The sequence below is a fragment of the Phodopus roborovskii genome, unplaced genomic scaffold (assembly GCF_943737965.1).
Source record: "Phodopus roborovskii unplaced genomic scaffold, PHOROB, whole genome shotgun sequence".
Lineage (NCBI taxonomy): Eukaryota > Metazoa > Chordata > Mammalia > Rodentia > Cricetidae > Phodopus > Phodopus roborovskii.
Window position 1 is genome coordinate 5,164,408 of NW_026125554.1, and position 234,378 is coordinate 5,398,785.

General features: G+C 50.2%; 12 protein-coding genes across 26 annotated transcripts; 5 read left to right on the forward strand and 7 right to left on the reverse strand.

Annotated features, from left to right (window-relative positions):
• Positions 1–20,528: 20,528 nt before the first annotated feature.
• Positions 20,529–21,810, reverse strand: Znrf4 (zinc and ring finger 4). Its single transcript, XM_051177604.1, has one exon. It carries the CDS (start codon positions 21,635–21,637, stop codon positions 20,612–20,614), a length of 1,026 nt encoding a protein of 341 aa, XP_051033561.1. The 5' UTR covers positions 21,638–21,810; the 3' UTR covers positions 20,529–20,611.
• Positions 21,811–38,395: 16,585 nt separating this feature from the next.
• Positions 38,396–56,850, reverse strand: Tincr (TINCR ubiquitin domain containing). Of its 5 annotated transcripts, none has more exons than XM_051177620.1 (3): positions 56,558–56,850; positions 55,952–56,067; positions 38,396–38,540 (listed from the first exon to the last, which is right to left on the reverse strand). In XM_051177620.1, the coding sequence occupies exons 1-3, from the start codon at positions 56,815–56,817 to the stop codon at positions 38,515–38,517; spliced, it is 402 nt and encodes a 133-aa protein (XP_051033577.1). In that variant the 5' UTR covers positions 56,818–56,850; the 3' UTR covers positions 38,396–38,514. The 5 variants fall into 5 exon arrangements, 4 of the variants coding, with proteins under 4 accessions (XP_051033577.1, XP_051033575.1, XP_051033579.1 ...); XM_051177618.1 differs by lacking the exon at positions 38,396–38,540 and adding an exon at positions 54,277–55,328 and having other exon boundaries at positions 56,558–56,848; XR_007834043.1 differs by lacking the exon at positions 38,396–38,540 and adding an exon at positions 55,303–55,328 and having other exon boundaries at positions 55,952–56,071; positions 56,546–56,846.
• A 5,432-nt stretch (positions 56,851–62,282) lies between these two features.
• Safb2 (scaffold attachment factor B2) lies at positions 62,283–87,667 on the reverse strand. Of its 8 annotated transcripts, none has more exons than XM_051177612.1 (21): positions 87,362–87,667; positions 86,036–86,120; positions 78,893–78,957; positions 78,610–78,816; positions 77,790–77,849; positions 76,824–76,851; positions 75,361–75,997; positions 74,900–74,949; positions 74,214–74,314; positions 71,692–71,841; positions 71,501–71,610; positions 69,337–69,464; positions 67,581–67,672; positions 66,126–66,262; positions 65,623–65,913; positions 65,090–65,227; positions 64,434–64,476; positions 63,730–63,860; positions 62,892–63,004; positions 62,747–62,813; positions 62,283–62,583 (listed from the first exon to the last, which is right to left on the reverse strand). In XM_051177612.1, exons 1-21 carry the CDS (start codon positions 87,530–87,532, stop codon positions 62,439–62,441), a joined length of 2,949 nt encoding a protein of 982 aa, XP_051033569.1. In that variant the 5' UTR covers positions 87,533–87,667; the 3' UTR covers positions 62,283–62,438. The 8 variants fall into 8 exon arrangements, with proteins under 8 accessions (XP_051033569.1, XP_051033568.1, XP_051033564.1 ...); XM_051177611.1 differs by having other exon boundaries at positions 65,090–65,230; XM_051177607.1 differs by having other exon boundaries at positions 63,730–63,863; positions 65,090–65,230.
• Positions 87,668–88,107: 440 nt separating this feature from the next.
• On the forward strand, positions 88,108–110,532 carry Safb (scaffold attachment factor B). Of its 3 annotated transcripts, XM_051177617.1 has the most exons (22): positions 88,108–88,247; positions 88,385–88,548; positions 91,320–91,404; positions 94,147–94,211; positions 94,289–94,495; positions 95,992–96,054; positions 98,219–98,246; positions 99,110–99,677; positions 100,099–100,148; positions 100,727–100,821; positions 105,512–105,661; positions 105,738–105,820; positions 105,940–106,079; positions 106,159–106,247; positions 107,237–107,343; positions 107,775–108,065; positions 108,373–108,510; positions 108,601–108,643; positions 109,534–109,649; positions 109,791–109,897; positions 110,030–110,096; positions 110,231–110,532. In XM_051177617.1, the coding sequence occupies exons 2-22, from the start codon at positions 88,531–88,533 to the stop codon at positions 110,358–110,360; spliced, it is 2,640 nt and encodes an 879-aa protein (XP_051033574.1). In that variant the 5' UTR covers positions 88,108–88,247; positions 88,385–88,530; the 3' UTR covers positions 110,361–110,532. The 3 variants fall into 3 exon arrangements, with proteins under 3 accessions (XP_051033574.1, XP_051033572.1, XP_051033573.1); XM_051177615.1 differs by lacking the exon at positions 88,108–88,247 and having other exon boundaries at positions 88,347–88,548; XM_051177616.1 differs by lacking the exon at positions 88,108–88,247 and having other exon boundaries at positions 88,347–88,548; positions 109,797–109,897.
• A 1,285-nt stretch (positions 110,533–111,817) lies between these two features.
• On the reverse strand, positions 111,818–113,491 carry Micos13 (mitochondrial contact site and cristae organizing system subunit 13). Its single transcript, XM_051177623.1, has 4 exons — positions 113,319–113,491; positions 112,631–112,808; positions 112,418–112,472; positions 111,818–112,034 (listed from the first exon to the last, which is right to left on the reverse strand). The coding sequence occupies exons 1-4, from the start codon at positions 113,345–113,347 to the stop codon at positions 111,937–111,939; spliced, it is 360 nt and encodes a 119-aa protein (XP_051033580.1). The 5' UTR covers positions 113,348–113,491; the 3' UTR covers positions 111,818–111,936.
• A 3,122-nt stretch (positions 113,492–116,613) lies between these two features.
• Rpl36 (ribosomal protein L36) lies at positions 116,614–117,471 on the forward strand. The gene is made up of 4 exons (XM_051177624.1): positions 116,614–116,770; positions 116,907–117,001; positions 117,138–117,272; positions 117,348–117,471. The coding sequence occupies exons 2-4, from the start codon at positions 116,909–116,911 to the stop codon at positions 117,435–117,437; spliced, it is 318 nt and encodes a 105-aa protein (XP_051033581.1). The 5' UTR covers positions 116,614–116,770; positions 116,907–116,908; the 3' UTR covers positions 117,438–117,471.
• A 52-nt stretch (positions 117,472–117,523) lies between these two features.
• Lonp1 (lon peptidase 1, mitochondrial) lies at positions 117,524–130,059 on the reverse strand. The gene is made up of 18 exons (XM_051177614.1): positions 129,629–130,059; positions 126,345–126,433; positions 125,729–125,848; positions 125,057–125,294; positions 123,423–123,484; positions 123,134–123,263; positions 122,870–122,953; positions 122,183–122,403; positions 121,289–121,427; positions 120,731–120,909; positions 119,558–119,645; positions 119,324–119,446; positions 119,120–119,236; positions 118,697–118,837; positions 118,455–118,620; positions 118,110–118,327; positions 117,870–118,034; positions 117,524–117,791 (listed from the first exon to the last, which is right to left on the reverse strand). The coding sequence occupies exons 1-18, from the start codon at positions 130,040–130,042 to the stop codon at positions 117,612–117,614; spliced, it is 2,874 nt and encodes a 957-aa protein (XP_051033571.1). The 5' UTR covers positions 130,043–130,059; the 3' UTR covers positions 117,524–117,611.
• A 1,172-nt stretch (positions 130,060–131,231) lies between these two features.
• On the forward strand, positions 131,232–171,120 carry Catsperd (cation channel sperm associated auxiliary subunit delta). The gene is made up of 22 exons (XM_051177239.1): positions 131,232–131,454; positions 133,602–133,656; positions 133,839–133,915; positions 134,994–135,066; positions 136,736–136,853; positions 138,447–138,511; positions 142,991–143,104; positions 148,196–148,279; positions 151,615–151,765; positions 152,588–152,683; positions 153,089–153,171; positions 153,880–154,056; positions 154,924–155,037; positions 155,613–155,702; positions 156,575–156,633; positions 157,782–157,860; positions 158,641–158,693; positions 159,743–159,817; positions 167,758–167,886; positions 169,546–169,732; positions 170,010–170,167; positions 170,787–171,120. The coding sequence occupies exons 1-22, from the start codon at positions 131,396–131,398 to the stop codon at positions 171,118–171,120; spliced, it is 2,430 nt and encodes an 809-aa protein (XP_051033196.1). The 5' UTR covers positions 131,232–131,395.
• Positions 171,121–182,423: 11,303 nt separating this feature from the next.
• On the forward strand, positions 182,424–218,862 carry Ranbp3 (RAN binding protein 3). Of its 2 annotated transcripts, XM_051177625.1 has the most exons (17): positions 182,424–182,586; positions 193,624–193,679; positions 199,402–199,608; positions 203,883–203,919; positions 204,000–204,071; positions 207,353–207,418; positions 207,761–207,853; positions 208,870–208,997; positions 211,527–211,640; positions 213,206–213,309; positions 213,457–213,532; positions 214,268–214,370; positions 214,577–214,686; positions 215,685–215,805; positions 217,166–217,308; positions 217,646–217,832; positions 217,917–218,862. In XM_051177625.1, exons 1-17 carry the CDS (start codon positions 182,565–182,567, stop codon positions 217,958–217,960), a joined length of 1,683 nt encoding a protein of 560 aa, XP_051033582.1. In that variant the 5' UTR covers positions 182,424–182,564; the 3' UTR covers positions 217,961–218,862. The 2 variants fall into 2 exon arrangements, with proteins under 2 accessions (XP_051033582.1, XP_051033583.1); XM_051177626.1 differs by lacking the exon at positions 199,402–199,608 and having other exon boundaries at positions 182,425–182,586.
• Positions 218,789–220,081, reverse strand: Caps (calcyphosine). Its single transcript, XM_051177627.1, has 5 exons — positions 220,036–220,081; positions 219,857–219,958; positions 219,599–219,776; positions 219,309–219,515; positions 218,789–219,223 (listed from the first exon to the last, which is right to left on the reverse strand). The coding sequence occupies exons 2-5, from the start codon at positions 219,937–219,939 to the stop codon at positions 219,122–219,124; spliced, it is 570 nt and encodes a 189-aa protein (XP_051033584.1). The 5' UTR covers positions 219,940–219,958; positions 220,036–220,081; the 3' UTR covers positions 218,789–219,121.
• Positions 220,082–221,332: 1,251 nt separating this feature from the next.
• On the reverse strand, positions 221,333–224,232 carry Vmac (vimentin type intermediate filament associated coiled-coil protein). The gene is made up of 2 exons (XM_051177629.1): positions 224,019–224,232; positions 221,333–223,114 (listed from the first exon to the last, which is right to left on the reverse strand). The coding sequence occupies exons 1-2, from the start codon at positions 224,207–224,209 to the stop codon at positions 222,799–222,801; spliced, it is 507 nt and encodes a 168-aa protein (XP_051033586.1). The 5' UTR covers positions 224,210–224,232; the 3' UTR covers positions 221,333–222,798.
• An 860-nt stretch (positions 224,233–225,092) lies between these two features.
• Ndufa11 (NADH:ubiquinone oxidoreductase subunit A11) lies at positions 225,093–229,767 on the forward strand. The gene is made up of 4 exons (XM_051177630.1): positions 225,093–225,276; positions 228,385–228,477; positions 228,687–228,809; positions 229,617–229,767. The coding sequence occupies exons 1-4, from the start codon at positions 225,180–225,182 to the stop codon at positions 229,727–229,729; spliced, it is 426 nt and encodes a 141-aa protein (XP_051033587.1). The 5' UTR covers positions 225,093–225,179; the 3' UTR covers positions 229,730–229,767.
• The last annotated feature ends 4,611 nt before the right edge of the window (positions 229,768–234,378 follow it).

Here is a 234,378-nt window from a genome sequence, read left to right on the forward strand (position 1 = left end):
TCACACATCTGTTCCATGGGGGGGTGCTTATTCATTTCCATGGCAACTGTGTTGTCGCCTTTCTGACTAGGGCTGAGTGACAGCCATGGGGACCAGATGAAGTCCCTCACCACCCACACTAGGAGGAGGGAGGGAGAAGGGGGGCACTGTCCCTGAGGGAGATCTCTCTTTATGTGGTGGGCTTCCCAAGATAGATGGGTCCTGAAGGAGAAAGCACCTTGAGTGCATCTCATAGCACCTACTGTGTGCCCTGGGGTGGTACGCAGTATGTGCTAGATAAATGCCTGGAAGGGAGAAGGAAGGGGGCCGGGAAATTGTGGGAAATGCATCACCAGCATCTCATGCAGCAGCAGAACCTCTGATCAGTCAAATAACCACCCAGGCCCACAGCACCTTGCTATCATTCTCATCTCTCCCCAGAGATGGAAGGGAGGGTGGTGGGGTATTGGAGGGGGTTGGAGGGGCTGGATGGGAGCTGGAAGAGAACTGAAGTGAGGGTGGAGGGGGTTGGAGAGTGCTGGAGGGTGTTGGACTGGAAGAGATGGAGGGGCTGGAGGGGGTTAGAGGGGGCTGGAAGGAGGTTGGAAGGGCTGGAGAGTGCTGGAGGGGGCTGGAGGGGGCTGGAGGGGCTGGAGGGGCTGGAGGGGGCTGGAGGGCTGGAGGGGGCTGGAGGGGGCTGGAGGGGGCTGGAGGGGGCTGGAGGGCTGGAGGAGGTTGCCGGGGCTGGAGGGGATTTGGGGGATTGGAGGGGGCTGGGGGGCTGGAGGAGGTTGCAGGGTCTGGAGGGGGCTGGAGGGGATTGGAGGGGGCTGGAGGGGATTGGAGGGGGCTGGGGGGCTGGAGGGGGCTGGAGGGAGTTGGAGGGGGCTGGGGGGCTGGAGGGGGCTGGAGAGGGCTGGAGGGAGTTGGAGGGGGCTGGAGGGGCTGGAGGGGCTGGAGGAGGTTGGAGGGGGCTGGAGGGAGTTGGAGGGGGCTGGGGGGCTGGAGGAGGTTGGAGGGGGCTGGGGGGCTGGAGGGAGTTGGAGGGGGCTGGAGGGAGTTGGAGGGGGCTGGAGGAGGTTGGAGGGGGTTGGAGGGGGTTGGAGGGGGCTGGAGGGGATTGGAGGGGGCTGGAGGGGATGGGGTTTCTCCCTCGTGCCCTGCCCCCATCAGTGGCTGAGAGTCTCACAGAAGGATTTCCCTAGGAGTCAGAAGCTGGTCAAAACTGGGCAGGACTGCTTGTTGTCTGTGGGAGTGAGGTCCCCATCACAGGGGCAGGATGATGCCTGAGCCCAGGAATGGGGCTACAACAAGAAGGGTCAGACCTCATCCATCCCCTGCATGGGGCTGACGCCTGAAGCTACAGATGCAGATGACACATGGTCACATGAGGACTTGTTTCCTGATCAGTGGGGTGATGATCAGTGGGACCAACAGTGTGACAGGGTGCTCACCAGGGGCAGGGACTTGAAGGTGAGGGAAGGATCCATGTGAGTGAGTTGGTCACAGCAGTTCCCACAGAGAAGGAGTAGAGCCAGCAGAGCCAGGAGCTTCCCACAAAGACAGCCTGACACCTGAGTTTCTCAAAACTCCTTGACTATGGCCTCAGCCAAAGGACACGCAATGCGGGAGCAAATCTGTCCCTGTTGCACCCAGGTCAGAGAGTATGGCTGCACGAGGGCCTCACAGGGCAGTGTCATGTGACTGCCGGAAGGTCCTACCTGGTGGCAGTGGGTTCCTGAATGGAGCCTGTGCCAGCCTCACTTTATCCAACAGTAAAGGTGGGGCAGTGCTCCCAGATGTCAGTGACAGCATGCAGCTGCCGGTGATACTGAGGGGCTGGGGCCACATGCCAAGGGTGTGCCCAACCCTGGCATGTGGTGCAGAGCCACTGGGGACAGGGCTCTACCAGCCTCTAGTACGTGCAGTATAGCTAGGGGTCCCGGAAGCCCTGTGTGTTGACCCCCACTTACTGGTGGCCTTGAAGGGGGGCTTTCCAACCAAAAGTCAGCTCCCAACTGCTGCCAGATAATTGTCGGGGTTGATACAATCCAGCCGCTTAGCCTTTATGACTCAATCCAGCTCAGCGTCTTCCTCTCTGCCTGAGTCTTTCCGCTTGCCCTGTCTGTCCCTTCCTGACCGCCATAGCCCCATGCTCTCCAAGATGTAGCCACAGAGAAAGGGAAAACCTCAAACTCTGCTCACACACCCCTCCACAGCCAGTCAGCTAAGATTAGGTGAGACACCGAAGATCATGGAGCCAGGTGCCTGCCCAGCTTCCCCTGAGCCCCAGTGTTCCTGTGGTGTGAGGTGTGGCCCGTCCCCCATGACTCTGACTCCTGAGGGCCCATCTCCGTTCTGCACTGAAATAAAAGCCTCATTAGTCCCTAAACACCTGCAAGCAGGAACATGAGGAGTGTGAATAATTTATTTTGTGAGTATTTTAATATTTTATAATAACTGTGGAGCAGTTTGGTTGTGTGTCTGATGTAAGTGGTGTCGTGACAAAGCCAGCACCACTCTGCAACAACAGGGATAGGCTCAGGTGACAGGGTTCTGAGAGAGAGCCTGGAGCTCAGGCCATGGGTGAGCAGAGACAGACTTAGGCTGTCAAAGGTGGTCAGGCAGAGACAGTGAGCAATAGCTGTGCTAAGACATACCAACGACATTTATTCACTCATTCACTCACTGTCTAACAGTCCTTGTTGCATTTCTAGGGCTGGGGTGTAGTTCAGAGGTAGATTCTTTGTTTTTTTAAAATTATTTATTTTACGTTCATTGGTGTTTTTTCCTGCATGTGGAGCTGTAGGAGTTGAAATTATAGACTGTAGTGAGCTGCCATGTGGGTGCTGGGAATTGAACCTGGCTCCTCTGGAAGAGCAATAAGTGCTCTTAACTGCTGAGCCATCTCTCCAGCCCCCAGAGGTAGACTCCTTTCCCAGAATGTTCAAAGCCTGGGTTTCATCTTTATCTTCAAAAAATATCACCAGGCCTGATTGTACACCTGTCATCCCAGCACTTGGGAGGTGGTGACAGGAAGATCAGGAGTTCAAGGTCCATCCTTGGCTATGTAGAGAATTCAAAGCCAGCTTGAGATACACAAGACTCTGTTTCAAAAACCACAGTGAAACATGAACAAAAACTTTCCTACCACTCCAGTCACAGAAACTTCCCTGCTGTCCTCTGAATACACAAGCACATTCTGCCCCAGGACTTTTTCTCTTGAATCCCCGTCCTCCTGGTGCTCTCCTAACCCTAGATCCTTCTGTGACAAGTCCTCAAGTCACATTCCACCTCCATGTCTTATCATGGTAAAAGCTTTAGAGATGGTGACCAGTGGGAGGCTGTGCTTGGCAGGGAGCACTATGTGGGCAAGGATTTGGTGCCAAGAGCTAGAAACTGAATAGGCTGAATTCCAGGATGAGCAGGTGGAGGGGTGGGCGGGGCTGAGAGAAACCGTTTTGGGGGAGAGGGTAATAGGAGAGAGGTGAGAGGCTGTGGGAAAAGGCTAGCAGGTGGAGACACAACAGAAAGAGGCCAGGCTCGGGAGGTCCCAGAAATTGAGAAGAAAGATTTGGGCACTACCCTGGGAAAAAGGGCATAGACCCATTCATTCCCTGTGTCCCTACATGCTGTACAGCATCTTGTCTTCCCTGACATGGCTAATTCCAGGTGGCTGGGTTTTCCACGCCTTCTCAATGATCACCAGCTCTATTTCTTCCCTCCTAAGAATCTCCTTAAAGACTATGCACCATCATTTATCCACAGCTGACCTTGAATACAGAAGTCCTGACACCAACCAATAATCTTCCCTCCTACACCTCATGGAGCCAAGTCACCTGGGGTGTGGCTGACTAGCTATGAAATGCACTCCCAAGATTCCCTGATCTAGGGTGTGATCATGTGATACAATCTTGCCAATAGGATGTGGTTGAAAGTCAGAGAATTTTTTTCCCCACGTGGGATCTGTCTTCATCTCCTGTGGCTGCAGCGGCCAATTCTCACAAACATAGTGGCTTTGAATAACACATTTCTTATCTTAGACTTCTGGAGGCTGGAACTTTGAAATGTGTTGGGAGGGATGTTTTCTGAAGCTCCAAGGGAGTAATGTTCCTTGTATTTTTCAACTTTGAGGTGCTGCCTATAGTGACAAGTTTAGAGTCCCAAAGAAATCTGACCTCTGGGATGTTTTATTCCAGGGCAGGAACCCACAACCTCATGATTGCCAGGTAAACTCAGTCCCGGCTGGTAACTCTGCACTGCCTGCTCTAGTCTTCCTGCCGCCCTGTGATGTCACTGGGCCACCACATACACCAGGATGGCTTTTTGTCTCAAGAAATGGTATAAAAGCCCCTCCTTCCTTGTGAGGTGACATTGCCACAGTTGGAGAGATGAGGATCTAGGGAATTTGACCTAACCAATGTAGGAGGATTGTTTATAGCAGGGGAGGGAGTGGTCCCATGCCTCCTGTACCCTTGAAGACCAAATAATGGGATAGAGGGAATTGAAAGTGGAGGATGCATCCTGTGACACTGGGCCCTTATGTAGTACTGTAGATATGTTGAAAGTGCCCCAAGGACACAAGTGTTGGAGTCTTGGTGTCCAAGCCACAGCATTAAAGTGAGGCGAGTGACAGGAAGTAGGTCACTGCTCTTGAAGGGGGTTGTAGAAACCCATGTCCTGGCTCTCATAAAGTAACCAGCTCTCCCCATCACATTCTTCTCTAATGATTCTTAGCCTTGCCACTACCCAACATGACTGATTGACCATGGACTAGACCTCCAAGACTATGAACCAAGATAAACTTCCCTCTTTCTAAATTGGTTATCTCAAGCATTTTGTCACAGCAATGGAAAACTGACAGAGACTCAAGAGCACCCAGTTGTTGTCAGGCCAGCAGATACAATAGCAAATTTAACAGAAAAAAACAACTCCCCTGGCCTTGTGCAAGCCATCAAGCAATGTACACATCTGCCACCCAGCACTCAGGAAGCAGAGGCAGAAGGATTTGCAAGTTCGAGGCCAGCCTAGCCAGATGCTATTATGTGGTTATATCATTGCCGAAATCACTCTCTCAGTGAGGGGCTAAGGGGCTGGCTGTGGTGTGAGTTTGTCCAGGTCTGTGATGACAGCAAGCTGCAGTGTTTCATGTGTCCCCTGTCCTGTGGGTGTCATTTCCTAAGCAGTATCTGAACAACCCTTTCTTTTCTCTTTGCCAGGATTTCTATTTACAGTTTTTTCCTTTGAGCTTTTTGACAGGTGCATAGTGATCCCTCCTCATAGTCTCCATTCCCACCAATCCTGATCACTGTGATGGGTTTTGCATTTCCATCTGTCATCCTCATGTTTCAAATCTCCCAGGATCCCCCTTGTTGGGGGTGTGATTTGTGAACATGTGCTCCTAGCTTATCTTCATCTGGTGTTCTGTGTTTCCATTATTTCACACCCCAAATATCAAACTCAGGTTTCATGCTGGATGCCAAGCACCTTTGCTCATGGGGCCATCCCTCAGTTCCTGTTTTCAGTTTGTATGTTTGCTTTCAGCTTTAACTTCGGATCTCACTACACAGTCAACACTGACATGGAACTCACCATTCTCCTGCCTCTACACTGAGTGCTGGGATGACAGGTGTGTCCCCATCACACCCAGGTGTGAACTGTAACCTTTGGAGGCTTCTCCCACGGAGCATGGGAGCCCATGACAGCTCTTGAGTCAGAGAACCACACTGTTCACAAGGACCTCCCTCCAAGTCTCAGTTTCCTCACCAGAAGCCCGCTGAAGCCGAGGGTGTCTGGCAGCTCTTCAAGCCTCAGTGCCCAGAGCCCGGGTCCCCACTAGATACAGAGACAATGACTCAAAAGCAACCACGAGGCTCATTTGGGTCTCGGAAGGCGAAATCGGGTCATTTTTCAATTCTGGTCACCCTCCTTCATACATAACTGTACCCAGAGCCACTTTCCCGAAAATCTAAATTGAAAGTAAATAGCACAGGGACAATTTTGGGTGATAAAACTGGCGATTCCAGAGCTTCTTCGAGTGATATTTATCCTCCCCTCTCACTAATGGCTCCAGCCGCCTCCGCGGGTTATTAAAGTGACGCATTTGCTTAACCTGCCTGGGGCCGCAAACCACCTGGCACCGATTGGCCCCCGTGAAGCCACGCAGGCCCCCCCCACCCCACCACCAATGCTTCTTCCAATGCCAATCAATCAAAATACTTCCCATTGTGTTTTACAAATGTCACTGCCCCAGGACTGGGCATAACTTTCTTTGACTCCAGGGATGGAAGAGAAGGTTTGCTGGGGTGTGGGGTCAGGAGATGGTCGATTTCCAGAGTGAAGAAATGGGGGATCAGATGGGAAAATCTGCTTGTTTGGGGTCTCTGGGGTCTTGGAAAAATCCAGGCCAGAGCTCCACCATTGAGTCAAGTCCCCAGCTCCTGCTTTCGTAGACAGCAGCTCACTACTATGCTCATGCTTTACTGGAACCCACCATCCCCCTGCCTCAGACCCCTGAGTGCTAGCATGGCCAGTGTATGGGTTGGAATCTTACCTTTCTTGGGGCACTCACTTTCTAAGGGCAGAGTGCACACTGATCTTCCCTGCACTTGGGAGGTAGGGGCAGGAGGATTAGCTGTTCAATGCCAGCCTGGGCCACATAGTCCCCAGAGTGAAGAGCAAACCTAAATAAAGGAATAAATGAATGACAGTTCAAATATGGTCCAAGTGTTCAGCAAAGTCCTGGCTGGTCAGGCACCTGTGGCTGCTGTCCTGGGCTGCGACAGGACTGCCCAGCGACCTCAGGGAAGCAGACATTTCTTGAAGCAAAACTCAATGAGACATCCCAGGTGACTGAAGAGCCCACAGAGGCAAAGTGCTCCATCAAAAATAAATCGCCTGATTACCATAACGTATGCAAATGTATGCTAATGTGACAACTATTAAAAGACTCCAAATGTCATCGAGGGAAAACACACCAGGTCCTGGCTGATGGAAGTGGCGAGGATGGAAGGAGAGAGTGGAGTCCAAAGGTGGAGCAAGGTCAAGGGCTCCTAGGTTGGACCACCGGCATCCCACGGACAAACACACCGGCACATGCGCATAGCAGTCATTACAGGGTAGACTTGAGTCCCCAGCGCTCAGCTTGAAGGAGGATGAATACTCAGCCCCTGGAAACCTCACTTCAAACCTTGGTCCCTTTTCAGGGATGTGGCACTTGACCGTCACCCCTGAACTTGGAAGATAAGATGGATCTCTATCCACCTTGAGCTACATAGTAAGACCTTGACAGACAAACGAGCAGTGCCTATTTGATAACACAAGGGTAACTGAAAGTATTTTCAGACAAGAAAACTAAGGAGCTGAGAGGGCCTCAGGTCACATAGCAACAGGGGAGCAGAGCGACACACATCTTTTGCCACCTGTGCACAGCCCAACCAGGACTTCTTCGATATTTTCCTTCAAAGTTTTCTTCCTGAAACCTGGAACCTGTTATGAAGAATGTTGTTGGCCAGGGCTGTGAATGAAAAGCTAAACTCACAGATGGAAGCAGAAATGAATTAAAAGGAAATAAACACTGTGTGCTGGCGATCTACACAGATACGGGTGCTTCTGATGAAGGTGGCTCAATTCATTCATGTTCTTGACATGTGTTCTCCTTGTGTAGCCCAACCCTGGTGCTGAACTCAGGAACTGATGAGCCTCAGCCTCTCAAAGGGTGGGACAGGTGTGTGACAGCACACACGGCTGGGACTCATTCATTCCCAAAGAGAGTCCGGATATTAGAGAAGGATGAGGGGGCTGATTAGAACATTAAGATATTCTTCTTATGAAAAAAATGCAAGGGAAAGAGCTGATTTGCTGCCAGAGCTATGGGCATTTAAGGTGTGAAGTATCACCAAAAGCATCTGTTTACTGCACTCAGGTGTATGTAGATACATATCCTCAGCATGGAGGGTCCTGTCAAAACCTACAGAGAAAAATGGATATATCAGTGTTGTGCAACACTAAACTTTGTAAAGACGTGTTGCATTTGTTTGTGTTGCAGAATAATTGTTTAACTATGTAAAGATATGTTGCTGTTTCACCTTGCTTACTTAAGGCACATGATTTGACTAATAAAGAGCTGAATGAAACATGGTATATTCTCATATATATGGATTTTATACATAAAGCAAAGGATCACCAGCCTTCAATCCACACCTCCAGAGAAGCTAGGAGACAAGGAGGATCCTAAGAGAAACATACATGATCCACCACAGAAAGGGAAAGGGACAAGATCTCCTGAAAAAATTGGGAGCAGGGAGGGAGGGGAGAGGGAGTTAAGAGAAAGAGAAGGAGAGAGGAGAGCATGAGGGAGCAGGAAGATTGAGTTGGGGAAAGAATAGAGGAGAGCAAGAAAAGAGATACCATAGTAGAGGGAGCCATTATAGGTTTGAAGAGAAATATGGCACTAGGAAAATGTTCAGAGATCTACAAGGATGACCCCAACTGACAATCTAAGCAATAGTGGAGATGCTACCTTAAATACCCTTCCCCGAAAATGAGATTGATGGTTTCCTTATATGCCATCCTAGAGCCTTCGTCTAGTAACTGATGGAAGCAGAAGCAGACATCCACAGTTGAACACTAAACCAAACTCCTGGAACCCAGTTGCAGAGAGGGAGAAGTGATGAGCAAAGGGGTCAAGAACAGACTGGAGAAACCCACAGAAACAGCTCATCTGAACAAGAGGGAGATCATGGACTCCGACTGATAGCTGGGAAACCAGCATAGGACCCACCCACATCCCTTGAACATGGGTTTCAGTTAGGAGGACTGGGCAGTCTATGCGACCTCTGACAGTGGAAACAGGCTGTGTCCCTGATATAGGAAAGGACTTTGGGAGCACATTCCCAAAGGAGGGATACTCCCTTAGCCTAGAGGCATAGGGGAGGGCCTAGGACTTATCCCAAATGACTTGACAGACTTTGATGATCCCTCCTGGAAGGCCTCACCCTCCCTGGGGAGTAGAGGGGGATGGGATGGGGGGTCTGCAGGGAGCATGAAAGGGTGGGAGGAAGAGAGAACTGCGATTGATATTTACAATTAAAAAATTATTAAATAAAAAAAAGAGCTGAATGGTCCATAACTAAACAGAAGCGGAATAGGCAAGACTGGTAGGCAAAAACGGTAAGTAGGAGGGGGAATCTAGGAAGAGAGAAGGAGAAGGAAAAGAAGAAAAGGGAGAAAGAGAGGGAGACCACCGAGGCCAGCCAGACAGGCAGCCGCCAGACACACAAACATGGAAGAAACAGGAAGAGTGGGACACACAGGAAAGAAAAGGTAAAAAGCCCTGAGACAAAATAAATAGAGAGAAACAGGTTAATTTAAGCTAAAAGAGTTATCCATAAAAGTGTTAAGCTAAGGATGAGCATTCAAAACTAATAATAAGTCTCCATTTCATGATTTGGGAGCTGGTAAGTGATCCAAAAGAAAAAACCTGGTACATATCAGGGTCTTACACCATCAGTAACCTTAACAATTAACTACAGATCACACACTCACACACACCCATCTCCCCATGCACCCATCCATTCACCCATCTATTGAGGGGGGGTGTCCTTTTGTATGCTGTGAATATATGATTCTCTTATTGCTTGATGAATAAAACAATTCATCATGTTTTGGCCAATAGCCAGGCAGGAAGTATCTGCCGGGCTACCAGACTAGGAGAATGCTGGGAAGAGGAAGGGAAAGAGGAGCAGTCACCAGAAGGAGCAGTCATGTAGCCACCAGGAAGGTAGGATGCCCAGGCATTCTCTGGTATGATAAGGCATGAGGGGATATATAGATTAATAGAAATGGGTTAATAATTGAAAGTTAGCCAATAAGAAGCCTTAGCAATTGGCCAAATGGGTTATAATTAGTATAAGCTTCTGTGTGTTTATTTGAAACTAAAGGGCTGCAGGACCAGGCAGGACAGAAACTTTGTCAATAATCCATCCATGCATTCACCCATCCATCCATTTACCCATCCATCCATTCATCCACCGATCCATCTACTCATCTATCTACAGATCCATCCACATGCCCGCCCATCCACCCACTCACCCACCCACCCATCCATCCATCCATCCATCCATCCATCCATCCATCCACCCATCCATTTGCCTGCCTTTGCTCATCGTTTTTCTCATACAATCCATCTCTGCTGTCGGTTAGTTGCCACTTCCACACCCATGCTCCTGTCTAGAAACTTCTTAACCTGCCAAGCCATTCTCCATCCCTTAAGAGACATCATGAGGCATTGTTGTGTGACAAAATTCAGATGGTTCCCTACCTCTTCCTTCCACACCTTCTGGAAATGAGGTCCAACATTTGCTGTTGCCAGGGAACCTCCCAACCCTGCACCCTCTTTCCTCTGAGCAGGGTGCACAAGCAACTGGATGGTGAATAAAGTAAATGAAGGAGGAAATAACAGAGCTGCACCTTCCAGGCCAGCCTATGCATTTTCCTCAAACTTACAGTTGAAGATGGAGGAGGGTCTGGTCCCCACTCCACTCCCTGCCCAGCGCTCTAGCCAATCACTGAAACCGATTGCTCTCAGACTCTTGTTTGCTTCGTGCAGGTCTGACTGGTCTGGGTCATGTGACCCAGAAGGATGCAGACAGGTATTTGAAGAGCTTCTAAGGTTTAACACTGTTGATGACTGCTGAGGATGGAAGGAACTATGCCCCCACTGCCTCCTCCTTCTCTTCCTCTTCTTCCTCCACTTCTTGCTCTTTGTTTTGCTCCTCTCCCTCCTCCTCATTGTCTTCCTCCCCATCCTCCTCCTTTATTCACTGCTAATCTCTCACCGTTAAGTTGGGCCTGAGGCATTCAGCTCAAAGCTTGGCTCTGGCAATAGTAGCATGCATCTTACTCTGACCTGTCTGTACACACTACACTCAGCCACAACCCTCCCTCCAGCCCTCCTGACATCTTCCAGATGTCTCCCAGGTGCCATGGACCTGATCCCAGTGCAATCCTATTTTTCAAATCCCACCCCAGCTCATCTTTGTGTCCTCACCCCATGGAACCCCATAAAAAGAAGCCTTCTGCTCTCTCCCACCTTCCCCCCACTCCAAGTTCCATAGCCACCATATCTATAGGGCTGATAAACAGCCTCTTTACAGGCCCCCTGACAGCCTCCAGGCATCCACACAGCAACCAGAAAGATCAAGCCATCTTCAGTGCATTCTGACCTTCCCTTCTCTCCCTCTACATCCCTCTATGTCTCCCTTGTGCCCTCAACAGAAAGCACAGATTCTTGTTTTTCAACATCCTTTGTAAGCTCATGATTCCATTCTTCCTACCCCATCTCTACTCGCCTCCCCGCACCTAATGTCTCTTCATCCTCAATTGTCACCCTTTGAGGAACCTTCCATACTGACAGCAATCATGAGGAAGAAGTGACCTCTACAGTACAAAACACAAGCAACCTGGTACCTTCTAGTCCAGGCTGTACAGTGCTGACAATGTGTCCCTGAGCTCCAGGAAGATGCGGGCCAGTCTGTCTGTTAACTGATGTCTCCAGACCACAAAAGCTGCATCTCCTCCTGCATCTCTTCCTCCTCCATCTTCTCTCCCATCTCCTCTTTCAGATCCTCCTCTGTCTCCTCCTCCCCTTCTTTCCCAGCTCCAAGTAAGAACTCAATCAGTCGAATAAAGGGACAAATGGCTGTGGGAAGTAGAGGCCTCTCATGAGCCTGCTCTGTATTGCAGACCCCTGGACAAGGCCAGGCTGGGCAGAAAGGACCAACCATTGAGGGGGAGTCTGGAGCCCAAGCGATCCATCTGTCCTTATCTGAGGGTTTCCACAGAGGAACTGAACTCGTGGCCCTGTCTGTGCTTCCGGAGCCCACGCTGGGGAGGAGTCCCCTCTGCCCCTGCTCTTGTCAGCTGGAACCTGGTCTCCTCCTGCAAAAGGCGACATTTGTGCTGTGTATTAATTGCCTTCTTCTTTTTTAAGACATGAGATGCTGTCTGCAGCCTGTGAGTGAGTGTGTGTTTAATGGCTTTCTCATTTAGAGATCGGGCCAGATAGCTTTTTGAAGAAAGTCTGCAGAGTGCCTGAAACAGAGAAAATTCCACTGGCTTCCTCGCACCCTCACCCTCATCCATCACCAAGGCTCTGAGGATCTAGAACATAAGTATGGATTGGAAAGGTCTAAATCGCAGCTGGAAAGCAGAGCGAGCCCTCTTCCTCTTTCTCAAGGGCCCAGGTCTGGGTTGGAGGGAGTGAGGAGACCCCAGCGTTGCTGAGATGCATGGGAGGTGTCACCTCAGTGCTGTGTGGCCTGCGGGGTTCAGGACATGAGTCACTGGTGGCCCATGACAAGAGATGTTTTTAATTCTATGTGTGTAAACATGAGTACAGTTCCTGAAAAAGAGGCAAAAGGGAGCATTGAAACCGCTGGAGGTGGAGATGGTTGTGAGCTTTCTTGTGGGTCCTGAAAACTGAACCAGGCTCCTCTGAGAGAGCAGGAAGCAGGACTGGGTGGCACCTTTAACCCAAGCATTTGGGAGGCAGAAGCAGGCAGATCTCTGAGTTCAAGGCGAGCCTAGTCTACAGAGTGAGTTCCAGGACGACTAGGGCTACATGGGAAAACCCTGTCTCTTGATACAGAGTTATTATATGAACCATCTGTACCACCTTTTAGTGTTGACCCACAGTGATGGAACACAGCTGTTGTAACAGATGTGCCACAACATTCATAATAGTAAACAGCTGGAAACAACTCATGCACAAATGTCTACAAAAGCATGACATGGCCCATTATACAAAGAAATATTATTCAGCCATGAAAAGAACAGAAGATGTGACATATGATACAGTGTGTTACATTAAGTGACAGAAACCTCATAGAAAAACCCTGTCTTGAAAAACATATATATATGGTCGGTTTGAATGAGGACAGCTTCCAATGGCTCATATATTTTTAAAGCATGGTCCCCTCAGCTAATGGAACTGTCTGGGAAGCATTAGGCGGTGAGGCCCTGTTGGAAGAAGTGTGTCACTGGGGTGGACTTGGAGGTTTCAAAAGTCCATGGCAGTCCCGGCCTCACTCCTTCTCCCTCTGCCTGTGGATCAGGATGTAGCTCTCAGCTACTGCTCTAGCGCCATGCCTGTCTGCTCCCCACCATGATGATTGTAGACTAACCCGCTGAAGCTATAAGCAAGCCCCAGTGAAATGCTTCCTTTTATAAGAGTTGCTGTGGACATTGGGTCTTCTCACAGCAATAGACTTAAGACACTATGACCCAACTTATAGAAAGGTCTCCAGTGAAGCAAAATGCATAGACACAGAGGATCCAGGGGCTGAGAGAGACAACAGGGAGTCATCACTTAATGACAGAGTTAGAAGCAAAGCCCAGTGGGGGAAGCCTGTGACGATATCAGCTACTTGGAAGGCTGAAGCAGGAAGGTCATAAGTTCAAGGAGAGTATAGTCTACTCAGTGAGTCTCTGCCTTAAAATGACATTGAGGGGCAGGAGAGATAGTATAGCAGTTATAAGCACCAGCTGCTCTTGAAGAGGACCTGGGTTTGATTCTCAGCACCCACAGGGTGGCTCCAAACAGTCGTTACTCCAGCTCTAGGGAACTCAAAACCCTCTTCTGGCTTCTATGGGCACTGGCTTTGAGTAAGGTGCACAGATGTGCATGTGGACAAAACACCCACCCATTAAATAAATTTAAATTCAAAATCCAAAGAGCTGGAAACGTGGCCAGGGGTGGAGCCCCATCTAGAATCCCCCAGTGAGGGCTGGGGTGTGGCCAGGGGTGGAACCTCACCTAGAATCCCCCAGTGAGGGCTGGGGCCCCATCTAGTATTCTCCAGTGAGGGCTGGGATTCCTTGGTGCTAATGCTGTTGGGCTGTCTGAGATGAAGTTCCAGTAAAATCAGAAGTGAGAGTTGCCTGGGCTCATCCATTCACCTTCCAGATGCCTGGATCTCCCCAATCCATCTGGGACCCTGATCTTTTGGGGTGCTCCCACTACATATCAGCCCTGGATTCCCAAGAGGGACTCCACTCTCCTTCCTTGGTACAAAGTGTCACATGCAGTAAACCCACTCCCTGTCCTTGGCGTCCTCCACGTGTTTTGCTTCACACTGGGCAGATGTAACACCTGCTTTTAAATTCAATTAAGTCAGCCTCCGTTCTGCGTCTGGAATACATTACCAGCCTGAGACAGCAGGGAAGGGAAAGGGAAAAAGCAGAAAACACAACACAGGCCTATTTAGAGATTTCCCTCTAAATGGATTTTAATTCTCTCGATTTATCAGAGTTCCACGGAGCTGGTGACAAGTGTACTTGGTGAGCATCTGCAAACCCAGCTCCAGCCACATGGACAGGGATGTGGGCGCAGCTCCGGACCTGCCATCAGCTCTCAGTGCTCTAGATGGCCTGCACCTGGTGTGAATCTCAGCCACTCACTCACCATGTAGCCTCTGGTCAGCTGTGTACCCTCTCTGAACATCAGTTTTCACATCAGTAACATGGGAACAAGGACCGCAGGAGACCCTAAAGGACAAAGGCCTGGGCTGGTCAGCTACATCCAAAGTCCATTCTGAACAGTGTCTCAGGGCACAGTGAATGCTGGGTAGACTGGAAGGGTTGAGATGATAGTATTGATGATATTGGTGATTATAATGGTGATGGTGGTGGTGATGGCAATACCAATGGTGATGCTGATGGTGATGGTGGTGATTATTTGGTGATAGTGATGATGGTGATGTTGGTGGTGATAGTGGTGATGGTGAGTCTGATGGTGGTGACGGTGGTGTCGATGAGGTGATGCTGATAGTGATGATTGTGCTGATGGTGGTGATTTGGTAATGGTGATGCTGCTGCTGCTGATGGTGATGGTGATGGTGCTTGTTAAGGGCACCAAGACATTGAACATGTAACAAGGTAGACAGGTCAGGGGGAACACCAGAGATGCCACAAAGAATTTGATTCTTCCCCATAAGCCTGAACTGTTTGTGAATACACTGTTCTAGTCCTGAGCCGTCAGACAGCAGTACCAAGTTCATGGCTCCAGGACAGCAGAGCAGACCCTGGTGTCCCTCTCTAGACATTTGGAAGCACACACTTGTCCTTAGGCATAGGCGGGAAGGGAGACCCTGCCACTTGTCACACTGTCCCCAAGTTCAGGACAGAACCTAGTAGACTGTCACCATTCCTGCATCACACCTAGGTTAACAGCCCATATCCATCACACACGGGGAAACTGAGGCTTGGGAGCAAGAAAAGGCCACCGGCTTTTGTGTGGCCCCACTGTAGCCTCTGTGGCTGAGCACCTTGTGTGGCCCCACTCTCCTATCACATGAAGGTGGGAGCAGAAGGGGGAGCCCTGTGTTCCGAGGCCCACGCGAGGCACTGGGGCTCCTGGGACCGGGTTAGTTTACATCAACTCCTGGGGAGGGGACTTCCCTACCCCTACTAGAAAGGGGTTTAGGGCAGAGGATGCATTGGCCTCTGGGGCTTCAGGGCACTGGAGGGGGGGCAGACAGGAGGACACAGGACTTGCTGGTAGTCTGGCCAATCAGCAAGCTCCAGGTGCAGTGACTGACCCTGCCATCCGGCATGTGTACAGAGTTGGGATGACAGATGGACAGGGTACTGAGTGGAGGATGAGCAGGGACTGGTGAGGACAAGAGTTCCTGAAATGTGAATTTTAGAAGCTAGGTCAGGACGTTTACAAAGGAAGGAGTGTCCCAGGCACCAGGGAGCTACTGTGGTGGCTTCAAAGACCCATGGCCCTTAGGGATGGCCGATAGCAGAGGTTTGCACAGGCTTGCTGGAGGCTGGGGCTTGCAGGGCTGGGCTTGGTGACAAATTGGAAGTCACTGTGCAGACAAATGACAATGGCTGGTGCCCTGGGAAAGGAAGCCAGAACCTAGAATGGCCACGCACAGTCTGGACTGCACCATGAGGAGTGGACTTCGTGGAAAATAGAGAGCCATGGAGGGTACGAGGCAGACAGGTGGCCACACCCAAAAACATATCCTGGCTCCAGAGTGGCATTTGGTGGTCAGGCTAAGAAACGGCTGCACTTGGAAGGCTTGGGGGGCAGAGGGGCTGAGCCTGGCATGGCAACATCACAGGGGTTCATGTGACTCAGGAATAGTCACCACAGCCGCGGGCAGCATTGAGTCACCACCTAGTGTATACATCAGCTGCCACTGTTGCCTGCAGTGGCTTACTCATCCATTTGGCCTGGAGCACGGGGAGGTGCAGCCCCACTCATGCTCAGTGAGTGAGCCACGGGGAGGGGCCCACGACCTACTTCCTCCAACACACGGAGCATAGAATGTCTACACTATCATCTATTTCCTGTGACCACCGAGTCAACTCACTCCCCACTCTACCCACAGTCCTCCAAGGCTCCAGCCTCCTTCAAAAGCCAGTCCTCTATGAAGCCCATGAGGAGGCTCTCTTTGCCCTGCCCAGCACCTCCTGCCTCCTTCTCTGCCACATCTGCTCCAGCCACACAGGCCTCTTCCCTGCTCCTCTAATTGCCAGGCTTTGGCATTGTTCCCCTCCTGGAGCATTTGCATGGCCTTTTGTCCACAGCTCCAGGGCCTTTGCACAGAAATCCCTGCCCCAGGCAGTTTCCGGAGTGAGGCGTTGTTTGACTAGGGTCAGGGTTTCTCCAAGCAGAATTTGGGACTACAGGAGCAAGGAGAAGCGTTTTAGATCTTTTTGAACTGGGGGAGGGGCGCTAACATTTCACTTCTGACCCCCAAAGCAGCCCGCAGAGGCCCCGGGAGTCTGCGCAGGCGCTGTGGTGCTTCAGCCAACCTGCAGCCAATGGCTGTGCTTCGCGATGAAGTAATGCCCGGATTCGTGTCCTGATTGGTCTCTGCGAGGCCACAGGCTTGTCCGCCGGGTAGGACTCGCCCCTTTGCAGAAGGGGCTATGGGAACTCTCCAGAAAGGAGAGCTTTTTATATTCAAGTTGTGAATTTCTGAGACCATGTCTCTGGTAGCCCAGGCTAGCCTCGGGCGCAGTGTGGCGCCCAGGCTGGAGTGGACCCCTGATCCTCCTGCCTCTGCCTCCCTCAGATGTGCTGGATGACACGTGTGCACCCTTATATAGCACCTACTGTGTGCCAACTCACCACCCCTGCCACCACACCCTGCACATTCATTGAGCACCTAAGGTGTGTCAGCCTGCCACTTAGTGGGATGCGTTGCCCTAACAGCCAACTGTGCAGTTTATTTTCTATTTTTAAAAGTTATTTGGTCTTTACACTTTATCCTATTAAGACTTTTTAAAATTACTATTATTTGTTGGGGCTGGGGCATGTGCGCCCAGCTGACTTGTGGAGGTCAGAGGACAACGTGTTCAAGTCAGGCCTCTCCTTCCACCTTGCCATGGGATCGAGCTCGGAGCTGGGGACGTTAGACTTTGCTCACTGAGCCATCTTGCTGGCCTTTGTCTTAATTTTAAATGACTTCAATTATTTTTGTTTTATTTTAGATTCATCTTTATTTTCCTTCATTTCATTTTGAATGAACACATTTTCCCATCATAGGCCAGGCTGGCCTTGAACTCATAATTCTCCTGCCTCAGCTTTTCCAGTGTGTGGAGCACAGATGTGAATTGCCCTGGAGGCCAGGGCAGGCAAAGTGGAAGACTGGGCCTCCTCTAAGGCACAAAGTTTAGGAAGTAGAAAATCCTGAGGTTTGTCTCACTTTGTTCTGTGATGTGGGGATGGGACCCCAGAATCTGCTGGGCAGTCGCTGACCACTGACTGTGGGCTAGCCTGGCCTTCAGGTTCAGACATTCCTTCACTTTGTGGGTCTTTGTGGGTTTGTTTTTGCATTGAGACAGTGTCTCTCACTGTAGACCATTCTGCTCTCAAACTCCCAGACATCCTCCTGCTTCTGCCTTACAAGTGCTGAGACCAAAAGAGAGGCAAATATGCCTGGCTTTAAACGTGCCTGGCTTTCACTGTTTTTTGAGGCAGGATGTCACACAGCCCAGGCTGGCCACGAAGTCTACACAGAAGTGATGACTCAGCCCTCATGACCCTCCCTGGGTGTCTTGTAAGCTCCAGAGTGCTCTACACACACACACACACACACACACACACACACACACACACACACACACACACGAACAAGAAGAATTTGTATCCTGGAACTCGGTGCAGCACTGAACACCCAGTAAAGCACCAAAGACCCAGTGCAGTCCCCCAAACTCTGCTAAGGACCTTGAGTATCGACAGTTGCATCATATTCCAATGTATGGGTAGAGTGAGGGGTAAACTCATGCACACGGTGTTTTGGGAGCAGCTATTTGCTGGTCCAGGTTTTATGTGTGAGGAAACTGCCCCAGGGCTTCATCCGCTGGTAAGGCAGGATTTAAGGATTCAGTTAGATGGGACAGTTGCAAATGAGCAGAGCAGAGCAGAGCAGGGAGGGAGGGAGGCAGAGAAAAACAGAGGGAGACAGACAAAGAAAGCCAAAGAGAGCATGCAGCACACACACACACATACACACACACACACACAGAGAGAGAGAGAGAGAGAGAGAGAGAGAGACAGACAGACAGACAGACAGACAGATGACAGACAGAGACACTCCTCAGTCCTCCCCCTAGGGCTTTTGCTCCTGCCCCCAGGGTGCCAGTGAAGCTTGGTAATGATCCCTGTATCTTGGACACCGCTTTGTCCCCAGCATAGTGCTCGGACACAATAGGTCCTCAATAAGACTAGAAACACAATGCAAAATGCGAATTCATGAAACAAGAGGAAAAACCCGCCCGCATCTCCGCGGCCCACCACAGTGGTGCAGATAGAGATATTAGGGGAGGAAGATCCGTGAGCCCCCCGCCCCCTTTTAATTATCCTGTTGACAAGACTCAGGATCCCGCGCTTGTCAAGGTGGCATCTGAGAGGACGGTTCCCTTTAGCGACGCTGACAGCTAATTTGTGGGAAGTTTAATTACAGGCGGCGTTAATTAACTGGCAAAGCGCTGGGCGAGGACGGCGGCCATCTGTTCCGAAGATGTCCTCCCCTTCTGGGCCTGGCTGGGGGCCGGGGGGGGGGGGACAACATGGGGAGAGGGAGAAGGGGGAGGAGGGAAGGATAGCACGGGAGGAGCCAGGAGGAAGTGGGTGGGAGGTGAAAGGAAGGAGGGACAGGAAGAAGGGGGACCCCCTTGCAGCAGGGTCCTCAGAGGGTGCAGACAGGGGCTGGGGTGAGTGCTTGGCCTCCACCGTAGCTGACTCTACCCGGAAGGGGTAAGACTCCCATTAATCACCTCCTCAGGGAGATCCTGTACCTAAAGCACCCCAGAGCCTCCCACCTGGGTCCCAGGATCGTTGCACACTCTACATGCCCCGACTCCTGGGAGCTCCCAGAAGCCCTGGCTTTCCTTAGCCTTGAACCCCAACCTGGGGATTCCCGAGGGTGCCTCTCTGCATAGACCGAGCCAAGGTAGCCTTGACACTAAGTTCAAATCCAGTCCCCTTCTGCCTAACCATAACCCTGGAAGACTCAGTTTCCCTTTCAGACAAGGGTGTCCTAGGACCCCGGGGGCCCAAACGAGGCTGGAACAAGCGACGCCTTTGTCCTGAAGGCTGCCCGTGGTCCCCGCCAGAGTCGTGTCACCACAACCAGCACGCTGTGCAAAGCCTCAGTTTCCCCCTTTGCCCCTCCGCAGGCGAACACAGATGGCGCTGCCTAGTCGGGCAGGAAGGGGCCCCCGCCGGAGCGGAGGTGGGGAGCTGGCATGGGTGCCCCAGCAGCTGGGACTCTTGGCAGCCTGTGGCAGCCGGAGGCGGCTGGACACGCGCCCGGGCTCGGGTGGAGGACAGAGAGTCTGCGACAAAGTGGGGGACCCCGCTTACAGGAGGGGAACCCCGTGTGCACTTACCAGGCGCTTGCTGGATGCAACAACCACCTGCTCATCCCCAGCCTCCAGGACAGTCCCACTGCTGGCTTTCATCACTCTACAAATGCTGGCCACTCACCCAGGCCTTTACTCATACTGTGAAAACTCAGTCATCCTTAGACTTGTGACGTAGGTGTCATTGCTGAGTCCATTTTACAGATGGGGAAACTGAGGTCCAAGGAGGCAAAACAGTGTAGTAGACTGCCAGCCTGTCTCAGGAGGCCCCTGTTTAAAGTCTCCCCCTCTCCCCGTCCCCCCCACCTGGTGCCCCGGGGAAGGGCAAGGAGTGGCTATTCTGGGACGTGGCAGCGGGGCTATGATGGGGCGGGGCAAAAGTAGTAGTGGTTATGCTTGCCAGGGAGTGGCTATGATGGAGTGCAGCGGGAACAAAGCTGAAGACAGGGCTCGGTTATGCTTAGCAGGGGGTGACTATGCTGGGACGCGTTAGACAGAGCGCGACTGTGCCGGGACGAGGAAGGCAGGGGCATAGTTATTCCGGGGCGGGGCAAAAAGGGGGCGAGACCATACTCGGTGGGTGGACGTTGGGGCGTGGTTATTCTGGGGGAGCGCCTGGGAAGTTCTATTTCTCAGTGCAGTGCGGTAAAGCGGGAACTATCCAGATTCAAACACACTTTATTGGGCACTATCCTCCCCCCCGCATTCCCTTCCTAGTGTCCGTCCCTTTCCGCATTAGTTGGGGTCAGGAGGGCTCGGGGGTCGCTTCTGACGGCTCCTCGTTCTCGGCCACCCCCAGGGACGTGGTGCTGCTGCAGCGACGGCAGGGGACTGTACGGGCTAGCAGTTCAAGCCTGCGGGAGCGCAGCCGGGCCTGGATGGCCCAGATGGGCGGGCGGTGCCCGGGCAGGGGCGGATCGTCGCCGCCCACGCTGCTGTCCGTAGAGCCGTCGTGCGTGCTAGCCACCGACTGCTTGCACAGGGGGCATGAGCGCCGTGTGGCGCGAGAGAACCAGGGGTCGATACAGCGACAGTGATACGCATGCGCACACGGCAGGATCTTGAGCAGCTCTCCCTCTTCATAGTCGTCCAGGCAGATGGCGCACAGGTCGCTGAGGCGCGTGAACGTGCGCACCTGCGCCTTCTGACACGTCTGCGTTTTCACCGCAGTGCCCCGGCTCCCCCAACCCCGGACCCACGGCCACAGCTGCCTCAGCACGAACAGCGTGGACGCGGCCAGGGCCAGGGCTCGGGCGAGCGCCCAGGACGCAGCCACGACGGGGTGGCACTCGGGATCTGGACACGGCCCGCCGTGGGGCAGCAGCACGCGTGCTGGCCTGTCGCAGCGAACAGTCACCTCCAGGTCGTCGTACACGCTCAGCTGCCCTGGGGCCTCAGTGCTCGCTGAGGCTGTTGTGGCTCCAGCCGTCCGCAAGCGCCTCCCGGTGCGATCCCACGAGCAGCCCAGGGGCCGGACAAGCACGAAGGGGTCCAGTGAGCGGTTGTTGGGTTCAGGGCCCTCGATGGCAAGGCACACATCGGCCGGCCTGGCTACCAGTAGGCAGCTAGGTGCGCTCTGGAGGTCCAAGGGGACCCCAAGAAGCGCCGGGAGCTCCGAGAAGTCCACGGAGCTCAGGTTAACCTGCACATCCGCGGACGACGGGGACAGGACCAGCCAGAGGGCCACCAGGGCCACCGGGACTACTCGGGCCCACGCCGACCGATCCATGGCCGCTCCTACCTCCAGCTGTCGCATGCTGCCAAGTCCCATGAGGGACAGCACAGGAGACCCTCGGACATCTCCGGAGCCACCCGGGGAGCCGGTGGCCGGGTGGGAGCGGCGCCTGCTGTGGCCAGACTCAGGGCCTCAAGCGGAAGTGGCTCCTGGGGACAGCGCAGTCCGCATGGTGTCCAGGAGACCAGCTCTGAGGATGACACCTCAGGTTTCTAGAAGCTTCACATCTCTGTGACGTCATTGTTACGCATGCCCAAGACCACTCAGCTGTGCTGTGCATACTCCTAGCTGGTGGAATATTAGTAAACCCTGACTAAGGTCATTCCCAGAGGAGCCCATGGGATGTGCTCCATGTGACATCAGTTATGGGAAGGGGAAACTGAGTCTAACTTGGCATCCGGGCACAAGGGTAGAATTCAGGGACTTCAGGAACAGGAAAGGGGATTCCCTGCTGTTCTGTCCACAGCAAAGGTGCTCGCTCAGTCACCCCAGGGGGGGATGAACCTTGTCACCCTACTCCCAGGCCCCCTGTCAGCCCTGGGTTCATGTGACCACAGGGACCGCAGTGTCTCTACCTCAAAGGATAAACAACCCATGAATACAGGAGCTTCTGTTTTGGTGAGAGGACACACCCTCCCATTTGCACAGACTAAGAAGGAGCCCCCACTCTGGGCACCTTAGAGTCGGATCCTGATCCACTCTTCTGCTTTGACATTAGTGACCCGTCATCTCCTTTGCCAGGGACACTTTGCAGCTATGGAGAGTGGATGCTGCTACAATAGAGGACTGTTATTCTAGCCGGGAGCTCTTCAATAAAACTGAAACAAGGTGCTGCCTTCTGCCTCCCTCAAACTCGATGACTGGTTTCCCACTTACTGCGCCACCCTTGGGAAGGCCCTGCCCCCTCTGGCCCTTGCTCCCTGTCCTCTGTGGTAATTCTGTAATTCTGGGTATAGCAGAGTAGGGTGCGGGAGGAGCCATCTTTGGGGGGAAGCATGTGACCATGGCATAAGGACTCCTGACCAGGGTAGTATAGTTTGGTTAATGTCTGGTGCAGTTAGTGCTCCTGCCATAATCGGCTGTGATTGACGTTCAGAGACAACAGCATGCCCAGCCTCTGCTCAGGTGCAAAGGAAGCGGGACTCACTCCTTTTTCAGCATCACTGCCCTTCAGCCTTCCCAGTCAGCTCCGCAGGACTGTGAGGAGAGCCTGACGCAGTCTGATTATAATGAGGGAAGGCCAGTGCTTCTGTGTAGTTGGTTATCTGTTGTTTTTATGAGACAGGGTCTCACTATGTAGCCCTGGCTGTCCTAGAACTCACTGCGTAGCCTAGGCTGGCCCAGAACTCACAGCGATTCTCCTGCCTCTGCCTCCCTCCCAAGCGCTAGGGTTAAAAAAGCATGGGTCACTGGACCAGGTTTTCTCTGGCGTCATAGGGTCTATCCCAGAGATGGATGGACCGAGAGAAAGAGGGTGGGGTTTAGTGGGACAAACCTGTCACCCCAGCACTCAGGAAGCTGAGGCAGGGGCATTGCCTGGAGTTCATAGCCGGTGTGTATAGTCAAGCCCTCCCTGTGGCAGATAGAGAGGCAGAGAAAGGGGGTAAAGGAGTCTGGGGTTCCAGAAGCCCCTTCTCAAGGACACCCCCAACCTAGAGCCCCCCCTCCAGGCCCCACCCCTTTAAGGCACCACCACCTGCCAATGATCCTACCCACCCAGCAACAGCACCTGGGCCCTTTGCCCAAAGGTACTACTACCATGTGACTCCAGAGTTGGTGGGGTCTCATCTCTCCCAAGTGACTAACAAAGGTTCTCACCCACTCCGCCAGTGGAGAGCACATATTGAGCAACAACTACATAGCTGGTCCAAGGCCTGGGCCATGACACCTGTCAATCTCAGTATCATTGCTCTCTGCTTGGACTCTGAAACCCAGGCTGACCTTGAAGTCATAGCAATCCTCCTGCCTTACAGTCCTGCATACAAACCCAGGCTGAGGCTGACCTTGGAGTCCCTGGCCCTCTCCCCACCCTCTTACCTAGACAGAGTCTTAATCATTGGCTGGGCTGCCCTTCGAGGTTCAGGGACCTCAGTGCTGGGTGTGAATTCTAGGAATTCGAACCTAGGTTCCTGAACTTGGGCAGGAAGCACACAGTGGTGTGCAGGGGCATGTGTGTTTGCGTGTGCACTGATGCTAGGCAGAGCCAGGAAGAATGTGGAGATGATGGGAAATGGAGGCAGGATCAGCAGAGGGACTGAGTCCTCCCAGGGGGGGACAAACTGTTCCCAGAGTCCCTCTCATAATTCTTGGGAAGTGTGAACTCAGCATGTGCAAAGGTCTTGGAGTCCAGCCCAGCACCAGTACCACCAAGAAAAGGGCACAGAATTGCTTATACCAGCACTGGGAGAGCTGAGACAGGAGGATTGCTGAGAGTTCCAGACCAGTCTGGGCTGCAGATAAAAACCCTGTCTTAAAAAAAAAAAAAAAAAAAAAAAAAAAAACCAGGTGACTTGCTGGTAAGTGGAGACACAGCTGCTTGGCCATTTGGCCACCCTGCTGCGATGGGGTGGGGTGGGGTGGCAACCAAGCACGATATATATCCTGTAAGTTTAAAATTATTTCACAACAGAACAATTTTAAATGCAGAAATCTTTAGAGGAAAAAAAAAAAAAACCTGGGGGAAAGCAGCTGGAGAGAAGGGCGGGGATATAAGACTTGGAGTGAGGAGGGCAGAGGATGCGGCTGTCAATCAGAGGAAAAGATCAGGGAGTCACAGAGGTGACATTATCTTTGCCTGTTCTATTAGCCAGAAGCAAATCCACTCTTGCTCACACTCACAGGGAAGGAATGCAGGAATTGGGAGTCACTGTGCCACCGTGGGGTCTACAGACAAACGGAGGGTGGGGCTTCCAATGGACCTTGGCCCTGACTGGTACCTTAGGAGGGAAGATAGGACAGAGGAAGGAGACCAAGGAGTTGAGGAAGATGGGAAGTGGTGGGCAGGAGAGGATAGAGAAATTGACTCTATACTCTGTGGGTGGCCCACTTCCCCAAGTCACCCACCCCACAAGAAAGACCAACCGAGGAGTCTCCCGTGGGTGCCTAGCACAGACGTTCTCAGACTATGGGATGTTGGCAGTGGCAGGAGAATTTCTAAGGAGTCCTCAAGATGCTGTCACCAAGCACAAGAAAGGTGTAGGGTGACAAGTTCCATCCCTGCTTGAGATGCTGAGGAACATTGATCTCCTGGTGCTTAACAGAGAAGTAATAAACTGGGGCGTGGCTAGGAGAGAACACCCAGTGTGAGGCCAGGATGCAGCCTCAGGACCCAGGCTGAAGCAGGAGGATCAGGTGTTCCAGGCCAGACTGACCCTGCTACTCGTGTGTTTGTGCTTCAATGCTTTCCATCCACTTTCAGTGAGGTGTGATTATCTTCCTTGGCAAACACTTAGGGAAACTGAGGCAGGCACCACATAAGCAGCTTGGTGAACATGGTGCTGGTTAGGAGGTCAAATGTAAACAGAGGGTAGTACATGGTTCCTCTCTCACATCATTATGTCCAAGCTGAGTTTTGCAGTCCAAGACTGGAGGAGACCAAGTGGCCCTGCACCTCTTTCCACCTATGGGAGCTGGGAATGAGATGAAGCTCTAGCAGAGCTACATCCCCAGTCCCTCCTCCCCCCCACCCCACCCCTGCACTGCGGAATTCTGGGCAGTGCTCCACCCTGATCACGCTCCCCCTACCCCGACCCCAGGGAGTGCTGCTGGAGGATTGGGGTCAGCTGGTCTCCGAACAAAGCTGGAGGAAGCATTCTTCCCCTCGCCCGGCAGGACCCTCTGGGAAAGGCGCCAATTAAGAGCAAATCAATTAAGCAAACTCTGCTCTGGCTTAGCCCTTAACACTGTGCCCTCAGCCTCCCTAACTGGAAACAAATGCATTTGTGGTCAGAGTTGAGGGGGCATCCGGACTCTCCAGACTGAACTCTCACTGGCCCCAGGGACATGGAGCCAGTTACCTGATCCAACGGAGTGGAGGGGGAACCTGTGAGGAAACACTGTGGAAGAGCCAGTCTGTTCCTGAGGACCAGCTACAGTGTGACAGGAGTGTGAGCAGCGCTGTGGGAAAAGAAGGCTATAATTTGCCCATTTTACATGTCAATCAAGAGCCCGAAGTAGCTGTAGCTTTGTGGCATGCTGTCTGGGCGATCTGATATTTGAAAAAGGAAAGATGGAAATTCAAGCTCCCTGTGTGGGGCTCAAAACCCACAGCCATCTCTCTCCAGGGTCTCTGCAGGGTACCTGGACCACAGCAAACTCAGGAGTCACTATGTCATGGACTTCCCAATTACAACCTTATCAACATGGATAGCTTCTGCATAACAATTATTTGACACAGCTATATCCACACTGCGACATACCCAAAGACATTGACAGACTCTTGCAACAGTACTTGTGTTCCAGTGAAATCCAACTGGCCTGAGGCTATGAGAACAAGTGCAGGCTCATGATTGTATGCCAAATAGATGTAGCAAGGGTTTGTTACCCAGCAGGAACTGACTGTTACATGTATACACCTTAAGACTGCGTTTCCTGGCTTCTGAGATAGTTAAATTACAAGGGACTTCAGGACTGGATGTGGTCAACAGGAAATGACCTGTGTCACTTGCATGTTAAAGTTCTGGAGTCAAGTGCTATGGGCCAGACCAAAGCACCATGATGAGCATGCTTGTGTGCATAAGAAAGGATCCCGTGCTGTTAGCCTTGGACACATGAGCCAGTTTGTTACTAATTGGAGATGGGATCTTGTGGCTCAGGACAATCCTCCTACCTCAGTCTCCTGAGTGTCAGGATGATGCCAGAACACCAGCATGGCAGCCATGATGCTGTCTTCTCCACATACTGCACACCTTATCCCGACACACTGACACTAGCACTAACTACATTTTACAGAAGGAAGACTTGGGGGGAATCCAAAGAAGACAGAGGCTCCCCCAGAATCGCTCTATTGAGTCCCTGTCCCAAGGCTTGGAGCCGACACCCAGCACCCTGCCACCAGTCCAAACTCAAGCTAACCAAGGCCACTTGGTCCCAGCCCAGCTCCAGGGGAACCTGTTTGGTAAAAAGTCTTCTCACGTGCCCCTGTCAACAGAAGGATGACTGCCGAGCCCTTGACTTGGGTAATTAGGAGCATTCTGAGACGCCCTGCTTGATTAAAAGCACATCATCCCTTCAGAATAAAAATCGAGGAGCAAATTGCTTTTGTTGCCACCACGATGCTATTTTAAACCCACTCTGCTCATGAACTAATAAAGCCCGTCATTCGGCTGTCACACTGTGCCCTGGACCAGCCATTTGCATAGCTCCTACATGCCTGTTGAGTGCCACCACTGTCCCCTGCATCACCACAGCCTGGAGGGGCCCTGTCAGACTGTCACACCCAGAGAGACCCTCACTAGCCTCAAGGTGACCCTCAAATCTGCTCTGGAACTGAAGAGGCAGCTAAGCAGGGGGAGTGTCTGGCATGCAAGTGTGAGGCCCAAAGTGTGAATCGCCAGCACCCACATTTAAAAAGGTGCCCTTTGTGATCCCAGTGCTGTGGTCAGAGAGTTGAGCATCCTTGGGGCTCACTAGCCATCTAGCTTAGCCAACTTGGTGACTGCCAGGTTAAGTTAGACCTTGTCTCAAAAAATAAATAAAAATAAAACAACCCACATGTAGTTAACAACTTAGGAAGACACCAGATAATGACATCTGGTTTGTGGTCCCATTCAGGTATACCCCATATGGAAGTGCTCCCCAAGGCATAGGCCGAGTCCTCCCTCATCACCAGTCTTTGTCTCCACCTCCTAACCTCCTCCCTTTCTCTTGTTCTCTCTTCCTACACCTCCTAGCCCCATGTACCTCACAGCAGCTGGTCCCCACACTCAACTTCACTGCGACCTGTGTCTCTGGGAATCTACCACACTCCTGACTCACTCCACAAGCTACCATTCAGGCTTCTCAGAGACTCTAGGCTGAAGTTGCCTCTTCCTTCAGACTACACCCTGATCAGTCTACCTGTCTGTGCTGTTTATGCCTGCTTCTGTGCCAGATGAAGCCTGTGGGAAGGTGGGACAGAAATGATCTGTTCACAGAGGTGTGGTCAAAGCCAATACTGATGACACAAACATACAGGGACATGCTAAAAGATGGATGGCACATGGCTGAGTTCATGGATGGATGAATGGGGAGGTAGATAGGTGGGTAAATGTATGGCAAAGTGGGTGCCAGGCTGGAAGGATTGCTGGATGGGTGGATAGGTATGTGGATGTATGGATGGGTGGATAGATAGATGGATGGATGGGTGGAAGGCAGAGGGTGAATGGATTGGTAAATGAATGGGTGGGTGGATGTATGGATATATAAATGAAGAGGTACATGGATGGATGTGTGAGTGAATGGATGGATGGGAGAATGGATGGATGGATGGATGGATGGATTGACGGATAGAGTGAGTGGATGGATGGATGGATGGATGGAAAGATGTGTGGGTATGTGGATGTATATGTGGGTGGGTATGTGAATGTATGGGTGGGTGGAAGGATGAATGGATGGGTGAGTAAATGGGTATGTGGATTGATGGGAGGATGGGTGGGTGGATGGATGGAAGCATGCATGAGTGGATGCATGGATGGGTGAGTGGAATGGTGAATGAATGAATGAAAGAATAGGTGAATGTATGGATGGGTAAGTGGATGGATAGATGAGAGGATGGATAGATGGGTGAGTGGATGGATTGATGGATGATGGGTAGATAGATGGGTGGAGAGAACAATGGATGGATGGTTGGGTGGATAGATGGGTGGTTAAGTGGAAAGGAAGATGTATATATGGATGGATGGAGAGTGTAGATGGATGGATGGATGGATAGGTAGATGGACAAATGGATAGGTGGGGCAATAGATAGATGGGTGAATGAATGGGAAGGTAGATGGGTGGATGGATGAATGTATTGGTGGATGAATGTATGGGTAGGTGGGTGGATGGATGGGCAAATGGGTGGAAGAGTTGTTGGATGAATGGATGGAAAGATTGTTGGGTGCTTGGAATGACAGATGGATGGGTGAGTAGATGGATAGATGAATAGGTGGACAGGTGGGTAGATGTGTAGATAGGTCATGAATGAATAAATGGGTTGGTGGATGAACAGATGGATAGGTGGGTAGTTGCATAAATGGCAAGGTGGATGGATGGATGGGTGGGTGGATGGATGGTAGTGGAATCAGTGCATGAGTGGATGTGTGGATAAATGGTAGTGTAGTGTATGGATAGTTGGATGGAATGATGGGTGGATGGAGGGATGAAGGGAGGGAGAGGTGGGTGGGTGGCTGAATAGCTAGATTGATGGCTGGATGGATAAGAGGGTTGATAGATTGATAGATGGATGGGTAGATGGGGTAGACATATGAGAAGATAAGTAGATAAATGGAGGAGTAGGTGGATGGACAGATAGATGGCTGGGTAGATGGATGTATGGGTGGGGATATTGGAGTATTGGTGTTTGGTGGATGGGTATGCATGTATGTATTATTGATGGGTGGGTGGATGGATGGATGGGTAGACGTGTGGAAAGATTGGTGATGGGTGGATGGTTAGATGGGGGATCAATAGAAGAGTAGATGCATGGGTGGATTGGTAGATAGATGGATAAATGGGTGTGTGAGTGTACAGATGAATGGGTGTGTAGACTGATGGATGAGTGGGTAAATGGGTGGGTAGGCTGGTTGATGAATGTGTGAGTGAGTAATTGGGTGGATAGATATGTGATCAGATGGGTGGATTGATAGATGGATGGGTGGATAGATGATGGATGGATGGATGGGGGATGAGTGAATAGATGGGTAAAAGGATGGGCGAATACATGGGTACGTGGATACATGGTTGGTTGTATGGTATATGTGTGGATAGATGGGTGGGTGGTAATCTCATTGGATATGTGGGTGGATGGACTGACGGTTGGATAGGTAGTGGATGGATAAATGAAAGGGTAGATGGATGGGTGGAAATATGGGTAGATGGGTGGGTGGGTAGATACACAGATGATGTATGGGTGGGTGGAGGGGTAGGTGGAAGGCTACTAGATTGGATGGGTGTGTGGGTGAGTGGGCAGATAGGTGTATAGGTGAAAGCCTTGATGGATAGACATGTTGATAGGTGTGTGGATGGGTGGATGGGTGGGTGCATTTGTGGATAGATGGATGAGTGGATGGGTAAGTGAATGAACAGATTGATGGGTGGATAGTTGATTGGATAGGTAGATGGGTGGTAATTTGGATGGGTGGATGGATGAGTAAGTAGGTGGGTGGATGGGTAGTATATGGATGGATGGGCAGATGGACAGATGGATGGGTGGGTGGATGCATTGTAATGGAGTGGGTGAATGAGTGGATGGGTGGATAGATGGATGGAATGATGAGTGGATGAAAGGGTATATAGATGTGTGGAAAAGGAATGGGTGGATGGCTAAATGGCTGGATTGATGGCTGGATGGGTGAATGGATGGGTGCCTGGTTTTCTGGGTGATTGAATATAGGATGGGGTGAATAGGAGGTATGGGTGGATATATGATTCGATGAATTGGGTGGATAGTAAGGATTGATGTGTGGAGGGGTAAATGTATGAATGAATGGGTGGATGGATGAATGGACAGATGCATGACTAGATGAGTGGATGGGGGATTGATGGGTTGTTGGTGGTTTGGTGAATAGGGTATGGATGGATCATTGATGTGTGGGTGGAATGATAGATGGATGAATGTGTAGATGGAAGGACAGGTGGATGGTTGGATGGGTGGTGGGATGGTGGATGGATGGATATTTAGATGGATGGGTGAATGTGTGAAAGGTTGTTGATGGATAGATGATTAGAAGAATGAATGAATCAATAAATGAGTAATTGGATGAGCAGATGGATGAATGGGTGGGTGAATGAATGAATGGATGAATAGATAGAAGGATGGATAAGTAGGTAGATGAATGGATATTTGGAGAAATGAGGGAAAGAATAGGTGGATGGATGAATGATCAACAGATGGGTGACTGACTGGATAGGTGGGTAGATGAATGGTTGGATGGTTGTGTTATTTGTGTATGAATTAATGGATGGATGGATGGATGGTTGTATGCATGGGAGGATGAATGAAATGATGGATGGATAGATGGATGGATGGATGGATGGATGGAATGATGGGTGGGTGAATGAGTATTTGGTGGGTAGATAGGTAGGTGTGTAGGTGGATGGGTGGGTGTGTGGTGGAATAATAGGTGGTTAGGAGAGTGGACACATGGATGGGTGGATAGTTGTGTAGATGTATGAAAGGTTGTTGGGTGAACATGGAGGATGGGTGGATAGGTGAATGGGTGGATGGATGGTTGGGTGGATACTTAGTAGTTGGATTGAAAAATGGATGGATGTGTTATGAATTAATGGATAAGTGGGTTCATTAGTGAGTGGGTAGATGGATGAATGAATGGGTGGGTGGATAGAAGATGGAGGGATTGATGGATGGAAGGGTGAGCTGGTGGATGAGTAGATAGATGGGTGGAAGGATGGATGGTGAATGGATGGATAGATGGTTAGGTGGATGAATGGATAGATGGATGGGTAGATGGATTGGTGAGTGGATGAGTGAGTATGAATAGGTGGATAGATGTTGGGAGGATGGGGGTGGGTGTGGATGGATGGATGGAGGGACTGATGAATGGATGGAAGGGTGGGTTGGTGGATGAGTAGATAGATGGGTAGAAGAATGGATGGTAAATGGATGGATAGATGGTTGGGTGGATGGATAGGTAGATGGGTGGGTGGGTGGATTGGCAGGTTAGTAGTTTGGAGGATAGTTGCATGAGGAGTGGATGGATGGGTAGATGGGTAGGTGGATGGTGAAAGGATGGGTCCAGTGACCATGTCAGAGGAGGAGCAGATGGCAATTTACTTTAGGGGATTGGCCCACCAGGAAATAAAACCCTGATGGGTGAATCTCCAATAGGTAAAACTCCAAGATCCTAGGCCCCAGAATGTCTCTTGCTACTGCTGTGTCTTTATATGATTACTGCTGTCATTTTTCTCTGGTATCTGGCATAGTGTGCATGGGTGTGGGGAGATCCCATTGCCCTTAATGCAGTATGATCATGTCTTGGATCTCATTCTACTGGCATTTTTACCTGTAGATTATTATGAAGATGATTTCCTCCTAAGCTGTATTGTTTAACCAAAGCAATGATTTTATGCAATAATAGTGTTAATTTAAAAAGGTTTTTGGTGATTTTGAGATAAATAATAAAATAATTGGTCCTCCCTTTGTAACTGCAAAATGTAGCCTTCCAGCAAAAGAACTGGCTAAGAAAAATACCTTGCTTGCTCACACTCTGTTAATCTGTAACAAGTTGTTTGGACATGAAAGTATATGTGTTGTTGGGACAACTTATTTACCATCTATAATACATATTTAATCACATAACTGATATAGAAAACATGATTTTTTTTTACTTGTTGTATTCATTGTAATCACCTTTGAAAAATAGAATGTAACCACATTGTAATGTTTATATTGATTGAAAGATTCTACTGGGGTATATAAGGTATTAGGAAAAAAATAGAAGTAAATAATTAAGAATGAGAGAAGGTATACCAAGAAAGATGTAGAGGAAAAAGGAGAAAAAGAAGAATAAAAGGAAACCATCAAGAAAGTATATGAGTGTCTTTCCAATTATACCACTTATATAAAAAAGACAATATGCTGACTCCACGGATCTCTTTTGAGCCCTGCGCTGTTAGATGTTACAGTGGTTGATGGGTGAGTGGATGGGTGGATAGATGGATGGGTGGGTGGAAGGACTGGTGACCAGTGGATGGATGGATGGGTGCATGGATTAGTGGGTGGGTGGATGGGTGGGTAGATGGGCACATAAGTGTGTAGATGGGCTTATGGATGGGTAGATGGATGCATGGATGGATAAGAGGGTGGATGAGTGATGGCTGGATAAATGAGGGGAAGGATGGATTGTCAATGAATAGGTGGGTAGATAGGTGAATGGATGGTTGGGTGATTGGGTAGATTAGTAGGAATAGGCAGATTTTTCTTTGGGCTACCAGCTCACAAATAATGACATATTGTTAATTATGAAAGTTCAGCCTATAGCTTAGGCTTGTACCTAACTAGTTTTTTTTTTTTTTTTTTTTTGAGACATGGTTTCTCTGTATTACTTTGGAACCTGTCCTGGAACTAGCTCTGTAGACCATGCTGGCCGTGAACTCACAGAGATCCGCCTGCTTCTGCCTCCTGAGTGCTGTGAGTAAAGATGTGTGCTACCAATGTCCTGCTCTAACTAGTTCTTATAACTTAAACACATGTCACAGCCAGTCCTGTCAAAATTTTGTTACTAAAAATTTTCTTCCTACAGGATCCCATGGAGCAATCATTGTCCCAGTTCAGCAGGAAGTAATCTTAAGATAACAATGCCCCTTTTCCCTACTCTAGACCTTTGGGATAATATTCATCTTCTTAGGGTTGGGTATGGAAGGTGATGCTTAGACTCAGGTATCTCTTTTAGACAGGGATATGGTATGGTTGGGAAAGGTATGGTTTAGATGGGATATAGGTAGATTAGCCTATCTTTTTATGAATTATTTTAGTAATAGTGAGATATTAGTATCATACAGCTTACATGGTTATAGATTCTTATATGTGGTAACCTATGTAAAATTAAGTTTAGTCCCTTCCCAGAATTGTATTTAAACTGTATATTTTGTCATATTGTGAAAATCTCTCCAGTTATGTTTTTACACAATATTCTTACCACATTCTATGTATGTATACTTTTACTTATGTTCAAGTCAATTTTGTATATTGATACAATTTAGGGTATTTTTTATCATGCTGCACTTTATAGTTCTATGTCTGGTCTAGACATTTCTACTCTACCTCTGCCTTAGGGAATTACATGTATATGCGTACATAGTTACATTCTTTAGGTATTTGTCCCTGCTTTACTCAGGGAAGTTTCAATCATTGTTATAGCTAGGTTCCTATGTTTCCTATACCTATAAGATTAGTCAGAAATAGATGCTTAATCTTCAAAGACTTCATAGACCTACAGAACATGGCATTTAAATGTTTTAATATTAGTACTTTGTTGACATGAGACACTATCGCTCCTAACAGCACCATACATCTTTCCGAAAAATGTTGGACACTGATGTCACTCCTTCTGGAGTCCATTCTTGCTTCAACTATGGCCTCTTGAGCAAAGAACTGCCCCCACCTTGACCACTGATTTGGACATGAAGTCCTATGTGCTTGCAGGAGACAAACATAGAAGACTGCTGAACCCTGCCAAGTCAGGGTAAGACAGCCTTTTTACCTCCCTGCTTTATTGTGGTCTGTCAGGTCCTCTAGGCCTTAGCCAAAACTGGCTGTACCAATGTTGTTGTGAGACCTTGGGTGACTGTCCAGGTAGCATGCTGCCTCTGTCCTTGCTGCACCTTTTGGAAGTTGCCCATCCGCACTTCCTGCCTACCCTAGTATTATTATTTTCCTTCTCAGGTCTTTGATGAGGTTGAAGATTAAATTATCACAACTATTATTCTCTCTTCCTAGTTAAATATATTAGGTACCAGATTAGGTATAATATAAGCTTTCCAGATTAGGACAACTCTATTGTAAACCCCCATTTCGACTTTACCCTAGGACTAGATAGTTAGGTCTTAAGTTTGTGTGTTCTCGATTTTCCTTTTCTTAGAGCACACTTGTTATTCACTATTTTGTATATAGTTTGTGTATCTAGCCCAAATCTTTTCTTTAGACTAAAAGGGGAATTGTAGTGAGATATTCATCTTGTCCACACCTGTGGCATAGACATGCCCATTGGCGGTGGAGACAGGGCCGGACGTGACCTGGGGGAACTAAGGCTGAGGAGGGGGCTGGGGGACAGGAGCACATCGGGAGGCATCATTGGGACCAGAAACCTGCTGGTATTCATCTGTCTATGTTGTGAGTTATTTCTCCCTGAATAAACATCTACTTGGCCTATTTGTTCCTCCTGATCCTTATTAAACATCAATACCCATATTTTTAAAATCTATGTTCTTTTATGTGGTTCAGCTACCTTTACTATGTACTGCCCATCCTGCTTACTCTGCATCTGGCTGGTGACTCTCTCAGTCCTCTCTGTCCCCAGAAGTCCTGCCTAACCTCTTTCTGCCTAGCTTAATGGCCATTCAGCTCTGTATTTACACCAATCACAGTGACACATCTTCACACAGTGTAAAGAAATACTCCACAACAGAAAGGTGGATGTGTAGTTGGACAGTGAGGTCAGTGGATGGCTGGATGGATAGATGAATGGATGGTTAAGTAGATGGATGGGTGCATGGATGGGTAGATGTGTTTATGGATGGATAAGAGGATGGATGAGTGGATGGTTAGATAAATGAGAGGAGAGATGACTGGATGGATGGATGATCAATGGATGTGTGGCTGAATGGATGAGTGGATAGATGGGGAAGGAGGGTTGAATTGCTAGGTAGATAGGTTAATGGATGGGTGAGTGGATGGATGAATCCATGAATGGTTGGATGAGTGGGTGGGTGGATGGATGAGTATATTAGTGGAAGTATGGATGGATGGGTGGAATGACGGGTGGATGAATGGTTGTATGGTTGAGTAGATGGATGGATATGTGTCACTGTGGGGCAGACTTTGAGGTCTCTTTTGCTCAAGCTTCCCTCAGTGTGACATCTAGTTGACTTTCTGTTGCCTCTGAGCCAAGTAGTAGGACTCTCAGCTCCAGCATCATGTCTGCCTGCATGCTACCGTGCTCCTTGCTATGATGATAATGGACAGAACTTCTGAAACTGTAAGCTACTACCTCAATTAAATGTTTTCTTTGTAAAAGTTGCTGTAGTCATGGTGTTTCTTCACAGCAATAAAAAAACGCTGTAACTAAGACAGATGGATAGGTGAATGGAGGGATGTATGGATGGGTAGATATGTAGAAATATGGGTAGGTGAGTGGAGGAATAGATGGATGAATGGGTGGGTGCTTGAATGGATGTATGGGTGGTTTGGTGGGTGCATAATGATAGATGAATGGGTAGATGGATCAATGGATTGATGAAAGGATGATGTGGGATGTCCTTCTGTATGCTCTGAATATGTATTGCTTTTATTGGTTGATAAATAAAGTTGATTTGGCCAATAGCCAGACAGAATAGAGCCAGGCAAGAAATCTAAATAAAGATATGGAGAGAAAAAAGGCAGAGTTGGGGAGACACCATGTAGTTACTGGAGAAGCAAATGAGAGGTAAGAAGCCATGAGTACTGTGGTAAAATATAAACTAAATGGGTTAATTTAATTGTGAGAGCTAGTCAGCAATATACCTGAGCTATTGGGCAAACAATTACAATTAATATTAAGTCTCTGTGTGTATATTTTGGAACTGGCAGGCAGGAGACAAACCTCTATTTACAGAAGAATGAATGAATGATTTGATGAGTGGATGGACATGTTGATGACTGTATGGAAAGGTGGATGAGTGGGTGGATAGTTTGATCGGTGATGATTGATGGAAGGATTGATGGGTGAATGTTTGCATAGGTGGTGGATGAATATATGGGTAGGTGGATGAACAGATGGATGTGTGGGTAGTTGGATAGTGAGATGAATTGGTGGGTAATTGGATGGACAGTTGGGTGGGTGGGTGAATGGATGGGTAGGTGGAAGGGTGGATGGATGATTGGAAGGATGGATTGATAGATGGATAGTTGGAAGGGTTGTTAATGGATAGATGGATAGATTCATGCATGCTTGGATCAATGGATTGTGGAATGTTCAGTGGGTGGATGGACATGTTGATGCATGGCTGGGTGGATGGCTGATGGATGCCTGAATGTGCAGTATATAAATGGATAGATAGGTAGATGTATAGATGGATGGGATGGGTGGGTAGTTGGATGGATAGGTAGGTGGATGGATGGATTGACACATAAATGGATGGGTGGATATATGGATGGATATGCAGATAGACAGATGAGTAAATGCATGGATGGGGAGGTGGGTGGGTAGAATGATGGATGAATAGATGTGTGAGTAGATGAACAGATGGATGGTGAGGAGATTGATGTCAGTGGGTGTGTGGGTGAATGGACCGATGGATGGATAGGTGGATGGATGTGTGGGTGGATGCATTGGGAGTGGAAGATGAGTGGGTGGGGATGGATGTATGGATTGATGGATGGGTGGGTGTGTTGATGGATGGATATGTGAATGGGTTAATGGCTGGATTGTAGACTGGATGGATAGGTGGGTAGATGGGTGGATGGACAGATGGATGGATGGGTGATTGGGTGTGTGGATTCACAGGTTGGTGCTTTGGTGGATGGGTGGGTGGATGGATGGATGGATGGGGTGGATGAATGGATACATGGATGGGTGGATATGTGGGTTGATAGGTGGATCAGTGAGTGTCAAAATCAAGAAAGAGCTCAGTATCTTATAGAACTACAGTTACATCCTGTCTCCAGTATAAATTCAGTTCAGTCATTATGTAACTGTCCTCAATTACAGATTCCCCTTTATTTGGTTCCCATGTCTTTCTCTGAGGTCTGCCATATTTTAAAATGTTTAAATTGTCTCCACGGGTGAAAAAAATGAATGAAGCCCTTTACAATAATGAGTCAAGATTTTAAAACATGGACATGCTTTAACTGAACAAAATTATGTCAAGGAATCAATTTCCTGCCAGTTCATTTAGGAATGATGGTTCCAGCTGGCAGAGTATTGGCATGGATCTGGCTAACCCTAGGGTCACCGGCACCCTCTAGAGCCCAGGATGCCCCACACATGTGGATTGATTTGACCTCCACTTAGTGACTGCCTGTGTGAGTGATGTCTGTGAGTCCGGACTGAAATACTAAAGTATTTCAGATACTTTGGTAACTCCTGGGGAGCCAGGTCCATGTTGCTCATCTTTCAACTACAGAAAACCGAGGCCCAGAGACCTCCCACAACCTCGGGTCACACTGCACAGTTCTTCTGCAGGCTCCACATGTGCAAAATGGAGTTCCTGGGGTTCTCACAGTCCTCAAGCCACTGAGCCCCAGAGCCTCCCAGACTTGTCGGGGTGAAGCGGGTGGGGGGTTGCAGAGCACTGTTTTTTGTGACCTGAGTCAAAGGACCGCGCTTCTATTCAAACCTCTGAATTCCACTTTCCACTGTCTGCATTCCTTGGTGGGGAAAAATCCCTTTCTACCCAAAGGCAGTGTCTTTGTTCGTCTTTTCTTGTTCTATTGAGCCTTCATCTAATCGCTTCCTCCCTGCACTGCTGGGAGGAGCGAGGTAGAGAATAAATAAACACAGAGGGGAGTGGGGGGGCTGCAGAAGGCGTTTTTTGCCTAGAGAGGGATTTCGCCTGCCAAGTGGAGATAGGGACAAAGAGGGGCGCGAGGGTGCACCGGCCGCATTGAGATATTCAGAAGAACAAGTTTATTCGGTTTTGCGCGTCCCCGACTGGCAGATGCTCGAGAACCCGTGCCAAGGAGAAACGCCCCGTCGTTCCGTGCTGGGGCGTGGGAAGAGCAGCAGGGGAAGGGGATTGTCGGGCCTCCAGAGGGCTGGGGTGGGTGACACCTTGCTGCGGATCGCTGTGTGACCTTCAGAAGAAGTTGCAGCCTGTCTCTCTGCAGTGATGTTTAGGGTTTTTCTGTAGGGTTCAGGGTGGAATTGGGCAACATGAGGGAGATGAGCCCACCGTCCTATTGCAGTGCTGGGGAGAGGCCAGGTACCACAAAACTGAAGTCACTAAATTCCAGTTGAGGCAGGGACAGGAGAATGCCCAGGACGTCACAGCTGCTGTCTTGTTTGGGAACGTTTAACTTATAGAAGTCTCCAGGCCTCGACACCTGCAAATGGAGGCAACTAATCCATCAGTAATAATGGAATTTATTTTGAAATATTAATCCAAGGTGTTCCAGAGGCAAGCCTTATCCAACCAGCAACAAGCATGCATTAACTGCCTACTGTGTGCTAGGTACTAGTTTAGACCCTGAGGCAACAAACACTTAAATAACTAAGCAAGGGGATTTTAGTCCGCAAGCGATTTGGGACCAAAAGATAAATTTGGCAATGTTGGGAAATTGCAGGAGGCTTTTAATGGCAGGGGAATTGAAAACTCCAAACTGTTATGGGTAGGCCTTCGACAAATTCAGGAAGAGGGACAGCCATGCAAAGGCTCTGGAGCAGGATGGAGCCTGCATAGAGGAGACCTGGGTGGCTGAAGAGGAGGAAGGCAGAGTTCTTTATGCTACAGAGAGGATCATCTGCCTGCCTGCCCTTCAATAGTCTCCTTCTACATGAAATTGGTGGTCTCCTATGCCCCATTTATAACATGACCACAGCCATCTTTGAAGCAAACACCACCCTGGTGCCATTTTGAAATTATTCTAATCAGTCTAGACCAAGACAGCCTCAGCTTGGAGCTTGACCTCAAACTCCTAAACAGTCCTGTCTCCCAGCCTGAACCCCAAAGAGTGACTATGCTGCTGAGCCCAGACTGAGTCTCAATACCAACAAGACCATGGCTGCAGACTGAGCACTGACCTTGGATGTTACCCCTGACCCCTCTGAGCCTCAGTTTCCATATCCATCTCTAGGGACAGTTGATCTTCCCCCAGTCCCAATCTGCCACCTGTAAACCTTGAATGTCACCCAGGGCTGAGTCTTGCCTGAGGGCAGGGGTCTCCCTCATGCCCCCCCCGCCCACCCAGAACCAGAGCCTTTGTGGGGGCTCTGCCAGTTCTGGCTGCCAGTAGTTGGAGACCTTGAAGGCTGGAGCCCAAGGCCCTACCAGGCACAGTGTCTCTCGCCCAGCAGGGGCTGCATTAACTGCTCAAAAACCATTCTGGGAAATTAGACCAGAGGCCTCTTCCACAATCACGGGTCATTCTTGCCTGCCTCCCAAACATTCCTGCTGAGACACAGCCCAGCAGCAGGTCTAGGGGGGACATAGGAGGATTGGGGGATCCTAGCCGGCCGGCACAGGACAAAAGCCTCCTCCAAGTCACTGCAGATTGTCAAGACTTTCTGGGCCCCCAGCAGCCTCTGTCACTCTCAACAAGTCCAGGTGGCCAGAGAGTGGGACACCAATAGAGGAGTCACCTCTGCCAGCCAGAGGAGCCACCCTCAGGTTTGTGGACTTTCTCAGTAGTCGAAAGCCTTCATGGCTCAGGAGGAAGGATGCGGTCAAGTCCACATTGATTTTAAAAATGAAGCAACTGCAGATCCAAGCTGATCCAGCGTGGTCAGGTCACCACAGAGAACACTTCTGAGCCCCTAGTGCCTGCTTCCCACCCCAAGCTCTGCATTTCACCAATGTGACGTGGGACTGCAAAGTGAGTTCTAGGCCAGCCTAGTCTACATAAGACCCTTTCTCCAAGCAACAAATAAATCATGTCCTCTACCAGGTCCTCCTATATTCCTGGCATGTGTGCTCCCTCCTTTACAGTTGTAGGAATAGATTCAGAAAGGGACAGTATACTTCCTAACACATCAGCACACAGCATCGCCACTGGCCGGGTCATCTGCACCAACAAACCTCCGATGGGGTGTGAGGGAGCTCCCTGATGGTATTGGAGAATGCTGTGGAGTCATCCTCCCCTGCACTGAATTGGGGTTGACCTAAGGGACTAAATGAATATGGCACAAAGGACAAGAAAGACCAAGCCTGAGCCATACATGGCTCTCCAACTTCTTCATTCTCCCTCAGAACTCCTGAATCAACTGTAAGCCATGTTGGAAAAGCATTGAAGCTGTAGAGAGAGTGCCGCCAATCACCTCAAAGCAAGGGTGCAATGTCTTCTCTCACCACTAGGGATACCCAGTTGCATCATAGAATGAGGCTTTTTTAAAAAAATATGATTTATTTATTTATTATGTTTACAACATTCTACCTCCATGAATTTCTGCATGCCAGAAGAGGGCACCAAATTCCATTATAGATGGCTGTGAGCCACCATGTGGTTGCTGGGAATTGAACTCAAGACCTTTGAAAAAGCAGTCACTTCTTAACCTTTGAGCTATCTCTCCAGCCCCTAGAATGAGGCTTAATACCATAGCTCACCACTAGGGACGCCCAGTTGCCCCATAGAGCAAGGATGCAATACCACCACTCACCACTAGGAGGTCTCTGCATCTGCACTTCAGTCTACTAAAGCCATGCTTCTGCCTGTTGGGCTCCCTGGTTATGGGGTCATGGCTCCTTCAGCCCCAACCCAGCCTCCAGCTCACATGACCCTAGACTGATGCCTTGACACCTGACAACATTGTGTAAGGTCCCAGGCTCCTGACCCCCAAAACAATGAGAGAAATAAGTTTAACTTGTTTGTTTGTTATTTGGAGACAGGGTTTCTTTGTAGCTTTGGAGCCTGTCCTGGAATTGTCTCTGTAGATCAGGCTGGCCTCGAACTCACAAAGATCAACCTGTCTCTGCCTCCTGAGAGCTGGGATTAAAAGTGTGCACCACCACCCCCGTCCAGCTAAATTTAACATTTTTAATTAATTAATTTTTTTTTTTTTTTTTTTTTTAGATTTTTTTACATGCCTGGGTAATTCATACAGCCATAGAAACTGGCAGGAACTCTGGGTGTGGGAGGATTCGAATCTGAAGGTGAGTCTGCCCAACAGAGCAACAGGGTAACCCCATCTTAAGGATGGCCACACACAGGCTGGCTTTGTCGAGTTCAGTTCCCAGCACCCATAGGATAGCTCACCACCATGGGGATGCAATGCCCTCTTCTGGCCTCCCTGAGAACTGCATGCATGAGCAAACTACAGAATCCAAAATAAAATTTAAAAACTATCGAAGGCAGAGGCAGGTGGATCTCTGTGATTTTGAGGCCAGCCTGGTCTACAGAGTTAGTTCCAGGATAACTAGGGCTACACAGAGAAACTTTCTCAAAAAAAATTTAAAAACTAGGTCCCCCTCTAAAAATAAATAAGTAAAGTAAAAACTAGGCGGTTTTGTGTGTGTGTGTGTGTGTGTGTGTGTGTGTGTGTGAGGTCCCCAAATTGATTTCATGTCCCCTATACAGAGGGTCTCCATCGAACTGGTCTCTGTGGGGTGTCCTAGCCCACTCAGGCCGCAGCTCCTACCTGTTTGCAGACTCAGTTTCCATTTCTTCCTTGGCCCCTCCCTACACAGCTGTGTGGACCCCCGTGAGGACACCCAGACAGTCCTGCCCACCCCTTACTGGACCAGGGCAGAGCAAGAAAATGAGATTAACTGTGGGATCTTGGCTACCTGAAGGACGGCATATTGATCTCCACGGTTCAAAAATATTAAATGATATTGCTTTTTGTTATTTAAAATGCTGCCTAAGCAATTCCGTAATGGAAGGAGTCGGCCAGGGACCAGAAAGTTCCCTGCCAGAGATGGCCACTGGGATGGGAGATGGGATGGTCCTTGTAGTGAGGGAAGGCTCAAGAAAGCGGCTATCAGGCCTTCATCGACTAGGACAAACAGCTGGTGTGTGATCCCCTCACGGGGACTCACTGATGTGGGGGTGGGATTCAGAGAGGTAGAAAGGATGAGCTGCCATGGAGGCAAAGTGAGGAATAGGACACAGTGGGCAGGATGGGTGGTGCTCTGTGTTAACATGGGAGTGAGGGGCGGGGGGCGTCAGGGCCCAAGGGATGCCTGGGTCTCAAAGGGTCAGCTGAAGGGATCACACATCCCAGGGTGTTCTGGGTAACCCATGGCTGCACCCCATTGAGGCCCTCACAACTGGGAACTGGGTATGCAAATGAGGTCCAGAAACCTTTACCCCTTTGAAACCCCAGTGAGGGGCTGGGGCTTGGTCAGGGGTGGAGCCCCACCTAGAATCCCCTAGTGAGGGTGAGGGGCTGGGGGCATGGTCAGGGATATTGTCTTGCAAAATTCAGAAGACCCTGAGTTCCATGGCCTGATGTGTTCTGATGTGTACACACACATGCACACACACACATACACACACACACACAAGTTCAAAGCCAACCCACGTAGGCTGGACACTTCCAAACCATGAAGATGGCACCTTGCTTTCAGAGATCAACAGTTACAATTTTTTTTTTTCTCTCAAAGATACTGGGGTTTGGAAAAATCTTTAATGACAGATGTGGGTTCAAACGCCCCACCCTCCCCCAATTCCATCTCTTTATCGCTGTATTGCTGTGTGACTTTAGAAAAACACCTTTAGCCAGGCAGCAGGGGTGCATGCCTTTAATCCCAACACTAGGAAGACAGAGGCAGGAGGATCTCTATGAGTTCCAGGTCAGCCTGGTCTACCGACAGGCTCCAAAGCTACACAGAGAAACCCTGTCTCGAAAGAAGAAGAAAGAGAAGGAGGAGGAGAAGAAAAAGAAGAAGAGAAGAAAAGAAGAAAGAAAAAGAAAGTAAGACCTTTACCCTCTGGCCCTCATTCTCCAGCACAGTGACAGGGATACAATCAAAGGGTATCTACACAAGGTGCCCAAGACCGGGAACTGAGTTGTGGGCACCCTAAGTGGGTCTGCAGTAGATACTTGGCAGAGTTACTTAGGGCTCCCCAAAGCAAGAGAGGGAGAGATGAAAAATTAGGGACTGAAAGTAAAAAGGTGAATCTCTGGAGCTGGGGTGCAACATTTGTACAGTGCACAACCTTGGTGACCCGCTGTGCCTAGCACCTTTGACAACCCTGGCTAAAGACAGTCATTTTTCCTGCTCTGAGCCCGATGTTTGTCATGATCACTGACGAGACAGAGGCAGTGGGGTGTGAGGAAAGATGTATCCTGCCCTTTCCAGAAATATGCATAACAGGAAGGCTCTGTACTGCAATGGGGGAAGAGGGCTGGGGGCATCTGGGCATGGGGGATGCGAACCTGAGTTCTCACGCTTGCTTGGAAAGCACTTTCCCCAGTGACCTGTCCCCTCACTCCAGATGTCACCATTGAAAAGTTTCTGCACCCCAATAAGCCTCTCCACCAATGCAGCAATCCAAAACCAGACCAAATCAAACGAAAATAGAAAAGGCCCATGTTTAATGGGGAAACGCTCCCTGATGATTTTCTGGTCCCTCCAGAGAAGAAACCTAAAAACCATGTGTCTGTTTTCTGCAGCACAGTTTAAACACCCTGTGGGAGTGGTCTTAAGCCTCTCTGGGGAAGGAGCCATGTTTGTTGGGTTTTCTAGGATGGGGCAGAGTTTAGGGAGAGAGAGATGGGGAGGGGGATTAAGGTGGAGCTTCCACCAGAACATTCTAGACATTTTAGGTATATGGATGCCAGAGGCTGACCTGAACAACCATCTTTGTTTCTTTAGGGGGAACCGCGGAGAAAGACCATTCCTCTCTGGGGCAACGTGGTTCTATCACCTCCAGCTTTCTTCTGAAGCCAGGAAATAAATGTGGGACCCAAAAGGGTGGACAATGGCCCAGAAAACACAGCAAGCTGGGGATACAGCCAGGGTTGAGTATGCCAATGTCAAGACCAGGCTGGGGAGGGTAGGTAAGCTCACAGGGGAGGCAGAAAGAGCAGGAACCCTGAACACCCTTCCCTGGGGAAGCTCGACACCCTTCCTTGGGGTGTGACACCCTGCTAAGGGTCCTGGGGTTAGAAGCCATTGCTCTGAGCCCGGCTCCTGGGTGGGGATGGTTCAGGCTACTCAGGAAGCAGAATAGGTTTCCTGAGGGTGAGGCAGGAGAGAAGAGCCCCATCTGCCTCCATGAGAATCCCAAGCTCTCCTTGAAGCCCACTGGGCACTGCCTCTCCACCTGGGTACCCTTTCCCTTCCAATGTCAGTGATCTTGAATGTATTTAAGACCTCAGAGGAATATTCCAGCACGCTGGTGGAGCTTGAATGCCTCCCTAACTGGGGCATTCACTAGCTCTCCATGCTCCTGCTGCAACTATTGCCATTCTCTTACACATAGAAAGTGGGACTGTGATGTTTCTCCTATGGCGTGTGTGTGGGTGTCTGTCTGTTTCTGTGATCAGCTTGCCTTTGGGATGGGGGGCGGTCTCTGAGACAGGAACTCCGTCTCTCACGTCTCTGACCTTCCCTCTATGTCTGTCTCTTGTGCCGCTCTCTTCTTTTCCTTCCCTCTGAATCAGAGCTGTTAAAAGTCACAAAGACACAGGAGCCTCTTCTCACAGGAGAGCAAATTGCCTACACCCTGTGGTCTAGTAATTGAATCTGCAGGCAGCCAGGATGGAATCAAGTGAGGGCCTGAAGGCAAGGCAGGAACAGAGCAGTTGAGAGGGGCTGTTGCCAGGGGGGTGTTGGGTTCTGTGCAGCTATGGAGGAAGTGTAGGGTGGCTAAAACCTGAAAGCAGCGGGGAGTCTGTGATATCATTGTGACCAAACCTCAGCTGGTCACATAAAGGCATCAATACAGACACAGTATTCATCACTCATTCCAGCCCACAATGGCACCAAACACACCTCTTAATGAGGAGAGAAGGCTTTCCACCCAGCTCCTCACACACTGCAAACTCCCCTCCCTCTCCATCCCTAGCCAGATAAACAAACATCACTGAGCATCAGCAACACTCCAAGGAACATACATAGTCAACAAATTCTTCTATACATACACAGAGGCCACCCATTCATTTCATTTCACAGACCCCACACATGGAAATTCCACACCAATGACCTTCCAGCTAGATACCAACATACACAGTCATCCATCCATGCATCCATTCACCCATCCTCTCATCCATACACCCATCTATCCATTCACCCATCCACCCATTCACCTATCTACCTATCCATCCTCCCATCAATCTCTCCACCCATCCTTCCATCTCCCCATCCACCACTCATCCCCCCATTCTTTCATCCATCCATATATTCGTCCATCCACTCACTCATCCACCCACCCATCTTCCATTCAGGCAGTGTCTTCTACCGACCCTGTCCATCACCTGAACCCTCCCCACCTGGGCTGGGTGTGGTGTTCTTAGACAAGCAGGCCAGGTGCTCAGCTAATGGCCTCACTTGGGCTAAGAACATGTATGTTAATCCTATCAGGAGCCCTGTCACCATCACAAAGCACCAGCAGCCCTGTTTTAGATTAATCCTGGGGGGACAGTTCTTGCAGGAGTGTCACATTAGCATAGACAATGGAACTGCATGCTAAGAGGAGATAGATGTTAAACTCTGGAATAGAGCTGGGCGTGGCGGTTCATGCCTTTAATCCCAGCATTCGGGAGGCAGAGGCAGGCAGATCTCTGTGATTTTGACACCAGCCTGGTTTACAGAATGAGTTCCAGGACAGGCTCCAAAACAATACAGAGAAACCCTGTCTCAAAAAACAAAAACAAAAAACAAAAAGCAAGCAAACAAAAAACCCCTCTGGATTGGAGTCCCTGCCTCTGTGGAGGGAACCCAGGATGGACAGGGAGCAGGCTGGGTGGAGTTGTTGGCCTCAACTTTGATGTCTCTGTGAACAATGTAAGAGAGTGAGTAAGAGAGGGAAGGGGAAGCAGCTGGTGTGGGCGACAGGGAGAAACATCACTGAATCATCGCCACCTGAAGTGTGGCCTCAACTCCAGGACAAAGAGACATGGGAAGTGTGGCCACAGCTGCCTCCTGCTTAGGTGGAGAAGGACAAGGAAGTCGTGACTTCTAGCCCAGGATCCAAGAGTTACCTCCACACTCATTCTTCAGCTCAGAGTCCCTGTGCATGCCTGAAACAGTGGCCTGCACAGCTGGCTTCAGCCCCTAGCCTGCTCAGGTCCCTAGGGCTCCCTGACCAGGCTCCAACCCCCTATAACAGTCCGGATGCTCTCAGTCTAGAAATAAGGGCATTCGTCCTACATGACTTAGCCAAGATTTCAGCTTGTTCTGGCCTCCTGCAGACAAAGCCATCAACTGCAGCAGCCAATGTTTATGAGCCACCCTGGGAGAAAGATACAGCCCAGAAGAGATCTCTGAGAATATTCCAGGCAAAGGACAGCACAAGTACAAAGGCCCTGAGGCAGGGTGTCATTCCTGCAGTGCAAAAGGCCACCCCTGACCACACCCCCTGCCCCTCACTGGGGGATTCTAGGCAGGGCTCCACCCCTGGCCACACCCCCTGCCCCTCACTGGGGGATTCTAGGCAGGGCTCCACCCTTGACCACACCCCTGCCCTTCACTGGGGGATTCTAGGCAGGGCTCCACCCTTGACCCCCCCCCTCAATTGTGATTCTATTAAAGGCATGCATTACCACCAGGAGCAACAACCTCTATTTTTTCAGGATCCCTGGCTAACTAACTCTCTCTGTCTTGTTTCTTCCATTGGGATGGGAGCTTTCTCCCTCCCACCTGCTCTTCCTATCCAGGCTTCCAGGATGGACACACAGAGTGTAGAATGGCTGAATGAATGAATGAATGAATGAGTGAATGAATGAGATGGGGAACAGCTGTCTTGACTATCTCTCCAGAGGCTTGGATTCAGGTACTGTTAAGTCAGGGGTCCCCAGGCTCCAGCTGCAGGAATTATGAGGAGGAGCTGCACTCCCCTCTGCACTGCAAGCCCCCACCAGCTGGCCCAGGGAAGTGCTGGCCACAAGAGGCTCATTTGCATATGCAGGTAATTGGTTTTGCAAATAGATCTGGTTCTTGAAGTTTGTAGATTAGCCATAAATACGTCTCCAGATGAGAGAGAAAGGTCACGGATGAATAAAAGAACAATTAAACTTTCTGGAGATTATTAAACTAAACAGAATCCTGGCATAGGCCGGCTGTGGTGTGGGAAGGTGGAGGAGGTGTGGGGTTCGGACTCTGTGGGGCCTGGGTGGAATGGGACATCAGGGTGACCTTCAAGACAGCAAGGAGCCCCATTTCTCTGGAGAACCCTGATGCCCGAAGAGGAAACAGACTGACACCAGAGTGTGGAGGGCATTCTTGTCATCAAAGAACCCCAGAGACTGAGGCAGGAGGATGTTAATTTTGAAGCTAGCCTGGGTTACATGGCAAGACCCTGTCTCACAAAGAAAAGACAAAAACAAAACAGCTTGCTGAGTAGAGCACCTTCCTGTACCCATGAGGCCCTGGGTTCCATCAAATCAGGGGTATCCTGGGCTACACACAGACTTAAAGGCCAGCCTGGGCTACAAGGGATCAGTCCCAGAATACTTTCTCAGGCTGTGTCCACAGCAAGCTTTACCAACACCTGACCACATCTGGAGAAGGCTTTGATCAGATGAGACCCCGTTTTGAAGTGGGAATCTCATCTCACTGCATGGTGATTTGATGAAGCAGCAGCCATGATGGGCCTGGGTCATCCTGGACGCTTTGCTGCTAGCGAAAGACAGACACATTTTCTGTTTCAAGAGGCAGAAGCAGGGCTTCAGTGTTGCCAGTTCTCAGGGTTGAAGGGAATGGAAGGCAGAAGATGGTTGGGCATGGGGGAGAAGTAGCAGAGACTCAGCAGGAAATTGTCACCCACCCTCTACTCCCATTTCCCCCACCAGGAAAGAAGGCAGTGGGAAGTGGCTGCAGAGGGAAGGCAGGCAGAGACTTCAACCTTGTGGTTAGGCAGCTGTGAGGGAAGGGATGTTGGAGCAAAGACCTAAAGAATGTAGAGGGAGCCATGAGGGAAGGGCCACCATTGTGCAAAGGCTCCAGGGCAGAATGGAACCTCCAACTCCCAGAAGACAGTGGTAAAAGTAAGATGCACCCAGGATCCAGTCCCCACTTTCTCTTTTGGGATTACGGAAGACATTTCCCAGCCTCCCTTGCAGTGAGAGGCCATTTGTGGACAATTGAATGGTGTGCACAGCCCCAGGCTTTAACCTCCAAAGATGTAGACAAGTCTCCCTTTTCTGTTTATGTTTTTTTATTTTTTGTTTTGTTTTTCAAAACAGGGTTTCTCTTTAGCTGTGGGGCCTGTCCTGGCACTCAATCTGTAGACCAGGCTGGCCTTGAACTCACAGAGATCCTCCTGCCTCTGCCTCCCAAGGGCTGGGATTGAAGATTTGGACCACCACTACTACCCCTCCCATTTCTGTTTTTGCTTCCCCCCCTCCAACCTAGATGGTGGTCAAGATGGCAGAAGCTGGGTAACCATTGTGTGCCCTAAGATCCAAGTTGGGAGCTGAGAATCAAAGCCTGGGCCCTGGCTCATTTTGGAGTCTGGGGTCATAGGACATGGGAGCTGGGACTTCTCTGTCAGTTAAACTGTAGCATTATGGGAACCTAGCAACAACAGCTGCAAATACCCAGGGATTCTGAACCCTTCTAATGCTCATATTTTGAATTCCAGAATTTTTTCTTCCTTGCTGTATAGATTTTCTATAGTGAAAAGGGACCAGACAGGTGAGTCAGCTGCCTAAGGTCACATAACCAAACCATCACCTGTAAACTGGGCCAGTGACTGCCTGGATCTGTGGCATGTCCCTCAGAGCTTAAAGTGCTCGCCTGTGTGAGAAGGCCCTGTTCTGACCCCAGTACTAAGTAGGGCAATATTGGCACTCGGGGCGGAGGCAGGAGGATCAGGAGTTCAGAGTCATCCTCAGCTACACAGTGAGCTTGAGGTCAGCCTGGGCTGCATAAGACCTTGTCTGCAAATAAAATGAAGTCGTCAGCTACTTCTCCTAACGGATCCATTTTTCAGACATAGAGTTAGTTCCACATTATTAAGTCAACTATTGTGTGCCAAGTCCTACTTAAAGGAGCCAGGCCCAGGATTCACGGACTCAGTAGAGACCCTCAATCAGCTGTGTGGTGAGGGGACAGCCAGAAGGTAGAGCCCGTCAGCTATGGGCAGAGCATCACGGGAAGGAGAGGGAGCTGCAGGCGGCACAGGAGAGACGTGGAGACTGTTGCCTTCTTGTCCCCCCCCCCCCAGGCGGGGAGGGCAGCCAAAAGCCCGACTGAGGAGCCCCGTGGGGCGCGCGCTATTTTTAGCAACTACTCCTCAGGACGCCTAATCGCTTCGGCCCGGACCCTGCCAGGTTACCATGGAAACGCTGGGTACCGGTGCGTCCCCGTGTCCCCGGCGGCTGCCAACCCTGAGTCCCAGACTGGGATGGCGCCAGGCCCTCCTAGCTGTGCAGCCCAGGCATGGCTTGGGCCCTATCTGAGATGCTCGAGATGGAGCTGAGAGCCCAGACTGAACCTGCCTTGAAATCTGGCCAGCCAGAAGCGAACCACCAACATGTTTCTCCCACCTCTCGGGGGGTCTCAGTCCCTAGAGACAGGGCTGATATCACACAAGTTTGGAGCATCTGCTGTGTGCCAGTCAGTGCAAAAGTGTCCTTGCAAATTATTTATAATTGTTTATTTTGGGAGAGGGTCTGCCTACATAGCCCAGGCTGTCCTGGAGCTTGCTATGTAGACCAGGCTGGCTTCAAATTCACAGAGATCCTGTCTCTACCTCCCAAGTGTTGGGACTAAGGGCATGCGTCACAACCTGCCACCACCATGTCCTGCATATCTTTTCGCTTTTATGGCACTGACTGTTTAGGAACACCACCCCCTCCCCCGCCCCAATCCGGTGACCCAGCTTCGTGGATTTGATGCTTTCTTCTGGTTGCCACATGCAACTACACCCACAGTGCACAAACCCACACAATAGACACACCTGTGATCTACACAAAATAAATCTATTACATGTGGCTGAGCTATTGCATGTGCATGTGAGGTCATACAGTGTCTTCCTGTCCCTGGATCCTCCGGTATCCTGTGGCCTCTGGTCAGCTGATGTGGTAACCAATGTTGACACAGTGCCCATTCCCTTGTCACCCTAATGTCCTCTTCCCATCCCAGCTATCTCCGGGTGGAAACCCTGGACTGCCCACCAACCTGGATGTGCAACAAACCAGTCACATGACCCACACTGGGGGGCAGATGGGGGGAATGTGTCTCTCAGCTGGGGGGTCCCCAGCACCCCCATGTCCCTTGAAAGGATGCCTCACAGGTGGAGGGGACCCCACAGCAAGTGTAGGATACAAACCTCCACTTGGCAACCACCCCCAAGCATGTTAGCCAGGAGCAGAGGGTCCAGGTAAACACCCCCTCCCTACAGCTGTCATTATCTCAGGATGCAATAAACATGAGGTCTGTCTGTGTAGTGTCAGGGACACTGTAATTGTTCCTAGGCAACTGGCAGTGGACAGGCTATGCAGGGGCTTTGGGTGTGGACACAGTGGGACAGTGTTTCTGCCAGCCAGAGTATCCTTATTTTCCATTTGTTTATTATATTTGTGGGGGGTTGGAGGAAGACCTGAAGAAGTTAGGTCTCCTTCCATGATGCCAGGCCAGGGATTGAACTGAGGTTATCAGGCTTGGCAGCAAGTCCTCTCTGAGCCATCTTGATGGACCCTGGTGTGTCTCAAACAGGTGGCCATGTATGTGTATGTCTTCAGAGTAGCCTGAGGCATATGGAAGGCTGAGGATTCTTGGGACACTGATGACTGGTAATCTGCAGCTTCTACCCCAGATGGCCTATCAAGGGCATCCTCAGGGTATAGAGCCTGGGGCTCAACCTACAGGCTTCTGGCCCCTTCAAAGACTTTATGAGGTAAATAAATTGAGAATATAGACAGTTAAATGAATATGTAACAGGTAAGAGGCTATCTACACAGGCTGGTGACCACGGCAACAGGATCAGGCTCTTAGGTTTTTTTTCTTTATGTTTTTATTCATGTATTTATTTATGCTTCTGTGTGTATGTATGTGTGAGAGACCAGCCATCAGGGTCAAGGTGCCTCAGTTTCTCCATCTGCACCATGTCAGGGATGGGGTTGTGATTCAGCAAACAAGGGGGTTGAGATGGTGTGTCCCTCCCATCTGCAACTTTGGCAGGGCCCCAGCTTGCCCTGTCTCAGTGGCTGTCTTGTAAATGGAGTGGGAGAGGAAGGTCTGTGGCTCCAGGCCCCGGCCACAGAGGGTATTTTATGTGTCTAGGATCCCAGACCCCATCATTCACTTTTCCATCCTTCAACATCCAGAACCCCAGGCCCAAAAAAGCTGCTGTGGTTCCAGCATGGGGAACTGACTATTGCATCATGGGCTCAATGTGGGCCCGAGACCCACCACCTCCCTGGCCCAGTCTCAACTTTTAAATAATCTCAAGTTCAAACCCACCCTGTTCAGAGACTTAGATCCTGGAGTCGGGCAAGTTTTTTGTAAAACGGGGTGATCATGGCACCCCACTACTGTCAGGATGAAATTAACTAAAGAAAGCAGTTAACCACTAGGTACAAACTCATGGAGAAGGCTCAGAGTGGTGGCTCATCCGGAGTTTGTGGCCAAGCCTTTTGGACTGAGTTCAATCCCTGGACCTGACTCCTGCAGGGCCTCCTCTGCCCCCCTCCATGCTACCTCAAACAAGAACTTGCTTTTCTGAAAAGAGATGGAGAAGAGCTAGAGGGGAGGGATGGGGGAAGCGCAGGGGATGATGGGACAGATAGGGAGCCCAGCAATTAACCCTGTGACCTTCCACTGCAGACACTACCCGGCCTTGGTGTCTCGAATGGGGGTGAGAGAGCCTCCAACAGGCTAGACAATCCTGCCCCAGAGCCTTGGCACATGCTGAGTTTGATGTTTTCCCTTCTAGATATTTCCCCCAGATCCCTCTTTGCTCTCCCCTGTACACACCAGATACATAACACAACACTAAATTATCCCACCTGCTTCTTTTAAAAGCTTGACTCTTTTTGAAACAGGGTCTCAGACAGCACAGGCTGACCCAGAACTCATTATGTAGACCACATTGACCTCGAACTCACAGAGGTCCCAAGCACTGGGACTAAAGGTATGCATCATTATGTCCCTGCCTCTACATTCTTATAACTCAGCCTGACATTTAACCAGAGCCCCCTCAATGAAGATAAAGAAGTCCAGAGAGGGGAAGTAATTTCCCAAGGTAGCCCAGCCTCCAAGAATGCCCTGTGGAGACAGTGACTTGGGCTTTTTGTCCAGCCAGTAACTAATTCTCCCCATTTATCACAGAGCAGGAGACTGGTGCTGCGAATTTCGACCAGGATGGAACTAGAACGACGGGTTGAAGGCTCAGGAGCAGGATGGGAGTTGTGCATCCCACACCCTCTACTGTTTGCTTACTGAACTCAACCAAGCACAGGCTGTTGAGGAAACACATCCTGGATGAATTACAGCACAGTAAATAGAAATAAATACATGTAAGTAAAAAGTGAAAAAAATCACAGCCACACTATGACACATGCTTTTAATCTCAGCACTCAGGAGGCAGAGGCAGGCAGGTCTCTGTGAGTTCAAAGTCAGCCTGTCCTACTGAGCAAGTTCCAGGGCAGGTCCCAAAGCTACAGAGAAACCCTGTCTGGAAAAAACAAAAACAAAAAACAAACAAACAAACAAAAACAAACAAACAAAAGAAACGTTTGAACTAAGGGAACATGGATCATTTGGGAACCTCTCTCAAAACGCGCTTTTGATGTTACAGGCTGAAGTCCAGGCTCTGGATCCCCTCAGTCACAATCAGGCAGAATTGTTACCAGTTTGAGGCCAACCTGGGCTACAGTTACAAACCTGTCTCAAAAAGAAACAAAAATAACAACTAAACACAAAGAAAAAGAAAAATGTGAAAGGTGGGGCTGGGGTTAAAGGGCAAAGCAAATTGGGTAAAGGTAATGTGGCCCCCAAAAGGGGCTCAGTGTGGGAGGGGCAGCAAGATCTTAGCTCAGGGCAGAAGAGTGAGGTTTAGGTTGAATGTCATTCAAAGTTAGGCCCCGCCTACAAACCTCCAAGGAGGGGTGGGGGTGGCCTTCAAGAGACTCCACCGTGACCACACCCCAGCCCCTCACTAGAGGATTCTAGGCGGGGCTCCACCCTGACCACGCCCCCAGCCCTCTAGGTTTTGAAAACTGCCCATGATGCTCAGGACACAGAAACTGACAGGAACGTGTGGCCAGGGTGCTGTCGCTGGGAGCCCAGCTGGGTTTCCAGTAAATGCTCCAGAGGGAGCATCATGGGATCTTCCCCCTCCCCCGCTGAATGACAGGACCCAGCGTGGGTGGGACGCACAGCGGGAGTCTGCCCCTCCCTGCATGCCACAGGCCTCAGTGAGACCTGAGAGGCTGCCAAGTCTCACCGAAACCTCCTGCCTCAGCCGGGGCTTGCTGGGGCCTGAGGCCTGCAAGAGAGTGGGCAGCAGGCTGGGTCACAAGGAGCCATGGGACAGTACAAAGACAAAGAAGCTGTCACTGCTGTCACCTGCTTTGTTTTCAGTCTTCTATTTGATACATGTCCAAAATGCCCCCTGTACCTAGAGCCCAGACTGGATGACCTTGCAGCTCCTGCGGTGAGCTCATAGAGATGGAATGAGAGTGACACCACCTGGTCTCATGACTCAGGCCTAGGACAGGAGCACAGTGCTGGCATAGCAGGGCCCAAAGGGAACTGGAGGCTATTATTGAAGTATTAAGAATGGATATGTAAAAATAGAGCGCTGAAAGTAGGCCTTTGTAGGATAAATAGGAGTTTGTTAAAAAAAAAAAAAAAAAAAAAAAAAAAAAAGGCAGAGGAGCCTGTGACCACAACTCAGAGAGCTCAGGAGGAACAAGATTGAGCGGTGGGCTGTGCATGCTCAGCAGCCTGACCCTTAATACCACATTTCCCTGGGCTAATTGTAAGCCAACTCAGGCATGGCACCTCCTCAGCTGTCACTTTTCTCTGTGGGTCACAAGTTCTATCCACTGTGGCAGCTTCCGATGACTGTTGGAGAGAGGGCACTTGCATTCCATACCGTGGCTTTGGGACCTCAGGCCTGATGGGGTGGGGGGGGGGGACAAGAAATGACACACAGACTCTGGGGCCTTGGTTCTACAAACAGGATACAGGCGGCCCAATCATGGTGTTTACATCCACTTCAGGCTGGGAGGCCTCGGATCAAGGACTGAAAGGGAAGGAGGGCTGGGGAGGGAAGGGCACTGGACTGCCGGGCACCAGGGGACAGCCCCTACATTATTATTTCTGAACAGGCTAGGGCTGACAGCTTAAGGAATGAGGGGTGATTTGCATTCAATTTGCATAGTGTTTGTTAAATGTCAAAATGCTTTCTCTTGTCCCCCTCCAATTCTAGCCCCCTCCCACCAGCTCTCCACATGGCTAGGGCCAAGGAACTCCACAGGGATGGCAGTTTCCCCCACAGCTGAGCAATGGAGACTGTGGAGGCAGAGGACCCAGACCCCCAGGGCCTGGCACAGTTGCACATGCCCAGCAATCCAACTCCCCAAGGCCAAGATCCAATCCCCACCTGCCGGGCTCTGCATCCTGAGGCCTGTACAACTCTTAATTAAAACGTTATTTCCTTCTGGGTTCTGGGTTCATTACAAAGCACCAGGGGGCACACAAAGGCCCAGTACAGCACCCCAACACTGGGGCTACACAGCAGAATCCACAGCATACTTCAGCTCATTTTGCATATGCGTGGGCTCACCAGGGACCCCCAAGTCAGTCTTAGCGTCCCAGCAGATCCTGGAACCAGGGCTGTTCACAACTGGGGCCCTGTGGGCAAGGATCTGTGCATGTTGACTGGAAGGTTTCCTAGATGAGAAGACAGTAGAAGATCCAGGTTGTGGAGGCTCCCAGGGAGGTTCCCAAGGCCACGGAAAAACCATAAGGCTCCTTGCTGGAGGGTTGAATGACAGCATCTGGGAAGCAGTGGGCATCAGCAGGACCAGAGTGTCGCATCTACCTGGGAGTCCAGCACCTGGATCCACAAGGGACATGTGGTCCCAGGGATGTGAACCAGCAACACTCAGGCCAATGGCCCTTCTTCCCTTTTCCCAGTGGCCTGGATCTGGGCGTGGACAGGGAGCACAGCAGTAGACAGTCCCAGGAATTGCAGGTGAAACTGCCTCAGCACATCCTGGTGGCCATTACAGAAATTGCAGGCATAGCATTTAAGGACATCCTGCCATGTCATGGTCAACCTTGGCTTGCATCATAGTAAGAAGGTCAGAGGGGAGCAGGTAATTTCTCAAGGTCACACAGTAAATTGGGGGCAACACTGATAAGCCAACACGAGGAGGTGGGAGAGTGGGGCTGGAGAGATAGCTCAGAGGCTCAGGGGCTCAGGGGCAGTTTTTCCAGAGGTCCTGAGTTCAGTTCCCAGCAACCATATGGTGGCTTGCAACCATCTATAAAATGAGATCTGGTGCACCCTTCTGGCATGCAGAGATACATGCAGGCAGAACACCGTATACATAATAAATAAATCTTTAAAAAAGTTAAAAAGGGAGGTGGGAGAGTGAGGTCAGTGTGTCTGTCCCATGGGCCCTCAGTTTTCTCATCTGTGGATTCCACTATGTCACCCTCATTTGAGTGACTTACCTGGAATAAGGCTGGGCTCCCAGGAAGAGAGAGGTGTGGTGCCCACTGGGCCAACCTGCTCCATCAGCCAGCACCTTGCATCCCCAAAATCATGGCTCCATCTCCTCCAGCGCCTACTACCTGAGGGGGAAGAAAGGAAAACACAAGGTAGAACAAAAGCAGCCATCGCTCAGCTCCTGGGTCTAGGTACCTGAAGATCCCCTAGACACTCTGACCCCATTAGAAACACTCTGAGCACAGTATCCCCAACAGGTTGTGACAGCTTGAGGCTGGGAGCGGAGTGTGCAGTGGCCTCTCCAGGGCTGCTTTCCCTGCCCACTTTCAAGGTGAATGGACAGACACAGGAGATGAAGGCAGACAGATGGAGATATGAAAAACATGGGACAAGGGGTGGGGTGCAGAGATGCCAGGGCAGAGACAGAGACAAGGACACAGAGAGGAAGGCAGGAAAGAGAGTTCCCAGAGCCGCCATTGGAGCAGGCACCACAGACCAAGAGAGCTAATGAGGCAGAGAGGAAGAAGACCCCGCCACAGGGACCTCCCTGGCCCCGTCCCTAAGCCACCACTATCCCAACAGCTCAGTTCCTTGCTTACATTCCTAGTCACCTGGGGTCACTGAGCAGCAGCAAGACCGAGCCGTCCTGTAAGCGAGCCTCGCGCACCGTCTGGTGGTCTGGCAGCGGCCTAGCGTTGTAGTAGAAGGTTCTGCGCCACGAGCTCACGCCCTGGCCCACTAGCTGCGCGCGCAGGTCGCTCAGCGTGTCGCGGGGCCGTACGGTCAGTGGAAGCAGCAACGCCTCGTCGGCCAAGTGCACCTTGATGTGGTAGCGCTTCCAGCGCGACAGCCCGCGACGCAGCCCCTCCATGGCGGCCGCCCGCCTGAGATTCTGCAGACCAGCACCTGCCAGACCGGCTGGGCCACCAGCCTCCGCCCCTCTGCCCCTTCCAGGCACGCCCTGCTGCAGGGTGGGGAGTGGGGGTGGTGATATTGCCTGGCCCAGCCCTGGCCTCCATGCCCCACCCCATCCCAACCCCCGCACAGCATGCTCAAAGGCTCTGGGGCAGATAATGAAGCTTTGCAAAGATCCCAGAACAGGAGGGACCCTGGTGTGTAGGAAGGGCTGGGAGTTGGCCCTTGTTGCTGGAGTGGAGGAGCAATGGCTAGAGAGAAGAGGGAGGCAGGAGGGCAATGTAACCCACCTACCCATTACCATTACTTTCTCCCTAATCTAATCTGCACTGGCTTTGGGTTGGTGGGCCCCAAAGAAACCTCAGCTTTGGGCCTTTGTCATTCATGGTACTCTAGTTGGGGACAGGGGCAGATTCTCCAGCCTAATGGTCTGGGGGGGGGGGGACAGACCCCATCTAGGTTTGGGATAGGAGGATGTCATTCATGTGGGCTATTAGAGCTAGGACATCAGGGGATGGCTAAAAGTTCACCATTCCTATTTGTCCACAGTCTCCACCCAACACAGTTCAGCAACAGCCTGGTAGGGAGCGGGGAGCCCTAGCCTATGATCCTCACAGCCCTTTTCAGAGTGCTAGCAGAATCTCATCTTGGGGCGCTTACACAAGCACACTTCTTCCTCCACCCCCAACAGGATGGAGCAGTTTATCCTTTGACACACAAACTCTGGTGTTGTCATAGGCAGCCCCAAGTCTGTGTCTACTACTGGTACCTTGTAAGATGATGTTGTCATAGGGCTCCTGACACACATTTACCCAGGAATGGCTCTGCTGAGAGAACATTCTAGGTGTTAAATTTGTCTCCACAGAGAAAAACAAAACATTCTAAGACTTTACATGAGTGACATTTTGGTGGCTCAGCCTTTAATCCCAGTACTTGGAAGGCAGAGGTAAGGGGAATCCCTGTGAGTTCAAGGCCAGCCTGAGCTACATAGTGAGATCCTTGCGCACCCCCCCCCCCAAAAGAAAGGACAATACACAGGAAAAGCATACATCTCAGTGTAGGGTGACATTAAATCCAGCCTTTAATTAAAAGATTAATGGCTGACAACACACAGATATAAAACATACACAAACACTTCACACAGGAAAACAGGAACAAAGCCAATGAAAACTCCCAACAGTCAATAGACAAAGTCTGACTTTCACAGTACATAAAAAGCTTCTAGAAATCAACAAGCACCAACAATAGATTAAAAATGAATAGAAGGGATAACATGGGCACATCTTTATCGTAATGGTGGCACACACCTTTAATCTCAGTACTCTGGTGGCAGAGGCAGATGAATCTCGATGTGAGTTTGAGGCCAGCCTGGTCTACAGAGAGTACCAAGACAGCCAAGGCTACACAGAGAAACCATGTCTTGAAAAGAAGAGGAAGAGGAAGGAGGGGAAGAGGAGGAGGAGGAAGAGTAAGAAGAGAAGGAGGAGGGCGGCACAACTATGTAAAACTTGGAATGGAATCCAAGGCATGACACTGTGTTAGGGAAATGACAACCCTGACCACACACTCAGTCCCTCCCTGGGGGACGACTCTAGGTGGTGGAGTTGGGGGTCTCCCTCAAAACAAACCAGCAAATCGCACCCTCGATGGTGTGCTGCAGTCACTGGCCTGAGGATCCTGGCTCAGACAGCAGTGTGGACAGTCAGATCACAATGCACAAGCTGCATAACCTGCAGCACACGGGGGAAACTGAGTAGGGGCAGTCGGTGTGTGGCTGGCTCCATCTGTGGAGCCAGGTCCCCACATCCCCACCCACCACCCACAGAACAAGCTTTTGAGTGTCACTCATCACAGCTGTGGATACCTAATGGTTGCAGTGAGGGCCAGGGCCACCTGAGCTGAAACAGACCAGGTGGTTGTGGCCCAAGAGCTCTGTGGTTTGACTCTTTAGAGGGATCAAGGCTTTGTGTTCTGATCCAGGTGATGGCAGCAAGTTTGGGGAATCCCTGAAAAGCCAGCACTGCTTAAATGGCCAGCTTTTATCTTGCAGGAACATTTGAATTTGCTTTTCAAGTCACTTAAATGGTTCACCCCTTTTTCTACTGTACTGTTGTTGGTTCCTGGAGATTCACAGGCAGTTTGCATACTTTGGATAATTATCCTTCATTATCTGCATCATGCAGAACACAGTTGTGGTGTTTACGGAAACAGGGTCTCACTATGTAGTCAGGCTAGCCTCATATTTATGGCTATCTTCCTGCCTCAGTCTCCCAAGTGCTGGGAAGACAGATTCCCACTACCACTGTCTTACACTTCTCCCTCTTTCCCTCATATATATTAATTTGGGTAGTGGCCATGTGGCCCTGGCTGGTCTGGAACTCACAGATCCTTTGGCCTCTTCCCCCAAGTGCTGGGACGGGTATGCCACCATGCTGGGCCTTTTAATTAAACAATTACACTTACTTGTGTGTGTGTGTGTGTGAGCATCTGTATGACTGTGTCTGTGTGTGTGCGCACATGGAAGTCAGAGGACACCTCATGGGATGGAATAATTCAGGTTGTCAGGCTTTGTTGTGAAGCACTTTTCCTCACTAAGTCCGCTCAATGCCTCCACTCATATATTATCATGATTATTGTTAGAGGGGGTGGGGAACAGCTTCATGTAGCCCAGGCTGGCCTCAAACTTGTGATGTAGCCAATAATGGACAGCACCTCTAGGTTCTGAGGCTGGTTCAGTCCAAACCTCGCCAGACCCTGGGGCCTCCAGAGACCTTAGGTATGCATGTGTGTGTGTGTGTGTGTGTGTGGGTGAGTTGGGAGGGAGGGTGAGGACCCCACACTAGCCATCACTGAGGTCTCAGGGCCTAGGGCAGTGGGGACCACTTGCCATAGTGTGGCTCTTGGTCACCACCTGGTGGCAATTTGGGGCAGAAGCAGTAGGTCTGAAAACCAGGGGCTGCCCCAATAGGGGCATAGGCCAGTGTGGTCTCTCCCTTCTACTTGTATATTTGATACTGGGGGTGAGGGTATGGTTTTCTTGTCACACAATCCCAGCCCACATCTGTTTTTTGAGGAAGGGTTTCCCTCTGGAGTCTAGGTCTAGACTTGGGGGTGTAGATCCTGAGATCTGAGGCTGCCCAGGGAGCTCACTTTTCCCTCATCACTGGGTCCCTGACCCTGGCAAGGCAGCACCAGAGAGAAGACATTGGAATCCCTTCAGTGTCTCCCTTCCAGGGCTGAAGACTGCTGTGGGTCAAAATATATTGTATGAAAAAGTGAAGTTTCAGCCAGGCGGCACATGTCTTTAACCCCAGCACTCAGGGGGCAGAGGCAGGAGGATATCTGAGAGTTCCCAGACACTGAGAAACTTTGTTTCAATTAAAAAGGATAGTAACTTGCGGCAGGGGCCATGGTCAGGATAATAACTTGAGGCAGGGGCCATGGTCAGGGGTGGAGCACCACCTGAGGAGCTGGGGTGTGGTCAGGGTAAAATGACAGACAGATGCCCAGCTTGAAGAGGATGTAGGTCAATTCCATAAAGAACTGTGTGGATAGAGTGTGCAGCAAGCTCAAGAGGCAAGTCTCTGAATACTTGTTCCAAACCACGTGGTATTATTAGTATGTGGCCAGAGGACCTTGCCTGCCTCACCGGCAACACGGACTGAGTCATGCGACTAGCTATCTGGGGGGTGACCAGACTGAGCGACTTCAGTGTTAACTGATTCTATCATCCCTGAGGGCTGTGACACACCTGTCTGTGTCACTAGCCACAAAGTGTTTTCTTTTGTCCCGGAACTTGGCAATGTAGTCCAGGCCAGCGTTAAACTCCTGTGTATGCCACCATGCCTAGTGATCAGTGATCAGATGTCTTACAAGTGTCACACATAGGGAAAATGTACCCTCTGCTTCAAAATAGCACATCATAACCCTGCACCTGAGGGGCAGGCGACAGGGATGGGGGTAGACAGGGCTTACAGGAGCCCAGCACTTCTGCCTCTCAGCATGTTTTAAGCACTTGCTGCATAAGAGGCACTGTAGGCCTTTTGTGCAGTGTAATAACAAGTCTTCCAGCAAGCAGGACAGATGTAGTGTGGCACATGCTGTAGGAGGCCCCTTAGCTTTTTCAGGACAAGGCTTGGATGCAGGAAGCTCATTCTCAAGTTGGGTGGCCATGCCCACCATCCATCTCCTAAAGATCTCACCTATCTCAGCAAAACAAAACTATGTCCACATTCCAGCACCCACAATGCCACTTTCTTGCTATGGCTGAGGACTGAAAGAATGTTCTGGCAGCAGGCCCTGCAGTGTCTCCAGTGTCTTGCCCATGACACTTGAGCATTGTGTCCTTGAGGTCTGATTGATGACCTATCTGGCTGAGACAGAGTCTCCAGGCATAGTTCAGGCTGGTCTGAACAGGTCTTGCCTCAGCCTCCCTGGTGGTGCTGGAACACACTGCCTAGAGCTGGAATGGCTGACATGTTCAGCAGCTCCCAGTGCAACAAAGAGCACATCCCACCTGCCTCCTCACTCTCTAATAAAGCTGAGTCAAGACTAGCCCTGCCATTCCAGGGGACCAAATAAAGCTTTGGGGACAGACATTGTCAGGCCAAGGCCAGATGGCAAAATGGGTTCTGGCAGGTTGAGGGACACAGAGGCAGGCTTGGTGCCACCCAGAATTGGACAGATGGGATCTTGGCCTCAGAGACAGCCCAAGGCAGGCTGGACACCTCACTATGGCTCAGAGAACCCAGGACTTCAGTCAGCTTGTGGTGGGGTCAACCGCTCAGGGAAACCCAATCTGAGCCTCAGTCAGAATACAGGAATTTCTCAATCCTGTGCCATAGCCAAAGGGTTTGCATGCTCTCACCCTAAGTCCATGCTCAGAGGGTGGGAATGGATGTTGAAGTGGATGGTCCTGGAGCCAGAGTCTGGCTGACACTTCCTGACCAGGTACCTAGTGCCTGCCACCATCAGATTGTAGCTTTTCAAGACCTCTAGGGAAAGCCAGCTCAGGCTTCTGCACCACATAAAGACTAGGAGAGGTGGCTGGTGTCTCTGCAGCTGCCCCCATTCCCCAGCCAAGCCTTTCCCCATCACATCCCTATCCTTCAAACATTTTTTGGTGACTGCCACTACAGTTCTCAGGACTGTAGGTTAGCTACTACACTTTTCCAGCAATGGTTGACACAGAAAACTCCCAGCAGCCCAGAAGTGGCTCTGCAATGGGAACTTGTCACCCCACCCTCACAGCTAGAGTCAGGTCTGCAACAGAAACCCCTCTGGCTTAGATTCCAATTCTGCCACATCTGAGCTGTGGGGCAGAAGACCTAGACCCTGAGCATAGGCCATGTGCAGGGATACAGCTGCAGCCACAGGGGCTGGGCGGGGAAATGCCTGACAAGAGAAACCTTGTCTTACAAATGGCAGAACAGTACCGTGTTTATTAAAAACACTAGAAGAGTGAGTTCACATCGACACTCGGCAGAACCTGTGACTGCCGAGTGCCACAAGTGCAAGGTGGCTTGGGCCACAGCCTCTGCCTAAAGTAGTGGAGCAGGGTTTGGTCCAGAGCAGGGATCAGTAGCGGCGGGTGAAGTGAGGGTGAAGGTGGGGATGGAGGACTCTGCTACCCTGGTCCTGGCTGGTCACGCCGCCACCTTCTAGTCCACCAGTGGGCACCACATGGCCCTGGGAATGTCCACCGTGTGCAAAGCTGCTTTGCCTAGAACAAAAGGCAGATAGTCTGCAAGAGCCATGCCTGGTGGGTGATAAGGTACCACCTTACAGAGCACAGGGCCCTTTACAGTTCTCTCAGAATGCCAGTCCAGCCAGTGTACAGTCATGCAGAGGGAGGGAGACAGTGGCTGGCATTGCAGCCTTCTTACCCAGTCATGCCACCTCGGCCTGCTGCTACATGCACATGCCCAGGTCCTGAAAGGCCCCGCTCAGCACCTGCAGTAGAGATGGCTCTGTGGACTGTGCCTATACTGTGGACCTGGTGTTCACCTGCCCATTGCAGCCCCCTGGTACCTCGCCACCGTATGTGATCATGGCCTGTCGTGTTTGTGTCCACAGCACTGTGCCAAGCAGGAACCTGTTGCTCTTCCAGCCGTGAGTTGTGCTCTTCCCATTCTCTGCTGACCCTTTGCCAAACAGAAGGTGATACACTGCTGTCCCTACTTGCTTCCCATCACACCAGAAAGATGTGAGCCCAACTCCAGGGCATCTTCAAAGATGGGCCTGTGGCCAGAGGTGGGCAATGAGGATGCCAAGCACCACCCAAGGAAAGGACAGTCATCACCAAGGCAGACACAGTGGGGCCACAAGAAGCTGACACAAATACATGGAGCATATGATGGCAACATGACCCACAGCTGAAAGGGGGCAAGCACACCTTGCCTTAACACCTCAATGGGTAGAAAATGGCAATGTCTACAGTACAGAATTCTGCAATGGACAGGAGCACCACCCTAAAAGACACCACAGCATGGGGTGGGGGTGGAGAGGTGGGGCTCAAGGACACAGCAATGAGACCCAGACACAAAGAGTCAGAAGTGTGTGCATGTGTCTGCATGATGGGAAGCAAACCGGACAATCGAACTAGGAAGGTGTAAGGTCCGGGTGGGTAAGGTGCAGGCTGCTGTGGCATGGGCTTTTCAATGTGGAATACTCTAATCAGACTCCAGTGAGGGACTTCAGTAGACAGTACAGAAGCTAGCCCATGCTCTACTTCAAACCACCTAACCCTGAGTGCTTGTGCTCCTGCTGGGGTGGAGATTCCCATGGTGCTAGGGGAGGTTCGCTTGCCTGTTCCCTGCATGAGCACCCCAGAAGCCCAACCCAGGCTCTTCCTGCAGAGGACACTTACCTGGGGGGAAGGGGCAGCCCTTGGCCTTCATTCACCTTCTTGTCAGAACTGTAGCTACGCCAGCTGTCTCGGGAGTCCCAACCATGGTACTCGAGGGAGCTTCCATGGCTGTGGTGGTCATCTAGGTAGTGCTGCAACAGGGCACAGGAAAGACATGAGGTGTCTTTTCTGGGGCTCATGCACACACAGGGCCTGGCTTCAATATTCTGCCTCTCCTCCCACTGAGCTAAAAGCCCATGTCTCCTAGATGTGCAACATGGCCAGGTGGCAAAAGTGCCTATGACGCAGCTCTGCAGGGGCTGAGCACGGCAGCTGTCTGTCCACACCCCATCAGGGGTCTCTTCTTGTCGAAGTAACATGCTCTGGAGACACTCAGGGGACAAGCTGTTGCCCAAGCTGTCTTGACCCAAGTCTATCCTGCAAGACGGACCTCATCTCTTCCCTGGAGACTTAGGGACTATGGTATATCCTCATGATACTCAGCACCAGCACACAGCTCCATCAGAGGGACCAAAGCCTGGACTCAACTCCCCATGGGGCCGTAAAGCTACCATTGCATTGAAGGTCCCCAGGGAAAAGACATCAAATTCCCAAGCAAGTGGCAATTGAACTGCTGACAGCCTCTACTAGGTGAGCCTCAGAATGGAGCGGCTGCCCCTTTTCCCACTCTACAGCAGGGGCTACAGGTGGCCACTACCACTCACCTGCTCATCTCGTTCCTCCATTCCTGGTCTGGATCCATCTCTCCTGCAAAGGGAACAGGGCACTGGTATGTAGAAGTAGGGTGGAGGCAGAATTCTCCCTTGGGGACAAGTTCTGCTCCCTAACCCCACACACACTAGCACCTGTGTGCTAGGAACACAATAACAGGGATGGGAGTGGTAGGTGGAAGGCTTTTCTCTGGAGGTCAGAGCCAGGGTAGAACAGGCAGTAGCAGCCTCCATAAAGTCATAGTCCCAGGAGAGCTGACCCGCATCTACATGTGCAGGGATGAGATAGTCTGGAGTACAGACAGCCTGGGGAGTCTAAGGAACAGCCCTGACAAGATCCCAGGAAAGAAGGGACAATGGTGTGCTCACAGATCCAGCAGTGCAAGGCCAGTGCTTACAACCTGCTTCCTCCTCTAGAATATCCAGGCCAGGCAACCTGGCCCAACCTAGGATCCTCTAGGAGGCATGATGGGACATGGTAATCAGGGCAGCAGAGCCACCACATAGGCACTGAGGGTTGTGCACAGGGTGCCTAGTGTTCCCTGGTGATACTTGCATCTGTCCTGTGGAGGTCCCAGGGAATAATGAGCTTTTCAGAGAGCACCAGGACCCACCCATCACACACCTGGCGACCCAGGGTAGCAGCTGACCTGCTTATAACATGTTCTTGGTAGTGGCCATGCTCCCGGTGGTCGAAGTCGTGGAAGCGGTGATCCAGCCGTGGGAAGTCTCGATACCTGTCCTCCATGGCTGCACGTTTCCCTTCAGACCAGTAGCCGTCCTCTCTCCTGCTTTACATTTTGCAAAAATACTTCATTCAAGATGGCAGCAGCAGCATCCTACTGTCACCTCAGGATGGAGGCAGGCTGCTGGGAGTTGACTATCACAAGACCATAGGCATGAACACAGTGCTGGACCACACTGAGTTGCCCATGTCTCTCCCTGTCAGTCTCTTTCCTGGGACTGTGCAAAATCAATGGGAATTACAGGCCTCCTCCAGGCTTCCTCAGCATGCCTGCAGTGACTGTCCACTGGCTGAGAGCTGACAGTATCTTGCCCTCTCCAAGGCCTTTTGCTGCCCACTAGCACAGGATGCTAGGCAGGATAGCCACAGCAGAGAGCTAGCTAATGAACACTACCAAGTGGCTTTCCACAGGGGAGGCAGCATCAGCATGGCACTCACCGGGCATCCAGGTCATAGGGTCTACGCAGCGCCCGCCGCTCCTGCTCAGCCCGCAGCTGTTCTTGCTGCCTCCGCAGCTCTTCACGCTCACGCATAATGCGCTGCTGCTCCTTGCGCCTTTCGCGCTCCACACGCATGCGCTCCCGCTCCAGTCGCTCCCTCTCTAGCCGCTCCCGTTCTAGCCGCTGCCGCTGACATTGAAGCTGCAGCCGTTCCCTCTGTACTCGAGCCTTCTCACGTCGTTCCTGGAAGGCGTCCAGCCGCTGTTCTCGCTCCCGTTGTTCTCGCTCCCTGCAGGAAGGTAGCCGTCAACCCACACAGCAAACTGCCACCTATGCAGACTTTGGAGGTCTCAGCCAGCTAGGCCGTGGCCTACTCTGCCAGAACAATGCCCTGGCTCTGAGGGTCACTGCTCCTCACACCCTCTGATGGTGCTAGGAACCATTTCCAGACTTAGACAGGAGCCAAGGCAGGTTAAACCAGTGCCCTCCACCTCTGCTCACCGTCGCCGCTCTGTCTCTCGGATCTCTCGTTCCCGCTGCCTCTGGCGTTCACGCTCCCTCTGCTCCTTGATCTTGTCAAATGACAGGATGTCTCTCTTCTCCCGACCCTCCGACTTGCGGTCTTGACTTTTAGAGCTCTGCTGACCAGAGCCACTCAGTTAGAACTGAGAGGTGTGCAGAGTGTTGGGGTCTCTCTGTGAGCTTTGGCAGGCAGTCTGGCAAATGCCGTCCTGCCTCGATCCTGATCTGAGCATTGGGATTTCCAGTTTTCACCACAAAGCAGTGTCAGTGGCCAGAGGTCATCTGAATTCCACCTATTCTAACCTTACAGAACTGCTTGCGGGGACATGCACCTGGGCATCAGAACTTCAGGGGGTGACATTAGGACTGCAAATTCAAGGCCAGCCTAGGATACAGATGTAGCAGGGCCCCTGTCAAAATGCAGACTTCAGAGCAGAGCCAAGCCAAGCCAGACCTTCTAGTCAGAAAGGAGGCTGCACCTTAGGCTCAGACTGAGGCTCTTTGTTTGCTTTTTCAAGACAGGGTTTTTCTGTGTAGCTGCCTGTCCTCGAATTCAGACATTGGCTTGCTTGTCTCCTGAGTGCTGGGATTAAAGGTATGTGCCACCACTGCCTGACTGTCATCCCCAGACCTCCATACTCTATAGTCTGGCTTTCATGGCCATGGTGTTTGTGAAGGCAGGGCTGGCCAAAGCTCCACAGGCCCTGAGGGTGAGTGACATTAGCATTTCTGATCAGGAACAACCAGAAAGCTCTAAATTCAGAGGATCCAGACTGGTAGCTTAACTCCAGCTCCAGGGGATTCCTAGGTTGCTCCATATATGGTACATATGCATGTAAATGATAAAGAAAATAACAGAAGCAAGATTGTGGCATGAAGCTGTGCCACATGAGCTACGACCACCATCATGCTTTTACAGTGTGAGTACCCTGTATATTTACACTGATCATAGCCACTCTCCATGGTCTCTGTGGGGGCAGTTGCTATCTTTGGGTTGTATTTGGATTTCAGAAGGCTCAGGCCAGACAGCCCTGGGAGTTACAGGTGTTTTCAGTCTAAGAAGCCAAATGCTCACTTACTTCTCCTGCAGGAGTGGAAACAGAGCAGGCATTGCCATGCAAGCCTATGGTCTAGCCTTTTGCCTGGTGGAGAACACAGTGTGCTAGCCTGGCTCTTTTGGGTAGAGGCTTCCAAGGTGAAAAGTCTCAGGAGGCCCATACACCACCCTGTTGCCACCAAGGACAAGGCCCTACTCTCCTTTTGAGTTCACTTAGCACAAGGCCAATAGCAGAGACAAATATGATGTTTTACTAGACCATGACAGATGGGTCCATCTCTGCCAAGGCTTCTCCATGCTTCAGTCCCGTCTTCTGGAGGTGGGTAGAGCTGACAGAAGATTACAGTTATGGCCCAGCCCTGCCCATCAATGCTTACTCTGTCCTTTGACCTGCTTGCAGCCTTCACGCTGATGACGGGTTCACCCTTGGACTTGTCCATCACAACTGTACGTTCTGTGCCTCTGCTTCCTGTATAAAAGCACAGGCAGCCGTGAGCATGTAGGCCACTACAGCCCAGCCTTACAGACTCCCACAAGTGTGTATAGAGCGTGGCCCTGGTGGGTGTATCACTCAGCAGTGATACTATGTGGCTGGGTGTGTGTGCACTACAGGCCTAGGCTATAAGCACTGGGACAAAGGTGCCTCTGGAGAGGATTAGCCAATGGGGAGGCTGTAATTTCCTTTCCATCTCATTTTTTTCCTTTTTTAATCTTTTGTTGTTGATGCTTTAAGTTTTTCAAGAAAGGGTTTCTCTGTGTAGCCCTGGCTGTCCTGGTACTCACTCTGCAGACCAGGCTATCCTTGAACTCATCAAGATCCGCTTGTCTCTGCCTACTGAGTGCTGGGATAAAAGGCGTGCACCATCACTGCCTGGCTCATTTTAATTTTTTGAAGGCAGGGTTTCTCTGTGTAGCCCTGGCTATCTTGTAACTCACTGCACAGACCAAGCAGACCTTGAACTCAGATATCTGTCTGTCTTTGCCTCCCGAGTGCTGAGATTAAATATGACTGATAGCAGGTAGACAGATGGCTCAGAGGTTAAGAGCACTGGCTGCTCTTCCAGAGTTTCAGAGTTCAATTCCCAGCAACCCCATAATGGGTCACAGCCATCTATAATGGAATCTGATGCCCTCTTCTGGTACAGAATATCAATATACATAAATAAATCTTAAATTTAAAAATGGGCTGGAGAGATGGCTCAGCCATTAAAGGCTAGGCTCACAACCAAAAATATAAGAAATTTTAAAAAATTTTAGTTTTATTTTAAATACTTAGTTTTTGTTGAGAGGGGCATCTCAAGTTGTTAGTGAGGAGCCACAACATGGCACAACTTGGCTCTCTTTTCTCAGCATCAGGGAAGAGAGCCATTAGGTTGAACAGAAGATGCAACAGGAAGCCCCAGACAAACCTGACAGTGGGCAGTGCAATTAACCAATATAAAATGGGACCATATAGAACATAACATAAACATAAGAATTGGGGACAGGGAGATGGCCCAATGCTAGCCTTGAGAACTGGACTCCAGACCCTAAGAACCATGTGAATGCCAGCTGCAATATGAGCTCACCAGCAGGACCTGGGCTCAGTGTCAGCTTTTTTTGTCTTGAGACAGGTTTATCAAGGTGCTCCTACTGCTTCAGCTCAGAGTGCAGTCTGTGATTTAGAGCATCTTCCAGGCCCTTGACAAGACATGGACCTGGAGGAACCAAACTGCACATATAGTCCTGTGTCCAACCCCAGGCTCAGGCCTGCCCCAAGCTTGTCCTCTGCTGGTAGAACAAGGCCCCTTTCTTCTTCCTGTATGGGCAGAGGCTACCATTAGACTCCACCCACCCTTCGTCTGGTGTACACCTAATGCTACAATTTTGTGACAGAGGTTTGCTAGGCTATCCAAGCCAGCCTTGATCACAATCTCCTCGCCACAGTTTTGAGTGGGGTAAATACAGGTCCATGCCACTAGGCCTGATTTGCAGAATAGAAATTTCTGTTTTATCACATGGTCTGCATCTGTTGCTTATATATGACAAAAAGCAAAGTCAGTGAGTGACAAATCTTGTTTGCCTCCTGTCCATGACCTCCGCATCCCCTGCCATGCCTCCACCCCTCCCACTGGTGTCTAAGACACAACTCACCTGATTTGGCGACTCGAGACCGACTGGCAACTCCTGGTGTGAGCTCATCTTGATCTTTCTCCTTTTTAATGTCTTCTGGCCTTTTTTCCTCCTTTCTTTCCAGCTTCTCTTCCTTCTTGATCACAGTTCTGTTGAAAACAATAAGCTGTAGCCTCCAGGTGACCTCTACAGGAGCCACCGGCCCCACCCACCAGCAAAGGGGAGGATCTGAGGCCTGCACCGCTCCTGTACCTCTTTGGTGGCCTAAAAGCTGGGAGCACCAAGGCCAGAGGGCTACTGGAGCCCCAGCACCTCAGCTAACCCAGCTAACTCATTTGGCCCAGTCTGGCCTCAAACTCCTGATCCTCTCGTCTCTATCTCTTGATGCTGGGATGACAGACATGTGCCACAACATCTGGCTCTCCATGGTGCTAGGGATATAAGTTAGGGCTTGAGCAACATTCCCAGCCAAATTATTTACTGTTTCTGTGTATGGGTATATCCATAGTTCATGCATGGAGGGCACAGGACAACTTGCAGAACTGGTTCTCTCCATCATGTAGACTCTAGAAATCAAACTAGGAACATCAGGCTTGGTGGCAAGCACCTTTACCAGCTGAGCCACCTTGCTACCCTATAGATACTTTCACAGAAAAGTAATCTGAATCAAGTGTAGTGGTTAAGCCCATCTCTCCAGCTTTCAGGAGACTAAAAGCAGAATGGATTGAGTTCTGTGCCAGCTTAGACCACAAAATATGATCTCTACATCACCACCAACTAATTGACCCCTATGTTGACAAACAGGGCAGAGTTCCCATGATGCCAGCTCAGAGAGCAAGCTCTGTCTGGGCTGATCCATTCCCCACAATTTCTAGACTCATTCACCAGAAACAGTGTTTAGCTATGGCTCTCTTCCTTCCCAGAGACACTTGTCCCTATGGAGCTGTAGGGTGGACTGTGTTCACTTTCTGCAGGCTGTCTCAGAGAAGCACCTTGCTGCTGCTTTTCGTCCGCCTCTTTCAGGTGCTGGCCAGAGTCTCAACTCGCTCTTACACTTCCTGCTCTGGGCCCCTTGTTCTTTCTCCACTCCTTCTAGCAGCTGCACATCTCCAGTGTTCCTGCCCTGAATTCTTCCTTTAGACTCTCTGTTCTTAAATTCATTTATTAGTGAGACTCAGAGCCCCAAGAGGGGACCCTGATTTCCCAGGTATCACATAATGGCTGTGCTTGAATTCCCCAGGATTTGGCAGAGAAAACCAAATGTTCTGTTACCATGTCCTAAGATGACACCATTAGAATAAGCCTCCAAATGCTCTGTCTTCTCAGCAGACCATGGGCGTGCCACCTGGCATGCCTAAAGCCACAGCCAGGAGCATCCTGGAGTGAGTTCTGGTCTTACCTATGCTGCTGGGTGCTTCCCCAGAGCCTGCAACTTCCACATAGGGCCAGGCTGCAGGGCCTGATGCATTGTCCCAGTGACACCCTCATTCTCAGCACTCTGGTTCATTCCTGCCATCCTCACTGTGGAATTTGAACAGTGACCACCCTGCTTCCCTTTGATCTGTGGAGCCACTGTGCAGCTCCAAAGCCCAGTTCTATCCATACCCTAACACCACCTTCTCTATCACAGAGCCCTCCTGCCAAAGATCCCTCAATGGTACAGCAACACAAGCTGGCAGGCACTTGCCAGGCCATGAGGTCTGTGCCTGTCTATTTCTGCTGAAAATATAAGTCATGTCCCTTGGCAAGAGCACTCCAAAGACCCTGGCTCTAAATGCTAAAGTATTGCAGGCTGCTGTGGGGATATGTGGCATGCCTGGGACATTTTTAATATCTGCGTGAACATGGTGATGTGTGAATTTTGTCAGGATTGAACAGATGAACCTGTTCAAGGTCAGTACTGTGGCAGGAGGAGCTGTGAGCTGGCAGGTCTGGTATATTTGGGTAAGTCAGCCCAGGAAGTCCTTCCAGGTCTGATGTTTTCACAGCCAGGAGGTATAAAGGCTGGCCATAAGGCATCCATTAGCCACACTGCCTCAGCTGGTATGGAGCCTGCTGGAAGGCTACTCAGCTACCTGGCTCTAGGCTCTGACTAGAGACTGCATTGTCCTGTGGCTACCAGCTAGGGAGTAGGGCTTGGAAGGGCACTGGGACCCCAGGGGACAGGGCCACCACGTCACTGTACTTCTCCGTCTTGATCTCCACAGGGTGAGGCCTGTCCGGCCCTGGCACCTTCTCCTTCAGGTCACAAGCTCTCCTGTCTGCCGACTTCTTCCCGGAGGGCTCGTTTTTAGCCTAGAATGTAACGGGGCGGTGGTGACTTGGGGGGGGCACAGCCCCTGCTATTGCTGTAGGTAGCGACAGCAGGCACCTCACCTTCTCCACAGAGATCATCCTTCCATGCAGTTCGGTTCTGTGCAGGTGGCTGATACATTTGGTAGCCTCATCTGACGTGGACATGGTCACAAATCCATAGCACCGAGCCCCAGGACTTCGGGCGTTGGTGACCACCTTAGCCCCGACGACCTCCAAGGGAAGAGTATACTGGTATAAGGACACACTTGGCCTCTGTCACAAGAACTTAGGGCTTACTAAGGGCCAAGCACCAGATACCCACTGCTGCAGTCCTTAGCATTCAGCTCTGGAGAGTCACCCTTTGTGGATTCTAGAGAATCTTCCCTGGTCATGGTGACAAACAGTACTTAGAACCAGTCAAAGGTCACATGGACAGGTATGGAACATAGTCAGATCCTGTACAGTCAAAGGTGACCCCCACCAGCCCACAACTTCTGTGCCAGGCCGTGTCTGGAGGCAGCAGCCACTGCACCACAGGGAAGGGCCAATGTTTTGCAGACCCATACATTCAGATTGCTCGCTTCATCCCTGGATTTTCCAGGGCATGGGCAGGAAGGGAAACTGAGGCAGGTTAAAGGTGAGCTGAAGGTTGCAGAGGCCCTGAGCTGGATGAGAGTGGCCCAAGCCATGCACGGGGAGGCCTGCATTCAGTGCTTCTCTTAGGTAGCGGAATGCCCTATGGGAGCCAGGACAGTTAATGCTCAGATGCAACAGCCAGAAGCCAATAATAGCAGTTCACAGGGACAAGGGTGCACTGTGACCAGTCACAGGGACATGGGACAAACTGGATGCCAGAATCTGCTGCATGTCAGGAAGGTGTAGGAACCTGCAATCATCACAACCAACTTCTGGAGGTGAAAAGACTGACTGGCATCACACAGCAGAGGTCATGGAACAAAGTGCAAGAAAATCTACCAGAATACAACAAAAGCTGGGACTCCAGCCAGGCTTGGGGAGGTGGGAGAGCTGGGAGCTGGACACCAGCCCAGGGCCACAGAATGAGCACCTGCCAACTCCATGAGGGGCCATAAAGCCAAGTCCCCAAAGACAGGAACAAGAAAAGCAGAGGCCAGAAAAGCCAATGTGTTCTCTTGAAAATGCCGGGAGAAACAGGTAATGGGTAGGGTAGTTGAAGGACAAAGACAAAAAAAAAAAAAAAAAAAAAAAAAAAAAAAAATCAAGCCCAGCTGGACAAGGTGTATCTGTTAACAAAAGAGTAAGGCTGCTCTCCTCAGACACCAGTCACCTGGTGGAGGGAGGAGGCCGGAGGCCTGAGGGTGGAAGTGCCTGGGCAGAAGGCTGCTGAGCTATGCCTTTCATGTCAAGCATAACTGGTACAAAGTGAAAACGACAAAGCAGTAGGAATCGGAATCATGCTTCGTTCTATGAAACCTGGGGTTGCACTACAACACACAGGATATCACTTGCAAACACACATTCCCTGTGCTCAACAACATCCAGGGAGTCATACAGCCAGAAGGACAGCTACACCAAAAGGCTAGGACTACATAGACAGACAAGATGGAACTGGGGGCAGAGTCCTTGAACACATCTTCCTTCTTATAATTGAGATGCCGTTCATGTCTAGATGTATACCTGGCCCACCCTATGCCTCTGACCCCGTCAGCCCCTGTTGTCCTTGTGCCACTGGCCTTCTTGAGGCTTATGCAGATACACCAAGCTCACTGGTTCTCAAGGCTCTGCTCTGTGCAATAGCTTAACAGTGGCTTCAGGGCTTGTCTTATGACACCACCTGCAGTGGGTGTGACAACTGGTGCAGGTGATGGAGCAGCTGCCTAGGTCTGCACAGGGACCACACCCCTGCTCAGACTGCTGTGTGTCCCAGTGCTCAAATTCCTCCAGTGCAGGGTAGTCTCTTCTCCTGTCCCAAGTGAACAGCACTAGTGAGAAGTTGGACCCACTCTCTTGCTCAAGTTTCCAAGGCATTCCAGGCTGGAGGACAGAGGAGCTCCCAAGAAGAGCTAAGATAGGTGAACAGCCTCTCTGCTGTACCCTGGGCACTATGAGCACAACCCAGTGGGTGCCCCTTTCCTTCTGTAGTCTAAGCTGGCCTCTAATCCACTAGTGTGTCCAGGATGACTTTGAATGACTGTGAATTAGATCCTTATGCCTCCACCTTAGAAATGCTGACATCATATCCAGTTTATGTGGTGCTGGGTATGGACCCCAGGACCTCCTCCAGTCGGATGAGTGCTTAGCAACTCATGTCCACCCCCAACTCTGTTCTACATGTGCAAGGACAGAAAGTTCAACTATGAGAGCTCAGTACAATAGGGCAGGGAGCTGGGCATGCTGGTACAAGTCTAAGGCAAGCCTGATCTGTCATACAGTGAGCTTTAGGCCACCAAATCTAAACCAAGAGGGTGGATCTTGTCAGTGGCAGAGAAGCTTCCCAAGTGCACAGTAAACCCAGGTTCAGCACAAGAGAAGACATGGACATCTGAAGAAAAGCACACTAAGAGCTAGGAGGCCAGATGCTTTCTAATCCCATCTTGCTGGTGGGCAGATGTAGGGCACCCTACCTTCCCGTGCTTGCTGAAGAGGCTCTTGAGGTCAGCAGCACGTGTGCTGGAGGACAGCCCGCTGACCCACAGGTTCCTTCCCGAGGTACAGCTGGCATGGCCTGGGGAGAGGAGGTCATCAGTGCCACTGAGGCAGGACCCATCCACCAAGCTGGACAGCCACCACATGGGGCAGAAGCTGTAAGATTCCCTATACCATGACTATGCCTGCAAGTGGGTCAGAGATCAACATCCAGTGTCTTCCTCATTTTCTACCTTACTCTGAGACACAGCTCAATGAGCCTGCAGCTCAGATTATGCTGGATTGGTGGGACAGTGAAGCTCAGAGCTCATCATGCCTCTGCCTCCCCAGTGCTGAGGTTATAGGGATGGAGAGAATCCTCAGGCTCACACTGCAGGCACTTTACACACGGCCACCAGACTCTTCACTCCAGAAAACAAAGTAACTAATACCTTGTGGCATAGATGGCTTTGCAAGACAGCTCAAGAGGTCTTGTAGGTGCCTCCCTGTCACCCACAGGGCAGAAGTGTTCCTGTCTGGATGTGCTATCCTGTGATACAGACACCCAGAATCCTGACAGTGGTTCAGGGAAGGACCATGCACAGGGACAACTGGTACATGGAGCAGTCTGTAGCCCACCCCCTCTCCTGGTCACCACATAGCAACACAACCAAGGGAGGCCTACCTTTCTCGTCTTTAATGACTGGCTTTATATCCTGTTCTTCCTTAATAGAGCTAGAGACAAAAACAAATGTTACTGTAACAAGGAAAAGCCAAAGTGAACTAATTTCAAAGAATGAATGTGCTAAAACTGAATACCTACCAGGGAATTAAGTCTCAAATTAAACTGACAGATACCTTTTTAGAGTTTTATGTTGGAAAATCTGACCACAATACATTGTCAGATTCCCTACAGAACAATTCAGTCTAGCTGGTGGTACCAGCCATCAATTTAAGAACCCAAACATGACAGACTGAGCAAGGGAAAACCAATCACCCGTTAAACATACGCAGAGACATGGAGCTGCCTGAAGTAGCTAGTGATGGGCAGCATGGCTGCCAACTGCAGGCTCTAAACAGCTCATGTGTGTCACTAGTGACAATGAAAGGAGATAGCGTCTGGTCTAGGACTGAGAATCAACAAACCTCATTTTCTGATCAGCGCCCTCACTGGCTGAGGACTCTTTAGGAGCTGCAGGGACGTCATTACAAGCGTCAAAAGCAAACTTCTTCACGTCGTCTTTGCTATCTTGGGGCTCAGGACTCAGGGATGCTGTGGGCGCTCTCACCAGCTCCTGGCTGGCGGCCTCCTCGAGCTGAGCAGCTGTGCTACTCTGCTCAATTGGCTCCTCTAGCCCTACAGGTTCACGGTCCATCCCGGGGCCTCCGCCTGCCAGCTTTGCAGGCACCCGGTGCAGTTGAGCCTCCTTGTACCTCCACCTGCGCTTGGCACTTTGGTTCATCACCTTCACCAGGTCCCTTTTCACTACTGCTAACGGGGCGTCTGCCTCGCTCCACTGACACCGAGTGCTCGGAGACTCAGACTCGCTGTTGCGGACCAAAGCTAAATCTCCCTCTTCCTCTTGCTCCTCTTCCTGCTCTTCCTCTTCTTCCTCTTCCGGGTGGCCGCAGCTTTCAAATAGGTCCTCTTCCTCCGCCAGCTTCCTGTCTGGCCCCACGCTACTCGTGGCCTGGGCAAAGGGCTGCTCCAGCTCCGAACCTTCTTCTTTTACTGGCTCAGATTTACAAGTTTCCCCCAAAATGTCGAGTATTTTCTCATTTTCTACGGATTTAACAGGAATAGAATGGCACAAGGTTTAATCACCAGGGAAATAAAGCAATCACAACTGCGGCTCGGGCGCGGCGGCCCCGCTCACACCGACAGAACTGCTGGCTACACAGAGATTGGAAAACCCGCTATACAGCGCCTGCACCCTACCTGCGCCCTTGGCCATGGTGCCCCCAGCCTGTGCTCGCTAAAGGCAGAGATGACCCTCCCATCCACCCCACAACCACGGCGCAGTTTCCATAGCTTTCTTCAGTTTCAATCATATCTGTGTCTTCGGACTTCCTTCCAAATGTCCATAGTGCTGAAGCCTTGGCAGTCACCGTTTACTGAGGAGCTTGCTGCTCCCTGATTGAAGGATCAAGGCCAGCACCAGAGTCCAAGTCAACTGGAGCCGCTCTTCGCCTGTGAGAACTCGGCAGCCCAGAGGGGCCCAGGATGAACATCTTGGCGGAGACCCACTTGTCTTCTGGCATCCGTGGTTTTTTGATTAAGTGCCCTAACATACTTGGCCTGCCTCAACCCCATGACTGTGACTTGGTATATTATCACAAGATCTGTCTCGTGTGTGGACAGAAAGCCTCACCCAGTGGCCAATTACAGCCACTCTGCATGGCTTGTTGCCCCCAAGGCTGCCCTTGGGCTGCAACAGCATGCACACAGATCTGGTGACACAGTGGGTTTCCAATCTCTGATCCTGTGCAACTGGGACGGTCCACCACTGGGGTGATTTACGAGACCATAACACAGCTCAAGAACAGACAGAACTTAGGCTCAAGCAGCAGAGTGCCAAGCCGCACTGTTGTGCCTGCCTCAGCAGTACCTGGTTCCAAGGGGGCTCCTTCATCAGCCTGTTGGGGAGAGAACAGAAGGGCACACATTACTCCAAATAGCACAGCCATGGACCACATGCACAGATTTGTCACTAAGACCTCATCCACTAATGCTTCGTATCAGACTGTGAAGAAGCTCCTGTGATATAGGCTAAGGCACTCCTCCAGGCCTGAGACACCCCATTTTCCAGATAGCAAAGACACAGAAGGGCAAGCAGTGCCTCTTTAACCTTTCCCTTAAGCTCAAGATTTAAGAAAGCCTGCCCACTCATTCAGGACAGTGGCCACACCCTACAGTCTTGAGACCCCAGTCACCAGCACTGGCATCTCTTAATCCCAGGAGCTACACCCCTTCTTGCCCCAGGGCTACCACCACACCAACATCACCCTTGAACTCAGTCATACTAACTCCAAGCCTGGATTTCTCTGGGAACCTTCTAGACACTTACAGAGCCCAGCCACTTGGCTCTCTGGTTCTGATTACAGCCCCACCTCACTGAACTTCCATAAACCACACACCAGCCTCCAAATGCAGGTCTGGTAAGGTTTGGAAGTAACTGGGTCACAGGGTTCTGGCCCCATCAATAGCTCCTGGTGCTGCTGGATGCAGATAGAGGAGCCTGCACTGTCTCTGTCTATCTCTGCTTCTTGGTCACCATGTGGTGAGCAGCCTCCTCTAGCATACTCTCCATTGCCATGGTTATCTTCCTCTTCTCAGTAATATAGCAATAGTCACCGGACCTTAACTGTGACCTAAGGTACACCTGCTGCCCTAACTATCCCTTAGGCAACTGTCACAGGATGAATAGCCAGTACACATGTGCTCTACACACACACACACCTGCACAGAGATGCATATACACACAGGTACAGATACATACTCACAGATGCACATACATACACATACACACAGTCTCTTCTCCTACATTGCAGAGCCACAGGGAGAGGCCACTTACCAGAGTTACTTTGAGGTCTGACACAGAAGCTTCCAGAGTCTTAAAGACATTCTCATTCACCTGGAAAAAAAAAAAAAATCAGAACATGACTTCATGGAGGCCAGAGCAGTGAACACCTTTATAAACTCTTCCACAGCACCCATCACTATGACTGTTTCAGCTGAGGACAGCACAGTTGCCCTTGACTCCAGGCTGAGGCGCACAATGGCTCTCAGGAGTCAGGTGTCCCTGTGCTAAGTGAGGACTGACTTCCCCAGCCATTTTTAAGTATGGGAGACTCACACCCCACACGAAAATTGGATGCCTCGTCAGCTCTGCTACCTAAATCTTACATGGACTTTCTGAATGGAGGTCCTCCAGCTTATCTAAGACCAACTAGGTGTTAATATTCCCCCCCCCACCCTCAGATGAAGCTGAGCCTCAGCAAGTCCCTCAAGAAAGAAACAACAAAATCAACTAGCTAGAAGTCCCATGCTCCCATGCAAAGCCAGCCTGCACAGGACAGAGGATATCCATGGGCCAGACTTGTGCTGGGCTCAGGCCTTCAGAGCTGACAATACCACCAGATGACAGACAACAGCCTGATCTGTTGAGTGTGTTTCCACAGCATTTAAAAGCCCTCTTGACCTGAGGAGCCTATATACCACCCACATGCCCCTCTCCCTTGAGTCCACAGCACTCCCTGCACTATCCCAGAGCAATTGCCACTGGCACCTGACTGTGGAAGGATTAAACTTGGGTCTGGTTCTACCAGGACCTGGGCAGCCCTGATGCTGAGCCCCCAGGGCCGCTGGCACACGCGTGGCTGCAAGTTACCTACAGCATGCTCCAGGAGCTGAGCTGGAAGCTGTCCCAGCTGCGCGGCCACGTACTCTTTACTGTCACTGAAGTCATGAAGAATGCTGTCGCTGGTGTTGCCCTCCCCCAGGCAGGGCTCACTGAGGTCCTCAGCCTCCGTCCCATCTGGCACACCTGTGTCCATGCTGTCCCTGTCCTGTGAGCTCTGCAGAGTCACAACCCCGTCCTCCTGTGAGGGGAGTGAGGGTGTCAGTCACCACGACCATGGGGTGTGGGAAGGTGTGCCGTCCCCAGGCCCAACACACCTGCCCGTCTCTGGAATCTTCTTCCAGGCCGTTGTCCTCGCCGCCCTCCTCCTCCATCTTGAATCCTAATTATAGAATAGTGTCAATTGGGTTAGAATCCAGAGTTGGCCTCACAGTTAGTTGACAGGGGACAACACAATTTCCACGGTGTTAGCCATTTCTCCATCTTGTGGAGATCCTGTCTAAGTGGGTGTCTTTCTAAGCCAAGACATAAATCATCCTAGCACAGCACTCAAACTCTATAATATAAACAGCCTTAGGATATCTCAAAATCACCCCAGACTAAACACCTCAAAAGACAGGAAAAAAGTATGTTTGGCTGGTCTGGATCTCCCTATCTACATAGACTCAGAGATGTCTGTCCCTGCCTCCCATCATACTAGGCAAGGATATAGGACAGACACCTGGAGTGCCATCTGTAGACACACTGGACTGCTGACTGGGTCCACTTGCATTCTGCTCTCTACAAGTTCTTGCCTGCAACTTAGCACTGGTCTTTAGTGGTACATGCACAGCTGCATGTGGAGATCTGAGGTCAATAATAAGTGTCTCCTGGAATTATTATTCATGTTATTTCCAGGTTTAGAAGCTTACTGACCTGGAGCCTGCTGATTTGCCTGGCTAGTGATCCATTAAGCCCAAAGATCTTTCTGTGTCCACTTCCCAGCACTGTAGCTATGGATGCACACCACACTTGGGGTTCCCTATGGGCATCTGAACTCAGGCCTGCCCTTGTAACTCTTGTGGCAACAGCTCTGCAGATAGAGCCATCTCAACCCCACCAACTGTTTTTAATGCCACGTCTGTGGTAAGCTGAGTTCCATCAATAGTTTTGAGAAAGAAAATGAACTCTTTCACTGCACCCCAAGGAGGAAAGAGGGCTCTTGAGGGTCAATTAAAGCTTGAAACCTGGGAGGAGGGAGCAGCACCCTTGGCATGTGGGTACACTTGTGTGTATACATACATGTACATGTGACCCAACAACACCTGAAGCCTCTAGAAATGCGCAGGATGCTTCATAACCCAGCAGCATAGTGGAAACACAGGGGATACTCCTGACATTGGGGACCTTCAGTCCTTCTGAGTTTTTGGTTCCCTATGCCAACACCACCATGTAACTTCCAAAAAGATTAAATACTGGGAAAGTCACAAAACCATAAATAAAACCTAAGCATCATCCAATAGAACAATTGCTTGAGGAAATTGCTCAAAGTTAACAAGGACTACAAATTCAACCCCCAGAACCCATGTAAATGCTGGATTTGGCAATGTCTGGATGGTCAGGGCCAGGGAGGTGCAGGCAAAAGTTCTGGGTGCTTTCTGGCCAGACAGTTTAGCTGAATCAGCAGTCCCACGTCAGCAGATAAAAGTATTTGCCAGGCATGATTTGGATGACAAGCTTCAGGTATTTGAACTTTGTGTCCAGCTGACAATTTGGGAAGATTATGAATGGACCCTTCAGGGCAGTGATTCTCAACCTTCCTAATGCCAGCTCCTCAAGTTGTAGTGACCCCCAACATAGAATTATTTTTGTTGCTACTTCTTAACTATAATTATCTGTGTTTTCTGATGGTCTTAGGTGTTGCTACCCAGAGGTTGAGAACTTTAGGAAGTGAAGCCTTGCTAAAGAAGTTTTGTCACTGTGAGAAAGCTCTGAGAGCCAGCCTCACTCCACTTCTTTTCTCTCTCTACTTTCTGTGTAAGGATGAAAATGTAACCACCCAGCTTCCTGACACACCCCCCCCCCCCCCCCCGGCACCATTACCAACTCTCTGGAATTAAATGCCCAAGTTCCATCTTCAGTATCCACTGTATAAAGCTGTCCACTGATGATGCATATGAACCACCACACTCAGAAAAATGTTAGAACCAAAAATAAAAGGAGCAGGATGGCTTAGTGGGCAAAGCAGTTGTCACTAAGACTGACAACCTGAGTTTGATTCCTAGCTCACACACATAGTGGAGAGAAGGAGCTCCTAAAAAGTCCTCTCTGATCTCTGCACTGTGTTATCATATTGTGCACAGTACTCATGGCCATGTGTGTATGTACACACACACACACAGACACACACACACGCAAAAACACAAAGTAAGTCAAAGTTGATATTATCTGAAGAACACTGGAAAAGAGGAGACTGGAGATCCCTGGAGTTGGTCAACCAGCCAAGCAGTGAAAACCTGTCCTAGGAGATAACATTCAGAACAACTGAGGCCAATCCATTGCTGACCTCAGAACCCTACATGTATATGCACTCCAATCCACACAGACAGAAACAAAAAGAAACCTCACCTTTAAGAACTCTCAACTCAGGGCTGGAGAGATGGCTCAGAGATTAAAAGCACTGGCTGCTTATCCAGAGGATTGGGGTTCAACTCCCAAATGGTGGCTCACAACCATATATAATAATAATGTTATCTGGTGCCCTCTTCTGGCATGCAAGAACACTGTATACATACAAAAATAAATAAGTCTTAAGAACTCTCAACTCTTTGACTAACAATCCAAAACCAGGCCAAGTCCACAGCTGGGTGGCTGGGCATTGCCTGGTGGCCCTGGTTCAATTCTCAGAACCAAATAACCCCTAATGGGAGATGTCATTCTGTAAATATGTTTCTCATACTGGTTAATGAATAAAGCACTGTTGGCCAATAGGAAAGGAAGATAGGAGGGACTAGGAGACAAGGAAGAAAGAGGAAGGAGTAAGGAGAGGTCAAGATGGAGAATCTGGAGAAAGCAGGACGCCAGCCGCTCTCTGGTAAGACCACGTGGAAACACATAGAAATTAATACTTAAGACAGAGCTAGCCGATAAGAAACAAGTAACTGGCCAACAGCATTATATCAAATACAGTCTGTGTATTATTTGGGGCTGGCGTGGCGGCAGGACAAGACTAGCAGCAGGCGGAAAAACCTACTCCTTACATATGGTGCCCACATGGCCAATAAGAACTTCCACTTAAAATTTAACAAAAGCTTAAAAAAGGGTTTTATAAACAAAAGAACAGGGACAAGCAAGGCTTCTTGGTAGCAGCATTTTTCTCGGTTGGATTCTGCTTTGCGAGAGACAAGCAGATAAATTGTTCCTTCTTTTAAGGAAAGTTTCCTGACTCAGCATACGTGGCAAAAAACTGCAAGGCTTTTAAGAAGCACTACTAACAATTTATTGGTGTGTATGAGAGCTGGCAATGGCAGTGACCACATCTCCAAGCCGGCAACATGCTACTGGGTGCAGCATAGACCAAGGCAGTGAGCACAGCCTCTCAGTGCTGGCAGGAAAGGTACCTGCTGCCATCTTTGATAAATAGCGGCAGAAACAGCTATGACTTTCATTTTAGCAGACAAAGATTTACAGTAAAGACAGATTCATATTAAGAAAAACCTCTAAAGGTTTACAGTGTGTTTTAAAATATACGTAGACACTGGGAAAAAAAAAAAGAATAAAATGGTTTTAAAAAGACAAAGAAAAACTGGGTGTGGTGGCACATGCCTTTAATCCCAGCAAGCAGATCTCTTGTGATTTCAAAGTAAACCTGGTATGCAGAGTGAATTCCAGGACAGATAAAAGTTACACAGAGAAACCTTGTCTCAAAAAATGAAAACATAGAAGTAAAAGAAACAAAGTAATAAAAAGGCCACATAAAAATGGAGAGAATCTGCATACTGTATGGCATTATATTGTCTTTGTATCTTTTGACTGCTGAGAAAATAACAACTGTTAAAGGAAATACTGCTGAATTAATTTAATTTATATATTTTAAAAATGCTTTGACTCCAAAATATAAGTCTAAGGACAAGTTATTGGGGAAAAGGATTTCTATTTTTGTTTGCAGAAAATAAAAGGCTGTGAATTCCTTCCAGACTAATGTGGTTTGAGCAAGCCAGACCCCCTGAAACAGACTTTCAAAACAGCTTGGACAAAGCAGCCTTGCAGACTACAGACAGGATTTCTGCATCTACTTAGGATCCCCAATGACAGTGCCCCTATCAGCAGGAAGTAGTTTGGAAAGGATGGCGCCCAAATTCCCAAATATTGTTTATAAATGTTTGTTTATATTTAAATGGGATTGGTTATAAATGGTTAATGATCACAACCAATATCTTTTTAAAGGTAAAAAAGGGGGTTATGGTATAGATATGAACACTTTGTTTTGGAATGGATTTCATTTATTGATACAATTTAAGGTCAATTTTGTGATATGTATATTTCTCCTTTTGTTTAGGTATTGTGTTTGCATAGCTTATTTAGAAATGTAATGTCTAATTTAGAACAGGTTATAGATAGTTACCTATAATAGTCAAAACTTTAGTTAGGTGAGTAAGATTTTCTAGCTATACAGAGATGTATTTGAGAGAAATAGGCAGAATTCCTGCTTCATGGAAGGGACTGCCAGACAGTCTGCAGGACACAGACTGACAAACTGCCAATACAAGAAGACAGTTTAAAGTTTCCTACTTTGCTGAAGAGTCTGCTAGATACACTATGGCCTATGGGCTGAAGATGGAAGATTACAGAAGAACTTCAGGTGACTGACAAGGCAAGATGTCTCTGTCATTTCTAGAGTATATATATTATCCTTCTATGGTCTTTGAGGGAGTTGAAGACAAATAGTTATGGTTATAGTTTTCCTTAGTTAGGATTAAAGATAAGGTACATATAGGACTTTAGACTCACAAAGATAAAATAGATGATGAAATATTTTCTTAAATCTTACTAAATGTTAATGGACTAAATATTGTTAACTGTGATTCTTATTTGATAACTGTTGTGTGATATATTTTGCTATGTTAAGGTTAAAACCCTTCTTTTTATTTAGACAGAAAAGAGGAGATGATGGGAGATGTCATTCTGTAAATATGTTTCTCATACTGGTTAATGAATAAAGCACTGTTGGCCAATAGGAAAGGAAAATAGGAGGGACTAGGAGACAAGGAAGAAAGAGGAAGGGGTAAAGAGAGGTCAAGATGGAGAGTCTGGAGAAAGCAGGATGCCAGCCGGCTGTCCGATAAGACCATGTGGATACATAGAAATGGGTTAATACTTAAGACAGAGCTAGCCGATAAGAAACAAGTAACTGGCCAACAGCATTATATCAAATACAGAGTCTCTGTGTATTATTTGGGGCTGGTGCGGCGGCAGGACAAGACCAGTGGCAGGCAGAAAAACCTTACTCCTTATAAACCCCTATGGTGCCTAGAGCATCTTATTCAGCTGCAAAGTGAGAGGGACTCAATACTCAGGCCTTCTGTGGTGCTGATGGTTTCTGAACAGTGGCACAAGGGACACATTCACTAGCCAATCCAACATGAATTGCAAGCCTCGATCTGGTCTGATTTCACCAATTTTCTTTTTTCCGTGGTGGGGCCTCTAGAACAAATACTGGGTGAACACTTGCCCATCCCAACCCCTTGTTTGAGCCACCTCCCACCTGAGAAGCAGAGGCTGTGACTTTCCTGGAACTTCCTTTCACTTTGCCAGAAAGCAGTGTTCAGAAAACCACTAATGCTCCTGGGCCAACTTCATTCTTCACAGAACGTCTTACTGTCCTGGAAACCAAGTGTCAGCATGTCACACCAAAGACCACTCCCAAGCACCTCTGGAAGTGGACAACATAACTCTGACATCCTCCCAACCAAGCAGACCGTCATGTCCTCTAGGCTTATTTGACAATGCCACCCATACATCTGGTATGCTTGAGTCTAGTCAGGTAAGTGTAACACAAGCATCCAGGGTCTCACTAGGCCTCCAGGCTAGTGCTTTAAAAAAAAAAAAAAAAAAAAAAAAAAAAAAAGTTATCATTTAACACACCTGTGAGCATGGGTGGGCATGTGGAAGTCAGAGGTCAACTTTTGGGAGCCAGCTGTTTCTTTCCATCTAAAGGTTAAGCAGCTCCTCAGACTTAGCAGCATGCACCTTTAGTAGTGAGCTACTTCATCAGCCATTGGTTTGTTTGTTTTTAATCTTTTAACTTTTATTTATTTATTTTTGTTTTTTTTCGAGACATGGTCTCTCTATGGCTTTGGAGGCTACTCTGGAACTAGCTCTTGTAGACTAGGCTAGTATCAAACTCACAGAAATCTACCTGTCTCTGCCTCCTAAACCCTGGGATTAAAGGCGTGCACCAGCAATATTTTTAACTTTTGAGACAAGATTTCTCTGTGTGTAGCCCTGGCTCTTCTGGAACTTGCTCTGAAAAGCAGGCTGGCCTCAAACTCACAAAGATCTACCTGCCTCTGCCTCCCAAGTACCTGGCATCCTTGATTGTTTTAAACAAGTGTTTCACACAATCCTGCCTCTCTGGAATTGGCTGTCCTCTGGAGTTCTGAGAAAAAGTTGTCCTTCTAGAAGTTGCTCAAGTACTGGCCATGTGAGCTAAAGGGCCTGGGTTCAGGGCACTTGTAATCCTAGAGCTGGGATGTGGGGACAGGAGAATACCCAGGACTCAGGTTAGCAGCCCAGCCAAACCACCAAGGTGAACCTAATTTTGAAGCCAAAGTAGATGGGATGGATAGATAGCTCACTAGTTAAAAGCAAAGGACAGGCTTCAGCTACCAGCATGCACATGGACTCACAACCACCTGACTCCAGTTCTAAAGGATTTACTAAGACCCACTTCTGACCTCTGTAGGCACTGTACACGTGGTGTACCCACACATAGGCAAACACACTCACAAAATAAACCTTAAAGCAGACAAAAACCAAGGTGGACAATGGGACACTGAGGCAAGCAAATACACACACACACACATACACTCACTCATCAGAAACACTATGAATTTCTCTGTATTTCTTCAGCAGCTATTGCTATGCAGGCTGACCTCAGTGTGCCTCAGATGAACAGACTGTGGACAGCAGTAAGAACTTACCTGTGGCATCTTAAAAAAAAAAAAAAAAAAAAAGCTAGTGCTGGGGCCACGGCTTGGGGTAGAGCACATACTTTGCAAGCCAGAGAGCATGCCCCAGCACCCTGTCACCCTCATTAAGTGTCTGCACTATATATATATTTCACATCACCTTGGACCCTGTTCTGCTGGTCCTGCACCTGACATTAGCCACCTATCCATTGGGAATAGCCAGCCTTTTGTGTGTGTGTGGGGGGGGGGGGGGTCCTTGAAGGCCAGCAGCCCAGTCTAACAGGCAGGTACCTTTGGTGCATCTTTTTACGGTCCTCTTGCTTGCAGCTCCCCAGCTGATGCTGATCTCAGGCTCTTGTCCTTCCTCTTTAACTGCCTGATGGGAGAGAGGGTGGAGTTTTAAACAAAGTTATTTATTACGAGCACCTAGTACAAGCTGTTCTAAGTAGCAACCTTGACGTTAAGGCAAGCAAGCAAAGTCATCCGTGCAGATAGCAAGTGTTCACGATCTCGGCTTCAGGCCTCACCCAGCACAGTGGGCTCCCTTTTCATGCTCAAGGCCAAAAACACAGAGAAAGGGAGGCTGAAAGCCCGTGCTTCAAATCAGGGTCAGCATGTTGTGGTCATGCACTGCACTGGTGGCATGTAGCCCAGGATATAACCCCCAGCACTGACAAAAATAAATAAAATCCAAGTATTACTCCCAAATCAGTGTTGGTGACCATTCAAAAATGATGTCCATCTTTTTCTCCCCTGTCCTTCCATCAAACACAGGGACAATGGCAGGACACCTGTCTTTGATTCAGGAAGGTCAAAGGGCTGAGCGGGGTTCAAAAGGCTATTATCATTAGTCCCCCACGACGGTGCACACCTGTAATTACAGCATGGAGGTGCGGGCAGGAGGGTCAGGAGCTCAAGGCTAGCCAGGGCTACACAGCAAGTGTGAGGTCAGCCTAGATTACAGATGACCAAAATAAAGGAAGGGTGGCAGCAGGAAGAAAAAAGTCATTGATTTTTGATGAGAAAAACATAACATGGCCTGGAGAAGGAAGCAAGCTGGTAAATTTTCACTCAAAGTATTCTGGCGCCTTCCACTGGCAGCCAGTCACAAGTCCCTAACCCTCAAGGACCCCACTCCACACAGTCAAGTTTGTGTCAAGTGATGAAGTGCACGGAACAAGACAGAGAGGGGCGGAGAGGTGACATCTCACGATGACCCAAGATGACAACCAGGCTCCAGGCCAGGAAAACGCAAGGGGACCAGAACTGGGAGTGGGCACGGACTGTGCAGGGATTGCGCGCAGAGTCACGCATGAGGATGACATTCTCCAAAAGAGTAAAAAGAGTAAGCTGAGGTGGCAGCTGGGAAGGGAGCTGTATAAGAAAGGTCATGAAGACCTGCCCAAGCACACCGTTCTACTCAAGCCTTGGCTTCGTGCAAACCCTGAGGCAAAAGGAAAGACACAGAGAGGGACAGAGACTGGCCAAGGTCACACAGCCTCGGCTCCTCGGTGACTGACAGTTCAGACGGAGATGGAGGCTCGCGCTGGGATGCCCCGTGTTTGAGGACGCAGTGACGTGCCCGGGTCCCCGGCGCCAACACGGATTCCCCCTTACCTTCTTCAGCCGTTCCATCAACACACTCTTGTTGCCGCCCGTATCCAGGTTCCGCTTCTTCAGCTCCGCCCTCAGGTCGATCACCCGCAGGTCGCTGAGCCGCCGCGTTCCGGTTTCTGAGGAGACCGAACCAGAGCCGGGGTCGCCCGACCCGGTCACAGGTTCCTCCATCCTCACTTCCGCGACTTCCCCACCCGTTCAGCAACCTCATACACACACAGCCCACAGCCGGAGGGCTTTGGGCACAAAATGGCGCCGCCTAAGAGGAAAACGCACCCGCTTCCTCCCGCCTCCCTTTGCGGCTGCGCAGGCGCGCCGCTCTGACGCGCCTCCTCGGTCCCACGTCTCTGCTTTCGCCAGCCTCGCTTCGCTGATGCGCATGTACAACCAATCCCGAGTGCCGCCTCCGTGTATTTACTGAATGCACATGCGCGTCTCTCTGACGTACAGCTTCAGTCACACGTCGGAGCTTTACGATCCTCGCTCGTGCGAATGCGCATGAGCAGCCGGTAGTCAGCGGCGCCGGACCGCGGTTTTCTTTTTTCCGCATGCGCATGCGCGCCACTTTGATGCGCCGCAACCATCCCAAATCTGGAGTTCCTCTCGCTCTGCTTCGAGGCTGCGCACACTTGCCACGGCTCCGACACCGGCCAGTCGCCCCCCCCACCTCGACGCGCAGGCGCAACGACTGCAGAACGCATGCGTCGCGGCTCGCGGCGGAGGTAGACCCGGTGAGCCGCGCCTGCGCCCTCTCTGTCGACGCGCTCACGGCGCTTGTGTAGAGGCGTCTGAGCGTGTCCGTCTCGCGCCGGGTACGCCTGCGCAGTGACGAGGTGCGCCTCAGGGGAGGCTGGAGCGGTTCCCTCTCAGGCGGCGCCATTTTGTGGTAAGAGAGCCGAGATTCAAAAACAAAATAATAATAAATCCAAAAAATACACGCACGCAAACCCACCGACCCGGTTCTGTGTGAAGTGGGCGACGGAACCAGGGTCCCTGGAATGGCGGAGACTCTGTCGGGTTTAGGAGACGCGGGTGCGGCGGGCGCGGCGGCCGTGAGTTCCGCGGCGTCAGAGACCGAGACGCGGCGGCTCAGCGACCTGCGGGTGATCGACCTGCGGGCGGAGCTGCGGAAGCGGAACCTCGACTCGAGCGGCAACAAGAGCGTGCTGATGGAGCGGCTGAAGAAGGTGAGGTTCGCGGAGGACCCTGCGGTCTCCATGGCGACGCCCACCGCCGGGGCCGGGGCGGCCCGCGGCCTCCGAGCCGCGCGCTTCCGTTCCGGCCCCGCGGCCGCCGGGGATAAGTTCGAATCCCAACGCCGCAGCCATGCGACCAGAAGGAAGTAACACCACGGGCGCCGACCCGGGTGTCGGTGACGTCGCGTTCTCTGCGCTGCTTAGTCCCAACCCCAAAGGGGGATGGAGGGTACTCAGCCAAGGTCATCCAGCAGGGTCAGCTTGTGGCAGGATTCGAACCCAAGTCCCTTTACGGCCCTCGAGGCCGAACGGGTGGGTTTTTTCTCTTTGCTTTTGTTTCTGGGAAGATAAACAGTAACCCGTGGGGATACGAAACTTCAGGGACAGAGTTAATAAACCGGTGGATGGCCCAAGGGACGAAATTTAACTCTTTGCCAGGACTAGACTAGAGAAAGTACATGGTTGGAGGAAGGAACGTTTTGTTAGTTATAAGGCAAGTCAGACGTGAATTCAAGGCCAGCCTGGGCTACAGAGGGAGTTAAAAACCAACCTGAGTATTTGAGTTAAGGGCTAGCCACAGAGTGTCCAAGTCCAGCTCGGACTGGTGGGGGAGGGAGGCAAACCTGGGCAACTCAGCAAGACTGTTTACAAATAAAAAGTAGAGGTGAAGGACTCCCTGATAGAATGCTTGTCTTGAATATACCAAGTCCTGAGTTCTACTCCAAGTACCTCCTAAGGCTGGGAGTGTTGGTGTGCACCTGTCAGGAGGTGGAGGCAGGAGGATCAGAAGTTTGAGGCCCTGTTTTGATGAATGAGGCCCCTGTCGTGAAAAAATAGTTTTTTATTGTCTGTCTAAAAAGAGGGCTGGTCACATAGCTCAGTGCTAGCATGCTTGCCTTACATAGCAAGGGCCCTCAGAGCCACTGGCCCCATAGCACACACAATTGGATGTGGTCAGATTGGAGTCAGAGGACTGGGGTTGTGTCCTAGAGGCAAGAGGGACATCTCTACTGCCTACTTTGGCAGGCTTGGTCTTCTGTCGGGAAGACCTTTAACCCCTTCTGAGTCTGTCCCTTCAGAACAAGTGGTAGTGGCTCTCCTTTAGGGTAGGGCAGGGGTCATGGGGACATGGGCTTGTCATGCATCCTGGTGCAGTAAAACAAATTCAGTCTCCTTGGGTCACCTTTTGTCATTTGTAGATTGGGACTCCGAGTCCCACCTTGGAAATGCATAGTTGGAGCGTGTGTTCGTGAGTGCCTGCCTGCATGCATGCATGGGTGTGTGTCACACTTTAGGAAGCTGTGCTGCCAGAGAGGCACCTAGCAGCCTTGGCAGCTCTAGGCTAAAGGTGGGCTTGTGGACACTGCCCTGAGTCTGTGATCTGTGCTTGTCTCCACTCACACCCTGTTGTTTGTCAGTTCTGAGGACAAGTCTGCAGTCCTGGCCTTCTGCCTCTGTCACCCAGCTGGTAGCATTCTCCTGTTGTTTTTAACAGGGGCAGAGTAGCAGCTGGTAGAGGGATTTGCTGAGGTGGCCTGGGAGGGACAGCCCTGTCACACAACCCCCAAGGGATGAAATGAGACACCTTACTGCAACTTGTTTCTCACCCTGGGGATGTTTGAAAGCCAACTGTCCCCAGAGAGACAGCAGGGGCTGCTATGTATGGTCCCAGGGTTGTGACCCTGCTGTCTTGCCTCTGTGCACTTCTGCACTATAGGAGGCCCCTGCCCAGGAGGTCTGGGAAAGAGTTCATAAGCTTGGGGCCTATTGAAGGTCTGAGGACACTGCTAGTTCTTTCTGTCTGGGAACAGCAACTTTCAGACAGCACCAGGATAAGGGGCATGCTGCAGGAAAGTATCTCATTTCATTCCCTGGGGGCAGTGTTGACATGGCTGTGCAGGGAGAGAGGCCTCAGCATCCCAAGTGGTCATAGTTGACACAATTGATACTGATAAGTGTGGCATACTTGGTGCCCTGGCTGTGCTGGGCCACTGATGAGCAAGTGACATCCTTGGGTGTGAAATGGGACATCTAGAGAGTATTTCCACTTCAAGTCCCAGGAGGGGATAGCAAGGTCTGAGGCCATGACACAGCCATGTAGGTCAGTGTGCCTCAAGGACAGTCATGGTCTGGAGGGTTAAGCCAATGAAGTTGGAGTGTCTTCCTTCAGGGACACAGGAGGTAGAGGAGCCTACAGGGCTAAACACTTGCCTCAGTGCCTCAAGGAGTCCCTGGGACAGCCTCACAGCAGTACTGGCTACTGTTGTTAGGGGCCATGAGGTGCTCCCTTGGAAAGAGCACTCACACCACAGGCATGAGGACCCAAGTTCAAACCCCAGTACCCTTACATGCACCTGTAAGATCAGGAGCTTCTTGACTGCTAGCCTAGTCTCACATTCAGTGGAGAGCCCTGTTGAGGGACCAGGGTGAAGAGGGGGAAGCACCCACACGGGAAAAAGAAAACTGAGAAAAGTGCAGTAGAGCTTCATTCTTTTAGAAAAGCCACCGGGTGATGGTGCCAGGGCCCTCATTTCATGTACAACAAGATGGCTATCTGTGGGGGTCAGGGTGGTGCAAAGCCTGGAGAACCAACCTAGGCACAGGGTGTCCTTTGTGGTTGCTATGGAGCTGGGAACTCCCTGTGTTGCATAGGCCTCTCAAACTGCAGGCTTAGGTGAGCCTCCTGGTTCCTCCTTGAGCTATGGGGGCTGTTTTGCCACCTGCTGTTTTATTGGTTGACTTTTCTCCTGCTGTCCTCTCAGGCCATTGAAGATGAAGGGGGGAATCCTGATGAAATCGAAGTCACTGCTGAGGGCAACAAGAAGATGCCTAAGAGGCCCAGCAAAGGTACAGAATATCTGGGCCACTGTGTTAATGCTATGGGTGCTCTGTAGATGCAGAGCCTTCGGAAAGCCCTGCCTGCTTGTCGCCTGTCCCGTCACAGAACCTGAATATGTAATGGGGATGGATTAAGTGCGGTCCTTCAGCTTCATGTAGAGAGCCTCTCACTGTCTCACCTGCCAGAAAAAAAAAAAAAAAAAGCCCCTGTAATACCAGACCACATCTAGACATAGTTTGTTCAAAACCACCAGAGTGGAAACTCAGGTCCCTGACACACAGGCACACATCTGATAGCCCCACCCTAGCCCCAGCTCAGCCTCTGGTCTTGGCTGCTACCTTCAGCCTTTGGGCATTTCTCCCCAGTCACCTCCTTCATCTTGCTGTCTGTCCTTGTCATCTTTCGGAAACTTAAGTTCTGGGAACTTGACAGAATCAGTAAGGTAGGTTGAGGCTATTGGGACCAAGTTTTGGTTACTGTGAGGTTGGACTCTTAGCTGATGGGAGGGTGGGGTGCACAGTAGCAGACATGCTTCCCTCACTTGAATGTGGGCCTGTGCTGGAGGGAGCTCTGCTGACCTTGCTGTGGGCTAAGGCTCTGCTGCCTATCTATAGGAAGTGTGCCCAGGAGTCTCCTTTTTTACTTGCTCTCTGCTCTTTTAGTAAAAGCAAATGCTTATCTAGTGTTTTGCTAGATGCTTGGATTTAAGTGCAAAGTTGACATTCCTTCCCAGTTGGAGCTGGAACAGTAGGGATGTGTGTGTCTTCCTGTGTGTCTGGTCACTTCTGTGCATGTGCCTTCCTTAAAACCTGAAAGTAAAAAAGGACACTGATACAGAGCGTAGTGGCATATGCACTTGGGTGCAGAGGATGAGGAGCTCTGAGTTCAAGGTCAGTCTGGTCTACACGACCAGTTTCAGGTCCTGTCTCAAAACAGAAAACAGTTGGTCATGGCCTCAGCCTTAGTGCAGTGAAGGAAAGCACTGCTTATATAAGTGAAGTCCAGTTAGAGGCTTCAGTGCCCACAGTAAGGGATGGGCTAGAAACTTCACAGGGTTTATTTACAAAGTTAAGATGGGTAGGGAGCAACCCTTGTGGTGTGAGGTGGGATTGCAAATGAGGGCCATGCTGGAAACTGCACCTGGGGAGTGAACACTCTGCACAAACCACTGATCTGCATAGATGTGAAGTTAGCCTGACCAGACAGATTCAGATTGTAGCAGCTGCTTTTCAAGCTGCTGGAGAGGAGCTGGAGAGATAACTCAGGGGTTAGAGCGGATACTTTTAAAACTGGTCCAGAGAGACTGGAGACACTGCTCAGTGGTTAGAGTACTTGAAGATGGAGGTTTCTGTCCCTCCTAGTCCTACAGTTACTTTGCCCCAAATAAACACACAGAGACTTACATTAAGTATAAAATGTTTGTCCGATAGCTCAGGCTTCTCATTGGCTAGCTCTGTCTTAATTATTAACCCATTTTTGTGTATTGCCATGAGGCTTACCCATAATCTAGCATATTACTCCTTGGGCAGCATGGCGTCTCTTGGCAGCCTCCCTCTGCCTTTCTCTCCCCAGCCTTCTCCTGGTCTGGTAGCCCTGCCTATGTTTCCTGCCTGGCGACTGGCCAATCAACCAATAAGAGAAACATATACAGAAGGACGTCTCCCATCAAGCGCTGGCTGCTCTTCCAGAGTACCCAGGTTCCATTCCAGTAATCACATGGTGGCTCACAGTCATTTCTAATGCATCCTTACCTCCATAGGCACCACACACAGTGTGGTGCACAGATATTCTTGCCGACAAAATACCTGTGCACATAAAAATAAGCAGATGCTTTTTTTGCTTTTTCTTTTTAAAGAAGGCCAGGTGGTGGTGGTGCACACCTTTATTCCCAGCACTTGGAAGACTGAAGCGTGGGGATCTCTGTGAGTTCCAGCCTAGCATGGTCTGTGTAATTAGAACCTGTCTCAAGGAAGGAAGGAAGCTAGAAGATAATTACCTATATGTTTTCAAAACAAAACATGCCTTGCCCAGAGCCTGTCCTCAGTGTTCACTTTAGTTCGCTGCATCTGTGGGTAGCCAGTAGCTGCCTGGCCATGCTGCCTGAGTAGTGCTGGTTTGGGTTTTGAACACAGGCGTAGTATATAGCCCAGGCAAGCCTCCAATGAACTATTCTTCTACCTCAGGCTCCTGAAAGCTAGGGTGATAGGGCTGAAGAGGCAGCCCAGGTCAGAGTGTGAACAGACAAGATGGCACCTAATCCCCTGAAACTGAGTTAGAACTGATGGTTGTGTGTGAACTGAACTTGGGTCCTATGCAAGAGCAGCTAGTGTTCTTACCCACTGAGCTAATTTTGCAACCCCCATTATTACATTTATTTATTTATTGGTGTGTATACATATGTGGTGAGAGGTGTACTTGGCTAAAATCAAGATTCTCCTTCCAGTGTGAGATCTAGGGATTGAACTCTGGTGGTCAGCCTTGGCAACATGTGCCTTTTCCCTTCTGAGCCCTCTCCTGGCCCAATGTGTGTGTCTTTTACTTGCCTGTGACCCATCTCCCAGGTGATTTTCCATTCTTTCGAGTTGATGACAAGCATCCTGACCACAGTTCACTGAGACCTCACCAGGATTCAGTTAGGGTGAGAGACCAGGCCTGTGCATCAAGCTAAAGAGCTGGAGACTTGCAGAAGCTCAGGCACTGGCCTGCATGGCACAGACTATTGGCCTCATGCCCACATGTTATCTCTTCAGGGAGGAAACCAGAAGACGAGGGCGTGGAGGACAACGGGCTTGAGGAGAATTCTGGGGATGGACAGGTATGCATCACCTCAGTGGATAAGGAGAGGGAGAGCCATGATGGCAGTATGCCATGACAATGTCTTCTGTGTTGCAGGAGGATGTGGAGACCAGCCTGGAGAACCTGCAAGACATGGACATGATGGACATCAGTGTGCTGGATGAGGCTGACATTGACAGTGGCAGCGTGGCAGACTGTGGGGACGAAGAGGAGGAGGCCACACTCCCTGAGGGCCTGGCAGATAGCACTGAGCTGGTGGAAGGAGACTTGAAGGGGGTCCCGGAGCAGCTGCAGGAGCATGCTGTAAGCATCTGGTGCCAGGTGGGGCACTGGGTGGCCTGGGTGGCAGGACAGGATAACAGGAACAGCTGCTGATCACTGTCCCTTAGGGCAGCCTGAGCTGTGGTATGTGAGTACAGCTGACTGGAGCAGTCGCCAGCTGCTCAGAGCTGCTGCCCTCAAGGTGTTCAGCCCTGATAGGGCTTCTCTACACAAGACATTTGTGAAACCATAGCAAGGTTGTAATGGCTTAGACTGGCATGTCAGGCTCTGGGTGCGGTGTTGCATCCTCAGGTACAGACACTGTCCTCCTGGTGCTAGAGGAAGGAGTGCTGGTAAAGCTGTCAGGATGTCCCCAGATAACTTACAGCTTTGGTAAGTGACAGTCCATTCACTGTAAGGCACAGGCTCAATGTCCCAGGCCTTAAGGCAGTCTGCTGAAGGACTTTATGGGCACATAGTTGATATCTCTCTGGAGAGATGAGAGTGGGCCTCTGGCCTTCTCAGTAACTCAGATCTCCTGCAGTGAGCATTCTGTCCCCTGCCGTGAGAACTGACTGAGCCTATCTTTGTAGGCAGCACACTGGCTTTGGATGGAGTGTTCAATTTTGTGCTATTAGGATGCAAACAAGGTCTCAGAATCTGCTCCTAAAAGGCACTACCTAAGTGCCAGTCCTGTGGGGGTCCAAGGCTTGGGAGCACACTGACTGACTTGAGGGGACAGGATGGGGAGAGCAATTATAATGTGAAGGAAACAGGATGGCATGAAGTATACCAAGTGCCAGTCTCTATGTGACATCAGCCATTAATCTCTTCTGGGCTTTGGTCGCCCAAATTCTAGGTTTGATGAGTAAATGGTGTCACCTGCAATTGTGAAAGAAGTTCAGAAATAAACTGTACCTGTCATTGCTCCTCAATATTGCTCTGCAGGGCTAGAGGTCAGCGTCAAAACCAGGATCGGTCCCCATCATAGCCAAGCAAACTTGCCAGACCCTGACCTAGAGTGTTAGCCATGCCTATCAGAGCAAACCCAGCATCTTTAGTGACAAGGATGGTGCCGTGGGGGACAGGCAGGTTGGGTGTACATGTAGCTAGGATGATCTTTGATTTATGTGGCTCTCATGTTGGGAGACTGTTGAATCTTGGGAAGAAGTGAGGTCTGGTCTTCAGAGAATGTTCTGTGTACTGCTAGACCATCCTGGGTGTGGGCAAAGAGCCTCATCTTTGGGGGAGGAGGTCCTTCACTTCTGTAGCTGAGCTACCACTCCTTCCTCCCTGTTCCTTGGGGTACCTGGTGACAAGGGCCAGCAGGTCTGGCTTCACAAGGCAAGTGAGAGATGGCGGGCTCCACCCTACAGCCTAGTTGTAGAGCTAATTTATGGGAGAGTGGACAGGGGCCCACTATTCTGGACACCTAGAGAGTCCTGGCATGTGGTTTCTTCCACCTCACAGAAAAGATGTTGGGATGGGCACTGTCCCTTCACCTATGGCATCATAAACCGATTTTTCCCTTTCCACAGGTAGATGACAAGGAAGCCATTAATAATGTGGATACGTCATCATCTGACTTTACCGTCCTGCAGGTAAATTGTCACGTCTCATTTGTACATTCAGAGTAGACCCAGCCAGCATCTTAGCAGCTGTAGCAACTAGGGTCACCTCCCCAGACATTTGAGTGCTGGAGGCCTTAGAGGACACATGCAGCCTCAGCAGAGCTGGAGTCACATGCTGCACTCTGGCTCCAGCAGAACAGGCCTTTCCTTGAGTCCCTGCCTGGAAGAGGCTTAAAGCCAGTGTTGCTTCATGGCTGCCGAGTGAGGGTGAGGCCCCTGGCCCATCCGAGCGTGGCAGGACACATACTGGTATAGATGGTAGGCCTTTTTCTTTCTGATTCTCCGGAGTTTGGGATTGGTATTGATGAGGGTCAGGGGTACCAAGTCAGTATGGACCTCCTAAACAGTAGCCACATGACAGCCTGAAGGCCACTTGGTTTTCAGAAGCTGTAGTCATCACCCAGCACCTCACTTCACTGGAGATGTATATTTGTGGGGTCAAGCTTTGTGAGTTTGGGGCTGGAGCCACCTAGTCTATAAGTTCACTGTTAGAGAAGGACATTGGGATAGAGTCTCCCTGAGAAGGGATGAAAGTAGGAGGGGAGAGGGTCTTGTAGCACAGCCCTTTCCTGCTGCCTGTGGGTCAACTCACAGACACTGGCCAGGTTTCCCAGGAAACCATGATGGGTAATGTTTGGTGGTATCCATGAAAATACTAAACCTGAGAGTCAGCCACTGGGTGTAGTGGCACACACCTTTAATCTCAGCACCTGGGAGGCAGAGGCACCAGATCCCTGAGTTTGAGGCCAGCCAGGGCTACATAGTGAGACCCTGACTCAAAACAGGAGCAAAAACGAAGAACAAGGTGAGCGCTAAAGGGTAGGGTGGGTCTGTGTGGGTCCTGGGCCTCCTAGGAAATGCTGTGAGGATGAGAGCATTGGTACATGGTTTTCTGGCTACCACCTGTGTCACTTGAGCAAAGGTAGCTTTGGAGAAAGCCGTTGCCTTTGTTTCAGGGAGATGCCACCACCACTTAGAGCCTGTACAGTGGGAAGGAATACTTATATCTGTGTACATTAGCATCTTGTTGATCACTTGGGCTCATGTGTTAACATGAGACATTGCAGGACATTCCCTCTGATGTTGCTCTGCCACACTGTTCCCATGTTCAGTTCTAGAGCTCAGTTTGCAGTGCAGGACAGTCGTGTGGGGGAGCCAGCCAAGCTCTCAGGTCACTGGAGTCCCATAGTCTCCAGTGAGGACTGGGACACTGGGCCCCAGAACTGAAGGAGTGACTGTCCCAGCCTGCTTAGGCAGCCTCCCTTCTAAGGGTATCAGCTTGGGGTACAAATCCACTCAGAGCCCTTGCCTCACACACACCTTGTTTTGGCCATGTCACTCAGGTGATGGTCTACTGGCCTGTCTATAAAGGATACTAACTGTGGCACTTGTGCTTATGCCTGGAACCCAGGATCCCACACCCTGAATGGCATTCAGAGTGGAGTGTCTCTACTTGTGTTCTGGGGGTGTGGTCTTTAGGGGGTAGCAGGCAGAGCCTGAGTCAAGTGGCCATCCAGAAAAGCCCAAGCTCTGCCTGCAGGCCTGAGGGCATAGGAAGGTGACTGTGGAGCCTGGTCCCAGGGAGCCCATTGCTGTGTGACCAACACTTGTGGGGCCTGGAAAAGACACCATTGGGCAAGGTAGAGCACAGCTGGCAGAAAGGGTCCCTGGGACAAGTTGGGTCATCACTGAGGGAGATGGGAAGTGCTCTGGGTGGAAGGGGAACCATCATTGCATTTCCCCTTGACCCTAAATTTTCAGAAAGTCAACTCAAAGCTCCTGCAGGTGAAGAGAGTACCAACAGGCTTGTGCCCCACTGTTAGGCATTCATGGAGATGGACGAGAGCCACGCTCCTGATCTCAAGTTCAGTCCTAAGGGAGCCCCTCCTTACCACAGTGGGGAGACAGGAGGGCTGCTAGGTGCCCTGCAACATGATCAGTAGCGGATCTGGGGATAAGTAAGGCTGAGGCCATCGGGGCAGGGCTTGCCTTGTGCAAACAGAGCCACCTCCCTGAGTCGAAATTGTCCCCTGAAGTCCTAGTTGGTGGCCAGCTTCCCTTGGTCCCCATGATAGTCGGTGGTGGAGTGGGGCTGGGCCTCTAGGCATCATCTTACTTGTGCTTTCTGTTGCAGGAAATGGAAGAGGCGTCCCTGGAGCCAGGTACTGTCCAATGCAGGGCTCAGCAGCGGGTTCTGCCCACAATGGGGAGGCTCATGCTAACCAGTGGCTGCACTGTAGCGTGCATTGCTCTAGTGCTTTACAATCCAGAGCACACCAGGACCATAGAGATTGGAAACCCAGCCATATCACAAGATCTGTGCACGTGGCCAGCAACCTGTGTGGCATCCTGCCCACACGGCGAGGACTTCGGTCTCCTGCCTTTAAAATAGAAGTGGCGTGAAAATGCCTGCAGCTCCTGTGATCAGAGCTCTGTGCCACCAGCAGATCTTGTGATACCGGCAGCATGTCACCATGTGGTGTTGGTACAGGCAGTGCAGGTAGCGTAGGGAATGCCACATAAATATGACATAACCGGATCCCCCCGAAGAGGAGTGCACTTCTGAGAGAGAATCGCAAACAAACACTGTCCCTCTGGGCTGCCAACCTCCACACGCCAGAAGACCCGGCGCTCCGCATATTAACCGCTCTGTAAGGAAGGCAAAGCATCAGGCAATTAGTGATGCATGAAGGCCAGGCGCTCAGTTACGCACTTGGACGCAAGCTGAATTGAGAAGAGTTGGTTCACACATTGTCACAGTGCACAGAACGAAGACTCAAGACTCAGAAGGTTGTGGGGTGAAGTCTCCGGGATGCTTGCCTCTGCCCTTAGCGAGCACAGGCTGGGGGCACCATGGCCAAGGGCGCAGGTAGGGTGCAGGCGCTGTATAGCGGGTTTTCCAATCTCTGTGTAGCCAGCAGTTCTGTCGGTGTGAGCGGGGCCGCCGCGCCCGAGCCGCAGTTGTGATTGCTTTATTTCCCTGGTGATTAAACCTTGTGCCATTCTATTCCTGTTAAATCCGTAGAAAATGAGAAAATACTCGACATTTTGGGGGAAACTTGTAAATCTGAGCCAGTAAAAGAAGAAGGTTCGGAGCTGGAGCAGCCCTTTGCCCAGGCCACGAGTAGCGTGGGGCCAGACAGGAAGCTGGCGGAGGAAGAGGACCTATTTGAAAGCTGCGGCCACCCGGAAGAGGAAGAAGAGGAAGAGCAGGAAGAGGAGCAAGAGGAAGAGGGAGATTTAGCTTTGGTCCGCAACAGCGAGTCTGAGTCTCCGAGCACTCGGTGTCAGTGGAGCGAGGCAGACGCCCCGTTAGCAGTAGTGAAAAGGGAGCCGGGCGAAGTCGCAGGCGGAGGCCCCGGGATGGACGGTGAACCTGTAGGGCTAGAGGAGCCAATTGAGCAGAGTAGCACAGCTGCCCAGCTCGAGGAGGCCGCCAGCCAGGAGCTGGTGAGAGCGCCCACAGCATCCCTGAGTCCTGAGCCCCAAGATAGCAAAGACGACGTGAAGAAGTTTGCTTTTGACGCTTGTAATGACGTCCCTGCAGCTCCTAAAGAGTCCTCAGCCAGTGAGGGCGCTGATCAGAAAATGAGGTTTGTTGATTCTCAGTCCTAGACCAGACGCTATCTCCTTTCATTGTCACTAGTGACACACATGAGCTGTTTAGAGCCTGCAGTTGGCAGCCACGCTGCCCAGCGCTAGCTCCTTCAGGCAGTTTCATTTCTTGTTTATTTTACAGTGGTTCTGTAATCTGTTTTGTTTTGTTTTTTTCTCCAACCTGCCATGGTTGTTTGTTTTTTAATTCTTTTTAATTATTTTAGCCCAGCAGAAACTTAATTAACTCTTGTGGGTATGAAATCTTACGTTAGGTCAGATTTCCAAAACATGCTTGTCGGGGTGTCCTTTTTGAGAGCTAAGTGCCGGGTAGGTATGCAGCTTTGGCGGGTCCTTAGGGCTTTGAGTTTGTCTCGTGATGCTGCAGCCCTCTTGAATGACATTGTCTCTTGTCTCTAGTTCTGTCGAAGAAGACTCGGATACAAAGAGGCTTTCCCGAGAGGAAAAGGGTAGGTCCTCTAGGTGACACTGTTCTCCTAGAGTGTGGTGGGCCTCAAGTTCGTCACGGCCTATGTTTCCCCTACACATGCATGCATGCACCCCACTAGAGTTGCCAGGTGTTGCAGCCCCAGTGGGAGTCGATTGATGAGTGGGCTTTGGTGGCTAAGGCCCTTCCTACAAGCACTTGGAGGCAGAGGCAGAGGGAGGGTAGCAAGTTTTAGGCCAGCCAAGCTACCCAGGAAGGCCCTGTCACCAAAAAAAAGTTTGCAGGCTGGGAAATGACATACACTGGCTTGCAGTTTTGACCATGCCGGGTTTAGGGAGGGAGGCATTACCTGGGTTTGGAAAAGGTGAGAGCAAGGACAAAGCTACCCTGTAGCAGCTGCTTTATGGGCAGAAGCCATCTTGGGCTTGGGTCAATTCAGCCTTTCATAGCTGCCTAGCCACTGGATGTCCTGAGATCCATTTTCAGTGTTATACATACATGCCACTGGGTTCTGGGCACACATCCCCTAAGTGCTAGGGATGGCCAGGCTCTGGAACTCTCTGGATGTTGAGGTTCTGACCAGAACTTCCTTTTGCACAGGTCGAAGCAGCTGTGGTAGAAATTTCTGGGTTAGTGGCCTTTCGTCTACAACTAGAGCTACTGATTTGAAGAACCTTTTCAGCAGATATGGAAAGGTGAGCTGCCATTGCCCAAGAGTGATCAGAGATGACCTTGCTTTTACTAAATACCTGTCATTCTATTTTACCAATATTGACTCCGGAGCCACATGCTGGAGTGAAATCCTGCTACCTCAGAAAGGCAGAGTAAAGCACCCAGCTGGCCTTCTTCTGTCATACCAGAAGCCTCTTCTCCTACCGTCTCAGTCAAATTTTTCTGACTTCATGTCCCTCCCTTCTACTTCCTGTGTATCTTTCTCTGTCCTCTTGCTTACATCTCTGTTTTTTTTTTTTTTTCTTTTTTTAAACTAATATATTTTTTATATTCCATGTTTTTTTCTTAATTTTCTGTTTCCTGTCAACTGTTTGCTTTCTCACCTATTGACCGTTTATTCTATTTATAATATTCAAGCAGAAAGCTTTTAGATTAAGGTTGTGTGCTAGAGTTGAGCCACATCACAACTAGAAACAGGTTTGTCCTGGAACATTTTCCCCTTGTCTAAAGTAAAAGGTAAATAAAAAGGAAAGGTTTTTTTTTTTTAAAACTCTTAACACAGTAAAACTATTTACAAGGATGAAACTATTTCTGCCAAGCTTTTCACATTTCCCAGGGTTATTTTTTAGTCTAAAGTTCTGTAAATGTCCATGTCAGTCTCATATGAACTTAGCAGTTTGTATATCCTGAGCAGTTAATAGTTCAAAGCTGATCTTTGAGTGTTTTTTATTAGCTTAGTGGCAGTCCTTAATAGGTAGAACCCAATAGGTCAACCCAAAGTTGTCCACTGTTTGTGCAGGACCTGGCTGCAGAAGAGGCATGGGGCAGCTTTGCCCAGTGGTTTAGGTTACCACAATCCAGGTGGATATGTCGTAGCAGGGCCCCAACATCTTAGAGACCTCAAAGGTTACTGTTAGGAATGGTCACTGTGTAGAAAACTTAAAAGATTTTAAATGCTAGGTTCAGAACTCTGAAAGGCTTTAGGACCACAATCTGTTAAGTACATATGAGGTACACAAACTTAGTTTCTTGTAACCTGCTTCAAAGTCAAACCACAAAACACACATGGGGAGCTAGATGAAGCTTATTTCTAGAATTAGTGCTCTGTGTGACTACTAGTATCACAACAGAAAGTTTCTATAAACATAATAATCTTACAGGTTTTGAGATAATATTTACAATTGAAAAGTTTTACAGAGTCAAATGAAAACCAAAGATTATGAGATTAATGGCAACAGTTTTTCCTCTGTCCCCATACCAGGTGACTCTTCTGATATGACACAGAAATTTTGGATTTTCCTTATGAAGAATGCATAGGTTTAGAGAAGGAGAGAGCCAAACTCCAAAGCCAGCTTTAATTTTTGATTGAGTTGGGACCACATAAAGACCATTTCAGATTTCTCTGTAGAGGACAGCAGAGACAAGCATTTGGGAATCTACCATGGGTGGGCCAGTCTTGTGGCAGAATAAAAGCAGGTAGTGCTGGGCAGGAAGGGGCAGCTGCCGGGCAGGAAGGGGCAGCTGCCGGGCATGGTGTCATGGGTGCTGGTACTAGTCTGGGCCTCCAAGCTGGGATTCCAGGCCGGTCAGTTGGAGGTGGCCAATTTATTTTCTTGGGACATTTTCTCTTGATGATCTATCCCTTTTCTTCAGATCTTTCACTTGTCCAGTGATCTCCAGATTGTATGGTATACCTGTAATCTGCTTTAAATTGTAATATGCAAAAGCCTTTCATTTTACTAGAGACATATGCCAGAGCATTGTCAGTCTTCATTTATAAATATCTCCATAATAGCTGTAACTTCTAATAAATGTGTAATTATGAAATCAGCCTTTTCAGAACTCTAGAGCAACTACCCATTGAAGTCTTGAAAATGTATCTATGCTGTGGTGCACATACTTGAATTTCCCAAACGCTGGACAGTGATCACATCCATGTACCAAATTTTATTTTTTTTGAGTACCCTTTAGATTACTTCCTGCAGATAATGAGAGTTTTTGGTCATACAAAGAACAAGTAGGACAGACATTTCCTTATAATTTTCTTGGCTTGTTGCCAAGTGACAGAAAAAGAAAATGCTCAAATTTTGTTTTTATCATGGTGTTTCTTATAAAATTCTCAGACTTCTAGAATATGTCTTATTAATAGTTGATCGATTTCATCATTACCTGTGCTAGAGGCACAAGATTTTATATGGGATCTGATATGTGTTATATATAAAAGATGACTTCTTGTTGTAGTTGAATAAATAGCGAAGTTTTGAATTATCTGGAATAAGTCCAGCAATTTCAATATATAAAACAACTTTCTTTTTACTGGAAGTCAGTAACTATATTAAGAGATTCAGGAAAATCTAATAATGCCATAAGAATGGCATACATTCTCATTTTTAAACTCAATCATAAATGCTTTGAGCTACTTTACTTATTTTTCCTCAGTTATAACCAACCTTTCCTGAATTATTTGCATAAGTATAGAATATAGGGGACTCCAGAAATTGGTGTCCCCTTTTACTATATCTTTGGGGATATCTGTTATTAATCTTTCCCCAAAAAAATTACTGCAAGCTCTTTACAAATCATTCTCTGCCCATAACGAAGCAGTTTCAGCATTAGTAAAAGGTACCATAATTTCTGCCTGGGTCTATTCCTGCTAATTGACCAAGTCTCAGTTTTCCTTTCAGAATCAATTCAACGGGCAATGAGTTTTTTAATTGCCCTGTGGATGAGTTTCTCCAATGCTAACTGAGAATGACTATACCAGATTTGATACTGGGGCCTGAGAAAGTCCCCCTAAGGCATTTCTCAGTATGAAAGGATTTGCCTGTCCCTCTTGTATATTTATTCATCAGTTGAATGCTGGCCTTTGCCAAATTTGCACACTCCAGAAGGATGGTGACTTCTGTTTATATTATCTCTAAGAACACCTTGCCTACAATCTCTTTTCAGATGACCTTGCTTACCATAATTAACACATCTAATATTTTGATTTTTCTTAAAACTTTTTGAAAATTCTTAGCAGAGTAGCATCATAAACATGAGATCCTTATTAGCTGTATTTCTACCAATCCATTTGTCTATTGATGCTGATCTTGCCTTTAAAGGCATAATCAGCCTTTTGCATTCTGACTTAGCCTTTTCAAAAGCCAAGGATTTAATGAATATTTGTCTGACTTTGAATCTGATACTATCCTATTTACAGCTTAGATCAGTCTTTGGGGAAAAAAAAAAAAAAACAAAATCAGTGAAGGCTTTTTGTGGGCTATTTTAGTAAATGACTCGGACCTCTTTCCTGATTCTTCAACCTTATCCAAAGCAAGGACAAAGTTGGAACTGAGGACCAACTTCCATTATTCTTGTGGCTAAATCTTTCCAGTCTTGGGGAGTAATTCTGTTCTGCTTTGCCCTTGAGTTTAACATGTGCTTCCCATAGGGTGGATGCAATCACGCAGTGGACGGTAGGTTCTTATCTAAATCCCTCTGCCAGTGTTTGAGTATTTTCCTTATGTTCATTTATAAGTCTTTCTAAGGCTTGTATGTAATCAAACCACTTTTCATATTAGGCACAAAAAAATACTGTTACCAGACTGATAATAATTATAATTTGTTATTGTGTTAGTATGAGTTAATTATCGTTTCATTTTCAGCTATTTTCAAGCTATTTATAGTAACATTATACAACTGTTTCTCATCCTTAACACAGGAAAGATTTTTTTCTTTTAATATGACATAACTCCTTAAGGACTTCCTAGGTGTCTCAGTTGATAGTGTCTCATTTTATCTGCCAGTGGCATGATGTCTCTGGTCATGCCATACATAAGAGGGCCAAATGTTGTTAGCAAAACCTTAATCTTCAATTGTACCAATAGACTTGGAGCCAGATGTTGGGGTGAGAGCCTGCTAGCTCAGAGTGAAGGACCCAGCTGGCCTTCCTCCTCTATCATCGTCCCAGAAGCTTCCTGTCTCCTACCATCTCAATCAAATACTCTTTCCATGTCCCTCTCGTCCACATCCTGTGCATCTCTATCCATCCTCCTGATTCTTCTTATTCTCTATGGTTTTTTCTTAATCATCATATGTTCACTTCTTGTCCTTTGGTTGCTTGCTTGACCTATTGACTATGGTTGACTTTATTTAATCCTGTTTATTATTCAAGCTCTTGCATTAAAGGTGTGTGCTAGGGTTGGGCCACATTATAACTAGAAATAGGTTTTTCCAGTAAATAACACAATCCCAGCATTTGTAGTATGATCAGATGTCCTGCAACAGTACCTGACTGCCCAGATCTTGTCTTGGATTAATCTGGGGACAGACTGGAGCTTGCTGTCAGGGCTGGGTTCCATATGTGCTGTCAATGTGGTGCTGGCTGTGACTACCAGGTGGCTTTAGCGGACTCATTTGAGCCACCTCTCATGACACTGATATGTGTTACCATCACCTGTATTATTCACCAGTTTGTAACCATGACCACATCAAGATTCAGTTTCATGGTGTGACTGTTACTCCTATGTGCATCGCACCCGTGCCCCGGTCCTCTTGAGAACCTAGAGTGCAGCAGTACCTCCAGTGGGTGGCTACACCGTTTCTCCCCAGTGCTTTTAGGCAGCCACTGAGTAGGGCCTTGGGCTGAAGGTAGTCAGAAGCCCCTGCCCTATGCTGTGATTGCTGGGTCTGTGTGTGCAGCTGTATCTGAGGTGGTCTGCTTTCTTCCAGGTGGTGGGTGCCAAGGTTGTAACGAATGCCCGGAGTCCCGGAGCTCGCTGTTATGGCTTTGTCACTATGTCCACAGCTGAAGAGGCAACAAAATGCATTAGCCATTTGCACAAGACTGAGTTGCATGGCAAAATGATCTCAGTGGAAAAGGTATGTGGCAGTGTGCTGCAATGGCGTTGGCAGTGGTGCCAGGACAAGGTGGCACTAACTTTTGACTCTTCTACAGGCCAAAAGTGAGCCTGCTGGTAAGAGAGTACCTGACAGGAGAGATGGGGACAGCAAGAAGGAGAAGGCCAGCACAAGTGACAGGTATTTCTGCTGACCAGCAGAGTTGTATTTTCACCCTCTTTGCCCACCAACCACCAGCATGTGCCAGAGACCCCCTTAAACATGCAGTCAGTGGACCGCCTCCATCACCCACATCCTAGGTCAGCAAACCTGAAGAGGGAGGAGAAAACTGACAGAAAAGATGATACCAAAAAGGGGGATGACGGGAATACAGAGAAGAGCAAGGACCTGGATGATCAGAAGCCCGGTCCTTCAGAGCGCTCAAGGACTACCAAGTCAGGTAAGCAGTGGCACCCAAGTCCTGTCAGGTGCAGGCCTAAAGTGACCATGGCATTTAGCCCTTCTCCCTCTGCTTATAGGAAGCCGTGGTACCGAGCGCACTGTGGTGATGGACAAATCCAAAGGTGTGCCTGTCATCAGTGTGAAGACATCCGGGTCCAAAGAGAGAGTGAGTGTCAGACCGACAGCAGGCTCGATGCTCCAGGGATTCAAGGGAAGCTTGCTGCCTTTCAGAACGTAGAGATGGCGAGGCTTCTAGAGCAGCCTACCTGCTGCTGCTCTCTCTGATGGCCACCCTGTGCCAACTCCTGTCCCTGCCTCCCGGAAGCCCACTGTTGGGACAACTGCAGACCTTGGTGGGTTCTGAAGTCTCAGAGCCTGACCACCTTAGTAGATGGGTCTGGCATCCCCAAGACCTCCTCCCCACCTGTACCGATCCACTAGAGGACCACATCACATGGCACCAGGGCCCTTGGAGCAACAGGAGGGCTTGGAAGCTAGGTTTCACATGTTTGTAGCAAGCAGGGACCCTAAGGGTCTCAAGGCATCGCAAGGCACAGTGCTGAGTAAGGCCTATAGATAGCCTGTTCTAGATTTCAGGCCATTCCCATTATGAGCAGGTGACTTAAGGAGGTAGCCTTTTACTACTGAGAGCAGCTAGAAAGTAAGAAGGTGAAGGGTGGGCTACAGGGAGAGGTGGGTTGCTCTCAATAGGAGGTACCACACCTGAGGAGATGGTGCATATGGAGGAGGGCCCTGACTGTGAAGGGAAGGGCAGGTAGAATTCAAACAGAGTTGCCATTTGCTGCAGGCCAACCAAGGTTAGGCTCATGAGACACAATCTTTGGAAAGGTAGAGTGTCATTGTGATGGAAAAGGCTTGTAGAGCAACAGTTCTGACTTCACCAACCCAGGGCTCACATCTGTTAGCCCAGCGTTCTGGAAGCTGAGGCAGAAGGACCATGTGGTCCATCCTGGGCTAAATGGTGAGACCCCCGTCTCAAGGGGGAGGGGAGGATGACTTTATGTCATTTGGGGATGTAGTCAGTTCCATTTGAGCCTGTTGGGTTTTTGTTGAGCTATGCTGTGAGTACCTCCAGTCAAGTGCCAGATGCCTCTGTCCCTCCTACACTAATTGTCTTTCTGTTTACTGAACCAGGCCTCCAAAAGCCAGGACCGAAAGTCAGCCAGCCGGGAAAAGCGGTCTGTCGTGTCCTTTGACAAGGTTAAAGAATCCCGAAAGTCCAGAGACTCAGAGTCACGGAGGTGAGCAAGGCTGGGAGGGGACAGCTGAGAGAGTGAGAGTGGCAGGCAGATACTTAGAGGGCCCTTCACTGTTCTCAGACCACAGGAAGTGGCCAGTGGGGTAGGGACAGTGGGGAACCTCATTGCTCGGGAAAGTGATAGCAGGTGTTTGGCCAGCTGGGCACAACGCCATTGCAGTTTCTAAAGAGACCTTTACTTAAGGATGTGTGTGTTCAAAGTGGGTGTCAGGGCAGGCCGTCTCCTGTCACAATGGGGAATGGCCACTTGCTGTTCTGCTGGGCTTGGCGGCTGGGTAGGTCTACCTGCTGTGGAGAAGGGACAGGAGGTAGCAGCTGCAGTACCAAGGATCCACTCACTGAAGTGTTGTTTTTGAGCTTGCTGCCTCCAGCATGACCCAAGCTCCTCCTCACACCGTTTTGCCCTCCTCACAGGGAGCGAGAGCGCAGTGAACGGGAGCAGCGGCTGCAGGCACAGTGGGAGCGGGAAGAGCGGGAACGGCTAGAGATCGCCCGCGAGCGCCTGGCTTTCCACCGCCATCGGCTAGAGCGTGAACGCATGGAGCGAGAGCGCCTGGAGCGAGAGCGCATGCACGTGGAGCAGGAGCGGAGGCGTGAGCAGGAGCGCATTCACCGTGAGCGAGAGGAGCTGCGGCGGCAGCAGGAGCTGCGCTATGAGCAGGAGCGCCGGCCTGCAGTGCGCAGGCCCTACGATGTGGACGGCCGGTGAGCAGCCAGGGATACAGACCACCAGACCCAGGTGCATGAGGCAGGGGCAGGATATCACACAGACTGACCTAATTTGGAGCCTGCTGCAACCATTGATGTGTGAGGCTATAGGCAGGCAAGTGTTCTGCCAAGCTGCCGGTGCTGAGGTCTTCCAAAGACCAGGACACTCAGGTGGCACTAAGGCAGAGGTGTGGGGTGTTTGGTCCAAGGGTTTATTACACCTTCCACAAGGAAGCTCTTGCCAGGGACTTGGAGCAGTGCAGGCTCTAGGTGACTCATGTCCCTGCCTCAAACCCCATTACAGGCGTGATGACGCCTACTGGCCAGAAGCCAAGCGCGCAGCACTGGATGACCGCTACCACTCAGACTTCGGCCGTCAGGACCGCTTCCACGACTTCGACCACAGAGACCGGGGCCGTTACCCCAACCATTCCGTGGATAGGTGAGCCTCTGTGTGGGCCCATGGCCATGTTGGGAAGGTTCTGCAGGCAAACCCCTCCCCATCTGATCTCACTGAAATCACATTTTTTAGGAGAGAAGGTTCAAGGTCGATGATGGGAGACAGAGAAGGACAGGTAAGCATGGGCCACTGCTTCAGCTGGGGAGGGGTAGTCCCACTCTGCCAGTGCTGCCTGATGTTGCTCCAGAGCCATAGTGCTGGCCACCTCTGCCACCCATGCACTCTAAGCCACGCTGAGTGTTGGTTGCAGCCCCACGTGTCCTGCATACTGCTCCCTGGGGAAGGCTGACCCAGCACCTCTCACATCCGTCTGCACCACTGCTACTTTTAGCTGCACAGTGCCACCTTCACTGCTGTCTGGCTTACCATCCTACCCCTTTGGTTTCCCATCACCAAGTTGGTACCAGGGTATCTGCAAGCCCTCAGATACTCATTCCTCAGCCCTATGGCTTAGCTTTTCTACAGGCTGCCTTCCTGATGTCACCATTTTCACATAGCTACTTGTCTCTGTGGGAACAGGTGACCGGCAGTGCCCTCTGCATGTTTATCTGTACTTAAAGTTGTCACTCTGAAAAGGGCAGGTGACAGTGTCTGACTTGAGAGATAGGAAGGCAGAGTGAGAGCTGTCCCGGAACTCCAATGTCCCAGGAGTTTGTGGACAGGCAAGAGACAGGGAGTTGGGAGGTGCTAACTGCACTTGGCTTCACCTGGTGCCTATCAGGACTTGGCCTTGAAACAGGGTTTTGGGACGGCCAGTAATTGAGCCTAATATAATGGTTCACACTCATAATCTCACCCTTGTGCAAGGGTTCATGTGTTAGTGTCTCACATTTGTGAAGCAAGGGTACTGTGCATAGGCTGCGGCTCTTGTTAGGAGCCCTGTAAACTTAATCCTGTGTGAGGAAGGACACTATAACAGTGGCCACGCATACTCTGGTCCCTGAGCTTTGTATCCTCTTGTCTGGGGATCGGGCAGTGCTGACCTCACCATTTTCTCTGGTCCAGCATTACCCTGAACGCCATGGAGGACCTGAGCGCCATGGCCGGGACTCTAGAGATGGCTGGGGCTACAGCTCTAACAAGAGAATGAGTGAAGGCCGAGGGCTGCCCCCTCCTCCCAGGTTTGTGTCCCATCCTCCCAATGCCTGGTCTTGGGGTGACTCTTAGCCTGGCCTGGTGGAGTGTGAGTGCCCCTCCCCCCCCCCATGCTGTTTGCCAAGGGCCTGGTGTGACAGTGCAGGTCAGAGGTGTCTCTTTCCAAGGGGCAGGCGTGACTGGGGGGAGCACAGCCGGAGACTTGAAGATGACCGGGCATGGCAGGGTGCAGCTGACGGAGGCATGATGGAGCGTGAGCACAAGAGGTGGCAAGGTGAGGACTGGGTGGGAGCCGGGCCACTGGTCAAGGAGGGATTGGGGCCTGGGGTAGGATAGGGCCGGGTGAGACCAAGTAGGGCTGTTGGTTTGCCAAGCTGCCCACTTGGACTTGTGCCTCATCCTGCAGGTGGTGAGAGGAGCATGTCAGGCCACTCAGGGCCTGGCCACATGATGAACCGTGGTGGCATGTCAGGGTAAGTGCTAAACTGTCAAGGAGGAAGTGGGTTACGCTGCATTGGTGATCTGGGTAATGACCTGTGTCGTTGAGGAACACTGGCTAGGTTAAGACCTCAGAACAGCAGCCATGGGCTTCTCCTTATCTCCTTAGGCGTGGCAGTTTCGCCCCTGGTGGAGCCTCACGTGGCCATGTGATTCCACGGGGAGGGATGCAGGGAGGCTTTGGAGGACAGAGCCGAGGCAGCAGACCCAGTGATGGCCGCTTCACCCGCCGCTACTGAGCACCTGTGCCGCCCAGCTGTGACCTGTCAGGACTTCTCCCACCATTGTACAAAGGAATTTTTTTTTTAATCTGCTGCCATATTGTAGCTTGTCACAATGTGAATTTATTTTCATTTTGGTTTTTGTTGCTGTTTTTTGTAATAAACGTGTTTCTGTTCATGTGCCCTTTAATTCAAGCCTTCAAGCTTGGCCTCTCATTTTCATCAGGAAAGAAGTGGTACTCCACAAGCAACCAGAGATGGTGTCCATGGTACTAGCCTGTCCATTTCTGTGGCTCAGCACCTGTGGGCTTGACTGCTTCACTTCAGCCCTGTACGTGGGAAGACAGCCAGCCCACTTGTGCCCACCGTGTTGGTGAGCATAGTGGACATGCAGGGCTACCTTACTACAGATAAACCTCTGTAAGAACAAAGGGCTGTCTGTTTGTTGGGGCAGCAGAGGGGTGAGGGACATGGACCTTGTTCTAGAGGTCATTGACACCCAGCCTGGGGTACAGGCAGAGGCAATCCCTTGTTTTGGGTATAATAAGGCACATGTCTCCAACTTTTGAACTTTAACAGGGTGACACAGTGACAACCCAATGCTAGGTACCCTCTGCAGCCCAGGAGTGGACCTAGGACAAGATAGCTGTGTAGAGCCAGCCAGCCATCATACCCTGCATCTGTTCACTGAGTTTCCAGGGTGTTCCACAAATGTGCAAATAGCTGGGTGACTTGAATAAGCTGCAGAGCTCCTTGTGGCAGAAGCTGTTCCTGGAGGTGACCCAGAGCCCAAAGGTGGCCTGGAGTCCAGGTTCCCATACCCCAGTACCTTCTGCATCCTTTCTGAGGGCTGGATGAATAGTGTAGTGATGTGATCCCAGCATCCATGACAAGCATCTCAGGATTGCCTGGAAGTCCATCTCCAGGAATGGGACACCTGTACAGTGTGGGCAGTATTTTTTGTCAACCTAACAGTCATCTGGGAAGAGGGAGAGTAAACTGAAAAATACCTCCATCAGATTGGTCTATGGGCATTTTTTGATTGATGAGTGATGTGTAAGGGTCCAACACAGTACCACCCTGGGCTGGTGGACCTGGGTGCTATTAGAAAGCAGGCTAAGCAAACCATGCAAAGCAAACCTAAGCCCACAGTGATCCTCCATGCCACAGCTTTAGTCCTGTCCCTAGGTTCCTCACTTCCCTCAGTGATGGGTGTATGGCCTGAGGAGCAAGCTCAAACAAACCCTCTCCTGCCTGAGCTGCTTTCAGTCATGGTGCTTTATCACAGCAATAGAAACTATAAGACACACAGTTTTTTAAAGCTAAAAAATACTTTTGGGCTCTAAGCATTAACATCTGGAACACAGGGACCCCCAATGGACAGGACTTTCCCCACAAGCAAAAGTTGCTGAAGCCCAGATGATCCGGGTTCCTCAAGTCCACTCTGCATCCTCCCACGAAAACACAGGTCAGGGACCATTCCCAAGTTCTTTATTGGACCAGCAATGCTGGAAGCTGCCCTCAGAGTGGAGTCCCCACTGTGGTGGAGTCTGCGGAATCCTGGTCCTGCCCATGCTGGGGCAGGTGGCATCCTTTACTTGCTGTGTTCTTTCACATACTCCCAGCCCTCCTTGGAGTATTCTCTGGCCTTGGTGGGGGCCACGGACAAAGCTGCCATGACAGAGATGATGCCTGCAGGGACAATGCAGTGCCCATGAAACCCCATCTCGCCAGAACCATTCTCACAGCCAACATCCAAGAAAGCCCAAGAGTGCTAGTTAGAGCAAGAGTGAGTGGGACCACCCATTCCCTGCACCCTGTTTTACATATTTTCATTTTGTTTTTTGTTGTTTCAGAGAGGTTTCTCTGTAGCCCTAGAACTGAAAATCTTCCTGCCTCAGCCTCCCAAATGCTGGAGTCACAGGCATGGGCCACCATGGCTAGTCGTTTTTATTTAGGTCCACAGGCGACATACAGGCACACAGGGAAGAATGGAAAGGAACAGCAAGGCAAACAGGACTGGGAGAGAAGCTGGCATGCCCAGGCATCCACCAAGCAGAGGCAATGGGGCCTACCTGAGTTCCAGGAGTCACGGAAGTTCGGAAAGTTAATCTTTGGAGGGGCTGGGAGCTGGGGAGAAAGAGGAGCACAGGGGCTGGTGCATGGGGACAGGTCACACGTTATCACCCAAACCCAGTGATTACAAACCACCAAGCAGAGGTGGTGCGGGCACCAAGGCCACCCAGAATCGACCTGTCAAGCCCCATTCTCACTCCCAGCCAGGGTACCTGTGGCATCTCCAAACCCGTCTGCTGACACACATACTGGCTGAGCTGGTACATTGCTGGTGGCACCACCTCCTCGGCCTTTCTTAGAGCAGCCTCGCTCTTGTCACTGGGCCCCAGCAGCTCCTGGTCATAAACAAGGTAGACTGCTCCCCCTGCCACGCTTCCCTTGATAAGGAACCTGGCGGGAGACAGGAAGGGACTGAAGTTGTGGGGGCAGGGTCTCCGGGGACCTGAACAGTTCACCAGGTAACACCCTGGGATCCCAGGGAAAAGGATCATTCCTTTTGCCTTGTGTGACACGACTTGAAATGGTAAACCGAGTCTTTAAAAAAAGACTGGTTCATTCGAAATCCTGCCGACAGCAGTAGACATTAGGCACAAAACCCTCCAGGAAGCCCAGGGGCCCTTCCTTCATGTCACTCAAATTCCGGAGAGGAAATAAGGGCAAGCATTCCCTGTCACCCCTATTGTACATAAGGGAAAATTTAAACTGTAGGGCTGGCTGGAAGGTAGGAGAGAATAGATCAAGTTAGTTTTGCCAGTAAGCCCAGTTTCCTACAAGGGCCGTGAGAAGAGGTCCAGACGCAACCGGAAGTAAGCATTCGCAGGACACCAAGCTGCAAGGCACAGATGCCTGTAGCACGGAACTATCTCGAAGGCTCAGGGCCCAACCCGAGTCTCCACGCACCTCATTAGCGACCATACTCGAGCCACCATGGTCGATCTCTCGCTTCACTCCACGCGCAAGGACACACAATTCGCCCGCCGCTTCCGGTGGACAATGCTGCCGAGGTTCCTGGGAAATGTAGTTGTTAACGAGAGCCGCAAAGGATTCTGGGAACGGCAATAGGGTTCGACTCAGTAAATCGAGGACCGTGGCCGTAACTCTTTCTGGGAAATGTAGTCGGGAGAAAAACAAAACCAGAGATGGGCTAGGCCGCGAAGCCTCCTGGAAATGTAGTTTGGAGGGTCGATGGAAGGAGCCCTTGAAGGATGCGGATGGGATCCTCGCGCCTGCGCGAAGGATTGAGCAGCCCTGTGGTCTAGTGAGTCTTGGAGGCAGTTACCAAGGTAACGCGAGGGCGGGATTGTTCCGGAAGGCTAGTCTTTCATCACGTCTCGGGGCGTGGCTTTTACCTAGTGGGCAAAGGCGATGATCATACAGAGATCGCCGTTCTGCTGCAAGATGGGGATAAATGGTTGCTGGAGGCTGTAGCAGAGGACTGACAAATTTTACCAGCGTGTAACTCGAGAACCCAGAGATCATGGGGCAGAGAATTCTTAGAGGGTTTGAATGCTACATTCCTGTATTCACTGTGCTGTTGCAGTCACAGACCCATCTCTCCGTCTACCCGCATACCCTTTCATCCACTTATACACTTACCCATACACCGGCCTCCTCATCCATCCATCCATCCATCCATCCATCCATCCATCCATCCATCCATCCACCCACTTACCTTGCTAGCTTGCTTTGGTCAGAGCTTGGAGTTTCACAGGTTCGCACGAAGTGAGGAGGTGGACACATAAGGGAGATTTGTGGACTTCATAACTCAGTACTTCTCCCTGTGCCATTTCAGCCTTTTGGGTTTGGGAAACTTCCTCTCCTTGTCTTCCAGACTTAGGTAGAAAATTCCAAGGTAAAAAAGACCTGTGTTAGCCGGGTGTTGGTGGCGCACGCCTTTACTCACAACACTCTGAAGGCAGAGGTAGGTGGATCTCTGTGAGTTCAAGGCCAGCCTGGTCTACAGAGCTAGTTCCAGGACAGGCTCCAAAGCAATACAAACCCTGTCTCGAACCCCCCCTCAAAAAAAGAAAGAACTGTGTCACTAGGCAATGGTGGTGCATGCCTTTAATCCCAGCACTCTGGAGGCAGAAGCAGGCGGATCTCTGTGAATTCGAGGCCAGCATGGTTTACAAATTGAACTCCAAGACAGTTAGGGATGTTATACAGAGACACCTATCTCAAAAAACTAAAGAGAAAAAGAAAAGGAAAGAAATTTCATCTTTGGATCTAAGATTTCAAAGAATTAAATTATATTAAGGAAACGCGTTCTAAACAGAGAATGGAGACAGGTCAGACTGAGCAAGAAGGGCTAGTCCCTGGAGAATCTTGGGCAAGTCACCACTTCCCTGGCCAAGGATCCACAAGAATGTACTTTGCAGTGTGTTATGGTGTGATACTTGCTCAGAATCCCACACAGAAGTCAGGAACAGCAGGGGTGCACCTACAAATGAAGGGGACACCAGCGTGTGGCCCCGTGAGCACCCTGAAGGTTTCTACAGTCCTTCCCCAGATCTGAACGAAACTTGCTTCTTGGACTCTAGGTCCGGTCCCGCCTATCTTGGCCCCGCCCCCAGGCTTCTGCTCAAGTTTCTCCTCCCGCTCCTGTATTCTAGGCCCCGCCCCCGGGCGGCTGCTCGGGTTTCCCCCCCCCCCCCCGCCCTTCTGCACCTATGTTCTAGGCCCGCTTCTCCCTACGTTGGACCCGCCTGAGCCGACACACGGCTCAACCACCCTGTTACCAGGTCCTACGCCCCGGTACCCAAGCCTCAGCTGACGACCTCGCCTTCCTACCTTAGCTCCGCCTGGGGTGATACTACACCCAGACCCTGCCCTTCTGTGTTGGCTCCTCCCACTCAGGCCTGAGGCTTTGCCCTCTGCATGCTTCAGAGTTAGCTCAGTCTGCTGCACAGCAGAGCTTCCAGTTGGAGGGGGTTAATTCCTTCAAGTCATTGTACCAGAAAGCTTGCCCACTACCTCGACTCTCAGCTGTGACCACTCATATCTGTGACACCTGCCAAGAACCACTCAGCCGTTCACTGTGGACCAGCAGGGCTGGACCCAGGCCCTGCATCGTAATCAGTCTGATTCCTCAGTTCAAATTCCTCAGGCTGGCAAGTGTGGAGTGTGGGAGGCTGAACCAAGAGAGAAGGCTGGGGGTACCCCTCAGTTGCTAGAGCACTTGATGCGCATAAAATGAGTGCGATACACATCTGTCATTAGCAGGGAGGTCAGCCTGGGCTCTATGAGACCATACATCAAAAATGGAAAGGGAGCAAGTGAGGAGGGAGGAGGGAAACAGCCTTTGATTCTAGACCATTTGGCAACCCTCCTTACCCCGCTGTTACAACCCAAGGCCACCACAGACGCTAATCTCCCTCCTTCCATGAAACCCAGATATCAGTTCCGGGGGATCTAGTCTGTCAAGTTCTGTTGAATATGGGTTCCATTCTGGAGCCCTCGTGGACGAAGGCTAGCAGAGCCCCATCAGCTGACGTCTGACCTCCTCAAGTGTGTGGTGGATCAGGCTTCTCCCAACCCCTAAATAAATGTTTTGTTTTTTAAATGGCAGCAGTTCTGGGGGCTGACTCAGCACCGGCTAATGTAATAGAGGGCCGGCACCCACGTGTAGCACAGACACACACACACATGCAGACAAAACACCTCTACACAAAAATATATATTTTATTTTGTTTTGTTTACAAGACAATGTTTCCGTGTAGCCCTGGCTATTTTGGAACTCTCTTTGTAAATCAGATCAGCTTTGAACCTGCGGAGATCTGCCTGCCTCTGCATCCCAAGTGCTGGGATTAAAGGAGTGTGCCACCACCACACCACCCGTCCTTTTTTTTTTTTTTTTAAAGTTAGATTTACTCGTTTTATTTTATGTGCTTTGTCTACAGGTATGTATCACGTGCGTGCTGCCCACAGACGCCAAAAGAGGGCATCAGATACTCAGATACCCTGGAAAAGGAGATACAGATAGATGTTCTAGTGCCACCATCGTAGATGCTTAAGATTGGTCCCAGGTACTTTGGAGATAAATCAAGTGTTCTGTGACGTCTCTCTAGCCTGATAACAAGAACTTTAAAAAACATTTTTACTGTCCGAGAAACTCGCTTCAACAGTCTCGAACTCATAACCTAAGGGAAGACCCAAGGCTACAGCCATGTCCTGCTCAACTGGAGCTGGTTGAGCGGGCCTCGCATATTCACAGGCGCCGCGGAGCCTCCGGCCACCAGAGGGAGCTCGCGGCACGCCTGCCTCTCTAGCCTCAGCGGCGAGCCACCCACAGATATCCCAGGGTTCCGCGCGGCGCCATCCTTCCTGTCGCGGCCGCCATCGGAGAGCAGCAGGTAAGTGGAGCTCGTCAGGCCGGTATCTGCCGCCATCGGGGCTCCCGGGCCCGTGGGGTGCGTCGGAGGGCGGGCGAGCGGGTGAACTGGCCGATGTGCCGGGTCTCAGTCGCTGTCTCATTCTCACCGCCCGCAGCCATGGCCCTGCGCTATCCCATGGCCGTGGGCCTCAACAAGGGCCACAAGGTGACGAAGAACGTCAGCAAGCCGAGGCACAGCCGGCGCCGCGGGGTGAGTGCCGGGCAGTCACGAGCATAGGGGAAAGCCGAGGGCTTGCTGGTGTTGGTTGGGCGCCGCGGGGAGGGGAGCCCGGGCGCAGGATGGTGCGTCCCGCCCCTCGGTAATGGTGGTTTTGGCGTCCCCGCAGCGCCTCACCAAGCACACCAAGTTCGTGCGGGACATGATCCGGGAGGTGTGCGGCTTCGCGCCCTACGAGCGACGCGCCATGGAGCTGCTCAAGGTGTCCAAGGACAAGCGCGCACTCAAGTTTATCAAGAAGAGGGTAGGCAGTGACCCCAGAGGGTGGGCCTGGGGCGGCGGTGGCCATGGCCGTGGGTGACGGTGTGACTCCACACAGGTGGGCACGCACATCCGCGCCAAGAGGAAACGGGAGGAGCTGAGCAACGTATTGGCGGCCATGAGGAAGGCGGCAGCCAAGAAGGACTAATGCCCCCACCCCCAATAAACGTTACTGCCGGGCAGATGTGTGTGCGTGCTTGTGTTCGCAGACGCTCAATGACTCAGGCTAGGCTCTGGAAAGGATTCTACTTTATTCATGATTCTACACCTGTGCTCGTGGCTGTGCCACACCATGATTATTCAAGGAGGCCCCACCCCCGTGTCACCGCTCCACAGCCATAGCCTCTCGAAGTTCATGCAGAGGGAAGGCAATGCGGAAGATGTCACGGTAGTGCTCCACGAAGTGGACCTCGAGGCCCTCTGTGATGAAGGGTGCCAAGTCCGAAAAGTCCTTTCTGTTCTCCACCGGCAGGACAATACAGGTCACACCAGCGCGCTTGGCCTGTGGGGACATGCCGGTCAAATCGGTCCAGGGCTCACCACCCTGAGGTGGCCAGGGGCACAGGCAGTGAGAACTCACCGCGATGGTTTTCTCTTTGATGCCACCCACAGGCAGCACTTTGCCTGTGAGGGAGACCTCCCCTGTCATGGCCAGGTTCTGCAGCACGGGCTGTCCCAGAGCCAGGGACAGCAGAGCTGTCACGATGGTGCAGCCTGCACTGGGACCATCTTTGGGGGTGGCACCCTGCAAGGAGAGAGCAGGCGGTGAGCCCAGGTGGTGTGATAAGTAAGGTTGGATGACAAACAGATGGGGTCCTACCTCAGGCACGTGCAGATGAATGTGTGAAGTGACCAGGAAGTCATTGTCAGGATCCTGCTCCATCAGGAAGGCACGGGCAAAGGTGTAGGCGATGCGGGCACTCTCCTTCATCACATCCCCCAGCTGGCCGGTTACCTCTAGGCTGCCTTCCTTGTCCTCCCTGCTGCCCCTAAGCAGGGGCCGCCTTAAAGACGTCTCCACGAACAATGTGGAGCCTCCTGGAAGATGGAGAGGAGTCTGAATTTGCCACCTGTACCTTGCTCCCTAATCCTACACTTGGACTCCTAGTGCTGGCAGCATGCACATGTGTTAGTCCAGGCAGCAACATTGGCATGGGGCGCTCACCCATGGCAGTCCAGGCCAAGCCCATGACCACGCCAGCAGGGGTGACATCATACATGCGCTCCACGGTGAACACTGGTTTCCCCACGAAGTCTTGTAGGTTCTCCGGTGTCACTTGCACAGTCTCTGCCTCTCCACTCACTATCTTGTAGGCAGCTTTGCGAAGCACCTGAGAGTAGAGGGTGTGGGTAGGCCTTGTGCTGGGCGGGGCTCTGTGCTAGGCATGCCACTGTATACAGTCTTACCTTCTCCACCTGCTTCTGCAGGTTTCGAACTCCGCTCTCCCTGCAGTACTGTTTAATTAGCAGAGTGAGCACTGCTGCAGACAGCTGGGCCTTGCTCTCATCCAGACCACACAGGGCGCGGGCCTGTGGCACCAGGTACCGCTGTGGGGAACAACTGTCAGCAATGCCCCCCCTTTACTGTTTGGGCACCCCGGGGTCCCAAGCTGCTTCTCCCTAGCCTTCAGACACCATCTCAGCCCTTCCTCTCAGAAGCAGGGAGATGCAGGCTGGAACAGCTCCAGAGTGGGTATCACAGCCCTGTCCTGAGAACCATAGGCCCTAAGCCTTGCCTGAGACCTCTGCCCAGCACCTGTCAGGTACTTAGGACTACTGTGGGAACCAGGTCTGATCTTGTACCCCTCCAGCCCACAGAACTCCACCCACCTCCGCGATGGCCAGCTTCTCCTGTGCTACATAGCCTGACACATTGATCATCTCCATGCGGTCCCTCAGAGGCTCTGGAATGGTGTCAGTGACATTGGCCGTGCAGATGAACAGCACCTGGGTAACAAGGGGGTACAAGTGTTGGAAGCTGGGTGTATCCCTCTCATAAAGCCCCTGTACCAGGGCACATCCACCAGCACTCACCTTGGACAGGTCCACTGGCACATCCAGGTAGTGATCCAGGAAGTTGGCATTCTGCTCAGGGTCTAGCAGCTCCAGCAATGCCGATGATGGGTCCCCTTGGTAGCCTCGGCCAATCTTGTCCACCTGGGTGAGGCAGGCAGGCACCATGGGATCATGCCTGACTCCCATACCACATGCTAAGCTTAGTGGACTTAAGCCACTGCCTGACCTGCCTGTTCCCAGAGGCTCCCCTACCTCATCGATCAGCACCAGTGGGTTCTCTGTCTTGGTCTTTTTCAAACACTGGATGATCTTCCCAGGCATGGCCCCCACGTAGGTACGCCTATGGGGAGGCAACACTCAGTGTGGATCAGCATGCTGAGCAGAGAGGCCCACAGCAAACCACCAACACACGGCCCACTTGGAGGGCAGCTCTTGTTCCCACACAGGTCACCCAATGTTCTCCAGCCAGTACCTGGCAACATACACAGCCTGCAGTCATGCCCAGCTCACTTCCCTTAGTATGAAGAGGTGGGGGCTGGCCAGGCTAAATTTTGAAGGGGGCAGCTGGCACAGCATGAGACCCACACTCAGGCCCAAGGCTCAGCAAGGCAGGCAGGGCAGGGGTAAACAAGGACCTCAGGCAGCTCAGAAGTCAGGATGGCTAGGGCACCACTGTAGGGCACGAAAGATGACAGGAGAGGCACTGAACAAACAAGGCTGGAGCACAGCATAAGGCGCAGAGCCTGGTGATTTGAAGGAGCAGCAACGAGGCTGTGGCTGGGAATGGGTAGGACCCTGAGGGGGTGGGAGCTATGGTGGGCTACGGGTAGAAAGGAGGAGGGCTTTGCTAATATGACAAGATTCTTTTGTTTTCCAAGTTAAGGTCTCATGTAGGCCAACCTGGCTAACAGCTCTAGAGGATGAGTATATAGCCGAGGATGACTCCCACTCCTGAGCCTCTTGCCTAACCTTGAGTGCTGAAATGGCAAATGAGACACCATGAGGCTTCTTGCCATGTTCTACCCAGGCTGGCTAGCTTGTCAGCTTGGTCTCAGTGCTTAACTCAAAGCCTGCCAGTCTATGTCTCCCGCTCTCCTGTAGCCGACTGCCCCTCACATCAGGGGTCCCACACTGGATGCATGTTTAGGTGTGGCGGCTTACAGTTTTAATACCAGATGCAGAAGAAGGCAGGAGTTCTCTGAATTCAAGAGCAACCTGGTTTACATAAGGAGTTCCAGGACAGCTAAGGCTATATAACAAGACCATCACAAAAAATCAAAAGTCCAGGCCAGCCAACAATTAGCTACCTCCTGCCTCTGTGTACCTTTGTGTACACCCTAGCCTGGAGTACTTTGCCCTGCTCAATGCAAAACTCCATCTTCCCACAGTGCCCAGTCAGATGGGTGCCAGGCCCAGCCTACCTACCTGTGCCCCTTGATTTCAGCCACATCTGTCATGCCGCCAACACTAAAACGGAAGTATTCACGACCAAGGGCACGGGCAATGGAGCGTGCAATGCTGGTCTTGCCCACTCCTGGCGGGCCATGGAAGCAGAGGATCTTGCCCTGGGTAGAGCCTCGGAGCTGGCTGACAGCTATGAACTCCTGTGAAAGCCAAAGAGGCTCAGTGGCCCTGAGGATGCAAGCCCTTGGAGCCAGTCCTGCAGGGCCCTTGCCCAACACTTGTGAACAGTCCCTTGCTCTTCCCAAAGGTCTGGGCTGACTGGAGCTGTGGCTGCAGGGCCCTGGGCCCTGGCTGACAGGCTGTAGCCAGAGGTGTCAGCTACATTAGGGGCCCCTTCTCTACAGCCTGACCACAGCACACCTTATCACAACAGTCCCCACCCTCTGCACACCCTTCTGCCACCCATTCACATCCCGAGCCACAGTTGGTTAGCTGGGTGGTTCTCCAATGGAAGGATGTAAGGACAAAAAAGCAGCAGCCTGTCCTTGGCTGTGCTAGTGCACATGCTGCAGGCCTTACCAGGACACGCTTCTTCACATCCTCCATGCCATAGTGGTCCTCCTCCAGCACAGCCTGGGCCCTAGTCAAGTCAAGGTTTTCATCACTCTGCCGGCCCCACGGGATGGATGTCAGCCAGTCCAGGTAGTTGCGGGTGACACTGCAAAGACAAGCACAGTGAGCAGATGCCCACAAGGACCACACCACAGGAAGCATTGTCACCACACATGAGGTCCTGTCCATGCATGAGTATGGCACATGACAACTGAGTGACACCAGGGATGAGTATGGCTCAGAGAAGCCAAGGTCAGGCTTGCTGCAGGCCAAGGGCTACCATGGCTAGTACCTGAGGCAGGCACCTGTGGACAGCAGCCACCCTGGGCCAGGAACCTTTAGGTAGAGGTGTCACTGAGGGAGGTCAGGTGGCACAGCATGGCCTGCTCAGATATACAGAGGGAGGGCTATACTTCAGGGACACAGAGCATCCTCGGGCCAAGATTCAGCTTAAGTCAGTCTGACACAGGAGCCAGTGTGGGGTTGCCTGAATTAAACTAAGGAATTTGACAGAAATAGTCCAAATCATCTGGGGGCCAGTGTCACCCAGGGTGCCCTGAGCAGGAGGAAGGTAATGCCCAGAACCTGGCAGAAAATCATCTAGACATAGACCTGTAGCATCAGGCAGACACACAAGGGTGCTCAGACTATACTGGTCCACCACATGCTTGCTTCCTGGGCCACTGCAGGCAGAGCCAGAGGCAGTGACAGGGCAGCCAGCATCCCCACAGGCACTTATATCTCAGGTCAGGCCCCAGAGGCCTTCTGCATTCCTGGCAGCCTGCACAGGAACATGGCCACCCCAGGGTCTTGGGAGACAGCACACAGGGGTGACCAGGGGCCACGGTGTGGGAAACTCACTTGAACTCAGAGGAGTGGTTGTCTAGCAGGGCCAGCTTGCTCAGCTCCTCATCCACCACATCCATTACATGCTTGGGAACCACAAGCTCCCTGAGACGCTCCCGGAACTTCTCCTCGATGGCATCTTTGTCATCCTTCTCCAGCCCCAGCTCCTTCTTGATGATCTTCAGCTGCTCCTGCAGCAGGTACTTCCTGTGCGTCTGCTTGATCTTCTCCTCCACCTGTGGCAGGGAGAGCTCAAACAAGGCAGGGCAGGGGCCAACAGAATGGGCCCTGTCTACAGGGGGCTTCCTTACAGTCTCCCGCACTGGGCACCCTGACATGGGATTACTGTCTGTGTGGGCTTCTGCCTAATGGACAGACAGACACACCCAACCACACACACCAAACCACACGAGTTAAATCTGTGTTGTTTTTTGTTTTGAGGCAGGTTATGTGGCCCAGACTTATCTTAAAACTCCCTATACAACTCCTGACTCTCCTGCCTCCATCTTGCCCAGCCTCTAGGAGGGGAAACTTTGCTATAGCAAAATGAAATACAACACATGCCTAATGTCCCAGCACACTGGAGACTGAGACAAGGGGACTGTGCAGGTGTAAGTTTCTGGGTCAGCCTGTTTCAGAGAGAACCCCTAAATCAAAGAGTTAGAGCTAGGACATATCCATTCATCTCCCTCTGTCCATTACCTCTCGGCCCAGGCGTTGCTGAAGCTTGCTCAATTCAAACTCCTTCTTCAAGAGTGATAGGGCCTTGTAGAGCCGCTTAAGGATCTGCAAACAACAGGGGACAGTGCAGTTGTCTGGGAGCAGGGACCATCACAGCCACAGCACTGCTGACATGGGAACAAGCACCCAGAGAGTCCCAGCCCTGGGGATGAGCCTGCTCCGAACAGTTACTCTGTCTTGATATTGAGATCAGTGGACTGGGGCAGGGCATGGGCACACACTCACATTGGTCTCTTCCAGCACATCCTGCAGCTCATGGGACTCAGCCCCCGTGAGTGCAGCACCCATGTCACTCAGGTAGATGGGGTTGTCCACCACCCGCTGGCCTGCCTGCATCATCTGCAACACTGACTCTCTGTAGGGACAGAGTGGCCGTGCCTTAGACTCTTCCCACTACCACACACACCTCCAGGCTTCAGTGGTAGCCAGCTTTGCCACTGTGCTGCAGTGGAGGCAGAGAGCTGGCACCAGGTAGCAGTCCCTGCCCAGCCCAGCCCAGCCTTCAGACACTGACCTGTACAGTGGGTTCAGGGCAATAATATCCCGAATGGTCTTCACAATCTCCGCAGTCAGGGCCTGGCAAGCAGGGACCATGGCAGTCACAAGATGGCAGAAGGGGAGCCCTCCAGGACCACCCACCAGAAGCACAGAGCAGAACACAAGGTCAATAGGATTAAAGACTAAAACCAGGGCCAATGAGACAGCTGAGAGCATAAAGGTGTTTGCTGCCAAGCCTGATGGCCCAAGTTCAATCTGTGGGCTCCACATGGTGGAAGGAAGAACCAACTAACTCCTAGTCTCCAAAGTCTTCCTCTGACCTCCATATGCACACCATGGCACACATCCACGCTCTCCAGCCCCATAAGAGTAAAAAAAAAAGAAAAGAAAAAAGAAAAGAAAACCAAGGGCTCCACCCACAGCCACTGGGGGCCTGAGCAAGCATTCCTCCACATGTTTGGGACTATCCCCACTCCACACACTTTCTGGGGCTTTGGCTTTCTGTTGTTGAGGTAGGGTCTTACTCTGTGGCCTACACTGGCCTCCAACACCAGCCATCCTCTTGCCTCAGCCTCACAAGTCCTGGGACCACAGGCACACACTATCACATCCAAGCAGGATAACCATCACAGCTGAATTCACCTTTATAGAGGAGAGTACCTGCCCTACACAGATGTCTCTGTGGCTCCTGAACCTTCTCTCAAAGTCATGAGGTCAGCTTGGAACCCACCACAGCAAAGCCCAACGGAAGGCTGGCACAGTGTCACTAGCATGGGGCCACTGCTCTAAGATGAGATGTGTTCCATTAAACAGAATGACTCCCCTAGGCTGCCTGCAGTCCCACGAAGTTCACAATCCCAGCATCAACCCAGAGACCTCCTCTCTCCAGACAGCCCCAGCTCAAGCAGACATCACCAAGTGAGCCTAGCATCCTTTAGGAGCTAAGCCCAGAGGCATCTTTCCCATCTCCAACCAACCACAATCAATAAGGCCAGCCCCTAGAAGAGGCTGGCAGTAGTTCCATCCTGTAGCAGCAACAGCACTGGACACATTCCAGGCTTTGGGTTAGCTTGGCTAACAGTTAACTGTCCTACTTATAGGAACCTTGAAGAAGGCAGGACAACCTCAGTTTGGGGTCTGAGTGGCATAGCTTGTTTCTTCCCTGCTTCATGCACAGTCCCCTGAGCTGTGAAGGAGGCAACAGGTAGGTGTTCTACAGAACACTGGATGACTGTATATGGTGATCATGAGCTGGGGTGGGGGCATGGGTTTGATTCCTGCCTTCTCTGGCTAGGCAAAAGGCCTAGCCCAGTCATGCCAACCCATACTTGATACTTGCTTGTACAAATAAAGCCTGTCTGAAGATCAGAGATGGAGCTTGCCACTAGCTAACCATAGAGGTCTGGAGGTCTGTACAGACAGGAAATGAGATGGCTGGGCAGAGAGGATATAGGCGGGAGAAAACTGGAACTTCCTCTCTTTTCTGCTGGGAAGCTAATGAGATAAAGGTGGCTTTGGTTTGTCCCTTCTCTCTGGATCTCTCAGCATTTTCCTCTGTATCTGACTCCAGGTTCTTATTATTTAGACCAGTCTGTGCAAGTTATTTCAGTTGACTGCTACTCAAGGCCCACAGGAGAGCACATGGCTTACCTTCACTTCCTCTGTGACTTGGAAGTCTTCATGGGTCACATTCTCAACCTCCACCATGAGCACCTCTTTAGGGGTGTCAGTGGAGGCCTCAGGCACCACCTCCAGCGGGGGCTTGGCACCTGACTCATCCTCTGCCTCCTTCTTGCCTCGCTTCAGCTTTCTCCTAGACTTCTGCTTATTCTCTGACTCTGGCTCTGGCCCCTCGGGCTCCACATCCAGCTGCCGGCTGATGTGAATCCTGCAAGCAGGCAGACAGATGCAGTACAGACAGAGCTGTGTGTTCAAAGGCCCTGTGGCTCCAGGGTCTTAATATAAAAAAAAGGAAGGAAAAAACAACAAACAAAGCAAACTGGAAAGCATCACCAACACTGCACCGGAGATCCCAGGGCTTCGTTGGTTTGGTTTTATTCTTTTTTTTTTTTTTCTGAGACAGTCTTGCAACTAGCTCTGTAAACCCAAACTCACAGAGATTCACCTGCCTCTCCCTCCCAAGTGCTGGGATTAAAAGCTTGTGCCACCATCCAGTGACAGTTTCTCCTGACTGGTGGTGTCAACAGCTTGGAACCACTTGAGTCAGGGCAGAGCCCTTGCCCGTAACTTCATAAAAAACTACAATCACTTCTGTAAATGCCAACAGGCACACCTCGCCTCATCCTTGCTGTGGCCCCGTACCTTCTGTGGCCTGTGACAATCATACGCAACTTGTCTCCAAGGTCCTGCATTTCATGAATCTGAGCGAATGTTCCTGTGTGGTAGATTTCATCCAGGCTCTCCACAACATCTGACTCATTGCTGAGGGAGACAGAATACAAGGGCACACTGACTGGGCTGCAGCATACTGTGTGGTAGGGCTCAGGAGGAAGGTACAGGTCACTACCAGAGTCCTGAAGCATCTGCCTGGCACCTTCCAGGGCGATGGAACCTCCAGGAAGGCTGCCAGCTCAGCACTAGTCCTTCTTGGGTGGCAGCACCTCACTAAGTCAACCTCCAAAACAGGACCTCCTTCTGCTGTTATAGCTAGCGCCCACAGCAGAATCAGATTTGTGGGTGGGTGTACCCAAGGTCCCAACCTTCCCTGGGGGCTAACAGTTCACTTTCAGTGTTGTGAAAGGGTCTTCCACATGCTAGATAAATGTTCCCTGCTAAGCCATGGCCCAGCCCCTGAGAGATTCTAAAGCCAAGCCTTTGACCTAGACTAAAATAACAGTGTGCTTGGCTCTTGGTCTCCTTTGGCTCCTTTTATCTCAACTCGAAAAATTCAAACTACAGTTCCATGGAGAAGACTTACTTGTCATCTCTCTTCAAAAAGACGCCAACATAGGGCTGTGCCAGGCGGACTTTCCTCCTTAGCAGCTCAACCAACTTCTTATTTTTAACCTGCAGGAGAACGATGAATGAGGCTGAGGCAGCTGCAGACACTGCTGCTGGCAACACTGTTTGCTACAAAGCCACAGCTTCATTAGTGTCACAGACCTGGAGTGATGATGTGGCAGGAGGCTCAAGTTTAAGGTGGCTTCCTCCCAGCCTTGCACACCATTTCCTAGTTCCTGATCAGTTAGTTACTCAATGACTGACTCCTCCCACCCCCTTAGCAGGTGTCCATTAAAAGTGAAGATGGAAGCTGGGCGCTGGTGGCGCACGCCTTTAACCCCAGCACTCGGGAGGCAGAGGCAGGCGGATCTCTGTAAGTTCGAGACAAGCCTGGTCTACAAGAACTAGTTCCAGGACAAGCTCCAAAGCTACAGAGAAACCCTGTCTCGAAAAACAAAACAAAAAATTGAAGATGGTTTTAATCCCAGCACTTGGGAGGCAGAGGATGGTAGACTTCTGTGACTTCAAGGCCAGCCTGGTCTACAGAATGAGTTCTAGGACAGCAAAGGCTACACAGAGAAACTCTGTTTCAAAACAAAACAACATCAAAGAAACCCCACATCTGAAACAGTGGGGCTTGAGAGGTGGCTCAGCAGTCAAGAGCACTAGAGTTCAATTCTCAGAACCCATATAGTGGCTCACAATCATCCCTAACTTGTTTCAAGGGATCTGACACTGTTTTGAACTCTATGGGCACTAAGCACACATGTGCACATACATGCAAAATACCTGTACACAGAAAATAGATGTAAACACAGACACCTGAGGATGAATGTCACCTGTGTAGCTTCCCCAGTCACCCTGTAGTTTAGGACACAATACATAGTTGACACTAACTTGGAACTCTTGCCTTAGCTTCCCAAGTACAGCATTGACAGGGACAAGTTGCCACACACAGTTCACCTATGAAGTTTCTGATACAGCAAGGCCTGGGAGGGGCAATCCCAACACCTCTCACTGTTTGGGGCTCTTCCTTGTCTGAGTCAGGATGTCATACTGGAGTCCAGGTTGGCTTAAACTCATGACAGTCCTAATCCTCCCATGTGCTGGGATTAGTCTATACCACTCCCCATTTAGGTGGCTTTTTTTGTTGTTTGAGATAGGGTCTGTGTTATTTGAGAATGCCCCACAGGCTCATATATTTGAATGTCTGGTCTCAGTCACAGAACTGGGAGGTGTGCCCTTGCTGGAGGAGTGCCATTGGGGGTGGACTGAGGTTTCAAAAGTCCATGGCAGGCTGTCTCTGCCTGAGACTTGAGGATCAGATGCAAGCTATCAGCTATTGTTCCAGTGCAAGCCTGCCTGCCAACACATTTCCCATGATGTTTACAAACTAACATATTACTATAAGCAAGTCGCCAATTAAATACTTTATTTTAAAAGTTTCTTGCTCGTGGTATCTCCTTACAGCAATAGAACAGTTAACTAAAATAGGGTCTCATATACTGCAGGGTAGTGTCCAACTTACCTTGTAGCCAAGGATAACCTTAAACTCATTCCACCTTAGGCTAGGATGACAAGTGTCTGACATACATCCTGTGTATCATGTTGAGGCCATTACCTCCTGTATGCTAGATGAACACTGCACCCAGAGCCTCAAGCAACACCAGAGCCATCCCTGTATTGGCAGTTGTAGATATGAAAGCTGAGTATTTCAAATAGATCCTTTCACTGGCTCCCAGGAGCCAGCTATAATTCTTTGCTGGAAGCTGATGGCTGGGCCACCATCAGTGTCCCCTAACTTTGGTCATTGAGGTCCACATGCCAGAGTTTCAAGGCCACACCCCAAATGGCAGACATTGGAAGATATGTCTCTTTGCTCTGCCCCTGGAAGCCTAGAGAGTAAAGGGGAATCTAGAACAGGCCTCCAGGGCAGTTCTGCAGTATCAGAACCTTCCAGGCATTCATTGCAAGTGTCACAGGAACTCCCTCCAAGCAGCAAAAAACAGAGGCTCAATACTCAGTCATTCAGGGAACTGTGAGGGCACCTGGGACCCCAGGGCTGAGGAGGCAGAGAGGCTGAAGGACCAGGAGCTCAAGGCCAACTCAACTACATAGCAAGTTTGAGATCAGTCTGGGCTACATGAGATCCTGCCTCAAACAAAACAAAAAAGCCCCTACACATAGGCCTATATATGACTTCCACAGCAGCTCCCTGACTCTAAGATAGAAGCTTCAATTATGTCCATTTGTCAGATGAGAAAAACTAAGGCCCTTGGGAGCAACTTGAAGAAGGTAACTGTGCCATGTCACCCTCCAGGATTGGCTGGAAGGTGTGTGTGTTCTACCAAATAGGCAAAATAAATGAAGGGCCTTGGAAACACAGGAGGAAAGGTAGAGAGATGTGACTCTCCTCAGATCTATGCTGTCATGCCTGCCTTCAAGACTTGGCAGAGCCAGGAGAATGTAGGGAGGTTGTGGGGTGGACACAGCAATGACTCAATGTATGACCTTGGTACTAGGTTAACTGATAACCACTGGCCTCCGATTTCCAAGTTTAAAAGGAGAAAAATAAAACATAAACGTTGGGGGGGGTAGGTGGCCGATTAGGAAATTCCCTACTTAAATGTCTCTGCTTTCCGTGGATTTCATCATCCTGATCTCTTTTCCTGCCTCCTCATGGCTCATTAATCTGTAAGGATCAGATGAGATGAGCTTCCTGCACTGGAATTTTCCTCCCTTGGGTAAAAGGCTGTTCTAACTTTTATTCTTATTAGGGGTAGATATTAGGGACACTGTTGAAATCTTGTCCTTTTCCTCTTCCTTTGGTATGCCACTCACACTTTAGTCATTTCGACCTTCTCCTAGAATATAGCCCCCAAAGACAGAAACTTTGTATCCCCCACATGTGCATGATACAAAGTAAATAAGGGAGTGGAAACTTCCACAGTTGCTAGCCTGGGCCATAAGACCCTGATACACAAGACTCTGTTAATAACACATGACTGAACAAGGTGGACTCGGACGGTGTTACAAAACTTTCACCAAGATGGAAGTAAAATTCTGTACTCTGCTGCTAGACGGCCTGAAGGACCCGAAAAAGGGAGAATGTGTCCAAACGAGCCACTCAGACTCCCGAGAAGGTAGATGACAGGTAGCAACGCGGTTCAAAAGGTTTCTTAGACACGAGAGCGCTTAGGGACCCCTGGCTCCCGCCAGCGTAGCTGGGGACCCTAAGTCCAGGCGGGGCGCTCCCGTTACCTCCACAATCTTGATAAAGCGCGGGAACACCGGGTTGCGGGTGATGGCGATGAGTGGTAGGTGCGGAAACACATCCGGGACGGTCATGGGCGCGAGGGCCGTGACAACCGGGCCGTCCCCGCCACCCGCCGCGGCCCCGTCCTCCGCGCCGCCCTCGGAGGTCTCGTCACCGCTGCCGCTGCCGCTGCCACTACGGCTGCTCGTGTCCCACAGCCCCCGCCACTGACCCACGCCCGCAGGGACGCGGCCGCCAAGCGCCCAGGGAGCGGACGTGTCGCAGACCCGCCGGCCTCGGCGCAGCCACGACCCGGACGCGCTCGGGACGCGGCCGCCAGTGACCGCCAGCAGCGGCCGCCGCAGCACCCAGCACCGCGCAGCGGCCCACAGGCGCACGTAGCCTGTGCTCGCCGCCATGGAACAGCCATACTGGCGGCGCACCGCGACACGTCATCTCAGCTCGCCCTCTGGTTGTGCACGTGACGACGCGCGCGTGCTTCAGGCTGGGGGCGGCGCTTGGGGGGGAAGGTGGGCGTGCGGGCGTGGCCAGAGCGTAACCTGGCGAGAGGCGGGATACTCTAGGTTGCAGGAGTTGAGGTGGGGCGTGGCTTGGAGCTGCCCGACTGGGGGCGTGGCTCCAGGAAGTACGTTCTATAGAGCAGGTTTGGAGGTGGACAAAAAGGGGAGACGTGCTGTAGATGCTGAAGAAAGAATGACTTGGAGGGGATGGAAGTGTGTGTGGTCCGAGTACGTAACGCTCCACGGAGAGAGCCCTGGAGGAACCGGAAGTGGGGGCGTGACCGAAGGCCGACTTAAAGGGCGGGGATTTGATCGGTTCTGGTGGGGGCGTGGTCATAGAGGTGACTCCAGGGGCGGGGCTTGAGGAGGTGGAGTGGGATGAGGCGGGAGGTGTGCTGAAAGGGCGGGACTTGATAGAGTGGGTGGGGAGGGGCCAAATGTAGTAGAATGCCTGGGGCTTTTGTGGCCGTGGTCGGAGCGCAAGGCTTCGGGAGCTGGTCCTGGAGGAGGCGTGGTCCCTGTTTAAGCAGTACCACAGCGTTCTGTTTCCAATTTTCATGTTTTACTTGAGTAATTTCATTGTACAGAAGGCATAAGAAGGAAAGCACAGCGCACCTCTTCTTTATAACTTTATCCTCATTCTTGTACACTGGTGATACATAACAACAGGTCCCACCATCTTCACACCACCCTGAAGGAGGCTCCCTTAGAGGGCTTTTGCCTCCCTCTCTAATAGGCACGTGGCAGGCCCTGCTCATGTGTGCGTGTTTGGTGTCGCCTGTGTGGGCAGGTATCCATAAGGCGCTCAAGAAAACACTGAAGTTTTAAGGGAGCATCCCAAGCGACCCAGAGTGCATGCTCAAACTCTACAAAGCTGCCGGTGGCTTTTATACATGCCCCAAATCGTGGTTCCACATCCACCTGTCTGAATGCACATTCTATGCAGACTTCCTCGAATTTATTTGTGCATGCTCACGAATCTGACTTATGGAGCTGGGAGCCTGGGTGCTTTCAGGTTCAAAATGCTCTGCTTCCGTATTGCCATGCTCACTCTCACTTTCATTTGGGACTTTTTTTGAGGGATTCTGTTGTGCACATCCAAAATGTTCCTGATAACGACCTTCATATCAGGTACGCACGCGCAGACTTGGGGGTGGGGGCGTGAAGTGGCCTACCCTTAGGTTTTATGCGCATGCTCAGATTCTTCCTCAAGCTCCTTGGCAGTTAGCTGCTGACGACCAGGCAGGCAAGATGCTGTTGTTGATGCTGGCGGCAGTGGCCACTGTGGTCAGAGCTCAGCCAGTGTGCAAGTACGACTGTCTAACTGGAATGGGATGCAGCTAGGGGTGCACGAGGCTGGTCCATGTTGGAGCCGAGGCCTGCTCTCCAGCCCCATTGTAGGAATCAACCTTGACATATCCCTTCCAAGCACATCACTAAAACCCGGTGCTGGGTGTAGAACCAGGGCTTTGGGCATGTATAAGATCCAAGTTCCCTGTGCAGTCTGAAATGTGTCCACCATCCATCCCAAAGTTTCCGGCATCTGAGGCTAGTTAAATCCATGCTGGGGAGTGCGCTGTGCATGTTGCCTTGGTTAGCAACATCTCTGATTGCTACCATGTGATAATGTCTCAATGTATTGCTAAGTGTCCCCTGGGAACCTCGGTTCTCTGGCCCTGAACCCTGAATCATCAATAGAATCGTGCAAGAAGGCACTTGGTTGCTATGAGATTATAGCCAGCCTGAGCAACATAGTCAGACCTGTCTCTGAATTAAAAAATATCATGCCTCAGCCTCCCAAACACTGAGGTGAAAAGTGATAACACTGTCATACACACACACACATTTCAGTAAATATTATGTTTAGTAAATATTACTGTGGGCCAAGAGCCACAGGAACCCAAGAAGTGTAGGTGTCCCAGACAGGTGTCTTGTCCCACCCAAAAGGAACTTATTTGCTCCAAAACAGCAAAAAAAAAAAAAAAAAAAAAAAAAGTAGGAAAGCTTAAGAAATACTTGCAAAAATCATGCTGGTGAGGCTTGGGCTGGAGCTCAGTGGGCAGAGCGCTGGCCCAGCTGGTGAATCCCGGGGTCAACTCCAGTACCACAGACAACTAGCATGGTGGCACATGCCTGCCATCACAGCAGTGAGAAAGAAGAGGTGGGAGGGTTGGGAGATCTATGCCTGGGCTCCTTATGCAGCCTGTCTCTGAATAAACAGTGAAAGGAACCTGGGGGACCCTCAAGGTAGAGAGCACTAAGGCCCTGGGTTCCATCCCCAGCACTGTGCACGGGATGGGGTATGATGGGTAAAAGTCGGAAAGCCCAAGGAGAGCATTTGGAGTTACAGATAGGTGCAAGCTGCCATGTGGATGCTGGGAATCAAACCTGGGTCTTCTGGAAAAGCAGTCAGTGCTCTTAAGAGCTGAACCATCCCTCTAGCTTCTAATTTTTTGTTGTTACTTAATTTTGAGATAGGGTTTCTCTGTGTAGCCCTAGCTATCCTGGAACTAACTCTGTAGAACTGGGATTAAAGGTATGCACCACACCTGGCTAATTATTTAAATTATTTGTGTGTGTGTGTATGTATGTTTGTGTATGTCTGTGTGTATATGTGTGTATGTATGTCTGTATATGTCTGTGTGTATGTGTATGTGTGTATATATTTCTGTATATTCCTCTGTGTGTGTGTATATGTATGTCTGTGTTTGTGTGCATATGTGTCTGTGTATGTATATGTGTATGTCTGTGTGTCTCTGTGTGTGTATGTGTTTGTGTGTCTAAGCATATGTATTTGTGTATGTCTGTGTATGTCTTGTTGCATATGTATATGTCTGTGTATGTCTCCTGTGTATGTGTGTGTTTGTGTGTGTCTGTATGTCTGTGTCTATGTGTGTATGAAGTCAGAAGACAACTTACAGGAGTCAGTTCTCTCCACCAGGGCCAAACTCAGATTGTTAGCCTTTGCAGCAAGCCCTTTCATATAATTAGCCATCTCACTGGCCCAGCCTTCTGTGTGAGCATGAGCCATGAAGTCACTGGATTCTCCTGTCTCTGCCTCCTGCCTCTGTGGTAGGCACACCAGATTGACCAAGTCACAGCACCCTTCCAAGCTCTTATGCTGTTCCAGGGACTGTGGAAGGAGTGTCTCCCACCAACATTCAATGCTGTAGAACTCGCAAAACCCTTCGAATCACTAAGACTACACACTGGGCAATATTTCCAGTGGCAGCATATTAGGAAAGGGCATGATGGCTCAGAGATTAGAACACTGGCTGCTCCTGTAGAGGACCCAGGTTCAGGTCCCAGGAACCACAAGGCAGCTCTCAGACCCAACGCCCTCTGCTGGGCACATCAGGCACTGTATGCAGCCAAAACACGCACACAAGGAAAATATTTAAAAATAGAATAAACAAAAAGCTAAAGCCTGATGATTGCTGTATTTTGATCCCTCTAGGCAGCGCAAAGTGAGGACCGGAAAAGTGTTTGCTTCTATGCCGCTAGCTAGAGGGGTAGGTGGCTCCTCACACTCTCCTGTTCCTCCATGGCCACACAACAGGTGTTCCTACTATTTTTTCCCCCTTCTCTCAATCTCAGTGACCCAGAGTGGGGCCAAGAACCCAAGCTCTGGTCCTCCTGAGTACTGAGGGGCAGGCTGGGCCTCCTCCAGCTGACGGATCTGTGCTGTCTGCAGGACCAGCTGTTCCATGCCTACCCCAACACATATGTGCTCAGGAACTTCTGCAAGAATAACATTGTCCTGTACCTGGGGTGAGCTGCTTCCTTCCTCCTCCCTGCCTTTTCCCCCTGCCTATCATTTTTTCAAACCTCAACCAGCTCTAGCCCAAGTTGTTAGTGTGGCTCAAGTTAGAGAATCCTAGCTGGGCTGGCTGTGGATATAGACAGGAAGACCTGGGCACAGGCAAAGCATTACCACTTAGAGGACAGGTGCCAAGCCTGTGGCTTCCACCAATCACAGCTTGACAAAACAAAACAAAACATTTTCTCGCCTTAAATTTTTTTGTTTTGCTTTTCCAGACAGGGTTTCTCTGTATTGCTTTGGAGCTTGCCCTGGAACTAGCTCTAGGCTTAAAATTTTTTAAATTGCATTCATTTATTTATTTGTGCGTATGGCTGAGTGCACTACAGAACCAATGTAGGGGCCAGAGGCCAATTTGTGGGGAGTCACTTCTCTCCTTCCATACTGTTAGTTGTGGGGATGAAACCCATGTGGTCGGGCTTGGTGGCAAATGTTGTAACCACCCAGCCATTTTGCTGGTTCATGTTCTTGTTTTTGTTTGTCTTTCTAAGACAGAGTTCCTCTGTGTAGCCCTGGCTGTTCTGGAACTCTCTGCAGACCAGGCTGGCCTTGAACTCACAGAGATCTACCTGCCTTTGCCTCCCCAGTGCTGGGATTAAAGGTGTGCACCACCAACACCTGGCTCTGTGTGCTTGTTTTTATAGACAGACTCTGATTTGGTATCCCAGGACAGCCTCAAGCACAGGAGTGGATTGTAGAGTGCACCACCACTGCTGGCCTCCGGTCATAAACGCTTTTTTTTTTTTTTTTTTTTTTTGTAACTGGGTCTCATGTAGCCCAGGCTAGCCTGAACTCTTGATCCTCTGGCCTCAGACTCTAGAGTGCCAGGACAGCAGGCCCCTGCCACCCCACACCTGCCTTATTTCATTTGTGGCCATTTTGTCTCTATGTCATAAAAAATAAAAAGGAGGTAGACACAGTATACCATTCTGGGTGACTCTGGGCTGGCAGGCAGCTTAGAGAGGAGATGGTCTTAGGCCACCCAGCACAAGAAGCTTCCTGATTCTAAACTTTTATTTTTTGTTGCAGGAGGAAGGTTTTTTTGTCCAAGGACAACTTTGAGAGCAGCCTCCCACCACTCATCATTCCCAAGTCAATGATGGTAGATATTTCTCCAACAGAGAAGACTGTGGAGTTTGGGGCGTGGGTCTGTCAGCTGCCAGTCAGAAGAGAGTGATGTCATTTCATCATTTCATTCTCCCCTTCCCTCCCCTTCCCATCCTCCCTCCTTTTCCCTCCTGTTCCCTCCCTTCCCCTCCTCTCCCTTTCCCTCCCCTCTCCTCCCTTCCCTACCCTTCCTTCCTGTCTCCTCCCTTCCCCTTCCCTCTCTTTTCCTCCCCTTCCTTCCCCTTCCCTCCTCTCTCCTTTTCTTTCCCTTATTTTTCTTTCATCCGTGTAGTTTTTACATTTCTCCTTTTCTATTCCCCTCCCCTTAAAATGTTCATTTGAGATTTTGTTTATTTTTATTTGATGTGTATGGTGTTTTGTCTGCATATCTGTTAGTGTACCATGTGCATGCCTGGTGCCTAGGGAGACCCGTGGAGGGCTACGGATCCCCTGGGACTGGAGTAACAGGTGCTTGTGAGCCTCTGCAGGTGCTGGGAGCCCAACCTTAGCCCTCTGCAGGAGCAATTCATGCTCATAGCCACTGAGCCTCTTTCTAGTCTCTCAGAGGAGTTCCTGCTGAGAAAGAAGGGTGCACACAGGTCGACAGAGACCAACTTTACCTTCCTAACTTAGCATCTTGCCAGATAATTGCAGACCCAGATCCCAGTGTGGACGAAATAAATGATTTAGTGGAGGATGAGACAGCTCCATGAGTCAAGTGAGGATATGACTACAAATTGCCAGAATACATAGAGAAACACGGTGTGCAGAGGTAGAGAAGGGAGGGGGGGGCTGTTGCTCACTGGTCACCAGCCAAACAGACAACTTCAGATTCAGTGAGACCTGACATGAGAAGATGAGATCAGAGAAAGTTTGGTGGTTGGAGCACTGGGTTCCATCCCCAGCACCCACATGGTGGCTCACAACCAGCTCCAGGGCATCTGACACCCTCTTCTGGCTCTTAGGTGCCCAGAAGCATATGCCAGATACACATAAATAAAAAAAATAATTAATCGTTTTGAAAGCTGAATTTACTTTGTGTATGTGAGTAACTCCATGTCTGTCTATGCAGCAAGTGCATGCAGTTCCTGGGGAGGCCAGAAGGGGGCGTCCGGCCCCCTGGAACTGGAGTTACAGGTAGTTGTGAGCCGCCTCGTGGGCGTTGAGAATGGAACTCTGATCCTCTGGAAGAGTGGCCAAAAGGCAGGAGGGTCATACGTTCAAGGTCTGCAGTATACATTTAAAAATAATAAGTGCTAAGAAAAATAAGGTGGAGTGCTTCAGGAAATGGTGGAGGTATTAACCACTGACTTCCACATGTGCACAGGGAAACATGCCACACACACAGTAAATAAATGTCTGCTGCAGGGAGTGGTAGTGGTTCACTGCTTTGATCCAGAGCTTGAGGGGCAGAGGCAGGCAGATCTCTGAGTCAGCCGAGACGACATAAGAAAATAAATAGCGAGCATTACTAGCCCAAATCATTTTGGGATCTGCCTCTAGAACAGTTGAATCCCAAACTAATGTCCTAACTAGCTGCAGCTACCAGTACATACTTGTGATGACTCCTGACCTGGGTACCACTACCCAGCTCTCTCCTGCCCTCCCTGTGAACCGGAAGAAACCCGCTGTGCCTACATCAGGGATTTTGTCATTGTTCTTAGGTGGGAGTAGCATCGGTCACAAGTGCTTTATTTGCTTCTGATTCTGTACTACTGATCGTGGTGAATCAGAAAATCATCTCCTACAATTACATCACGAACACCTGGAGTAAACCTACAGGTGTGTGGTCCCCTGTGCCTGCAGCAGGTCTACTCCGATCCACCCTGTGTCTGTGTCCTCTGCTGTCCCTGCTCCTTTGCTGCACCTTGTCTTGTTTTGGAGACAGGGCCTTGTGTAGCCCAGGGGGGCCTTAGTCTAGCTGTGTAGCCAGGGTGACCTTGAGCTCCTGCTCCCCCTGTCCCTCCTCTGTTGCTGGGGTGGCAGGCACACACTACCATGTCTGGCTTATGTGGTGCTGAAGCTCTCCCTATTGAACCCCAGCCCCATTTCAAAGTTTGGTGTTTTGTTTTGTTTATCATATTGTATTAGTGTTCACCTGCATATCTGTCTGTGTATCACATGTGTGCAGGGTCTGTATCACATGTATGCAGTTCCATGCAGGCCAGAAAAGGGCATCAGGTCCTATTTTGGAATACTTGTTTAACTGTGCAAAAATATGTTGCATTTGTTTAACTATGTAAAGATGTATTGCATTTCAAATTTGTTTTTTTTTTCTTTTATTGTATATGTAATAGTGTTTGCCTGCATGTGTCTGTGAATCCCATGTGTGCAGTGCCCATGCAGACCAGAAGGGGGTGTCATGTCCTGTTTCAGAATATTTAACTATACAAAGATATGTTGCATTTGTTTAACTATGTAAAAATGTATTTGCTGGTTTACCTTGCCTGCCTAAGGCACCTGATTGGTTTACTAGAAAGCCAAGTGGCCAATAACAAGGGGGGAGGTAGAGGTGGGACTTCCTGGCAGGGAAGAGGAGACATTTAGGCTCTGGAAGAAAGAAAAGAGAGGTCAGGAAGATGCTGGGGCCTGTCAGCCAGACAGAGGAAGCAGGAAAGTAAGGCATACAGGGTGAAAGAAAGGTAAAAAGCCTGATACCAAACATAGATGAATAGAAACAGATTAAATTACTTTATAAGAGCCAGTGAGCCTAAGCTAAGCCTGAGCATTCATAATTAATACTAAGTCTCTGTGTCTTTATGTGGAAACTGGTTGGTGGCCAAAAGAAAATCCAACTACAGGGTCCCCTGGAACTGGAGTCACAGGTGGCTGTGAGCTGTCATGTGGGTTCTGGGAAGTGAACCTGGATCCTGTGGGGGAACACCATTCTCTAACCACTGAGCCATCTCTCCACCCCTGTTTTGTTTTGAGAACTGGAATCACTCTGTAGTGCCTGCTGGCCTCAGATTCACAATCCTCCTGCCTCAGCCCTAAGTCCTGGACTAACAGGCATATGCTGTCATGCCTGGCCTGGCCTGATACTTAACTTTGGAGAACTCAAAACTTGTAGCCAGGGGTGTTGGTGCAGGACCCTCAGCATAGCATCTGGGGTGTGGAAGTCAGGAGTTTCGCAAGTTGGATGTCAACCAGGGATGGGTAGCCAGTTGTAGGCCAATGAGATCCTGTCTCAAAAACAAAAGCAAAAGTCATAGCTGCCTATGGCTCCATCTCCAGGGACACAATACCCTCTCTTGGCCACATCATCAGGCATCTGAGCTATGTGCATACACACACACACACACACACACAAATAAAAATTAAAAATTCACACATGTATATTTACAATGTATATATTTTAACTTTTTTTCCCTTCAGGTATATCAAGTCCGGTTTCACATGTTAGTGGCGACACTTGTTGTTTTAATAACCAGTTTTGCCTGGTAAGTTGGAATCTTTATTTAAAAAACACATTCTATTCTAAGTGCAAATACTTAGGAATGACCTAGGAACTTTTAAGAAGGGGCAGCCTTAGGTAGTGTCACTTCCCCGCACTCAGAGGAAGGCTGACCCATGAGGTAACCTCCTGTGGGAATAACCAGACAACAGAATTGAATTTATTATTGTATTTTGGGGTGTTTTCTTGGTTTTTGAGGCAGGGTCTCATATAACCCAGGCTAAATATGACTCTGAACTCCTGATCCTCCTATCCCCACCTTCAAGGAGCTAGGATGACAGGCATGGAAAACTGTAACCATAACTCTCTGTCTTCAAGTCCCTCAAAGACCACAGAAGGATAGTATAAACTCTAGAAATGACAGAGACAACTCACTGCCTGGTTACCCAAAGTTCTTTTGTAATCTTCCATCTTTAGCCCATAGGCCATAGTGTATCTGGCAGACTCTTCAGCAATGTAGGAAACTTTAAACTGTCTTTTTGTATTGGCGGTTTATCAGTCATTTTTCTCTGTGTCCTGCATACTGTCTCGCAGACTCTTCCATGAAGCAGGAACTCTGTAGCAATGTCTATCGTGAATCAGCAGTCACTTTTCTGTGGGCCCTGCATGTCCAGTTTATATAGCACAAAGTCAAACAGTCCAGACAAGAGCAGTATTTTGTCCAAATGGCTAGTCTTGCCATATTGGAAGTAAACTCCATAATGAGTTTCTTCAATATTCATCTTCATCTTTCTTTCTGACACAGGTGGTGTTGCCAGGAACAATTATGTCTCATTGTCAAGAAAAACCCTAAACCATTTTAAATGCCATATTCTGTAGGTCTTTGAAAGATTTGAAGAATATCTATCTCAAATACATCTCTGTGTATCTTGAAAAACCTAACTAACTTAACTCTAAGCTTTGACTATCATAGGTAATTATCTATAATCTGTACTCCATTATACATTTAACTAAGCTCAATAAACACAATACCTAAACAAGAGGAGAAATATACATATCACCTTATTGACCTTAAATTGTATCAATAAATGAAAATCTGTTCCAAAACAAAGTATTCATATCTATATCATAATTCCCTTTTTACCTTTAAAAAGATATTGGTTGTGATCATTAACCATTTATAACCAAGTCCATTTAAATGAAAACCAACATTTATAAACAATATTTGGGAATTTGGGCGTCGTTCTTTCCAAACTACTTCCTGTTGATAGGGGGCGCTGTCATGGGGATCCTAAGAAGTTGCAGAAATCTTGGCTGTAGTCTTCGAGGCTGCCTTGTCCAAGCTGTTTTGAATGTTGGATCATCAGCGACTGTTTTAGGGGGCCTGGCTTGATCAAATCACATTAGTCTGGAAGGAATCCACAGCTTTTGGGATATAAGTAGATTAGCCTATTTCCTTGAGAATTTGAGTATGAATGAGATAGTATTTTACAGCTTACATTGTTATGTATTCCTATGGTAAGCTATGTAAAATTAAGTTTATATTTTGTTATATTGTGTTAAATGTTTCCACTTATAATATTTATGCACATTATTTTTTACCATATTCTATGTATGTATACTTTTCTTGTGTTCAAGACATTTTGTATATTGATACAATTTGGGATATTTATCTTGCTGCCCTTTATAGTTCTACCTCTTGTCTTGACACTTATACTCTACCTCTATTTTAGGGATTTACATGTAGGTATATGTAAATAGTTATATTGTTTAAGTATTTGTTCCTGCTTTACTCAGGAAAGTTTTAATCAATCTTTTTAGCTAAGTTCCCGAGTATTACAGATTATCTTCACTCACATTTCCTGTACCTATGAGATTAGTCAGATATAGATGCTTAATCTTCAATCCTTCATAGACATGCAGAACATGGCATTTAAATGTTTTAATATTAGTACTCCATTGACATGAGACACTGTTGCTCCTGACAGCACCGTGCATTTTCCCGAAAATATGTTGGACACTGTTGTTGCTCCTGCTGGAGTTCAATCTCGCCTCAGCTAATGGCCTGTTGGGCATAAAATTGCCCCCACCTTGACCACTGATTTGGACATGCAGTCCTATGTGCTTGCAGGAGACAAATATAGAAGACTGCTTGACCTTGCCAAGTCAGGGTAAGACAGCCATTCTATTTCCCTGCTGTTGTTGTGGTCTGTCAAGTTCTCTTGGCCTTAGCCAAATCTGGGTGTACCAACGTCGCTGTGAGACCTAGGGTGACTGTTCAGGTGGCTTGCTGTTTCTGTCCTTGCTGCACCGTTTTGGAAGTTGTCCATCCGCATTTCCTGTCTACTCTAGTATTGTTATTTTCCTTCTCAGGTCTTGATGAGGTTAAAGATTAAACTATCACAACTATTATTCTCTCTTCCTAGTTAGATATATTAGGTACTAGACTTACGTTTTCCAGCTTAGGACAACTCTATTGTAAACTCCATTATGCCCTCACCCTAGGACTAGATATGTAGGTCATTTTGTTCTCGATTTTCCTTTTCTTAGAGCACACTTGTTATTCACTGTTTTGTATATAGTTTTGTATTAAGCCTAAATCTTTTCTTTAGACTAAAAGGGGAATTGTAGTGAGGTAGTCCTTCTGTAGCACTGACCACGCCCATTGGGGGGTGGAGCTATGGGCAGAGGTGACCTGAGGAAGGAGGTCGGAGGGGGCCAGGAAGGCGCTCTCTTTCTGGCGTGACTCGGACAGGAGAGGATCGGGTTGAATTTCCTGGTGTTCATCTGTCTAGGTTGTAAGTTATTTCTCCCTGAATAAACATCTATTCGACTTATTTGTTTATCCTGATCCTTATTTACCGCAATACTCAGGCTTGTCCCTACCCTACTCTTACATCTTAAATGAACCCATTTCTTTCCTCTCCATTCTGCCATATGGTGTCACCTCTCTTTCATCTTGCATCTCCTGTGTCCTCTCTGTCTCTGGCGACTCCTCTGACTCCACCCTTCTTCCCTGTGTCCTTAGTCTGGTTCTCCCACCTAACGTTATCCTGTCCAGCCATTGGCCAGTTGCAGGTGCTGTCTGTACAGCCTCACGTTGCTGCACCATATGTCGGAAGCTGTCTTTGCCGGGCTGCAATTGGAACCAGCCAAGTGGCCCCAAGTTTGTACCTGAGTAGGGGTGTGTGGATGAGGGAAAGGATAGCTATAGACGATAAAGAAAGACACAGAATAAAGGTCAGGAGAGCAGATCAGTCAATACTGAAATGCCATGAGTTTATTTTTCACCACTCTTATATAACTTAACCAAAAAGGAGAACATGATATCACGTACATGGACTTTTCTTCCTCCTTTTTCTAAGGGTTCAGTAACCACACCTCAGATTCAACTTCTCTTTCCCTAGCCTTGAGGGTCAGGAGTATCCACACCTCAGATCAGGTCTGTTGCTATTTAGAATAAGACAGCCAAGCACCTTACTGTGGCCACACCTTTGACCTTTAGATGTTATGTCTTGCTGAGGACAGTTTTTGAACTCTCTGCCTTTGAGCCAAGATGGAGTGCAGCCATCTTTATGGGCACTGACAGCCAGTTAGCTCTATTCAACTAATCACAGCAACGTACATTCAGAGTGTAAAACTCCACTGTAGTTACTGTCCTATTGTTGTGAAATACCACCGCCAAGGTACTTACAGAAGAGTTTGTTGGGGTTCCCATTTTCCAAGGGTGAGTCCATGGCAGCAGGCAGGTGTAGTGCTACAGCAGCTGCTGGAGACAGAGAGAGAGAGAGAGAGAGAGAGAGAGAGAGAGAGAGAGAGAGAGAGAGAGAGAGGAGCGCTAACTGGGCCTGCTGTGCCCTCAAAACCCAACCCACAAAGGCCACACCTCCTACCCATTCCCGAATAGTTCTACCAACTGGGTACCAAATGTTCAGACGGATGAGCCTATGGGGGGTAGGAGGGGGACAGTCTCACTCAGATGCCATGGTGTATGACTGCAAACATGCAGGATGTGGCCTTGAGACTTCAGCTGCAAAATTCCCCAGAGACTCACTCTGTTTTGTGTGTGCATCGGTCTCGCACCCCTTTGGAGTGCTGAGAATTTGGTTGTTTCCACTGTTTGATTGTTAAGCAAAGCTGTTTCAAGTACTCTGCCTCAGTCACATGCTCCCACTAGGTGTGGCATCCATATGGTAACCTAAATGGTGAGACCTCATCTCTGTGGGACATGGGGTCAGAACACCCTGTGAACACTTACTTGTATATAGGTTTCCATGCAAGTACAAAGCTGTCCATTTTTTTGGATCGGATGCCCAAGAATAGGTCAGCGAAAGTAATCCTTAGGTACAGCCAAGAATGACCTAGAATTCTTGACCCTCCACCTCCCAAGCTCCAGGGTGTGGGCGTTTGCCAGCATGCTGAGTTTCAGTAACTCTGGGGACAGAGGCTGGGACCTCCTGCGTGCTTGGCAGTCACTGCACCCACTGAGTGTTCTTGTGACATCTTCTGAGTGTTCTTCCCACAGGAGTTATCGAATAGTATTTTTGTCTATTTTCGTGGTGGTCAGCTGCCTAGGACCCAAATATACTTCTCTGACAATGGAGGATTCTCGTTCCAGTCCCTGCCTAGAGAGAGGCTGGTAAGTGGCCAGGGAGAAGGGATCATGGTGGAGGTGGATCTGGGGAGGCCCCACGCTTCCTCTGGTTCAGTGGGTAATTAATGCGGAGGGCAAGGAGAGACATTTGCCTTGGTGCTGTAGCTATAGTCAGTGGCTCCTGTAAGTGACCCCCAAGTCGTACTCCTTCAAGCTGTCCTGATGGAATTCATTGGCTCAACTTGACACAACTTAGAGTCATTTGGAAAGAAGTCACAATTGAGAAAATGCTGTGAGGCATTTTCTTAACTGATGACACAGATGGAGCAACATGGATATGGAAGGAAATGCTGTGTGCAATTAATACATGTTAACTAAAATGACAGGCATGCCGGTGGACAGTGGCACATACCTTTCATTCCAGTACTCTAGGAGGCAGAGGCAGATGGATCTCTGTGACTTTGAATCCAACCTGGTCTACAGCGGGAGTTCTAGGGCAACCTGGGCTTCACAGAAAGACCCTGTCTCAAAAACCACAAAACACAAAACCAAAAACTGGCAGGCTTGGGCATGAAGCAACTCTAGTCTTAGCCACTGAGGCATGCCCAGCAGGAGGATTAGCTAACTGTGTGAACCTAGGGCCAGGCAAGAAATAGTGAGACTCAAAGTCAGAGTTTAAAGACAGACAGACAGACAGACAGACAGACAGACAGACAGACACACACACACACACACACACACACACACACACCATAGGCTGCTCTTCAAGAGGACCTACATTTAATTTCCAGCATCCACTGGAACTCATATCTATCAATACTCCAGTCCCAAGAGATCTGTCACCCTCTTCTGACCTCCACCAGTACCAGGTATTTGCTGTACAGACACACATGCAGTTAAAACATCCATATACATTAGGAAAAAGACAAAAACAAAAGCTATGTCCATTCAGGACCCAAAAAGGTGCCTGTCTTAGACTTTCTATGGTTGCTATATCAAAATACCCAGGACTGGGTGATAGATGAGGAACAGAGTCCAGCTGTGGTGTGGAGGCTCACAAGAGGCTGAGAAAGGATAGCAAGTTCAAGTCCAGCCTGGGCTAGAGTAAAACCCTGGTTCAAAATAAAAAAAATACAACAGAACAGAAACTTGTTTCTCATTATTCTTGAGGCTAGGAAGTCTCTCAAGGTACCTGCTAACTCTACTGCCAAGATGGCTGCCCTCTAATGCCAAGATAGCATCTCCAAGCTGTGTCCTGAAAGGAAGCCAATGTGAAGTGGGGGAGGGCGCATGACAGAAGAGCAGAAGCGAGTAAAAGACCTCAAACTTTCTGTGAGAGGAAAGCTGTGATTTGAGTATGATGTGTTCCCCAAAGTCTTGTACAGTCAACATGTAGCTGGTTCTTTGTTTGTTTGTTTTTGTTTTTTCTATTTAGGGGCCCACCACCCCACTTTCAAATAACTACATGGAAACTTATTTGTACTTATGAATAGCCAGCCTTAGCTTGGCTTGTTTCTAGCCAACTTTTCTAACTTAAATTATCCTGTTTCTCTTTAACTTCATTTTGTCTCTGGGCATTTTATCTTTTCTTATTCTGTATATCTTTTTTTCCTTCTTACTCCATGGCTGGCTGTGTGGGTAGGTGGCTGACCCCTGGTGTCCTCTCTATCTATCTATCTATCTATCTATCTATCTATCTATCTATCTATCTATCTATTTCTATCTCTATCTCTGCATTTCTCCTCCTGTTTATTCTCTTGGTAAGACAGTCCCACCTGTCTCTCTCTCCTGACTAGCTATTAGACATTGAGCTTTTAATTTTTTTTTTCAGGACAGGTTTCTCTTTGTAATAGTCCTGACTATCCTGAAATTTGCTTTCTAGACCAGGCTGGTCTCAAACTCTGGAGTGCTGGGATTAAAGGCATGTGCTACCATTGCCTGCCTGCCTTTTAACTCTTTATTAGACCAATCAGGTGTTTTAGGCAGTCAAAGTAACATGGCTTTCTAGAGTTAAACAAATGCAACATAAAAGAAGGCAACACGTTTTTGCATCATTAAATATTCCACATCATAAATGGATGTAACACATCTTAAACTAAAATTCCAAAACATGAAGGTTTGAACTGCTTAGATGTGGGACTCTTGGGAAGTGATCAGATTCTGAAGGCTCTGATGACTAGCAAGCAAGAAATCTTTCCCATTGCAGGGTGGTGGCTCATGCCTTTAGATCTCAGCACTCAGGAAGCAGAGGCAGGCGGATTCTCTGTGAGTTTGATGTCAGCCTGGTCTACAAAGTGAGTTCCAGGTCATCTAGGACCACACAGAGAAACCCTGTCTCTGGAAACAAACAAAACACCTTTCCCACTATAGCTCCCTTCCTCAGTCAGATAATCCACCAAAGTGACAAGAATATGACAAGTGTATTTGGGAATCCCGCTGTAAGGGTGGCACTCTAGTAGGTTAATCATATCACAGAGATCCTACTTTTTAATTGGTTTTTAACACAGGGTCTCGTGTGGCCCAGGATGGCCTCAGACTTGCCATGCATTTGACTGAACTCTGTGTCAGTCAATCTATGGAAGATAATCTCAGAGGCAACAAAATGTGTGGTGCCTATTAGGGAAGGAAAACACAAAAGTCCTCCTGGATTCATTCGAACATGAGTGAGTCCAAATTGGAATCCTATACTTCTCTCCCTGTATATCTGTTGGTCTAGCCTGTGGTACACTGTGTGTTGTATGTGTCTCTGCCTACTTGAGTGACTGTTCCCATGTTTGTCCCTTAAAGAGGGCTTTCTTTTCTGTATTTATTGAACACCATAGAAAGCAATTAGGGAAATGAGTGAGGGTTTCTTAGGCTATTGTTTTTGTTTTAAAGACTGGCCTCAAACTCACAGAGCTCTGCCTGCCTCTACCTACTAAGTGCTGGGGTTAAAAGTGATCAGCATCATGCCCAGTGGGTAAGAGAGTCTTTACATAAATCTCCAACATAGTTTGTGAGGCAGAAGCCACTTCTTTCTTTTTTAAAAAGATTTATTTATTTATTTATTTATTTATTTATTTATTTATTTATTATGTATACAGTGTTCTACCAGCATGTATCTGCAGGCCAGAAGAGGGTACCAATCTCATTACAGATGGTTGAGCACCACCATGTGATTGCTGGGAATTGAACTCAGGACCTCTGGAAGAGCCATTTGTGCTCTTAACCTCTGAGCCATCTCTCTAGCCCAAGAAGTCATTTTCTTGACCCCAATTGATTCTTTAGCAAATGATCATCATTGAGCACTATGCAAAGGCTACTTCTGACAATGTGGGCTATTTGTTGTTAAGGTTACTTCTGACCTGTTAGCTGCTTGATCACTACAAACATCACCCTGTGTCAGGAGCATGGGAGAGTACATGACTTGAGACTGTAGCTATGCCAGGCAGTGGTGGCGCACACCTTTGATCCCAGCACTCAGGAGGCAGAGGCAGGCAGATCTCTGTGAGTTCGAGACCAGCCTGGTCTACAAGAGCTAGTTCCAAGACAGCCTCCAAAGCCACAGAGAAAATCTGTTTCAAAAAAACCAAAACAACAACAACAACAACAAAAACCCAACAACTATAAATATGGCTGGGTGTGGCAGAACACCGTGCCCTTTAGTGCAGGAACTCTACACTCCCCCCACCTCAGCCCCAGAAAGCTAAGCTACCTTACATGGGAAATCCAAATCATAGCAAAGTTCTTTTTTACATTGTTCTCTTAATGGGAGGTTGAACATACAGGCTGAGCATACAGTAGGATATCAGTCTTAGTTCTTGATGTTTTGAGACAGGGTCTCTCTGTGTAGCCATGGCTGTCCTAGAACCTACTCTGTACCCCAGGCTGGCCTCAAACTCAGAAATTTGCCTGCCTCTACTCCAAGTGCTGGGATTAAAAGGTACATCACTAAGCAGTCTTAAGTCTTAAGTAACTTCAATGTGTGTTATGAGCTTGACTATGAGGTCCAGCAAAAGTTCAGTTTTGGGGGTCAAGAGATAATTTTGGGACTGGAGAGATGGCTCAGAGATTAAGAGCACTGAATACTCTTCCAGAGGTCCTGAGTTCAATTCCCAGCAACCACGTGGTAATTCACAACCATCTGTAATAGAATCTGGTGCCCTCTTCTGACCTGCAGGCATACATGCAGGCAGAACACTGTATACATAATAAATAAATAAATAAATAAATAAATAAATAAATAAATCTTTTTTTTAAAAAAAAAGAGATAATTTCATAAAAATGTATCACTACAGAGTACAAAGTCTTGATCCTCCACCTCCCAAGTATTGGGGTGACATACCAGCCCTACCCCCACCTGGTATATAGAATGCTGGTCAAGGTTTTGAGCTTGTAAGACTATGGAGCCCCAGCCTCCGCCATTGAGTACTTTCTATCCAGCCAAAACCTGAGGAGGGGCTGAAGAGATGGCTCACTGGTTCGGAGTACTGGCTGTTCTTGCAGAGAACCTGAGTTCAGTTCCTTCTACCTTCATCAGGTAGCTAATACCAGCTGTCACCCTAGCCCCAACGGATCTGACCCCTCTTTTGGTCTCCAATGGCATCTGTACTCACCCACACATAGACACACACACATAATTAAAAATTAAAAAGTAAATTTTTTTAAAAAATGTCTGTATCGAGCTGGAGAGACGTCTAGGTGGTTAAGAGCATTGGCTGTTCTTCCAGAGGTCTTGAGTTCAAGTCCCAGCAACCACATGGTGGCTCACAGTCATCTATAATGGGATATGATGTCCTCTTCTGGCCTGCAGGTACATATGCACACACATATACATAAAACACACAAACACATCTTTAAAAAATACATCTCTATCTTAGGAAATGTGGGGCTGAAGAGGCAGGGAGATATGGATGACAGTATAGGGGGCCGAGGATGACCGGTGTCACACCCTGGTCTCTCAGAAGGCAGCTGTTGTCCTTGATCCTCTACTATGGTTGTTGTATTCTGGAGGCAGGAGATTTTTCTTCCTGAGCTTGGTGAATGATGTAGATTATATTCAGTGCGAAATGCAAGACACTGTGTTGTCTCAAATGATAAATGTGTTATTGTCACAGGTATTTCATTCACATGCACCATTTCCTCTTTGTTGCACAGGACAGATTTAACGGGACATTAGGAGGCATATTCCACTTTCATTCCATGTCTCAGGTGGGGATCCTTGAAGTTAAAAACTCTTTGGTGAGTACTACACAAGGTGTAGAGGGTAACCACAGAGACTTGGGAACAGTACTGGGAGATGGGGGCTCCTACCGTTACAGTTATCTCTTTTGGAATTTTTGTTTATTTGTTTACTTTCTTAGATAGGGCCTCACACAGCCAAGACAAGATTATCCTTGAAATTTCCCATCCTTCTGTCTCTATTTCCCAAAATGATGGGAGGATATAACATTCTAGGCAGGTAGTCTTCTCTCTGTATCTGAGATACACGGATCTTTCCATTCATCTGCCCATTCGGGTACCACTTATGTATCAAGTCATTCTGCCACTTACCCACCCAAATAGCCATCCATCCACCTGTCTTAGTTAGGGTTTCTATTGCTGTAAACAGACACCATAACCATGGCAACTCTTATAGAGGAAAATACTTAATTGGGGATGGTTTACAGTTTCAGAGGTTTAATCCATTATCATCACGGTAGGAGGCACAGTGGCATTCAGGCAGACATGGTGCCTGAGAAGGAGCTGAGAGTCCTACAACTTGATCTGTAGTCAGCAGAAGTGAATTGTGAGCTATCAGATAGACTTAAGCTTCTGAGACCCCAAAGCCCACCCCCTAGTGACATGGTTCCTCCAACAAAGCACACCTACTCCAGAAAGGCCACAGCTCCTAACGGTGCCACTCCCTGTGGACCCATGTGGGCCGTTTTTAAAACTATGATTTATTATTTTTACTTTATTTTATGTGTGTTGGTATTTTGCATGCATGTATGTCTATATAAGGGTGATCTCAACTGCTGAGCCATCTCTCCATCCCCCATATGGGAGGCAGGTTTACTCAAACCACCACACTTCCCACCCATTCACTCATCTACCACCCTACCCACTCACCTATTCATCCATCCATCTACTCAGCCAACTACCCACTACCCATCCACTTACCCATCTATTCATCCATTCATCTATGACACCCATCCATCCATCTGCCCATCCATCCATTCATTTACCTATGCACCCACCCACCTCTATGCAGGGCTTCACTGCTGGTCCATACCCTCGGCAAAATTGGAAATTTGAAGGTGGTTTTCTGCCCCCTAACTCTCTACCTAGTACTTTTCCTCACCCCATGATCAGCCCTTGGTCTGTGGGTCTGTAAAACTGCATCTTTAGGGCTCCCTCCACATAGGGCAGTCATACAGTTAACACCATTGGCCCATTACTGGGGAAGCTCTATGAGAAAAGCTGAATTGGGTCATGAGCCCATTTAGTCTAGGGAGTGCTTTGGCTTGCAGATCACCTCTCTGCAGTCAGCTCAGCTTGGTGATGTTGACCAGAGAGGGATATAGGGTCCCACCCAGATCTCTGCAGGCCTTGCTGAGGGAATCAGCTCTTGTGTGCAAAGCATGGAGCAGGAAGGTACCTATGCCAGGACAGGGTGCACAGTCAAGTCTTCTCATGCATTGTGATTTCCCAGCATCCAGAGTTCCAGGCTTCTACATCCCAGATACTGTCTCTTCAGTGAGCAAACATGCTCAGAGCCACCGGTGCAGGCTTGCTGGGCACAGGGATCCCTGCTCCTACTCATGTGGCATCTTCTAGAAAAGGGGCACAGGTGCCACATAGAGAATCACAAGTCAGTAGTGATCTTTAAACTCTATACCTGGGCTCCATCAATAAAATGCTCAGTATGTAAATATGAAGACCTGAGTTGCATCCACCAGAGCCCTCGTAAAAAGCCGAGTGTTGTAGTGAGATATCCACCCTGTCACACCTGTTGTACTGACCATGCCCATTGGGGCATGGGCACAGGTATGAATGGGACCTGTGGAGAGGCTAGGTCTGGGGTCTGGGACCCCAACTCATTCTCTTGCTTCCTGGTTGGGTTTCGGAGAGATTCTGGGTGGCCTACATGGAGTGGGAACCTGCAGTGGTCATCTGTTTCAAGTGTACGTGATTGTGATGAGTGTTGTAATTTAATGAGACAAGTAGTTCTTGAGAGAAAGATGCCATGTGACAGGGTTCGAGCAAAGGATTTGTTTTAATTAGGAAAAGGGATCATAAAAAGGGGAAGGGAAGCAGGGAGACCAGCCTCCAGAGACAGGAGGAGCAGGAGAGAGGAGAGAAAAGAGAGGGAGAGAGAGAGGGAGGGGGCAGAGAAAGAAAGAGAGAAGGATGGGAGGTGGGCAGGGCCCTTTTAAAAGGGAATATAGTGAATATGCACAGGTGGTGCTCTTAGTCAGAACCTCAAGGACAGGCCTGTACAGATGCCTGAATGCTAAGAGTGATGGCTTGCACTGGAAGTGTCAAGAGCATGGGACATGGAGGCAGGGGCATTCCCAGGGCCTTTGGGACCATCAGCCTGGTCTATTTGATGAATTCCATGCCAGTGAGAGACTCTGTCTAAAAGAGAATAGGCAAGGAACAAGACATGGTGGCACACACATCTGGAGGCAGAGGCAGACAGATCTGTGAGTTCAAGGCCAGCCTGATCTACATAGTCAGACCCTGTTCCCAGCAGCCATGTTCAGCTGCTCACAGCCATCTGTAACTCCAGGTCCATGGGATCTGTCTGTTTAGTCTCTTTAGACAGGCACACACGTGTGACAGATATTCACACAGACATAAAGGTTTACATGTAAATTAAAATAACTCATCCCTGTGGTGTGACCTCAGCAGTCCCTCACCAAGAACAGTCAGGTCAGAAACTTAGGGCAGAAGCATGGAGGGATGCAGTTGCTGGCTCATTCCTCCTCAGCTTACTTAGCTGCCCAGAACCTAGGGAACAGTGCTGCCCACAGTGACTGGATCTTCCCTTATCACTTAACCTGATCAACACTCTCCCATGTTCATACCCAGAGGCCAAGTACTCTCTCCCTGGGGTGCCTGGAGGCTTGTGTCCTCCTGACTAACCATCAGGGGCTGGAGAGGTGACTCAGCAGTTAACATTGATTCCCAGCCTTGAAGAGGACCTAATTCAGTTCTCAGCATCTATACTAGGTGACTCACAAGCACCTACAACTCCAATTTCAGGGGATCAGGAGACTTTGGCCTCTGTGGACAGCCTCCGCTCCCCCCATACATGTATCAGTAATTTTTTTACGTTTAAAAAAAAAAACACTCTCCATTACTTCCCCCTAGACACTGGGGAAAACCTCCCTGTAGGACATACTCTCTGGGGCATCCTGGGATGGGCTGGGGCTGGGTAGTGTCTTTGGCCTCTGCTGACACCGTCCCTGGAGTGCCCTGGTCCTGGTGGCTACCTCCCTGACTTAATACCACTTCAGGATGCTGGCTGAAAGGAACAGTACTGTCCCTGTGGATTTGCCTGTTTGACTCTGTTGCCTCTCTTATCTCAGGGTACATTTCATTACTTGGAGCACCCCCTGAACAACAGTGCAGGGGTACCCTTTGCGTACAATGAACCTCTGAACGTCATCATCAAGGAAGGCCACAGAGGATTTCTGATCCTCTGGAGTTATCAAACCCTGTATGTGTCCCCCAATGCAGGTGAGCTGTACTCTACCCAGGCCTCTACCAGTGGGGATGGATTTAGACTAGGGACCCCAAAGGCCAGAGGCCAAAGGCTCAATTATTTTCTTTTACATTTAAAAAAGATATTCATTTCACCCACCCTGGGACTGATCAGCAAGTCCCAGGGATCCTGCTATTTCTGCCTTCTTATTCCTAGGATTACAAACTGGGCTAGACTTTTAGGGAGGTGCTGAAGGTCTGAAGGCAGGCCTGTACTGGGGAATTCTAGGCGGGGCTCCACTCCTGACTAGCCCACCTCTCTGCCTCTTAGTTAATTTGATGTAGAATCTAAGTTGCCCATGCTAGCCTTGAGGTCATTCTGTATCCCAGAAAGGGCTAGAAGTCTGCTTCCTGATGCTTCAACCTCGTGGATGCTCCTCCACAGTTAGGTTTTAGTTTCCTTAACATCAGGGACACATACACATGCACGGGGACACACACACACACACACACACACACACACACACACACACCACTCAACACCACTTTAATGGTTGGTTATCAGCCTTTAAACAGTTTTGTTCTTGAAGATTTACTCTGTGGTATCCCCTCTGTGAACATGGAACACTGTTCTTTATTAGGTCACTTTTTAGAACTCCATTACCAAAGAGACTCAGACGGGTTGCCTTTCCGCAGGTGTCTGCCATTGGGCTTTTGAATAACAAACCAAAGGCAAGCCATAAGAACCTAGTGAATGCAGAAGAGAGGTGTGGGGGCCAGGCAGGGATGCCCCTGGTCTGGCAGCGTGGCGCACTTGGGAGGGACACATGTCATCACTGTCTACCTGTCTGCTCCTAGGCCAGATCATGGACACCGTGCATCTGTGGAAAGGGCAGAAATGTCTCACCTTGGATATCTGCCTGACTGGCATCACCATCCACAGTGTTGCCTCGAGTATGTGGCCAACCTGTTGTTGGCTTGCTTTTTTCTCAAGCCTCTTGCCTCACTTCAGCCTCCCCACCTCCCCATCCCCACCTGTGGTTGAGTCAGGCTCCCTCTGTCCCCTGGAACCCCTGACGCTGGGTGGGGTTGCAGTGAGGGATGACTGATTTTTGCCTTTTCTTGTTTGTTTCTTACTGCTGCTTACTTCTTGCAGTCATGGGTGTGAGGATGTTTGCATGCATGCCAGGGTGAATGTGTGGAGGTCAGAGGACCCACTATGTGGGTCCCAGGAATCAAACTTAGGTCTTCAAGCTTGGCCGCAAGCACCTCTACCTGCTGAACCTTTTCACTGGCCCCTTTGTTTTGCACCTTTCCTGGCACCTGACCTCATCTCTGCTTTTTCCTTTTCTTTTCCAGATATTTATGAGCTAGCTCTGCTGACAGAAGATAATAATCTGTACTATGGGAGTCAGGGTTACCTGGGAACTTCTGTAATCCTGGTATGTCTGAGTCCTCAGCAACAGCTATGATGGGAACCCTTCTTTCTTAGGCCCCTGCCCCTTGTTGAAACATAGGCATCACTCCAGTGAAATGTCATTTTATTTTGAGGCGAGGCCTCATGTAGCTAAGGCTGAACTTGAACTCCATTTATAGCCAAGGATAACGGTGTAGTCCTGATTATTGCAGAATGATCCAATGGCAGGCAGGCACCACCATGCCCAGTTCTGGGGGATTTTGCACATAGAATCCAGGGCTGTGTGCATGCTAAGTAAGCACTCTACCCACTGTGACCCACCCTACACAGTTATCCTTACAAGCAAATTCATCAGGACCAGGTTCAAACCCCCAGAACTATAAAACAAAACAAAGAAAAACAACGAAATACACATATGAAGTGACTGGCTTGTCTCTCCCCAGAAAGTGGGTGCTTGATGTGGCTGAGGTTCCATCTCAAGCAGCATTATATTCATACACACATAGCAACCAGGCTGAAGGGCCTGGGGATGCGGGGGGGGGTGTCACAGCGATCTCTCCCAACCAAACCTGAAGACCTAAGTTCAATCCCTGGGACCCACATGGTGGAGGGAGAGAATTGCTGTGTTTGTGAGGCCAGCTGGGGCAACTGAGTAAGACCTCATAGAAAGAAACAAAATGAAAACAAAAGAAGGAAAGTGAAGGTTGGACCTCAGACCTGGGTTTTCTCATAGCTGTCGAAGATGCTTCTACAGCTTGATGACACAAGCATCTCATTTACGGACACTGGCGTGCTGGAGATCCTCACGATGGTGGCCGACCCACAGTTCCCAGCATTTGACTTTCAGAAGTGCATTGTGAATGTGCAGGCTGTTCTCATGAATCCCAGCTTGGGCATTGAACAGTGTAATGTAGGTGACCCCCATGATCTAAGTTAATTACTGGTGACTTTTGTGGTTATTTATTTCTGGCATGGGTAGCTGGTGGTAATGGGGATGCTTCCTAGGGGCTTATACAATGGGGGAGAGTCAAATTCCAGTAAGATACTCCCTGCATCCATCTCTGCTTTTAGAATGGAAGCTGAAGGAAAAAAATTGAGTGAGGTAGAGGTAGAAGACTGTCATTCAAGTTCCTTAGGTTTCAGTGAAAGGGTTTCAAATTCCGTTTAAGCCTGTGCAGCTCAGCAAGACTTCCGTGTTAAAAGAGAAAGTTAATATGGGACTGGGGGTATGGTCAGGATGGAGCCCCCCTAGAGTCCCCCAGTGAGGGGTTGGGGCATCTGCATAGCAAATGCCAGGGTTCATGTTTAGTTCCTGATATTGCAAGAAACAGGCAAAAAACATTCTGGAAGAACTCAGTTCCTGGAAAAGTATAGTGGGGATGCTTGCCTACATCAGGTGCTCTGGGGACACAGGGTCTAGCTGTGGCTCTCAGTGTGAGGATAAGAATCTGTGCCTAATGTGCAGCATCATCTATTACAAGCACTTTTCCTGCCAGCCTGGTCCCACAGCTGCGCCAGCCCCAAATAACACAGAGAGACGCTGTATTAGATATAAGGCTGTTGGCCTGTTACTAGCGTTTTTTAATTGGCTAGCTCTGTCTTAAATATTAACCCATTTCTATCAATCTAAGTGTTTCCACATGGTCTTATCTTACCAGAGAGAGGTAAGAACCTCTTCTCTCAATTCTCTACATCTTGAATCTCCTTACTACATCTCCTATCAATTGCCCACTTGTCCCTGGATCAGTCTTTGCTTATTTTCAGCTGTCTTCCCCAGGTGGAGCTTCTGGAAAGCACCATGGTAAATCAGATGTTCACAATAGACATGAACAGCAAGCTGGGTCTGTCTGCCCTCCTGATACCTCGGCCGGGCAAGACCCTCACACCACTGGTGAGTGTGGATCCAGCCTGCATACTCCAGCCTGGACCACAGAAGGACACACTGGCCCGGCCCAAAGGCTCCATACTCCACAGTGCTGCCAGCCCACAACCCAAGAAGTTCGTGTTCATCCAAACTTCCTGTCTTCTCTCTTTGCTCTTCCACATTCCTCCTATTCCTGTTCCTCCTTTTCTCCCTCTTCCTTCCTTATCCCCCTTGTCCATCTTCTCCTCTATCTCCTTCTCCATCTTTTCTTCCATCTTCTTTTCCCCCTTCTCCTCCCCCATCTCCTCCTCCTGCTTTTCCTGCCTTCTCCGTCTCTCTTTGTCTCTTCATCCTCCCACCCAGGGTACTCCAACACCCCACAAACACATACATTCTCCCTCTTGCCCATGCCATCCTGCTGAGTCTCAAAGCTCAGTGGCCTCAGTCTCTAAGGCTGTAGCTAACAGGCAGAAATTCCAGGTGGGTGTGCTGTAGCCCAGGAGTGTGTGTGCAGAAGCAGCTTGGTTGGTTGTGCTGAGGATGCACAGGGTTCCTCTGGGTGTCTGTCACAAGGTGACAGCTGTCTGTGTATTATGTCTTAGGTGATGGTCAGCAACCCCCATTCCCTGGGGTTCGAGGCACACATAGTTGAGTTTGGCAACACTTTCGACGGCAACTATAAGTACAAACTGGTATGTGTCTGTGGCCATGTCAGGGGCCTTACAAAACCCAATAACATCCCAGGCACTGTTTGTTGTTGCTGTTGTTTGTTTTGTTTTATGTTAATGAGACAAGATGTCCCTCAGTAGGCCAGGGTAGCCATGGAATATGTTATCTCCCCTTGGCTTCTTAAGGTCTGGATGGTGGGAATGTGCTATTGTGCCTGACCCTCCATGAAGCATCTCCTTTATGCTCTGAAGGGATCAGCCTCCCTCCTCCTTTCCTGCACAGCACTGACTCATCTGCCCTGAGTAACACAGGCAGCTGCCACCCACACATGCCCTGTCACATGGGAGAGGCTGGGGTACACCAGGCACAGGAAGGGTGAAAGCCGAGTTATCTGCAAGAACTTCAGTAGAGGGCTGGGTTCCAGCCAGGGACCAGGTATGGGGCAGTTGTCCTGTCCCCCTTGCATCTGTGAGCCTCAGGTTCATGGTGGGAGTTGCCTGTGGTGCCTAGGAACACATGGTTAGTCTACATGATGGATGTCACCTTAGCAGGCAGGACTTGGCCAAGCCCACACACCAGGCAACTCCTTGGGACATTATAAAGGTTAGTGACAGGGGAGACAAAGTTGCATCTCATGGGGGACAGTAAGGGTTGGTGTCACAAGGGCCATGAGCCCCTCAGCTCTGAGAACTTGCAGGGAGCTTTCCTATAACATAGAAATAGGACATAGTGGGGTTGGACAGCAACGGACAGAGTCCCACAGTGCCCATCAGTCACCCTTCTCTTACTAGCCCTGTCCCATTTGGAGTGACATCTATATGGACCCCTGCCTGTAACTGGCTGTCTCTCTGTGTGTCTCTCTGTCCATGTCTCTGCCCCTGCTGCCATTCCACAGGAAATTGAACTCCAGCAACAGCATCACTGGGGCATCGCGGACACCAGCTTCACTGCCAGGTATCTTATGAGGTCTCAGGGTTAGAGGCTACTCCCCACTGCTATCTACAGTGACTCCCAGAACCACAGTGGGGAAAGCAGGCTGAGGTGCAATCCTACCTCCAGAACATTGTGATAAAATTAGGGGCAGGGCTTGGAGCTCATTGGAGGAGCACTTACTCAGGGAGCATGCAGCTCTGGGTTCCTGGCCCAGCATCTCAAGTCCTGAGTACAGCAGCATGTGACTGTGATCTTAGTTCTGGGAAAGTGGGAGCAGCCTCAGCAATTATATAGGGGGGTTAGGGAGTTTGAAGCCAGCCCAGGTGATGGGTATGTGTGCCTTCGTGTCTGTGTCTGTGTAGTATCTTAGCCTCTTTTCCGAGGCTGTAATAAACACCATGATTTTTTAAAAAAAAAAAAAAAAAAAAAAAAAAAAAAAAGGAGCTTGGAGAGGAAAGGGTTTATTTGGCTTACAAGGGCCAATCACAGTCCATCTCCAAGGAAGTTGAGGAAGGAGCTAAAGACAGGGGCTGATGCAGAGGTCATGGAGGAGCGCTGCTTCCTGGCTGCTCCTGGTGGCTCAGGCTGCTTTTTGTTTGGTTTTGTTTTTTGTTTTTGTTTGGTTTTTTGTTTGTTTGTTTTATTTTGTTTTTCTGAGACAGTTACTCTGTGTAGCAGCCCTGGCTATTGTGGAACTCCCTCATAGACCAGGCTAGCTTTGAACTTAGCAGAGATCCACCTGTCTACCTCCTGAGTGCTGAGATTAAAGGTGTGTGTCACCATGGCCCAGAACTCAGCCTGCTTTCATGTAATTTTGGTTGTGAGTCAAACCTAATGGCTTAGCCATCTCTCCAGCCCAAATGCTTTCTTATACAACCCAGGACCTCTCTGCCCAGGAGTGGTACCACATCAACCTCTAACCAAGTCAGTGTTACACAGGCCAACCTGATGGGACAAAATCTCAATTGAAGCTCCCTCTTTTTGGCTGTGCCAAGTTGACAACCAAGAGTAGCCATGACAGTTACCGGCAGGTGAATGGATAGAGTGGATGGCAGTGGTTGGACAGATCCTGGTGTGTGCGGATGGATGGTTGGCAGGATGGGTGAACGTTTTGATGAGTCTACCAGTGATCACTATAACACAGACCTTTCATCCCTCTTGCAATCTAGCATCAAGCGCAATGCCATCTCCTCTGTAACAGTGGATATAGCTGACAAGACAATTGCATGCGTGGACCTGAAGCCCCTGGTATGTGCAAATGTTTGCTACCTGACATTTGTTCATGTGCTGAGTCATGGAAGCCAGTCTCACCACACTGGACAGGCTCTGGTTTGGAAATATAGTGATATTGTCCTGGTTGCTGAGGTCACTTGCCATCTGGGGGAACCCCTCAGCATCCTCCAGGGGAAGTACTGTTTCCTACTTGGCATCTCTGTAATTATTCTGGCCAATTTGAGGAAACAGAACTTCCAGAGCAGTGGGTCCCAACCTCCCTGATGCTGCACCCCTTTATGACCCCAACCATACAATGAAAACCATATTTTCATTGCTACTTCCTAATTGTAATTTTGCTACTGCTATGATTCATAATATAAATAATCTGTGTTTTCTGATGTTTTTAGGTGACCCCTGTAAAAGGGTTGTTTGACCCCATAGAGGTTGCTACCCATATATTGAGAACCACTGTTCTGGGTGCTTCCAGAGACTTGGCTGACAGTGAGAAAACTGACAAATGGATAAAGAGAATGTGGCCCGCCTGTTTGATTGAATATTACTCAGCCAGGAAAAGGAATACCATTCCTACACACAATTACAATGTGTATGACCGTGTACTTTTGAAGGGAGGGGATGAGGAGTTAGGTGTTTGCTGGGACAGAGCTTAGGTTTGGGAAGATGAGACACAACACTGAGAACCACTGAGTCAGGATCAGGCTTGGGAATGTGTTCCAGGTAGCATTCCACAGCAGCAGGGCTGACAGTGGCTCTTCATGGAGTATGTGATTGCCTCTCTGCCTCTGTTCCTTGCAGTCCACACTCATCTCAGTTGGCTGTGATCAGACCAAGAAGATTCTCGTGCAGAAGTGAGTGGGACAGCACCCGGGACAAGGGAGGCAGGGTAGGACCAGCATAATCACTATAGTGAGGCGACATTATTTCATCTACTTTTGTGTATGTTTAGCAGTTCTGTAATAGGGAATTCAGGGCCTAGAGAGAAAACTCAGCCATTAGAGAAACAGCTGCCCTTGCATGGTGGCTCACAACTGTCTGTAAGTCCAGGTCCAGGGGACCCGACTCCCTCATCTGATTTCTGTGGGTATAGCACACACATGGTGCTCAGACAGACATGCAGGCAAAACACTTGCACACAAAAAATAGGCATTCAAACACTTGGATATTAAGTTTAAATTACATATTACTAAATGTTAAATTTAAATATCAAAAAACAATCAAATTCCTGCATATAATTGACAGTTCTATTACAAATCAAAACACTTGAGAACCACAAATTCCTGGAAGCAGCCTCTCCTGAGCCAGGAGGTGGTTGGTCAGCCACACACGGAGGTGGTGACGTCATGCTCTAGCCTCACAGTGTATGTGACTTGAGTTTGTTAGTACGGAGATGCCATGACCTTTCTATTATGATTTGCTCTTTCTTGTGTTAAAAACTGTGTGTGTTGTGTGTGTATGAGTGTGTGTGTATATGAGTGTGTGTCTGTGGGAGTGTTTTGAGTGTATGTGAGTTAGTGTGTGATAGTGTCTGTGTGGATAGTGACTGTGTGAATAGTTGTGAGTATGGGTGTGTGTACGAGGGTGTGTGAGTGTGAAAGTGAAAGTTCTTTTGGAGTCCAGAAGCATCAGATCCCTCAGAGTTGGCATTACACAAAGTTGTGAATCTGAGCCCCCCCCATGTGAGCCATCTCTGCAGCCACAGGTTTTAATTTACACAGGATTTGGAACTCTGTGGGGGTCATTGCAGGCGCCCACACTCCACAGATGGTGCCAGTGTCCCCCCCTCCTAGCCTCCCAGGTGAAGGGCACCCCCTTCAGTTCCTGTGTCCCTCTTCCCACTGACATTTGGTTCCTGGGTGTCCAGTCCCTATTCAGGTCAGCCCACTTCTCTCCATTACAGCAAAATCTCCGCCTGTTCCATGGGAATCCTCAACCCAGTGGACCTGCAGGGAAACTACACTTACACCATTGAGAAGTAAGTGGGGTGTTGCCCTCCACACACTGGGGACAGAAACCCAGGGAATGAGGAAGAATGATTTAAAACTGATGTCTGGTCCAGGGGAATCACACAGCCACAGGAGCTAGCCGGATGCAGTGGCGTTCGAGAAGCCACCTATGGAGGACCTCCAAGTGCCAGTTCCAGTATTCTCTCAGGGTTCTGGCATCCTGCCTGATGCTAACAAAGTGCAGAATATTATTAAGGGTATCTGAGGGTAAACAATACCCTATTCTCCTCATCCTGTCTCTTTATTTTTCCAAAATTCTCCCACTTCCTACAAAGTTTCCAGTTTATATACCCACACAGACACAATTAGCAATTCTCTGGCAATAGCACACACAGATACCAGGCATGAAAGTGGTGACCTGTTATCTTGTCTCAGAGGGGATGTGAAGCACCTGGCATACCTGAAAAGGGTCAGTACAGGAAGAGGCTGATTTCTCAGAGGGGGGCCGGGTGCTAGTGTGCACAACTACATTTGTGTGGCTAGTCAAGTTGGCAGTTTGTAACTGATAAACGTAGAAAAAGGGAAGAAAATGTGGCAGTGCTGTGCATTCTCCGAACACTTTCTTCCACTTCCTGCTGCAGAGGCTGGAAACACTGCTTTGTGGTGACCATGACAACCAGCATACTAGACGCAGCTGCTTCCAGCCCCCGGGGTAAGCAGCAGGGTGCTCTTACCACCGATGCCCTGGTGAGAAGGAATTTCCCTTCTCTGGAGCCTTTTTGAGAATTCAAGGCACCCAGCATATATTCTGTATATGAAGATTATACAGCGAAATGAAAAGTCATCCTGATTTCCCAGATAGATGTGCTCAGTAGATCAGAAATATTTTCATGAGATAAACATGCACAAGCCATGGGAAACACCCAAAGTTATTCTTTTTTGTTTGTTTGTTTTTTGTTTTTGTTTTTGTTTTTCCGGGCAGGTTTTCTCTGTATCGTTTTGAAGTCTGTCCTGGAACTAGCTGTGTAGGCTGGCCTCGAACTCACAGAAATCCACCTGCCTCTGCCTCCCGAGTGCTGGGATTAAAGGCCTGCATCACCAACGCCCAGCCAAAGTTACTCTGAAAGGTAGAGATGAAGTGACTCATGAAGGAAGACAGACAAGAACAACTGATTTCCATAGCCAGTGACTCTGTGGCCTTGCCAGGTGGGGCTCCCTTGTCACTCGTGTGGTAGGTAGGCTTGTTGAATATTGAATATCCTGCTGTATTTCTCACTCCCCTTGACAGCTGTCACTTTGTGCCAGGCACTAGGGCCCATTGCAAGTCCTCTCCTTTGTTTGATGTGGTACTTTAAATCACAGCCAGGCCTCAACCCTAGCCGCCCTAAGTTGTCTTGTTAACTTTGCATTGCTATGAAAAGACATCATGACCCAAAAGCAACCTTAGGAAGAGTTGATGCAGAGGCCATAGAGGAACACAGCTCACTGGCTTGCTCTCCATGGCTTGCATGCTTTGTTTCCTTAAGTAACTCAAGACCCACTGCCCAGGAGTGGCACCACTGACAGTGAGCTGGGCCTCCCACATCAATCATTAATGCACAGTCATTAATGCACCACAGTCATTTTCTCAACTGAGGTTCCCTCTTCACAGATAACCCTGGCCCCTATCACCTTGACAAAAACAAACAAAACAAACAACAACAACAGCAACAATAAAAATGTAATCCAAAAACAAAGGAAGCCAGGTGCAGGCCTTTAATCCCAGTACTCTGGAGGCAGAGGCAGGCAGATCTCTCTAAGTTCTTAGGCCAGCCTGGTCTACAGAGTGAGTTCCAGGACAGCCAAGGCTACACAAGGAAACCCTGTCTTGAAAAACCAAACCAAATCAACCAAAAAAAATACAAAACAGAACATTTGATCTCTTAACACACAAGTACATCAGTATTAACCTGTAAACTTTCATGTTTGTTCCTAATGACTAATGTTAATATTAATATCATATTTAAAGCTGGGTGGTGGTATTACGTGCCTTTAATCCCAACATTCGGGAGCAGAGGAAGGTGGTCTACAAAGCCAGTTCCAGGACAGTCAGGACTGTTACACAGAGAAACCCTGCCTCAAAAAACAACCAAAAAAAAAAATCATATTGAAAAGTACAGTCCAAATCTTTAAAAATTCAAACACTTAAAAAATTTAGTTTCTCAAACATGGCTCCAATAAAACAAAAACCATATGTGAAAGATTTTCCTACTCCAAGAGGGAAAAAGCAGGATGTTGTTGACGATCAAGGGGAAATCAAGTCCTGTGGCTCAGGACTCCACATCTGGAACTCACTTGTGACACTGAGCTGCAGATGTCCTTCCCAGCCCCACTTCTCCAGCTCTGCACTGCACAGCAGTTACACCTCCTGTCCTAGACTCAGGCTAGCTCTACCCCACACCTGCTGCTGTCCTCAGTGGTTGCCCACAACCCTGGCATCTCCAACATGCTAAGGTCTCCTGTAGCAGGAGTTCCAGTTGTTCTTACTAGTAAACACCCAGAGTCAGATATTAGGGGGTGAAAGCTGAAAGATCAGAGCAGAGCAGCCAGCCACTAGAGTTCTTACCTCTACGAAATCCTCAGACCTAAGAGGCCAAGCTCCTGCCTCCTCCCATCATATATTCCTCTCTCCATCCAGCTACATTGCTTCCTGTCTGTCTGTACAGACCTCCAGACTTCTGTGGCTAATTAGTGGCTAGCTCTACCCTCTGATCTTCAGGAAAGCTTTATTTCCTGATATCACCACAGTCTCCTATGAAACTGAGGCTGTGCCTTCACCCGTGGCCTCTCCTGCTGCTCCCAGTGCCAAGCCTCAGCTGCTCTCCGTGACATCCTCTTACCTTCAAAACTAGGACCATCTGGGTGACACTTATACGTTTCCAAGTCCTGCTGCCAGAATGAGGTACATACAACCTTGGGCTTCTCTGCAGCACAGCTTCTGTGTGCTGACTCTCAGGAAACACTTCCCAGAAGATTTCAACTCAGTGATGCTGGTCTCTTCTCAATCTCAGCCGATTCTGCAGCCCCTGCTGAGCAGAACCAGAGAATCTTTGTTTTGGATTTTTTTTCAGACAGGGTTTCTCTGTGTAGCCCTGGCTGCCCTGGAACTTGCTCTGTAGACCAGGCTGTCCTTGACCTCACAGAGATCCACCTGCCTCTGCCTCCCCAGTGCAAGCATTAAAAGCATGTGCCACCATGCCCAACCACAAATTGCAGATTCTTAATGCAAAATGTCAAATGAAGAGCCCTAATAGAGTCTTTGAGGGCCTCTCAAATTTTCCTCTGGAACTCCACAAGCTAGGTCTCCATCCTCTGCACTTCTTTTAACACTCCTGTCTTTTAAGATCTCACAACAGCTCTCTGAGCTGTCAACACTCAATGACTTTTCTAGTCCAAACTTCCAGACTCCTTCCACACCCTCCCCAAAATAACATGGTCCTGTCTGTCACGCAATACCCCCACTCCTGGTACCAAATTTATTTTAGTTAGAATTTCTACTGAGGCCGAGTGTTGGTGGTACACACCTTTGATCCCTGCACTCTAAGGGCAGAGGCAGGTGAATCTCTGTGAGTTTGAGGTTAGCCTGGTCTACAGAGCGAATTCCAGTAGCTCCAAAACAATACAGACAAATCCTGTCTCAAGCAAACAAACAAAAAGAATTTCTACTGGTTTGATGAAATACCATGACTAAGAACAACTTGGGGAAGAAAGGGGTTTTTTCAGCTTACATAAAGTTTGTGGTCCATCATTCAGGTAGTCAGGGAAGGAACCTGGAGGCATGAGCTGATGCAGAAGCCATGGAGGATGCTGCTTGAAGGCTTGTTCCCCATGGCTTGCTCAGCCTGCTTTCTTATAGAGCCCAGGACCACAAGCCCAGGAATGGCACCACCCATAATAGGCTGGGCACCACCCACAATGGGCTGGGCCCTCCCTATCAATCACTAAGAAAATGCTCTACAGGCTTGCCTACGATCTGATTTTTTTTTTTCAAGTAGCTTTTTATTTATTTATTTTATGTACCCAAGTCCATTTAAATGAAAACAAACATTTATAGACAATATTTGGGAATTTGGGCGTCGTTCTTTCCAAACTACTTCCTGCTGGTAAGGGGCGCTGTCATGGAGGATTCTTAGAAGATGCAGAAATCCTGGCTGTAGTCTGTAAGGCTGCTTTGTCCAGCTGTTTTGAATGTAGGATCACCTGGTACTCTGTTTCAGGAGGTCTGGCTTGATCAAACCACATTAGCCTGGAAGGAATCCACAGCTTTTCATTTTCTGTGGAAACAAAAATAGAAATCCTTTTCCCCAGTAACTTGTCCTTGAACTTAAATTTTGGAGTCAAAGCATTTTTTTATTTAATTTATTATTTTACATGTCAATCCCAGTTCCCTCTCCCTTCCTCTCTCCCTCCTTCCCTCCCTCCTTCCTTCCCTCCTTCCTTCCCTCCCTTTTACCCTCTCTGTCCTCTCACATGCACCCTAACCACCCTCCCCTCCCATCCTCCCACCCCAATTCCATATGTAGGGGAATGCCATCCAGTTGGGGTCATGTAGATCTGACAGGTCATGTGAAGTAGGGACTAGGGCTTCTCTCCTGTCTCTAGGTTAAGGCAGTTATCCCTCCATGGGGGATGTGTTTGCAAGGTCCTTTTGTGCACCAGAGATAATATCCTGGCTCCACTGTCTGAGGTCCCTTAGACTGCTCAGTCCTTCTGGCTGAGACCCATATTCAGGGGGGCCTGAGTCAGTCCCATGCTGGCTTCCCAGCTATCAGTCTGGTGGCCCGTTAGCTCCTCCTTGTTCAGGTAAGCTGTCTCTATGTGTTTCTACCACATGGTCTTGTCCTCTCCATCTGCTTCTGGGTTCTAGTTCGACTCAGTGTTTATGTATGGGTGTTTGCTCCTGTTTCCAACAGGCATTAGTTGAAGGCTCCATGGATAAGTTAGTTGTTGATCTCACTATCCGGGAAGGGCATTTATGGTAGCCTTTCCATGGATGCTCAATTGTTAGTTGGCGGCAGTCTTGTAGTTCTCTAGACCTTTCTTTGTGTTCAATTTTATCTTCAAACCAATATTGGCTCCCTCTTTTATGTTCTCTCTCTCTCTCTTTCCTGTCTTCTATTCCTAACCGGGCTCAATCTTCCTGGTCACACGTGTTTTCCTTTCCTCCCCCTTGTTTTCTCCTACTTCTCTCTCCATTCGCTGTCCCCCCCCCCACTTCCCCTGTGCTCTGGGGGACTTGTCCCTTCCCAATTCTGTGAGGGACTTTATATGAATCTCTTAGAATACACCTTGTATCCTAGTTCCTCTGGTGGTGTGAATTATAGGCTGGTGATCCTTTGATCTAGGTCTAAAATCCATATATGAGTGAGTACATACTATGTTCCTCTTTTTGTGACTGGGTTACCTCATTCAGGATGGTTTCTTCAAGTGCCATCCACTTGCCTGCGAATTTCAAGATACCATTATTTTTTTTCTGCAGAGTAGTATTCCATTGTGTAGATGTGCCTCATCTTCATTATCCATTCTTCAATTGAGGGGCATCTAGGTTGCTTCCAGGTTCTTGCTATTACAAATAGTGCTGCTATGGACATAGTTGAACAGATGTCTTTGTTGCATGGATGTGAATCATTTGGGTATATGCCTAAGAGGGGGATTGCCGGGTTCTGTGCTAAACTAATTTCCATTTTCCTGAGGAACCAGCATACTGATCTCTAAAATGGCTGTACGAGTTTGCACTCCCACCAGCACTGGAGGAGTGTTCCCATTTCTCCACATCCTCTCCAACATGAGTCATCATTGGTGTTTCTAATTTTAGCCATTCTGGCAGGAGTAAGATGGTATCTCAAAGTTGTTTTGATTTGCATTTCCCTGATAGCTAAGGATGTTGAGCACTTTCTTAAGTGTCTTTCAGCCTTTTTTATTTCCTCTATTGAGAATTCTTTCTTCAGTTCTGTACCCCATTTTTTAATAGGGTTATTTGGTGTTTTGTTGACTAGTTTCTTGAGTTCTTTGTATATTTTGGAGATCAGCCCTTTGTTGGATATAGGATTGATGAAAATCTTTTCCCAGTCTGTGGTCTGCCGTTTGGTCTTGTCGACTGTGTCCTTTGCCTTACAGAAGCTTCTCATTTTGAAGAGGTCCCATTTATTAATTGTTGCTTTCAGTGTCTGTGCCCCTGGAGTTATGTTCAGGAAGCAGTGTCCCATACCAATTTGTTCAAGGGTACTGCCTACTTTCTCTTTTAAGAAGGTTCAGTTTAGTTGGATTTATCTTGAGGTCTTTGATCCATTTGGACTTGATAGACATTGGTCTCTCTGCAGTCTTCTACACACCCTCATCCAATTGTGCCAGCAGAATTTGTTGAAGATGATTTCCACCCCAAACTCATTGTATACTTTTAGACATTTTTTGGTTTTTCGAAACAGGGTTTCTCAGTGTAGCTTTGGAGCCCCTCCTGTCACTCACTCTGTAGGCCAGGCTGGCCTTGAATTCATGCCTACAAACTACAACCTGATCTTATGAAGGCATTTTCTCATCTGAGATTCCCCTTCCCAGATAACCCTGTCTTGTATCAAGTTGGCTAATAAAGGTAGCACTAAGCCAAGGTCAGCATTGGTGATGCTGGGTTTGGTGGTGGTCTGTCACTCAGGGAGGCAGCACAGTGTTTTTTTTTTTTTTTTTTGTTTTTGTTTTTGTTTTTGTTTTTTCTGGTGCAATACCAAACACACTTAGCTTTATGACTTAACAAACGTAGTCTAGGTGCTAACCTGAGCCCTGCCACCAGCCCCTCCCTGAGGGATTCTAGGTGGTAGGTAGCTCCACCCCTGAGCCACGACCCAGCCCCTTTCTGGGGAATTTTCAGCAAGGGTTCCACCCCTGACCATGCCTCTTGCCTGTTTTCTTAATCATTTTTTGTAAGCCAGGATCTGACACTCAATAATCGTTGCCTCAGCCTCCTGAGTAGCTGGAAGGACAGATGTGGACAACAGCCCCTGCTCACACCATTGTTTATATGGGGTTTACACATCTGTGGATTTTAGCATCCACTGATTACCCAGAACCAGTATCCCCCCCCAGGGTGGGGGAGGTGACTTAGAGAGAGAAGAACACTGTCTAAAGGAATGTTTTTAAAAATATTTTGATTACATTTTATTTATTCACTCATTTAATGTGGCATGTGGTAGGCAGAGGGCAATTTGTGGTTGTTACTCTCTCCTTTCAGCACGTGGGTCCCAGAGAGTGAACTCAGGCCACCAGCTAGGCGGCAAGTGCCTTTACCCACGCATCCCCTCCACCCCTGGGCCATCGTGGTGTATCTCCCACAGCCTTCTGTCCAAGGGTTCCTAACCACACATGGGCCTGAGAGGAGGAAGCTGGGATGGGTTCAGTTTGGTCTTTGTGTGGGTGGCTGTCAATGGATTGGCCGTGGCCCCCTTTCAGGAGATGCTTGAGATTGCCTTAAAATGCACTGGCTAAAAAGGCACACACAGACAGACATACACACAGAGACACATACAAATACACATACACATACATACAGACATACAAACAGGTACAAAGAGACACACACAGGCACATACAGGCACACAAACATACAGATATACACACATAGAAGTAGACACAAACATACATACAGACACAGAAACAGGCACACACAGACACAAACAGATACTCAAAACATACACAGGCAGACACACACATACCCACACATGGTGTACAGAAACACATGTAGGCAAAGCAGTCACACACATAAATATAAATCTGAAGAAAAGTGTCTTTACCTGTCAGTCCTGGCAGGGAGGGCTCAGCAGAGATGGATCTGTAGCTGCCAGGAGCTGAGTCAGATCCAAGGACCTGTGACTTAAGAACAAAACAGTGACCTGGGTGTTGGTGTAGGCTTCTAATCATAGTGCTCCTTGTCTCTTCAAAGGGAAGCCTATGACCCAATAAACCATGATGCCGGGGCCCAGAATGACCTGCTGGTGTATTACCAGTACAAGGACCTGGGCTGCCCTCGCCTGGTCTACTACGACAAGCCATGGAAGCCTGTGGTGGAAGTGTAAGCCCCATGCTGCCCCAGCACCCTGCCCCAGCCATATCCTCCTCCAGGGACAGTCTCCCACTCTGTCCCAAGTCAGCCCAAAGTGAGCCCAAAGCTAAGGAGTCATGAGCCCAGGTGTCAGTGTGAATAAGGCCTCAGCTCGACTTGCAGATGTACACAGTGGGCCCTCTGGTTCTTCTTTCTTTAATTCACTCTCCTGCCCCAGCCCTCCTCCAAGGGTTGGCACCTCTTGTGCCACTACACCTGAATTACATTTTTTTTCTTCTGACCCCTTCAATGCTGTCTAGGGTTTCCCTTCGTCTTCTTTTGTCCTGACTCTGTTCTCACCCAGAGCAATGTCTATGTTCTATGTTTCTATGAATGATTGTGGGGTTTTGAAGGATGAGTAGGAGTTTGTCAAGCAGATATGATAATGAAGGCAGAGCCACATAGAAACTCAGAGACAGGTGCTATTGCACACACTTGTAATCCTAGCACTCAGGAAGCTGAGGCAGAAGGATTTCAGTTTTGAGGCTAGTCTGGGCTGCACAACAAGATTCTGTCTTAAAGAGATTATTTTGAGGCGAGCAGTGGTGGTGCTCACCTTTAATCTTAGCACTCGGGGCAGAGGCAGGAGGATCTCCTGAGTTTGAGGACATCCAGGGCTCACAGAGAAACCGTTGTATGGAGGTTGAACATATGCAAACTTTCCCTTAAACACAGGGATTTGGGTAGTGTGTATGGCCCACTGGCAAAAGCTTCTGGAGCTAGAACTTCTAAAGTCTCCAGAAGCTGTCAATAAATACTGTTCATTCCCTAAGTATGTGGAGTCTTTGAGGACTAACATCACGAGGCACTCTCTTTGGAACACGGTTCGGCTCTTGTCGCTTAGCTTTAAGGTAGTGTCTCATATAGCCTAGGCTGGCCACAAACTCCCCATGCTTTATCTCCCCAAGTGCTGTGACCACAGGCAGGGACCTCTAGGCTGTCTGCAGCCTTGAAGTCCTCTCTAGGTTGAAATGGCGATGCCTGCTCTCTGAGGCCTATACTTGTCCCCCACATCATCTAACCCTGCCTGTTAAGGTCAGCTCCATGTCTATATGTCCAGATTGTTCAGATCCTCAGCTTTTGAGGGAAATTCAATCTGAAAACAAGGAACTCAGTCACTGTTGGTTCAATCCTCTGATGCCAGGATTGCTTCAGTCCTTGGGAGCAGACCCTGAGATTCAGGGAGGTATCCATGGATGTCATCCAAATCTACCTGGGATAGGTAGCCTGCGGCCATTCTGTTTGCCGGCACCAAGTGGTAGAGTGCCTTCGTCTGTTCCACAAAGTCCCAGGTCCCATTCCCAGCACCCTGTCAACCAGGCACCGTGGAGTACACCTGTCATCCCAGCAGTGAAGAGGTGGAGATAGGGGGATCAGGAGTTCAAGGCTAGCCTGGGCTACAGAAACAACAAACAAAACCCAAACACACAACATAGCAAATGTCTTTGTACTCAAAGCTTCCTTTTCAGGGAGGGCTCTTGACACAATGGCTGGGTCCCCTCCCTTTCTGCTTCTCCTCCATTCTTTCCCACACCTTCCATCAGTGTGACCTCCAGCAGTGTCCCCCTGTCAGGGTGACCCCCAGCAGTGTCCTTCCAGGGAGCCCAGCTACCTCACCTTGTGTCTCAGGTGGAAGAATGGGATTCTAGAAGAAATCATGAATGCTGAGTACGTGATCACAGAGATCAACGGGATAGTCACCTATTCATACTCGCTGACGGCTGCCACTGCAAACTGCCGGTCACAACCTCAGAACTGGAGTACCTTTCAGACAGAGCTGGGCAATGTAGACCAAATGTCTGTCTGGAACAGAGAGGTAGGCGGGGTTCCACCCACGCTGCTGGTCTCCCCCGACTATCCTATCAATGTGGAGCTGGAGGCTGGAGGGACCCAAGACAAAGCCTAGGCTATATCTTGCCAGGAGTCCCAGGAAGAGCAGAGGGAAGAGGCTGGTGTGGGGTTAGGAGGCCCAAGGCCCTACCTACAAGAGTTTCCTTAGGAGTTCACTGGAATAGATAGTGCTGGCTGTGTGATGGACAGAGGCTGAGAGTCTAGGGTCATTGGGAATGGTATTCCTCTGTCCTTGTCCCCAGAACTATGTCAGCTGCCACGAGGACAACAAGAACAACCCCCTGCTATGGCCAGAGGTCGAGTATCAGATCTTAGGTGGCCGGACAGACAATAGGGTTATTTTTGGGCAAAGAAATGGAATCTATATCTTCCTTCTGTCTGTGGTGGATCCACACTACAGGTGAGTAGAGGGGACACTACGGCGGGGGGATGTCAAGGAGAGGTGACACAAGGTTTGGTGTCCAAGCCATCTGGCAGATTCCAGGTATAGTGGTGCACGTCTGTCATCCCAGAAATGGGGACCTGGACTGACATAGGAGGATCAATGATTCAAAGCCATCCTTGGCTACATAACTAGTTTGACGGCATCCTGGGCTACATGAGATCATGATCAAAAATCACACAGCAACAGCCTGTAGGCTGTAGCCATGTTAAGGGCAGGGGTTTGGCCTACTCTTCCCCCTTGCTTCCCCTTGAAACTTTGGGCTGCTGGCTTTCACTAAAGATTCCCTCCCCTTGCTGAGGCTGTTTGTCCTCCATGTGCCTGACCACACAGTCTCTCCCACCATTCTTCTCCTGGCAGCAGCTGAAGTTCAGCTGAACTGTCGTCACATTTTTCTTTCCATGCTGATGTGATTGTCCTTAGTCCCCCTCCCCCAAACTCCCAAAGCAAACAGACAACAAACAAACAAACAAACAAACAAACAAAAAACCACATCTTAGTACCCACATGCAAGAAAAAGTCAGCTTGTGAACGGGAGTAAGGATCCAGGACAGACTGTGCTCACTGTCCCCTGCAGCTACTGCAATCTGGACACCATGTTCAGCGTGTACGTGTATGGAGCCTTACCCGTGGCGATGTTCCCACCCGTGCTTAGCATCACACTGCTTGTCATCATGACGCTGCTGAGCATATGGCTGTCCTATGCCATTCCCAAGGAGCTAAGCACGGAGAGGGGCCAGCGCTTCAAGAACTTCTGTTCCGAGCTGTTCCAGAACTTCCTGGAGTCCTACAGCAGCAAACGGCTGCAGGGCAGACTGCAGTGGTGGCTGCGTTCCAGGAGAGTGAGGGACCAGACAGAGAGAATCCCAACAGACTTTCAGAAACAGCAAAACACACAGATGCGGCAGTGAAGGATCTCTGACCTCCATGTATGTTACACATTGGCTCTTGTCCCAATAAATTGTTAACAATAAAGAGTGATCAGGGAGTGTTCCTACCAACCAGGCATTCCACCCCTGACCATGACTACAGCCCCTCATTGGGAGATTCTAGACAGGGGCTCCACCCCTGACCACCATTGGGAGATTCTAGGCAGAGGCTCCACCCTGATTATGCCCCCAGACCCTCTCTGGGAGATTCTAGGCATGGGCTCTACCCGTCAATGCTGAGTTCTGCTGCAGCCTTGGTTCAGGTCCTGAGATGTAGGCATGAAGAAATGAATTGTCCGACCACCAGTTGAGTTTCACAGAAGTGGCTGGCCCTAAATAGCTCCAGCAATCTTTATTTATAGATTAAAAAAAAAAAAAAACACATGTTTTTCTATACTAACAAACAAGTTTTTCCCATCCTCCAGTGTTGACCCCTGGCAAAAACAAGTATGTCAACTATTACATCAAAACATCTTTAAACCAAAATCAACACTTATCATTTTGCTAGATTGGGTAAATATAAGGCCAGGTACATCCTATCTATACAAAACTAAAAGATGACTGACACCGGCACACCTTTTCAAGAACAACTATCTCGTTCAAAATGTATTTACGGAAATAGGGGTGATCTGCCTCTGATGCTGTCAGTACTGAATCAGAGCAGCTCCTGAATTCTCAGTGATAGCTGGCATCCCCAGACAAGAAACCTAAGAAGCATCAGCTCCCAAAGGGGAAAACATTTGAGAAAAGAAATGGAGTTTCCAGGAATAATCACATCTGTCTAATGTATAACTGACAAGACAAAACTAAAACTGCCAAGAGAATCATCAATATTAGGAGAGTGAAGAGAGCATGCAGGCCACACATTCCCAGATGTGTTACATGAACTCTTCCTACCAACCTGGTCCTACAGCCGCGTCAACCCCAAATGAACACACAGATGCCTTATTAGTTATGAAAATGTTGGCTGTTGGCTAGGGTATTTTATTGGCAAGCTCTATCTTAATTATCATCCATTACTTTTACTCTAAGTATTTCCACATGGTCTTATCTTAGACCTGCAACTCCTTTGCTTGCTACATGATGACTGCTCAGCATCTCCACAGAGAAGAGAGCGATTTCCAGTTTGAGCCTGCTTATATCCTGATTCTGCCTAGCTACATCACTTCCTGTCTGGCCAATCAGCCAAACTGTTTTATTCATTAACTAATAAGAGAAACATATATACAGAAGAACATTCCCCATCACAGTTGTATTCTGCACTGTACCAAAGTCCATTAGTCCTTGCCCAGTGAGACTGTCCTTGTGGGCTTTGGCCTTATCTGGAGAACCACTGGACAAGCATATACAGGTCTGAAACTAAGCTTCAAGGCTCCCAACACCTCACCATGCCCCCAGTCCCTCACTAGGGGATTCTATGCAGAGACCCCACACCTGATCATGCTACAGCCCCTCACTGGGGGATTCTGGGCAGGGGTTCTACCCCTGACCATGCCCCCAGACTTTCACTGGGGGATTCTAGACTGAGGCTCCATCCTGACTATGCCCCTAGACCCTCACTGGAGGATTCTAGGTAGGGGTTCTACCCCTGACCATGCCCCTAGACCTTCACTGAGGGTTCTTAGGTAGGGGCTCCATCCTTTTCTTTGAGCTGCCAACCAGTTCCCAAATAAAGACACAGAGACTTATTAATTATGAATGCTCAGCCTTAGCTTAGGCTTATACCACTATCTCTTATCTGTTTCTCTTCATCTATGTTTTGCAAACTTCAGGCCTTTTTACCTTTCATTTTGTATGTCCTCCTTCCTTGCTTCGGCTGTATCTGTCTGTCTGACCCCTGGCACCTCCCTGGCATCTCTTTTCTTTCTTCCTCTGAGCCTAAATTCCTCCTCCTTACTCCCTGTCTGGAAGTACCACCTATGCCTCCTCCCTTGCCGTTGGATATTCAACTTTTTATTAGGTCAATCGGGTGCCTTAGGCAGGCAAAATAACATAGCAAACACATCTTTATATAATTAAATATTCTGCAACATAAACAAATGCAACATATCTTTGTAAACAAATATTCTGCAACACCTGATCACAACCCCAGCCCCACACGGGGACTCTAGGTGGGGTGCCACCTCCAAACCATGCCCCCAACCATATCTTTAATTGTCCTGCCTCTCTTTTCTCTTTCCCATGCTTTTCCTGTGTCGTGAGGCTGAGGGGAGTAAGTCAGAAGGAAGCCATCATGAGCTAACTCCAGCTTCTCCAAACCAGTCCCCACGGTCAGGAGAAGTGAGTGTTGGGGGTGTCACCCTGAACCCCCATATGTGGGCGATGCCTCTGCATGCAAGCATGAGAACATGAGTTCGTATTCCCAGAACACACACAGAAGCAGTACTGAGGAGTCAGTGAGAGACCCTGACAAGAAGATAAAGGCAGGAGCTGTTTGATTCCAGGTCTGCAGTTTGGTCCCCAAAACAGCTTAATGGCGAGTGGGGGTGCACGGGGTGCCCGGGTCTGCAGAACAAAGGCTCACGAGGGGGCTGAGTCTGCGGGGTCTGCGGGGCGGTGAGCACAGGTGTGCTAGGGCTGAACGGCGTGGGACGCCACAAGAGGGTGTCCGGTTTGCGGGGCGTGGCGCACGTGGTGCCCGGCGGGGACGCGGTGAGGAAGACACCTGATGCCCCGCATTGACAAGCACACACAGGTACAAGCGCACGCACGCACACATTTATGTACATGCACGCGCAGGCGCTGGCATCGCAGTTCTCTGCTGCCCTCCAGTGGTCCACATGTGCAAACCTCTTCCCAGGACTTGTGCAGCCTTGGATTTGGGATTCAGAGGACCTGCGGATTTCGTCCACATACCCAGCACAGGAGAAGGTGAGGCACAAGTTTGTGCCACCCCGGACTAAAGAGTGAAACCCTGTGTCAGAAATGCAACCAACCAGTGCATGACAGTAAAGAACACTAGGCAGGCAATCACCCGACACCCAGGACTCGGGCGCTGTGTTAGCGGAATCATGTTCAGCTACATAGCGGGTACAAGGCCAGCCTGAACTACATGAGTCCCTGGCTCAAGGATATAATAAAATAATAATCAAAATAATAGGACAATTTTTCCCTCAAAGGAAAGAAAGCTGTGTCTCTGTCCCCAGCAGGAACTAGCTTTGTATGCTACACTGTCTCTGAAGGCAAGTTGTATTGATTGACACACACATGTCATACTCAAGATAATTGAACCCGCATTTCTGGAGGAGAAGAGGGACAAAGAATTCGGGCCATATCTTTTTCTTTTTTCTTTCCATTCCTTTTTTTTTTTTTTTTTTTTTTTTTTTTTAGATATGGTCTCATGTAGCCCAGGATGGCCTCAGACTAACTGTGTAACTAAGGATCAACTGATTGGAACTCCTGATTTCCTGCCTCCACCTCCCTGGTTTTGGGGTGATAGACATGCACCACCAGGCTTGGTTTATAGGATACTGCAAATGGAACCAGGGGCCCTGTGTATTCTGTGTGAGAGCTTTGCCTACTGAGCCACAGCCCATATTAGAAAACCCTTGCAGTTGTGGACCATCTAGAATTTTTTTCCTGGAACACTGGTAGAGATGAACTGAGAGCCTGCCAGAGGGGAGTGCAGGCCTGAGGGGCAGTAGACCACCAACTTCCCATTGTAGAATCAACTGCGCAGTGTGTGGTGGCTTGGAAAGGAATGGCCCCAAAGGAAGTGGCACTATTAGGAGGTGTGGCCTTATTGGACATACTGTGTCACTATGGAAGCAAGCATTGAGGTCTCATGCTCAAGCCATGTCTAATGTCTCAGACCACTTCCTGCTGCCTGCAAGTCAGCAGGATGTAGGACACTGGCTACTTCCCCAGCACCGTGTCTGCCTGCATGCCACCATGTCCCACCATGATGATAATGGACTAAACCTCTCAAACTGTAAGCCAGTCCCAATGAAACATTTTCCATATAAGAGTTGCTGTGGTCATGGTGTCTCTTCACAGCGATGGGAACCCTACCTAAGGGACTCTGCAATCTTCACTTTCTGGGCCCATAGCTCCTGATTCTCTCAGTGTCTTCAAAAAGCCAGTGCTGGGTTCTACCCAGTAGATCACAAGGAGTCGCTGAATGTGGTGTGACACGGCTTCAGCTGCACAGACATTGTTGACACAGAACCACAGGGATGACAGGACTGCTGTTGATTTTCAGGTCTCATCCACCTCTTGGTATTGTGTGGCTGGAAGGAGATGGTGCCCTTGATACACAAGCCATGCCCAGCACTTCCACTGCCTGTGGAGGAGGCAAAGGCCAGCTACTGTTTAAAGAGCTATCTTTATCATTTGTGTTCCATATGGATGTGTGTGTACACATAAACACAGTTCCTATGGCAGTCACAAGAGGGCATTGCAACCCCAGGAGTGGGAGTTACAGTTGTGAGCTGTCTGATGTGTGTGCTAGAAATGGATTCTCTGAAAGAGCAGCCAGTATTCTTAACCCCTGACCTGTCTTACAGCCCCTTCATCTAGTATTTAACAGTCTGTTTCCTTTTTTAGTTTCACTAAGATCTACTTAGGGGCTTATTGTTTATTTATTTAGTTAGTTAGTTTGAAACAGAGTTTCAGTATGTAGCCCTGGCTGGCCTAAAATTCACTTTGTGGAGGAGGCTGGACTAAAACTCATAGAGATCCACCTGCCTCTGCCTCCCCAATGCTGGGATTAACTCATGTGTATGCCACCTATTTTAAATGATGTCAAGCTGCAAGGTTCACACAATAGCCAAGAAAGCATCATATGGATGGAAGTTTACAGGGTCAATGACAGGGCAGAAGGCAGGAAAACCTACTCAGGACTGCTCAGACAGGTCAGATGTGACAGGCTGGGACCAAGGACACAGCACTTGCCTGGCCCTTGTGTGGTTTCGGGTTCGAGACCCAGTACCACAGAGGAAAAGGCGAGTGATGGGAGCTGGAGAAATGGGTTATCTGGTAAAGCATTCGGACCTGTGTTTGAACTCCCAGCAACCATGTAAAATCCAGGCATGGTCGTGAGTGCCTGTGACCCTAGCACTGTTCAGGGCTGAGGTCTGCTGGCTGCCAATGTAGTGAGGGCCACTATCTGAAGGAATAGGGGAGAGGCAGAGAAGGACTTCAACACCCTCTGCTTTGCACACTCTCCATGCATACACATCCACATGTGTGTATATGTCACACATACACAGGGGAGAGAGGCGGCTGTGTTGTATGCACATATCCATGTTCCCAGGAGTTGGGAGCTGAGGCAGGAGGATTGATGCAAACCCCAGGCCAGCCAGAGCTATGCAGTTACACTGTCTTTCAAAAACAAAACAAAACAAAGCAACAACAAAATACAAATAAAAAACTGGATGTGGTGATGACATCAGGCTAGCTCTTTGGAGGTAGAGGCAGGAGGATCCAAAGGCCGTGGGCATCCTCAGATCAAAGCCAGTTCAAAGCCTTCCTGGGCTACATGAGATCCTATCTCAACTCAAAAGTTTGAAGAGAGAGGGGTACAGAGAGAGAAAGATTTTCCATACCAGAAATTCTGGAAGTGTACCTGTGACCCCAGCACTTGGGAAGACAAGGCAGGAGGATTTTGAATTCATGACTAGACTGTACTACACTGTGAAAGTGTCTCCCTGCCCCCCCCCCAGGTTGTAGGAATGTTCCCGAAAATCTAAAATATGTAGTAAGCTCCTTTTAGGTATCTAGTTAATATGTGAAGGTGAATTTAGGCCTGTTTTTCTACCCTCCCTTTTTCCTTGTTAAAATTTTTTTACATTTATTTGTGTATATGAGTGTGTGTCCACATATTTGTCTGTGGAGGTCAGAAGACAACTTGCAGGAATCAGTTTTCTCCTTCTATCATCTGGATCCCAGGGAGGGATCAAACTCGGGTCCTCAGGCTTGGAAGCAAGCCCCTTTTCCTGCACAGCCTTCTCACTAGCCCATCCTTACCTTGCTTTGCATTATAGGACATTCAGTTCAGGGCACCATGGATGCCATACTGGCAGCCTTTCAAGTTCTTGCTTTGATACAGGGTCTCTCTCTCTCTCTGTAAGTTGAAATTGTTCTGCACTGGTTTGACAGGTGTGTGTTACCTCAGCAGGCTTGCCCTGGGATCCATACCTACTTCTGGGTGATGCTGACATAGTGGGTGTGAGAACCACACCTACGAAAGGGCAAGTGCATGGAGAAAACAAACCGTAACTTCTAGTGTGAGGCCATCCACCAGTGTGCATACGCGACTAGCAAACTTGAGAGAGGCTCCAGACTCATGTGACTCTCAGTGTGTGTGCTTACAGAAGTCAGATGACACCACTGGTACTGTTTTGCAGGCACCATCTGTTCTTTTGCTACAGTTATTGTCTAAGAAACACAAACACTAGACTCAGGGCCACCCACATGGAGTTTATTGATAGAGGTGAACGAAGGGGGGGGTAGCTGGTGGCCAACCGAAAGCAGGGGAGAGGAGAGAAAGAGAGAAGGGGGAAAGAGAGAAAGGGAGAGAGGAGTGAGCGAGCAAGAGAGAGAGAGAGAGATAAAGGAGCAAGAGAGAGGCATGCTTGGCGCCCTTGCTTTAAAAGGGAAACTTGCGCATGCATAACTGAGTTCCCTGGCAGCCAGGTAAAGCTTGAGCAGCCAGGTAAGTCATGGCCATGAGCATCCTGCGCATCATCAGGGGCGGGGGCAGCAGACTGCTGGTTTCCAACACCATCCATTCCATGTTTGTTTTGAGGCAGGGTCTCTCACTGAACCTGAAACTCAACAATTAGGTTATATTCACCCATCTTACAGCCATCCATCTGTGCACAGCCACCATAGGCTCTCCCTCCACTGAGTGGCCACACATAAGTGATGTCACTCCCAAAATAGCTTTGATGCCAGTAAAGGGGCTAAGACAATGGGCAAGTTTTCAGATAAGTATGTGTCCATGGAAATAGTGTCCTGGACTTGCTGACTTTTTGTTATGATCTAAATAAATACTGGTGTGGCACTGTATATATACCTGGCATGCTAACACCAGGCAGAGGCAGGACAATAAAGAGTTAACAGCTCAGTGTCATTCTCAGCTACAGGAGGCCCTGTCTCCAAAACAATAAATTATTTATGAAGCTATGTCCGTATGTGTGCTTACACACGTGTGTATGCCTGGTTGTGTGTGAAGGTAGGTGGAAGCCACAGGACTGCTATTTGTTAAGATACAAGGTCTCTCAGTGGCTTGCAGCCTGCTGACTCTTCTAGCCTGGCTGGTCAGGGAGCCCATGGGAGCCTCCTGTCTCTATGTCCCTATAAAACAGCTGGCCTTGACTTTATGTGAGGCCTGAGGTTTGAACTCAGGTCCTCATGTTTGAAAGGCAAGCACTTTACTGACTGCTTGCACACTCATAGGTGAGCATTGCTACTCACCCATGTACCACCCACACACACACACACACACACACACACACACACACACACACACACCTGAAATGCTTTTATGATTAAATATGGCAGTGAGAGTGTTGCCATGGGTGTGGCTGACTGAGAAGTCACCATGTAGCCCAAGAGTCACCTCCCATGTCACCTCTGATAGGAGTGCTAGGATGACATATGGGCTACTGCTTGTCTTTGATGACATGGGTGCCTGGGATTCAAGTTTAGGCCCTCATGCATGCATGAAGCCAGCAGAGCCACCATATCCTCAAGTTTAAATTTTAGACAGGGTTACCCTAACATTACTTTTTTAGGCTTTCCCCCCTTTCTATGCAGTTAAAACATAAAAACTATTCTGAGCCAGAAAGCCAGGATTAGCCCCAGATGCCAAGATTGTGATCTTGTTCAGATCTTACTGAAGAAGCAAGAATTGCTGAGACTCTGAAGTGATTTGAATAATGGCCCCCATAGGCTCAAATACTTGGATGCTTAGTTATCAATGAGTGGAACTATTTAAGAAGGGTTGGGAGGTGTGGCCTTGCTGGAGGAGGCGTGTCACTGGGGTGGGCTTTAGGTTTCAAAAGCCAAGGCCTGGCCCAGTCTTCTCTCTGTTTTTGTCTCTGTCTCTCTTCTCTGAAGCATTCCAGCTGGCCTACACCTAGCCCTAATCCACCCTTTGTTTAGCAGGTTCCTTTTGTTTCTCTTATTGCCCTCTATGTGACTCTTGCCTGAGAGTTGGTTGGGGGCAACCCAGAAAACTTTGGTACCCCCTGAATGGAGAATTTGCACTTGGTATTGGCCCTTTGGAAGCTTCCTCAGGATGTTTTGAGGATATGGAAATCAACTTACTAAGGTGTAAATTGGGAAACAATAAAAGAAGCCCTGAGAGAAGGGTCAGCTGGTCAGTCCTTAGAGGTTGGAGCCACCCTGCAGCCAAGAAAAGCTAAATTCATTTTTAAGATGCTGTGAGTCTTCTTTCCCAGGGCCTTCGTGAACCCAACACCCTTGCTTCGGCTCACTCTCTCCCTCTGCTGGGGATGAGGCTGTAACACTCTCAACTACTGCTCCAGCACCATGCCTGTCTGTTTCTGCCATGATGATCATGAACTAAGCCTGTGAGACTGTAGTGGAACCCCCAGTTAAATGTTTTCTGTTGTAAAAGTTGCTGTGGTCACGGGGGTCTCCTCCAAGTGATAGGGCACTGATCAAGGCAGCTCCCATCCCAGATGAAGACCTGAAACAGAAACCAAAGACAGAGAGGCTGGTGAGCACAAATGTCCTGAGGCTGAAGGAAGTTCGCTGAGCTCCAGGAGCTGATTCTGTGGAAGGTGATGCTAAATGAATGTCTGTGAAGAGCAAGGAGGTGACAAGGTAGGCCCAGGAGCCATCCCCAGGTCAGCTACAAGTGCTCGGTCAGGGCATTTTTTTATTTTGTTTTGTTTTTGTTTTTGGAGACAGTATTTCTCTGTGTAGCCTAGGCTGGCCTGGAACTCACCAAGATCCACCTGCCTCTGCCTCCCAGGTGTTGGGATTAAAGGTGTACATGCCATTTATATTTCATGTTCCTGTTGGGAGCATAGCATGAAGGTCCTTGTGCCCATAGAGACCAGGAACATTAAACAGCATGATTGCCTTTCCAATAGGAAAGATAAGAAAGATAAGAAACCTGTTATTCCATCCAGAAAGCTGGGAATTGGGAGTGATGTGTGTTATCTGTGGACCCAGGCCTCATCAAGCTCTTACAACTAAGACTGGAGATGCTAATAGCCCAAATGACCTCTGTGTTATCTATATGGCCCAGACTAGGCTAGGTCCCTTAGGCCCTTAGCTAGTACAGGTACTCTGTCTCTAGAACCCATCTCTTTGGAAGAAATGACATGTACTGAGTTGAGTTTCAGTGTAATAACGCTTTCTTGTACAATAGGGATTGTATTACACCAGGAAGCCTTTTTTCAAATTAAACAGGGCTTAATCACATTTGGAATAAACTACCTGTTATTATCTCCTGAAGTCTGATCCAGGTTGACAAAATCAATCTGCACTGGAGTTTTAATTCTTACCTTTTCACGCAGTTCATTTCCCTATATGATACCTGTGGGGATTCCCTCATAGTCTTAGTCTAGATTTCCAAGATTCCTAAACCTGCTACTGTGCATGAGACAGAGCCTAGAGAGCCCGAAGAAGCAAATGGAGAGGAAAAGGGGGGCAGTTTGGAAACATGGAGTGAGAAGGGCATTGGATTTCAACTGTATTTTGGAGGACCAGGCATGAAGATGGCAAGAGATGAGTAGAAGTGATTTTTGAGTCAACCCTGTTCAACATGATCGTGAGCTCAAGTCACCATTTACAGAGTTGGGAGAGTAAGTAATTCAGATGCAGAGCCAGCCTAGAATCCCCCAGTGAGGGGCTGTGGGTGTGGCCAGGGGTAGGACCCCCTACAAGAATCTCCCAGTGACAGGCTGGGAGTGTGGCCAGGGGTGGAGCCTACTCCTAGAATCTCCCAGTGAGGGCCTGGGGGTGTGGTCAGAGGTGGAGCAACCCCACCCTCCTGCCTAGAATCTCCCACTGTGAGGCTGGATCCTTCCTGGCACAATGGAAAACCTCGGTTCCATCCTTAGCATTGTGAAAGCAAAACACAAAACTGTGGCTCAGTAGTAAGAGCACTTGCTACTCTTTCAGAGGACTTCATTAGGTTCTCAGCACCTACATAATTGGCTTACGATCGTCACCCACAGTCCATTTCCAGTCCCTTTTTTTAAGCTTCTGCAGGTACTGCACACACATAGTGCACAAACATACTTTCAGGTATGCTACTCATACACATAAAAATCTTTTTTTTTTTTTTTTTAAACCTACAAAAAACTGCCGGTTACTGCTGGCACACACCATTAAATGAGCACTCAGGAGGCAGTCAGGATAATCCTTAGTGGAGGCCAACCTGTTCTACAGAACGAGCTCCAGGTCAGCCATAGCTATACAGAGAAACCCTGTCTCAAAAACAAAAACAACAAAAGAGAAAAAACACAAAACAAAAAACCCTCTTGGAAACAAAATCAATAAATTTGTAGTGTTGATATACTGCAGTTTCAAAAAACCAAAAAAAAAAAAAAAACACCCGACAAATCCCATTGCCCGTGTGTTTTTGAGTGTATTTTACAGACGGAGGATGGGAGGCCAGCCACCCCGCATTCTCACATCCATTTACAGATGTAACCTCGATGCCCAGCCTTTTTGTTCCTTTTCTTTTGTCTTTTTGTCTTTTTTGAGACAGGGTTTCTTTGTACAACAGACCTAGCTGTTGTGGAACTAACTCTGCAGATCAGACTGGCCTTGAATCCACCTGTCTCTGCCTCTGGAGTGCTGGGTTAAAGGTGTGAACCACCTCGCTCAGCCAGATAACCAGGCAGGTTGAGTCTGCTTTCTTTGCACAACTTGTGTCTGAACCCTGGGGTGCCTCTTCCTCCACCTTCCCACACCGCCTTAGGAAAGCTGTGAAAATGGGACTGCCTTCTGACTAGGGGAAACTGAGGTCTGAGGTACAGGGTCACCCTTGCGTGCATGCGAAAAGCGCCACGCCGCTATAAGGAGTTACTTAGAAGTTACCCTCGGTTCACACCCGAGAAACAACAGGGAAAGTGACGGGAGGGATCAAAGTGAGCACTGCAAAGAGGGGCGCGACACCCGTGCACATGCGCGGCGTGCGAACATCCTCTGGCTTAGCATCCTGCCAACGCCAGGACTTGAGGACCAGGAACAAACTCACGCTGCCTGCGCGCAAGCGTGCTGCGCTAGCCACGCCTCCCACCGCGGGCGGGAAGAGGAGGCAGGAGGAGGACAGTTAGTGCGCAGGCGCGCGTCTAAGCGCGAGCCGGTGCGAGATGCCCTCCTCCGCGTCCCGGCGTCGGCTGGTGGAATACGCAGGCGCAGGAAGTCTTCAGTAGAAAGCAGGCCGAGCCCGGGGGCCGGGCGCGGGGCCTTGTGGGAGGGCTTAAGGAAGTAAAATGGCGGACCTGGCGAACGAAGGTAGGGGAGGCGCCGTCGGAGGCCAGCTGGTGGCGAGCGGGCGGGGGGCGGGAGGTTGAGGGAGCCCCAGAGCTGAAGGGTGAGCACCTCAGACTCCGAAAGTCCGGCCTCGTCTTGTTTGGGCACCCGACGGGCCCCCTAACCATGGCGTCCGGTTCCCGGCCCGGTTCCTCACGGCATTCCCGGCTTCTGTGTGCGGCCGGCCTCCAGGCTCCTGAGCCTCGCCGCGACCACCATCTGAGGCCTTCTCGAATCGCACGCCGCCCCGGGAGCCCAACGGGCAGGATACGAGGCGCCGCGGCCTCGGGTGGGGCGACACCTCGGGGCCTGCTCGCCGGCCCAGCGCGCCACGCTCCCTTCCCCGCCCCCCTCGCCTGAGGCCCGGGCCTCCGTCCCTAGGCTGGCCATAGGCGCCGCTCCCAGTCATCCCACGAGGTCCTCGACCACCGCGACCCGTGGCTTGCATTCCGAGCTTTGCTCAAACCCGAACCCGGCGCCCCTATTCCCGCCAGTGACTTCCATGCCCTTTGGGTTACACCTGATGATTCCCCATTTAAGCGTGGCCACCTGATCTTGAAAGTCCCAACTGCTTCTGCATATCCCGTTTTTGTTTTGGACACTCTCCCTCCCCTGTGGAGTTTGACACCTCACTTGAGTGGTGTGAATATGGTAAGGCTACCCAGTGCTACAGAACTTGCACCCTTCTTCCCACCAGTCCCCCCAAGTCCTTTGGGTTGCAGTTCATATTCCCTAATTTAGGCTTGACCACCTGATCTGCGGGTCCTAATTGTTTTTTTTGTTTTTGTTTTTGTTTTTTTTTTTCCTCTGAATCCTCCCCGGTGGGGCTGCCCCATCTGAGTACTCTGGGCAATGTCACACTTACCCAGTCCCATAGTCAGTCACCCTGCAGCCTGATGCCCTCTGATGTTCTCCCTTGGGGGCTGCTTCTGGGTTGTAGTTTTGGGACTTCAGAGGTCTATTTTTAGCCCTGTCTTTTCTCTCTGCGAACTACAGGCAGGCTGATAGCAGCAGGGACCTGGTTCTTCATCATGCAATATTCCTTCCTGCCCATGACATGTAGCCTGAGCCTTTTGTAGAAAATTCAGGGATGTGGGGTTCTTCAGAGAGCACACTGGGCACTGGCAAGGGAGGGTGATAGGACGGTGCCTGGAGGTAGTGTTTACACCTGCCATACTCAGTCTCCATCCAAGCCTTGAAAGGTAGGTAACTGTAGGTAAGCTGCTTGAGGCAGGTCAAGAAGCAGGGCTGTTTGAGCCAGAGTGGCCTGGGCTAAGGTCCCATTCATGTCTATTTTACCTCATTTATAAGGAGCCTTTGTGGGTGGAGGCAGTAGGGGAACCAGAGAACTAGAGGTTGAAGTGACACACTGTTTGGATGTGTTTTAAACCCATACTTTTAAAAGTTGTTAGGGTTTTATATTTGGTGGTTTTTTTTTTTTTTTTTTTTTTTTTTTTGGTTTTGTTGTTTGTTTGTTTTGAGACACTATCATATAGCACAGGCTGTCCTCAAACTTACATTATAGCTTAAAAGCTAGCCTTGAAGTCCTGGTCTTCCTGCCTCCACCTCCCAGGTGTCGGGATGACAAGTGTGTATTATTACACAGGGCTAGTGTCATTGAGATCTCCTTTGGGATTGGTGATGTCCTGTCTACAACAGAGTTCCTTCCCAGGAAATGATCTGTCTTCTGTGGTTGTCAATGAGAACATCCCTCTTAGCCTAGAACCACTACCTCTGTTTCCACAGGGTGTCTTTCTCTCTATCTGTGTCTCCAGCTGTGCCTTAGCCAGAAGCTAGAGTGACCCTCCTACACAGTTCCTCCCTCCCTCCCTGGCCCAATAATGCTGGGAACCTGGATTTCCTATCTGGAGTAACCCCCAGCCCACCCTGGTGGTCTGTTTTTCTTCACGCTACTTTACTCTTGAGGAATTCCCTGGCCACCTGTTTTCCTTGGTGGCCACCTTCCCTGTCCTTTTTGCCCTGCTTTATTTTCCCATCACAGCTGTCAGTCAGCAGGCTAGGTTATGCTCTGCTGGAGCTGCAGTGCTGCCAGGGCAGGACTGCATCACTAGTGGGAAGGAGTTTATTGCTGAAGGTTCTTGCTGAGATGGGCCTTGGAGCAGTTTGGATTTGCTGTTTCCTGAGGCTGTGTTTTCTTGTGGCTCCCCCACACACTGTCCACAGTAAATTGACCTCTTGGTTGTAAAATTGAAATGGGGAAATGTTTGGCACTGAAGTTTGTACCAGTTTGTACCTAGGAAGGGCTGTACCCACCTGCTGTTTTGTCATCCTGCATGGCTCCCCCCCCCCCCCCCAGTCCTGTCAAAGGTGAAGTTTTTGTGCCTCAGATCTATGGTTTCTGGCCACTATGTGTTTCCAGAACACTCCTTTTCTTGGACAGGTTCCCAGCAGTGTTTGATGTCTTGTCACCTTTGTAAAGTAGGTGTGTTGTATTGTTTTTGTTTTGAGACAGTGTCATGTAGTCCAGAAAACTTGCTGTGTAGCTGAGAATGACCTTGGACAACTGATCCTTCAGCCTCCACTTTCCCAGTTCTGGGATGACAAGTGTGTGGCTGACATATTGGGCATGCAGACTGGGCTAGCACAGTCCCTTAGCATTGGCTCTGTTGCCTATGTGTTTTGAAGGCATGGAGTACCTACCCCATAGTCATGAGTGCCCTAGGGCTGTGGTTCCTGCCTTTCCAGGCCCAGATCTTTAGTTCCCTTGTCCTCCCTCCCAGGCTCCCTTTCATCCATTTCATCTCTCTGCCCTGGGCCATCCCATCTCTAGCATTTTGAAGTAATGGCTGTCTAACATGACTGGGCATTCAGACTCATCTCACACACACACCCTCCCAGGCCTCTTCAGTCCATAGATGCTTGATTTCCATCTAGTGTGGTGCTTGGGTAGCCCCATACCTCCAGATCTCCAGGTCTTTGAATTCCTGTACTGCCAAGGGCAGATCAGGTTGCAGAGCCCTAGTCTGTGCTGCTTAGGTGAGGTGCACCATACTTACATGTAAGGAATCATTCTCAGTTGTAGGCTCTTGTTGCCATGGTGATCTCATCATAGAAGGACCAGCAGCCCTTCTATGGAACTTCTGTAGTTCATGGTTTTGAGAGTTCCCGTGCACTGCTGGAAGAGAGACAGACAGAGGATGGAACAAGGTTTCCCCACACTCCTGTTTCCCTCAACACTGGATGGAGTAGGGTGGCAGAGTTAGATTGTAGTGCAGGAATGGAGATAGCACAGAAGAGTGAGATCCAGCAGGACCAAAATGGCTTCTCTGTCTGTTGGCCAGCTGAGTTCTTGGCAGAGCTGTGTGTATGCATGGTGGGAACCAGAAACTACCTTGGGCTGGACAGGGCTGTCACATACATTTTAGGTTTAGCACAATAGTGTGTCCAAATGCACTTGCTGGATGCTAGTAGCGCACACCCCATCTTCAGTCTGCTCTAGGGTCATGACTTCCTAAAATACCTCCATACATAGTCCTACCCTGAGTTGGGGTAGCTGCAGAGTTCTCTCTCAGGTAAGGCCCCCTGGTGTCAGAGGGTGGTAGGCACAGGTTCTACCCTAGAGCAAACTAGGCTAGTGCTCTGAACTGAGGCCTCAGTTCTCTCACCAGCAAAATGGGAATGCAGATTACGGCCTCTAGTCTCATGGTGCTGTGAGCCTTGATGAGTCTCTGTTGGTAGTAGTGACTCACTGGCAGCTGGTGTCCCCACCCTGAACCACCATTTCAGACATAGGCAGCTCAGGCTTGGTGGTGGATGAGAGAGGAGGAAGAGGGAGAAGAAAGAAAAGCACTGGGTGTGGCTTGGTGGTCTTTGGTTCTGTCCACAGTGTCACAGGGGTGGATGGAAGGGAAGAAGAAGAGCAAGTTGTGGGGGCTTTACTTCACAGAGATGACCCTAGCTAAGTTGGTGATGGGAGCTCAGGAGGCATACCTCTCTCTCTTGATGCCTGTCTGCATGATCCTATAGCCCAGGGCTTCTCATCTGGGCACTGGACTCCTGTGGTAGGCTCCTTGTTTGTGGAAGTGCTGCCCCAGGCATTACAGGTGCCTGCAGCCCAGGTGTCCTGCCCGTAGTTGTGACAGTTATATGGCCTCAGATGTCATCTGTGACCATCAGAGTTGAGCTTGGTGCCTGGCCTCTCTTCACCTCCTTTTGTGTCCTACATTTAACCTTTAGGTAAGAGGAAGAGCACAGGGCTGCCATAGATGGGTGACAGGTGGTCCTGGGACCATTTGCCTGGCCTTGACTCTGCTTCTCTAGCAGAGGAGTGATGACAGAGGGGCTTTGTCAAAGTTGGGCTGCAGGACCTTTATCCTCTGAAGACAGTGTCAGTGTGGCAAGAGCCGGTTGAACTACCTCTGTTCATGGTTGAGTTGGAGTGAGTAGAGGCAGGTGATCTTGGAGAAGCTGGGCCCAGTGGCCCAGGCCTATTATCCAGCACTTGGAAGGCTGAAGCAGGAGCATCTCAGGTTCAGACCTGCCTGGGCTACATGCTTAGTAATTTCAAGGCTAGCCTGAGCACTTAGCAAGACCCTGTCTCAAAATTCAAAACCGGAAAAAAGAATAATGTTGGGAGTGGGGACAGTACAAGAGGGAAGGTACAGGTGATTTCCAGCTTGGCAAATTCAGGCACTGGGTGCTGTTCTGGGAGGCTGGTAGCTCTCCAAGGTGCTTACTTCCCAGCCACTCGGGGTTGGTGGCAGTAGTGTAGGCTCCTCCCTTTGTCTTCCTCAGCAAGGCTTCTCCTTGGGGTGCCCTCCATGTAATGGAGAGAAGCATCCCCCACATTCCTCTGTGCCCAGGGCACCCAGAGAGTTTAAATATCTCCAGGAGGAGGGCAGAGTGGAACACCACAAGCAGAAGTTGTCACCTTACATGGGCCCTAGCCAAGGGGCCACTCAACTTCCGTTGGGGCTTCTGCGTGTGTTTTTAATTAGGAATCGGTCAGAGGTTCTGTAATTTCAGGGAAGGCTTCAGGTTTCTGACTTGGTTTGAAAATGAGGAACTGATCTGGGCCAGCTTGTACTTTGTGGGTTTGCTGGGGGACAGTTGCCACTTCTTCCCTAGAGAGGGACATGTGAGCACCTCAGTGCCTGCTGTGCTTCTGCCTCCATGTTGGTCTGGCCGCTGCCTTTCACCCAGCCCAACCTGCTGTGCCCTGGTTGAGTATTCCCTTAACTTCTTGAAGGTCTGTGGTGACTTCAAGGTACCATCTGTCCTTGTTTTGCCAGCGTTCAGAGGGCAGCAGCCAACAGGCCTCACCATGTCCAGGATCCCAGGACCACTTCAGGGCTGCAACTTCATAATGACCTCACCCAGGTCCTGCTAGGTAGCTGACAACAGGCATATGCCAGCAGACTCAAATACTTAACTACTTTTTAAGAGTTTAAAGAGAGTACATGTACACACACACATTGGCTAGGGTGTGATTCGGTGGTGAGCAAAGGCCCTGGGCCAGCACTAGAAAAGTTGATTACCTCTTGCTGTTGCTGAAAAGCTCCAGGGTGGAGCCTGGGTTTGTATCCTGTCTGTACCCAAGGGCTTTTCGCCTGGGTCCAGCATCTGGACGATAGGCAAGAAGAGGAGGCATTCTAAATGACTTTCCCTGTGCAGTGTGACTATAAGTGAGTCCTGCTGGCTGCTTTCTTCCCATGATGTTGACTATGTGGTGGAGCTGGCAGATGGTATTTCTCTAGTCCTGCCTTTGGGTGGCAATCCTCTCCATCTCCACCAGCCACACTCACTAAGTGCCATGAGCCCCCATGTGGCAGTGAGTTGATGGAGTTACAACATGGGGACAGCTGCCTGCCAGCCAGTTGTGAACTGCCCTGCCCTTCTTTTCCATGCCGTGGCTGTTGGCAACTCTGACAGTGTCGGGTGTCTCCAGGGTCAGAAGTGCAGCCCTTCCACCTCTTGGCACTGGCCACCACAGGGCCGCCTTCTGTATTCTAGGGTGGCCTTTTGTGGTCCAAGACTCAAGTGACTTCTGTGAGAACATCCCCCCTCCTTGCATGTAGCTGCTCTGTTGCTTGGTTCTGGCTTTCCTAGTCAACCTGGCACCTACAGGTTCTCAGCTTGTCTTGCCTTTCCTGAGTCTACTGCAAGCCCCTGGGATTGCGAGCCACCGAGCATCACATCAAGCATGTCATTGTTGGTCACCAGAAGGCTAGCAGCTGCCTTTGCATGTATGGCCTGTGCTTCCAGATGGCCTCAATGTTTTTGTCATGTGGTCTTGAATGTGATTGCAATGACAGGAGCTTGCAGTAGGTCACTGTGTCCTCAAGCACTTCAACACAGCTCTCATTTACCTTTCCCTGTTTCAGACTCATCCAGGATCCAAGTGGCTGATGTGGCCTTGGATACACTCACACTCGAACTACCAATTTCAGGCAGCCACCCCACCGCCATGTGTTCCAGAGGCCTCGGGTTTCCTTCCAGCTGGGTTACAGGGGGCTTTTCCCACCAGCCTTCCCTCACCCAGGCCGCCTTCCTGTGTTTGTTAGGCTGGGGGACTCTATGTCACTTCCCTTTCTTCCCTTTTGTGAGCTCTCTGGGGTTTGGCCAGACTCCTCCCAAGCTGTAGGGACACCAGGTTGGAGGAGGTGCCTTATGTGGCACATCCTTCTCTGTGTTCAGGAGCTGAGCCACTGGGCACAGTGGTCACTTACCCCAGAGGCCGGTCCTTTGCTACTGTTGGCATCCCTGTGGCCAAGACCTCCTGGGCCTGTGCTGTGCCTCCTGGATACTTAGTAGTCAGCCGCACCAGTGTAGTGACATTAGCCACAAGTAGGATGACAGGTGTTCCATGTGTTGACCACAGGTCTTGTGTTGCTCCCACTGTGGCTGGGAAGGTTTTCACATGGAGTACAAGGTGAAAATCATTATAGAAAAAGCAGATGGCATGGAGATTGCATTACCCAAGCAGTGCCCCCACCAATACCTCTGTGAGGACAGCTGGAAACTTCCAAGGAGTCACAGGAAGATGTTTTCAGGTGCCACCCTCCTGGTGCAGGGCTAGTAAGGCCACAGGCCTCTTTATTCCCTACCACAGAGCTCACAGGGGACCAGCACTGACAAGTGAAGACTTGTGCAGATTTTGTTCACATGACAGCTGACTGTTGGATTAAAGTGGCTGGCACAGGGCCCAGCATACTGGAGGGGTATTTGCCGATGGTGTTCGAGGGTAAGAAGGTGGAGGCACTATTTCCTTACTGACAAGGTGCTGAGCACTTAAGTAACTGTCCAGCTGCCATGGCTGCCTGGCAAGTGAGGTGCTATCAGAGGCAAAAAGGCAGTGCAGGCTCCTGTTCCTCCCTTCTGCCTATCTCTGCCTGCCATGGTGACCCAGGCCCCAAAGCTGCTCCGGGGTGTTAGATGACATGTGCTTTGTTCCAGATGCCACAACTCCAAAGGAGGATAGAGGGGCAGCCCATCTCTAGAAGCCTTGGGTCACAGTTGATACATTGGTGAGGCTGGCTCTGCAGAGCCTGTAGCAACGGTGGATGAAGTGCTAGAGGTTTGGGAGATCCCAGAGAGGACATCTGTGGGTGAATGGCAGAGGACACAAGAAGACTCAAGACAGCACCATGTAGCTGATTACCTCGACCAGGCTGGCCCCTCACTCCCTTTTGAAGAAGGGATAGTAGGTTGAAGCAAGCCAGGACTTGAGGCCAGTGCATATGGTTAGGATGGCTTCCCATCACCACTCCAAATGCCGAGTTCACCAGCCCAGAGCCAAACTTCTTCCTGGAGTGACTTGGGGCCTTGAAGCCCACCATACTGGGTACAGAAGTGACTTGGGAGTTTGTGTTTGATATGTGCCAGATTTGAGTGCTGTGGCCATCAGCCCCTATTGGCTGGCATGCAGGATCCTCCCAAGTTCCTGTCTGGGCACTGACATCATCCCCCTGCAGCTGCCTGTCCCGCATGCTGAGAGAACTCCTGTTTTGAGGACATGGGAAGGTGGGGATCCAGTGACCTTGCAGCCTCCTGGGTATTGTGTTATTTGGTGAGCGTGCTCATGGGGTCTGAGATGCCAATGAATCCAGTCGCTGTTTTGCTGGGAACTTATAACAGCTGTGAAGCTATGTGTGGAGTAGAGGGTTCAGGGTTCACTCCTCTCCTCCAGCCTTGGGATTCCTGGTGTGCCTGAACCCTCTCCTTGTGCCTTAGCCTCTGTCCATCCCTGCTATGTTGCTCTGTGGAGGAAAGCCAGGGTGTTTTTTAGTGCTCTATCTGCATGTCTGCCTGCACACCAGCTGAGAGCATCAGATCCCATTATAGATGGTTGTGAGCCACCATGTGACTGTTGGGAATTGAACTCAGGACCGCTAGAAGAGCAGCCAGTGCTCTTAACTTCTGAGCCATCTCTCCAGTCCCCATCCCCACTTGCCCCATTTCTGTTTTTTAAAGAGATGTTTTAATTATGTGTGTGGATTTGTTAATATGACTACAGTGTTGGTAGAGGCCAGAAAAGGGTGATGAGTTCTCTGGCATGAGCCACCTGATAATGGATGCTGGGAACCAAACCCAGGTCCTCAAGAGCAGGAACTGTGCCTGGCCTCTGAGTAGCTCTCTAGTACTTTCTCTTTTCATTTGTACTCAGGACAACCTTCAGCATCTGGGTCCTATGAGTGCCATCAAGCATCCAACCCCACTGATCCATCTTGAGAGCTAGCCCTGTTTGTTTTTGAGGTGGTCTCATGTGTCATGTAGCCCATGCTACAAGGTCTTGAACTCCTTATCCTACTGCCTCTGCTAGTTAGGAGTGCTAGTTAGTGCAGGTGTGTGTGCCACCACATGTGGTTTCTGTGGTTTTGTGCATGCTAGGTGAGTGTTGTCATGGAGCCACATTGTCTTGCTGGGAGTGGGTGGATTGTAGTTATCATTGGATCTCTGTCATACCTGGGGCCTTGGTAAGGAAGGTCTGGTGTGCATTGATGTCACCTGCCTGAGTGCTTCCAAGTACTGCTGTCCCCAGCTGAGCATGCCTCTGAGCTCCTTGAAGTTGTTATCTGATGGGCCTTCCTGTTGGCCTGACACATGCCTGTACCTAGGGAACACATGCCCGTTGGTAGTGAGGGACTGTGGTGGGGCTGCATTCCTAGGGGTAGGTGGCAGGCACAGGCTGGCTTCAGCAACAACAGGTACCATTTACTGGCCTGACAACATCTGACTGAGGCCTATCAGCCACACACACGGCCTAAAGACTGGAGCACCAGTCCTCTGCATTGTAGCTGCCCTGCTCCAAGATCCTAGGTAGTGACAGGTGACCAGGTAGCCCAAATAGAAGGAGAGTATCTCTTCTCATAGCCCCAACTGTGCGTTTATAAGCCATTCTCCTGGGCTGAGGTGCTGTCCTCAGCAAGCCTGGAGTGAATGTTGAAAGGGACCAAGATGGCCAAGTGCTGGCTCCTTACATCTCACTGGTGCTGTGTGCAGAGGCAGAGCTGGGGGTGAGCATTGGCCTAGCTGTAGCACAGAGGTGCTGACAGGGCTCCAGGAACCTGGCACAGACTCTGTGACCAGCTGTTCCTCTGCCCAGCTTCCCGCCTTCCCCTGCTGTCATTTGTGCTGGCTGTGGCTACAAGAGGTGTGAGCATGGCTGGAAAGTATGCCATTCTCTGGTGGCACCCAAGCTTCAATTTGGGCTATAAGGCTGATAGCCAGACACAAGTGGTCACAGGGGCACTGGGGACTGGGGTAGTGAGAATGTCACCTGTTAGCAGTCTGCCTGCTCAGGATATGTGGTCCCAGAGTCAAGCCCAGTGGTGTCCTGTGTTGCCAATGGTTTCTCCAGGTCCTGCTGCTCTTCTCAGCTCCAAATAATACACAGACACTATATTGATTATTAAACTGTTGGCCGATGACTAGGGCTTCTTATTGGGTAAGAAGCATATTTCTACAAACCTATGCCATTTCCACATTTTGGCTTACCAGAGAATGCCTGGACCTGTTACTTCTTTGGCAGCTACATATCATCTATCTCTGGTGGGCTCTTTCTGCCCTACCTTTCCCAGAATTCTCATCTCCTAGTTCCACCTATCTTCCTGCTTCATTGGCCAAACAGTTTTCTCAATAAGAGAAACATATACAGAAGAACATCCCCATCAGTCCTGTTTCTCTAGGAGTGTGTATGAGTATGGACCTTGCTGTGTGTCCCTTTTCAAACCTGCTCCCTGATGATTGTCTTGTGTTCCTTCCCTCCTCATATCTTCTCCACATGTGCCAAGCTTTGACACACATATCTGCCACCCTAGACACTGTGGCTTTCTCCAGCATTGTGCCCCATATTATGCCCAGGCTTACTTTATGCAACCTCAGAGGCTTGTGGTGCTCATGGGAGTTACCATAGCCACAAGGACACCACCAGTTGCACATTGTCCCATTAGGTACAGAACCTGCCACTGTCTATCTCTGGGCAGCAAGTCATGGCATTGCTCCATAAGTCCTTTTTAATTAGCGCCTTTTTAATTAGCACCAGGTCTGTTATGGTTTCTTGGGTCACTGTCTAAAGAGCAGGAGCCTAATGACCAGCAGGTTGCCAATCAGGCATGATAATGCACATCTTTAATCCCAGAACTTGGTGGGCAGAGGCAGTGACTTGGAGGCCCTGTCTCAAAAATAAAGCAACAATAACAACAAATTTCCCAAGTTGGTGCCTAGCTCTTAAGCAGGAGTGATATGATGCCCTGGTGTCTTGCATTCTGCCAACTTCTCCTTGAATCCCTGTCCTGTGTCTCTGCTCCAGGAATGTGCATACAGAAAGGGACAGGGCCATGCTACTGATAGATTCCACATACAGGTGTCCCTGACAGCCTCTGAGTAGCTGAGTGTTCTGTGAACTGCTTTTAAGTGTATTTTTGTACATGGTGTGTGTGTGTGTGTGTGTGTTGTTGTGTACCTATATGCATGCAGTGCATATTTATACATGTGTGTTTAGTTGACTAGAAACAAGAGCCATGTTCATTGGGAAAAAACTGGTGTTTCTTTTTGCAGAAAAGCCTGCTGTTGCACCATCCGTCTTTGTGTTTCAGAAGGACAAAGGACAGAAGGTAAGGGACTACTGTGTATTCTGCATACACACCTTCCTCAGACTTGCTTTGCCCCCTAAGAAGCCATTGAAAACCAGGCTGACAACCAGAGCATGAGCTCATGACAGGTCTCCAGCACCCTTCCAGGTTCCAGTACTATGTTCTCCCTATCCTGGGAATTGTCTCCCTATCCTGGGAAAGCCAGAGCAGAGGAACTGGGAAGGACAGAGGTTGGTGAGTTCAAGAGTAGCAAGTACTGCGCACATCTTGAGGTGCATGGAGCACACAAAGCCTCCATTCTACCTCAGCACCCCAGGAAAGGGTCCTATCTGACCTAGCTTGGGTATGTCAGTGCATCTGAAATAATCTTGGGTTTACTGTCCCTGTCTGTGGAGCTGGTGTCTTCCTCTCTGAGGGCATATCATGCCAGAGGCCATGTACCGCATGTCTAGTGGGCACTGTGTCTGGACCTTGCCCTATATGGAGAGGCAATAGCCAAGGATGCCACTGTCCACCTGACTGTCCTTCTCAAGGCTATCCATTTGTACTCTCCTGGACATAGCTGTGTGTAGGGGTCAGAGGCTGTCAGAAGACAGAGGTGGCCTGGTTCCCAGCCTGAATGACTGCTGCATTTGCATCTGTTGGGAGGCTGGCAGTATTTGACAGTGTGTAGGTAAATCAGCTGGGGGCTGCTGCTGGCCAGATGGGTAGGTACTTAAAGTTGCCACCACTGATGTGTGAGTCTGTATTTGGGAGGGAACTGCTCCCTGCCCACCTTCATGCCTGCTAGGGCAACACTGCCTGAGTGGTGGTGTTGAACAACTCGTCTGTCTGTTCCTATCTTTTGCTGAAGCATTTGGAGGCCCTAGGAAGCCGCTGGTTTGTTTTGGTGACAGTGGTTTCCAGAATACCATTGTGGCCTTCTGTCCCCAGCCTGGTGACAGCTTTGTCCTGGACTCCTTCAGTAGGAGTCATAATGGTGCAAGGTCCATTTGGGTTGTTTTCTGTCCAGTGTTGGTAGTATCTGGACTTTTTGAGACCCTCCTGTGATCATGCGTCAAATAGCTTTAATTGGTTATATTGGAACCCCTAACCCCTACACAGTCCCCAGCTGCCCCTTTGCTGCTGTGAGGACAGACTCATAGTGAGTGTTGGTGGCTAGAGCAGCTCGGTGGCTCTGCAGTTTGCATGCCTTTGCCCAGCATTCCATACACAGATCTTGCTGATCTCCCTACGGAGTAAGCCCCCAGTAGGAACTGCTGCAAATCTGAGGCCAGCAAGATTCATCTCTGAAGGGGATGCTTGCAGTGTGGCTAGGTATGAGCACACCTACCCCCAATGTCACAGTCCTTGCAGGTCACATAAGATCACTGGCTTGGGTTCAGCTTCTCCAAGATGTCCACATGAGTGGCCTTAGGCGATGGCTTTGGTGTCTCTGAATGTGCCATGTGTTCTTACCAAAGCCATGGGCTTTTCAGTGCTGCTTCTGCACTGTGACCACCAAGCACATGTGAAGGCTAGCCTGAACTGCACAGTGAAGACTTGTCTCATGTTGTATGCAAGCATTTTTGTGCACCACATTGTGTTTTGGTGCCTGTTGAGACCAAAGGAGAATGTCGTGTCCTCAGGACTGGAGTTTTAGAGGTGGCTGTGAACCATCTGATATGGCTGCAGTTACAGGTGACATGCCTTTCCCATGAGGAATCCCTCCACACACTTCAAAGTTAATGGAGGGAATGGCTCTTTAATAAAGCTTGTTCAGCTCTGGCTACTGCTTGAGGAGGAGCTGCCTGGGTTAGAGACTTACTGACTGACCTACACCTTAGGCTCATGCATTCTATATTCATCCATCATCCCCAGTCTCCCTCAGGTCCTGGCCCAGGTCACACTTTGAATAGTTTAAACAGAGATGGGAGAGTCTCAAAGCAAAGATGGTTCCAGAATTATTTCTTGAGTATACTATGTTACTTGGGTCATTATGCTTTTCTCCAGAAGGGGACCAATGGCTTTGGGGAGGCCAGGACTTAAGCATAGGCAGTGGCTGCATTGCCCCTTGAATTGCCTGTAGAGGTGTGTTCCAGAATGGGCCTGATGACTGGTCAATCCTGTGAACAAAGGCTTACATCCTGGCACAGGGTCTGCATATCTCCAACAGGCCTAGTCGCTAGCGACTCCTTATCTCTGGGGTTTGGGGCAATGCTTCCTTAGCTCAGCTTTTGTGATTTAATGTTTCCTAAGCCACAGTTGTATTGCAGTGAGCCTCTTCTGCCTTACTGAGAGCCAAACCCGGATCCTCTGCAAGGAGAGTCAGCATTCTCAGCCACTGGGTCAAAACCCTGTCTATTTAAGCAAACAGGCACCATCAAGGACAAAGAGTGTGTGTGAGACCTTTGTCCTCCTGTCCCCAGGCAAGACCAGCCAAGCCAGGCTTCTCTCAGGAGTCTGTCTTGACTTCCTGTCTTCATTTTGCTGTTATGTTTTCAGTTTTATTTGGGAAATTCTCAGATCCTCAGAAAAGATGATATTAAGGCATAGTAGCACACACCTTTAATCCCAGCATTAGAAGGCAGAGGCCAGCCTGGGCTGTATAGTAAACCCTGTGTTGGCACTGAGTGCCTGGACTATGGTTCCTTCCATAGCAAAGTAGAGTACTCCTGATGGAAATAGTGTGGAGTCGAAGTTCAGTTGTTTCAAACATCCCTTGGAGTTTTTATGTGTGGGGTGACCTTCCTGATCTGCAGTGATCAAGCAGCCTGTCAACTAGGGGAGTGGGTGCCCCAGATTGTCCTTTGTGAGTAGGAAGACTGCAAGATTTGGGCTAGCCTTGGCTATAGAGCAGGACCCTGGCTCCAGAGAGCGCTCAGTCTGTGTAAAGCAGGCTGCACTGGATGGTGGTGCAGGACTAGAAAGGAAGCAAGTGACTCAACTGCCTGCCAGGAGCTTCCACCTCCCATGACACTTGCATCATTGGCTGGGCTGTGACAGTGGCATGTTGGTTGTGTTGCCCAGGGTGACAGGTGGCCACCTCCTGCTGCTGCCTGGGATAGGGAATGTGCCCACTCCTGTTTGTTTTATAGGTGTTGTTTGTTTCGGTCGTTTGTTTTTGGTGTTGGAACCAGGAGCTGTGTACCAGTTCAGCACCAAAGCACATCCCCAATCCAAGCTTTTGGTTGTTTATTTACTTTGTTTTAGGGACAGGGTCTCACTATGTTGTCCTGGCTGATGTAGAACTTGCTGTTTTGAGCAGACTGCCCTGAACTCTTGGAGATCAGCTTGCATCTGTCTCTACCTCCCAGGTGCTGGGATAAAGGGGTACACTACCATGCCTGGCTTATTTTATTCAATGTTGAGATTAGAAATCTCATGCTTGGGGTTAGAGATGGCCCAGCACTGGTTGGTCTTGTAGAGAACCTGGGTTCAGTTCCCAGTGCCCACATGGACGCTCACAGCAGTCTATAACTCCAGCTCCAGGGGATCATACATCCATCCTCCTGGCCTCTGTGGGTTCATGATGTACATGCTATTTGCAAATAAATGCTTACATATGAAAATTGCTCACCAGCCATGAGGTGGTGGCACACACCTTTAATCCCAGCACTTGGGAGGCAGAAGCAGGTGGATCTCTGAGTTTGAGGCCAGCTTGGTCTATAGAGTGAATTTCAGGACAGCCAGGGTTACACAGAGAGACCCTGTCTTGGAAAAAAAGAAAACCAACAGCAAAAATCTCAGGGTAGCTTGGTGGTTTTGTTTCTGTGTATGTATGTGTGTGTGTGTGATTTATTTTTTGTTTTTTGTTTTTTTTTTTTTTTTTGTAATTTATTTTACTTATGAGTGTTTTGCCTGCATGTATCCAAGGAGGTCAGAAGAGGGTATCAAGTCTCCTGGAACTGGAATTTTAGATAGTTGTGAGTTGTCATGTGGGTGCTGAGAATCAAACGTGGGTCTTCTAGAAAGGCAGGCAGTGTCAGCTTTGTGGTCATTATTTTTAATACAGAAACTCTTTATAGCCCAAGCTGTCCTTGAACTCACTGTGTAACCCAGGCTACCTGTGAACTCTTGAACTGGTCTTCCTGCCTGTCTTGTGAGTGGGAGGGTGGTATAGGAACTGGGGGTGAACCCAGGGCCTTCCACATGCGAGGCGAGTGTTCTACGATGGAACCACAGCAGTTTTTTATTTTTGTTTTATTTTGAGACAGTCTTGTGCTGTAGCCCAAGCTGGGGCAAGATTCTAAATACTGGGGTGATGGGTGTGCATTCCTGTAGACTCTAGACCTTTGACACCTAAAGACTCATGGCCATACTGGCAGTATACTTGCTTTTCTCTGTCCTGTGTCCTGGGAATGCTGTCTGGGGAGCTTAGGTATGAGGCAGCCACTTCTCTTTCTCCGTGCTTGCTATATTGTCAGTGATAGGCTGCTGCTGCTGTCATTGCTGTTCAGCCTCATCACTGGCTTTGGACATCTGGTGCTCCCTGGGCAGCTGACAGGCTGTCCCTTGCACCTATGCCCATTGTTCCCATAGTACCTAGACCATTTGGGGAATACAGGGATTAGAAGGGGTGGCAGGCTGGTGTGATATGGCTTAGTACTGGAAGATAGATGGGACCCTCATTTCCTTTGCCCTGGGCCCCCAAGAGCACACTGTGTGCTTTCCATGTGACTCCAGTCAACTGATCCTGGCTCCCACTTTCCCAGAAAGGAGTTAAATCTCGCTCTAAGAGTAACAGTAGCCATTGTGCCTCTGGAAAGACCTTGCACAGGAAGCTGATGTTGACCCTTGATGATGCTGAGATCTGAGCATGAAGTGATCCTTTGCAGAAGCTTTGTAAACTCTCCCCGCCCCTCTGGACCAGGGTCTCACTACATAGTCAAGGCTGGCCTGGATCTCACTGTCCTCAGTCTGCCTACTGAGTGCTGAGATCGCAGGCTTGTGCCACCATACCTGGCCTTGAAGGAAGTTTGATGGAGCCGTTTCTTTCCACAGGGCTCTGCGTTTGTTGTATTTTCTTTTGATGGGGGTCATGTTTCAAAGTAGCACCCATGCCACGTCTGGTGACACAATCCTGCGGGCCCCTGGAGCACAGGATTCAAGGTGACCTGGGCATCACAGCAAGACCTTGACTTAAATCACAGCACAGTCCTGTGGGCAAGTCATACCCTCGAGATATTTCCTTCATCTCTGGCATTCAGCCATAGCCGTTTCAGTTACTGTCGGAGAACCAACTGGTGGACAGTGTTGTATGGGGCTTGGGGCCCTGGAGCCCTGAGCCACTGTGGCAGGACATCACCCGTGAAAAAGAGTTAGGGCCCACAGATGCTTGGCCTAGACACCCTCAGAGTCCCCAGGTTTACCTCAAAGGCTTCCAGGCATTAGCTTTTGCATCCCTTGGCCTTTTCCAAATAAGCCCACACACAGGATGTGTGGGATGAGCCTAGGAAAACCAGAGGCCAAAGAATCTGTGGATGGCCTGGCCCCTCTGTCCCCTGTCCTGTCCACTGACAGCATTTTAGTATTTAGCTGGAGTGGCAGAATTCTCAGTGTTTAATCTCTATATCACGTCTCCTTCCTTGTTCTAAGAGAGGGTCTCCTTTTGCTGAGCCTACCATTGTTCTGAAAAGGAGGCTCAGAGCCTACCTGCCCAAGAGCCCTTGCATGGGAAGGAAGGGGTAGGGACAGGGACCCTCCCCTTCCCCATGGTGTGGCCTGTGTACATTGAAGGAAAATTGTCTTTTTTGCCCCCCAGTCCTCCACAGAGCACAAAGACTTGCCGGAGTCGGGAGAGGAGCTTCGGGGGGAGGCGGAGGCGGAGGCGCCCCGCCCTGATGCGGGGTACCCCGAATCTGCTGGGGAGCATGCCTTAGACCCTCCTGCCCCTGCTAGCGCTTCCGCCAACTCTCCTCCGCCCCCCGCTCCTGCAGCCCATCCTCCTTGTGTGCGAGAACTGTCAGGGGTAAGTGCCCATAGTCCACCCTGCACTCTGTTATCCAGGGTTACCAGGTCCTGAGCCCCTGTCCCTTTAGCCCCAAGACCACCCAAAGCAGCTGGGAAGGGGCAGAAAGTATTTACTTGGTCCATTATGCCACTGACCAAAGGGACTGACCCCCCCCCTTGTCTATACCACAGTGAGAAATGGGGCCTGCTTCCTGGGAGATGGGAGGGGTCCTTTGAGGAGCTGGTCAGCGCTGTCACCCTTCCAGACTACTCCTGGCTCTTTGGCCTCCTCCCACTTCTCATGAATCTGAGTGCTCAAGTTCAGGGTCTTAGGAACCCAGGGGCTCTGGAGACTCTGAGCTTGGACTGCAAAGAAGCAAGAGGAGGGCAGGGTGGTGGTGGCCCACGCCTTTCATCCCAGCACTCGGGAGACAGAAGCAGGCAGATCTATGAGTTTGAGGACAGCCTAGGCTACAGAGTGACTTCTAGGACAGCCAAAGCTGCACAGAGAAACCCTGTGTGTGTGTGGGGGGGGGCAAGAGAAGGGGAAGCCTCATTCATCCCTTGAGCACATTTGGAAGGCATAGATGGATGGGTAGCTTATACCTCAATGGCAGGAAGTGTCTGTTTTAAAAGATAAGTGAGAATGGGGGAGGTGGCTCAGTGGATAGAAGCATTTGCTGTGAAACTAGGATGACCAGAGTTCAAATCCCAGCACCCACATAAAAAGCCAGACATGTCTACGTGTACCTGAAACCCCAGCATTGTGGTGGAGAGATGAGGCAGGAGGATGTCAGAATTCAGTGCTGGCCAGCCTAGCCCATAATGATGAGCTGCAACTTCAGTGAGAGAGCATTGTCCTGAGCTGGTGTCCAGACACAGGCAGACTCCATGTTAGATAAGAAAAGTCCAGCACCATCACCAAGTCACCAGCTGTGTAATAACAGCAGGGCCAGGCTCTGCCTGAATCCTCTACAGGCCTGAGTGATTCCCCCTCTTCATACCAGCTGCAGCCCCAAAGCCCCAGTCATTGTGGGAGTTTTGATTAGTGTGAGGCTGTGGTCCTGCCCTATCATATGAGGATTCAGGGTGTGGGGGGCTGTGGGAAGAGTCCTCTGTGATGTAGAAGAGGGGTGACAACAGAAACCACCATTTTTACTTTGGACAGAGCACCCTTGGAAACTGCATCCAGAAGCCTCTGGTCTCTTTGCAGAGGGGTGGCAGCTTCCAGGCTGAGCCAAGAGCAGGGCCATCCCAGAGCCCTCATGACAGTAGCTGCTGTCCAGAGCTGGTGTCCTTTGTGGTGTCCTGGCCCCACAGAACCTGGCTTCTTGATTTTTTTCATGGGCTGCAAACTTCAGCAACATAGCCCCAGATCATCCAGGGAAAGGGGCCTCCAAATAAGGGGAACTGGAGGTGGACTCCCCTTCCCCCCTGCTTACAACTTCACAGTGCCTGGAGCAGCACTGTCATACCGCTTGGTGACAGCGCTGAGCCACCAAGCCAGTGTAGAGTTCTCAGTGGGGAAGCTGGGCTGGCTGCCAAGGGCAGTCTCGTGGCTGGCGCGTTGCACAGACATACTGTAATTTGGGTCAGTTGGGCTGTATATCCAGTTGGGTGGAACCTGATCCTGGGGAAACCAGGCTGGAGCTCACCAGTCCCTGTATAGTAGAGCAGGCTTTTATCTTGCTGTGCCCTCAGTCTCAGTTGAGGGAGCTGCTCAGCTACCCAGAGGGCTCCTTCATTTCTCCAGTCTCTATGTACACAGTGCTGTGTTTCCTGGGTATGTAGGGTGAGAAGAGCTTCTTTGATGAGCAGCCTCCTGGCCAGAGGACACTGGAAAGACTGTGCTGTGCAGCATCCATGTCCACCTGACTCTTTCGAATGCCATCCTTGGGAACAGCTTTTTGTGCTCTTGAACCCTCAAGAGCTGTGTGTGTGTGTGTGTGTGACATATATATCACACGCACACTTAAAATTGTGTGTATGTATAGGGCAGAATTGCATGTGAGTTCTGTGCCCAAGCAGGTCAGAGGCTGGGTGCCCCGGAAACTGGGGTTATAGGTGGTTGCGAGCTGCCTCATGTGGGTGCTTGGAACTGAACCTCTGTCCTGTAAACCAGTGAGTTCTCTTGACCACTGAGCCATCTCTCCAGCCCTAAGGTCAGCCTCTTTGATGTGGCTTGTGTGTGCTTCTCATCCAGCACCTATTTGCCAAGAGCAGCTAAGTTTGTGTTCTGTTGTGGGATTTTTCTCAAGTATGGTCTCATACAGGTTGGTTTTGAATTCTTGACCTTCTGCCTCTGCCTCCCATCTCCCACCTCCCTGCTGGCAGAACTGAGCTGGTCCTCAGGTCCACAGCTGCCGTGAACATCACTCTGAGCTTCTTTGTCCATCCCAGGTGGTATAGGGATCAGTTGGAACACTGGCTTGGCCTTTCCCCTTGGCTCATTGAACCTGTGTCTCTGTGTGTCATCCTGGATCTCTTGTCCTTGAAGCAGTAGGACTGCTTCTCCCCTCCAGGAAATTTCATCCCCCCCCACACACCCAGTGATGTACCAGGTAAATCCTCAAGAACCTGCTCCTTTGATGGAGCTGATCAGCAGCAAAGCCTCCATAACATGTGAGGATGTTGGGAGCTATGTCCTCAACTGTCCCAGGCATGAGTCTACAGGGCCTTCTTCACTCATCAGTGCCTGCATAGTCCCCAGGGTGACTCACCCTTGCAGGTTGGGCATGGATCCAGCAAGGTATCAAAAACCAAGAGAATGTTTTCAAGGCATCCCAGAGGACAAGAGGAAGCTTCAGGGCTCATACACAGTATGGCTCCCATTGTGTGCTAGGTTGTAAGCCCTTGCTGGTTCTCTGAGGGGCAGAGTTCACTGGGCAGGTTCCTGGCAAATGTCTGTTGTGTGGCCAAGTACCGGTTTAGGCTAGACTTGGGATCTGGTGGTATAACAGCTCAGGGTCTGTGTCCTGTGGGGCAGTGTAAGCATGGAAATTTGCTGTGGGGTTGGTGCCCGCCTGAGGGCAGGTGCTGGAGTCACATGATCAGGTCTGGGCTGCTTTGGTTTTTTTTTGTTTGCTTGTTTGTGTGTTTGTTTTTACACCCCATTACGTGAACCCCAAGTGCTGCAAAGCTGCTGAGCCCTCAGCTCATCATGCTTTTCCTGATATCCTCTGCAGCCCCTAGAGATCTGACATTGCATGGAAGGTAGAGCCTGGGTTAGTGGTGAGCTCTTGGGGTGGGGTGGGAAGCTGGTGCTTCCTTGGGACCTGCCTGGGGATCATTGCTGTTCCTGTCTTGTGAGTGAGAGAATTAGAAAGCAGAGGCAGGCTTGCTTGCTTCTCTAACACAGACCCAAGCTGTCAGCTCACACTAAGAATGCCCAAGTCTGTTAGAAGTTTGCTGTGTGTCACTGAGTAAATGTTCACCCTCTCTGGGCTTGCTGCTGCAGACTCCAGCACACTGCCTGTCTGCTGCCTGTCTGCGCAGTTCCTGGGCTGAGCCCTGAGCCAATGTTTACATTGTTACAGGATTATAAGCAAAAGTGAGCAGATGTAGCCTGTGAGCCAAAAGTACTGGCTTTCTGGCCCTTTATGGGAAAAAAAAAACGGGCCAGGGCCTGCTGCGGGAGGGTCTCTGGCACTCACCGTCTTTGGGTTTATTGATTGCATCAGTCATTGGAACATTCTCTTGTGTCGTCTCATTTAACCCTCAGCAACTCCTTGGAGCCAGAACCCCCCTCCCCCAATTTGGCTCAGCTTGAGCATGGAACATTTGGGGACCGGAGGAAAATGGATTCTTGTGCTTTCTTAAATGGCCAAGATCCCCAGGAGTGTGTGTCCATGTTGACTTTTGCTTCTGGCTGCAAGGTCTGAAGGGTGATGTAGCACCAAGTGTAGACTGAAGAAGGGACTGTGTAAGGCAGGAGCTGGGGAACGCCCTTAGCAGCCTGGCACAGCCTTGAAGCACTCTGGTCCCAGCATCAGAGCTTGCTTGTACTGGAACTGACAGCCCCGAAACAAGTGTGCACATGTGCCATAGAATGTTCAGGGCCAGGGCTAGGAGCTAGTGTGCTTTTGTGCCTAGACATTTACATGAAACTTGCGTGGCCTGTGCTGAGGGCCATGCTAATGCACTTGGGGAGCCAGGGTGGGTTGTGCTAGAGGTGGAGCACTGGCCATTGGACCTGACCGTGTGGGGAGTGTCCTTAGGGCAGGGCACACAGGGAGTTGTAGGCACAGTTTGGGACACTTGGGGCCTCTCACCACTTCTGTGCTTTTGTTTCAGAGATCTGCTGGCAGCTCCAGCCCAGAAGCCGGAGAAGGTAAGGAATTCTCTAGAACACTGGGCTGCCCTGGAGCCAAACCTGAGTGTTCCCTAACTCCACCTACCCTGTGTCTATAGATTCTGACCATGAAGATGGAAACTACTGCCCTCCTGTCAAGCGTGAGCGTACATCCTCTCTAACACACTCAGGTGAGCGACACCCACATAAGCCAGGGAGAGCCTGCCCCAAAGGTGTTATTTGGATATTGGGTCCCCAGGTAGTTTCTGTACCTGGCTTGACTCCAAGCACTGTCTTTAGCCACAGCTGAGGGGCATGAGGGGCCCTTTTTGGTCTTTTCACTATAACACCAGACCCGAGACTTCCTAGGCTGGAATCCCTATAAAAGATCTCTGTAGTCAGTCTGACACGCACAGTGCTGTGGCCTAAGCTGACTGGTGTAAACACTTCAGACCCACAGACATTGTGATGCTGTGGTATTGATGGCCAGTGAAAGCCAAGCAGCCATTTTAAGTGTTGACCCTGCTTCTATCCATAACCTCCCTTTCTGGTCCAGAAGCTAGCTCCTCTGAGTGTCCATGTCGGGGTCTTGGCCTCTGCTGCCTCTGGTTCTTGTCCTGGTAGTCCATCCCAGGGCAGCAGGTGTCGCTTCTGCTCTGTGAGGAGGTCTGGTTCAATCCCTCTATTGACCAGGCCCCTCCCTTTTGCCTTTATTCCACATCTGGAGTGTGGTGGCCCTGCCAAATACATATCCCAGACCCTTCACAACTGCACATCACCTTAATTTGAAGGTTCTGTGCCAGTTTGTGGGTGTGTAGAGGTGGCACAAAGGGGATTTGCAGCCTTGTCAGCCGGCCTGCCTTGATTCTGTGCATGTGTGGCATGTTCATGTATGTTGGAGCCGGAGATGGCCTAAGGTGCTTCCTTGATAGCTCCTCCTCTCTGTCTTGCTCTCTCAAGGCACCATCTTTGCCTGCACGAGAAGTTCACAGTTGGGTCCAGGCTGCCTGGCCAAGTAAGCACAGGATCCAGCCTTTGCCTCCCTTGGCTTTGTATGTGAATACTGGAGATGCTAACTTGGCCTTAGTCTTGCGGGCATGGCTTCCCCCTTCCCTGAGCTCAGCCCTCAGCTCAGGGCTGTGGTGGCTTGGATTCCTCATAGAAGAGTTTTCAGGCTCAGGGCTGTCTTTGAAGGATTCACAAGAGTGACTTGGCTTCTTGGGGCACAGTTTACATCCACTCTTTGGTGTTACTGTCCATCCTTCAGGCAGGGTCCTGTGCTTCCACAGCATGGATATGCTCTGCCCTGTGTAGGACGCTCTCCTCCTTGTTCATCCCACCCCTCTCCACCAGTGGCTCCCAGAGCCTTCCCTCCCTGCCCCTGTTCTTGGGTCTTCCAGCAGGGCCGATGTGAATCTGAGCTGATGGCTTTTGGGCTGTCAGGAATGTGTTTGATGCTTGGGTGTTGACAGTCTGAAGAGTACCCCTGCTCCCTTTCTTTCTGGTTCCCCCAGGGACTTTGCTCACCATCCCATCTCAGTCCTGGAATCTGCTTTGCTTCTCTGTCAGGGTGTGGCCTCTAGAACCAGGATCATGGTGTTCGGTGTACCCTGCTTGGCCCTGTTCTTAGCCTGCACTGATAGAGTTTAGCACCCTAACCCTTCTTCCTGACATTAAGAAGCCTGGTTCACCCAGGCCTGCAGACACACACATCTGTCATCCAGACTCTTAGGAGATGGAGGCGGGAAGATAAGAGTTCAAGGTCATCCTCAGCTACGTGGTGAACCTAAGGAAGAACCCTGGCACTACTCTTCATGCCAGCCAGCTCCCTCCTTGCCCAGCCCCCAGCCATGTCAGCAGCTACTCTGGGAGCTTTGCCAGCCTCAGGCCAGCCTGACTCAGTCCCCAGTGTAAGCAGAGAGCTCCCTTGAGTGAGCAGTCTCCCCCATCATCCAGCACCCCTGCCCCTCAGATAGCATATGTCCAACAGCCAGTAATGTGAAGGAGTAGAGCCTGGGTTTCCCAGGTCCTGGGTGGGGTCACACATAGCAACACTGAGCAAAGTGAGTCTCCAGGGGGCCTGAGAAGAGCCCAGGTGTCCCTGCAAATGAGATTTGGGACAGAACTCTAAGCCTTAGTGGTGCCCTGCATGGATTCCTGCGGACTAGCACAATGGCCACACTGGTGCACCACACTGATGCAGGTAAATGACTGCAGTCCTTGTGACTGGCTGTGGTACCCTCAAGTCTTAAAGATTGTGTTGATATTACTTCTGTGGGGAACAGGACCCTGAGAGAGATCTCTTCAGGTTTGAAAAGGGCAGCCCAGCTAACCCCCTGGAAGCATCCCTGCCTCATTCTATGGCTGGCTCCAGGGGCCCCTTTGTCACATGTGCAGGTCATGTTTGGCTGTGGGCTCAGCCCCTTTGCTCCCAGGGCTTGAGTGCTGCTCTGGCTGACTGGTCCCCAAAGCAGCCCCTTGATTTTCCAGTGTGACCAGTTTCCTGTCAGAGCCTATGTGACAAGATAGTTAAGTGGTAGCCATGTGTCCAGAGTCAAGCTGTTAACCCCAAATAAACTGTATCCCCATGAGCCCCAGTCCCCATCAACGTCATTACTCCTCAGTTGCAGGCATTATGAATCAACTTCATATTTCCTATCCATGGACCACGAACGGTGGGAACCTTCTGTTCACCCAAGACTTTGCCTTTTCCTGAATTTTTAGATGGGGTTCCTTTTCTGTGCGTGTGGTGTGCAAGTGTTGCAGGTGTGCTGGTGTCAACGCCACTGTCACCATTTATCACTCTCTGCCTTTCTTTTTGAGTCAGGGCTCAATGATTGGGCTGGCCTCACTGGCCAGAGAGCTCCAGGATGCTCCTATCTCTCTCTGCCTGTACCATGTGTGTTTTTGCTGTGTGGGGATTTGAACTCCGGTTCTTGTGCTTGCACAAGCCAGCTCTCCAGCCCCATGTTGAAGAGTTTTCTTGTTGCCCTTTTCTCAATGATTTTATTGTTTGTTTCTATCAGGAGGATCATGAGTGTGGTGGGGTCTGGATATGTCATGCCTGATGGCTGAACCTCCAAGACTAGATCAGCTGTCCCTGTAGCCACAGCTCTCGTTACCTGCTAGCTTGGTCACTAAGCCTCTTGTGAGTGACTGATGGGGTTGTCACTGAGCTACAGGCATGTCCCAGAAGCCTGCACAATAGTACCATCATTCCCTTTCCTGAGTGGAAGGGACCAGAGCCTAGTAGATATGTCACCCTGCCTCAGTATCTTTGTCCTCCAGGTCCCCTGTGCTGGCCTTGTTGTAGAGCTACATCTCTAACGCAGGGCAGGGCTTCCTGCTTTCCTGTTGCAGCCTGGACCATTTTCGTGAGTCCTAGGCCTACTGTGCACTCTGTTTGGGTATGCTCCCCTCACACACACACACACACCCCTCGGCTGAGCTCAGTTGTGTCTTGTGCTTGCAGAGGAGAAGAGCAGCGGCTTCCGGCTGAAGCCCCCAACGCTCATCCACGGCCAAGCGCCCAGTGCAGGTGGGTGACATTTCTAGGCCTCTGCCTGGTCCCAGGATCCTTGCTGGGGGGACTATGACTGACAGGGACACAACTCTGGAACGCTCCTCAGACCTGCAGGAACAGGGTGTCTCCTACCTGGGAACTCACTGTGACCCTGCACCAACTTTGGCCATCTCCCCTTGCACTGGGCCAGCTCTGGGAGGGTAGCAGTGACCTAGGCCTCATCACAGCTCCCAGTGGCAAGTGACTGTCACTATAGAAAAAGTGTTGGTGTTGAGCATGGCCTCCCTTGCATGACCACTGGAATTGATGTGCCCTGGAGAAGCAGAGACAAGGTTCCTAGAATTCACTGTGTTCTAGGTCTGCCCAGCCAAAAGCCCAGGGAACAGCAGCGTGGTGTTCTCCGCCCGGCTGTGCTGCAGGCGCCACAGCCCAAGGTGCTGTCACAGACAGGTAAGTACAGAGGCAAGGGGATTCTTTGGGCCAGGTCTGTTCTGAGGAGCCCTGATAGAGGAATGAGGTGCCATCCGTCTCTCTTTTCAACCTCCTGAGCTGTGCTCTGTTACCCTTGCAGAGCAATTTCCAGGCTATCTGGAGCTCGCTGGGTTTTAGTCTTGTCATTCAAAGCTCAGTAGTAGCCTCGACCTGGCTCATATTGATTTATCACCCAAAGTTTTCTTGGCTCCAGTGCTTAGAGTCAGCCAGATCGACAAGGCACTTGATTCTTGTTTTGTTTTGTCTTGATTTGTGGGCCAGTAGGATGGCGTAACATGTTAGGGTGATTGCCGTTTTGTCTTGGTTTAGTTAGACTTTTGTGACTTGGTATCTCCTGGTGCAGCCCCATCTGTTTCTGAACTCACCCTGTGGTCTGTATTTCTCAAGCATGGGGTAGTAGGCATGCACCACTGCGACAGCTCCCTTCTGGCTTTGTGAGTGTACAGGGGGCTAGGGGTTGGACGGGCTGGGCTTTCCTCCATTTGCACTGGGGCTGTGTGTGAGAGGTTCTCTTTTGCTGATCATTTTCTGGAGTTCTGCTTCTGAGCACACTGGAAGCCAACTCATATTTGTGTCTTGTTTTTGGTGTGGGGGTAGGGGTATAGTACTGAGAATGAAACCCTGGCCCCGTGTGTGCTGAGCTACATAACAGTGCAGTGCCTTCCAGAGTAAAGACAGTAGTCCCTTGTGTGAGGTTTGGGCATTTTTTGTTTTTAATCTAAGAATGCATAAGGTTCTTAAATGTAGCCCTGATTGACGTAGAATTTGCTGTGTAGCTCTCTCTCTCTTTGAACTCACAGAGATCAGCCTGCTCTGCCTCCCAAGCGCTCACTACCCTGCATAGCCTAAGATGATGAATTGACTTTAGAAGCCTCTTTACAAAGGAAGCCTAGACAGAGTCCAACTGCTTGGCCAGCTAGCTGCCAGAGGAGAGGGCACCTTTGCCACCTATCCACTCTCTCTCCCTTTTGCAGTCCCCAGCAGTGGCACCAATGGGGTCAGTATGCCAGCAGACTGCACAGGACCAGCCATGTCCACATCACCAGAAAACCTCACACAGAAGAGCCCCTCCGAATCTACTGACGGGACAAACACATTTGAGGTTGGTGGGTCATGGGGCTGGCCAGATGTAATGTCTTCTCGGGTTCTCCGAGTCTGTTCACCTTTAGTGGTTCCCGGCACTCTCTGTGCACAGCTGCACCTGTGTCACTCCCTTTCTACACTGTAACACAACGCGCAGGCAGGGGCATTCGCAGACACAGAAGGCTTACAGGTTCACTGCATGGGACTCACGCACACACACAGACACCCCCAGCTGGTTACAGCCCACTTCACCGGGAATGCTTTGTGAGATAGGCAGTCATGGAGAGGACAGCAGAGAGCCCAGGGGCTCAGTCCTTTTCAAGAATGGTGTTCCGTGACCTACTCACTTCCACAGGACCCCTGTTAGAGGGGCTGTCAGTCACTATCAGGATGGGCCCCACTGCCTCACAGCTCAGGAGTGACTTTTGTGGCTGTTTCCATAACAAGGTCATGCATGTGTCATCATCCCCTGTCCATCTATCATTGTCCTCCCATCCTCCAGTAACAGATGAGTCCTCAGGCTACACATAGGCTGGCACTGGGGAATCAGCCCCCAAAAAGCCTACCTAGGAGAAAAAAAGGCACCTGCACCTAGGATTTCAAGGTCAGGGCAGTGTGTTGGTAGCTAGTGGAGGCGGTTAATGGAGACCCTGCTTCCTAAGCTGCCTGACAGGAAAGTGGGAGTCTACGGCTACATGGGGAATGCCTATCAACCCAGCACCCTAAGTGTGGACATAAATGGCTCCCAGCCTGTTTCTTGTGATTGTGGTTGGGACTCAGGAGGGAAATCAGGGGTCTACTTGAGTCACCTTATGTTCAGTGTCCCTGCAAGTATACCCTTCCACCCCTCAGCAGGGGACATGCTGGTCCTCCTCGATAGCAGGCTGGGTGCTCCGTGCCTAATATTGATCTGATTCTGGATCTGTCCCTGTGGCACCAGATTTGACCCCAAGGCCTCATGTTTTGGATGTCCTGGGATGGGTAGGGTCATCATGCTTACTGTCTTTGATCATCCTTGCCTTCTCAGCCATTTCTGGCTTGTGACACTGACACTAACTGATCAGGGATGTTGAGCTCAGTGGCCAAGGATTAGGATTTAGCCTCTGACATGGCACTGGCCAGGAGGCAGAGCCATCTGATGACACACAGAGACAAGGGTTTCTTGACTAAGTGAACCCGAGGCTAGGCTTTCTCCATTCAGAGAGAAACCATTGCAGAGTCACAACAGGCCTGGTGACTGGTTCTCAGTGGGGGACACTGCCCAACAGGGATATGGAGGACTATTCATCCAAGCCATGGCAGAGTGAGAATGGAACCAGATTTATAGCGTTTCAGGCAAGTGAAGACTTAACTCCTGACAGCCTAGCAGAGAGTACAGTTAGCACCGTGCCACCCTTCCCGCCACTGTGAGTTGTTGCCACAGACATGTCAGGGCTCCTGGAAGTGCACAGCACCCATCACCCCACCTTCTATTTGAAGCCAGGGCGTCACCCCTGCCAAATTCCCCTCATCTAGGCCACATGGGTGAGTTAAGTCCTTGAACTCAAGAGAGTCCCACTTGCAAGGCAGCATCTAGGAGAACCAGCAAGAGGGCTTAATGAGCTAAAACTGTTTCCTTCCAAGCCTGACGACCTGAGTTAGACCAGTGGTGGAAGGGACCAATCCAGGCAGTTGCCCTATAGTTTGTGTGCATGCACACATGCCGGGCGGTGATGGTACAAGCCTTTAATGCTAGTACTTGGGAGGCAGAGGCAGGCAGATCTCAGTGAGTTGGAGGCCAGCCTGATCAACAAAGCTAGTTCCAGGACAGTCCCACAAAGAAACCATGTCTCAAAAAACCAAACAAAAACAAAACACAATGAAACTCAGTACAAGAGCTGTGGCGTTGAGTGAGAGTGGCAATGAGCATGAGGCCCCAGCTGCCATGTCGGCACAGTGGGATCACCTGCCTGTGTCCCGCACTACACCATCTCCTCTCATGACTGACATGGGGCTCATTTGCTCTTTCTCCATAGCTGCTGTGTCTCTGCCCTTTACCATTTATAGTTTACATCCTCAGTGTCTGTCCCCTTGCCTAGTAGGACCCTAAGTATGATTCTGGCTCTGTTGGCACCAGGCTGTGGTGGTGTGTCCCTGGCCCTCTAACAGCTGGTGTCCTCATGCCTGAGCCAGAGTCTTGAGAACAGTTTCTTAGAGGTGCCTTCTGAGCACTGGGTATGATACTCATTATCTGCCTTTCTCCACCTGAACAGACGAGTGTTTAGGACCAAAGCCAGTTGGCTTTTAAGAGGGGTGCCATTGGGTCTTGAGTTCCCCACATCCACCTTGCCATCATCTGGAAGCCATCCCTTCCCTCTATTCGCTCCACTGAGGCTGGGGACTGCTGGTGTTGGCCAGCTTCCAGGCTTCAAGCCTTTCTCTAACACTGCCCACCCCAGGAGAGTCTATCATAACTGCCAGCAGGGCACATGTCCTGCCGACTTCAGGCTCCTAGATGCTCTGTCACCATCACTTAGAGGTATGATTGGGTTCTTTTCTTTTCCTATAGGAGAAAATACTTCAGAAAACCACACATGGTGCCTCAGAGGAGGGGCACTGTGAAGAGGAGCAGATGGCACCACAGGCCTTTGTGTTTGGACAGAACTTAAGAGACAGAGTGAAGGTATTCGCTGGGTAGATGGTGGGGCAGCAGAATCCAGCAGCCAGTCCTTAAGGAGAGTGTCCTAGGATACCTGTGGCAGCCACACATCTACCCAGACATCCATTGCCTAGGGGCCCCATCCTGCTAAGAATCCCTCCCGACTTTAAGGTAGTGTTTCATATGGCCCATCCTCAAGTCTACTATGTAACAGAGGATGAACTGAACTCCTGATCCTCAAGTCCTAGGATTTCAGGCTACCTCAGATCATTTTTCCAAGAGCTACACTGAAATACCGATTGTGTGATTGATTTGACATGGGTTTGATTTGAGACAAGGGTCTCAAAACCCACTGTGTGACTACGGATGACCCTGGACTCCTGATCCTGCAGCTTGAGCCTCCTGAGCACTGGGATGGCAGTTGTACACTACCCTCCCTGACTTGTGTGAGCAGGGCCCTGCCTCAGCACCCAGCACAGACTCCTCAGCAGAGTAGTGAGACTGCTCCTCACTCCTGGAATCTGAGTCTGACACCTACAGTGCCAGAGAATAGAGTCTGGGGCACTCCAGGCAAGTGTCTACCAGGCAGCCCTCCTGGCAGTTAGGACCACTTCTGGCTTGTGGGTGCCACCAAGACAGTGGAGTATCAGCATGGGAGTGGAGAGGACTAGGGCACTTCATAGAGCCCAAGATGCCCCTCAGAGAATGCGCCTGTCTCCCAGCATCCTAGGAGGCTGAGGCAGGAGGATGGAGGAAACCAGGCCAGCCTGGGCTGTGCAGCAAGACCTTGTCACCTCATTAGAAACTTCCCATTCTGTAGAAGACTCCAGTGTGTCTCCTCCACCTTGTTATTCGCTGTCCGGTGGACACACCAGTCCCTGAGGGATGTGGAAAGAGTTTGGTATTGCTATGGCTTAGACTAAGAGACCTGCAAACTTTGGGCACCTTCTTCTCCAGGCTGGGGACCTACTACGTTCAGCCAAAGGACCTCAAGCCATCTTTGTGGTGGAGCCAGCTGGCATCTCAAAAGGTTGAAGGCTTCCATGGGCTCTGCACTCACTCTCCAGTCTCATCACATGCAACCATGAGCCAGGATCATAGTGTCTTCTAATGCACTGCCACCTCCTTGGTTATTCATGGGTGACACCTACATCAGGGGTTTAAGAGAACCACAGAAAAGCTGTGATTGTCATGATTGCCATGTGCCCATTATATGACTGGCTGTGTCGGGTACCAGCCTGAGGGCAGCTTCCAAGCTTTGTGGTTCTTTCTATAGGTTTTTCTTCCCTGTTTGAGTATAGCCCAGACCAACCTTGAGCCTTAGCCTCCTGCAGTGCTGGGACGACAAGTATGTGGGCCGACATCAGACTCTTGCCTTTCTAAAGTGAGACCTCGCTGTAGCTCAGGCTAGCTTGAACTCCTAAAGATCCCCCTGCCTCTCCCTCCTAGTACTGAGATCAAAGGGGTGCACTACCACACCCAGCTTGTTGTGTCTTAGCTGCTGTGTCAAGTGTGGCCATGTAAGGAGTTGGCAAGCACTTACTTGTCAGATGGGGTCCCATGAGCCACCCGCTTCCCTCTGTCTGCAGCTGATGAATGAGGATGCCGTTGTGGCAGGTGTAGACAGTGCTGCATATCCCAGCTCAGAAGCACCCACCGCAACCAACTACTTCCTGCAGTACATCAGCTCCAGGTGAGCGCACTGTGCTGTGCACATGGGGTCCTCCATTTGGAGAAGAGAGGTCCAGCGGCCTTTGTCAGTCTATATGGAGTGGGGGAGGCACCTGTGTGCCTGTGGTGCACATCAGGGTGACACACTGACAGTGTCACTCCTCTCCAGTGTAGACAACTCGACCCACAGTGCTGACACCTCCAACAAGTTTGTGTTTGGCCAGAACATGAGTGAGCGCGTCTTGGTGAGTGGCCCTGGCATTGTTACCTAGTGCCTGTTCCCACTTGGGGGTACACAGGTTATGCTGTCTCCTGTACAGTCAAGACAGGATTCTCAGGTACAGGGACGAGAAAGACCAGGTCACACTACAGGCTTTGGTTGTCCGCAGAGGCTGACAAGGGGCTGGCTTCACCCTTCTTGTCTTTACTCTCCATTGACATAAGCGTCCCTGTGGCCAGGGCCAGCTGGGATGAATATCAGCTGTCGTACTTGAGGCCCCAAAGCTATACCACTGACACAGGTGGCCTGTGTCCCTAACCACAGAGCCAGCCATGCCTGCCACTTCTGCAGGACGGGGGCAGCCAGGATAGCAGGCGTGTGCACACTTCCTGCTTTCCAACCACTTGTATCCCAGGATGCAAAGCCTAGCAATCACCCGCTCCTTGGCCATTTTCTCTTTCTGGGCTGGGTGTCCAGCTCCACACTGTGGTGTTCAGACTCTGGTCATCCCTCCTTTGCTGGCATGGTCTCCCTCCGTGCTGCAGCTTCATCCTGTTGGTCTGCCATAGTATGGTGTCACAGAACCACCCCTCATGGTCCTGAGAGGAGGGCCTGACTAGGAATGGCTGTTGAGGACGGGCCCCTGCTGGGTGCGCAGGAGTCAGGCCTCTGGGAAGTGCTGAGTGGCCATCCCTGCTGGGCCTCTCACTCTGTCCTCAGCACCCACAGCAGCTCCGCCCTGGCACGCTTGTTTCCTCAGAGCCCCCCCAAGCTGAATGAAGCCAGTTCAGATGCCAGCAGGGAGACTACGCATGTCCAGTCAGGGTCTGAGCCATCGTCCCAGGAGGCTGCCCCCAAGAAAGGTAGGCCACAGCTCTGCACACACCTTGGGAGACTCCTGACCACCAGGCAGGGACAGCTGTGGCCCCAATAGACGTGAGAGGTTGGCTTGATGTGCCTGGGATGGTTGGTGGGTGGTTGTGCTCTGCTGAGCAGGACAGGGCTCCTCGGGTCCCCGGGAGTCCCAGACCTGCTGACTCGGCTTCTTTCTTGGGTCTTCTCTATGCAGAGTCACTGGCCGAGTCTGCCGCTGCCTACACCAAGGCTACAGCGTGGACATGTTTGCTAGAGAAGGTGGAGGTCATAACGGGTGAAGAGGCAGAAAGCAATGTGCTGCAGGTGAGACCAAACATGCTGAGGTAGGCCTGCCAGGAATTAAGACAGATGGGCTACATAGCAAGACCCCATCTTCCACAACAACAAAATGAATCTGGGTGTGTTGACACATGCCTTTAATCCCAGCTCTCAGGAGGAAGAGGTAGGCAGATCTCTTGAGTATGAGGCCAACCTGGGCTACACAGAGTTCTAGGCCAGTCAGGAATTTTTTTGGCTCAAGGAAACCAAAATGAGTTGTATAACCATTGTCATAATTTGACAGTGTGTTTTCATCCCCTAAATAAGACCCTGTCCCAGTGAGCTTGACCCTAGCACCCATAAATCTTACATCTCCGGGTTCCCAGTTCTGGATATGTCCTATGGTGTGGAGTTTTGTGCCTCATTTTGTCACTTGAGTTTGGAATCCTTGGTTCTGTTGTTTCTGTCACTGGCTGGTCAATACTCTTTAAGGGGCTACATGGTGCCAATGACATGATAATTGGCCTCTTTCTGCCTCAGGACTCTAACAGGCAGTTTGATGTGTGTGTTTGTGACATGCACTTCTTTTCTGGGTGGGCAGTAAAAGGGACTGCCATGCTGTTGTCTTCCCCAGTACTGTAGGATGTCCCTGCAGCCAGGCAGCGAGCGCATCACAGTTCCCTGCGCTCCTTTGCTGTGGAAACAAGGTGGCATCTGTGTGTGTTTGGATCTCCAGAGTCCCCCTTGTTTACACACTTGGGCAGGGTGCATGGCTCCGTGGTAGAGCCTAGCATGCAGGAGTGTGGGTTCCATCTCCAGCACCACAGACACCAAAACCCATAAATAGATGACTGTGGGTAAGGAACAAAGCTAGGCACTGGCTGTCAGCATCCTGGCCATAGCTGGTGGACTTGGTATCCATGTGGGGTAGTCAATACCCCAATGTCACTGATAGCTCTTGACTTGAAGTGGAGCCTGAGCTTTGTGGGGTACAGAAAGCAAGTGCCCCAACCCTGCTTACTGACCTTGTGTGTTACATACAGATCCAGTGTAAGCTGTTTGTCTTTGACAAGACCTCACAGTCATGGGTGGAGCGTGGCCGGGGACTTCTCAGGCTCAATGACATGGCATCAACTGATGACGGCACGTTACAGTCCCGGCTGGGTGAGCACTGGGAAATATGGACCCTCCTAAAGGTGGGCTGGGGTCACACCAAACCAAAATTGTAGGTTCCACAGCTGGGGCAGGGGCATAACTGTGAGCAGGGATATCAATCCTTGCTGTGAGCCCCACACTGGTCCCTCTGGCCTGGGCCTGCTGCCTTCCCCCAACCTCCACCCCACCCCCACCCCCGCTCACTTCCTGCTCAAGCATCTTTAGCAGAAATAAGTACAGCTTGAAGCTGGGCATTGGTGGTGCATGCCTTTAATCCCAGCACTCGGGAGGCAGAAGCAGAGGCAGGCAGATCTCTGAGTTCAAGACCAACCTGGTCTAGAGTAAATGCCAGGACAGGCTCCAAAGCGATACAGACGAAGAAGTATAGCATGGAAGCAAGAGCAAGGTGAAGGCAGGAGAGGTGTCAGGCTGAGCCACAGCAAGGCCAGCCTGGGCTTCAGCATGCAACCCCGCCTCAACAAAACCAGAAGACCCAGTCTGAGTTGTGATCTCTTGGAACAGAGGGGGCTGCCCAAGCATCAGAGCTGTCCCTCCTGTTTCGGGGACTTGGTGAAAATGGTCTCTGTAGTCTAGGCTGGCCTGGAGTTCACTGTGAGCCTGCCGTGCCTGTGTGTGATCTCTTCCAAAGACATGGAAACTTCTTTCCCATTTGGTAACATTCCCTTTAAAAGTCAGTTTAAGCCTGATTGATGGTGGTGGTGCATGCCTTTAATCCCAGCACTCGGGAGGCAGGTCTCTGTGAGTTTGAGACCAGCCTAGACTACAACAGCTAGTTCCAGGACAGCCTCCAATGCCACAGAGAAACCCTGTCTTGAAAACCCCAAAAGAAAAGTCAGCTTAAGCTCAGAATTGGGAATTGGGAAATGAGACAGAAGGACTGCTATGAGTTCAAAGCCAGCCCATGCTTCTGAGATCCTGCCTCCAAAAAAAAAAAAAAAAAAAAAAAAAAAAAAAGTTGATGGAAATGGCTACGGTACTTCTCTTAGCAGTGACAGTCTGTGACCTGTGACACTGCACATAGGGTAGTTATGTTTTTTTCTACCCATATCAGATAGCAAACCAGGAGCCACCTTTGTGACACTCATTCCTAGAGCCTCACATGAGCTCCTAGCCTGAGGGCAGGGGCACTCCATAGGCCTGACTGGGTGGGAAGAGTTGGGACCTGCCTCACAGGCTTGTCTTCTGATGGTAGTGGGTAGCCTCTATCTCCAGAGGGTTCTGTGAAAGCACATCCCACCTGCCCTGTTCCAGACCAGCCCCTCCCTACAAGGGCATGGCTGTCCTGGCCCCGCTGGACATGGGCTGCAGGTTGAGGCAGGCATGTAGCTAAGTGGCCTCCTTGCTTCAGTGATGCGGACCCAGGGCAGCCTGCGGCTCATCCTGAACACGAAGCTGTGGGCACAGATGCAGATGGACAAGGCCAGCGAAAAGAGCATCCGCATCACGGCCACAGACGCCGAGGACCAGGGTGTCAAGGTCTTTTTGATCTCGGTAAGCTCAGGGGACCCCACTGGCTCACCTCTTGTTACTGGTGCTAACGTTACCAGGCAAGGACACAAACCTCTCCTGGGCAGTCCCTGGTAGCCATGTGCATGCCATGCTGTCCCCTCTGCTACACATCTCATGTGAAGGGATAACAGACCCCACTCTGATCTCATTGTCTGGCCTAACTCTCCATGGGCCTTCCAGCACCTGGGTGGTGGTAGTCCCTTGTCAGAGAAGTCAGCTGACCAGGCCAGTGTGGCCAATTGGCAGGCCAGGACCTACAAGTGTGGACACTGCCCAGCCTGGCTGCTAGTCACTCACACCTTACACACTGTCTCCCCAGGCCAGCTCCAAGGACACTGGCCAACTGTACGCAGCACTGCACCACCGCATCCTAGCCCTGCGTAGCCGGGCTGAGCAGGAGCAGGAGGCCAAGGTGCCTGCCCCTGAGCCAGGAGCCACCCGGGCCACCGAGGAGGAAGACAGTGATGAGGATGCAGTGCTGACTCCCTCAGGGGTCACAGGAGCTGGTGAGCAGCATAGTACCTGTGGGAGGGACTCCAGCTCACCACCGTGGCTGTGCGCTAGGACTGAGGAACCCGTTCTTTCCACAGGCACAGGTGATGAAGGGGATGGCCAGACTCCTGGGAGCACATAGCAGCGGAGCTACTGAGCCAGGCTGCTGCTTTGTCGTCTGTCCGCTGCCCGCCCCTCCCTGCAGGCCGCGTCATGGTGGTGTCTTGCTGGGGTGGCCACAGGCTGGATCCACGTGTCCCTGCTGCAGCAGATGGGGATGCCAGGATGCGGCTTGGGACTCAGACCTCATCATATTGATGAGCAGAAAGAACGTTCCCCACCCTCCTCCGATCGAAATGGCACGTTGACACTTGTCACAGCTTCTGCTGGCTCTTAGACCTGGCCTGGTCGCCCAGCCTTGTGGTGACCTTCTTTCCCTCCCTGGGCAGTGACAGTTCGAACTCTGGGCTCAGTGTTCTGTTGAGCATCCTGTTGTCTGCTCGGCTTCCCGCTCTGCCAGGTCCACATGGCTAATGCCTCTCATTCATTTCTGATGGCTTAGCTTTTGAGGGCCTGGATGAAGCTGCTTGTGGGTTGAGCTGACTTAATGTCCCTGTGGGCGGTGTCCGGCCCTCACAGTGACTCCCTAGGTTTGGGCCTGAGAACACCTGTCTGGAAGAAGGTGACGGGTTCCTGTGCTTTTGCTCGCCCGCACCACCTGGGCCTCCCTAAGCAGGTACCCAGCATAGCCCTTAAGTGACTGACCATCTAGGGCCCCTGAGAGGCAAAGGGAGCCTCCAAAGGGCTTGTCATTGGGCAGAAGACGACACCTCCACCCATGGACTGTGGCTCCATCTCTGGCCAGGCCACACCTGAGGAGCCAGCAAGGACACCAGAGGCTGCCTGGCAGATGGGTCACACTGCTTCCAGCCTTAGCCAGCCAGTGACAAGTGACTCCAGACATCGCCCATGTGTTTTGGAACATTTATGTAAGATTGTCATATGAAATGTATTTGAGAACTGCATTAAAACTTTTAACTAAAATCCCCCGCCTCCCATGCACCTGGCAGCCAGATGGGCTGGGTGTGGCCATGGAGGCCCCTGATGGGGTCAGTGATCAATCCAACCATTGCCAGGCCTGCAGGTGGCCCTGCAGGAGACCTGGTTCAGCCGGTTCTTCAGCCTCCATTCTCACATCTCCCCCTCCTTGTGTCTATCTGAGGCCCCAGGACAGTGGTAACAGGGTGGCAGGTGGGTCAGGACTAGGTTAAGGGCAGCTGTTAGGCAGGTGAGGGTTGCCACATCAGAGGTGCCAGGCACTGCTCACCATGGCCACGAACTCTGCATCTGTGTCCACTGAAGCGCTGAGCCCACTGTAGTAGTCTTGGAACTCTGCCAGTGTAACCTGTTTTTTTTTTGGGGGGGGGCAGGCTGTGAGGGGGACTCAGGCCAGGGATGCTGCCCCTGTAGGAGGTACCAGGTGAACATACCTGCCCATCCTTCTCAGATGTGTCAAAATTGTCAAGGAATTGGTGCAGGGCTTCATCCTCTGACCACTCTCCACTCTGCACCTTGGGGTGAGCCTGACCACTGTACACCCCTCGTAGATCATCCATGGTCACCACACCATCCCCATTCTGGTCCAGCTTGGCAAAGGCAGCTGCAATGACAGCTTCCCGGGCCTGGGACATGGGGGGCTGTAGCAGGGGATAGTGACTTAGGAGTGCAGGGGCTGGCAACCATCACCAGCTCCTGCCTCAGTCTCTGAGGATAGCCTTACCCGAAGTGCCCGCAGGAACTCCTCCAGGTCCAGTGTCCCACTGCCATCTCGGTCCCAGCGTTTGCACAGCGCCTCCGCCTCTGCTTTCCCCACCTCCAACCCCAGCTGCCCCAGGCCCTGCCTCAGCTCCCCTGCATCCAGGGACCGGCTGCTGTCCTTGTCCAGGCGGCGGAAAAACCTGGGGATCAAGATGGGTTTACATGGATGGAAACTGCCCAGGCCCAGAAGGTGTTTCAAGTACTGGGAGTGAGGGCTCACCTGGCTAGGCCCTGGATGCCTGAGGCCCCTCGGGACAGACACTGGGCCCTCAACTTCTCCATGGTGATGTTCACAGTGTCCATTTTGGGTGCAAATGAATAGCTGAGGAGGCACAGAACTCACAGTGAGTTTCTATTCTCAGCCAGCCTGGCACAGAGCTCAACACCCCAACCACTCACCTGGCCTGCTTGTGTCCCCGAGTCAGTCCTTCGAGTGGAGCTCCAGGGAGGTCTGTGTGTCCTGCCTGGCACAGCTGTTGCTAAGCAGTATGACTCTGGGGACTGGGAGGTGCCCAGCTGTAACTCTTTCTGTATCAGGCACATTAGCAAGCCAAGAAGGGCAGGCCCTGTGACTCCCAGACTCGTTGTCTACCTCTGGGACCACGGTAACTTCAAGCCTGGCTGGAGACTTGGGGCACACAGCTGTCCCACTCTGGACTACGTGGGGTATCCCAGCCAAAGTCAATCTAGGGTTAGTTGGACATGGTGGCACAGGCTTATCACCCCAGCTATTTGGGAATCTTGAAGTGGGAACAAAGCTGAGGCTGAAAATCTGAAGCCAAGTTGGGCTACAGACTGAAACTTAGCCTTAAAAAAATAACCCGGGGTCTGGTTGGTACACTGCTATGATCCCAGTATTCAGGAGATGGGACAGGAGTTCTAGGCTATGTGAGGCTGTCTCAAAGTCAAAAGAAAAAGCATGCATGGGTTTGCAAGCCAACCAGTGTCATGATTCAGTTAATGAGAAACTGAAGTGACATTTTGCTACCCAAATGGATATAGCCTGTTGTGCTCCAAACATTGCTGAGTAGCAGAAAAATAGCTCATTGTTTTCAGTTTTCGGTGCTGGGGATGGAACCCAGAGCCTTGGCGTATCAGACAAATGTTGCTAAGCCACATCCTGGGCACCACTGTTTTCTACAGAGAAATGTAAAATATAATTAAGAGTTACTGTGAGTGTCCCTTTTCACAGTGCTGGGGTAGAAACAAGGATCTTAACCCTGGCAAGCAAGCAAGCCCTGCTGCTGAACTACAGCCCTAAGCAATCCTGAGTCTTAATAAGATGCAAGGCTGGGAGTAAATCACAGCATTACAAACCCCACCTAGAATTCCCCAGTGAGAAGCTGAGGGCGTGGTCAGGGGTGGGGCTCCACCTAGAATCCTCAGTGAGGGGCTGGGGGCATGGTCAGGGGTAGAAACCCCAGTTGGGGACTGGAAGGCGGGGCTAGTTAAATATTCTCCTTGTCCCCTAAATTGGAAGTGGCTTGGGCTTGGACTTCCCCTTCACTTTGGCCTGAGTTTCCTCAACTGTCACTGGGAACAGCCCTGCAAAGATGCAGGGTGCCTGAATCCAGCTTTATTCATTAACCAATAAGAGAAACATAGTTACAAAATGACATCTCCGATCGTCTTTAGCTGTAAAGCCGTCCAAGGAAGCATTCTGCCCAGTCCCCACAGAAAGAATGACAGCCCAGGCTGAGAAATGACTAGTTTATTCTGGTGCAGACAGGACAGGCCCTAGCCTGCCTCCCCCTTATAAACAACTCCCTTCTCCCCTCTGTCTCCTCTACTGAGGGTCCCAGGCAGGAAGTTAGCACCGCCCAGGGACTGGCCAGCTGGAAGCCCTTCTGATTGGAGCAGCTCCTACCTTCCTGCTTGGTGGCTGTTCAAGGACTACTCCCTGACCTCAGGGACCATGAAACTCAACAGACCAAGTGCTGGTTGCAGGGGTGTGGGGGACCATTACTCTCAGAGCTTGAACAAAGGCAACACACCCTCACTATCGATGGCCGATGGCCGGGGCAGCACTGAGACTAGGAGCTAAAGATAGATTCTCTTTGGGTATCAAAGGACACTTGCTACAAAAACACCATTGTCCCCAGAACAGGGCAAGGGTTCACAGATGTCAGGGAGGCTCCTGGCTGTTCAGGGCTAGCCAGCCGTGGCAGGCACTTATATGGACAGGAGGCAGGAGGATCAGAAGTTCAAAGCCAGCCCAAGATACATAAAAAGTTTGAGGCCAGCCTGAACTACACAAGATTATGCGTCAAAAAACCAAATCAAACAATCACAGTGGAAGGCAGCAACCTGGTTGTAGGAGTTACTACAGGAAGGCTGGTTAGAAGGCCCCTCTGGAAGGAGACATTTGAGAGAAACCTGAGTGTCACCTGGAAAAGCACGGAGGCACAGGGAACAGACAATGCAGAGGCCCTGAGGCAAAGGCTGAGGCTTTCACGGTGTTGTCTCAACCTGCCTGCTCTCCCCAGAGGTGGAGGGAAATCAATGCAGGATTAATGATTTGTCTTCTTACACAGAAGCAACCGAAGGTAAATGAAGAGGACACTCTGCCCCAGATGAGGGATGACGGACGGTTCAGGAGGCACAAGAGTGAAAAAGTGGGCTCCCATCAGCAGGGCACAGTGGCTCAGACCTACATTAAAAGCACTGGGCTATGGAGGGGGACCCCATCTCACAGCAAAAATAAAAACAGAAAACCCAAAGACGACAGATAGGGCCTGGTGGTGGGTGCCTGTCATCCCAGCAGATCACCCTCCCTAGACAGTGAGAGGCCAGCCTGGGCTATGTGGGACCCTGTCTCAAACAGGAAACAGCACAGTTTCAGAGTCAAACTGAGATGAGGGGTCAGACTTCCATTACTTCACTAGTGCTAGGATGGCAGGTGTCTGTCTGTCAGTCTGCCACCACGCCTGTGCATGCTAGGTGGGAGCTCCTCCATTGAGCCACTGCCCTAGCCTTTGTTTTTAAAATTATTTAAAATTAACTGAATGTAGCAGATACCCCAAGCATTGGAGGAAAAACTTTTAAATGAGATATTGGCCTTTCATTTGTTTTGATGTTTAGCTGGATGTCTCGGGGACACTGGTGACATCCAGGGCTCTGGACCTTGGCCACGGGTGCTGAGATCTGATCCACTAGGGTAGCTCACACCGTGGTCCCAAACACGGCAGGCTGCAGATCGTCCTGGCCCTCTTCCTCTATGCTGTTGCCCAGGGGTGGACCTGGCCCATCGGGAAGTAGCTGACCCTGGTTGCTGGCAGGCAAGGGACCCAGTTGCTCAGCCTCCTCCAGAGCTGCCAGCAGCGCAGCCAAGGGTGGTCGCCAGCGAGTGATGTCCTGTAGAAGGTCAGCCCGGGGCTGCAGCTGCTGGATCATCTGGTCCTTCTGGTCCACTTCGGCCTGCAGGCTGCGGACAACAGCCTCAGAGCTCAGCAGCTGCTTTTGGAGGGTGGATATCTCCCTGGTGAGGGAGCCAAAGGAGGTAGTTACTACTGGGTGTGGAAGGGCCGCACCTACCTGCTCTGGAACTCTCTGAGGCTCCCTATGTCCCCTCTTTCACTGTCTCTTTATTTGCACGACTGTATGTGTGCACACATGCCCATGTGTAAGTTGGGGTACAGTTTGCAGGAGATGATCACTCTTTCTACCCTGTGGAATAAGATTCAACTGTCTTTTTGTTTTATTTTTTGAGGCAGGATTTCTCTGTGTAGGCCTGGCTGGCCGAGAATTCACTCTGTAGACCAGGTTGGCCTGGAACTCAGAGATCCTCCTGCCTCTGCCTCCTATTCTTAGTGGCAAATGAGTGCCCTTACCCAGGGAACCATCTCCATAGCGATGATAAAGTACCCCAACCCCATAGCATGCCTGTCAGCCCAGCACTCCAGAGGTGGAGGCAGGAGGATCAGGAGTTGAGGGTTATCCTCAGCTACACAGTGCTTCTCTCAAAAACAAAACAAAACAAAACAAAAAAAAAAAAAAAAAAAAAAAACAATGCCAGTTTTGTGTCTCCTTAGTAGGTCTTCCTTGTTGCCCAAAATGGTTGCCACCGCTCTGACTACTCTATATGGGTTCCGACATCACGGTCTTCAGGTGCTCGGTCTACCGATGTGGCTCTTACTCAGCAGACCTTGGGACATGCTCTTCTCTTCACACCTCCTCTGATCCTCGGGCGGGACAGCTGGCCCCGTTTGAACAGTTTGAGAAACTCTCATGTAGTCAAGACTGTACTCTTTTAACTCCTCCTGTAATCGAGGCTGGCCCCGAACTCCTGATCCTCCGGCCTCAGCTTCCTCAGTGCTCCTGGTTCCCAGCCCTTGCCGCCCACTTCCTCCGGGAAGTCCGCCGGGCTTCCCCCGAGGCCTCACCGGTCCTTGGAGCGGCCCAGCTCGTCCAGAGCGGTGCGCAGCTGCTGGTCGTGGAGGGCCAGGCGCTCGGCCTGCGCGCGCACCGTGCGCTCTGCCGCCAGCAGCCGGGACTCCAGCTCCACCACACGCCGGTGCACGGCCGCCAGGTGCGCGTTCGCCTCCCGGATCTGGAGAGCTGGCGGAGCGGACATGATCCCCGGCCGCCGCGCAGACCCCGCCCCACACGCCCAGATACTCCCAGACACGCCCAGCACGCGGAAAAGGCTCCGCCTACAAGCCCACCCACTGACGCTCTCCTCTCAATCTGCGGCCACATTCATTTAAACCCTCTCAAGGAGCCCCGCCCCACCCAGAAGCTAGCGCCAGGTGGCCACGCCCCTCAAGGAAGCCTACCTTCCTCTTGACTCTTGCTATTGGCCACATTTCTGAGAGGAGCAAGCCTAAGTACGGCCACGCCCCTTAGGCTCCCCTCGAGTCTCTTTCAGGATGAGCTCCCGCTTGGCTACGCCTCCGAGCCCAGCCAGGACTTGGACCAACCAATTGATATCCGTCAATTACAATCCTCACCCTATTATTGCTCCTTTTACCGATAATCACCGCCCCCCAATTTGCCACGCCCCCAAATAGTCGCACGCGGTTCTGATGCAGGACGCGCAAACAACCACACTCCACACGCATTCTGGACCCCCGATTAGCCATAGCTCGGGCTAATTAAGTGGAGTCCCGCCTCGCGCTGTAATACCTGCACTGCGATTGGTGTACCCTCTGTCAACCTCACGCATTGACCCGCCTTACGCTTCAATCGCAGGACTGCAATTGGCCTGGAAATCTGTCAATCCTTTGGATGATGGCTTCCCATCAATATTCTCTGTGCTAGGAACGCCGTTTTAGTTAGGACGGTGAGCCTCAGTTTACCTTTCCAGAAATGAAGTCATGGGTGTCTCTACTCAGATTCGCTCGTGGACACACGCACGACAGTTTCTGCTGCATGAACGAATACGGCCACACCCAGCCCTTTCCGTGTGCATGCGCATAAGCCGTGTCCATGTCCGGGGCGCTCAATAAAGTTGCGCGCTGAAGCCTCGCGAGAGTTGGCCTTGCCGGCTGCCCTTGAGTTCACTGCTTCGTGGGTCTCCGGAGCAAGCTTGGCCAGGCAAAGCCATGGCCCAGCTGCTTCTCAAGGCCTACGATGAGGTCCCCGACGGCACCCAGTGTCACCGCAAGGCCTACATCACCACTGCCCTCGGAGGCCTCATCGGTGAGCGCGGGCCCCGAGGGCGGAGGGCAGGGAGCGAAAGCCAGGGCACGCGGAGGTCAGGGCTACCGCGGTGCGATGCGAGACCGTAAGGTGCACGAGCTTGAGAATTTTGAGGGGCGTAGACCGGTCTACGCGATGCCCCCTGGGATTTCAAGGGGTCACAGGTCATTATCGGGATGCAGAACCCGGAGAAAATGTGAATGTGATGGTCTTTTTCGGATCATGGGGTGATGGGGTCATTTGAGGTTTTGAAGGTAAGTCGCCTATATTAACCGCAGACTCGCTGTATACCCGAGGGTGACCCTGAGCTCCTGATTTTCATGATCCTCCTGCCTCAGCCTCTCAAGTGCCTGGATGATGTGTTATTGTTATTGTGTCTGTTTTGAGGTTTTTCAGGCAGGTCCCCACCGTGTTTCCCAGGCTGGCCTCGAACTCAGAGATCCATCTGTCCCTGCCTCTGAGGTCAAAGGTGTGCACCCCCACAGGAGATATTTATTTGTTTACTATTATTTTGAGGCATAATCTCCCTACATAGCCCTGACTGGCCTGGGACTCAAAAGAAATTCTCTTGCCCCTGCCTCCTGCGTTCTGAGATTAAAAGCGTGCACCACCATGAGCATCTAATTCTAGAAGACTCCTGATGGGACACAATTGTTAGGAACGTCAGACATCGTTTTGGGGTGCCATGGGATCACCTTGCGCATTTGGGACTCTCACTGTGCACCTTTAAGGCCTCTTTCATTCATTAATTCACTACTCACTCATTGTGCACCCTTAAGGCCTCATTCATGCATTCAGTGTCCATGGGCCTCTCTTTCATTAGTCTACCCTAAGATTTTGCTCCCACCAGGCAAGTGCTGTAAGGTCAGATGATTTGGGGGATTTTTATTTTTGTTTTGTTTGAGTTGGGGGGGGGGTTGCTCTCTACATTGTCCAGACTGACCTGGAACTCATTCTGTAGACCAACCAGGTTAGCCTTGAACTCAGAGATCCGCCTGCCTCTGCCTCCCAAGTGCTGGGATTAAAGGCGTGCATCACTACGGCCTGGCCATTGATTTGGGGAATTTTAAAACTGACAGAACATTGGTGTTGGAGCCAGAGGATGACTGTGTGTACTGTGGGGTAAGGCTGGAATCTGTCTCAGGTAGATGCTGAGCAGAAACAGGCCCTTGCCAGAAGCACAGTGTCGGGGAGCCACTGAGGGAGGAGGTGGGGAATTTTAGTTCCTTGAGCAGTCTTCTCTGTGTGCCACCTCTTTTGTCCTCAGGCCTCTCATCCACCTGGGGGGACTTGTTTCCTGTCTGGCTCCCCTGAGAGGACAGTGCCTGAGAGCAGTTAACCTACCTTCCCAACTGTAAGCATTGCTGCTCAGATAGAAAGGTATTCTGGCACTTGGGAGTCACAGATGTAGCAGCTTACAGCCCTGCTCCAAGGAGAGGCTTGCCCAGTCTAACAATTCTACTCCAGCAGATGAGCGCTTGCCCCAGTGAAGTTTTTACAGTTCGGCTCCCTTCTGTTAGGGGAAAGTTTCCCCAGCGAATCCCGCTCTCATTTTCTCCATTCTGGTGAAGGAAGGTCTCATCCAAACCTCATTCAAGAGATCTACTGGGAGGGAAGGATCCTGGAGAGTGGTTGTCTCTGCCAGGGTGGAAGAAGACAAGAGCAAACTGAAGAGGCACAGGGTTTATATAGAGCTTCTTAGGGGCGGAGTTTTTCCAGAGAGAAGATTTCCAGGGTGGGATTGGTCAGATTTCAGTCCCTTGAGCTCAGATTGGTTAGATTGGTTAGTTTTCTGCTCAGGGTCAGGGGCAGATTTGGCTCTGGTTTCAGGGCCAAAGTATGTTTCTTTGGCTGGTCCTTTTTAGCCTTTTGGCTTTAACTTTAGGGCCAGGGTGTATTTCTTTCACTGGCTTTGATTCTAGAGACAAAGTCTCTTTGACTCTGGTTGCAGGGCCAAAGTGTGTTTCTTTGGCTCTACTCAGGGTATGTTTCTTTGTCTGGCCCTTTTTCCCTCCACTAACAAGGACTCAACTTGGGGAACTCATGAATGAATGAGTTCCTGCCTTGCCAGCATAGCATCCCTTAGGAATGGGTGGCTGGTGGGTGCAACTGCTCTTGGAAGCTCCCATGCTGCAGGTGATGCTGAGACTTGGCTGTGCCTGTGACAGGCCATAGGAGAGTCACCACAGGAGCAGCAGTGGTCAGTCCAGGAATGGGTCCTGTGACCTTTGGCTCATATAAGATGTGGTCAGTGAAGTCACCCAGGGGCCCTGTGTTCAGGCCTGCTCTTCATTCAGCCCAGCACCTAGCTCTGCTTCTTTGAGGCCCAGCTGGGGTCCTCAGTCTGTGTTGAGACTGAAACTTGAGATCTATAAGCACTCAGTGCTCAGCTCAGAGCTCACCAGGAAGGGCACGTGCAGTACATCCCCTGAGGCTAGCGGATGGTTGAGGGGCAAGACCCACTGCCCCACAGCCCACTGTGCCAGACTGGTGGTTCTGCCTCTCTGGGGCTGCTTCACCTTCCGTGAAAGGGAATGACAGAGCAGAATCCATCCAGCCTTGATTGGCAATGGCCCTTGGTCTTGGTCTCCCTGTAGTAGGAAACCTATGTCATCAGCTGCCCCAGGGAGATGTGGATGGTGGACTGGGGCTCCTGGCTCAGCACCCACCCTGGCCTCAGCTGCGTTACATAAACCACAGTGTGAAGTACAGGGCAAGGGGTGGAGGAGTGGAAAAACTGACCAGCGTGGCAGCAGGGTGGGTGTGGGAGGAATGGAGCCAGCCAGGTGTGGGGACACGTCTGGGCCGAGCCACCGGCACGTGGAGGGTCTGGCACATCTTGAGCCCAGTTGCTGCCAAGCAGGATTAGGCCCAGGTCCCAGCCCCTTGGAAAATATGGCCTTTGATGGGAGCGGAGGAGTCGCTATGGCAGCTGCATAGTTGATGGCACGAGGCCCTAGGTCACGTCCAGTGAACCACCAGCCTGCCAGGCAGGGAAAGGCAAGAGGTGATCCTAGGCTCTGGCCTGGAAGCAGTGGGCCTGAGTTCAAGTCCTGCTGTGTCCTGGCAGAGCTTCCCAGCAGCCTTCACCCTCTCTTCCCCCCACAGGTGCGATAGGCTCAGCCTACAGCGTTGTACTCAACCCCGCAGATTCCCACCTGGAAGCAATGGCCAGGGCTGGCCGGTACACATTCACTGCAGGTGAGCTAGCATCCTGGCAACAGGGACATGAACCATTCTTCACAGGTGATTGGCAGCGACTGAGTGGGGGGGTCCCAGGAGACTGGCCCTGAGCTGGCTAGGGGCTTAGAAGGCAGGGTGGTGGCACTCAGCTTTGTCTGCACAGACAGCCGGTGCTAGCTCAATACTGCCTTGGTTTTCCCACCTCCAACCCCCACTTCCCCTCATAGCTGCTGTCGGAGCTATGTTTGGCCTTGCCACCTGTGTCAGTGCCCAAGTCCGAGAGAAGCCGGATGACCCCCTGAACTACTTCATCGGAGGCTGTGCCGCAGGCTTGACCCTGGGAGCACGCAGTGAGTAACCACCCTCCTAGGGCAGTGCATGACACCTGATCGCTTCGGCCTCTTTCCTCTTCGTCCCATATGATATGATAGATAGAGGTAGTTGCTGCCATTTTGGCACCAGGCAGCCCTATGACAGTCACAAGTGCTGCAGGCCCACGGGCCCTGCTCTCCCACCTTGCCCTGGCTGCTGCAGCATCGTAATAAGTTCTGTGGTGCCCCAGGGCCTTTGTGCAGGTTGAGCCTTCCACCTAATTGCCCCCCCTCCCATGGATGTCTGAGTGGTGACCCCTGGCTGTCCTGCCTGTCACAGATAGTCAGTGATTGTCTCCAGGGGGAGGCGGCCTGGGTCCTGCAGGGAGCAATCCTGCCTGACCCTCTACCGTGTGTATGCCAACACTGGACTGATGCAGCGTCTCTTCCCAGTTGGGGCCTTTTGAGATTTGACCCACAGCCCAACTTTGACGGGGGCAGGCTCAGCCTCAGGCTACCTCCTCATACTCAGTGGGGTCCTGGGGTTCTGGCCAGGGGATAGCCTTGCTGGCCCTCAGTTCAATCATGGGAAAAGGCAATGGTAGCAGGGACATGTCCCCACTGTCAGGAGCCAGGGCTGACTGCATCCACCCTCCGCACATGACCTCTCTGGAGTGGGGAAAAGTTGGTACAGGATAGCCTGGCCTTGGTTTCCCTGTTTCCAAATTCCACTGCTAATCTGTTAGAGGTTCCCAAAGAAGCCTAGTCCTGTCAGACTCCATCCCCTTGGGAGGCTCCTTGATCATACCTAGAACACACCATGTCTGATGCTGTCCTTCCCCACAGCTCACAACTATGGGACTGCAGCCGTGAGCTGTGTATACATGGGCACTGCGGCCACGCTGTTCAAGATTGGCAAGCTGGAAGGCTGGGATTTATTTGCCACCCCCAAGGTGTGAGCAGAACCCCCACAGCAAATAAACACTGTGTGTCCCTGTGCATACGTGTCCTGGAGACTTGATTTCGGCCACGTGCTGTCCTCCAGGTATGTGTGTGTATAAGCAGATGTCAGAGGCCGAGGTCTGCACTGGACACACAGAGTTAAGAGGCAGCCAGGGAGAAGACCAGAAGACCACACACGCGTGCCCACTGGTCCAGAATGTGTGTGCTGAGGCTGCTGACCTGGCCCTGCATTTGGGTAGCTGCCGACTGAGGCCAGAGGGAGCCAGAGTTGAGTTCTGTGTTGACAATTCACATTCCCATGGTCAGCTACCAGTGAGTGGAAACCTAACCACCTCTACACTCAGGTTGCCGGCATCCCCTCCCAGGCCTGCCCCAAAAGCTAATAGCTTCTGGAAAACAGGCCAGGCCCACACACCAGTTCCTCCAAGTTCCTGGGCAATGGAGCAGAGAGTCCTGGATGGGCTGGCCTATCCTGCAGGCCGCTGCAAGCCCTGGACCCAGGATGGAGCCAGTCAGCCTGGCCAGGTGACACAGGGCCCAATCCCTGCCTTGCAGGATCCCTGCCTGGTGCCTGACAGCCCCGTGATTTAGGTGGCCCCGGAATGCTGGCGTCGCCCAGCCCAACACTGGCTGAGCTTCCTGGCAACCATGGAGGAAGCAGCAGGCTCCAACAGCCACAGCGGCCATAAATCAAGCTCTGTGTCCTGCCTAAGGAGCTGCTGAGCCTGGGCACTCGCTGCTGGGGAGCTGCATCTCCTGCCCTCCTGGAGGCCCAGGCTGACCTATAGCCCCAGGTGCCATCTCAGGATCACCTCCAGGGCTGTTTGAGCTGGACTTGGGGCTCCCTGAGAAAAGATAGGATGTCCTAAAAGGTACAAAGGACAAGGAGCTCAAGCCCCGGAATGCTGGGGTTTAGATGCTCTTTGGCTTTGAGTTCTGGACTCCTGGCTGTGTCTTAAAACAGGCATGAAGCCTCGGCTCTGCCCCAGCAAACGGGAAGAATGACTTCCCTCAGTCACAGCAGGTCCCTCCCAACTTCCTGGTTCTGGCTGTGTCCCCACAGAAGTCTGAATGGACTGGGGTGGCCACTGGGGAATGCAGTGCTATAACTTGGCCACCATGATCACCATTTCCCTTCCATCCTGTCTGAGCGCCAGGGACAGAAGGGGTTCCGCCAAGACCTGGCATGGTGCCACCCTACCAACTGGTCACTACTGTGTTTTCTGTAGCCCTGAGGAGGGGGCTTTCCAAGTCAACACCTTCTGCTCCCTCTCTTGCCTTCCAGGGTGCTGCTGGCTCTGCATGCAGCCCACCCAGCCCTTTCTGGGGTAGCTGCCAAGGCTAGAGTGGCCTGCCAGGACCCCCTGCCTGCAGTCCAGACCCCCAGAAAGGGGCAGGATGGGGTGTCTGCTCACCGGGCTCCAGGGAGCTCCAAATCCAAGCCCCATTGGCCATAAAGTTTTACTAGCCAGTGAAGGGCTGACGTCACCCCCACATAGAGGCCCCCATCCAGAATGTCCCTCGGCCTTCTGAATGGAGTAGTAGGGACATCAAGACAGACTCCTTGAAGGCCTGGCAGAAAAGGTCCTCAGGCCAGAGCAGGTGCTGGGGATGCTGGGCCACACATACCCTTTCCTAGATACACTGTGTCCCTGTTGCCCAATGGGATCTCTGATGGTAAACCACAAAATTGTCAGCAGGACACAAGAGTTGCAATGTGGCTTGGGGACTCCCACCTCTCCCCACACCCTGTCTTAGGATCAAGGCCCAAGTCCTCCCTGTAACCTTCAGTGCCTGCCTGCTCTGCACTCTCTCCTCTGCCCCTTGTACTCCGTGCTGGAGCCACACAGGCCTCCTTCATGCTCCAACATGCCAGCTCCATCCTGCCCTGGGGCCTTTGCACATGGTGAGCCCTCTCTGTCCTGCAGCCTCACCACACCAAATGTCATAATAAAGTGTGTGGTGAACCATGGCAGATTACATGGCAGGTGAGGGTGACCAAGTTGGGGGGGCACACAGACATGCCAGGCAGACAGAGCTTAAGTGAGACATTTTATTAGAAAGGAAGGGGGGGGTGGGAGAGAAAAGAGGTAAAGAAACAGGGCAGAAGAGAAGAGGGAGACAGGAAAAGTTCTGTCTGCCCCGGGAGAATTTGAAAGAGAGCAAAAGAGGGCGGGGTCTGGGCTGACCTTGGTACTGTGTGCATTGGGGGGGGGCATAATGCCTGAGTCCCTACAGCCAGCCCTCTGCCCAGTGGTTCTTTCCCAGTTGGCAACTGCACCTTCCACCTGTCTCCTGGTTCTCAGCTGAATGCTTCTCAGCTGAAGCTCTCTGCATCCCTACAGGCAGCTGTCTTCTTGACTTCTCTCATGGGCATGTGCAGCCAGCTCCGTCCTGGCTGCTACACCTCCTGGTTCTGCCCCAGCACCCAGTAAGTCTCAAATAGTTACACAGAATGCCTGAGTGAGGAGGGTTCATGTTAGCTGGTGGCCATAGTATGGCAAGCCAGGAACGATACCCAGGCCTAAACTGCTCACCTCGGGTGGGTGCTTGACTCAGGGCTCCACCTTATCCAGCAGTGAGAGAGAAATGACCAATGAGACACGCACCCATTAAGAACTATGCCAGGGAAACATGGGGCTAGGCACATGGCTGATAGCACCCACATCAGGCCGCTCACAGGCAGGCACTTGCGGGGAATCTGTGAGCACCTGTGTGCACCCTATACCACACCACACATGTGATTGGAGACCATAAAGATCCTTGAAAAACAAAGGGGAAGGTATTTGTCACCAAGCCTAGTGTCCTGGCTTGATCCCTGAAGCCCACACATTGGGGAACTGAGAAAGGACTCGTGAAGGTTGTCCCCTGACCTTGGCACAAAGCAACTGAATGAATAAACGTGGTTTTAAAGGGCTGGGCCAGGGCAGGTAGCCAGTGCCTGGGTCCATGAGGCTAGAGTGGGTCTGTGAGGAGGGCTTGGGCAGCTGTGAACATGAGACAGAGCAAGGCTTTCCAGAAGGGAGCCACTCTGGCCCAGGGCACAGCATGCTAAGACCCTAAGCTCCATCAGCAAGGGGTGGGGCACGGCTGCCATCCCAACACTGTAGATGAATTCAGGAGGATCCCCTGCTACATAGTGACTTGAAGGCTAGCCTGGGCTACAGAGCTCTGTTCTCAAAAACCGAAATACCAAAGGAAAAAGATAAAAATTTCATCTTAGGCCCCCCAGAGGGGGGCAGCACCGGCCCACCAACCAGAGGGGAACTGAGCCACAGGATAGCCCACTCCATCCTAGGTACTTTTCTGAAACAAGCCTCCCCCTCCATCAGCCCACACAGGCCTAGGGCTTCCTGGAAGTGCTGGGTGGTCGGCTGGAGCCTCAGGGCCCTGGGCTCTGACCCTGAACCTGAGCAGGGAAGGTGTGAGCCAGGTCGTGGGCGTGGTGGCGGGGAGAGGAGCATTCCTGCCAACACAGAGGGGGCCCAGCTGCCCTGGGGCCTGCCTGGCTGGAAACCCACAGACCCCACTCATTAAAGAAACAAAAAGCTGAACTCCCTTGTCTTTTTATATGTGTAAAATGTATTTTATGGCTTTTTTTTCAATAGGTAAAACAGACTCGAGCTACCTCAAAGGCTCCTAAGCTGCAGAGAACAAACCACAGGAGCACCCCAGCCCCACAGACACTATCATCTGGGGGGAGGGGGTGGCCCTTTTCTGCTGCCGTTGTGTTTTCTTTCCTCTGGCCTCATCCCCATTCCAGCCCAGCACTTGCTTTTTTTTTTTTTTTAATTTATTTTTATTACATATACAGTGTTCTGTCTGCATATCTACCTGCACGCCAGAAAAAGGGCATCACATCTCACAATAGATGGTTGTGGGCCACCCTGTGGTTGCTAGGAATTGAACTCAGGACCTTTGGAAAAGCAAGTCAGTGCTCTTAACCTCTGAGCCATCTCTCCAGCCAGCACTTGCTTTTTAATGACAGTATGGTATTCTAGCCCTCTCTCTAGTGCCCCTCCCCTACCCTCATTAAAGCCACATCCTGGGGAGCTTTCCTGTGCCCACAACCTGTAATGTGCTAATTAGTAAATGGATTTTCAGTTTACAGAGAAATTGAGCCACAAGGATAAAGTTCCTGTAAATCACTGCCTTGTTCCTTTGTCCACAGCTTCCCCCCACCCCCAGCTTGCATGAGTGGAAATGTTTGTTGTCACTGATAGCTAGTGTTGATGTCTGTCAGAAATCAAGGTCTGGCTGGCTCAGAGCCTGTGAGCTCATGTGGATGGTGGGAAATATCCTCACCTTAAAATCATCCGTGTCCCCCCAACCCGACACCCACCCAATCCTTCATAGCAGCTCCCTTCACTCTGCCATGTCCATTTAAAGGGCTCTTGTAGTCTTCTATCCACTGGCCCCTTGTTCAGACTTGTTTAATATTCCATTTTCTACTCAGGGAAGAACATGCTGATGTAGTTGTTGCCATTGTTCTTGCCTTTTCTCTTTCAGATCAGATCTCACTGTGTGGCCTGAAACTCACCATCCTCCTGCCTCCACCTCTGGGGTGCCCAGATGCTGTGTGTGCCACCAATGCCCAGCCTGAAGGACATTCTGCTTGCTTGCAAATCCCAGAGATTATGCAAAT

What these genes read in the sequence shown, in the direction of transcription:
- Znrf4 (XM_051177604.1), bottom strand. Translation starts at nt 21,637, where the DNA reads ATGGGACTTGGCAGCATGCGACAGCTGGAGGTAGGAGCGGCCATGGAT.
- Tincr (XM_051177618.1), bottom strand. Translation starts at nt 56,817, where the DNA reads ATGGAGGGGCTGCGTCGCGGGCTGTCGCGCTGGAAGCGCTACCACATC. An exon ending in CTGCTGCTCAGTGACCCCAG is followed by an intron (nt 56,068 to 56,557) that starts GTGACTAGGAAT and finishes CCCCTCAGGTAG; the next exon opens with TAGGCGCTGGAGGAGATGGA. An exon ending in GGAGCCCAGCCTTATTCCAG is followed by an intron (nt 55,329 to 55,951) that starts GTAAGTCACTCA and finishes TTGTGGATCCAG; the next exon opens with GTGCTGGACTCCCAGGTAGA.
- Safb2 (XM_051177606.1), bottom strand. Translation starts at nt 87,532, where the DNA reads ATGGAGGAACCTGTGACCGGGTCGGGCGACCCCGGCTCTGGTTCGGTC. An exon ending in AGGAGCCCCCTTGGAACCAG is followed by an intron (nt 75,998 to 76,823) that starts GTACTGCTGAGG and finishes TTAAATCCGTAG; the next exon opens with AAAATGAGAAAATACTCGAC. An exon ending in GGATGATCTCTGTGGAGAAG is followed by an intron (nt 71,611 to 71,691) that starts GTGAGGTGCCTG and finishes GTTACATTCTAG; the next exon opens with GCTAAAAACGAGCCCTCCGG.
- Safb (XM_051177615.1), top strand. Translation starts at nt 88,360, where the DNA reads ATGGCGGAGACTCTGTCGGGTTTAGGAGACGCGGGTGCGGCGGGCGCG. An exon ending in TGATGGAGCGGCTGAAGAAG is followed by an intron (nt 88,549 to 91,319) that starts GTGAGGTTCGCG and finishes CTGTCCTCTCAG; the next exon opens with GCCATTGAAGATGAAGGGGG. An exon ending in TGGGAGACAGAGAAGGACAG is followed by an intron (nt 108,644 to 109,533) that starts GTAAGCATGGGC and finishes TCTCTGGTCCAG; the next exon opens with CATTACCCTGAACGCCATGG.
- Micos13 (XM_051177623.1), bottom strand. Translation starts at nt 113,347, where the DNA reads ATGGTGGCTCGAGTATGGTCGCTAATGAG. An exon ending in CGGGTTTGGAGATGCCACAG is followed by an intron (nt 112,473 to 112,630) that starts GTACCCTGGCTG and finishes CTTTCTCCCCAG; the next exon opens with CTCCCAGCCCCTCCAAAGAT. An exon ending in CCGTGACTCCTGGAACTCAG is followed by an intron (nt 112,035 to 112,417) that starts GTAGGCCCCATT and finishes TTGTCCCTGCAG; the next exon opens with GCATCATCTCTGTCATGGCA.
- Rpl36 (XM_051177624.1), top strand. Translation starts at nt 116,909, where the DNA reads ATGGCCCTGCGCTATCCCATGGCCGTGGGCCTCAACAAGGGCCACAAG. An exon ending in GGCACAGCCGGCGCCGCGGG is followed by an intron (nt 117,002 to 117,137) that starts GTGAGTGCCGGG and finishes GCGTCCCCGCAG; the next exon opens with CGCCTCACCAAGCACACCAA. An exon ending in TCAAGTTTATCAAGAAGAGG is followed by an intron (nt 117,273 to 117,347) that starts GTAGGCAGTGAC and finishes GACTCCACACAG; the next exon opens with GTGGGCACGCACATCCGCGC.
- Lonp1 (XM_051177614.1), bottom strand. Translation starts at nt 130,042, where the DNA reads ATGGCGGCGAGCACAGGCTACGTGCGCCTGTGGGCCGCTGCGCGGTGC. An exon ending in GCTGAAATCAAGGGGCACAG is followed by an intron (nt 119,646 to 120,730) that starts GTAGGTAGGCTG and finishes GCCTCCCCATAG; the next exon opens with GCGTACCTACGTGGGGGCCA. An exon ending in TGCCAGTGGACCTGTCCAAG is followed by an intron (nt 119,237 to 119,323) that starts GTGAGTGCTGGT and finishes CTTGTTACCCAG; the next exon opens with GTGCTGTTCATCTGCACGGC.
- Catsperd (XM_051177239.1), top strand. Translation starts at nt 131,396, where the DNA reads ATGCTGTTGTTGATGCTGGCGGCAGTGGCCACTGTGGTCAGAGCTCAG. An exon ending in TTAATAACCAGTTTTGCCTG is followed by an intron (nt 138,512 to 142,990) that starts GTAAGTTGGAAT and finishes TTCTTCCCACAG; the next exon opens with GAGTTATCGAATAGTATTTT. An exon ending in TGGAAGCCTGTGGTGGAAGT is followed by an intron (nt 167,887 to 169,545) that starts GTAAGCCCCATG and finishes CTTGTGTCTCAG; the next exon opens with GTGGAAGAATGGGATTCTAG.
- Ranbp3 (XM_051177625.1), top strand. Translation starts at nt 182,565, where the DNA reads ATGGCGGACCTGGCGAACGAAG. An exon ending in ATCCTCTCTAACACACTCAG is followed by an intron (nt 204,072 to 207,352) that starts GTGAGCGACACC and finishes TTGTGCTTGCAG; the next exon opens with AGGAGAAGAGCAGCGGCTTC. An exon ending in CAGAAAGCAATGTGCTGCAG is followed by an intron (nt 214,687 to 215,684) that starts GTGAGACCAAAC and finishes TGTTACATACAG; the next exon opens with ATCCAGTGTAAGCTGTTTGT.
- Caps (XM_051177627.1), bottom strand. Translation starts at nt 219,939, where the DNA reads ATGGACACTGTGAACATCACCATGGAGAAGTTGAGGGCCCAGTGTCTG. An exon ending in AGTTCCTGCGGGCACTTCGG is followed by an intron (nt 219,516 to 219,598) that starts GTAAGGCTATCC and finishes CCCCTGCTACAG; the next exon opens with CCCCCCATGTCCCAGGCCCG. An exon ending in CATCTGAGAAGGATGGGCAG is followed by an intron (nt 219,224 to 219,308) that starts GTATGTTCACCT and finishes AAAAAAAAACAG; the next exon opens with GTTACACTGGCAGAGTTCCA.
- Vmac (XM_051177629.1), bottom strand. Translation starts at nt 224,209, where the DNA reads ATGTCCGCTCCGCCAGCTCTCCAGATCCGGGAGGCGAACGCGCACCTG. An exon ending in CTGGGCCGCTCCAAGGACCG is followed by an intron (nt 223,115 to 224,018) that starts GTGAGGCCTCGG and finishes CTCCCTCACCAG; the next exon opens with GGAGATATCCACCCTCCAAA.
- Ndufa11 (XM_051177630.1), top strand. Translation starts at nt 225,180, where the DNA reads ATGGCCCAGCTGCTTCTCAAGGCCTACGATGAGGTCCCCGACGGCACC. An exon ending in TGCCCTCGGAGGCCTCATCG is followed by an intron (nt 225,277 to 228,384) that starts GTGAGCGCGGGC and finishes TTCCCCCCACAG; the next exon opens with GTGCGATAGGCTCAGCCTAC. An exon ending in CCGGTACACATTCACTGCAG is followed by an intron (nt 228,478 to 228,686) that starts GTGAGCTAGCAT and finishes TTCCCCTCATAG; the next exon opens with CTGCTGTCGGAGCTATGTTT.